The 277,885-nt window shown below is 42.3% G+C and overlaps 23 protein-coding genes and 2 long non-coding RNA genes across 49 annotated transcripts in view; 16 read left to right on the top strand and 9 right to left on the bottom strand.

The window, feature by feature from the left end:
• LOC103468075 (ER membrane protein complex subunit 3) overlaps window positions 1-919 on the top strand; it is a 3,302-nt gene extending 2,383 nt beyond the window's left edge. For 2 of the 3 annotated variants that reach the window (XM_008414923.3, XM_008414924.3), the window contains exons 7-9: window positions 14-93; window positions 330-412; window positions 487-919. In XM_008414923.3, the coding sequence (XP_008413145.1) occupies window positions 14-93; window positions 330-412; window positions 487-606 (283 nt within the window). In that variant the 3' untranslated portion in view covers window positions 607-919. Of the gene's footprint in view, window positions 1-13; window positions 94-253; window positions 413-486 lie in introns of those variants that run through there. The other variant, XM_081609403.1, reaches the window with a different exon arrangement.
• A 305-nt stretch (window positions 920-1,224) lies between these two features.
• Window positions 1,225-16,986, bottom strand: usp11 (ubiquitin specific peptidase 11). The gene is made up of 21 exons (XM_081609401.1): window positions 16,559-16,986; window positions 11,789-11,898; window positions 11,588-11,718; window positions 11,397-11,514; window positions 10,609-10,754; window positions 10,352-10,413; window positions 9,666-9,765; window positions 9,300-9,473; window positions 8,605-8,763; window positions 8,313-8,537; window positions 8,158-8,241; window positions 7,485-7,579; window positions 6,989-7,183; window positions 6,798-6,910; window positions 5,405-5,929; window positions 4,805-4,875; window positions 4,625-4,737; window positions 4,016-4,165; window positions 3,248-3,363; window positions 3,055-3,140; window positions 1,225-2,015 (listed from the first exon to the last, which is right to left on the bottom strand). The coding sequence occupies exons 1-21, from the start codon at window positions 16,666-16,668 to the stop codon at window positions 1,857-1,859; spliced, it is 3,042 nt and encodes a 1,013-aa protein (XP_081465527.1). The 5' UTR covers window positions 16,669-16,986; the 3' UTR covers window positions 1,225-1,856.
• Window positions 16,987-17,426: 440 nt separating this feature from the next.
• On the top strand, window positions 17,427-21,359 carry rfc2 (replication factor C (activator 1) 2). The gene is made up of 6 exons (XM_008414926.3): window positions 17,427-17,703; window positions 18,755-18,860; window positions 18,948-19,049; window positions 19,124-19,382; window positions 19,617-19,877; window positions 21,022-21,359. Exons 1-6 carry the CDS (start codon window positions 17,469-17,471, stop codon window positions 21,130-21,132), a joined length of 1,074 nt encoding a protein of 357 aa, XP_008413148.1. The 5' UTR covers window positions 17,427-17,468; the 3' UTR covers window positions 21,133-21,359.
• A 536-nt stretch (window positions 21,360-21,895) lies between these two features.
• Window positions 21,896-30,116, bottom strand: LOC103468077 (protein NDRG3-like). 3 transcript variants are annotated; one of them, XM_081609402.1, is made up of 17 exons: window positions 29,958-30,116; window positions 29,425-29,479; window positions 26,955-27,036; window positions 26,808-26,840; window positions 26,596-26,701; window positions 26,395-26,515; window positions 26,072-26,134; window positions 25,916-25,976; window positions 25,750-25,836; window positions 25,619-25,675; window positions 25,426-25,529; window positions 24,793-24,858; window positions 24,664-24,715; window positions 24,456-24,503; window positions 23,564-23,599; window positions 23,435-23,486; window positions 21,896-22,798 (listed from the first exon to the last, which is right to left on the bottom strand). In XM_081609402.1, exons 3-17 carry the CDS (start codon window positions 27,009-27,011, stop codon window positions 22,731-22,733), a joined length of 1,011 nt encoding a protein of 336 aa, XP_081465528.1. In that variant the 5' UTR covers window positions 27,012-27,036; window positions 29,425-29,479; window positions 29,958-30,116; the 3' UTR covers window positions 21,896-22,730. The 3 variants fall into 3 exon arrangements, with proteins under 3 accessions (XP_081465528.1, XP_017161321.1, XP_008413149.1); XM_017305832.2 differs by lacking the exon at window positions 29,425-29,479; XM_008414927.3 differs by lacking the exon at window positions 29,425-29,479 and having other exon boundaries at window positions 26,955-27,050; window positions 29,958-30,115.
• A 1,834-nt stretch (window positions 30,117-31,950) lies between these two features.
• LOC103468079 (PHD finger protein 20-like) lies at window positions 31,951-42,824 on the bottom strand. 2 transcript variants are annotated; one of them, XM_008414933.3, is made up of 19 exons: window positions 42,566-42,824; window positions 41,771-41,850; window positions 41,119-41,290; window positions 40,530-40,614; window positions 39,673-39,746; window positions 39,363-39,597; window positions 39,209-39,292; window positions 38,724-38,783; window positions 38,230-38,419; window positions 38,048-38,157; window positions 37,852-37,971; window positions 37,663-37,731; window positions 37,443-37,582; window positions 36,343-36,442; window positions 36,071-36,266; window positions 35,574-35,742; window positions 34,894-35,131; window positions 34,632-34,807; window positions 31,951-32,438 (listed from the first exon to the last, which is right to left on the bottom strand). In XM_008414933.3, exons 2-18 carry the CDS (start codon window positions 41,848-41,850, stop codon window positions 34,671-34,673), a joined length of 2,259 nt encoding a protein of 752 aa, XP_008413155.1. In that variant the 5' UTR covers window positions 42,566-42,824; the 3' UTR covers window positions 31,951-32,438; window positions 34,632-34,670. The 2 variants fall into 2 exon arrangements, with proteins under 2 accessions (XP_008413155.1, XP_017161373.1); XM_017305884.2 differs by having other exon boundaries at window positions 31,951-34,807; window positions 35,583-35,742; window positions 42,566-42,823.
• Window positions 42,825-43,614: 790 nt separating this feature from the next.
• ccdc135 (coiled-coil domain containing 135) lies at window positions 43,615-55,140 on the bottom strand. Of its 5 annotated transcripts, XM_008414929.2 has the most exons (18): window positions 55,015-55,140; window positions 53,263-53,387; window positions 52,385-52,523; window positions 52,169-52,294; window positions 51,700-51,933; window positions 51,489-51,635; window positions 50,148-50,366; window positions 49,931-50,068; window positions 49,363-49,429; window positions 49,160-49,288; window positions 48,956-49,084; window positions 47,396-47,631; window positions 47,064-47,261; window positions 46,075-46,185; window positions 45,080-45,181; window positions 44,809-45,003; window positions 44,374-44,516; window positions 43,615-43,832 (listed from the first exon to the last, which is right to left on the bottom strand). In XM_008414929.2, exons 2-18 carry the CDS (start codon window positions 53,379-53,381, stop codon window positions 43,745-43,747), a joined length of 2,520 nt encoding a protein of 839 aa, XP_008413151.2. In that variant the 5' UTR covers window positions 53,382-53,387; window positions 55,015-55,140; the 3' UTR covers window positions 43,615-43,744. The 5 variants fall into 5 exon arrangements, with proteins under 5 accessions (XP_008413151.2, XP_081465526.1, XP_008413153.2 ...); XM_081609400.1 differs by lacking the exon at window positions 55,015-55,140 and having other exon boundaries at window positions 53,263-53,406; XM_008414931.2 differs by lacking the exon at window positions 55,015-55,140 and having other exon boundaries at window positions 51,700-51,894; window positions 53,263-53,406.
• A 4,609-nt stretch (window positions 55,141-59,749) lies between these two features.
• Window positions 59,750-63,739, bottom strand: LOC103468080 (uncharacterized). The gene is made up of 5 exons (XM_008414934.3): window positions 63,503-63,739; window positions 63,204-63,423; window positions 61,416-61,748; window positions 60,681-60,778; window positions 59,750-60,414 (listed from the first exon to the last, which is right to left on the bottom strand). Exons 1-5 carry the CDS (start codon window positions 63,536-63,538, stop codon window positions 60,316-60,318), a joined length of 786 nt encoding a protein of 261 aa, XP_008413156.2. The 5' UTR covers window positions 63,539-63,739; the 3' UTR covers window positions 59,750-60,315.
• A 2,992-nt stretch (window positions 63,740-66,731) lies between these two features.
• LOC108166440 (polymeric immunoglobulin receptor-like) lies at window positions 66,732-73,977 on the top strand. Of its 3 annotated transcripts, none has more exons than XM_081609398.1 (6): window positions 66,732-67,427; window positions 68,580-68,921; window positions 68,997-69,314; window positions 69,619-69,717; window positions 71,921-71,943; window positions 72,069-73,881. In XM_081609398.1, the coding sequence occupies exons 1-6, from the start codon at window positions 67,388-67,390 to the stop codon at window positions 72,165-72,167; spliced, it is 921 nt and encodes a 306-aa protein (XP_081465524.1). In that variant the 5' UTR covers window positions 66,732-67,387; the 3' UTR covers window positions 72,168-73,881. The 3 variants fall into 3 exon arrangements, with proteins under 3 accessions (XP_081465524.1, XP_081465523.1, XP_081465525.1); XM_081609397.1 differs by having other exon boundaries at window positions 66,735-67,427; window positions 71,906-71,943; XM_081609399.1 differs by lacking the exons at window positions 71,921-71,943; window positions 72,069-73,881 and adding an exon at window positions 73,890-73,977 and having other exon boundaries at window positions 66,736-67,427.
• On the top strand, window positions 73,897-138,821 carry LOC108166439 (uncharacterized). Its single transcript, XM_081609396.1, has 9 exons — window positions 73,897-74,031; window positions 75,172-75,513; window positions 75,608-75,931; window positions 134,955-135,095; window positions 135,636-135,740; window positions 136,551-136,582; window positions 136,667-136,799; window positions 137,379-137,410; window positions 137,617-138,821. Exons 1-9 carry the CDS (start codon window positions 73,992-73,994, stop codon window positions 137,641-137,643), a joined length of 1,176 nt encoding a protein of 391 aa, XP_081465522.1. The 5' UTR covers window positions 73,897-73,991; the 3' UTR covers window positions 137,644-138,821.
• Window positions 90,541-93,108, bottom strand: LOC145552112 (uncharacterized). Its single transcript, XR_014088063.1, has 3 exons — window positions 92,938-93,108; window positions 92,602-92,709; window positions 90,541-90,582 (listed from the first exon to the last, which is right to left on the bottom strand). It is a non-coding gene; the product is annotated as an uncharacterized LOC145552112 (long non-coding RNA).
• On the top strand, window positions 107,061-115,178 carry LOC103468116 (uncharacterized). 2 transcript variants are annotated; one of them, XM_081609394.1, is made up of 7 exons: window positions 107,062-108,100; window positions 109,517-109,852; window positions 110,194-110,499; window positions 110,628-110,765; window positions 111,091-111,183; window positions 111,505-111,542; window positions 112,331-115,178. In XM_081609394.1, the coding sequence occupies exons 1-7, from the start codon at window positions 107,998-108,000 to the stop codon at window positions 112,436-112,438; spliced, it is 1,122 nt and encodes a 373-aa protein (XP_081465520.1). In that variant the 5' UTR covers window positions 107,062-107,997; the 3' UTR covers window positions 112,439-115,178. The 2 variants fall into 2 exon arrangements, with proteins under 2 accessions (XP_081465519.1, XP_081465520.1); XM_081609393.1 differs by lacking the exons at window positions 111,505-111,542; window positions 112,331-115,178 and having other exon boundaries at window positions 107,061-108,100; window positions 111,091-111,479.
• On the top strand, window positions 115,269-122,610 carry LOC103468117 (polymeric immunoglobulin receptor-like). 3 transcript variants are annotated; one of them, XM_081609382.1, is made up of 6 exons: window positions 115,269-115,537; window positions 118,329-118,676; window positions 118,835-119,152; window positions 119,274-119,396; window positions 120,255-120,368; window positions 121,586-122,610. In XM_081609382.1, exons 1-6 carry the CDS (start codon window positions 115,498-115,500, stop codon window positions 121,669-121,671), a joined length of 1,029 nt encoding a protein of 342 aa, XP_081465508.1. In that variant the 5' UTR covers window positions 115,269-115,497; the 3' UTR covers window positions 121,672-122,610. The 3 variants fall into 3 exon arrangements, with proteins under 3 accessions (XP_081465508.1, XP_008413190.2, XP_081465509.1); XM_008414968.3 differs by lacking the exon at window positions 115,269-115,537 and having other exon boundaries at window positions 116,578-118,676; XM_081609383.1 differs by lacking the exons at window positions 115,269-115,537; window positions 120,255-120,368 and having other exon boundaries at window positions 116,578-118,676.
• On the top strand, window positions 125,599-132,088 carry LOC145547576 (polymeric immunoglobulin receptor-like). Its single transcript, XM_081609381.1, has 7 exons — window positions 125,599-125,755; window positions 126,749-127,090; window positions 127,246-127,563; window positions 127,681-127,803; window positions 128,507-128,611; window positions 130,267-130,304; window positions 130,390-132,088. Exons 1-7 carry the CDS (start codon window positions 125,716-125,718, stop codon window positions 130,489-130,491), a joined length of 1,068 nt encoding a protein of 355 aa, XP_081465507.1. The 5' UTR covers window positions 125,599-125,715; the 3' UTR covers window positions 130,492-132,088.
• Window positions 134,407-149,608, top strand: LOC108166064 (polymeric immunoglobulin receptor-like). Of its 8 annotated transcripts, none has more exons than XM_081609384.1 (10): window positions 137,708-137,840; window positions 141,955-142,519; window positions 144,441-144,472; window positions 144,570-144,911; window positions 145,040-145,363; window positions 145,676-145,798; window positions 146,031-146,135; window positions 147,131-147,150; window positions 147,229-147,387; window positions 148,484-149,608. In XM_081609384.1, exons 2-10 carry the CDS (start codon window positions 142,371-142,373, stop codon window positions 148,649-148,651), a joined length of 1,422 nt encoding a protein of 473 aa, XP_081465510.1. In that variant the 5' UTR covers window positions 137,708-137,840; window positions 141,955-142,370; the 3' UTR covers window positions 148,652-149,608. The 8 variants fall into 8 exon arrangements, with proteins under 8 accessions (XP_081465518.1, XP_081465510.1, XP_081465512.1 ...); XM_081609386.1 differs by lacking the exon at window positions 137,708-137,840 and having other exon boundaries at window positions 141,694-142,084; window positions 142,351-142,519; XM_081609388.1 differs by lacking the exons at window positions 137,708-137,840; window positions 144,441-144,472 and having other exon boundaries at window positions 141,694-142,084; window positions 142,383-142,519.
• Window positions 149,609-150,113: 505 nt separating this feature from the next.
• On the top strand, window positions 150,114-168,169 carry LOC103468082 (polymeric immunoglobulin receptor). 2 transcript variants are annotated; one of them, XM_081609374.1, is made up of 9 exons: window positions 150,114-151,788; window positions 153,682-154,011; window positions 154,355-154,681; window positions 155,624-155,965; window positions 156,246-156,572; window positions 156,644-156,703; window positions 166,672-166,767; window positions 167,030-167,067; window positions 167,161-168,169. In XM_081609374.1, the coding sequence occupies exons 1-9, from the start codon at window positions 151,749-151,751 to the stop codon at window positions 167,236-167,238; spliced, it is 1,638 nt and encodes a 545-aa protein (XP_081465500.1). In that variant the 5' UTR covers window positions 150,114-151,748; the 3' UTR covers window positions 167,239-168,169. The 2 variants fall into 2 exon arrangements, with proteins under 2 accessions (XP_081465500.1, XP_081465499.1); XM_081609373.1 differs by lacking the exons at window positions 166,672-166,767; window positions 167,030-167,067; window positions 167,161-168,169 and adding exons at window positions 157,466-157,561; window positions 157,824-157,861; window positions 157,955-158,967.
• A 2,179-nt stretch (window positions 168,170-170,348) lies between these two features.
• LOC145552321 (polymeric immunoglobulin receptor-like) lies at window positions 170,349-177,507 on the top strand. Its single transcript, XM_081609378.1, has 7 exons — window positions 170,349-170,522; window positions 174,598-174,933; window positions 175,214-175,540; window positions 175,621-175,680; window positions 175,859-175,954; window positions 176,217-176,254; window positions 176,348-177,507. The coding sequence occupies exons 1-7, from the start codon at window positions 170,483-170,485 to the stop codon at window positions 176,429-176,431; spliced, it is 981 nt and encodes a 326-aa protein (XP_081465504.1). The 5' UTR covers window positions 170,349-170,482; the 3' UTR covers window positions 176,432-177,507.
• Window positions 177,508-186,790: 9,283 nt separating this feature from the next.
• On the top strand, window positions 186,791-211,739 carry LOC145552320 (polymeric immunoglobulin receptor-like). Its single transcript, XM_081609377.1, has 7 exons — window positions 186,791-187,618; window positions 195,329-195,670; window positions 196,030-196,356; window positions 201,104-201,175; window positions 201,354-201,446; window positions 209,768-209,805; window positions 210,006-211,739. Exons 1-7 carry the CDS (start codon window positions 187,582-187,584, stop codon window positions 210,111-210,113), a joined length of 1,017 nt encoding a protein of 338 aa, XP_081465503.1. The 5' UTR covers window positions 186,791-187,581; the 3' UTR covers window positions 210,114-211,739.
• LOC145552323 (uncharacterized) lies at window positions 199,929-212,152 on the bottom strand. The gene is made up of 3 exons (XR_014088333.1): window positions 212,062-212,152; window positions 201,313-201,439; window positions 199,929-201,173 (listed from the first exon to the last, which is right to left on the bottom strand). It is a non-coding gene; the product is annotated as an uncharacterized LOC145552323 (long non-coding RNA).
• Window positions 212,153-212,154: 2 nt separating this feature from the next.
• On the top strand, window positions 212,155-216,006 carry LOC103468086 (uncharacterized). Its single transcript, XM_008414940.3, has 2 exons — window positions 212,155-212,454; window positions 213,500-216,006. Exons 1-2 carry the CDS (start codon window positions 212,355-212,357, stop codon window positions 214,849-214,851), a joined length of 1,452 nt encoding a protein of 483 aa, XP_008413162.1. The 5' UTR covers window positions 212,155-212,354; the 3' UTR covers window positions 214,852-216,006.
• Window positions 216,007-216,890: 884 nt separating this feature from the next.
• On the top strand, window positions 216,891-228,832 carry LOC103468084 (uncharacterized). Of its 2 annotated transcripts, XM_008414939.3 has the most exons (15): window positions 216,891-217,174; window positions 219,537-219,924; window positions 220,210-220,296; window positions 220,825-220,890; window positions 220,963-221,109; window positions 221,183-221,489; window positions 222,292-222,577; window positions 222,685-222,918; window positions 223,944-224,035; window positions 224,135-224,239; window positions 224,451-224,641; window positions 224,732-224,896; window positions 224,995-225,239; window positions 226,310-226,639; window positions 226,732-226,906. In XM_008414939.3, the coding sequence occupies exons 2-15, from the start codon at window positions 219,677-219,679 to the stop codon at window positions 226,767-226,769; spliced, it is 2,541 nt and encodes an 846-aa protein (XP_008413161.2). In that variant the 5' UTR covers window positions 216,891-217,174; window positions 219,537-219,676; the 3' UTR covers window positions 226,770-226,906. The 2 variants fall into 2 exon arrangements, with proteins under 2 accessions (XP_008413161.2, XP_008413159.2); XM_008414937.3 differs by having other exon boundaries at window positions 216,928-217,174; window positions 226,310-228,832.
• A 444-nt stretch (window positions 228,833-229,276) lies between these two features.
• Window positions 229,277-252,528, top strand: LOC145552319 (polymeric immunoglobulin receptor-like). Of its 2 annotated transcripts, XM_081609375.1 has the most exons (9): window positions 229,277-230,407; window positions 230,753-231,762; window positions 232,701-233,036; window positions 233,382-233,696; window positions 233,879-233,947; window positions 234,173-234,283; window positions 234,568-234,605; window positions 235,814-236,455; window positions 252,463-252,528. In XM_081609375.1, exons 2-8 carry the CDS (start codon window positions 231,723-231,725, stop codon window positions 236,042-236,044), a joined length of 1,140 nt encoding a protein of 379 aa, XP_081465501.1. In that variant the 5' UTR covers window positions 229,277-230,407; window positions 230,753-231,722; the 3' UTR covers window positions 236,045-236,455; window positions 252,463-252,528. The 2 variants fall into 2 exon arrangements, with proteins under 2 accessions (XP_081465501.1, XP_081465502.1); XM_081609376.1 differs by lacking the exon at window positions 229,277-230,407 and having other exon boundaries at window positions 231,710-231,762; window positions 232,654-233,036.
• LOC103468083 (uncharacterized) lies at window positions 237,704-241,662 on the top strand. Its single transcript, XM_008414936.3, has 2 exons — window positions 237,704-238,176; window positions 239,598-241,662. Exons 1-2 carry the CDS (start codon window positions 238,134-238,136, stop codon window positions 241,253-241,255), a joined length of 1,701 nt encoding a protein of 566 aa, XP_008413158.2. The 5' UTR covers window positions 237,704-238,133; the 3' UTR covers window positions 241,256-241,662.
• Window positions 243,764-249,610, top strand: LOC145552127 (polymeric immunoglobulin receptor-like). Its single transcript, XM_081608525.1, has 9 exons — window positions 243,764-244,042; window positions 244,598-244,933; window positions 245,277-245,521; window positions 246,552-246,879; window positions 247,094-247,270; window positions 247,700-247,801; window positions 248,615-248,652; window positions 248,740-248,895; window positions 249,084-249,610. The coding sequence occupies exons 1-9, from the start codon at window positions 244,009-244,011 to the stop codon at window positions 249,243-249,245; spliced, it is 1,578 nt and encodes a 525-aa protein (XP_081464651.1). The 5' UTR covers window positions 243,764-244,008; the 3' UTR covers window positions 249,246-249,610.
• Window positions 251,775-259,514, bottom strand: LOC103468089 (ladderlectin-like). Its single transcript, XM_081609380.1, has 7 exons — window positions 259,226-259,514; window positions 259,062-259,127; window positions 258,886-258,901; window positions 258,222-258,316; window positions 257,900-258,034; window positions 254,147-254,255; window positions 251,775-253,249 (listed from the first exon to the last, which is right to left on the bottom strand). Exons 2-7 carry the CDS (start codon window positions 259,125-259,127, stop codon window positions 253,182-253,184), a joined length of 489 nt encoding a protein of 162 aa, XP_081465506.1. The 5' UTR covers window positions 259,226-259,514; the 3' UTR covers window positions 251,775-253,181.
• An 18,251-nt stretch (window positions 259,515-277,765) lies between these two features.
• The window catches only part of LOC108165622 (galactose-specific lectin nattectin-like), an 11,564-nt gene continuing 11,444 nt past the window's right edge, over window positions 277,766-277,885 (bottom strand). Inside the window, exon 7 of the mRNA XM_008414943.3 lies at window positions 277,766-277,885. This exon is cut by the window's right edge and continues 140 nt beyond it. The gene's annotated coding sequence lies outside the window, so the exon portion shown is untranslated.

Here is a 277,885-nt window from a genome sequence, read left to right as displayed (position 1 = left end):
GTTTGGTGTGCAGGGTGAGCTCGGCCTCCTGGTACTTCCTGAACGTGTTCGGCCTGAGGAGCATGTACTCGCTGATCCTGGGCCAGGACAACGGTGGGTTCTGGTTCTGGTTCTGGTTCTGGACGCGCCGGACAATACTAAAAATATTCCTTTTTCCTAAATATTAACATGTTTAACAATTTAAATGTTTTATTTTTGTTCTTTCAGTGGTAAACTATGTATTTAACTTTAGTTTTAAACGTTAATTCTTCAGATTTCCCTGAAACCAGTTCTTCCTGGTTGATGATGCGTCAGAATGAAGCTCTCTGATTGGTCCGTTTCCTCCTCAGCTGCTGACCAATCACGGATCATGCAGGACCAGATGACCGGCGCTGCCATGGCGATGCCCCCTGACCCCAACAAGGCCTTTAAGGTGAGTCAGACCAGAGCTTTGGGCGGTGAGGTTCGGTTCTGCGTAACGCTCCGACCCGGTTTGACCCGTTTCAGAGCGAGTGGGAGGCGCTGGAGGTGGTGAACCACCAGTGGGCGCTGGAGAGCGTGGAGGAGGAGCTCATGGCCAGAGACCTGGACTTTGGAGGAATCTTCAGCGCCGATAAAAGGTTCTGATCCGGACCTGATCCGGTCCTCTGGACAGAACTGGACGGTTCTGCTTCCAGTGACTCGTAATCCACTGTGACCCGTTGTGGTTCTGATGAACGGGTCTCTGGGGTTCCTGAAGAACATCTGACAAAATGGGAACAAACGGACCGGAACCTTCAGGAAACCCGGAGAACCGCTGATCCGGACCGGCTTCATGGAGCCCAGAGGTTCTGGAAGAAAACCCAACAGAACTTTCAGATGCTTCTAAATGTTCAAATTCTGTTTTGCACTTTCTGGAATAAACCTGGAGCCTGGTTCTGTTCACCAGAACCTACAGACAGTTCTGTACATTCATTCAGAAAGGGAAAGTTGTGTGGGAGGCAGGACAGAAAAAGCACCGAGATGTGATCAAGTGATGATCTGGGCCTCCATGGTTGCTGCTGGTTCTGGTCCACTGGGTTTTCTGAAGGCGGTACCAGAACCTGTTCCAGTTACCATGGTGACAATGGTCTGGAAACGCCACCGGGCAGGCCTGACCTTTAACCCCAGAGTGTGTAGGAGACCAGTCCAGAATATTAATTCAAACTGCCATCAATTTCTCTGCTTCTTCTCTGAAATCCATCTGAATGATTGGAGACGTCGCCCTCTGGTGGTGATAATCCTTTAATTCATATCAAAAGATTAGAAGTACAATAAAATAATTTCCTCTGATATTTGACAGGAAGACAAAGAAAGAAATGGGCCCAGCGTTCCCGGCTGCTCCGCCCACCACTGACACCATTCATCTCACATTACTTACAAAAATACTGTACACCCGTCCGCCGGACCGATACGACTTTATAAATCTATAAATATGAAAATAAATCCAGTCACCAGCCGATCATCTAGACAATTCATTACAAATAAATATCTGGAGAAAAGCTAAATATACAAACAGACGTTTAAAATCCCTGACAGCGTCGTTAGAAATAATCGGCCCGGGTTCTGCTCACCAGAACCGGCCGACTTCTTCCTACAATCAAGTGAAATTTACAGAAAAATCATGAAGAGTTTAATTCCAGAGGAGGAAACGGACCGAACCCTTCCGGCTCGCAGGGAAAACGGGCGTCCAGTGGAATGTTGGTGTTTTATCAAAGAGAAATAAACTCGCTTTCAGAGCGTCTTAAAGGCTTCGGGCCGTTTCCTCCGTCTGAACCCGCGGGTCCAGACGGGTTTGGGTCCGAATCGAGCAGAATCATCCTGAGTGTCCAGAGTCAAAGAAAGAAAAAGCAAGACGTTCAGTCCGTATCCATGGAGCCGCAGGAAGGCGTGGCGCCCGCCTCTGTGATGTCGTTGGCAGGTTGCGAGGCGGAGGCGGAGCTTATGGAGGGGGCGGGCAGAGTGGGCTTCCTGATCTTGTCTTGTCGGTGGTAGAACAAGACGTAGGCAGCATTAGTCTGCGGGAGAAAACGGGGAAACGTTGCTAAGGTTGGTGGACACGTTTCACCTTTGACCCCAACAGACAGAGCAATCACTGGAAGTGGACGATAAATCAATAACTATCCACAGTATCAATACGTCTGAACTCTTCACTCTGGTTACCTAGCAACTCACTCACTGGTTACCTAGCAACAACCTGTTGAGTAACTGGCATAGCAGCAGTTTCAGGTTTCGCCTCAAAAAAAAAAAAAAAAAAAAGGTAAAAACTGGAAATATCAAACACGGTTTGGCAATAGTTCAGATATTTAAAACAAAACTAATCTATAATTATCCATGATATGAAGTGAATTGATTTTTTTAATGCATATTTTGAAGTGTCACATTAAAACATGTTGATGAAAACGGCAAAATTCAAAATAATTAGATTTTTTTATTAGCTTAAGATGTTTTGTTTTTTTCCTCTGAAAAGCCGTTAATGGAGATGGAAACATATTTACTGAATAAGCTCTGACAGCCAACGCTGCCACCTGCTGGTGGGTCTGTGCCTTACAGGGGACACCTCAGAACTTCCTCCACTTCCTAACTATGAACCTCCACTTCCTGCTAACTATGAACCTCCACTTCCTGTTAACTATGAACCTCCACGTCCTGCTAACTATGAACCTTCACTTCCTGTTAACTATGAACCTCCACTTCCTGCTAACTATGAACCTCCACTTCCTGTTTAATACAGCCATGCAGTCCACATCTGATGACATCACACTTTGCGTCGCTGTTTGTTTTTTTTGACACTAAAAGTTTTTGATGAAGTTTCGCATGAAAACTGGAAGGAAACATATCCATCTATTTAGAAAATAAAAGCATAGAATCCAAACTGATTTTAAATGATAGATTTAACTGATTTAAATCTTTCAGACTAATTAAAATGTTACATCAACTCTGTCTTAAAACCAGCTCAGAACTAGTTTGGATAAAAAACAGCCGAGATCCCAGTTCAGCAGATCTGACATGTGATGTCACTTCCTGTCCCCTAAAGCGCGGCGGAGTGATACTGACCACAATCTGGTCCTGGTCCTGGGTCACTTTGCTGTCATCAAAGTAGTACCACTGACCGTTGTCCTTGTTCTGGGCGTAGCTGGTGTCTGCGCACACACACACGCACACACACACAAACACACACACACACAGAGGATGAGGTCATGTGACCAGCAGGAATGAGATCCAACATGGCTGCCGCGGCACCACTCACAGTGTCCGTCTCGGAGTCCTCCGTAGTGATTGGACACGGCGATGAGGTCGTAGCGGCTCGGCGGCTCCTCTGGCGAAACGCCTTTCCTCAGCAGGAAGTCGGAGAAGTCCAGGTCTCTGCAACCACAGCAGGAGGTTCTGACCCGGTTCTGATATAATCTGGATCTGATTAGCTTGGCCCAGTTAGGATCCACAGGAAAGTTTCTCCTCTTTATGAATGAATGTTAAATTATGAAACATTCAGTGATGAAATGAAAAACGTTTATGAAGCACGGCTGGATAAAAAAACTTTGGAAAACGATCAAAAATAAATTCAGATTTTAAAATTTATAAATTCAGTCGCTTCGCAAAAATAAAATCTGAATTATTTCATCTCCACATCTAGATATTTTTTATTTATAATTTAAATTAGTCGGTCCGCATTTCTTCTTCTACTGTGTCTGAGTTTAATGGAGACGTTTCCGTGGTAACGGAGGCCGAGCGGTTCGGACCAGAAACATGAAAGCAGCAGCAGAACCGATTCCTGCTGGGAAATTAAACATGAACAAAACATCTGAAACCAACAAGAACAAACCGGACCGGACCGGACCGGACCGACTGCGAGTCCGGTTCGGTTTTGCTGCAGGTCGGGTCAGGAACCTGCAGAGGAGAGGGTGACCCGCAGCCTCTGGAGGTTCTGGAGCGACAGCAGCGTTGCAGTGACCCGGCGGCGGCTCCGGGTCCGGTCCGGTCCGGCCCGGCCCGGCCCGGCGCGTGTGTGTGTCGGTACCTGAGGGGGAAATCCACGATGGTGTCCAGTTTCTCTCTGGTGAACTTGGTGTAGGAGAACCGCTTGAGGTGGATGATCAGAACCTCCGGCAGCGACCAAAGGTCCAGCTTCTTGGTGGCCAGCTGGTGCCTCTTACACACTGGGCAGTACCTGGAACCACAGACCGGATCAGAACCAATCAGAACCTGCAGAGGTTTGCAGTAGAGATGCACGGATCTAATATTAATATCTGTATTGGTTCTGATATCAACTAATAAATTCTAGATCGGGTATCAGAATGTTCCTGATCCATGAGGACGGATCTATTCAGTCTAGTTCTATGCTGTGTTATTTATTTGCATTATATTTATTCCTAATTTCACTTTCTGAACCATTTCAAATAAAGTTTATCACTTTTTATTTTATGTTGTCTCTTATCGTCACATTTCCTCTGAACTAATTAAATTAGTTTTTCTGCATTTGGCCAAATCTGGTGAAGCTGCACCGAGTCATACGTTAAATAAATGTTTATGTTTCTCCTGCTTCGTGTCGGCCGACACCAAACCTCAGGTATGGAAAAAGCGGGTGGTTTTCGGCAGCGGCAGCCGGTTTGCGGCGGCAGCTGGTTACCATGGATTCTCCTCCTCCAGCGTCTCCACGGTGGTGAAGAGCTCGATGCACTGCTGCAGCTGGACGGTGGTCTGCTGCTGCGGCACCTCCATGCTGCCGTGCTTCACGTAGCGCTGCAGGACACGGGGAGCGTGAGCGGCACACCCACACGTTTCCATGGCGATAAGGAATCGGACTGACCTCGGCTTCGTTTTCGTTGTAGAACCTCTTCTTCATGTCGGGGTCCCAGTCGATGGCGACGTACGGCTGAGCTGCAGAGCAGAACCAGAACCGATCAGAACGAGTTAGTCAGAAACATAATCATTTATTGATCTAATGGCTAATTAATGAACGATGAAAAACATTTCACACTGGAACTAGAAAACATTTTAAGCATCCAAACTGAAAAATGAAAGTGGTTATTTGTACCTGGCTGTTTTACCCAGTCCCACCACTAGATGGCAGTAATCCAGATCAGTTCTTTGGTTTTTCTGATTTCAGGATTTTATTTGATCACTTTCTGTTCTCACCTGATCAAATCTTTGTTTGTTTCCACAGCTTTAATAACAATAAAAGCTGAATAAAACCTCAGTAACATCCAACACTGCCCAGATGGAAACGTCTTTGAGTTTCACAGAGAAACTGAATCCTGAGATCAGGAGGAACAGGAAGCTGCAGCAGCTCCACCTGCTGCCTTTTGTTTCATAAAGCTACATTAAACACTGTGTGTGTGTGTGTGTGTGTGTGTGTGTGTGTGTGTGTGTGTGTGTGTGTGTGTGTGTGTGTGAGAGAGAGACCCACAGCTGAAGGACACGGCGCTCCCTCCCTCTCCCATCCCTCTCTCGGTCGTCCCGTTGGAGTTGACGGCCTGGATGGTGAACAGGCTCCGCCTCCTCTTGCGACACGCCCGCCTCTTTGCTGGACACTCATTGGCTGGGGGACTGGGTGAGCGGGCTTCCTCCTGCTTGTCCGCCTCGTTTTCTTCTTCGGTGGTTTCTCCGGGAGGCTGCGCTGCCTCTGCTGGCGGCTCGGCGTTCCCGTCTGCTTCGCCGTCGGCTCCCAGATCGCCGCTGGCGCTCAGGCCGTCGGGGTTGCCGGCGGCCGGGTTCAGGGAGCCGTTCCCGACCTCGGTGTCTCCCTGGTCCAGAGAGGCCAGGCTCTGGTTGACCCCAGGAGGGGGGTCACCTGCTGTGGCGACGGGACCCGAGGGGGCGGGGTCTGGGTCAGGGTCTGGGGCGGGGCCATCTGTCGGGCCGTTTGGAGATGCGTTGCTGCAACACGGTTCTGGTTCTGAGGGTCCGGCTGTCTCCGAGGCATTCTGCTCATCTGAGGACACAGGAAGTCAGGACTGCTCAACAGGAAGTCAGGACTGCTCAACAGGAAGTCAGGACTCATGGATTTGATGACGCTACACAAGGCCATTTACCAAAAAATATATTTTTAAAAACTAAAATCACAAAATGTTAATTTTTATTTTTTCCTACTCAATAATCTAAACATTATTATTATTATTATTATTATTACTATTATCTAAACATTAACTATTTTAGCTAAATGAATATTCTGATTTTTTTGGTTCTTTATTCAAACTTTCATAAGATTTTTTTAAATGTTCTCCTTCTGAAATAAAAAAAAATTAAAATTTTATTATTCTGAAAAAATATTAAATCCATTTTCAGCAATAAAAACTGGATCTATGTCAGTTTTTAGGTTTTTATTTAAATACTTTCTGAGTTCAGTCGGGTTTTGGTAAAGCGGTTAAAGAGTAGACGTGGTTACCATGACAACAGAAGGTAATGTTTTTGTTGGTCGGTTTGGATTTAAAAGTCGTAGTTTTGTCCTAATTTATTCACATTTAATAAATTAGAACATTTGAACCTGAATCCGTTTTGTTCTTCAGATAATTTCAGTTTTTATCCGATAAAACTAGAAGCTGCGTATGAAAACTTATGGAACAGGAATATGACAAACTTCAGTCAGAGGCCTCATCAGTTTCGTTGTGAGACTGACTGCTACTGGAGACCCTTTATTTATCCTGCTGAGATAAATGAAGGATTTTTAAACTGAACTTAATTTTTAGGAAGAAAATCTGATAAAATCATGTTGGATCAGCTTCATGAACACAAACTGATTGAATAATCCTGGTAACAGAGTTTCTCTGGGCTGGAATCAGCAGAACGTCGTGTTTTCCTACCATCACTGATGCCGTTGGTTTGAGTCTTATACAGCTCCTCCTCTTCATCCTCCTCCTCCTCCTCTTCCTCCTCCTCCAGCTCCTCGGCGGGGTCAGGAGGTCGAACGTAGCGCCTGCAGACAGATTGAGCTGAGACCTGCAGGGAAACCGGGCCGCCCCCCCCCCACCACCCCCTGCAGAGTGTCGCTCACGCCAGCCGCTGCAGGAACAGGCTGTAGAGCGCCTCCTGGCTGCAGCTGCCGCGCGGCACGTTGAGCAGCAGCGGATGTCCGAACAGCGTGGTTCCGTACGAGTTGCTGCTGGAGCCGTAGTCCCTGTAGTGGGAGCGCTCCCTCAGGTAGAGCGCCAGCAGCACCGAGTCCTCGTCCTCCTGACTCAGCTCATACCTGTCAGGGAGCCACCACACCGACCAATCAGACGACAGATCACACCGACCAATCAGACCACGGATCACACCGACCAATCAGACGACGGATCGCACCGACCAATCAGACGACGGATCGCACCGACCAATCAGACGACGGATCGCACCGACCAATCAGACGACGGATCACACCGACCAATCAGACGACGAATCGCACCGACCAATCAGACGACGGATCGCACTGACCAATCAGACAACTGCTGACAGCAGGCCATCAGATGCCTGATTGATCTGCTGATCTGATCCGGTTCTGGTTTACTCACACAAAGATGTCGTCTCGGTCCAGAATGCAGCTGAGGGATTCCTCAGGGTTGTAGATTTTATAGAAACGATGGTTAAAGACGTCAGCGACGACCATCTGGAACACAGAGCAGGAACAGGAAGCTTCAGGCTCGGTTCTGTGGAACCGGATCAGAACCCTGAGCTCAGCCTCAGGTTTCCCACCACCATCAAACCAGCTCTGATATCTCGCATGAAAAGTTCCATGTAGGTTAATTATGTCTTATTTCACATGCACTAAGAACTAGACCAAAAAGACTTTTCTGTCCCTGAAGGCCTGGAGCTGCATTTTCTACACAAACCAAGGACTGTTCTGGAAGGAGTTCACTGCCACCTAGTGGCCAAATGATGCAAACCTCTGTCAGTTTGCTTGATAAATCATTTACATCATTTCTCCTCAGACTGTTGAATTCCCATCTGATGCTCAGCAGCCGAATAATAAAAACATTCAATGTGTGTCAGAACTATGGAAGAACATTAGTGCCAGTGGGGAAAAATCAAACAAAAGTCAGAATTTTTAATATTTTTGGTCATAATTTCAGCAGAATAAATTCAGGATTCTGAGAAAAAAATCGGAATATTTTACTTTAATGTCTATTCATCGTTCTGCAGGATGATGAATCTAAAGCTGTTTGTTTTGGTCCAGTGGCGTCTCACCTGTGTGGGCGGGACGCTGGTCATGTCGGACAGAGCGGCGCAGAGGTCCGAAACTCTTCCTGCTTTGGGGACGACGACCCGGTGCTGCAGAGACAAACGCAGTGAGGGTCTGCGTGTTTCTGCGGACGCAGCAGCGGCGCAGCACGGCGGCCTACCTGCACCGGTTTGGCGTGGGGGTCCAGGGAGACGAAGAAGACCTCCATGACGCGCTCCTTACTGACAGGAAGAGGGACGCTCAGGTAGCAGAAGGGGTCGAAGGTCACAGACACTTTGTGGCACTCGGGGCAGACCAGTGTGGACTTGAAGAGGCCGTGGAACGTGTCGACAATCACCGAGTCGTTGCGCCGCCGGTGGTTCCGCCATGCCTCCTCCGCCACTTCCTGTGGAGACACAGAGTTCGTTTCCTGGACGCAGAAACCGGGCGGCGGTTCGGCCGGCGCCGCTTACCCGGTCCGGCCGGCCGTCGGCGTCACGCAGCTCGATGTACTCCTTGTTCTTGACCCGGTTCAGATCCTCGTGGAGCCCGTCCAGCAGGAAGGACAGCAGCTCCTGGCTGTCGTGCTGCTGGTAGCCCAGGAACTGAGACGCAAAGTGGCCCACCTTGGTCTGCGCACAGAGACACGCGACCAGAGGTGAGGCGGCGCAGTGCTGTGCCTCACCTCTGGGGGCGCTGCACCTTATGAAGCAGGCAATTGGTGCATGAGGCACAAAGTACTGCGCCTCACTGATAGGGGGCAGTAATGAGTCCCATGAACAACCAGCTGCTCTTTAGCCGAAAAGACTGAAAACATTACAAAAACATTTGGCTGAAAGATTTTAGAAAATTAAAGAAAATAAGAAACAAGAACATTTGGTTTACAACAGAATGGAGACAGAAAAGGAAAGAAAACACTCCAATAATGTAAAAAAAGTTATTATTATTTTATCTTTCTTACTATTATATTGTTAGAAGGTTTAATTACTTATGGTCAAATTTAAAATATAGATTCTATATTGGACTTTGGATTTGTATATCCAATTCTGGAGGAGTCTGTTCCTCACCAAGCATGAACCTCACCTCACGTCACTGACACACACACACACACACACACACACACACACACACACACACACACACACACACACACACACACCGGCGGTACCTTGAAAACGCGCGGCACCACGGAGTAATGGCGGCCGGACCACATCTGCTTGATGATGTCGGCGTAGGCCTCGGCGATCTCGCCCTTCATCCCCAGAGGGTTGGTGAAGTTCAGCTCGTCCAGGTAGGAGCTCTGCAGGAAGTACTCCGTCAGGGGGGGGGTGTTGCTCAGACACTGCACACAGGAAACGCAGGATCGTCAAAATAAAGGTCCGTTTCTTTGGGATCAAAGTTGATGTTTTATTCCAGAATCCATCCAGATGTTTACTGAAATCATCCCATATTTTATGGTGTGTGTGTGTGTGTGTGTGTGTGTGTGTGTGTGTGTGTGTGTGTGTGTGTGTGTGTGTGTGTGCCCACGTCAGACCTGCAGGGCGGAGTTCATGAAGCAGGTGTTGCCCAGGTTGGTGAGTCCGCAGACCCCCGGCTGTCCCCGGTACGAGTCCTGCTCCTCTGCAGAGTTTCTCCTGCAGAAACACAAACTTCAGTCTGGATCCAGAGAACGACTCAAACTGAGGATCTATCAAACCTGGTGGAGATGATATTTAGCTCCGATCCTGTAAAAACACATTTCTGCACCGACGGAGGATTCCTGGCTGATCTTTAAAGAAACCGACTGTCATCAAATTGTCCAGGAACATCAAAAAGACGCTACATTTGTCATTTAAAAGGAAAAAATAAAGTCTGCAGAGTCGGTAAGTTGTTAACCAGCAAGGTGCAGGTGTGACCTGGTGACCCGTCGGTCAGTTTTATCTCACTGCAGAAGGTAAAGGTGGCTGATTCTCAGACCTCTGTGGATCAGTTTCACGTGTCCGTATCGGACCGATCACCGATCAATCGGTCCACCGATCTATCAGTACATGTTTACTGCCTGCAGTTCCTCACAGTACGGTTTTTTCTTGGCTCTAAATGTGTTTAATTTGCCTTCCAGCGTTTCCTCAAGCTCTATAGATCAGAAGTTTCCAGACTTTATGCCTCTGGGGCAAAAATCTGTAAATTTAAACTGAACTGATCCAGAAAACATCAGAGAAAACTGAGAGAGTTCATCCTTACATGATCTGAGGTCTGGAGCTGGGCCAGGTACCGTCAGCGTTCCTCGTCTCCATGATGACCGTCTGACACACACACACACACACACACACACACACACACACACACACACACACACACACACACACACACACACACGTTAACGAGAACTTTACTGGTTTCATCATGGAAAATCTCTGTTCCTGGATCATTTCACGCACCGTGTCGCCTGTGGAGATCAGTGTGTGTGTGTGTGTGTGTGTGTGTGTGTGTGTCCTCACCATCCCGGAGCTCAAGCAGGCGTCCAGCACGCTGACCTGGACGTTCCTGAGGCGCTCACAGCTGCTGTCAGAGCTTTTCATCCAGAGCCGGCACTCAGAGCCCGAAGGCACGGAGAAGACCTGACACATGGCCGTCTGGATGGCGTCTGGACACACACACACACACACACACACACACACACACACACACACACACACACACACACACACACACACACACACACACACACACACACACACACACACACACACACACACACACACACACACACACACACACACACACCACAGAGTTACGCCTCACTCTGACGGTTAGACAAACCTGCAGGAAACGCAGATCTGAATCTGATGCAACACAAAATGATCCATTATTGATCAGAATCAGCCTCACTGATATCAGTTGGATCAATATTTATCTGGTTCTTTATCAGCAGCCTGAGTTCAGACATATTCAACCAGCATCTGCTGCCTTCAGAGGTTAAAGGTCACAGAAGGAGAAGATCCTGCTAAAAGGATGATCGGAAACATTTATTAATATCTAATATTATTCTAATAATGCTGCCATTGATCTAATATTGGCACTAATCAGAACATGAAGCTTCACAGGACATTCCTCACTTCAACACAGATCTCTGTTTTCTCTGGTATTTTTTACTTCATATGTTCATGTTCACCTCCTTAAACTGGGACTCACTATGAGAAAACATGATGTGAACTTTGACCCCAGGCTGACGACAGCCTGCTGTTCATCAGGGGTTCTGGAGGATCAGAACCGGTCCTTTACTCACAGATGCTGTCGGTGCGGCTGAACTGGGCGCTGGTCACGTTCTCCATGTTGCTATGGAGACAGAGGAAGATCTCCACGGGGTACACCTCCACCTTCAGGGTGCTGGGCAGGTCCACCACCTGAAGCAGACCCAGACGTCACACGGGTCCGGACCCAGAACCCCCCCGCCCACCGCGGTTCTGGTGGGCTCACCTTCCGCTCCAGCGCCGGCTGGCCGTCCACCATCCCGAACCACTGCAGCAGCTTGTGCCAGACCGCGGCCGGAACCAGCATGAAGTCCTCGTTCTCCACCAGGCGCTCCTTCAGGTGGTACGAGTCCAGGTCTGGGAACAGCAGAGACGGGTCATCAGAACCCATCGGAACCAATCGGAACCGAGCAAGGCGTTCACTGACCCTCAAACAGCTCGGTGTTGTCGATCTGACCCGGGAAGGACGACGAGTTCTGGTCTCCGCTCTCCACAAACTCCTTCCACTGCTCGAACCAGCGCCGGTCCACCACATACCTGCAGAACCAGACCGGACCGGGTCAGCCGCCGCTCCGGATCATTCTGATCAGGATCCAATCCAACTACAAGATGTGTTCACGTATCAAACTCCAACGATTGATGGGACGAACATTTATCTGGTTTTTAACATGTTTACCAATACAAACCTGAAAAGTGTGGCATGCTTTTGTTTTCAGCTCTGACTGCAGGTCCAGCTACAGACTGAGGTTCAGTCTCAGTACCATCAGTTTCTTGGTTAGATTTACGTCTGGACTTTGACTAGGCCGGTGCTCAACAACTTTTACAACCACTTTTCTCTTTGGTCCAAAATTTGTTCAGAGCAACAAAAATGACCTGACTGTTCAAAACAAATGTTTCTATAATATCTACTTTAAATGCACTTTTACAAATTAAAGGACCGTTTTAGTTGAGCCTTTATGTTTAATACATTTTGGAGATTTAATTTAAGGAAATGAAGTTTCAAAAAGTATTGATTCATAAAAATGTATTTTATGGAAAACAGCAACATTCTTTGCTGTACTGTAGTACTGTACAGTTATGCATATATTGTATTAAATGCATTATTATTCACAACACTGATCAATTCTTCAGTATTTTTGAACAAAGTTTTTCAGAGTAAAGCTGCAGGACTTCACCCAGAACGCGTCACGGCGATGCGTCCAGCGCCCGGAACGCGTCACGGCGATGCGTCCAGCGCCCAGAACGCGTCACGGCGATGCGTCCAGCGCCCCGAACGCGTCACGGCGATGCGTCCAGCGTCCCGAACTCGTCACGGCGATGCGTCCAGCGCCCAGAACGCGTCACGGCGATGCGTCCAGCGCCCGGAACGCGTCACGGCGATGCGTCCAGCGTCCCGAACGCGTCACGGCGATGCGTCCAACGCCCCGAACGCGTCACGGCGATGCGTCCAACGCCCCGAACGCGTCACGGCGATGCGTCCAACGCCCCGAACGCGTCACGGCGATGCGTCCAACGCCCCGAACGCGTCACGGCGATGCGTCCAACGCCCCGAACGCGTCACGGCGATGCGTCCAACGCCCCGAACGCGTCACGGAGATGCGTCCAGCGCCCCGAACGCGTCACGGCGATGCGTCCAACGCCCCGAACGCGTCACGGAGATGCGTCCAACGCCCCGAACGCGTCACGGCGATGCGTCCAACGCCCCGAACGCGTCACGGCGATGCGTCCAACGCCCCGAACGCGTCACGGAGATGCGTCCAACGCCCCGAACGCGTCACGGCGATGCGTCCAACGCCCCGAACGCCTCACGGCGATGCGTCCAGCGCCCCGAACGCCTCACGGCGAGGCGTCCAGCGCCGTGAACGCCTCACGGCGAGGCGTCCAGCGCCCTGAACGCCTCACGGCGAGGCGTCCAGCATCCTGAACGCATCACGGCGATGCGTCCAGCGCCCCGAACGCGTCACAGCGAGGCGTCCAGCGCCCTGAACGCATCACGGCGAGGCGTCCAGCGCCCTGAACGCCTCACAGCGAGGCGTCCAGCCTCCTGAACGCATCACGGCGATGCGTCCAGCGCCCTGAACGCCTCACGGCGAGGCGTCCAGCGCCCTGAACGCGTCACGGCGAGGCGTCCAGCACCCTGAACGCGTCACGGCGATGCGTCCAGCGCCCAGAACGCGTCACGGCGATGCGTCCAGCGTCCCGAACTCGTCACGGCGAGGCGTCCAGCGCCCTGAACGCGTCACGGCGATGCGTCCAGCGCCCTGAACGCCTCACGGCGATGCGTCCAACGCCCCGAACGCGTCACGGAGATGCGTCCAACGCCCCGAACGCGTCACGGCGATGCGTCCAACGCCCCGAACGCGTCACGGAGATGCGTCCAGCGCCCTGAACGCGTCACGGAGATGCGTCCAGCGCCCTGAACGCATCACGGCGAGGCGTCCAGCGCCCTGAACGCATCACGGCGAGGCGTCCAGCGCCCTGAACGCCTCACAGCGAGGCGTCCAGCATCCTGAACGCGTCACGGCGATGCGTCCAGCACCCTGAACGCGTCACGGCGATGCGCCCAGCGCCCAGAACGCGTCACGGCGATGCGTCCAGCGTCCCGAACTCGTCACGGCGAGGCGTCCAGCGCCCTGAACGCGTCACGGCGATGCGTCCAGCGCCCTGAACGCCTCACGGCGATGCGTAAAAAGGCCCCGAACGCGTCACGGAGATGCGTCCAACGCCCCGAACGCGTCACGGCGATGCGTCCAACGCCCCGAACGCGTCACGGAGATGCGTCCAACGCCCCGAACGCGTCACGGCGATGCGTCCAACGCCCCGAACGCGTCACGGCGATGCGTCCAGCGCCCTGAACGCCTCACGGCGAGGCGTCCAGCGCCGTGAACGCCTCACGGCGAGGCGTCCAGCGCCCTGAACGCCTCACGGCGATGCGTCCAGCATCCTGAACGCATCACGGCGATGCGTCCAGCGCCCTGAACGCCTCACAGCGAGGCGTCCAGCACCCTGAACGCATCACGGCGATGCGTCCAGCGCCCTGAACGCCTCACAGCGAGGCGTCCAGCACCCTGAACGCATCACGGCGAGGCGTCCAGCGCCCTGAACGCCTCACGGCGAGGCGTCCAGCGCCCTGAACGCGTCACGGCGATGCGTCCAGCACCCTGAACGCGTCACGGCGATGTGTTCCAGGTAAAGTTAACCGTTTCATTTCCAGACAGAACTTTTTATTTTTGGTCCTTCTACATGTCAGCTGTGGATTTTCAACACAGCTGGATAAAAAACTAATCTTATTATTTCCCCTTTCTGGAACGATAAAAGTTGTTTCTATTCTAGATCTGTAGGGTCCACAGCTAATATATCTATAATAGATCCTCCAGCCTGATCTGTGGATCTGTGCACTGATTTCTGCTGCAGGTTAAAGTTTGTCTTCCTCACATGAGCATCAATAAAAAAGAAGAAACTGAAAGCAGCGACGAGTCGTTAGCTTTCTGCTGGCCGCCATTTTTAATCCTGAACCATCAGATCGTTTCTCTTCTGTTGGTTTATCATAAAACTCAACGAAAATGTTTGATAAAACATAAACTGGAGTAAAGAGAAGCTTCAACTGAGATCTGATGATTCTAAAACACACCGGAGGACATTTCCTCCTCATTACTTTGCTTCAGAAATCAGTTTGAAGGCAAGTAAACGTCTGAGCCAGAGGAAGTTTGTCGCCTGGGGTGGAAACAGGAGCAGGAATCAAAGCAGCAGACGTTCATGACTTATTAACGGAGAACAGAAAGTAAAACCAGACGAGGAGCCTGCAGAGTCACGGTGCTGCGGCGGCATGCAGAGCGAAAACATGAGGAAGGACCACAGATCTGACCAACCAGCAGCAGCTGGCAGTTTCCAGATTAAAAGCAGAGTCTCATCTGGGTTTTATGGCTCTTTGTTGATGGTTCTTGTTTCTCGTTTGTTTTTTGGTCATTTTTTATTAGGTTTGTTTCGATTTTCTACCGTTTTAATTTTAATTCCTGGAACAACCGACTCAGCGGAAACTCGGGAGAAGAGAAACATTCAGGAACAAACGTTCAGCTGAGAGCTGAAAGTTTGTCTCAACAGGACGATCCAACGAGAGAAGCTGATCAAAAATCTCCCAGAAAGGAGGTGAACGGTTACTGGCCGTCATAAAAACAGGAGCAGAAGAAGAAGACAGGCTCCTGACTTTATGAAGGCAGGTGAGAACAAACCCAGCAGCCATATTTGTTTGGGTTTCTACATGTTAAAAACCAAATGTCATTCATGTCAGTAAGATCACGTTCAAAGCTAATATTAGCAGCATTTAGCATTTAGCATTAGAGCTACAAATGAAGGAATGACGGCTGCATTTCTTCATGTCGACTCATCTGACCTGACTGGTTGTAAGTTCAGTTTCCAGACCACACCTTGTAGTTCTCTTCCAAACTCCTAAATGGGCTCTCAATACACTTTTTCCTTCCACTCAACTTTACATTAATGCATTTAGCTATAGCTGTATGAGAAGCTGGTTGTTTAGCTACTAAGAAAACAGTGAGTTTGCTTGACAACTGTCAAGTTAGCAGAAATCAGCATGACTGTGTTGAGCAGAAACATTTCACAATGCAAATAATCTGCTTTATATGAGTTTTACTTTTTTTTTTATTAATTTCTTGAAATAAACTGACTTTGTTTATGATAATCTCATTTATTAAGATTCATTTCTGCTTCACATAACGTCTTGATATTCATGTTTTTTGATCATTTCATTAAACGGAGAAGTTATTTTATAATTAGAAAACATGAAATAAGTGAGAAGATTCCTTCAAGTCTGTCAAGAGAATCGAAACTGAAAATATTTGCGTGTATTTCCAGTTCTAAGTGAGACGTGTTGGATCTATATGTGAAGCTGGACTTAGCGGAACCAGTCCGGACCGAACCCAGCTCAGATAAATAAAAACAACCACCTGAAAGTTGTTATTACTTCCCTTTAATTCCTCCTGTTAGCATTAGCGGCTAACACTGCTAACGGTCAGCTAGCTCAGGCTAACAGGAAACGCCGAGCCGTTAAAAATCCCAAACAACCTGAACCGACACCAGAACCACTCCAGAACTAGACAGCCCCTGCTATAGTGACTGTAAACCAGCGATACCGCTGGTGGAGCCTTTCAAAAAGACTCCGTGGGTCTGCGCGGACACTCACCAGCTGTCCCCAGCCTGGAGCTCACTCTCCCGAAGCAGACACTCGATCTCCCGCCGCTGGGTCTCCAGCCCCGGGGGCTCCGCGACCGAACAGCGGCTGTTGGCCGTCATGTCGCGGATCAATCACTCATAAATGTCGAGGCAGAGAGGGGTGTAGAGCACAGCCAGGAAGCGAAAGGCAGTCGCTGCATTGATGAGCCGATAAACTGAGGAACAGCGCTCTGTTTGCGGAAGCAGGAACTGGCTCGGTCCCGGCGGTCGGTGACGGCTTCCTGAGAGAAACCAGCTGCCGTTCCCTCATCTGACCACGGGGGGGCGCTCAACTGGATCAACAGCAGTCAGTTAAACTGAAGCAACAGTTAAACTAACAGCAAAGATCCAGTTGTACACAAAAGTGGTAAATATACTCAAAGTCACAAAGTGGATTACGAAAGAAAAATAAATGAAAATAGGCAAATTCAAAAGTGGTTTAAAAAAGAATAAATAAAAATAGACGCAAATTCCCAAGTAGATATAATACAGTAATTTTACGTCAAGATGTAGACAGGTTTTACTTTGACCGACATGTCCAGGGTGTACCCGCCTCTCGCCCGAAACGTTGGCTGGAGATAGGCACCAGCACCCCTCCCGACCCCACTAGGGACAGGGGTGTACAGAAAATGGATGGATGGATGGATTCTAATGTTTCAGGGTTCAGAAACGTGAGCTTTCTGGATTACAGTGGAAATTCGAAGTACACTCCACCCAGTCCAGCGCGCCGCCTGCTTCGCCCGGTGGGAAATGATGCGAAGCCACTTAGCTTCACTGACTTACCGCGAGCTTTTCTTATCCAATCACCTCCTTCGAAAAAAACCTCCCAGCCAATGAGGTTTTAGTTCCCGTTTCGCGGGTTGAAAACCGGACAAGACAACATGGACGTAGAGATGGCAGAGAGGGAAAGTGAGCAGAAGCCGAGTGGAAGCGGGGTAAAGACGGACACCGAGGCCGGGGAGTCCTCGTCGAAAAGCTCCGGGAGTTCCTACGAGCTGCCCTGGGTGGAGAAGTACCGGCCGCTGACACTGAATGAGATAGTTGGGAACGAGGAGACAGTGAGCCGCCTGGGGGTGTTCGCCAGGGAAGGAAACGTCCCGAACATCATCATCGCAGGTCGGTGCGGATCCGGAGGAAACATAGCAGTCAGGATGTGTTACTCAGGGAAATGTTAACGTTCAAGGCAGTAGGACAGGAGAAGAATAAAAGATGTTTGGAAAAAGTGTCAAACAACATGGCGGCAGAGTTTGGAAGCTGGGTCAGAACCAGAAAGGATTCTTGACCAAAAAAAGTGACGTTTAACCCCCAACAAGGTCTGGAAGAATTACCGATTATAACAGAGCTTTCCAGGGTTATTGACGTTTCGGGAGAAACAAGAGCATGCAGTAATACTGTATTCCTAAACGTTATTCCCAGTTGTTATTAATCCGCTAGTCCTCAGCCTTTCGTCCTGGGATTTCTCGGGATTCTGTCTTCTAGTTTATCGGTACCAGCTTCCTTTGGGTCCAGTCTTAAAAACATGGCGGCCGTTCCTGTAAAGCTCCATCCAGGCTATGAGGAGGTTTTATTCAGGCTCTTTCAGATCACTGATCTGGAGGATAATAAGTTAACGCGTTTTATCTCAATAAAGGTTTTGCTTTTTATAGAATTAATCGATTATTGAAATAATGGTCAACTACTTTGGTCATTAATCATTAACTGGAGTATACAGACTCAAAAACGATGCTTTTTGCATGCAAGAAAAAAAACCACAACTTTTGTCTGTAAATCTATAATACCCAGAAATCCTTAAGTTCAGCTCATTTAAATTTTGTAAAAAAAAAAAATCTTTGATGCACTTTTTGCTCATTATTGTTTGTTTGCATTTAATATCTTAAAATTATTAATTGAAAAGTTTTCAGAATGTGTCATTTTTAAAATCTGATTGAGGGTTTAATTGTCAGAATAATTAATCGATAATGAAACATAATCGTTCAGGTCACACTGGTGTCTGTCAGGCATCCCTTCAAAATGCTGCTTGTTGTACTTTAACTAGGCCATGCAGACATCTGTTCAGCCAACCATTTCAGAACAAAACATCACCAGTCATGCACAGTGGTGGGGGATGATACTTGGGGCTTGGTTGCTGGTTTATAGTTGCTGATCCAGATGTTTTGGTCCGGTTCAGGACCTCCAGGGACAGGGAAGACCACCAGCATCCTGTGTTTGGCCCGCACTCTGCTGGGGGCCGCCATGAAGGACGCCGTGTTGGAGCTCAACGCCTCCAATGAAAGGTGAGACCCTGCAGTCCAATGTCAGAGGGGCGGGGCTTTAGTGATGCTGTCCCAGGGGGCGGGGCTTTAATGACGGTGGCTCTGCAGGGGCATCGATGTGGTGAGAAACAAGATCAAGATGTTCGCTCAGCAGAAAGTCACGCTGCCCAAAGGTCGACACAAGATCATCATCCTGGATGAAGCGGACAGGTGAGCGAGACTCATTCCCACGGAGACTTCCTGCTTTACTTCCTGTCCTGATGAAGCTGCTCTGCCGCCCGCAGCATGACGGATGGCGCTCAGCAGGCGCTCAGGAGGATCATGGAGATCTACTCCAAAACTACGCGCTTCGCTCTCGCCTGCAACGCCTCCGACAAGATCATCGAGCCGATCCAGTCGCGCTGCGCCGTGCTGCGCTACGCCAAGCTGACGGACGGCCAGGTGCTGGCCCGGCTGCAGGAAGTGGTGGAGCGAGAGCAGCTGGCCGTGTCCGACGACGGGCTGGAGGCCGTCATCTTCACAGCGCAGGGGGACATGCGGCAGGTGAGGGGGCGGGGTCAGGAGGCGGGTTGTGATGGTTCTGGGTTCTTCAGTGTAGCTTAGCTTTGTTTCTTTGGGACCTTTTGCTTGTCCAATTCAGTTAGTTTTTACAGTGCATATGCTAATAAATAGATTCATAAACAAAAACAAAGGATGATGCATCAATATTTGTTTCATAAATGCAGAAAATTCAGTTTTCCCCATCTGATGTTGCTGATGGTTCTGGTTCGGTTCCAGGCGCTGAACAACCTGCAGTCCACCCACTCTGGCTTCGGCTACATCAACAGCGAGAACGTGTTCAAAGTGTGCGACGAGCCGCACCCCTTGCTGGTGAAAAGCATGCTGGGACACTGCGTGGCGGGGGACGTGGACGCGGCGTACCGGGTGGTGGAGCAGCTGTGGGCGCTGGGCTACTCCCCCGAGGACATCATGGGGAACATCTTCAGGGTCTGCAAGACCTTCCAGATGGCCGAGTACCTGAAGCTGGAGTTCATCAAGGTGAGGCGCAGGAGGAAACACTGAGCACAATCACCGGTCCGCTGGCGCTGCTGTAACTCTGCTTACTAGGAACTTCAAAAGATTTTTTTTCCTCCAAAATATACATTTAAAAAAGAAACATCAGACAGATCAACTCTAACATTTGTATTCTTTAAAGAACTTGAATAACTTGAGTTTTATCTTTTCTAAAACTTGACATCAAGCTTCTGTAAGAAATACTGCCACCTGCAGGTGGGAGTTAGCATTGCTTAAACTCAATATATATATATTTTTTTACAATTTCTGCAAAACAGAAAAAAATGTTCAGTTATGCATTAGCACACAAATTGCTGGAATCTTGTGATTTTGCGTGATTTTGTGTGATTTTGAAAAAAACCTGGAGCTTGTTTGAGGATTTATTGGAGCATTAGAGCAACTTTTAAAAAGCTTCCTAGACTGAATGAGGAAGTAAAAGCTGCGTTGACTCTTGATGTGTTTAACTCTGCTGCATAAACAAGAAACTAAAACGATTCCCCCAGTGAGGCTGCAGGAAAAATACTCCCTTTGAACCAACCTGTATTAAAGCTGCAGAGAGAAGACGGTGATGAGAGGCTAACAGGTTCGACACGTGAATGACCCAAACTCCAAAAACACAAAATAGAAGAAACAGGGAAAACGTTGCGGTCTTTCCATAAAACAGAACTACTCCAGGCCACTAGAGGGAGTCTGTATTACCTACGTAAACTTGAGTATATAGCACATCTTTTCTTTGTCCAACTTTATGTTTTACTTCTGTATAATTTGTTGGTCGACTCCCCCTGGTGGTCTGGAGGACTTGCGTTTTGTGGAGCAAGTTTGCAGCGTTTTCCATTTTGCTTCTATTTTCTGTAGTTGCAGCATTTGTTGTTTGCATATTTGGGCCTCCGTAGAACTCAGACTAGAGTTTGAACAAAAAGTTCTCAAACAGGCAGAAATATAAACTAATTATTCACTCAATTAGTGAATAATTTAGTGGAAGGAATTTGCTTCAAGTCCGTCCGTTTCCACATTGTGCAGGTTTAACTTTTTTAAATCATTGTTTTTGTTTAAACTGAGAGAAAACGCTGTAAGCCCGTCCGTTTGGACCTGATGTGATCAGGAACTGGTTCTGTCTCGTTTCCTCCAGGAGATCGGCTTCACTCACATGCGGGTGGCTGAAGGGGTGAACTCCCTGCTGCAGATGGCCGGCCTGCTGGGGAGACTCTGCAGCAAGACGGCGCCCCCTGCTGCCAGCTGAACACCATGAACCCAACAGACTTCATTCCTCATCAGAACCACGATGTGGCTGGAACAAACTGGACCTGAGAGGATGAGGACAGTTTCTGACCCCTGGAGGTGCTGAAGGGTTAAAGTTTTCCCACCTTAGATAATAAACTGCTTGATCTGCAGTTAGGTTTTATTCATAATTAATTTGCTGTTTTTGATGGAAGTGGAAGGAATAAAGTTGGAGGCGGTTCTGATCCAGCTCTGACTCAGAGCTCCGTCTGCATCGGTGGGTCTGAGTTCTCTGGCTGGCTCTGTCTGACCCAGAACCTGAAAAGATCCCGCTCCACATTCTGCTTCAGTCTGGAGTCGGATGGGACCGGATTGAGGCTGGGTCGGGGCCCGTACGGAGATAAACTGGAGCCAAAAATGTCTCTGGGGTGACGCAGGGGCAAAGTGTGATCCGTGTACGAAGGCATGGATCACACACAGTTGTCAAATTATATGACCAAAAAAAACCTGAAAATGCAAAGAAATGTTTATCTGAAGAAAAAAATTCAAAACTTCTTTTCAGGTTAAAGTTGTATTTTCTAGTCATTTTATTTTTTTCCAGTTTCAATACTTTTCATTTTTTAAAATTATAGTTTTTTTTCAATTTCATAAGGTTTTAACCGAGCAAAGTTTTGGCCCTAATTTGTCTCCATATTTTTGCTGAGTGGACTCGATCAGCAGCAGAATCGTTCCAGGTTTGAACCAGGTTTGGTTCTGGTTCTGTGGTTCTGAGCAGTGAGGAGTCGTTGATTTATTTCAGCTTTATTTCATTACAAACTACAGAAACAAACATCCAGCAGGTTTAGAACCAGAGCAACAGGAAATCCAAACCACCAGAACCGCAGCAGGACCCGGTTCTGCTCAGGGTACCACAGGGTTCTGAGCTCCTGAAGGACTCCCATTAACTCAAGAGAGTGGAACAGAACCGGATTCTGGGGCTGTTGGTGTCTTCAGTAGAACTGAACATCGGACCCACAGAAAGTTCTCATGCTACGACTCGGCATGCTGACAAACGGACTGCAGAGATTCTGAGGGAAGCGGGTCGATCCGACCCGGCAGTACCAGAAACAAGTTCTGACGGAGCAGATGAAGATGAGTTCTGGTTTCAGGCCAAGCTCCGACTCAGAAGCAGAACCAGTCTGGTTCTGGAGTTGAATCGGACCTCCCCTCAAGCTTTAGTTCATGAATGAGTTTCAGGAAGTGGAACTCCTTTAAATATTTAACTTCCTGAAGGAGTCGAGTCCATCGGAACCGAACAGAACCAAATATCAACGACAAGTAAATATCAAAAAGATTGGATCAGAACCACAAGAAAGAGAGAAAAATGTCTGATCCAAGAGAACAAGAACCACAGAACAACGGCACCTAAACTCCACGAAGAGAGAAACGCGTTACCATGGTGCCCACGGGAACAACAGACCCGCACCGGTCCGATGTCCAGCCTGAACTGGACTCTTCAGGAAGAACTCTGACAACTGGAGGAGGAGCAGAACCAGAATCGCAAGGCCGGCGCCGCCAGCTGGATGGTCTGGACCTCAGCTGCGCCCCCTGGTGGGCGTCGGTGGCGCTGCAGCGCCGGACTCACATTGGGGACGCAGAAGAGGCGCGGCTTCTGGAGCGGATCAGACGGGTCATACCGGCCGCGGGCACTGGGGGCACGGGGGCAAAGGTCAGAGGATCCAGCAGGAATATTACAAACAAGAAAAATAAAATCTAATCTAACTAAACAAATTTGGAGACGGAACCTGCTGTTCAATTCTGGAACAATGTCAGGTCGTCTCACTCACACACACACACACACACACACACACACACACTATTTGACTGCACCAGGCCAGTCAAAGAGGTTCTCACTTGTTTTGTGTGATCATCGCAGCGTCTAATACAGGATTTACAAACTTTCTGTCGGGGGAGAAATCAACACCATGTAGAGACCAAAGAAATATTTCTAAAAAACTAAAATCCCCCGAAATGTTTTCTTTACCTACTCAATAACAAACTGAGCAGAAACTATCTGAATTAAACTCACCTGATTTTTTTTGTTGATAATATATTCAACACCTGACAGCAGAACAACAACAACAACCTTTTTATATCTAATATATTATTGATGATTAGTAAATCATCAATAATCCCCAGATCAGCCCTACACTGCATTAATTCCAGCAGAAAGCTTTTCTCATGTTAGGACTTTCAGCTGTATTTGTAATGAACATGTGAGACGGGTCAGGATAAAAGCCTGTAAACCAGCTGGGTGTGAAGCCGACATGCAGATAGATACTCACTGTATCCCATTCCCTGGACGAAGTACTTGATGGCCTCGGCTAACTTCCCAGGCTGAACAGAAAAAACATTTTGTTTTCATTCCACACTGAAAACTGACCCAGGAACTCCGGTGTTTATCTGAAACTCACCTGAACCACCTGAGGAAGCCCCCCACAGTCTGCCATCTAGTGGACAGATAAAGAATGACATCATTATGAGAGACCAGCTGGTTCCGTTTGGTTCATTCGCTGTGAAAACGCTGAACTGTCGGCTACAATCACACCGAGAAATCAGATAACAGCAGGCGGATGTGACATTTATGTGTTTAAAATAAACATAAATTATCTTAATTCTAATCAGCTGGGTGGTAAAAGTGGCATTTTGTGACACTTTTGGCTTTCCTTAGTGTGGAACATAATGTGTTAAACACAATTTGAAATTAATGCGATTAATAAAACTTGGTCTCAAACTTTTCTTGGGAAAAAATAACATCTGAAAAACATGCAGGTTCATCTTTTTCATACACTTTGTACATTTGTCTCAAAATGTATCTTTTGATTACATTTATTAAAGTTTTTCAAAATTAAAAATTTTGAACATGTTTGCTTGCAAAAATATTGGAACAAATTTCTCTCCATAAAAAACTTAGAAAAAGTAATAAAACAAAAAAAATGACGTATTTAGTAAAGAATGTAGAAATATGAATATAGCAAATAATCAATCAATTAATCACATTATAAATGAAAATGAGCTTGATAAATTCCATTATGGTGATTAATAATTTTTAAGGAACATTTTGTAGGCAGAGACATCATAATCTATTTTATTTATGGTTTCTATTTCTGTCTTATTTATTATTTTGGGTTGTTTTATTTTGGATAATTAAGTAAACAGTTCCAGTATTGTTCTCTGAGAGGGCGAACCTCCTTTGTTATGCCAAGTATTAACATATTACTTGGAAATGTTCTAAAAACAACATCATCATTTATTGCCATAATTAACAGACGCTGTCATGGTAACAAGGCCTGAACAGGTGGATACCTTCAGCAGGGTGGTCATAGTGGGATCCAGTCTGGAGTTACAATCCACCTGCACAACAAACAAACAAAACGTTCTTAAAATGACAAAAATCCAGAAAAATATGATTAACTTTTAAAATAAGAAAAGGAAATAAAACTAAATATAAATACTGCAGACAGACGACCAATCAGAGAGCTGGATTCGAAGGAGGAAGAGGATGGAGACTCACCACGGCGTCCACAGCAGGTGATATGTCTCCGACCACCAGCAGAGCGGGACACCTGAGGAACAAGCAGCCAATCAGAGCGGCTGACAGGAACCGGGCGACCAGGTGAGTTCGAGTTGGGGGCGGAGTTACCTGAGCGTGACGATGTCGCCTCCAGTGAGACCAGGGATGGGTCGGTCTACGTCCATGTCAATACGGCTGATGCACACGCGCACACACACACACACACACACACACACACAGAGGGCGTTAACTGCAGCATATATGTTTTTACATATTAATATATTTAATAAATATATGAGTACATCATCCTCATGTACTTGGTGCTAAATGTTGTGATGGCGGAGAAAGAATTTCATCTGCCAACATCATGGTGGCCATGCTAACTAGCTTTAGCATTGATAAGACCCGCCTCCTGGCCCTGATTGGTTGTTTCTAGTTAGCGCTGGGAGACGGCAGAGGGGCTTAATTTTTCACAGATCACCAAACTGTCTCAAAATAGTGAGAGTTTCAACAAATCAGTAAAAAAAAAAAAAATTCATAAAAATGACACAGTGAAGCTTGTGAAGATAAAAAAAAGTCACTTGAGTTTTGATTTGAACATTTTCTCTTAAATGCTAAATGTTTATATTTTTGTTCAGTTTTGGGTTCATGGATGCTCTGAGTGTTACCAGTTGATTACTGAATGAGTTGCTGATTACTTTACTGATTGATTAATCCGGATTAATCGTCTGAATTGACAGGAAGTGAGTGGCGGAGCCTCACTTCTCATAGCTGCTGAAGAACAAGGCCAGGTTCTCCTGAGGAATGTCCTGAGAGATGTGGAGTCTCAGCGTCTGAACGATCTCCTTGTTCTCCAGTAACTCCTCCTGCTCACACACACAGAGATAAAGTGCTGTCTGTACATGCTGTGGGACATGAGGACATGAGGACATGAGGACGGTGCGGTGTCCCTCACAGAGGTGAAGTGGTGTGCCATGATGTTGTCCACCAGGCTGCTGGTCCAGCTGCTCAGCTGCAGGAAACAAAATGGAGGCTCAGTTTGTGTCTCTGCTTCGCTCGTTCGCCTGGGTCTGGGGAGACGGTTACCTTGGAGGCGGCCCAGTCCACCCAGCCTTTGGCACACAAATCGATGTTGATCAGAATCAAGCCTTCCACCAAGTTGGGCTTGTCCATCTGAAACAACAACTGGTTTTACTGGGAGCCGTGGGAGGAGTCAGAATGGAACTGAAAATGACTGGGTGGGTTTGATTACAGCCAGCTTAGTGAGGACGTAGGCTCCGGCTCCGACCCCGATACCGATCACACTCTTCACCCTGAAGACACAACCAGACTCAGAGTGACCTTAGAGTGACCTCTGAGTGACCTCGCCCCATCACTCCCTTCCTGTTCCAGAGGACAGAGGACTTACTGCAGCTTGGAGAGGACAGGCGGCAGCATCTCAGCCAGCTCCTCCATGGTGGGGTACTGGTACCTGAACACACACACACACACACACACACACACACACACACACACAGCTAATTACTGCTCTCCCCTCCTGACGTCACATGAGCCGCTTGTTGTAGCTCGTTCTGACCAGACAAGGGCATCATTGCACTCAGTACACAATCACTGAGGCTACTGGGTTACGGTGTGTGTGTGTGTGTGTGTGTGTGTGTGTGTGTGTGTGTGTGTGTGTGTGTGTGTGTGTGTGTGTGTGTGTGTGTGTGTGTGTGTGTGTGTGTGTGTTACCCAGTAGGGAAGATTGGAGCATTGTCCTGCTGTCCAGGAGCGTCAACATGCAGCACAGAGAAATGCTGCGTCACTTCCTGCATGTCCTCGAAGTTGAACAGGGTGTTGAAGCACGACTTGTCTGCACACAGACAGACACACAGAGACATGAGGACATCAGGACACGTCCTGGTCTCTTTCTGCAGCTCCAAATCTACTCACGGTTCAGTCCAATGTCGTGGTAGGTGAGGATTGTGGGTTGGTTGCCCTTGACGACGCCCCTCATGGTGACGTGCAGCACTCCATGCGCCGTCTCCACGTCGTGTTCCTGGACGACACACACACACTCAGACCTTTATGAAATGATAACTCTTTGCTGCCTGGTTTGAATCCTTCCACACTAATCAGATGTGAAGCCGACCAGCTGAACTCACCTTGCAGTTGACGTCCTGCAGGTTGCTCCTATTCTGCAACAACAACACAGAGAACTGGATGACAGACTGTCGCTCTCTATCAGGACTACAGGGACCATTTCAGCTTCATAGCGCCATGTCTGAGCTGTGCTAAGCCCCGCCCCTCACCTGTCCTGTGAGCAGAGGTTTGATCTCGGTCAGCTGCACGTCGTGAAGCTCCTCCATGATCTCAGTGTTTCACACCAGTCAGCTGATAGAAAAGACAGAAAAAAAACAAAACAGCTGCACAATCACAGCTCGTTTTGAAATGTCAAAGGTCACCCGCTGATCTGGGGTAAATTACAGTGTGGTGCAGCTGTTAGCAGGAAGCGCCGCTAGTGATGGGATAATAACTGAATCGGTTTAATTGCAGCCGTTTGCAGCATCTTTAAATGCGTCTTGCAGCTCAAGGGCAGCTTGGAGGAGTTCAAATGTTTCTGCGACTGAAAGACTCTAAACTGTCAGAGAACTAATCACAAACTGAGACTTTCATTGAAAATATACACAAATATTGCTAAATCTGGGAGCAGTTTATTAAAATATCTCATCTCTAAACCTCTGATTAAAATGTTACGAAACTGAAAGACGATCATGGTGGATCCTTCCTGCCCACAGCCGAGGCAAGAAAAACACAAACTGAACTCCACAAAACTTCTGATTTTCTCATAAATTATTGACTTTCCTCTGAGGAAAGTCTTTAATCTTAATGCCACAGAAGTCTGTTACCATGGCGATAAGGAAACACGCAGTGAACCGGTTCGGCTCGACTGGATCAGCACCGGTTTCACTTCAAATTCAAAACCATTTGTAAAAGTCTACAAATGTTTCAACAGGTTTGTTTACAAACAAATAAAAAACTCTTCAGTCCCACCATGTTTTCTTAATGTTTAATAAAATCTTTTACAACATCAGTCTTACTCAGCCTAAGGTTTCCAGCACAGTGAATCTGATGGAAACATGATGTGTGTGTGTGTGTGTGTGTGTGTGTATTTGATTATGATACCTTGTCAACAGGAAACTGAATAAAGCGTTTCCGATAAGCGTAGACACGATGACAGTTCAGAAACAGATGATCAGCCGTCATCCAGACCATAAACTGACATGACAGGAATCCAATGAGAGTTAAACACACATCAGCCTCCTCTGGTTATTACCCCAAAATACTTGAGTATAAAGAAACAAAAACAAATCAGGATATTAATTTAAATACATCAGGTTTCATTGGTTTTATTTTCCTTTTGTCTTGCTTAGCTATGATTTTGACTAATTATTGCAGGAAATTATTTCTGAATCTACTGGATCTTCTTCCAGTTTCAAGGCATTTATTATGTTTTCAAATTTTCAGCCCAATTCAATTAATTTCCAAATGACTTTTTTGATCCCAAAGATTACTCATAATAATTTAGGTTCTTTGCAGAGTTATTGTAGATGCTGACGGCTGTGGGCAGGAAGGACCTCGTGTAGCAGCCCGTGCTACAATAAGTTTGAAGAAGCCTCTGACTGAAGACAGTTGTTCTTCATTCAGCATGCATGGCTGGGTTAAAATGATGAAGAAGAAACAACACAACTCCACTGTGGTCTGAGTGTAAAGCTAACAGACAGCCTGACCAGCAGGAGGCAGCGTTCAGCCGGTGAGAATCCTCCTCCACCAGGCTCCACCTCCAGTCCAGAGTGGCTCCAGAAATCCTGTGATTGAGGGTTTATTTCTACCTGCTGGGGTCTGACTGGGTCCAGTTTCCCTCAGAGGAACCAAACAGCAGAAAAACTCAGAACATTAGCTGAGGTCCTGAAAAGCTTCGTGTAAATGCAGAAAAGTCTGAACCAATCAGCTGTTCCCACGCCGCTGAGCGGTTACTATGATATGCTGAGTTTGGCTTCATCTGTGCATTACGACCAAACTTCTACACTTTAGTCTCTTTTCTCCAGCAGTCGCTCACTTCAGCTCGCAGGTGTAAATAGATCTTCCATATCAGACTCCAACTGATGATAAGGGATTTAAAGTTGGATGGATTCTTACCCAGAATGCCCTGCGCTGTAGTCCACTTCCTGCTTCCAGTGTTCACATAATGCATTCAAACCAAACCAGTTCAAACCCAGACCAAGGTTCTGGCCGAATCAGACCAGGGTTTGTTTCTCTTAGTCTGCATTAGAGTTTGATTAGCGTTCAGACCTCCTCAAATCAACCGACCTTCTAGGCAAATCGTCCGCCATCTTGCTGCTACGCTCTTCCTCCATGTAACCAAACCAGCTCTAAAACTGAACCGGTTCCAAAATGACAGTTTTTCAGAGAATGCTAAACAAAATGGAAAAAACGTAATGAGATTCTGCTTCACACAGAATATCTTCAGTCAGAGGCCTCATCAGAACCCCTGAAACAGACTGCTACCTACCATATCTACTTTTTTCTATTTGATTGGTAAATTACTCCAGGATTGATGAACTGTGGTGATGAAATTCCACAGAAACAGTTTGGAAACGGCCTTTTAAAGCTTTCCAGGTTGCTCCTCCTCTTAGCTCATTGCTGATCGCTTTCCGCCCTGGCATGGTGGTTAACACACATAAAGCTTTCACTGAGGTGCTCACGACGATTGTTACTCACCTTCCCAACAGCCAGAGAAGTAGAAAGGAAGGACGTATGTACTTTTCTCTGAGTTCTAATGAATAAAAATCAGCCTTTAGTTTAAATGTAATTTAAAAGCTGCAGATCTGATGAACTGGATGTTTTCTGGCTCAGCTGTCCGCCCACAAAGAGCCACAATAGGATGGTAACGTAACCTCCACAGACAGGGAGCCTTAGCAACCAACCGTTACCATGGGAGACCACATCTCCAGCTCGCGCGTGCACACGCAGACACACACGCGCGCGCACACACACACACACACACACACACACACACACACACACACACACACACACACACACACACACACACCTGTAACTCGTAACATTGTCATCGTGTAGGCGAGCTCCAGAACAGAACCGAACCGTTCTCCAAACGGAACCTTTGGGTTACCGCTAAACACAAGCAACGATCCCCAGTGGTCAGTTAGCAGCTTTAACTCGCTAACCAGTCGTTACCAGATAACTAGTCCCTATTTAACTGACATTAACGGAGTTTTTTCCCCACTCACCGTTAGTCGGTTCACCCCAGAAGCGGGTTGACAGCCGGTTTAATCCGGTTCGGCAGCAGATAACCGTTGGTAACCAGCAGAGTTTGTGAAATCTGGTCGCGAGGAGGCAGCTCTGACGGTCGTTCTGCTGCTGCACGCGGACAGTCCGGGGCGGAGCTACGTCAAAAACCTAAACACGGGGGCGGGGCCAAAAGGGGCGGTGAGGGCGGGGCCTTGATTTGTACTTTTATTAACCTTTTGACGTTCACAAACAGATCATATGCATTGCTTCAGTTCATATCATTATGTTCTTCAATGTCCTTTATTTTTCCTTTATAGCAAAACAAACTAAACTAAATAAAGAGAGAAATGGAGGCATAAAATATGAAACAAAACAAGAAAACAGCTATAAAGGGAGTAAATTGTATTTCTTTTTCTTTTACAGAGAAAGTATCATTTTAAAATATTCAATTCCAGATTTGTTTTTTGTGATTTTACATAAGCCATTCATGTTTTTCAGGGTAAACACGTCCTTCTTGAGTCCAATAAACAAGAAGCAGTTGACTTTCAGAACTGTTTTGTATTGCATTGTGCATATCCCACCACAAAGTTTTAATCACCTGACGTTAAACAGATAAGGATTCACTTTTATATTTCAATAATTATAAAAGTGAATAAAGCTCCAATAAAGCTGGAGCTTTATGCTTATAGATGGATTTGTTTTTGTTTAGGACTAATAAAATATCTAAATACATTTACCAGTCAACTTTCCTCCATCTCAATAAGGTACATTTTCACTGATATGAAAAATAAGTGAAAAATATTAAATATTAGTTATTGTTTTGATATCTTAGCTAAAATATTGAGAAACAACATAATTTTGAAACAGCGACTAAAAATGTGAAAATGTTCAGGACTGAGTTACCGTAAATGTAAGTAGAACAGTTTGAATGGACTTCTGTTCGTTTTACAGTTTATTTCTGGTCTAAACAACACGCCTGCTCAGCACATATTTAGATCGTCGCTCAGGCAGGAAACATCGGCGTGAAAACACACAGTGGGACCGTCTGCTGTACGGACAGTAACACCGTTATTGCTGCTGACAGACCGACACAAACAGCAGGATTCAGACAGACGCCACAGCGTTATCAGTAAATACATCTTTAATTCTGCTTAATGTTCTTCAGACAGAACAACACTTTGTACAAATTAAAAATGAGTTTTTCTCATTTAGTTTCTCTGCAAATTTGCTTTGAGATCAGTTGGACAATTTGAGGTATAGTTAATAAATGTTTCATCTTTACTGATTTACTTCATCTTTTTCCAATATGTAACATGTTTGCTGATCTAAACATGTAAATGGAGACTACCATCAGTTAGCAATCTACTTCTGCAGCAAAAATGGGGAAATGTTCTCACAATACGTTATATTTAAAGCAGACGTGGCAATTTATTAAAATGAGGCATAAAGTAACTATTTCAGTCAGAAACTGTGGTTCAAATTTATTAAACTTTTTATTTTTAACGAGAGTAAAATTATTTTACAATATTAAGTACAACACAAGATATTTGTCTTTTATAACTAAGCTTTTATAATAAGTAGAACCACGTACGTCCAGAGACTTTACTGAAAAACAAACTTTTCCATAATAAATGTAATAAATTTGTTCAACCGAGTCTAAAATAATTAGAAAACTAGATCCTTTCCTTTACTTCAGCAAACGTACAAAATCCTTTTTATCTAAAAACAATAACATCTCTTCTAAAAAGAAACATAAAAATTGGGCCGATCCATTTCATTTTTTTTCTTGGTCTGCCAGTACTGTCGACTCACGTGACGAAAAGTTTGGACTGTTGTATAAAAAGACACAGAATACGAAGAAGGTGTAGAAAAGCAAAACTTTACAGAAACCTTTAATAAAACGTAGGTGAATGTAGCTAAACGTGGTCAAAATGATGTTTCTGAATTATGTTCATGGTTCAGGAAAAATCCAGACAGAAAACTAGCAGCAGGTCATGTTTCAACATTTTTATTCAATGGAAGAATCTCTGAAAAACCAAAACATTCAGCCTGAAACCAAATGAACAGCGAAGCTTCGACGGGTTGATGAGGAACATCTAGAGCTGGACGTCTAAACTACCGACAGGAGAGGAAACAGAGACGCTGCAAAGGCGTCGCCATCAGATCAAAACCAGCATGTGGAACAAAGTGTTGAATACATTTTACTGCTGTATTTTCAGGAAAAATCGACTTTCCTCTCTGAAAAACAGCCCATCCGTCTCTCTATCAAAATAATTCTACAGGTTTGTACAGTTTCTTATACAAGCGTAAAAACATTCAGATTAACATTTGTACATTTCCAAGCCGTGATGTGAAGAAGCACCAGCAGTTTTCTTCTCACTAAACTGAAATAGAGCAGCTCTTTTAGCTCAGAAAAAAGGAATAAAAAAAATGCTGAAACTGATTCTGCTTGTCTGTAGGGAAGTTCATGAAGCACCGATCTAAAAACAAAACCAAACAGAAACAGAATCTAAGATCTGGGAGCTTTTAGAAGATGATTTTACACGTTCTCTTCATCAAAACGGCTAATGTTTAAGTGGATATGACAGAACTTAAGCTGTACAGATATATAAACAGGTTTCAGTTGGAACCAGACTGTATGTAAAACACCAACATTCCTGCTGGATCTGCTGCAGACGTGCATTAAAGGCCAAATCATTCAGCTTCTGTGAAGTCAAATATCTGGAGTGGAAACTCCAGGTCAGGAGATGGAGGATTATTAATCAGCCAAACATGGATCAAGTTTCACTCAGATTAATATTTTTCATTTGGCCGACATGTTTTTATTGTTTCTGCATTCAACTTTTAGCTAGAAACATAAATGTAATGCTTTCCTTAACTGCACGGCCGTGTGATGACAGATCTGCTGCTGCAGTCGCTCCCGTTGCCTCAGACGGTGATCTCATCTTCTTCATCATCTGATCCAGGGGATCGGACGGCTAACAGAACCGCAGCAGAACCAGAACCTCCACAGTGCTTACTCTAATAAAGCTGGAAAAAGGGCCAAACGGACTGGAAGTAAAACAGCAGCTTTTCAGAGGAAACTCTCAGGAAGTCTGGAGAACTGTTGAACCAGACCAGACTAATGGATCACAGAGAAGATCCGAGATCAATTCTGCTGTCATCACATATCAGACAGACGATTCAGCTCAGATGATCCTTCATCTGTCCTCAAGTCGAACCGAGCCTGAATCTCAGAAATAAATCTGTCCTGATCCATCAGGAGTTTAATCAGGTTTATTCTGCAAAACGTCTGAATTAAACTGACCTCAAAGCTGTGCGCTGAAGCCGCCCCACTCATCCCAGACCAGTGGGACCAGTGGGACGGAGGCTGTGGCCCAGTAGCTGTGGCCCAGTAGCCCAGTGGCCCAGTAGCTGTGGCCCAGTAGCCCAGTGGCCCAGTAGCTGTAGCCCAGTGGCTGTGGCCCAGTAGCCCAGTGGCCCAGTAGCTGTGGCCCAGTGGCCCAGTAGCCCAGTAGCTGTGGCCCAGTAGCTGTGGCCCAGTGGCCCAGTAGCCCAGTAGCTGTGGCCCAGTAGCTGTGGCCCAGTAGCCCAGTGGCCCAGTAGCTGTAGCCCAGTAGCCGTGGCCCAGTAGCCCAGTGGCCCAGTAGCCCAGTGGCCCAGTAGCTGTGGCCCAGTAGCCGTGGCCCAGTAGCCCAGTGGCCCAGTAGCTGTGGCCTAGTGGCCCAGTGGCCCAGTAGCCCAGTAGCTGTGGCCCAGTAGCTGTGGCCCAGTGGCCCAGTAGCTGTAGCCCAGTAGCCGTGGCCCAGTAGCCCAGTGGCCCAGTAGCTGTGGCCCAGTAGCTGTGGCCCAGTAGCCGTGGCCCAGTAGCCCAGTGGCCCAGTAGCTGTGGCCTAGTGGCCCAGTGGCTGAGGCCCAGTAGCCCAGTAGCTGTGGCCCAGTAGCCCAGTGGCCCAGTAGCTGTGGCCCAGTGGCCCAGTAGCCCAGTAGCTGTGGCCCAGTAGCTGTGGCCCAGTAGCTGTGGCCCAGTAGCTGTGGCCCAGTAGCCCAGTAGCCCAGTAGCTGTGGCCCAGTAGCTGTGGCCCAGTAGCTGTGGCCCAGTAGCCCAGTAGCTGTGGCCCAGTAGCTGTGGCCCAGTAGCTGTGGCCCAGTAGCTGTGGCCCAGTGGCCCAGTAGCTGTGGCCCAGTGGCCCAGTGGCTGAGGCCCATGTATTTACTGGTAAGCCAGTAAACACACAGATTCTGCTGAATCTGGCCCAGATCTGATTCAAAACAGCCGTTAAAACATAAACATAAAACCATAGAAGAAGAAAGGAGGCGCCCCCTGCAGGCACTCCCAGGTATTCTGCATACAGTCTGTTCACAACTGAATAAATGAAGCTTCTGGGGATGAAAATGAAACTCTGCTGCTGGGAAAAAACACTTTGTGATTCCAACAAGCTTTAAAACTCATCATTGTGTTTTTTTTCTTTTGAAATTACAAAACAGGAAATAATTACAGTTGGTATTAACATTAGTGCAATTACAAAATCTGAGTTATAAAATGATCTGTGTTCATGTTCTGAGGTGCGTCTGTAACCGGAGCAACCAGCCAATCAGAGGACAGGTCATGGAGGTCAGCTCCAGGTCTAGTCCCTTTTTACAAAAAAGTTCTTCCAGCAGAACCGACTCACAGAGCGTTACGTTTCCACTGGCCTGCGGCTGGCAGTCGCTCAGCGGCAGACCGCCAGGCGCCGCACCGTACACAGGTCACTCAGCAGGCGCCTGATTCGCTGCTTCAGCTGCGGGAGGCGGGACAAAGGGTCCGGAGGCTCCAGCTCCCCGGAGTGGTCCAGCCAGGACTCCAGAACTGCAGGGAGAAAAATAAAAGTTTTCTCAATTTCCTCATCAGAGTGGAAACATAAATGTAAAAGCTGTCCTGCATCTGTGTGTTACCGTCCAGCTCTCGCTCGATCAGGTCCATCCTGGCGGTGATCTGGTGATGCAGCGCCTCGACGTGCTCCAGCAGGTTGAGCCGACACTGAGCCACAGACACGGCGGCCTGCCTGTGGGCGTGGCCGGCGTCCTCCGAGTGGCTCTCCGGCTTGATGCTGAGGAAGAAGCGGGCGTCTGAGTGGCTCACGGCGTTGGCGTCCATGATGCTCAGGGACGGTTGTTTCCTCAGATCTTCAGGCTTCAAACAGAAACAACAATTAGAACCAAAGACTTACACATTTTATTGTGCTTTAATGGGATGTCATGCAACAGAAGGTTGGTTTTAAAAATTTCACAAATAAAATCCTCACTCTGCTCCCCCTGCGTCTGCAGTTCGTTCCTTTCCCCTTCTTCCTCGGCTAAAAATCTAATTGGAAGGAGAACACCTGTGGACATCAATTTTAATGTCTTGCTGCAGGTTATGAGCTGGATTTAGGTCTGGACTTTAACTAGGCCACTCCAAGCCTTAAGCGGTTTAATGAAAAATTTGCAGAATGTGCGAACTTTTTTTTATCTGGTGTTTTTTTTTTTTTTATCTCTGTGTTCATCTGTCACAGAAAAACGTGAAGAACTTCATCTGCAGGAGGCCTCACAGGGCGAGAGGTTTATTTTAGTCCCTCGTTTCCTGAACCCAGACTGACCTCTCCTACCTCCTCAGACGTATCCCATGATGCCTCTGGTTTCTGGTAGCAGTGTTCGCTGCTGACGTAGCAGATGGGCGGCTCGTCCTGCTGGCCGGACGTCAGGTTCAGAGCCTCCTCCTGTTGCCATGGCGATCTCCACAGCTGCAGGTCGGGGTGGGACGGAGAGCTGCGCAGACGGAGACAGAGATGCTGAGCAGAAGTTTCTGTAGATGTGCGCCCCCTGGTGGTGCCTCTGCTATAGTTTCTGTAGATGTGCGCCCCCCGGTGGTGCCTCTACTGTAGTTTCTGTAGATGTGCGCCCCCTAGTGGTGCCTCTACTGTAGTTTCTGTAGATGTGCGCCCCCTGGTGGTGCCTCTGCTATAGTTTCTGTAGATGTGCGCCCCCTGGTGGTGCCTCTGCTGTAGTTTCTGTAGATGTGCGCCCCCTGGTGGTGCCTCTACTGTAGTTTCTGTAGATGTGCGCCCCCTGGTGGTGGGCTGACTGCTCTACTCACTGCAGCAGGCTGATCTTGAGCTGCAGGCCGCTCAGGACCTGGTGCAGGCTGTGCGTCTGGGCCAGCAGGTGGCTGGTGTGGGAGATCTTAGAGGCGTTGATCTCTGAGTAGTTCTCCTTCACGCAGGACAGGCCGAACATGTGACCCGAGATCAGCAAATCGGGTTCAGACAGGAAGCGCTGGGCCCGCCTCCAGCCTGCAGAGGGAGCAGACGGATCAGAGGAAGGTTCCTCCTGTTTTCTGCCCCTGCAGCGCAGCGGAGCGGATCCTACCTGAGGTCTGCCGGCAGTAGTAACAGATGTAGTTGTGAGGAACGTTGTCTTCATATAGACCCATGCAGGTTCCATGCTGCCAGCAGAGACACGACTCGCACTGTAGAGACACAACGGCAGAAAAAGATTCCCTCTGGGTTTGATCCATGTAAGACCATCAAACAAGTTTAAAATCACAGAAAACCTGAGTAAAAACAATTAAAGATGGAATTTATATTAGCAAAAGGAGAAGCTGCTGCTCCATAGCAGTGAATCTATAGATTTGAAAAGGTTGATGGGAAACTCAAAATAATTTCTTCCATTTGGTAGTTTTTGTTTGTTTTCAAGTTTTTACTCTAGCTGTAGGAGGTTTTTTTTGGCTTTTTTTAAAAAAAGAGTTAAGGCGCAAAAGGAGAAGTGGATAAAAGTCAGTAATACCCCTGCTGACTAAATTCTGTCGTACAAAACGATCCCATCTACTGGTGGCTCTGTGCCTTACCAGGGGTCCAAACCTCCAGAGTTCAGAGGAGAGAACTCTTGTTTTCCACTTCTACTTCCTGTTCATCACAGCCATTAATAACGTCGACACCTGATGAAAAAACGCTTTGCGTGGCTGATTCGCTCCAGATTAACGATGTTCTGACATTTATATGCCAACTTCACAGTAGATGGAAGCACAACTAATATAATTTTATTTTTTTTTGTTCGACATTTTAAAACTTCACTCAAAATGTTAAAGACACTTAGATGTAAACATAGCAGAGCTGAAGTCAAGAAGGCGTTTGGCAGCTGGGACCTGGAGGTGTGAGAATATGAATGAATGGGGCTGAGGACCAAGCCCTGAGGGACACCACTATAAAAAAAGTCACGAGTAAAAAAAACTGTTTTGCTTAAGAGATAAAAGTCAGTAAATTCACAGCCCAGAATCTGATCAATTTTACAGATTAATTCACTGTTTATTAATGTCTCTGAACCATTTTGGTTTAAATTTAATGAAATATTTCTCTTTATTTCAAAAGTAAAATATTAAAAATTAGTCAAAGTTTTCACACAGGATTTGTGAAAATATTAAAGCCTGATGCTGACTTTTTATGGACTGTGTGTGTGTGTGTGTGTGTTACCTGAATCATAAAGTCGTTCTCTTCGTCCACCTCGCACACGCACCTCACCACCTCGCAGTCCTCCGTCTCCATAGCAACGGGCCAGGACGTGTCCTCGCCGCTCTCAGCCGTCAGCGTCGACCAGTCGCTGCCGTCGTCGACTGGAAGCAGAAACAAAATCAGAGTTTTGCTGGTTTTCTGAACGAGAAAAGTGAATATCTGGAGTGTTTTCTGCTCGGACCGTGTGAGTGTGAAAGCTTCAGAGTGAGGGGCGGTCGGTCCGGCGCGTCGTCGTCGCTGCTGCCGAATCCTGCAAAAACGACGAACGCAGACGAATTTTTCCACTGAGATAATCCAGGATAAATTAGTCAGATTAATATTTAATCTGAGCGGAAAAGCAGGCTGAGGAGGAAGCCAGATGCTCCGTTACCTGACTGGCTCTTCTTCTTCTTCTTCTTTTTCTTCTTCCTCAGCTTGACTCGCAGGAAGTGCTTCCTCTCCTTCCTGTCGTGTCCTCCTGGCTTCTCCTTCCTCTCCTCCTTCTTCAGCTCTGCAGGCAGAATTCAGACGCTTGGCTCATTTTGACCCACAGAAATCCGTTTGAGAATCACCGAGCTCCGACCCACCGGTCCCCATGATGCTCTGCTCTCTATCGTCACGGCGACAGCTGCCGGTCTGGATGTCGGCCTTCTTGCTGGACGGGAAGTCGCCTCCTTCAGAAGCAGACCTTTTCCTCCTGCAGCGGCGGTAGAGACAGAAGGTCAGGGGTCACCATGGACGCTGCGGGGCTGGACTCACCTGGACTCACCTGGAGGCCTCCGGCTCCACGCCGCTGCCAACGTCCAGCTGCTGCTCAGAGTGGTAGTACTTGATGTGGTAGTGCAGCAGGCTGGCCTTCCTGAAGGACTTGGAGCAGCCGGCAGCCGGACACTTGAAGGGGTTGTGGTCCAGCTCGATGGACAGAATAGGAGGCGGCTGGTTCTTTATCACCCTGTACACTGCAGGAGCACACAGAAACAGAACCTCACCAAGTACTTTGGGTTCTGGTGCTAACATCTTGAAATAAGACAAAAAAAAAACCTACAAAGTAACTTTTCAGCAAAATAAAGGAGCTGCACTTTTAATCAATATCAGGGAATAATTGACTTAGAACAAGCTCCTTTATCTTTCTGAAAAGTTATTTGTAAGTTAGTTTTGTCTTATTTGAGCTATTCTCTGATATTTGCAATAGAAACCAGACCAGAAATACTTTTGTATTTTTGCAGTGGGGAAGATGGAGGCCCAGTGGTGGGCGGAGCTTACGTGGCTCTCTGCTGAACTTGTGCGTGGTGGGAAGGTGAGCCTGGCGCTCCATCAGGACATCTGAGGAGGAGGACAGGAACAATCAACCAATCCTTAAAGGACAAACTGATCTACCTACCTTCACAAACATCTAAACCTCAGCCACTGTCCCCTTTTGCTCTGCCGTGACAGACGACAGTATTTAGCAACTTTTTCTCAGACAAAAAAATAAATAAATCAGAATCGGCACATCCAGCTTTTCAAAGATCAGTGATCGTCCAGGAAACTGCGATCGGTGCATCTCTAACCTGGATTTAATCTGCTCTAAATGTGAAATCAACATCTGAGTGAAACATTCAAGCAACACTGGATGGAAATAAATCAGAAGCTTATGGAAACAACGCCACAGAGATATCATCAACGTTTACGATTTGTGTTTTTGACCAGGAGAAATAAACTGGAACACGAGAAGGACGACTACAACCGACCCGGAGCTCATTGGTTACCTTTGTCAATGTGGGCGGGGTTAGGAACCGCTGCCAGGGTGGAGTCTGCTGTGATTGGCTGTTTCTGATCTACATCACTTCTGTCTGAAAGACGAGGAAACAAACTGTGTTTACCTTCAACCTGAAGACAATCAGGCGTCAAGGCTTAACTCACTGTTTTCTGTCTTCTTCTTTGTTTGTGGATGAGAGGAAGAAGGCTCTGCTGTCTTCCTCTCCTCTTCCTCAGCTCCTTCCTTCTCCTCTGAGGTCTCCTCTTCTCCTCCCTTCTTCTCCTCCTCCTCCTCCTGCATCTCCTGGCCTTCCCCCTCTTTGGGGTTCTGCTCCTCTTCCTCACTCTCGCCCTCCTCCCATCCCTCGCTCCCCACCGCGCTCCTCTCCAATCTGGACCTCTGGACCACAGACAGCAGCATCAGTGAAGATGAGGAGCTGTTGGAGGAAGGTGAGGAAGGTGCAGCGGTTCTTACTTCGTGGAAAGGTTTGATTTTGGCCGGCTTCACCGTCTGGACCACGCCGTCGTAGAACCGCACCGTGTACGAGTCTGGGACGGGAACGCAGGGTTAGGACCATCACTGCAGACCGAAACTTAAAGCGTCCAACTGGAGTTACAGTTAAAAATGTTTCTCTTTTGTTCCTTTTCTCAGACTCAGACAAGCAGCTTCAGACATTCAGAACCAGATGTGAATCAGAGAAACGTCTGTGTTGAAAGATCCGACTGAGAATCAGGACCAGGCAGAGAAAAGACATTAGATTATGAGAATAAAGTCGCATGACAGTGAGTCAAAATAATGAGAAAAGGCGTAATGATACAAGAACAAGCTCATAATATTATGAAAACAAAGTCATACAACACTAGAAAAAACTGTAAATGATACAAAATAGTCACAATATTCCCAGAATAAGGTTATAATAATATGAGAAAAACGTCAAATCAGAAGGTTGATGTAATAATAGAAATAAAGTCAGAATATTACGAGAATAATGTTGCAATAGTAAAATGAAGTAGTAATTTTAAGATAACCCCAACATAAAATGTAATCAGAAATTAACATGAGGAATGTTGAGCATTTTATGAAGTTAAACTTTGTGATCAGTTTTATAAATAAGGATGATATTTAATATCAGCGTCTAATTATTAGAAGTAGCAGGACTTTAAAACAAACGACGGTTAACTTCAAAGAACGAAGCTGCTCATTAAGGAGACTTTCCTTGTAACTTTACAACTTTTCCAGGTTATATTATGACTTTATTCTGATAGTTTCATAATAAATCTCTTCTTCTGGCCCTTATGTTCTGTTGTTGAAAGGTCAAAGTTGAGTCTCACCGTCTTTGTTGACTTTGAGGATTTTTGCCGGGTAGAAGCGACAGTCGGTCCAACAGGCCAGAACTTTGGAGCCCAAAACGAAGACCTGAGCCAGGAAACAGGAGGAGAACGGAAAGTGAGGCGACTCGGCGCTCTGACAGAAACAGGACAAGACGCAGGAAACGCTCTGGTTCCTGCTTTACACGAACCCATTGGGCCGAGGAATGCTTCATGTCAGACGTTTCTCACAGTCTCTTACTGGAATAAAATACTTGCAAAATAAAATTATTATTTAGAAAATTATCATGTAAATATTTTTAAAATATTTCATATTTGTAAAATAATTTTTAGTCTTTTTTAAAATAATCACGTTATTACAACATAATCAAATGTAATATTTATAAAATAAGCAGATCTAATATGTGTAAAAATAAATTTAATTTGATAAAAAATAATTTAGAAACTTTATTATTTAAAAATCTGTTCTCATAACAGATTTTTCATATTTATAAATTAAATTCTAAGGTTTTACTTGTAGCTATAATCAATTATTAAAACAATCCTAATCATGATGAGCAAACAGCTCAGCATTAATAAGCAGCGTTGGTACCGGCTGGGCCTGCGGCGGCGTCAGGCCCTGCCTCCTCAGGCTGACGCGCTCCAGCGGACGGAGGTACGGCGAGGTCCAGTGGAACCACTCGTTGTGTCGACGGCTCCACTGGCGGTAGTGGACCAGAACCCGCTCCTTGTCATAGTCGATCTTCTCAATAGTGGCAGCGTACCTGAAGAGACGACAGCTCAGGTGATTCAAAGTCACTCAGAACAACAAAAATGATCAGCTGAACTGTCCAATTATTTACTTTATGCTTCCCATCGTGAATTTAACCACAAACAATCCTGGAAACATTATGTATTAAAAAAATGGAGAAATATTTTCTATTGTGTTCCAACATTATTATCCTAATGTTCCTGTTTAATCAGCACAGAACTGATTCTGTGTTTGGGCTGCTGTTTGTAAACTTACACAGTCAAAAATTACCAACATAAATTTGCGTTATTTAGCAAATACGAGAAAAAAAAGACATATTTTTATCATTTTTATTCATTTATTTATAAATGATTTATAAGTAAATCCAAAACAAAGCCATTATTTTACTATTTTGTTATCACTGGAAAGAGGCTGACTGGGCAGTGTGTGTGTGTGTGTGTGTGTGTGTGTGTGTGTGTGTGTGTGTGTGTGTGTGTGTGTGTGTGATGCAGACCAGTTCTTCTGCCGATCTCGGGCCTCCAGCTGAGCTCCGACCTCGAAGGTGATTCCCGACCTGTCTGGTGGAGTCTTCATCTGCCGGGAAAAGACACAGAGCCGCTGTAAAAGCTCAAACTGTTTGATTATTACGCATCATGAATGTTTGTGTTTGTATTCTCTCAGTTGTCCAGGAGATGGAGCTGTTTGTAGAGCAACTTTCTGAGTTACACACATCAAACCCCGCCCAACATTTCATCCTTTTGTTTTCCAAGTTTCTGAAAACACTTTTTATATTGTATGTGTTCATAATTAATATGTAATCGAAGACAGAAAATAAATTGAAAGTGAATACGATTAAAAACAAAGACACGCCTCCCAGCCTCGGACGCTGATTGGCCCACAGAGCTGTCAGTGGAGAACAAGACCCGCCTCCCAGATCCTCAGATATTTGACAGCGGCTAAAAGCTAATGCTATCTGTTGTTGTTAGCGTCAAACTGCAGCGAGCAGCGCCGCGGCTCCCGGCTCAGTTATTCACAAACACACGCTACTCAACTTCCACTACGCTCCAAAGCAAACGGGTGAAGTTAGTATGAGAGCTGTGCAGCTGAGCGGACTGAATCTCCATTGACTTTGAATAGATTAGCTAACAGCTAACAGTTAGCCTCAGCTGAGATGAAGCAGCTCAGCCTCAATAACAGCCTGAGCTGTGACTGCGAGCCGCTGCTGATGGAGGAGAAGCCTTCAGAGAACATCCAACCTGCCGACGAGTTGACATTCTTAATGAAAAGCAGCGACTGAGCGCCTGTTTACCTCCGGATCTGCTCCTCAGCTGCTCCTCATACTCCGACGGATGCACAGCGCATGCGCCAGGACGGAAACTCAGCTGTCCCGTAGAAGAAGCTGTAAGTGAGAGTGAAGCCTGAGGAGTTGGTGTAAACCTGAAAGCAGGGCAGCTATAAAAGCGCAGATCCTGGTTTATTTAGCTCGACCTCCTAGCAGCGTCTTCATCTCCAGGCTGTCGGTGATTGATGCGCTGCGCATCGACCAAATGAGTGAAGGGGACAGAAACCACAAGAGATTCTCTATTCAAATCAAAACAAAACCTTTCTGCCCCAAATAATAAACTATGTGCTGTAGAAAAGCATCCCTACCTTGTACCACGGTGGTGGCAGCATCATGCTGCGGGGATGCTTTTCTCCAGGGAGGATGGGGAAGATGCTCAGAGTTCATTAAAAGATAAATATTATGCAAATATTCAGCGAAGCTGTTTTTTATTTTATTATTATTTTTTGCTAAGCACTTTATCATTTTTACTAACTTTGTAAACGATTAATGCAACAAGCTTCCCCTAAAATCCTTAATTATGGTTAAATAACTTTGCTGTTTTGCAAAGTTTCAGCGCAATAAAGTTTAAAAACAAAGACACGCCTCCCAACCTTTCAAGAGCAAATATAATTTGCATTGGCGTTATCATCAACTTCTGCTAAATGCCACTTTGATCTAGTGGTTTAGTGTCAGTGATGCTGTTTCAAAAGGACAGGAAAATATATATAATACATAATATCAGTAAATATCGATTATAGGTCGTAACAGCAACGTTATTTTTGACATTGGCCCAAAGTTGTCATGTCAGTTCATCACTAGTTTAGATCAAAGCTGATCAACGGGTTAGAACGGCCTAGTTCAAGTCTAAAATAAATGTTTATGGATCATCTCCATCCAGTGTGGCTGAGTTTGAGCTGCTTTATGCAGAAGAACAGACAACAAATTTAATTCTGCTTTTTGTTCCAGATCAACTGAATCAGCAATGGAAAAAAAACAACATTGTGGATTTTCTACTTGCTGCAGTTACAGAAACATCAAAGTCCAAACTATTTATTCCACTCGTCTGATTGATACATGGCGTTTTGGTGCGACATCATGGATCAGCGAAGAAAAGGACACAGAGCAGAAACTCCTGGTGGCTGGAACAGACGGATGCTGCCGAGTTCAGTGGTTGAAGTGAGAGGAGAGCAGAGGGTTCTGCTGCAGCTTAAACAGGAAAGCTTCATGTTTTTCCTCTAGTTTCTCCAAGTGCCTGTAAAACACACACACACACACACACACACACACACACACACACACACACACACACACACACACACACACACACACACACACACACACACACACACACGGCTCAGCAGGCTCCTACAGGCTCTGGTCCAAGCGTTCCCAAACCCTGCAGTTCTAATCTTGTTGATTTCAGCGTTCCTTTGATGCTGTGATGATTTTTTATTATTAATCCACAACCTTTAAAGATGTTTTATGCTGTGTGATGCGTCACTCTGCAGGAATCGCCAGGTTGCTGCCGGCCGACTGTCTGCAGTGTGTAGGCAGTGGGACTCAGTCAGGACCATCACTGCACAGCGGCCGGCGCTTCACGTTGTCGCTAGAGGATCTGAAAAGTCGCTCTCAGCTTAACCCTCTCTGCTCATCCCAACACATGGCCACGCCCCTCAGTGTCAATTGGCTCCGCCCACTTTGGTAGACGTATTTCAGAGTTTGCCTGAAACAATTCCACTAAAGGCGATGCTTTCACATCCAGATTGGTTCCACTTTAAATGGCGTGTGTTTACCTGTCGAGGCGCCTCTGGGCAGCAGATATGTGAAACTTTTTATCCCAGCACAGGTGACAGGCGAGCTCCGCCTCCTCCTGGCTCATGATGGGGTCGTGCGAGTGGCTCCTGCTGTCATTCTCCTCTGCTTGGGTCTCAATCACCTGAACACACATGGATGGAGGAGCATTGGTGGAGCAGTGTTTTAGTGTGAACCAGGGGTCCCCGAAGTGGGGACATCGGCATCCTGCATGTTTTATTCTCTCCCTGGTGGCAGTAACAACCTTTTCAGCTTGTCAATGTTCCTCTTAGGCCTCTAATGAGCCGTCATTTGATCCAGGGGTGTTAAACCAGGGAGAGAACTAAACATGCGGGATGCCGGGCCTCCAGGACCCACTTTGGGGACCCCTGGTGTAAACAGACAGGTGTTGGCCTGCAGGCGGAGCTCTGCCGCACCGTTTCTAAGTTCCTCTCCAGGAAGTCGGTATGCCTCCTCAGTTTTTCTTTGAATGCCTCAGAGCAGCCGTGGCAGAAGGAGGTGGCCTCCTCTGGAGTGAGAGACTCTGAGTTCCCGAGCCGGGCCAGGTACGGCACCATGACGTCCATTCCCAGCCGATGGAGGATAAGGGCCTCCTCTTTGGACGTGAGCTCCTGCAGCAACAGACATGAATCACTCATGGCGTCACGAACAGGACTGACCTGCTGTCTGGGTGGACTTCGCCTCTACCTCCTCCCATTTCTCCCTGCAGGCCATAACCTCCTCCAGTGGGGAGGAGAACACCTCCAGCTCCTTCTCCTCCTGCTTCCTGCATTCCACGATGGTCTCCATCTGCTCACATCAGGTAAAGTCAGATTCAATCTAAAACTCTCAGAGCTTTACTGAACTTAAACGTTGGGTAAACATCAGCATTGACCAGAGCAGCTCGTTGGCTGGAGGAGATGGAGTTTCATTGGTTTCACACCATCCACAGTAAAACTGGCACCAGTTCCTACGACAGTGTGAAGATCCTCGGCTGCGTCGTGAAGAGCGGCGCTATGCAGCGAGCTAGGAGAGCGTAGCAGCAAGATGGCCGAGCTGTCTGTGTTATTTCTATGTGTCTTACTTTAACTGAACCATCTCAATCTTTCAACCAATCACCAATCACTTATGGTGCGTTCACACCAGCCCTGCTTAGTGCGCTGTCATCCAACTCCAGTCCGTTTGCCCAGGAGGTCCGGTTCGGTCGTGGAGGTGTGAAAATCAAACTCTGATTTGGACCAAGAGAGCCAACTCTACAAACGTTGGTCTGGGTTCGGTTCGGTTCGGTGGCAGTCGACTCTGGTTTGAATGTATGTGTGGAGACCGCTCCAAAAGCAGGAAGTGGACTACAGTGCAGGGCATTCTGGGTAAATACAACTAAAACAAATTTGCATAGCGGGAGAAACGGATCATGGCCTTTTACCAAAGAGAAATCCTACAGTAACTAAATTAAAAATGAATTATCTTCATTTTTAAAGAAGTAAAAAGAGAAATGATGTTTCTGTTTGGAGAGGCTTCTCTACCTTAGGGGGCTCAACTGCACAGAGCAGCTCTTTATGTTAGTCAGATTTATTGTCATCATGTGGTACTAATCAACACATCAACAGTCTGAGCTTTTCTTTGGACTGTGAAAGAGCCGAGTCTTAGCAAAGAAAAGCAGAAGGACAGAAGATCTGATGTGATCCAGCTGAGGGACGCAGTACCTCCACCAGAGATGCTTTGATTTGGAGGGCGATGTTCTCCTCTTCGCTGATCAGGTACTTCACCAACCTGTACCAGGTCAGGGGCCCAGGCGGCTCCTCAGCCTGGTCCACCTGAACACACGCACACGCACACGCACACGCACACACACACACACACACACACACACACACACACACACACACACACACACACACACACACACACACACACACACACACACAGAGATTCACTAATAAAACAAATGCTTTCATCAGTCAGTCCAGCATACTCGCTCTCTGGTGTTCTGGACCGTCTGTGTGTGCTGGGCTTCCCCACAGAACCGACATCCCACCAGGACAGAAGAACAAACTCCAAATCTAACAGACTGGCTGCCAAACAAAAGGAAAGTCATATTTTTTAGTCTGAAGCTCAAATGCAAAGTGTATTTTTCACGCTGTGAATGAGAATCTGCACATGGTGTTTAGAAACGATGCACAGGATTCAGAAAAAACAGAAGCTAAATCTGAACTGTGCGTATCGGGTGACTTGTGTAAATGTGAACTCTCTGATTCAAAGGATGAGGAGAGGCCTGTCCTGGAAAGAGACACACACGCCACTGTGGGTCATTACATTAGATTACATTATCTTTTAATTTTGTCCTAATGAGGATCCTGTTTTTATGTCAGTGTGTTTGTACTTTATTTTTATGTTTTTTAAGCACCAGACCACTTTTAGTTGCATTATAATCTCATTTTATGGGAGATTAAGAAGAAGTGCAACACTGCAAAACAATTTGTGAAGCATCAAGAGTGAAACTTATGATGGAGGCGCAGAAACTTCTCATGTTAACAGGGAAAACCTGCAGATAGTGAAAACACCTCCTAATGCAGATGTTAAACCTGCGGTGGGTCATGCTTGTCTGTCTTTCTGCTGAAATGAGATTTGCGTTCAGTGACGTTCAGACAGGAAGAGGTCTGAGAAACGGCCTCAGCTGCAGATTCAGCCGTACCAAGAAGATGGAGAACATGCTGTCTGTGATTGGCTCATCATCTTCTATTCTTTTGAGGCTCTTCCTGGAAGGGATAGTGCGGTGGTCCATGAGGTGATAGAGCAACTCGGTCTTCATCTCCGGCACCAGAAACACCCGCTGGGCCACGTCTTCGCTGACCGGTTTGGAGGGATCCCTATGGAAACGCTCCACCACTTTCTGAAACACACAAAAGAACAAGAGCCGGGGTGCAAAACCATGGAAACGCTCCCAACCGTTTGGTCGTTAACTTTAAGATTACACATCTATTTGAACCGTCAGTGCATATTGTCCAGCATCAGTTTATCTCTTACCAGCACATTGAGATTCTCCAGGGTGGTCTCCTGGCCGTCCTCCGCAGAATACGGAGGGGGAATCATCCCGCCCTCACGGAAAAAAATCTGTCTCAAGTACAGGAAGTCGTCTCGGTGCTTGAAGGATTGCTCTATTGCGTGTGGCGACACCACGATCCGCTCCAGGCCGTCCTGTTCGGGGCGGTGGAACCTCATCTCTCGCTCAGTCCCAGAGTCCACTGGCTTCCAGGCGTGAACTGACCAGAGCGACGGACACCAGCATTACAGTCACTTACAGGACCATAAGAGCAGAACATCAGGCTAAAGAAACCTTCTGTTCAGCAGTAACTAGCTACATTTACTCAGTTACTTTTACTTGAGTAACTTTTTTAAAAAATGTACTTTTTGGAGTATTTTTACTACGATGTCCTTTTGCTTGAGTAATTTATTATGAAGTATCTCTACTCTTACTTGAATAAAATTCGTCCCTCGAATGAAAAACAAAGACAAGCTGCAGGTTTTATGAACGTCTCACAAGTTTTATATAGAAAGAAACTGATTTGGAAATATTTTCTTTGACCTGATTCTGTAATTTTTTTGTTATGAATTATTGTCCTTTTGGTCCCTAAAATACCAACATTTCCACTTGACTTAACATTTTTGTCAAAATGATGATGTAATTTCTAAACATTAAATGACTGATAATGTGATCAGTCACTACTTGTGTATCGTTTTTTACCAGAACTTTTTTACTTGAGTAATTTTTACATTTGCCTGGATGCAGTTTTTGTGTCGGGCTGCACAGTGGTGCAGTTGGTAGAGCTGTTGCCTTGCAGCAAGAAGGTTCTGGGTTCTGCATGTTCTCCCTGTGCATGGTGGGTTTTCTCCAGGTACTCCGGTTTCCTCCCACAGTCCAAAAACATGACTGTCAGGTTAATTGGTCTCTCCAAATTGCCCCTAGGTGTGAGAGTGTGTGTGTGCATGGTTGTGTGTCTCTGTGTTGCCCTGCGACAGACTGGTGACCTGTCCAGGGTGACCCCGCCTCTCGCCCGGCACGCTAGCTGGAGAGGCACCAGCAACCCTCCCGACCCCACTGAGGGACAAGGGTGCAGGAAAATGGATGGATGGATAGTTTTTGTGTCCTCTGCTCTGGCTGCTGCTGTTCATGTCAGTCCAGGCAAACATATGAAGCCTTCATCTGATCTTGAAGATCAGACTGAAGTTCACCACAGATCTCCTCAGGCTAAAAGGAGCTCACAGTGACGAGGCTTTAGGGAAATTCTCACATTTTTCTCAGTATTTTCCGTTGGTGGGATAAAAGTTACCCATAACGCACCTCAGGCTGTAACAGAGGTCCTGACCTGACAAAATGCTAGCAGACCTGAGGAAGAGTTTCAGAGAGCTAAGAATGCTTTAAGCAGGGAAACATGCAGAAAGGGGAGATATTTTCTAATTTTGTTCTGTTTCATTTTGCTCTGTCCTGCTTGGTTTGCACCAGGATATTGTTTTCTCCGGGTTAAACAAGCAGCCAGCTGCAGCTGGTGAGCTCCTCCGGGTTGCTGCGCTCAGCAGTCGGCTTACATAAAAGGTCGAAAGTTCGTCCGGATTTGAAGCGCTCGGTGGTGCAGTTCTCCAGCTGGTTGAACTCTCTCTCCTCCAGGTTGTCACTCCTGTGCTTGTACCACTCTTTGACCCCGGTGACCTGTGTGCCTTTAACATAAACAGACGCAGGATCAGAGGTGATGGCGGATGGGACAAAGGGAACCGTCTCTGACAGAGTCTCACAGCTCAGGTCTTGGTACGTCGTTAATCTGGAGGTGAGGCCGTCGTTGGTCACAGTGGATGAAAACCGCTCCAGCAATGCTTTTCTGTAGCGGGTCTCCTTCTTCCCTCCAGGAAACCTCGTCTCCAGCTCTGAGGGGCAGAGGGACAGGTGTTGGGCGAATCACAGGACAGGTGAAGGTCAACAACCTGCTTCACGGTTTTACCTTTCCTTGTGATGTTGATCCTGCTGACCCAAGATCTCATCAGGAAAAACTTCTTGGGAAAATCTTCCTTCAAGATAACGATTCACAATTAATGGATGAACAGCAGTGAAGCAACGCGTTGCTGCAATCTCATTACTTTGCTCCAGTAACAAGCAGGTGTCAAGCCTGGCAGGCCACCAGGCTTCACTTGCCTCCCTCCAGGCTGAATGTGAAGGAATCAGGCTTAAATATTCAACACAATCCTTCAGACAGCTCTATTTTTGGTGATGTAATATTTTTGGGATCAATAAAGTATTTTTGAATTTGAATTTAAAAAAACAAATAAAGTTTTAAAAGAGATGTTTTCATTTGATTAAGTTTTATATGATGGAAAAAGCAGAAGAAATGGAATCAGGCGTATTTATACCATTATTCAGGTGCCGCATCATTTTTTTGAAATGTAACTAAGTAAAGTGAGTATTAAAGTAACTAATTACTTTTAAAAATAAAAAGTAATGGATTACTTTACTTCTTGGACAGACAGACAGACAGACAGACAGACAGACAGACAGACAGGTGTGGTTCTGACCTCCAGCTCGCTGGCAGGTCGTCCGATGAAGCGGTTCTCCATCCTGCGGTTGACGGCCTGGATCAGCTGCTGCTGGCTGACGCCGTCATGGAGGACGGGCTCCCACTCGGTGGAGTTCTCCAGGTCAAACTTCATGTCCTGCTCACAGCAGAGGGAGTCTGGTAAGAGTGCTGGCGGGTGACCTGGGCCGGTTCTGTCTGGCGCTGGGTGGACCCGCCTTGCAGCCGTGGCTGCAGTCCTGCCGGTTGACGTAGTAGTTGAAGGGGTTCCACAGGCTCTCGATGCCTTGGAAGCTGTTGTGTACGGTCGGATAGCTGCAGCCGGTCAGAGGGTCGATGAAGAAGTTCTCCTCGATGCTGCGCCGACCCGACAGAACCAGAACCCAGGAGTGGACCCGGAAACCTTGCAGGGGATCTGGAAGATTGGTTCTCTGTTCCTGCTCATGGAAAGAGACAGGTGATGAGGTAGATGGATGGAGAGAAGGACTGGACTAGAGATCAATCGATTAATCCCATTCATCGTGATTAGTAGATTATTCAAATAATCGTCAGCTAATTAATTCATAAATGAATCATTAACTGGAGTATTCAGACTCTAAAAAGGCCATAGCTGAGAGAATAACACAGAGCAGGAACTAAGCAAAAACTAACAAAATACGTTTTGCATTTAAAGGTGCAGTATGCAAGTTTACAAAACCTGTCACCATGTTGTGACAGTTTATGACAGATAATCTGTGAAAGGATCGATCTCCACCTCGACCCTGAGCTGCTACTGCCATGCACCAAAAACAACCAATCAGAGCCAGCAGGAGGGGCTTAGCGCTGCCAATCAAACATATGTACTTGCTGCTAAATGTGCTAGTTTTAGCAGCATTTTTGTTGCATTTTGAGATGCAACAAAAACCTAACATCCAACAATGCACCTCATTCACCACTACAACCGTGTTATGTCTAATACGGAGGTTGTCCCTGCTGACGCGTGAATCTTGCTCTACTTTAGTACAACATGTTTTGAAAGAAGAAATTTCTTCCTTTAACTCAAATGACATTTGAATCAGTAGAAATGTGAACTTGTGAATTACAACTCGGATTCCGGTCCGTGTGAGATCCTCATATTATCTTGACCTTGAGTAAATTAATATTTCCATATTAATTTATTGGCCGTCATCGGTGGCCATGCTAACTAGCCTTAGCATTCATTACATGCTGTGCTAGCTGCAGCGTAGCAGAGAGCAGCGCCACACTGGGGGGTGATTGACAGCGCTAAGGTGAGGGTCTGGACCCTCAGCAGGCCTCATGAGTCTGTGTCTGCCTCTCTGCTGCTGGAGCAGGATGATCTGGACCCTCTGGGGAACCGGTCAGTCCTGCAGAATAATATTAAACCTGAACATCAGATTTAGACCGTAAACATCCGACGGGACGGATTTCTGCTCAGCCTGATGAATTTTATTATTAATTATTAGCTGTTATCTGTTTTACCTGGAATCTGTTCACACTATGAGATTCCACAGCGTTGAACCTTTAGTTATCTGGTTCTGAGGTGAGCTGGAACATTTTACCTCCTGCAGCTCCTTCTCCAGAATCGCAGCAGCCTCGGCGTCCAGCCTCTTCTTCTCCTGATCTAACAGGAAACGGCTCCTCAGCTCCATCGAACACTTCACTCCGTACTTCTTCTGCGGCTGGTCCGAGGTTTCGCCTTGGTCGCTCTGCAGACACAAATCCACTCAGAAACCTTGGAGTCTGAGCGGTGTGTGTGTGAGGCAGACCTGCCTTAGCCGTGGTGTCCAGCAGGGGGCACTGCTGCATTCTGAGGTCCAGCAGACACATCTCCCTGGCCGCGTAGCCGCTGACGACGTAGGCGTCGTAGTTGAGGCCCAGCAGCAGGCTGCAGAGCAGGGTGGACGACTCGAAGCTGGTGGCCTTCTGGCTGCGCAGCACCGCTGTGGGGGAGAACAGCTCGACGGGCTGCAGGGCCCGGTCCACAGCCGCGCGGTCAGACACACACTGAGGACATGGACGTGTGGTCCTGATCTAACGCTCTGACTAACGGGTCAGCAGTCAGACATACCCTTAAACAGAAAGCTTAACGAGAGACATGATGGACAAAACTATCTGTCCATCATTTCATCGTAGGGGGACATTTAGCCTGTCCACAAGACATTTAACGTGTCCACTTATCTTTACCAGGCGTCTGTGTGTGTGTGTGTGTGTGTGTGTGTGTGTGTGCTGCCATACTGACCACCTGTGTGGACTGCTCCAGCAGCTCCAGGGACAGGAAGTCGGCCACCAGTGAGGAACACTCCTGCCAGCTCTGGAGCTCCCACAGGCCGGTCTCTGTGGAACGGAGAGTGGTGGACACAAACTTCTGGACGGGACAGGACAGAGACAATTGTGGGGCTCAGATGGTTTAATGGTGGCAGCAGATTTTAACTGGTAACCAGTAACCGCTTGTTACCCTGACTCCACATTCATTGACCGGGTAGAGCAGCAGAGGTTTACGGTCAGGATGCAGCAGCAAATACTGACGCTGGAAGTTTTCTGCGATCTCCAGCAGGTGCTCCTCCTTTTGAGAGTTGGTCTTGTAGGATTCAGGGCTGCAGACGGACAGCAGGGGGCGACTCTCACTCACCTCATAACATGTTTTTGACAGAGGAGGGAACAACGCAGCATTTCTGATCCTGTACAATCTAATGGACTTGGTTCATTCAAAATGCCATCAGTGATACTTAAAGCTAGAAAGAGATAATTGCCAATTTATTTACAAAACAACTTCGACTTCAGTTCAAGTGGCAGAAATAACAGTTTGAAAGTATAAAGTCAAAAGTAAAACTAAGGGTACTACTTTGAAATAAATGTGCATTTCAGCAAAATTATGGGAAAAATGCTCTACCAATAAATCAGTTCAGAACATTTTATGAGACAAAAACGATTAACACTGATCAACAAAGAGGAGAATGACCTGCTGCTTCCAGCTCATGGTCATGTAAAGCACAGGGTCCTGAACATTAAGCTTGTAATTATTCAAAAGGGGAAAGATTGTAAGAGATTTCTCTTCTTCCTGCTCCCTTTTCTCTCAGGTAATCTGTTAATTAAAGTTAACTAATTTGTTAAACTGAGTGAATAAACGGATTGATTGGTATCTTTAAGAAGCTCAAACATTTTCATCATGAAAATGTGATACGTTGATGAAACCTAAAGAAAAGCTGCAGCAGATTTCTCTGCCTGTTGTCTGTAACCCTGAACATCTTCTGCAGCTTCAGGAATAAACACGTTCTGCTCATTATCTCCACCCTCCTCTGCTGTCTGCAGGCTGCTGCTGCTTGAGTTGCTCACATGAACGGATCGTCGATCACGTCTTCCTCCTCCTCTTCCTCCGACTCCTCGGAAAAGGTTACCTTCTTCTCCATCTCTTGAAATTCATCGTCAAATACAAACTTCCCTCCGGCCTCCATTTTCCTCTGGAACAGTAAACATGGATTTATGCTGCGTTCGCTCCCTGCAGACGCTGTGAAGCGGTTGGTGAAGCAGAACCTGAAGAAAATCTTTTATTTTTAAAATAAATTAAAAACACATAGCAGGTTGTTTCCGTCTGTGAATCTGCTCTTTACAACCACGAACTTTGTTGTTTTTATCTGAATTTTATTAGAGATCAACAGAAAGTAGAGCAAAGATGTGAAAAAGGAAGTTTTAAAGCTTTTCCTGAGAGCCTGTTGCAATAAGCAAACAGTCAATTAATGGCATGATGAATAAAAATAAGCTCAATCATTTCAGTTCTGGTGATTAATATCTCCTGTTTTCAGAAACTTCATAATCCATTTTATGAAATGAATTGTGATGGTTTCAGTTGTGTGTATTTTAAAATTTTTGTTTTGGGTGTCATGTTTTATTTGGATATTTAAAATGTTTTCTAGTTCCAATGTTTTGTTGGGCTGCACAGTGGTGCAGCTGGTAGAGCTGTTGCCTTGCAGGAAGAAGGTTCTGGGTTCGATTCCCAGCCCCGGTCTTTCTGCATGGAGTCTCCATGTTCTCCCTGTGCATGGTGGGTTTTCTCCAGGTACTCCGGTTTCCTCCCACAGTCCAAAAACATGACTGTCAGGTTAATTGGCCTCTCTAAATTGTCCCTAGGTGTGAGTGTGTGTGTGTGGTTGTGTGTCTCTGTGTTGCCCTGCGACAGACTGGCGACCTGTCCAGGTGACCCTGCCTCTCGCCCGGCACGCCAGCTGGAAATGGGCATCAGCAACCCTCCCAACCCCACTGAGGGACAAGGGTGTAAGAAAATGGATGGATGGATGTTTTGTTGTTTTTATTTTACTAAATTAAAGTTTGTTAGTCTTTAAGAGGGCGGATTAGGACTGTTGTCTTTATATTACTTGAAAATAATCTCAAAACAGCTAAATTATTGTTTATCTCAATAATTACTGGAACAATTAGTCATCCAGAAATGTTATACATGAATTTGATTTATTTCAAGCATCCATCCATTTTCTATGCACTTGGGGTGACCCTGGACAGGGTGTTGTGGGCTGTGGGTCACCCTGGACAGGGTGTTGTGGGCTGTGGGAGGAAGCCAGGGCACCCAGAGGGAACCCACCATGCACAGGGAGAACATGCAAACTCCATGCAGAAAGATCCCGGGCTGGGAATTGAACCCAGGACCTTCTTGCTGCAAGGCAACAGCGCTACCAACTGCGCCACTGTGCAGCACCCATTTCAGACCTGTTTCAAACATTTATATATTGTGCAAGAATAGCTACTGTTGCCAGGAACTGGATTCAGGAGGCATTAATAATTTAATTTGTAAAAAAAATTGTCTTGCATAAATGTATGTAGCTATTTTCCACCAAGTAATAAAAAGGATAATAGTAACCTTTACAGGCTGAAGGCGGCATGAGGTCAGAGTGAAAAGAGAGAGAGCAGCAGCACAATGAAAACCCTGAACGTTGCTAGGCAACAGACCGAAGCTAAAGGTGCTAACTGTGGTTAACTTTAACCGCTAAATAAAAACCAGTTTATAGCGGTGACATTAGTTAGAGTCGACGGATTAAACAGGTCAGTCCACAGAAAACAGAACAAACATTTACTCACCTGATCTAAATGGAGTCGGAGTCGTTTTTAAAGCAAAGAAATAAGCGATTTTAAACCAGAAACAATAACTAAACCTGTTAAAACAGGATCGCTGGTTCTCTGTATCCATAGTAACAGAACGACCACGTGACGTGTTATCAAGATGCGTTCACGTAACCTCGTAGATCGTAGAACTTTCAGCCATTTACAGATTTGGAGTCTCCAGAAGGCCAATGAACCGCTTTGACTTCTTTGGATGATTTGCTTTATATTTTAAGTTATCTGAAAAGCCTAAAGCGGAGATGTGTGGAGATGTTTAAAGTGTGTTCAACATTTAAAGAGCTTTTTACAGCAACGTTTCCAAATGCTGGTAAAGTTTACCTCCAGACATAAACTTTGAGCTATAAACTATAGTATGGAATAAGTGGAAAACTATTTTATTTATGACACACATACAAAAAAAACCTTTCTTTTTCTATTTATTTAGTTATTTTTTAAACAATTTTCACATTTCTATTCTCATTTGTATTCCTAACAATTAATACTTGTAGTTTTTTTGTATTTTTGATTGAATTTCCAACATTTCTATTTGTTTAAGTTTAAGCTGACATAGATTAAATTTTTTAAATCTATATTTTAAAGAAAAGGCATCAAAAGCTGCAGGATACATGAAAATTTCAGACATATTTGGATTAAACACATTATTCATATTAACTGTTGAACAAACTGGGCTATAATGAAACAAAGATGTAATTTCTGCCTTTTCACCTAATTTGCTTCCAACAAAGTGAATTCAGTTTAAACTATAAGCTCTACTAAAAATCCCATGGCTGTTTATACTAAAAAACGTTAAATATTGATAATATTTTATTTGCTCAGGAAGATTTGGGCGATGCTGATCCATCACTGAACTCTACGTTTCAGTTTTGGTCGTCCTGTTTCTCCTGGTAGAAGATGTTTCCATCCGGCTGCTTCATCCACCTCCGGCTGATCTCTGCAGTCTCTCCTTCAGCTTCTGCTGGAGCTGAGATTAAAATAATAATTCAGCAAAAACAGGCCTTCTTTCACTAAGTTAGCCTAGACTAAGCTATTCTGCATCACACAATATGTATTTTAATGATATAAAAATAAATGTGTTGAGAATGAGAACCTAAAAAATTTAAATATAAGTAAAGTTTTGGTAAAGCCCTTTTGCAATGAATTGCATGATTTCCCAGGAAAACCATGTGGAGTTCCAACATCTCAACGTTCCCATTGTACCACTGACCTACAGTCGTCATGATGCGCCCTTCTAAAGCTCTGGATTGAGCTAAATTAAAAAAATTACATCTACATCTTCTCAGGTTTATCCCTGTTCCTACCCTGATGCTGTCGCCACCGTTTCTGCTCCTCCACCATCAGTTTTGCCTTGTTTAGAGGTGGAAACACCAACATTGTTTTCAACAGACTGAGTGGCTAAAGCTCCATCATCATCACTGGAAATTATGCCAAGTAAAATACATTTTGCCTTTGAACTCCAGTCATTAGTGAGATATCTGAAGATTTATACTTTTTTCTTTAGGATATAAAATGCAACACCAACTTATGTGCAAAATGCAAAAACTAAACAGTTTGTTCATGAGCTTCCCATCTCTTTCCATTCCCTCTAAGACAAACAAAAACTTTCCATAGGAAAGAAAGAAAGAAAGAAAGAAAGAAAGAAAGAAAGAAAGAAAGAAAGAAAGAAAGAAAGAAAGAAAGAAAGAAAGAAAGAAAGAAAGAAAGAAAGAAAGAAAGAAAGAAAGAAAGAAAGAAAGAAAGAAAGAAAGAAAAAGAAAGAAAGAAAGAAAGAAAGGAAGGAAAAATACACCCAAACTATCTGGAAAATTTGGAGTAATTTTCACAAAGTAAGTCATCTGACATTTCTGATTGTGTCCCCTTCATGTTGGCAGTCTGATTGGTTAATAAAGGGATATTTTCATGTGCAGCCTCGTCTCCAAAAACATGAACATGGAGTTAATAGATCCATTTTCAACCAGTTTCTGCACCAAAGAGTTAAGAATGTGGAAACGTTTTCACCAAGGTTCTTTAAAGGCGTAGATTTTAAAGGGACATGTTACCACTATGACTGCATGTGGTCATAATGACCAGGGTATATATATATAAAGGGGTTCCCTGCAAACCCACAATTAATTACAACTTGTGCAACTTATTCTAGTTTTAAAACTCATTGCAGTTGTTCAGTTCTGCCAAGACCTGCAGGACAAACCACTTTACACGAGGATGTGATGATGATGAAAACATCTTCAACACCAAACCAAGAAACGTCACCATAAAGGTGAAACCTGCAGCGTGAGGCCCAGCAGGCCTCCCTGCACAGCGCCGCCCTTCAGGTCCACAGAGGAACTTCCCACCAGCTTCACCTTCATCACATGGTTGGTGAACGGCACTTCTGCAGAAACACAGAGCGTTTTGTTAGCAGCATGTGTTTGGACCTGCCTCCATGTGTGATCGTGAACTTTTAGTGATCAGCTGACCATAGTAGCAGATAAAAGGTTTTGTCAGGTGACATTCCCAATTCACCCAGTATCCGGAGTTGGTAAAGTCCATTCCTGCACAGTTCTCCACGGGACCTTTGGGTTCTCCAGACGCCCAGTGAGGATATGTGAGTAGGGATCCGTTGGACCACTTCCTCTGGTCCTGAAGAGCCCAAGCCAGACGGCTTCCTCTGCAGGTTTAGCTGCCTTCAGGTTTTCATTGTCGGCAGAATGTCTCACGCTGGCCAGGTCAGTGTAGTGGGTTCTGCAGTAACTCTGAGCCTGAGTCCAGTTCATCAAGGTGTCGATGACCGTAAAGGAGGCCGTCAGCCCTGAACACAGAGACAGGCTGATGGCGGACATGTTGCATTCTCAGCACTGATTATCTCAGATGTTTAAACTGCAGCCCTGCAGATAGAAACTCCTGAGGCTGTTGATGTTTTGGCTCACATTAGTTCATCTGCAGTGGAAAACTGCTAAACTTTCATACTTTTTACAGGAGACATGAAACCGTTTCTGCAGAGAGGAACTGGTTGCATGTTTTCCCAGAGCCAGAAAATCTCTTTAGATATAAAAATAAAAAGCCCCAATTTTTGCTTTTCATCTATTTTGTTTTCCAAAACATTTTATTCTGATATTATTATTAATGGGTGGGAAATTTCAAAAGCATTTGAAATGCAAAGTGTTGCATTGCCGTCCTTTGAGAAACATGGTACGCTCAACTGAAAAGGAAATTAAATAGTTAAATAAAACTGAAATACTCAGCTCACCGCTGACAATAGATCAGATAAGTTTACGCAGAACGTCACAACCAATATCGTTCCAATCTCCGTTTCCAAGCAGCTCCAAGCAGCTCTCCCTGTCTCCGGCGTTGTCCGGACAGCCAGTTTCTGCAGAGAGCCTCAGAGTTTTGGTGGAAAGCTTCGTCTGACAGGGTGGGACGACCTCCAGCTGTCCACATCATCATATACATCATCATAACCCCAAAGGCCTCTGGGCAGACCTGTGATTGGTTCAGTTATTATGATGATGTTGTTCTGAATATTTCAGCACGTACAGCTGAAACCAGACACTGATATTAACTACATTCAAAGACACATGAGAGTCTTTTTTCCCTGTCTAATGTCCACAGTCTGCAGGTTGGTTTTGTGTCAGATCTCAGATTTGGTGTTAAATTCTCCTGGCCGTTTCCGTCCTGCTCAGTCTGGGTTTTCTCTGCTCTACTCAGATTCCCTCCAGTCATTTTTTACCAGTCAGCGAACAGAACGAGAACCGTGACGTCACAGCCGTTCAGCTTGCGTCGCCCACGCTCCCAAGTATTTATTTTAAAAATCTGACCATTTTTAATGACTTTTGTGTTTATTTTATCTGAGAGGAAGTTTTATTCTGTGAATGACTTTAAATCGTTGCAGTAAGAAGCTCTTGGGTTGGAATCCAACCGTCCCGCATGAAGCTTGTATGTTCTCTCTGTGCATGGGTGGGTTCTCTCTGGGTACTCCTACAGACTGATGGTCCAGAGACCTGTGGACCCCTCTATCCACCGCCACACTGAAGGTTTTCAGGCTGTGTCTCATGTTGTGTTAGTCAGTCCTACTTGCGTAAAGAGATTTGCATCCATCCCTGACAGAGTTACCCTGAGTCAACACCTCCACTGAGTCAGAATGTGAAGTGATTAACATTGCAAACCTTATGGAAATAGATCCTGTGCAGCAGCAGAGGAAGCAGAGATTTAAAGGGATCACAAAGATTTGTTGCTGCATGTCAGGTCAGATGTAGGAAGAGCTCAGACCCAAAGATGGAGAGGAAGTTCAACCATTTAACACTTTTACTGCGATTTAGACTCAAAGAGCTGAAGCAGAGACAGAGAAGTGTTACGTCAGTTACGGCGGCCATTTTGTTTGAGTCGACCGTGTTCTTGAGGGTCGTCACGACCTCGGCGCCGTCCACAGTCACCAGGTGTGTGTAGCTTTTCCTGCAGTAGCTCTGAGCGTCTGCATTTCAGTGAACTCATGTTTGTTTTGACATCTATGTTCTCTGTCCAAACTTCTGCTGTTCATTTGACTCCTGGTTTCGCTGCCTGCAGGTGCGACTCACCTGGCAGATCAACACCTTCAGGACGGAGAGTCGCTGCTCAGCAGGAACCCAGACATTAAAAAAACGTGTTTCTGGAGCTTCATGATGTTTCATAAGGATTACGAAACAGAAGAACAACATGGTCCAAATCAAACGTAAATAAGAAGAGAGTGATGGACGTGACGTTTGACTGATTCTTCTCTTTTTATTGCATTTGCTTTTACACTTTTAAAACCTCCAGACACAGAAAAAGAATCTCCACGTTTCATTTCATTTATCCTAGAAGAGAACAGATTTCATCTGAGTTTAGTTTAAAAGCAAAAGGTTTCAGTTTGCAGCAGTGAAACTTCACTGTGAAAGTTAGCACGATGCTAACAGGAGGAGACGCTTCTGTTTCAAACTGAGATGAAAAACCAAAGCAATTAAATAAATATAATAAACAGCAGTGTTTTAACAAGCAGCAGAGTTTCATGACTTTCAGAGTTAAAGTCTGACTTCCTGTTAAAACATGAACAATGTGGGTTTACTCTGTGATTACGGAAACAGTAAATCTGCACACACATATTTTTCTCGTAAGAATGAATGAGGTTTGGTTTTTAGAAAGATGAAATTCTTACAAATGTTTCAGTCACATTTGATTAAGCTAAAAAATCACAATGTTCTCATGTGAATTTCATTTAAAGCCACAGAAAACATGAGCTGCATCCCTGGAGCAGATTTCTCCTCCTCATCCTCACACTTCCTGCTCCGTGTAGAAGATCTTCCCACCGATCCGCCTCCAGCTCAGACTCAGGTTTCCTGTCAGTCCGTCATCCTGCAGCTTCCGTCTGAGCTGGAAAACAGGAACAAGTTATGTTACCATGACGACGCAGATGATACCTGGATCTACATCGCGACGTCATGAGGTGACCACAAACACAATGAAGCACTGAACAGATGATTGGAACAAATAACTTTGTCCAGCTGAACAGAAACTGAAGTTATTATCTTTGGAGAGAAGCAAAACGAGAGAAACAAAACAACTGAACTCCAGGAAACTGAAAGCAACAGAAACGAGCCAAAGGACGAACCAAACCTACAGAACCAAGCCGGGTTTACCTGGTTGAGCAGGTCAGTCTGGACCGCAGCGTCATTCAGGTCCACGGTGGAACTGCTCAGCTTTACTTTCATCACATGTTTTGTAAAAGGAACCGGGTCTGAGGAAGGAAGCAGAACCTTTAAAGAGGCAGTACGATGTGTTTTCCAGGCACAGAGAGACATTTTATAATACAATCAACTATCACCATTACTGTGAGTTACTAAAAAATATATATCATTTTACTTCCTGTTTTAACGGCTTGAAATTGGGCCTTTGTTTCTTTAAAAACTCCTGCTCCTTCTGAAGCTCCGCCTCCAGGAAGTCGTCCCAACGTAGCTCCTCTGTTAACCCTTTAAGGTTTGTACCAGCGTTGCTCTGAGCAGCAGCTCCTATGTGGAGCTCTGCAGCTCCACCAGCTGATTGCTAATTGCTGCTGGCTAGTCTGAAGGAGCTGAGTGGGGGAGGAGCTGTGCTTCGAAGGCGGGGCTAGGTCCACCCAAGCGTTTTGTGCAGCTGAATGGTTGCCATGGAGATTAAATCATTTCTCAAACATGCATGAAAGAGTCAAAGCAACACTCCAGGGAATAACATTATGACATGATGGAAAGCTAAAAAGAGGACAGTTTAACACGATGCTGCCCCTTTAATTAGTTACATCATTTCAGGCTGGACTGTTGTGCATCGGTCCAGTGGGAAAAGCTTCCGACCCTAACATGTTCTACTTCTTTGCTGAGCAAAGGTAATAAACGGCGCACCGTAGTGGCAGATGAATGGCTTGGCGTAGCTGCACAACCAGTCCCTCCATCTGCCCGCGTCGTTGAAGTACGCTGTGGTGCAGTGCTCAGTGGCGCCATCAGGCTGGCCGGACGTCCAGTAGCTGAACGTCCTGCCGTCTCCGTTCGACCACTTCCAGGTGTCTCTGTAAAGGCCCAGCCAGTAGGACTCCCCTGAAGGCTTCGCTGCCAGCAGGTTGCTGTTCTCTGCGGACGTCCTCACACTGGCCAGGTCCTTGTAGTTCGTCCTGCAGTGGCTCTGCGCCTGGCTCCACGTCATCAGGGAGTTCACAGCAACAAATGACGCTGACTGAGCTGAAGGCAAACAGAAGTTGGACTGTAAAAAAATGTTACATGCTGCGTGGAACCACTGGGAACATCTGCTGCTCAGGGAAATGTCCAACAAGGAAAATATCAGAGTTAAAATGTAAAAACATTATTCACATTGCTGATCAGCGTGTATAGATTTAATGATGCACGGGTGAAACCAGGTATTTACATATTTACTCGGTTTGATTGGGAAACAGAACTTCACCTTCTGCTCCGTCTCCAGCTGCTGTGGTTCTCTTTCTCTGAGCTCTGCTCAAACCAACCAAAAGGTTTGAAAAACCTGTTCCCCTCCTCACCTGTGGGGGCGCTGCAACAAGGACCACTGACAGAAACAACACTAAAATCTCTGAAGAAGACTCTGGGCGCAACTTCCTTTTCACCAAAAGGAAACAAACATGGAGTGGCGTCAGATTTTAGCGGTTGGAGTTTTTCTCTTTAGTCTTCGCCTAAAAACCACGAGCCATTTCTGCTGCTAGCGCTAGGCTAGCACGTGTTTTGTTGTATTTACCCAGAATGCCCTGCGCTGCCGTCCACTTACTGCTTTTGGAGCGGTCTCTGGTCCGCTTAGTGCATTCAAACCGAACCGGAGTTCACTTCCACCGGACCCAGACCGAGGTTTGCAGACGAACTACTGTTACTGTGAATGTATGCTAATTCTGCATTTCTTTATGCGAAACATGAGAATATTAAGACGACTTTAGAGACACTTTTTCTAATTTTATCAGACTGTGAAGTTTATTTTCAGTATTTGGTAGAATAAGATTTAACTTTAGAGAAATGTTTTAATCTTACCATGACAGTTTGCTGGTTTTCTGTCCCGTTTCTCCTGACAGAATTGGTGTAACTGAGTTTAGGCGTCTAGTTCAGCCTTTTTCAGCACTCAACGCATTTTTTAGCGACTGAGAGCAGAGTTTAAATATTTTCACGCCAAAAACATGAACCTTATAGCTAACATGATGGCAAACTTTGGGACATTATCTCTTTTGAAGACGCTTTTGTTTTTAAGCTTCAACTTTTGATATCTTGATTTGTTGCTTCCATATGTCCGCATAACGTTTTTTCATAATTATACCGTGTATTTGTGAGAAGCACCGAATGGCTCTCAGCAGGTTTTCACCTTTTTCCTTAAACATCCTGTGCTCTTCAAACCTGCGTATAATTGTTTGAGCGGATAAACGCGGCTCGTTCTGAAGGTTTGAACCAGACTGATGGAGAGTCACAGTCCTCCACTTCCTGACTGATTTCCCCCCGTAGCTTTAAAAGCCATGACATCATCGTCTGGGCTTTCCCTAAACGTCAGCACACTAATGCAAACTTCTGATTGATTATAGATAATTATCTGGAAATGTGAAAACATTGTAGAAAATCAAGGCAGATTTGTTACAGAGCATGTAAATGAATTTGTGTCCAAACAGTAAAATGGATTTTTTATTTGCTCACCGCTGCTGACAGACATGCAGAGAGGTTTACGCATCGCCTCACATGGAAGGTCGTTCCACTGCCCAAGGTCGTTCATCTCTGAGCAGGGCTCGTTGGAGCCACGGTTGTCTGGCTGCCCAGGAATCCAGTTCCTGTACTGGGTGCTGTAGCCTTGGTAGAAGGGGTCGTTCACCAGAGACCACCTCCAGCTCTGGACGTCTTCGTACAAACCGATCCAGGCCTGCAGGAAGCAGCAGCTAGAAGGTCAGGATGACAGGAAGCATGGAGGAAACATCCAGCTGAGACTAAGCCAACCTTACATCTGTGTCTCTGCCCATTTGGGTCAGGTTGACCATGTTGTTCAGGGTGGTAGCAACGTCCAGGCTGCCCACAGTGGCCAGGTCTGTGTGTGTCTGTCTGCAGTAGGTCTGCGCGTCGGCCCAGGTCTTTTTCTCGTAGATGAAGTGATACTGACGCGCAGCCAGCGAGGCGGCGGCGCACAGAGCTGCAGAAAACAGAAAATAAAGTGATGAAGTGCACACTGCAAAAAAACCTAAACCTTACCAAGTAATTCTGGTTTGTAGTGCAGAAATCTTAGTTCACTTGAAAAAAGACAAACTTAAAAGCAGCTTTTCAAACAGGAGCTGGTTTTCAGCCAGTGTCTCCTGAATATGGATGAAAAAGTTTCTAGTTTCACTGGCAGATTATTTAACTTAAAACATTTTCCATCTTATAGAAACAATATGCTAATTTCATTTAATCAATATTAAGAACATTTAGACTTAAAACCAGCTCCAATTTCTTGCTTAAAAGTTACTTGTAAGTTAGTTTTTTCTTATTTCATTAATCTAAGAAATTTGCACCAGAATCACTTGGTAATATTTTGTGTTTTTGTTGTTACAATTTATTTTATTAAAAATGATTTTCATCAAGGAAAATGTGTTCAGTAAACTTTGATGGTGACCCTGAAGTAACGGATTCAGTTTAAAGCAGAGAAATGATCATAATTTACCTGAAGCTGTAAAGAAGAGCAGAACTTTCTCCATCCTCTGTTCTCCAATCTGTGGCTTCACAGATTTACCCTCTGACTTTAAACCTGGACATGCAAAGGTTTTGATTTAAATTATTTGCATTTCAGGCAACAATGTGTATTTTGAGATATGAAGTTATGTAAAAAAATTTAAACAAGTTGTAAATCACTAATTTGACTCCTTGGGCCTGATGGGACGCGTCAGGCTGCAGGTTCTTGGTACTTATTGTTGATTCATGAAATAAAACCAAAGCAGAGATTCACTCCGTCTGAAACATGTTCAGAGATAAAGATACTCTGCAAACTTTATTCAAAATTAAAGACTCTTCTGTGTTCAGGCTCCTTCACAGTGGCTGTAAAATTATTCAACTTCTTTCATGTTTTATTGCTTTTACGAATCAATTACCACAAAATTTGTCTTTTATGACAAAAAATCCTGGAGGAAGGATCTACGGTGACGCTGCGTTGAGCTCCCATGATGCATCACTCTGTCCTTGCAGGAGACAAACCTCCACGATGAACCAGAACCACTGGAGTTCTCAGCTGCTCTCCATTCCTCTCATTGTGAGACGACCAGCGCCGCCTGACTGGACCTCTGTTGGATGAGGTCAGTCACTTTAAACAGTCTAAATAATTATGCAATCAATTAGAAATCAGCTTCACTCTGACTTATTTTTTAAAATCAAAACATATATGGGAGGCCAGATGCATTCTGGGTGTAGAACTAGCATGCAGGCTGGAGAGCAGGAGTGGTTTGTTCTCATGCTGAAGGAGGAAGAGTTTGATTAGAGAAGTTAAAGTGATGAAGACGGAGAGAAGCTTCGACATGACGGCTCTGATTCCTCCCCCTCTGCGAGTTCATTCAGTTTATTTCTGTCTCTGCAAGAGAAAAATGTTTCCTGAAACCTTAAAGGGAATAAAAAAAACAATATGAAGCTACTTTCACAAGTTGATATTTCAGAGTACATGAAAATGTTGCATAAGTTTGTTATAAATGTTTTAATAGTTGAGAATCAAAGTCGATTTTAGTGAGTTAAGCAGAGGAACCTGGGAAATGTTCAAAAACAGTTTGTGTTTTTTGTTCCTGAAGCTTCTCACCAATAACAAAATCATATCTGTCTCTTACTGAGCCGACAGTTTAACCATAAATTCATCAGTAAGTTTAAGGCCCATGTAAGTTTTTATGATGTAAATTGTTGCAGCAGCAGAGGAAACGTTCAGCTCCGATAATAAACCATAAAGAGGTGAAATTCAGTTCAGATTCAGGCCAGTGGAAGATTATAAGGTCTAAACTGGCAAAACCATCACAAACAAACATTTCAATAATCCCTCATATTTAGTCTCAGAATCAGTGAAGACATTAAACACAACATTAAGAATCAACACGAGTCCAGAATAAAACTGGACATTTAGAGGAAGGACTTAAAGACAGCAATGTTGATGAGATTTTCTCCAAAATAATAACCTTTTTCAACCTTTATAGCTCCACTGATGAAAATTAGAAACAATCACAAATGACAGTAAAATTAAATCCAGTCCAACATCTGGTGTGAGGTGATCCATCCATCCATCCATCCATCCATCCATCCATCCATCCATCCATCCATCCATCCATCCATCCATCCATCCATCCATCCATCCATCCATCCATCCATCCATCCATCCATCCATCCATCCATCCATCCCTCTTATCCGGGGTCGGGTCGCGGGGTCAGCAGCCTCAGGAGGCCCAGACTTCCCTCCCAGCCTCTTCCAGCTCCTCCAGGAACCCCAAGGCGTTCCCAGGCCATAGAGAGACATCGTCCCTCCAGGTGTCCTGGGTCTCCCCTCCTCCCGGTGGGACCTGAACTCCTCACCAGGGAGGCGTCCAGGAGGCATCCTGACCAGATGCCCGAGCCTCAACTGGCTCCTCTCGACGTGGAGGAGCAGCGGCTCTACTCTGAGTCCCTCCCGGATGACCGAGCTTCTCTCTCTAAGGGAGAGCCCAGCCACCCTGCGGAGGAGGAAACCCATTTCGGCCGCTTGTATCCGTGATCTCGTTCTTTCGGTCATGACCCAAAGCTCATGACCATAGATGAGGGTCGGAACGTAGATCGACCGGTAAATCGAGAGCTTCGCTTTTTGGCTCAGCTCTCTCTTCACCACGACGGACCGGTACAGCGCCCGCTTCACTGTAGACGCTGCCCCAATCCGCCTGTCGATCTCCCTTCTTCCCTCATTATGAACAAGATCCCCAGATACTTAAACTCCTCCACTTGAGGCAGGACGACCCCCCTGACCCGGAGAAGGCACTCTACTCTTTTCCGGCTCAAGACCATGGCCTCGGATTTGGAGGCACTGAGCCTCATCCCGGCCGTGAACCGTGAATGTGAAAGCAGAAAACAATAATTCACATTTAATCTGACAAAAATATTCATTAAATGATATAAAATGATTTTAAAAGGTGGAAGGACGCTGGAGTTTCTCTGCTTATTTCATTCTAATTTTTTCTTTTTTGAAACTTTCACTCCTGGGTTTCTTTTGTAAAAATAGCTTTTTTGTAAAATTGTTCTCTGGTTTTGGACCTTAAGCAGCTGGATGGATTTCTGTTCCTTTTTCATGGTGCGTATCCATGGAAACCAGCTGGTGCGTATCCATGGAAACCAGCTGGCAGCAGGTCTACGCTCTGCAGCAGGAACCAGCAGCTCCAGTCACACAGATGTGGTTCATGTCTCATGAGCCACTTCTTCAAAAATATTTCCAAGTAAGAGAAGTGAGGGGTGAAACCAGAACCATAGTAAAAAAATAATATAAAATAAATTATAAAAAATAAAAACAACCACTAAATAACCAGAAGGTAAAATAGAAATATCATTTATTGTCCCACAATGGAAACATTTCAACAACAAAGCGACAGGCAGTCAAAGCAGGAACCCGTCTGTCCATCTGTCCATCTGTGTGGACTGCAGTCCCCAACCTGGACTGGGTCGAGACGGCATCCCACCACTGCTTCCAGTATGTTATACTGGTTTCTTCAGCTTAAACTGGTTCATTTTGACTCATTTTCATTTGACTGAAGAGTTTCTGTGGTCAGTGTTGGTGTAGAGGAAACGAGCAGCAAACACCCCGAGGGGAGGAGAGCGGAGGAGTGACGGGTTCGATCATCAGCTGGGAGACGCAGCAGCAGGAAACCGTCATGGCCGCCGGTCTGTCTTCGCTCTGCCTCGTCTTCCTCTGTGAGTAAATCACCTTCAGCTTTTTATTTACATCATTTCAAAAAGGTTTTCCTTCCAGAACGTTTTACTGATTCCTGTAAAATGTCATCAATGGAAAAGTAATCAAACTTCCGGATAGATAGATAGATAGATAGATAGATAGATAGATAGATAGATAGATAGATAGATAGATAGATAGATAGATAGATAGATAGATCCTGGAAGCAGGGGCAAAAACTGCAGTACAACAATAAAAAACGCTCATTCAAAGGACAGTAACCATGAATAAATACATTAAAAAACATAGAACCACAAATATCAGATCAGCAGTTCATCCCCAATAAAACCTCTGCAAAGCAGCATGTTCTAACGCTTAATAATAATAATAATGATAATAATAATAATGATAATAATAATGATAATAATGATAATGATAATAATAATAATGATAATAAAAATAATAATAATAATGATAATGATAATAATAATAATAATAAAAATAATAATAATGATAATAATGATAATAATAATGATAATAATAATAATAATAATAATAATGATAATAATAATAATAATGATAATAATAATGATAATAATAATAATGATAATGATAATAATAATAATAATGATAATAATAATAATAATAATAATAATAATAATAATAATAATAATAATAATAATAATAATAATAATAATAATAATAATAATAATAATGATAATAATAATAATAATAATGAAAATAATAATGATAATAATGATAATAATAATATTAATAATAATAATAGTAATAATAATAATGATAATAATTATAATAATAATATTAATAATAATAGTAATAATGATAATGACAGGGAAACATTTTGATCTTGGTAGTTATCCTGTTTTACTCTTCCAGTGCCTGATCCCTCTGAGTGTCAGACACCCAGACAGGAGGAGCTTTTCAGACGTTTCATTGTGCTGAGCCCCATCTTGGTGATGGACTGGATGTTCTTGCATGGTGACGGTTAAATTCCCGTCTGGGACTCTAGAGCAGGAGCTTTACCTCCAACACCAAACTCCATGTTTGAGACATGAAATCATGAAATTAGGTTCAGTCTGACTTTAGTTGCTTCCTCAGGTTAACCTGCTCAGCCAGAACAACAACAACCTGCACTGATGCATCATTTTCTGCAGCCCTGCAGGTCAGGTGCAGCTCGACTGTTGAATTTCGGACACATTATGGAGTTTCTGGAGGAAACACGACTTTTCCATGCGCCTTTCTCTCATCTGGAAGAATAAAGTTCTTCTGCAGGGAAACCTGTGAAGGAGAAAACCTCCTGATCAGAACGAGTGATGACGCCGCTCAGATCGGACGATACAGAACTGAATATGTTAGAGAAGCTTCCAGAACATTCTCGGTTCTGTCTGTGAGCATCTCAGCGCTGACCCGGTCCGACTCCGGCCGGTACCGATGTGGTTTGGGCGACTCGGCATCACCAGCTTCGTTCCTGGACTTCAGGCTGGTCGTTGTAGACGGTGAGTCTGATGAGGAAACGTTTAACTGTAAATCAAAAAGTAGCTGATGATTATTGATTGGTGATTATTTATCAGCTCTGCTGGATGGAAACAAAGATCTTCACCTCCACAGAGCCGCTGGCAGCTCACTGACAGTCGCCTGCTCCTTTGGGTCCTCTGGCCTAGTCAAATCCTTGTGCAGAGGAGAATGTGGAGATGAAGACGTTCTTGTTGAAACTGATGGAGTCGGTGCTAATAAAGGCAGATACAGAGTTGAATATGATGGAGAAACGTCAGGAGGAGTTCTGCTGGTGACCGTCACACAGCTGACCCAGTCTGACTCCGGTCGGTACCGATGTGTGATGGACAGAACTTCAGATCTGTACAGAGACTTCAGCATCACCGTCACTGAAGGTGAGTCTTTTCTACATTAGATTTTCTATGTTTCATTAAAATAACAGTTTATAATTCACTCAAACCTGTTTTAATTCTTTCTATTCATAAATTTTAAACTCAAACAAGATAAATAATATTCAGTTTTGTTTCAATATATTCTTGACTGATCCAGACAGTCAGAACTTAATTTCTATAGAAGAAAAGCCAGAACCAGGTTCTGATGGTTCTGGGTTGTTTACGTGCCTCCTGTTCTCAGATGTCCAGTAAATGTTAGCAGGTTCTGAGCATGCTCAGTGTGAACCGGCTTGTTGTCCCTCTGCAGATGTTCCTCTGATCGTTGGTGTGACTCTGGTTCTGGTTCTGGTTCTGGTTCTGGTCTCAGCAGCTCTGCTGGTTTCCTGCAGGAGACGATCTCTGAGAGGTAAGACACCAACAAACACCAGCACTCAGTTACAGGCGCCACAGTCTGACCAGGAGTTATCCGTTATCAGCTGAAAACTCTGTTTCCTGTTTGTCTCCCTTCGTCAAACCAAGTTAAATGTCAGGCAAAGACAACAAAGCTAAAAACAAAATGCAGTTTTTAAAGGTAGAAAAACACAAACCTACATGATCACCTGCAACTTTGATCACATGCAGGGACTTTTTTTTTCCATCTGTGGAGGAATTTTGTTGTATTTCAGCCTCATTGCTGCAGCTTTTTAAGGCTTTGACTAGGCCACTGCAGCGTCTTCATGTAGTTTTTCTTCAGCCGTCCAGAGGTGGACCTGCTGGTGTTTTGGGTCGTTGTTCTGGTTGGTTTCAGCTTGAGGTCACCAACAGATGGCCCAGCTTTCTCCTTCAGTGTTCATGACTTCAGTTACCACAGAAAGACTTCCTGAAACAGCCCAGACCACCACACTGCCACCACCATGCGCTACTGCGGCTACGACGCTCCGTTACGCCACAGAAAGAGGCTGAGTGGGTCCAGCAGAACCAGCTGACTGAAACTGGCAGGGCAGGAAGTGAAAACGGTTCAGCGTCAGTGGAAAACAGAGCCTGACGTCACAGGAGACCAGATCAGCGGGGATATGAACATCTGGGCTGGAGAACATCTGGAGAGGAGAACATCTGGACTGGAGAACATCTGGAGATGAGAACATCTGGAGAGGAGAACATCTGGAGAGGAGAACATCTGGACTGGAGAACATCTGGACTTGAGAACATCTGGAGAGGAGAACATCTGGACTGGAGAACATCTGGAGAGGAGAACATCTGGACTGGAGAACATCTGGAGAGGAGAACATCTGGAGAGGAGAACATCTGGACTGGAGAACATCTGGAGAGGAGAACATCTGGAGAGGAGAACATCTGGACTGGAGAACATCTGGAGAGGAGAACATCTGGAGAGGAGAACATCTGGAGAGGAGAACATCTGGAGAGGAGAACATCTGGAGAGGAGAACATCTGGAGAGGAGAACATCTGGACTGGAGAACATCTGGAGAGGAGAACATCTGGACTGGAGAACATCTGGAGAGGAGAACATCTGGAGAGGAGAACATCTGGACTGGAGAACATCTGGAGAGGAGAACATCTGGAGAGGAGAACATCTGGACTGGAGAACATCTGGAGAGGAGAACATCTGGACTGGAGAACATCTGGAGAGGTGAACATCTGGAGAGGAGAACATCTGGACTGGAGAACATCTGGCCGGAGAACATCTGGAGAGGAGAACATCTGGACTGGAGAACATCTGGACTGGAGAACATCTGGACTGGAGAACATCTGGAGAGGAGAACATCTGGCATGAGAACATCTGGAGAGGAGAACATCTGGACTGGAGAACATCTGGACTGGAGAACATCTGGAGAGGAGAACATCTGGCATGAGAACATCTGGAGAGGAGAACATCTGGAGATGAGAACATCTGGAGAGGAGAACATCTGGCAGGAGAACATCTGGAGATGAGAACATCTGGAGAGGAGAACATCTGGCAGGAGAACATCTGGAGAGGAGAACATCTGGAGATGAGAACATCTGGAGAGGAGAACATCTGGAGAGGAGAACATCTGGAGAGGAGAACATCTGGGCTGGACGTTTCCATCACTGGCAGAAGCAGAATCGGACCTGTCTGAGTTGGACCTCCTGATCCTGATCTTTGAGCTTCAACATGTCGAACTGAAAAACTGGTTACATATGAAGAATTAAAGCCTCTTCCAAAAGTATTGCTTTTCATTTTTAGTCATATTATAAGAACAAACATAACTGGATTTTAGCATCACTTCCTTTAATGGTCCATAAAGAACTGGACCAAAACCAGTCCAGTTAAACGTTTCCAAATAACTGGTTTTGGTCATTATCATTATTTAAAATCCAAATAACCAGATTTATGTTTTAGTAATGTGATAAAAAGAGACATAAACTCTTTAAGCCCAAACCATGACGGGCTCTTCGACATGCTGATGGTATCTGAGAAACAAAATCTATTTCTTCCTAAACAGACGGATCTGGACGTTTAAGATTTATCTGAACCAATCACAGAGCTTCACTTTTTCTAATGAATCAGATTAAAATGATTCCTGACTTGATAACTTTCAGCCTCATAACACAGAAACTGTAATTTGTTTTACAGCTACTGTAAAACCAGAGAGCAGAGGAAGTTCATCTGAGGTAAGTTTAATAAAAATCTTCAGCAATAATCATAAAGTGGTTTGACGTTTGCTCAGATGTTTAGTCCTCTCTTCATGCCGCTGAGTTTCCATGGTTACCACAGCGAACGTTTGTCCTCCTTTCAGCGAACCACCAGTGATGCATCCACTCTGAAAGCTTTCTACCAGAACCTCAGCCCGGCCACCAGAGACCAGAACCAGATCTACTGCACTCTGGACAACTGAAATGAGATCCTGAATTCTGATTTCAGGTTTTCACCTGAAATATGAAGAAAACTGAAAATGAACAATAATGTTTTGAATAAAGCAACTTAAAGGCAGATAATTTCAGATGTAGAGCTGGAGTTTGCAGAAAGCTGCAGTTGAAGACAGTCCAGTGTAGGAGTTGTACTCTGTGGTCCAGTGGACTGGGCTGAGCCATCAGAACCGCTCTGTGGCCTCATGACGGGTTTGGACCGGCTGGAGGCTGCAGAACGCTGGAGCTGCACTCGGCTCAGTTTTTCCTCCGTAATGTTTTCACTGGACATCATTTCAGATAATGACTGTGAATCAAATCATCTCTGAAGAACTTTTTCATGAAACTTTGGTCCAGTTTCAATGTTTGATCAGGAAAACCTTTGATCTGCATCTGGACAGATTTTGGGCGGAGCCACAGCTAGCTTTAATTCTGCTTCTGTTTACTGACATGAGCTTTGGAATCAGGTTAATGTGCTGAAGTTACATCCATCCATCCATTTTCTTGTCCCTCAGTGGGGTCAGGAGGTGCTGGTTCCTCTCCAGCTAACGTTCCGGGTGAGAGGCGGGGTCACCTGGACAGGTCGCCAGTCTGTCGCAGGGCAACACAGAGACACACAACACACACACTCACACCTAGGGACAATTTGGAGAGGCCAATTAACCTGACAGTCATGTTTTTGGACTGTGGGAGGAAACCAGAGTACCTGGAGAAAACCCACCATGCACAGGGAGAACATGGAGACTCCATGCAGAAAGACCGGGGCCGGGAATCAAACCCAGAACCTTCTTGCTGCAAGGCAGCAGCTCTACCAACTGCGCCACTGTGCAGCCTGAAGTTACATGAAAACATATTTTGCTTCTTTGCTTGATGTCAGTGAGAAAAACGATCCAAACATTTTTTTTCATTTAGTTTTTGTCTCGCTGTCAGCTTCGTTCATCATGGGAGTGTGTTCACGGTTCTGTGTCTGTCGCGCTGCAGATGACTAAAAACTTTACTAAGAAGCTCAAAATATGTGCTGAATAAATGGCAAAAATGCAATGTGATGATTTCTTTTTGCATAAGTGATGCACCCTGCATTTATTTCTATAATTTGGTCCAATAATGAGCATTTTAGCTCAAAAGGTTTGGACAAATGAAAAAGCTCAGGCCTAATCTTCACCAAACTGAGCATGAATACTTCATAACAACTGTTGAGCACGGTGGTGGAGGAATGATGGTTAATGCTCTGATTTGTAACCACAGGACCACAAAGCTACATCAGAGTAGCTGCTGCCTGTCATTTGGTGAGATGTGGGGTTCCACAGGGCAACAGAGAGGCATACAGGGCTGACCTCTGACCTCAGTCTCCTCTCTGCAGCGTAGCTTCTTTCTGTCTGATGAGTTCTGTGTTTCAGGATCCACTGATCTGTTTCTGAGTCATGCAGCCGCTCACAGAGGAACTGCTGCAGAAACCAGTAAAGTCACAGAAAAGTGGTTCATGTCTCTAAAACTGCTTCTTTAAAATGTTTGTACATAAGAGAAGTGGAGATTGACCACAGCAAAGAAAAAACACAGAAAATAGTTACTGATCGTAGCAGCGAGAAACGGAGCAATCTCTATAATATAATGAAATATAAAGAAACAAATATAATGAAACGTCAATGATGCAAAAATGTTTACAGCAGAAACATGTCAGCTTCAACATTTGACTGAAGAGTTTCTGTGGTCAGTGCTGGTGTAGAGGAAACGAGCAGCAAACACCCCGAGGGGAGGAGAGCGGAGGAGTGACGGGTTCGATCATCAGCTGGGAGACGCAGCAGCAGGAAACCGTCATGGCCGCCGGTCTGTCTTCGCTCTGCCTCGTCTTCCTCTGTGAGTAAATCACCTTTTTATTTACCTGTTTGTTTATATTATTTAAAATGATTTCCTCTCAGTTATTAACTGGTAATTAAAGACGTGACTGTAAAATGTTGTTAATGGATAAAGAATTCAAACTTTGAACAACCCAGACATCTGGCAAAATAAAAAAATACTGTAATGGAACAACAAAGAAATAAATAATCTAGAAAACATTTAAAGGAACAGAGGATGGGAGTCGAACTCAGGACGGCCTCCGTATCGGGGCGGCCGCTCTGACCGCTGCACGATTCGCCCAGAGAAAAAACATCTGGTGGAAAAGATATAATCCCCTTAAAGCTTCCAATTCAATGTCATTATCTGATTCTTGAATATCATCAATTCAAATCTATTATTCAGACAAAATTTAAGAGTAAACTTGTAAACATAGAACTTCCTTAGACGTAAAGCCGCAGTTATTCTCAAAACCCTTTTATGAACTTTCAGAAGTAGATATAATTTCACTTCCTATCAGTAAATACAATGTTGATTTATCTGCAGATTTGAACATTTGCAGTAAAATTTACGTTTAGAAGGATCCAAAATGTTAATCTTAATTTATACAAAACTAAGTCCGTCACAGAGTTCACTGAGCAAAGGAAGTTTCTCACTTAGTGAATCTAACTGATGATTATCTACATGCTGTCCGTCTGTCCGTCCGTTTTAACTGTTTGACCATCGCCTCACTTTTTGTTGACATCATAAAAGTTATTTTAGAAACCAAACAGATTCCTTTAACATAAAGAACACGACTTATTAGAGATCTATAATGTGCTCAGTACCGTGGTGTGGCCACTGGGTGTCACTGTTGTGACAGACTTTGAGCTGAGCATTCAGAGTCGCATAAAGACAGTTACAAAGTCGGCCTTCTGTCACCTGAAGGACATTTTGAAACTGCACAGATGCTGCAGCTGGTCGTCCATCTTCTTTCTGTGGATGTTTTCCATCTCTGAACTTCTTTCTCAGTTCCTTCTGCGCAGCTCTCAGCTCCTCATTGTCTCCTTGTTAATAGCTCTCTTCTTCTACTGCATCAGTAGGATTTTTTTTTTTATTTCCTCAGACTAACCTGCTGAGCCGGAACAGCAACAACCTGCACTAATGCATTATTTTCTGCAGCCCTGCAGATCAGAGACATCAGAACTTTTGAAGTTCTGACACAATATGGAGTTTCTGGGGAAGACATCTTGATTTCATGTGTCTCTTTCTCATCTGGAGCCTTGAAGTTCTTCTGCAGGGAAACCTGTGAAGGAGAAAACCTCCTGATCAGAACGAGTGATGACGCCGCTCAGGTCGGACGATACAGAACTGAATATGTTAGAGAAGCTTCTAAAGCGTTCTCGGTTCTGTCCGTGAGCATCTCAGAGCTGACCCGGTCCGACGCCGGTCGGTACCGATGTGGTTTGGGCGACTCGTCATCATCGGATTCATTCCTGAACTTCAGACTGGTCGTTGTAGACGGTGAATCTCTGAGAAAGATGTGAAAATATTTAAATCAAAATCTTAAATCAGAAAGTAACTGATGATTATTGATTGGTGATTATTTATTTATCAGCTCTGCTGGATGGAAACAAAGTTCCTGACCTCCATAAAGACGCTGGCAGCTCCCTGACAGTCGCCTGCTCCTTTGAAGACTCTGGATGGAAACGGCTGTTCTGCAGAGGAGGATGTGGAAAAGATGAAGTTCTTGTTCAGACTGATGGAGTCAGAGCTGACAGAGGCAGATACAGCATTGAATATGATAAAAGACAAAATTCAGCCGTTGTGCTGGTGACCATCACACAGCTGACCCAGTCTGACTCCGGTCGGTACCGGTGTAAACTGGACAGAGCGATTCGATCAGATCTGGACAGAGACTTCAGCATCACAGTCACTGATGGTGAGTTTTTACTGAATTCAATCTTCTGTACTTTAGAAACTTTGCAGTTTCACAAACCTTTAGTTGATCACATACGTTCTCTTGTTTTAACTTGTGTCTTTGTTGGACATGTGAAATATATTTTTAAGGTATTTTCAGGTATTTGTGGTAATTTTCCAGTTTAATATTTATGATTCTGCACCATTTTTTCTAGTTATTTTCCTTTTATCTGATTTATTGTAGATGTTTTTGTCTTTTTGCTCAAGATTTATGGACCAGAACAGCATTTTGGTTACTTGTGTGTGAAGTGATCTGTAAATAAAGGATGATTGATTGATTGATTGATTGATTGATTGATTGATTGATTGATTGATTGATTGATTGATTGATTGATTGATTGATTGATTGATTGATTGATTGATTGATTGATTGATTGATTGATCGACCTTTATTCATTTTTTCCAGCAGTCGACCCATCCAGCTCCACAACAGCAGCTGAGCCCTCCAGCTCCAGTGCAGGTTTTAAATTCTCTGATTGAGCAGAAATGATCAGGCTGATTTCTTCATGATTTCTTTCTTTTACTTCCTGTTTTTTTTTTGGTGTCTCTATTAGTTGTCCTTTAGTTTGCCTGTTTATTTATTTATCTTTCTGTTCATACTTTGTTTTATGGACTTGTACAGCAGTTCTGTCACTTTGGGTGTGTGGAGTCCTCTATAAATAAAGGTTGATTGATTGACTGATTGGTTGATCTGTTTCTTTTCTCTTTCTTCCAGCAGTCGGCCCGTCCAGCTCCACACCAGCAGTAACATCACAGACTTTCAGCTCCATTTCAACTCATGTTTTCAGTCAGTTTTAAAGTTTCATGTTTTGTTTTTTTATTTCTTTTCAATTTCTTTTTTTTCCCCATTTGTTTCATTGCAGTTTTTATCTTTGCTTTAATGACATACACAGCATTTCTGTCACTTTGTGTGTATAGGTTCCTCTATAAATTAAGTTTGATTGACAAGTAACCGTATTTACTTTTTACAGCAAACAACCCAACCAGCTCCGTAACAACAACTCAGAGCTTCAACTCCAGTTCAAGACATTTCACACATCAAAGTTCTTTTAAAATCAGCAACGACTCGGTTCAGTTTCAGGAAATTGAAGAAAAATCTTTCCTCTGTGAGTCAACTGTGAAAATCTTCATAATAATGTTTCTATTTATATATTTTCAGTGGTTCTGTTCATAACCTGCAGCTATAATTTGATTTGTATGGAGGAAGATGAACCAGGTTCTGATGGTTCTGGGTTGTTTATGTGCCTCCTGTTCTCAGATATCCAGTAAATGTTAGCAGGTTCTGAGCATGCTCAGTGTGAACCGGCTTGTTGTCCCTCTGCAGATGTTCCTCTGATCGTTGGTGTGACTCTGGTTCTGGTTCTGGTCTCAGCAGCTCTGCTGGTTTCCTGCAGGAGACGATCTCTGAGAGGTGAGACACCAACAAACACCAGTACTCAGTTAAAGGAGCCGCAGTCTGACCAGGAGCAAAAAACTGAGATATTCACCTAAAAACAGAATGTAGTTGATGAGCCAAATGTTTTGCATCATGAAACTTTGATTAAAAAAAGGATGTGGAGAATCCTCTTTCTGTTGGACCAGATTAGCAGTTAGAACCATTTGGGCCTCTGGCTCCACCTGGTGGTGAGGTGGAGTCATGAGTTCACTGGAGAACATCTGGACTGGACTCAGCCTGAGCCTTCTCAGTGCCATGGTGCTGTTTATTTAGAAGAATCAAGTCCGGTGGTTCATACTCAAATCCAGGCACACTGGGCCAATAAGTGGCGTTTCAACACTGCCACCAAGAAATAAAGAGACTCCAAATGACGCCATGTTTGTTGTTTGTGAAACTGCAGTGCATCGGGTGACGTCATTGTTATGCCACCATGGAGGTCTAGTTTTGTTTATGAAAAACTATAATTAATTACTTAGGGCAATTATTCATAAGACTAGTAATTTGGACTAAAATCTCCAAATTGGGGAACCACCTGGTTATGAAGAAAATAGCCAAATAGTTAAATTTTGATTATTGTCTGTACATACCTGCCTGATGAGACTTAGGTTTTAAAATAAGAGATGAAGTCGTAAGTCCATTGCTGGAGTTTTTCAACAGAAAGAACCACACATGTATGGAATAAAGTTACAGACAGAAATCTTGGGGAACCTGCAATTCCAAAGTTCCTTTATGAATAAAACCAGCATCAAGATTTATTCCTTTGGGTCAAATATAACTAAGGTAACCTGCTTCCTCCATCACATGGTATCTGATATAACAGAAAAATGCTGACAATTCTAACTGATCACCCAACAACTGAAGGGCTGTTAATACTTTCACTAGACCCTGTAAGTGATTGGTGTTGTATATCGATTGCATTAATGAAAAAACAAAGTTTGCAACATGTGTGTCTATTTAAGAAGACTGATCTGGATGTTTAACTTTATCTGAACCAATCACAAAGCTTCACTATTTTAAACTAATCAGATTAAAGTGATTCTTGACTTGATGATTTTACTGTATATAATTTCAGAAGCACTAAAAACTTTCAGCTTCTTAAACAATCACAAATTGCTCAACAGATGCAGAGAACGAAGGAGGTCCAGCTGGATCAAACGCTGTGGTACGTTTTTCTAAAACCTGTTGCATCATTTCCTCAAGGTTCTTCCTTTATTTCAGGGTTTAAAGTTTATTCATCTCTTTATGAAACTGAATGTAACAACAACGAATGTTTCTAACTCCTTTTTAGAAATCCATATATGAAACCTCCACTTTTAAGAACTCCATCTACCAGGACCTCAGTTATGTCACCAAAGAAGAGAATCATATCTATTGTACCATAGATGAAGACAATCAAGATCCTGGAATCCGGTTCTGAGCCTCAGGAATAATGCTCGTTCTGCTTAAATCAGAATAAAACTGAATTAGAAAAATGCATTCTTGCATCCCAGATAAAGAGTTTGACATGTAGTTGCATGTTGTTGAATAGTTGTTGATAAAGTTGTGGATCAGTTCGCTGGACCAAGGATCCAAGTCTTTGTCACTGTGATAAAATGGACCAAGACTTGGTCTGCTCAGTTACACTCTAACTCTGAACAGAACCTCTTTGGTACCGCAAGGCTCGATCCTGGGCCCCCTCTTATTCGTATCCACATGTTCCTACCGGCTCAGGGAATAATAAGATATAAGACCATAACTATGCAGATGGTACATAGCTCTATGTTGTGATGTCACCAGGTGACTCTGAACCATCCAATCACTGAACAGATGATTAGAACAGATAAATGTGTGGATGAGCCAAAACTTTCAGAACAGAAACAAAACTGAAGTTATTGTCTGTGGGCCTGAACAATCTAGAGCTATAGATCTAGAGTCAACACAGCTTCAGTTATTACAGCTGGGAACTAGAGATCATGCTGACCTCTGACCTGAACCTTCAGAGCCACATAGAGACAGCTCCAAAGTCGGCCTTCTGTCACCTGAAGAACATTTCCAGGGTTAATGGACTAATGTCATCCATGTGTTTGCCACTGATCTCCTTTAAATCAAGGCTAAAATCACTGAATTTATTAGTAATAAATGGAACTTTGATCAATATATTTGTTTGATGATTATATTTGTATTTTTTATTGCTTGTTTCATAGTTACTGTATTATGTTTTTATGATGAAAAGCATTTTGAACTTCCTGTTGCTGAAATCTTTTATACAAATAAACTTGACTTTCCTGGCTTCAGCTGCCTCTGTCTGACCTTTGACCCTGCTGCCTGCAGAAGAACAGTTAAGCTAACAGGACTGTTGGGATGATCTGTCTTTATAAACTGTCCTCAGGTCTGAGTGTCCATGCAGTTAACATGCTGCCAGCTGAGTTCATTCATCTCTTCTCCACAGCCTTCATCCAGTCTGCCTGCAATGATTTTTCATATCCAGCAGATGTCGCTAGTGTGACTCATATGAGCTCGTAGTGAACACGGTGAGGAGAAGAAGACATTAGTCCTCCATGATGCTTCACCTCCCACCAGAAACAGAAACTGAGACGTTTGGTGACATTTTCAGCAGAAAGCTGCTGATTTACGTCATTCAGGTGAAACAACGAAAACATGCAGGGCAGTTTTGAGCTTTAAGATGCATTTAATAGTTTTTACTTTATGAAATAAATAATATTTAGCTGATCTCATAAGTAAATGGGAGATACCTTTATAACTTTTATTGGCAAATTGACTTTTTAAATATATTAAAGTAGATGGATTTGACTTTGGGTACATCAGAATCATTGTACTGAAGAACAACGAATTTGTTCCAGTAAAGCTCATCCAAAGAAAAAGACAAACAACAAAACTCCTGGGTTCACAGGTGTCTGGTGCACAACCACATGTAAGATTGAATAAATCTGGATTGAATAAAACTGATCCTTTGGACTTTTAAATTGATATTTTCTACAGCAGAAACCAGATTGTCCTGCAGATGTGCCTCAATTTGTTAACATTGCAGATTAAAAAATGTTTGAGTAGAGCAGCTCGTCGTGGCAGATATCAGAGTAGAGGACGTCGCTGCTGCTGCCTCCACCGGCTCTGAGCGCAGAGTCCAGGAGTCTGCTGGAGAAATTCACCTCAGCCTCATCATCATCTTCATCACCTGGAGCCTGAAAGAGGCAGAAACACTTCAGTACAAACAAGCAGCTGTTTGGTTAACAAACATAAATCACCATGGTAACCAGTTTATTAAAATGTAATTTAAACCTCAGATTGTTTTTTCTGTCAGAACCTCACAGAGTAAATATAATGTTTAGTCGTCGTTTGTGTCATTAATTGGTGTGAAAATGTTCAGTTCTGCTCTTTATTATATTTATGATGATAAGAAGTAAAAAGCTGAAAGTTTTTCTGACTTGGTGCTGATAAGCGGCTGCTGTCACAGAGCTGCTGATGGCGTCGATGTACGCCAAGTAGATTTCCACGTCAGCAGATCTCCACCGCCCGTCTTCCTCTCTGACATCATCATCATCATCATCGACTCTGGTCGTCTTCAGGAGCAAAACATGAATTATTGTGAAAAATTATTTGCTCCATCAACATAATAACGTCTAACATTTGCAATATTTTAGGGTTTGTGCTGAATGGTCGACCTGATCCTGTCTGTCATCCACCTGCAGACTATTTACTGTAAACTTACAACTTAGTTTACTGTAACTTTATTGTTTTAATTTTTCAGTTTTATTAAGTTTGCCATGTTATGCTGATTAATGTCCTTATAAGCCGGTAAAAGCCTGTTTTTCTCATAAATTTATACATGTGGCTGAGATATAAATTTGATCTCTATATGAACCAGTACATATAAATAAAACATATTTAATATTTTCTCACCTCACAGGCAGCAGGACTTTGACTGGTTTCCACAGGAGAATCTGGAAAACATTTCAGAACAATCCGATGTTAAAGTTTAAACGTTTAAGAAGTCACATCAGTCCAAAAACAGATCAAAATGATTCTAATCCAGAAACATTTAACAGTTTCTTATCTTAGAGACCAAGGAGGGATAAAAGTCATGCATGAGGAAACACTCAGAAAAACCACAGGACTCGATTCTGCAAGTCATCAGAAACAACAAACGTGTTTCTGTTCTCTCGCCTGTTTGAGGTTTCTTTGATCTTCTTCTGCAGAAAACCATCATCATCATCATCGCAGCCAGCAGGGCGGCGATAACGGCCAGGGCTGGAAGCACAAACAGCCGAACATCTGCAGGGGATTGGGAAGGAGAACCTGCTGGTGTCACACAACGATCTGAGGTGAGCAACAGAATTACAGCAACAATTAAAGGAATATTTCAATATTATAAGTATAACTTACAGTCAGCTGTTGTGTTCTCTGAGGTCAGAACGAACTGGCTGGTCTTTGTAGAGGGATCTGGAGTTTTGGAACTTTCTGTGCTGGAGATGGAGCTCTGAAGGGCTGTGGAGGTTGATGTTTTATCTGGAAAGAATCAGAGACATGGTGGTTAGTTAGAGGTAATTATGTGAGAGGAAGATAAGGTTCATTATTCATTAATTATTCCATCCATCCATCCATTTTCTTTACACCCTTTGTCCCTTAGTGGGGTTGGGAGGGTTGCTGGTGCCTCTCCAGCTAGTGTACCGGGTGAGAGGCGGGGTCACCCTGGACAGGTCACCTGGACAGGTCGCCAGTCTGTTGCAGGGCAACACAGAGACACACAGGACACACAACAATACACACACACACTCACACCTAGGGACAATTTAGACAGACCAATTAACCTGAGTCATGTTTTTGGACTGTGGGAGGAAACCGGAGTACCTGGAGAAAACCCACCATGCACAGGGAGAACATGGAGACTCCATGCAGAAAGACTGGGGCCGGGAATCGAACCCAGAACCTTCTCGCTGCAAGGCAACAGCTCTACCAGATGCGCCACCGTGCAGCCCTCATTAATTATTTATAAGTGACTTATTTATAAGTGACTAATCATGTTTATGAATAACATGACTAACGTTAAACTTTCCTTCAGAGATAAAAACGTTTGAGCAGAAACTGACCTGCTGAACCTGAAACACTGAGAGTGAAATCCTGGTAGGACTTTGATGATTCTCCCAAACCACATCGGTACCGACCCGAGTCAGACCCAGTCAGGTCTGAGATCTTCACGTGCAAACTGTAAGTGTTTGCAGGACCTTTGACATATTGAATGCCGTATCGTCCGTTTTCAGCTGAATCCTTTGTGGTGTCTATCAGAACGTTTCCTCCCTCACAGTTTTCCCTGCAGAAGATTTTCCTGGTTCCAGAGAAATAAGAGCCACACAATCCTGAGAAATCTTCTCCTGCTGTTCCAGTAAACTGGTTCACTGCAGCAGGAATGCTGGAGATCAGCAGAGCTGCAGAGAAAAACAAGATCAGTGTCTGCAGAGAGAAACCACAAGATCTTACCCACATGAACTCTGACCAACTCAGAGTTTCCATCAGAACATTTTTAAAAACAAACTACACATTAAATCTGTATTTTCAAGTACAGGGAATCCTACAATTATCCTGCTTTCATATTCAGATAAAAAAACAATTTCATTGTGAAAATATTTTTTCTACATTTTAATGAATAAATGTTTAAAACTTGTCAAAAATCAAAAGGAAATATTTGATATTACAGAAATTAAACCTTTCTTATCACAGCTGTGCAGCGTTTTCATGTTTCCTTTGATATTTTGAAGGTTTATTTGATGAGATCCAAGGATTCAGTCATCTTTACAACACAGAGCCACTAATGTTACCTGAGCTTTTGAAAAATGATGTTAGGATTTTTAATAAGTATTTATTGTTAATATATATCTTTTTGGAAGAGTCCATTATGTGTAATGAAGGCATCAATAAACAGCCTGAATACTAACTTTCAAAAAGCGCCTGGATACATTTTCTTCTGTTTGAGGAAAAGGATTTAAAATACAAGCTGATAAAACTTTTTAGTCTCATTCAGCTGAAAGATTTTAATACAATTATTCTTGTTTTTTTAGTTTCTTTGTCTTTAGCTGAAGTTAGTAAGAGACGATGTACAAGATGCTGAGAGCCACGTGCAGCTCCGGAGCCACAGGTTGAAGACCCTCATCCTAAACTCAGATTCTCCATCAGGTTCTGGTTCGAGTCGATCCAAAACATAAATATTACCTCCAGTCAGAACAAAGATGGCGGTCGACTGAAAAGATCTTAAATTGTTTGAATAATTATGAGTTTAACTCTATGAGTGTCTTGATAAAACTTTTGTTCTGTCTGCAGAAAACCAGCAACCAGTTGGTGTCGGTGTGAGAAACCAGTGAGGCCAGCTTCCTCTTTCCATCACCAGAGGTCAGACTTTAGATGGAGACGTTCTGAGAGGAACAAAACTTTCCATCCCAAACCGCAACAACATGAGAAAAAAGAAAACATGGCTCAGATAAGATCTAAAATTTAAACATAAATTATATTTTGCACTTCTGATTTTGTGCTTTTATGATAATCTTGGGTATTTTCAACTGACCTAAAACTGAATATAGAGTTATTGTTAGGGGTGTTGAACCATTTGTGCCAATAAAGTTAAAATAGACACATAAACTTCATATTGCAGGTTAGAAATCATGCGACTCAATTACTCGAGTTCAGATAAAAGAAAATTATTCATATTAAAATTATGAACACTTGTTCAAACAGGAAATTTTGGTGCAAAAAACCAAACAGCAGATTCCTGGTGTCAGCGGTGAACGTTTCCACGTCTCTAAAACACACAGCTCTTGTTTTCCATCTGTAACTGACTTTTTAAAACCATTTTATGTGTTTGATTCAACCTGCTGACATTTTATCATGAATCAACACGACTGGAGGTTTACAGTCCGGAGATGACGGCTCAAAGAGAAAGACACAAGAAGGAAGTGAAGATGTTAAAACTTTTTTCTACTGGGACGAAAACGATCAGAAATACATGAGAGAAATACATCAGAGTCCAGAAGAACATCAGAGTCCAGAGGGACATCAGAAAATTTAGTTTCAGTTGGAGAACTTCAGAGCTCCCCTTCAGAGTAGACAAATATACAAAGTAAAAAACATTTCTTTTTATTTAAAAATTTATGTATAGTTTGTATAGTTATTTATTTATTTATTTATTTATTTATGTATAGTTATGCATTAAAGCAACCATAAAGTGGATGCTTGTTGGTCTGAGATGAAGAAAAGTAAGAAGTACTCACACAGGAAGAAGCAGAGCAAAGTGTTGCCGGTCATACTGCAGCTGTGATGGCTTCCTGCAGCCCTCGTCAGATAAAGCAGCAGTTCCTCCCCCAGACGGTCTGAGAGCTTCACACTTCCTCTCCTCCATCCCTCCAGTGTACAGACTCCTTCACCGCTTCAACCTGCAGCTGTTCACAGCTCTGAACCTTCCTCTGCTGCAGCACCACGGTTTCAGCACCAGAACCTCAGCAGAACCTCAGCAGGAACTAAAATAACTTCTGGTTCCTTTCATTGGCGTCATTCTGTAGAAAATAGACCTAAAGGGCAGATGTGGCTCAGTGGGCTGAGAGTTTGATTCCCTCATCGCATGTAGAAGTGACCTGAGTCACAGCACTGAACCTTTCTCACCTATTGGTGTGTGTGTGCGTGCGTGTGTGTGTGTGTGTGTGTGTGTGCGTGTGTGTGTGCAGCAGATTCCGAGGCCCTGCAAAGCATAAATGTTAGAAATGTGTGTAAGGTGGACCCCGCAAAGCATAAATGTTAGAAACGGGCCCCACAAGTGACCAAAAAACTGACATGTAAAATAAAGTTTCAAATTGTGTTTATTGAAGGTGATTTTAGTATCAAGATTTTTGGGGGGACTTGCCTGATTTTTTTCATAGATCTAGGACGTCTAGAAAGGGTGGCCCCCGCAACTCACCATTCTACTTTCAGACCCCGTAAAGTCTATAAACAAGAATGTGTGTGCGCGTCCGTTTGTAATACCTTGTGGGGAGGATTTTCCTGACACATACTACATTGTGGGGACCAATTGCTCCTTGTGGGGACCGAAGTCTGGTCCCCACAAGGGGAGACACGTGGAAGAAATCCAACAGTATAACATCCATCCATCCATTTTCTTGCACCCTTGTCCCTTAGTGGGGTAGGGAGGGTTGCTGGTGCCCATCTCCAGCTAATGTTTCGGGCGAGAGGCGGGGTACACCCTGGACAGGTCGCCAGTCTGTCGCAGGGCAACACAGAGACACACAACCATGCACACACACACTCACACGTAGGGACAATTTGGAGAGGCCAATTAACCTGACAGTCATGTTTTTGTACTGTGGGAGGAAACCAGAGTACCCGGAGAAAACCCACGCATGCACAGGGAGAACATGCAAACTCCATGCAGAAAGACCAGGAATCGAACTGAGAACCTTCTTGCTGCCACAGTATAACATTGTTTTGCTAATAAAATATTTTTTTAATGTATGACATGGAAACTGCTCTGATATTAGAAGCACTTTAGAAAATGTGTTTCTTGATCAGAGGTTTGAACTTGTTCTGAAGACACTTCCAGAGGCTCCGGGTCACAATTTAACCCAAACAGTACCATCCACCTCGAGCCCCCCGGTGGATTTTCCTAGTGTTTTCTTTTGCTTTCCTTTACACTGTTTTCTCAGTGCAAATCACTTATTTGCAAGGAAAAATAAAAAATAAAAATTGTCCCTCATAACTCCTAGTTGATACAGATTTGCAATAAATACATTATTATTAACACTGGTGAAACTTTTTCATACTTTAAGGTCCCATGTTGTTGAGTTCTTTATTTTACATGAATATTTAACATACATGGTCTTAATATGAGGATATAAACGGTATATTAAAAAGCACTGCATTGAAAAGACATCTGTAGAGGGTTAAAACAAGTTAAAAGTAAATAAAAACACTAAGTATTAAAATAGGGACCCCAACATTATTTTCCTTTTTCTATCCTTCTCACTGTGTGAAGTTATTTAACGTTATTTCAGTTATTCACTGCGCCCCATACAACCGCTAGGGGGCGACCGTCGCATTGATGGCATAAAGAAGGTTCTGCACACAGAAGAACAATCCTTCCTGCTCAATGCTAATGGAAGCTCAACATGTCGCAGGTTTTCTATATCACAGATCAGCAAATGTTTTTGATGAATAAATATTAGTTTACTTTAAGTGTTGAATATTTTATTGAATCAATAGTCAACTATTGAGTCAAATTATGTTTACAGTTTTAGTCTTGTGTTGAAAACGGGATGTATTTCTGCAGACTAATTAATGCTAATGTTAACAGACTTTGTACGTGTGTTGAGCTAGCTGAGAAACAGCCGATTGACTGCTAAATTCACTTTGAATTTACTGTCTTTTGCACATTTCAAAACGGTTCTCCCACCCAGGACATTGTTTTGGTTTCTTTATTTATGGACAGTTCTTTATGCATTGCAAAAACCATAAAGAATGTTATGACATTCTGCGAGGAAGTAATGGCTGCCTATGTTTGATGATTAATTAAGAGACAAACTACAATTTTGTAATTCGAGTTTTTTGTGTAAGGGATAAAATACTGTTATTCTGATAAACCAATGGATACAGCTAAAAGCTAAAATGTGTAAATATTAAAATGTTATTTATAAAAGCTATTAAAAATAGCTAAAACTAAATTTATGTTTATTTTGATAGTTAAAATACAAAAGGTCTGAGGAAAAGGGACATGGTATTTGAATTGAGGCTAAAAAACTAATATGGTTTAGAGAATTAAATCTATTTGTGATAGATTTAGTAATTTGTTAAATTCATAATGTTAAATGGAGCATGTTAGAGGAATTCTCCATCCATCCATCCATCCATCCATCCATCCATCCATCCATCCATCCATCCATCCATCCATCCATCCATCCATCCATCCATCCATCCATCCATCCATCCATCCATCCATCCATTTCCTTCCGCTTATCCGGGATCGGGTCGCGGGGGCAGCAGCTTCAGAAGGGAGGCGCAGAAACAAGCCCGACTTACTGCCGGCAATGCGGACCAGACTCTGACACTGGTCATACAGGGACCTGACAGCCCGTATCAAAGGGCCCGGTACCCCATACTCCCGGAGTACCCCCCACAGGGCCTCCCAAGGGACACTGTCGAACGCCTTCTCCAAGTCCACAAAACACATGTAGACTGGTTGGGCAAACTCCGTCTCACAGGGGACTCCGCCAGACGTTCCCAGCAGACCCTCACTACACGTTTGGGCCTGCCAGGTCTGACCAGCTTTCTCCCCCACCACCGGAGTCAACACACCACCAGGTAGTGGTCAGTGGACAGCTCCACACCTCTCTTCACCTGAGTGTCCAAGACATACGGCCGCAAATCCGATGAGACGATGACAAAGTCAATCATTGAACTGTGGCCTAGGGCGTCCTGGTGCCAAGTGCACATATGGACGCCCTTATGCCTGAACATGGTGTTCGTGATGGACAATCCGTGACGAGCACAGAAGTCCAACAACAGAACACCACTTGGGTTCAGATCGGGGGGGCCGTTCCTCCCAACCACGCCTCTCCAGGTCTCACTGTCATTGCCCACGTGAGCGTTGAAGTCCCCCAGTAGAACAAGGGAGTCCCCAGGAGGGGCACTCTCCAGTACCCCCTCTAAGGACTCCAAGAAGGGTGGGTAATCTGAACTGCTGTTTGGTCCGTAAGCACAAACAACATTCAGAACCCGTCCCCCCACCCGTAGGCGGAGGGAGGCTACCCTCTCGTTCAACAGGGTGAACCCCAACGTACAGGCGCCCAGATGGGGGCCAACAAGTATGCCCACTCCAGCCTGGCGCCTCTCACCGTGGGCAACTCCAGAGTGGAAGTACGTCCAGCCCCTCTCCAGGAGACTGGTTCCAGAACCAGAGCCATGTGTTGAGGTGAGGCTATTTCTAGCCAGAACCTCTCAGCCTCGCACACTAGCTCCGGTTCCTTCCCCACTAGGGAGGTGACGTTCCACGTCCCAAGAGCCAGCTTCTGCAGCCGAGGATCAGACCGCCAGGGTCCCTTCCCTTGGCTGCCGCCCATAGCACAATGCACCCGACCCCTTTGGCCCCTCCGACAGGTAGTGAGCCCATCGGAAGGGGGACCCACGTCTCCTCTTCGGGCAGAGTCCAGCCAGGCTCCGTGGGTAAAAGCCCGGCCACCAGGCACTTGCCAACCTGCCCCATCTCCAGGCCTGGCTCCAGGGTGGGGCCCCGGTGACTCGCGTCCGGGCAAGGGAAAACCAAGTCCAACGTTCGTCTACATCATAGAGGTCTTCAGGCTGCGCTTCGTCTGGTTCCTCACCTAAGACCTGTCTGCCTTGGGTGATCCTACCAGGGGCATAAAGCCCCAGACAGCAAAGCTCCTAGGATCATTGGGACACTCAAACCCCTCCACCACGATAAGGTGGCAGCCCAAGGAGAGGGCTGAAGAATTCTCGCTTGGTTTAAGATATATTATGGCCGTTTATGATGTATTGACTCTAAACTAAAGCTAGCCTTAGGTCCTAGCTTTTAGCAAGTCCTCTTAGCTTTTAGCTAGCCTTTATTTAGCCCTTAGCTAGCTGAAAGCCTTTTTAGCTAAGTGACACCTTAAGTATTATATATGAAATATTGTACATGTTTATTACACAGAAGAAGAAACCTTCCTGTTGGATGCTAATGGAAGCCCAACGTGTGTCTCATCTTTTTCACAGCGAGAGGACTAAACTACCACATCATCCTCCACCCATCGGTTCCCAGGTAACACATCTGTACCAGTTTCTCTGACATATTAGTAATATCAGGTTTTTTTAACACAGATACTCCAACTCCAACTCTTGAGGCTGCACAGTGGCGCAGTTGGTAGAGCTGTTGCCTTGCAGCAAGAAGGTTCTGGGTTCGATTCCCGGCCTGGGGTCTTTCTGCATGGAGTTTGCATGTTCTCCCTGTGCATGCGTGGGTTTTCTCCGGGTACTCCGGTTTCCTCCCACAGTCCAAAAACATGACTGTCAGGTTAATTGGTCTGTCTAAATTGTCCCTAGGTGTGAGAGTGTGTGTGCATGGTTGTTTGTCTTGTGTGTCTCTGTGTTGCCCTGCGACAGACTGGCGACCTGTCCAGGGTGTACCCCGCCTCTCGCCCGGAACGTTAGCTGGAGATGGGCACCAGCAACCCTCCCGACCCCACTGAGGGACAAGGGTGAAAGAAAATGGATGGATGGATGGACTCCAACTCTTGTATTTTGCTGTGCTTTACGGTTTAATTAAACACCACATGCACATGTGTCCTATGATATGCTGTGTATCTTCACATTATGTATCAATGACCATGGCAGCCCACCAGGGACGTTTTTGTGAGGAAAAGAAAAAGAAGGAATAAAAAGGAATATTAAACAGAAAATAATGAAAAACAAGATAAAGAAAAATAAAGAAAAACAGAAAGTCGGCCATCTTAATTGGAAATAAAATGCTTCAAATGTTAAAGTGTATTTTCTGATGATCGTCTAGCCGCCCACTGAGTGACGTCACCACACGTTTCTATGACCTCTTGAAGTTGTTCTGCTGTATCTGTCAGTCAGGACTCATGTTAGCTGCTTAGGAGCAAAAACTGCAAGACGACTGAAATAAAACAAGTCGTTCAACAAATAGCAAATATAAATAGTCCCAATGAAGCAGCAAACAGTGATGGAAGCAATTCCCCAAAATCCTTTCAGAGCCAAATCATTTCTCTCACTGACTCTCTCCGTGTTCGTTCCTTCATTTTCATCTGCAGGTAGTTTGACACATTCCAGGTTTTATTGGCTTCAGAGCGTGAAGCAGCCCTGGGCCAGAAGCAGAATCTGGGTTTAAGTCCAGGCCTCAGTTTGTCGTCCTCAGTCTCACATCTACTTCTTGTTCCTGCAGACAGGTTTTGCATTCATGTAAATCAAATCCCCAGACGAAGAATTTTCATAATCGGCGTCCTAAGAGAAAAAACAACAATATAATCCAACTTTCATTGTCTTAGTCAGAGATTGGTTCTATACAGATTGTGACTGAAAGAGCAAGTTTCTAGTAACAACATTTCACTAAACCTTTTGCTTTACAGAAGAAAAACTAAACATAACTGGATCATTTACCTTCTGGTCACTTCTGTCTAAGCCTCTTGTGGTTTTCACACCTGGAGAAATTAAAATGACAGATAAAGGTTAGACATCAAAGTAATGGATAAAACCTGATTACATTCATTCCTGCCTTTAAGACACACATCACCTGATCAGTAAACAGATTCAACCCAGAGTGATAGAGGATTTTACTCTGAAAAGCCCATTAATGATACGGGAACAAAAAAACCACCAGTCAGGTGAATATTCACTGATTACTCCATACTACCCGTTTAGGTGTTGTCGACCCCATTGCTAGGTGTGGTTGACCCCGTTGCTAGGTGTGGGTGACCCTGTTGCTAGGTGTTTTCAACCCTGTTGCTAGGTTTGGCCGACCCCGTGCTATGTGTGACGTTGTCTTCTATGGACTGTGATTGTTTTTTGTCTTTTTCTTGTTTTATGGCACTAATCACCAGCAGGTGGCAGTAATGCATCATTGCTGCCACCTGCTGGTGAGGATTGTGGACCAAACGTGGCCTAAAAAATAAAACTCATCAAGAATTATAATGCAGTATAACTTTAATACTCTGCATTAAAAATGGAATTTGGGCTGGTAGTTTTTACTACTTGAGTCTTTGTGAAATACATCAATGACGTCTAGATTAAGTTTATAAAATAAACTGTAAATACGCAGCAGTAATCAGTTGATAGAAATTTACCAATCTACATGGGATTTAGAAACTTGAGATGATGAATCTACATAAAACCGCATTAATTACCAAGTAGCATCAACATGTGGCGCCTCCTGCTGGCAGAGCATTGTCAGTTTTACAGAGAATAACTCATTTTATAGAGAATAACTCATTTTACAGAGAATAACTCATTTTATAGAGAATAACTCATTTTACAGAGAATAACTCATTTTACAGAGAATAACTCATTTTACAGAGAATAACTCATTTTATAGAGAATAACTCTTCAATCTGTAAAATGAGTTTGTTTCATATAAATCCTCGTTTCTTCTTTTGTTTCTTTTTTAAGTGTCTTCAGAGGGTTCCTGCTGAGATCTTACTCTGTTGCCTCCGTGGTTGTTTTAAGTACCAAGCAGTGAAACCAGGAAGCAAATAACGTAACAGATGCATACTGAAAGCGTACGGTTACCATGGCAACCTGCTGTTTGTTTAGACTGCTGGTATCTGTGGTTTTAAAAAGAAAAGTCTCGTAGTTTGGTTCTGAAACTGAAGTAACTCAATGTTGGGATGTCTGGCCGTCGGCTTCATGTGATTGGCTGGCCTGGGTCACATGGCCTTCATGGAACCAGATTGCAGAGTGATGATTGGCTGTTGGAGAGCGTTAACTAAATGTGGGTGAGCTGCAGAGATCCACAGCTCAGGTTCTTTACAGGAAAACCGTCAGCAGTAAAATTAAAACATAAAGAGGGAAGTTACTGTGACGTGGCCAACAGGTGGAGGATGATGAAATGTTTGTCTTTATTCTGCAAGAACTTGATGTTGTTTTGACGGGTTTGCTTTTTTTTAACCTCATCGATGAACTTTATCATACTTGACACAATTATAAGAGAAATAATCCATTTTATTTGTATAAAATTCCGCAGTGAAGGAAACTCATCCTGATGGTGAAGCATGGTAGTGGCATCATGCTGTCTGGGTCAAGCAGGTCAGCGTTGATGAAGATGGATTTTATCTGAACACAAATTACATTTGTGTCATTTTTAATTTCCCATGAAGACGGCAGGCGGAGGCGACCTTTGACTTCTTTCACACAGGAAGTGTTGAGCCCAGAACAACCTTCACACAGCCACCCTCTCGTCTGGGTCTCATGGCGGCAGCGCGGGTCTGCAGCGCTGCACCAGGCGGTCCCGCTCATCCAGGCTGCCCTGAAGGCAGCGCTGGGAGGCGATCGACATCACTTCCTGTCCAGGAATCAGCTGGCCTCATGTTTCACAGCCTGGCTGCAGATGGCAGCTCTGGTTCCCATGAGCCTTCACTGCAGCACGGTTCCCCCTGCTGATCTCTCACCCGGTTCTTCTGGGTTTGTCGGCCCCTGAACCACAGAATGTGTTTCCTGTTGTTTACCTGTCAGAAGTCTGTGACACCTCCGTCTGCAGAGAACCAGCAGAGCCGCAGCTAACAGGATGCCAGCCCCGGTCAGAGCCACCGCCAGCAGGCGCCAGCCAGACGTTTCTGCACAACGTTTCACACACAGCATCAGGCTGATCGCTCATACAAACATTCCTCAGACACAGAGACAGCAGCCTGAAGAGTTTTTACATTTCAAAATAAGAGACACAGCAAGGAGAATGAAATCAGAAAATATTAATCTTTAGCTGCTTTTCTGTTGGACTCCATCAGCAGAACATGTTGGGAACAAACAGAGTCCAGATTAGAGTAAATCTGAGTGTTTGGATTTACCGTCAGATTTCTCCTCCTCATGGCTCACAGTCTGATTGGTGGTTTCAGAGGAAGCTGAAGGTGTGAGACTTCCTGAACTGTAGTTGAGATTTGATAGCGTCGAGGCTAAACGAGTTGAAACAGAGGATGTTGTCATCTTATCTACCGATGGATGGCAGAGACATGGAAGATTTAGATTCATGTAGAGAATCACATATTTTTAAACAGCATTTTCATTTTAATTTATCAACTGATCCCTTCAGCTTTTACTCCCTACATTTTATTTGGCTTTTTAAAATGTAAAGTTTCTAATGTGGCCTCGAAAGGCGCCAGTTAAATAAAATCTTTTATGTGTATAAACTGTAAAGGTTGTGGTTTAACTTCTACATGCGGTTCTATAAATATTTTTTCTTTTTTTTTTGTGGTTCATGTTTCAGAGTTTCTGCCGATGCAAAGTTTCGGTTTGAAAGCTGTGAGCCGTTTGATGCAGGAGGAACCTGCAGGAAGGTTCAGTTCAGAGGAGACCAGCTTTGTGTGGCAGAACGCCGACACCTGAGGGCACCACACCCATACTGCAGCAGGGCGGTGGCAGAATCATGCTGTGGGGAGGCTTTTCTTTAGCAGGAGCAAGACGCTCATGAGAGCTGAAGGAAATGCAGCTGAATGTGGGACAGAAGGCCTGTTAATGAATAATCTGTTAAACTTCAGAGATAAAAACGTTTGAGCAGAAACTGACCTGCTGAAACACTGAGAGTGAAATCCTGGTAGGACTTTGATGATTCTCCCAAACCACATCGGTACCGACCCGAGTCAGACCCAGTCAGGTCTGAGATCTTCACGTAGAAGCTGTAAGTGTTTGCATGACCTTTGACATATTCAATGCCATATCGTCCGTTTTCAGCTGAATTCTTTGTGGTTTCTATCAGAACGTTTCCTTCCTCACACTTTTCCCTGCAGAAGATTTTCCTGGTTCCAGAGAAATAAGAGCCACAATATCCTGAGAAATCTTCTCCTGCTGATCCAGTAAACTGGTTCACTGCAGCAGGAATGCTGGAGATCAGCAGAGCTGCAGAGAAAAACAAGATCAGTGTCTGCTGAGAGAAACCACATGAACTCTCTCCGACCTGCAGCAAAGTTTCCTTTAAGAAATGAAACCTGAACCACGCAGAGCGAGAAGGACCCAGAATGATGTTCGGTTCTTCCTGAGCAGAAATGGAAGCGGCTGAAACTCACATCTGTCGTGTTTTTTTTAAAGTTATGGTGACAAGAACAGCTTCAGCTCATCATCAAAGATAACAGCAGAAAGCTGCTGCAATGGAAAAGATTTGAAAGACATACTGTAGATCATTTCTAACAAATTTAATACATTTCAAATAAAAACATAATACTAATGATTGTTTTTCTGGATGTGGAGAGATGCTTCTGACTTCACAACAGAAACAAACTTCTTAGTTGGACTAAAATCTGCCTGGAGTATGAAAACTTATGAGCTTCTCTCTACAGAATATTAACTTATTGCATCACATGAAATATGACAAACACAAAACATGTTTATGGTGCAGAGTGGGAGGAAGTCGTCTCAACATTTTGGACCAAACCAATACGATCAGCAGAACCTTCAGGTCCATTAAGTCCAGTGATAATCAGGCAAACCGATCGGTTCTGGAGATCCAGGCCTCCAGGTAAACGTGAAGTTATTCTCAGCTGAAAGCAGCAGTGAGTGGCGAAGACGTTAAAAACAGAAAAACGTTAATTTCCCTGCAGCATGTTGCTGATTTCAGTCAGAAATTAAAGACGGTCCGTTTGTTTCTGCTGGAGGATCGACCGTCACGCAGGTTCAATACGACGGGAGGAAGAATTAATATTTAACAATTTTACATCAAAGTGGCAATAAAATATGTAGCAAATAATATGTAATTAAATGATGTATAATTAAATTATTACACTTAATAATAGAAATAAAGTTTTTATGTGTGAAAACGCGTTTTGATGGATCTCAGCAGCATTTATTTGTCTACTTTAATATTATTACAGTTCTTTTAATTAACAATTCATTTTGTTTTTTAACATTTTGTCAGAATTACCTGTAACATGTTTAGCATCATTTCTTTGATCATTTTGAATCAATCTGGCACATTTTGTTCATTTAAGATGAACTTTGGAGGCAGTGAATGTTGACAGTGTCTCATGTTTATGTTAAAAATCAGAGTTTCTAATAAACTTTATAATAATCCAGGCAGCTTTCAGGGCTGATCTGGTTTTAAAATGGTGAATATTTTAATAACTGGAAGCCGTGAAGTCCAAGTGAACATGAAGGTTAATTATTGATTGTGGAAACGCGATCGGATGAAACGGAGATATTTCTGTCTGGAACGATTCGCTGATAAAAATCGTTTCTTCATCAGACGACTTTAAAAAACCTAAAACTTGTTTTCTGTTAACTTTAAATCCTGGAGTTTCAACATCCAGAGGGAATTCTGTTCTTCAGATGATTTTTAAATATTTTAAAATCCGTTTTAACTTCGATTTTTATCTAATTTTTGGTCTTTTTTGCATTTATTGATAAATGTTTCTGCTTTGCTGTCCAGCATTTTGACTTCATTTACGTATTTTTGTTGCGGATAAAAAGTGTAGTTTGAAATTTAGGCCATCTCTTTCTGACTGTTGGGAATAAAATCCATGTTGTTTTAAAGATCAACAGAACATCTGAAACGTTTTTCGAGGTTTTAAAAAACATTTTTTCAGTTGATGAATTTCATTAAATCATTTTGGAAACGGGAAACGATTTCAGTAACATTTATGTGAAATACGCGCCTTCATGAAGGAGAAGTTATGGCTTCTTATTTGAGAACAAAAAGTCACTAACATTATTCTGGGTTCAGCTGCAGATAAATTTAATTTGTCGTCGGTTCCGTTTGATCTCAAATTAAAATCTTCAGACTGATTAAACTGATAAAAGCGGTTTGTGCTGCTCCTCCTCTGCAGAGCAGAGATAAACGAGGATCTGCTCAAACACGGATCACCAAAAGTGGTTTTATTGACGCTTGTGTGATCTTTATCTGATTCTGTCAAAAGGAAAAGAAAACGTACTCACAGAGGAAAAAGAAGCAGATCAGAGCAACAGTCATGATGAATGAATTTCCTGCTGCTTCTTTTCTCATGTCTTGCTTTTTAAATCAAAGGTTAAACATGACGTAAACTTCCCTCCCCTTTTCTTCTGTCTGTATCACAGCTAATCCTGGCATCAGTTAACCCCTTGCTGCCTGGATTCACACACAGTTGGCTTCAACTTTGAAGAAACAGAGCAGATCTTTGTGACATGAGAACTGGGTAGTTGGTGGTGGCAGCATGGTCCTGTGTTACTTCAGTTCTGATTGACTCATTTTATTAGACTAGTTCATTTTTTTATCTTTGGTTCCCTCTGGTTCTGGATGCTGGGCAGGAGGAAGGATTTTTGGTTTTATTTTACTCCCTCATAGTTTATGATGCGTATCCATGGTAACAAGGTATTGTTTTTATAACTGTGAAAAGCTGGTTAGTATCTCCAAAACTCAAATGATACCTGACCTTTGACCTCAAATTCCAGAGGTGTTTAAATGGAGGCTTCATGGATGCAGATAGAGGAGGAAGTTCAACTTTCTCATCGTTATCCCAGGCTCCGTCTCATCGTTATCCCAGACCCTGCCTCATCGTTATCCCAGACTCCAGCATCTCATCACTATCCCAGACTCCAGCATCTCATCACTATCCCAGACTTCAGCGTTTCATCGTTATCCCAGACTCCGTCTCATCGTTATCCCAGACTCCGTCTCATCGTTATCCCAGACTCCGTCTCATCGTTATCCCAGACTCCAACATCTCATCGTTATCCCAGACTCCGTCTCATCGTTATCCCAGGCTCCGTCTCATCGTTATCCCAGACTCCGTCTCATCGTTATCCCAGACCCTGCCTCATCGTTATCCCAGACTCCAGCATCTCATCACTATCCCAGACTCCAGCATCTCATCACTATCCCAGACTTCAGCGTTTCATCGTTATCCCAGACTCCAACATCTCATCGTTATCCCAGACTCCGTCTCATTGTTATCCCAGACTCCGTCTCATCGTTATCCCAGACTCCAATGTCTCACCGTCATCCCAGACTCCAGCGTCTCACCGTCATCCCAGACTCCAGCGTCTCATCGTCATCTGAGACTCCAGCGTCTCATCGTCATCCCAAACTCCAGCGTCTCATTGTCATCCCAGACTCCAGCGTCTCATCGTCATCCCAGACTCCAGCATCTCATCGTTATCCCAGACTCCAGCGTCTCATCGTCATCCCAGACTCCAGCGTCTCATCGTTATCCCAGACTCCAGCGTCTCATCATCATCCCAGACTCTAGCATCTCATCGTCATCCCAGACTCCAGCGTCTCATTGTCATCCCAGACTCCAGCATCTCATCGTTATCCCAGACTCCAACATCTCATTTTTATCCCAGACTCCAGCGTCTCATCGTTATCTCATACTCCAACGTCTCACCGTTATCTCATACTCCAACGTCTCACCGTTATCTCATACTCCAACGTCTCACCGTTATCTCATACTCCAACATCTCATCGTTATCCCAGACTCCGTCTCATTGTTATCCCAGACTCCGTCTCATCGTTATCCCAGGCTCCGTCTCATCGTTATCCCAGACTCCGTCTCATCGTTATCCCAGACTCCGTTTCATTATTATCCCAGACTCCGTCTCATCATTATCCCAGACTCCAACGTCTCACCGTCATCCCAGACTCCAGCGTCTCATCGTCATCGCAGACTCCAGCTTCTCATCGTCATCCCAGACTCCAGCATCTCATCGTTATCCCAGACTCCAGCCTCTCATCGTCATCCCAGACTCCAACATCTCATTTTTATCCCAGACTCCAGCATCTCATCGTTATCTCATACTCCAACGTCTCACTGTTATCTCATACTCCAACGTCTCACCGTTATCTCATACTCCAACGTCTCACCGTTATCCCAGACTCCAGCATCTCATCACTATCCCAGACTCCAGCGTTTCATTGTTATCCCAGACTCCAACATCTCATCGTTATCCCAGACTCCGTCTAATTGTTATCCCAGACTCCGTCTCATCGTTATCCCAGGCTCCGTCTCATTGTTATCCCAGACTCCGTCTCATCGTTATCCCAGACTCCAATGTCTCACCGTCATCCCAGACTCCAGCGTCTCATTGTCATCCCAGACTCCAGCGTCTCATCGTCATCCCAGACTCCAGCGTCTCATCGTCATCCCAGACTCCAGCGTCTCATTGTCATCCCAGACTCCAACATCTCATCGTTATCCCAGGCTCCAACATCTCATCGTTATCCCAGACCCCATCTCATCGTTATCCCAGACTCCAGCATCTCATCACTATCCCAGACTCCAGCATCTCATCGTTATCCCAGACTCCAACATCTCATCATTATCCCAGATTCCGTCTCATCATTATCCCAGACTCCGTCTCATCATTATCCCAGACTCCAACGTCTCACTGTCATCCCATACTCCAGCGTGTCATCGTCATCCCAGACTCCACCGTCTCACCGTCATCCCAGACTCCAGCGTGTCATCGTCATCCCAGACTCCAACATCTCATCGTTATCCCAGCCTCCAACTTCTCATCTTTATCCCAGACTCCGTCTCATCGTTATGTCATACTCCAACGTCTCACCGTCATCCCATACTCCAGCGTGTCATCGTCATCCCATACTCCAGCGTTTCATCGTCATCCCAGACTCCACCGTCTCATCATCATCCCAGACTCCACCGTCTCATCATCATCCCAGACTCCAACGTCTCGTCGTCATCCCAGACTCCAACGTCTCATCACTATCCCAAACTCCATCATCTCATCGTTATCCCAAACATCTCATCGTTATCCCAGACTCCGTCTCATCATCATCCCAGACTCCAGCGTCTCATCGTTATCCCAGACTCCAACATCTCATCATTATCCCAGATTCCGTCTCATCGTTATCCCAGACTCCGTCCCATCATTATCACTGACTGCGACGTCTCACTGTCATCCCAGACTCCAGTTTCTCATCGTCATCCCAGACTCCAGCGTCTCATTGTCATCCCAGACTCCAGCGTCTCATCGTTATCCCAGACTCCAACATCTCATCGTTATCCCAGACTCCGTCTCATCGTTATGTCATACTCCAACGTCTCACCGTCATCCCAGACTCCAGCGTCTCATCGTCATCCCAGACTCCAGCGTCTCACCGTCATCCCAGACTCCAGCGTCTCATCGTCATCCCAGACTCCACCGTCTCACCGTCATCCCAGACTCCACCGTCTCACCGTCATCCCAGACTCCACCGTCTCACCGTCATCCCAGACTCCAACGTCTCATCACTATCCCAAACTCCAGCATCTCATCGTTATCCCAAACATCTCATCGTTATCCCAGACTCCGTCTCACCGTCATCCCAGACTCCAGCGTCTCATCGTTATCCCAGACTCCAGCATCTCATCACTATCCCAGACTCCAGCATCTCATCGTTATCCCAGACTCCAACATCTCATCATTATCCCAGATTCCGTCTCATCATTATCCCAGACTCCGTCTCATCATTATCCCAGACTCCAACGTCTCACCGTCATCCCATACTCCAGCGTCTCATCGTCATCCCAGACTCCAGCGTCTCATCGTCATCCCAGACTCCAGCATCTCATCGTTATCCCAGACTCCAGCGTCTCATCGTCATCCCAGACTCCAGCGTCTCACCGTCATCCCAGACTCCACCGTGTCATCGTCATCCCAGACTCCACCGTCTCATCGTCATCCCAGACTCCACCGTCTCATCGTCATCCCAGACTCCAGCGTGTCATCGTTATCCCAGACTCCAACATCTCATCACTATCCCAGACTCCAGCGTCTCATCGTTATCCCAGACTCCAACATCTCATCTTTATCCCAGACTCCGTCTCATCGTTATCCCAGACTCCGTCTCATCGTTATCCCAGACTCCAATGTCTCACCGTCATCCCAAACTCCAGCGTCTCATTGTCATCCCAGACTCCAGCGTCTCATCGTCATCCCAGACTCCAGCGTCTCATTGTCATCCCAGACTCCAGCATCTCATCGTTATCCCAGACTCCAACATCTCATTTTTATCCCAGACTCCAGCGTCTCACCGTTATCTCATACTCCAACGTCTCACCGTTATCTCATACTCCAACGTCTCACCGTTATCTCATACTCCAACGTCTCACCGTTATCCCAGACTCCAACATCTCATCGTTATCCCAGACTCCGTCTCATTGTTATCCCAGACTCCGTCTCATCGTTATCCCAGGCTCCGTCTCATCGTTATCCCAGACTCCGTCTCATCGTTATCCCAGACTCCGTTTCATTATTATCCCAGACTCCGTCTCATCATTATCCCAGACTCCAACGTCTCACCGTCATCCCAGACTCCAGCGTCTCATCGTCATCTGAGACTCCAGCGTCTCATCGTCATCCCAAACTCCAGCGTCTCATTGTCATCGCAGACTCCAGCTTCTCATCGTCATCCCAGACTCCAGCATCTCATCGTCATCCCAGACTCCAACATCTCATTTTTATCCCAGACTCCAGCATCTCATCGTTATCTCATACTCCAACGTCTCACTGTTATCTCATACTCCAACGTCTCACCGTTATCTCATACTCCAACGTCTCACCGTTATCCCAGACTCCAGCATCTCATCACTATCCCAGACTCCAGCGTTTCATTGTTATCCCAGACTCCAACATCTCATCGTTATCCCAGACTCCGTCTAATTGTTATCCCAGACTCCGTCTCATCGTTATCCCAGGCTCCGTCTCATCGTTATCCCAGACTCCATCTCATCGTTATCCCAGACTTCAACGTCTCACCGTCATCCCAGACTCCAGCGTGTCATCGTTATCCCAGACTCCAACGTCTCATCATCCCAGACTCCAGCGTCTCATCGTTATCCCAGACTCCTGCATCTCATCACTATCCCAGACTCCAGCGTCTCATCGTTATCCCAGACTCCAACATCTCATCTCTATCCCAGACTCCGTCTCATCGTTATGTCATACTCCAACGTCTCACCGTCATCCCAGACTCCAGCGTGTCACCGTCATCCCAGACTCCAGCGTGTCATCGTCATCCCAGACTCCACCGTCTCACCGTCACCCCAGACTCCACCGTCTCATCATCATCCCAGACTCCAACGTCTCGTCGTCATCCCAGACTCCAACGTCTCATCACTATCCCAAACTCCAGCATCTCATCGTTATCCCAAACATCTCATCATTATCCCAGATTCCGTCTCACCGTCATCCCAGACTCCAGCGTGTCATCGTTATCCCAGACTCCAACATCTCATCACTATCCCAGACTCCAGCGTCTCATCGTTATCCCAGACTCCAACATCTCATCACTATCCCAGACTCCAGCGCCTCATCGTCATCCCAGACTCCGTCTCATCGTTATCCCAGACTCCAACGTCTCACTGTCATCCCAGACTCCAGTGTCTCATCGTCATCCCAGACTCCAGCATCTCATCGTTATCCCAGACTCCAACGTCTCATCGTTATGTCATACTCCAACGTCTCACCGTCATCCCATACTCCAGCGTGTCATCGTCATCCCATACTCCAGCGTGTCATCGTCATCCCAGACTCCACCGTCTCACCGTTATCCCAGACTCGACCGTCTCATCGTTATCCCAGACTCCGTCTCATCGTCATCCCAGACTCCAGCGTCTCATCGTTATCCCAGACTCCAACATCTCATCGTTATCCCAGACTCCGTCTCATTGTTATCCCAGACTCCGTCTCATCGTTATCCCAGACTCCAATGTCTCACCGTCATCCCAAACTCCAGCGTCTCATTGTCATCCCTGACTCCAGCGTCTCATCGTCATCCCAGACTCCAGCATCTCATTGTCATCCCAGACTCCAGCATCTCATCGTTATCCCAGACTCCAACATCTCATTTTTATCCCAGACTCCAGCGTCTCACCGTTATCTCATACTCCAACGTCTCACCGTTATCTCATACTCCAACGTCTCACCGTTATCTCATACTCCAACGTCTCACCGTTATCCCAGACTCCAACATCTCATCGTTATCCCAGACTCCGTCTCATTGTTATCCCAGACTCCGTCTCATCGTTATCCCAGGCTCCGTCTCATCGTTATCCCAGACTCCGTCTCATCGTTATCCCAGACTCCGTTTCATTATTATCCCAGACTCCGTCTCATCATTATCCCAGACTCCAACGTCTCACCGTCATCCCAGACTCCAGCGTCTCATCGTCATCTGAGACTCCAGCGTCTCATCGTCATCCCAAACTCCAGCGTCTCATTGTCATCGCAGACTCCAGCTTCTCATCGTCATCCCAGACTCCAGCCTCTCATCGTCATCCCAGACTCCAACATCTCATTTTTATCCCAGACTCCAGCATCTCATCGTTATCTCATACTCCAACGTCTCACTGTTATCTCATACTCCAACGTCTCACCGTTATCTCATACTCCAACGTCTCACCGTTATCCCAGACTCCAGCATCTCATCACTATCCCAGACTCCAGCGTTTCATTGTTATCCCAGACTCCAACATCTCATCGTTATCCCAGACTCCGTCTCATTGTTATCCCAGACTCCGTCTCATCGTTATCCCAGACTCCGTCTCATCGTTATCCCAGACTCCGTCTCATCGTTATCCCAGACTCCAACGTCTCATCGTCATCCCAGACTCCAGCGTCTCATTGTCATCCCAGACTCCAGCGTCTCATCGTCATCCCAGACTCCAGCGTCTCATCGTCATCCCAGACTCCAGCGTCTCATTGTCATCCCAGACTCCAACATCTCATCGTTATCCCAGACTCCAACATCTCATCGTTATCCCAGACCCCATCTCATCGTTATCCCAGACTCCAGCATCTCATCACTATCCCAGACTCCAGCATCTCATCGTTATCCCAGACTCCAACATCTCATCATTATCCCAGATTCCGTCTCATCATTATCCCAGACTCCGTCTCATCATTATCCCAGACTCCAACGTCTCACTGTCATCCCATACTCCAGCGTGTCATCGTCATCCCAGACTCCACCGTCTCACCGTCATCCCAGACTCCAGCGTGTCATCGTCATCCCAGACTCCACCGTCTCATTGTTATCCCAGACTCCGTCTCATCATTATCCCAGACTCCGTCTCATCGTTATGTCATACTCCAACGTCTCACCGTCATCCCAGACTCCACCGTCTCACCGTCATCCCATACTCCAGCGTCTCATCGTCATCCCAGACTCCACCGTCTCACCGTCATCCCAGACTCCAGCGTGTCATCGTCATCCCAGACTCCACCGTCTCGTCGTCATCCCAGACTCCAACGTCTCATCACTATCCCAAACTCCATCATCTCATCGTTATCCCAAACATCTCATCATTATCCCAGATTCCGTCTCATCATCATCCCAGACTCCAGCGTCTCATCGTTATCCCAGACTCCAACATCTCATCATTATCCCAGATTCCGTCTCATCGTTATCCCAGACTCCGTCTCATCATTATCCCAGACTTCAACGTCTCACTGTCATCCCAGACTCCAGTTTCTCATCGTCATCCCAGACTCCAGCGTCTCATTGTCATCCCAGACTCCAGCGTCTCATCGTTATCCCAGACTCCAACATCTCATCTTTATCCCAGACTCCGTCTCATCGTTATGTCATACTCCAACGTCTCACCGTCATCCCATACTCCAGCGTGTCATCGTCATCCCAGACTCCACCGTCTCACCGTCATCCCAGACTCCAGCGTGTCATCGTTATCCCAGACTCCAACATCTCATCACTATCCCAGACTCCAGCGTCTCATCGTTATCCCAGACTCCAACGTCTCATCACTATCCCAAACTCCAGCATCTCATCGTTATCCCAAACATCTCATCATTATCCCAGATTCCGTCTCACCGTCATCCCAGACTCCAGCGTGTCATCGTTATCCCAGACTCCAACATCTCATCACTATCCCAGACTCCAGCGTCTCATCGTTATCCCAGACTCCAACATCTCATCTTTATCCCAGATTCCGTCTCCTCATTATCCCAGACTTCGTCTCATCGTTATCCCAGACTCCAACGTCTCACTGTCATCCCAGACTCCAGTGTCTCATCGTCATCCCAGACTCCAGCATCTCATCGTTATCCCAGACTCCAACGTCTCATCGTTATGTCATACTCCAGCGTGTCATCGTCATCCCAGACTCCAACGTCTCACCGTCATCCCATACTCCAGCGTGTCATCGTCATCCCAGACTCCACCGTCTCACCGTCATCCCAGACTCCAGCGTGTCATCGTCATCCCAGACTCCACCGTCTCACCGTCATCCCAGACTCCAGCGTGTCATCGTTATCCCAGACTCCAACATCTCATCATTATCCCAGATTCCGTCTCATCATTATCCCAGACTCCGTCTCATCATTATCCCAGACTCCAACGTCTCACTGTCATCCCAGACTCCAGCGCCTCATCGTCATCCCAGACTCCAACGTCTCACCATCATCCCAGACTCCAGCGTCTCATCGTCATCCCAGACTCCAGCGTCTCATTGTCATCCCAGACTCCAACATCTCATCGTTATCCCAGGCTCCAACATCTCATCGTTATGTCATACTCCAACGTCTCATCGTCATCCCAGACTCCACCGTCTCACCGTCATCCCAGACTCCAGCGTGTCATCGTCATCCCAGACTCCACCGTCTCACCGTCATCCCAGACTCCAGCGTGTCATCGTCATCCCAGACTCCACCGTCTCATCGTCATCCCAGACTCCAGCGTCTCATCGTTATCCCAGACTCCAACATCTCATCATTATCCCAGGCTCCAACATCTCATCGTTATCCCAGACTCCGTCTCATCGTTATCCCAGACTCCAACGTCTCACTGTCATCCCAGACTCCAGCGCCTCATCGTTATCCCAGACTCCAACGTCTCACCATCATCCCAGACTCCAGCGTCTCATCGTCATCCCAGACTCCAGCGTCTCATCTTTATCCCAGACTCCGTCTCATCGTTATGTCATACTCCAACGTCTCACCGTCATCCCATACTCCAGCGTGTCATCGTCATCCCATACTCCAGCGTTTCATTGTCATCCCAGACTCCACCGTCTCATCATCATCCCAGACTCCAGCGTCTCTTCGTTATCCCAAATATCTCATCATTATCCCAGATTACGTCTCACCGTCATCCCAGACTCCAGCGTGTCATCGTTATCCCAGACTCCAACATCTCATCACTATCCCAGACTCCAGCGTCTCATCGTTATCCCAGACTCCAACATCTCATCACTATCCCAGACTCCAGCGTCTCATCGTTATCCCAGACTCCGTCTCATCATTATCCCAGACTCCAGCGCCTCATCGTTATCCCAGACTCCAACGTCTCACCGTCATCCCAGACTCCAGCGTCTCATCGTTATCCCAGACTCCAACATCTCATCACTATCCCAGACTCCAGCGTCTCATCGTTATCCCAGACTCCAACATCTCATCTTTATCCCAGACTCCGTCTCATCGTTATGTCATACTCCAACGTCTCACCGTCATCCCATACTCCAGCGTGTCATCGTCATCCCAGACTCCACCGTCTCACCGTCATCCCAGACTCCAGCGTCTCATCGTCATCCCAGACTCCAGCGTCTCATCGTCATCCCAGACTCCAGCGTCTCACCGTCATCCCAGACTCCAGCGTCTCACCGTTGTATTTGTATTTCCCAACCCCTTCAAATGATCACATTTAACATGATTTTTATTTTTATTTTATACATTAATAATAATCTCATTTATTTTTAATCTGACATGCATGGAGATCAGGAACATAATCATCAGATTCAACAGATTTTATTGGACTTGATTTGATCTGTCATATACAGAATGGCCAGCAGAGGGCGTCATGGCTGATCTGGTTTCTGGAGGTGACTGCTGGGGTCACCTGAGGTCAGCTGATTAAACTGGGAGAGCATGGACGTGGTTTTCAGCACCTACTGGGACCAGTAACTCACCAACTAATGTTTATTTCTGTTCTGCTGCTTCATGTTTTAGCAGTGATTATATAAAACTTTCCTGTTTATTAAACTTTACTGCATTATTAGATCAGCAGATTTTTCTTAACTATTTTGACTCTTGGTTTAGTTTACAGTATCAGAGACTGTGCAGGATATATATATATATATATATATATATATATATATATATATATATATATATATATATAGAGAGAGAGAGAGAGAGAGAGAGAGAGAGAGAGAGAGAGAGAGATTTAATTATTGTGTCATTCTCTGGGCCAAAACATTTTATTTGACCTTCTCAAGCTGTCTAACTTCATTTCAGAGAGACGGATTGTTTCTCTGGTTATGGCTCATCAACACTCTGATCCAAATATGTTAGAGGTTTTGTGAGTGAAGCTCATTCTGTGTCAGATGAAACGACTTCAGCCACAACATCTGGATTATTCTGACTCTGGTTTTAAAATAACACCAAGCATCTTTAAAGCTGTTAAATGACCCATGTGTCATGCTGATGACAAACCAAATAGATTCTTGTTTCTGAATAATTAAACGAATGTCTAAGAAGTTTTCAAGAAGTTTCTGGTTTGATGTGAATTCTTACATGTCAACTCCCAGCCTCTGAATAGTGTGGGGATATTTTAATTCACAGCGTTCTGCTGCATCAGGACGTCGCTTTGGAAACATTTAGTTTTTCCTCCTCTTAACCTGGAGCGGCTGAAATATTCAGAGGGGAGTGAGGATGTGTGAACAGTGAGATGAGCTGAAGGTTTCAGAGGAAATGCAAAGCTTTCAGAGTTCACTGATGTCTGAGAATGAAACCAGAGTCTGAGATCACTTCAGCATGGAAATCTTCTGCTACTGTTTTCTTTGAGTTCTTTTATTTCCTTGGAAGATCAGAAGAGCAAGAGTTTAAAATAAGAACACCTGTTTTTGATTTAGCTTATCATTAATTATTATTATTATTATTATTATTATTATTATTATTATTATTATTATTGTTATTATTATTACTATTGTAGCTGCTCTTCTGAGTCAGTTTCGGACCACAAACCTCAGAATGTGTAGGAGTTTTTATGGTTTTTATCTTCTGTTCTTCAGGCTGCATGTGATTGGAGGAGAACGACCTCCAGGGGTCAGGATCTCCAGCAGCTGCTCAGCCCCTCCTCTCAGTGGTTGCCATGGGAACGGCCGCGGCGTCGTCTCCTCCTCCTCCCTTCAGGTGGATGCTGTGGAGGATCAGCTGGAACCACAGCAGCAGGCATGTTTACTGCAACACAGCCTTTCTCAAACTGTGTGGCCTCCAGGCGCCCCCTAGTGCTCCGCATGGTACTGCATACAGCGACCATTTATTTGTTGTGACGTCAGCTCAGTGTGACGCTTCAGCTTGCTCACCAAACTTAAGCTTTTCAATTTGAAGCTTATTCATTATTATTAGAATAATAATGGATAAGTGGCTTACAACCAGGTCACTCAAAAGAAAAGCTGAAGATACGGGTGGAAAGACAACAGCAGGAATACTTCCTGCTTATGCAGTTTGAAACAAATTTCCCTCCTCACATCCTTAACAGTTATGGTGTTACCTGCATCACTCAGCGGTGCAGAGCATGTAGTTTGTTCTTCATATGCTGCAGAAGCAGCTCTGTGTGCTTCCTAGTCACGTTGAAGATCTGAGGACTGGATGAGAGATGAAGCAGGACGTCTAACGTAACGTCTTCAATTATGAAATGTATCCATCTGTTGGCTGAACCCACTGATCCCTGCAGGGTTGTGGGCAGCTGGGGGCTCAGGGTGGCTCCTGTGGTCACTGGTAGAGAGACGGAGTCTCACATCGGACCGTTTCAGGGAGACAAAGAACCAACAACCTTCCACACCAACACTCCCAATCAGTTCAGAGAAACCATTTAAATGAACAGTCAAGCTTAAAGCATTAATAGTGTCACAGTGATGCTGTAAGGTGATAAAAATGGCTGCAAGGTAAAAATAGAAAGAGGAAGATTAGAGGGAGGTTCAGGCTTTATGTCGTGTCTGGAGGAGGAAGTTGTTCGATTATTTGCAGCAGGAAACCATCAGAGCTTCATCATGATCGTCCATCACTCTTTGTTCTGCTGCTTCTTCCTCTGTAAGTACATTTTCTTTTTACTTCTGTTCTTTCATCCTTTCTTAGACTATAGATACGCGTCTATAAACAGAAACGGCATATTTATTATGATTTTCTGCTCTGACAGAATAATTCATCAACGGATCACCAATCTATAGCAGTAAAAGAGGAATCCACAACGACGTCAAGTTTTTGAAACAGTTTTGACAAAAGGAACGGAAGTAAACAACATTATGTCATAAGAAAGTGGGAGCTTTAGGGAAGCTGCATTCAAACCTGGAACTGTGTTTTGTCCTCCTGCAGAGCTGTCTGCATGAAAAAATGCATAAATTAATAGGGTTTATAGTCTGGTACTTGCTGTTATTCTCTACATATAGTGCTGAAACACTTTATGTCGGCAGCTAATAGATAACAGGAAGTGAAAAATGACAGATTGTGCTGCAGTTAGCGGGGAAACGCTCTCCCTCCGGCTGCAGCCGGTTAGCGGAGGTTTGCTGCTCCAAAAACTCAGGAACGTTTCAGACCAGCATCATTCTGGATCAACTGACTGTGGAAGAAACTTCCAGGTCACTTTCTCACCTAAAAGCATCTTAAAGCTACTTTGTATGGGAGATTCATTGAGTTTTAAAGGTGATATGTTTCTGCACACATTCTTGCATTGCTGGTGGTGCAATGCATCGTGGGATACATTGCTGGTGGAGAAGGATGCGCCATATATAAAATACTAGAGAATAAATCTGAAACTTTGACGATACCTCAATGTTTTACCCAAATGAAGCTGCAGAACAAGAACTGACTTGAACAGGAAGAGTTAAAACATTTTGTTTAAAAGAGGAAAAACTTGATAAAAACAAAAAAACAGGAGGAAAACATCAGTTTCAACATTATCATCCCTTGGTTTTAACTCCTCTGCTTCTGAGTCACCATTAACAAAAGAACAGAATCTGTTGCAGTGAAACTTCAGCATCCGGATGAGAGTTTGGTCGGCTTTAAAACAGGAAGCTGAAGTTTCTAAAATAACCAGAGTAAAACTAAAGCCGACTGGCTTCATATTCATGTTTTATGAGTTATCAGTTTTTAGAGCTTTTTATTCGTCCTTCAGTCTAAAACTGAGGAAATCAAAGAATGTTTAAAGTCCTGAGGTCGTTTGGTTGAGATGTTTCTGATTCCTGGACACTAAAGCTGCAACATTTAAGATTTTAAGCTATTTTTGGTCATTTTTCCACTTTTTCAGTCGGATCGTTTCAGATCTTCTCAGTTTTAGTGTTTTGATTCTTACAGGTTTTCCAACATGTTGATCAGGAGTTTGTTTCAGATATGTGAAGTTTTGCTCCCGGTTGGTGCCGGTCCATTAGAGTAACTGAATCAGAACAAGCTGTGGTCTCACTGCAGAACCTGACAGGAAGTCCTGGTATTAACTGCTGGTCTGTTCTGCAGCTCTGCACATCACCGACACCAGAACCGGTGATCCTGTCAACCGTTTCTACAGAGTTCCTGGAGGAAACATCAACGTTATATGTTCCTTTTCTTCATCTGGACAATGGAAGATCTTCTGTAGGGAAAACTGTAAAAATGAAAACATTCTCATTGAAACACATAAAACATCAGATAAAAGAGGACGATACGGGATTGAATCTGATTTGAACAATCAATATGATTTCGTTGTGAGCATCTCAGCTCTGACCCGGTCTGACTCAGGACGGTACCGTTGTGGATTATGGACGTTTTCATCCAGATATTCATACCAGGACTTTGACCTGGTTGTTCCTGAAGGTGAGTCTCAAAGCTGCTAAATTCTCTTTCAGTAAATGTAACTATCCAGTCTGAGTGAAAACTGGAAGCTTTGTGTTTCTACAGTTTGTTTTTTTAATTATTTAGTAAAATTGTCATCAAATTAATCTCCATGTCTGTTACACTTTTCAATGTGAAGCTAAATGATTTCAAGTAATTTCTGTTGGATGATCTTTAGAAGGGAGATGATGAATCCATGAATGATGAATCACCAGTTCCAGCCTCTGACTGGTTGAACTGGGCAGCTCCCAGTGTGAAACTGGGATTAATGTGATCAGATTATTATGATGGGATCAGAAAGTAACAGATTATTATCCTAACAGCTCTGCTGGATGGAAACAAAGTTCATCACCTCCATAAAGAAGCTGGCAGCTCACTGACAGTCGCCTGTTACTTTAAAGACTCTGGAAGGAAACAACAGTTCTGCAGAGAAAAATGTGGAAAAGTTCTTGTTGAGACTTATGGAGTCAGAACTGACAGAGGCAGATACAGCACTGAATATGAAGGAGGAGTTCTGTATGTGAGCATCTCAGCGCTGACCCGGTCTGACTCAGGATGGTACCGATGTAACCTGAACATAGAAAGATGGCCAGATGAATACAGAGACTTTCACCTCACTGTTACAGATGGTGAGTTTTTACTGACAAAATGTTTTGATGCTGCTGTTGTGTAAATAATTTCGTGTCATATCTTAGTTTTTATTGTGCTGCTTCTTTAAGCAATAACCTTGAGTCCAGATTGTTTTGGTCTTTCCCAGCAGTCGACCCGTCAGCCTCCACACCAGCAGCTCCTCAGAGGTTCAGATCCAGTTCAGCAAGTTTAGAGACTTTCTCGTATTTTCACACTTCGACTCCGTCTGTGGAGAACTCAGCACCTCGTCTCCCATCCAGTCTCTGTGAGTAATAAATAATATCTATGAATCTCCTGTTTACCTTCTGAGCTGATGCAGCATCTGGACGTTTGTTTATCTTTTGAAGTGAAAATAATTTTCTACAGATGTTTTAATGTTCAGAAAGAAACTTAAAAATATTAATTTCTTTAAAAACATCAGAACAAAACTGTGATGTCATGTTACTGTCAGAAAGCTTTGATCTGGATGAAACATTTCTACAGAGAAACTTCACAAACACTAATTCATTATGAGTCTATACTCCCTGTTGAATCTGTACCGTGACCCACCAGCAGGTGTCAGTGTGAACCAGCTTGTTGTCCCTCTGCAGATGTTCCTCTGATCGCTGGTGTGACTCTGGTTCTGGTTCTGGTTCTGGTCTCAGCAGCTCTGCTGGTTTCCTGCAGGAGACGATCTCTGAGAGGTGAGACACCAACAAACACCAGCACTCAGTTACAGGAGCCACAGGAAGCCGACGGACTGAACCAAACTTTATTCTGTCTGCCTACAAGGGAATTAAGAGTTCAAGATCAGAATAAAGTAATGACACACTTTAACATGTTTCCCATTGTTCTCCACCTTATGATTCTCTCTCTTTATTTAACTCCATTAAATCATGTTTCATTTTCTGTGCAGCTGAATCCATCTGACTGAACGGTTTTGTTGTTTGACATGATTTCATGTTTTTCTCCAATCATCTCTGGGCTTCAGACATTTTATCCTAATAAAACTTTTTGTTTCACAGATTCAAGGAGGAGGAGAGACGATGGAGTAAAGATGGAGGTGATTTTCTTCTTTCTTTTAAAATGGAAAATCATATAAATCTATGAGGACAGACAGTTTGTGTCGAGTTTTCTAACCCACATGCAGAAACACTCCAGAGACAGGGAAGACAATAATGTGATTTATTTACAATGAATATAAACAGTGAGAAATGGAATCCTTGGTTCGTCTGGCAGGTATCAGGGCAACTAGGGGAGGACAGAGATGATTAGTCAGGACCCAGGGATTTTGGTGTTAGATGGAGGTTGGTGACTATACCTGTTCAGGGGAGGTGGGTTGGACCGGGAGAGGACCTTGAGGCTCTAGAGGCTGGTCAGTGGGTAGAGGGCTGAGGTCGGTGGTGACGGCGGAGGACGGACAGATAAAACTCCAGGTGGCGAGGGTTCCGTCTCGAGGATTGGTAGTTGACCTGATAATTCAGGACCAGGGCAGCTGTGGACACAGAGACAAGAAGAGTCAGAATCTGGGAACAGATCTAGGAAGGAGTAGCTCGAGGTAGGCCGGTACCGTTACTGGCTAACACTCTGGCAGAGAAGTGTCAGCATCCTCCTCCACTTATATGCCTCCAAATGAGCAGATGGAGAACAGGTGTGGGGACGCCGACCCAAGCCCTCAGGAGGAAGGTCTCAGGCTCCCTCTGGTGGAGAAAAGGTGACAAACCTCTGGATCCCAACAGTTTGCAGAATATTTCAGTTTTATTTCAAGAAAAACCTGAAGGCCTGACGGTGGATTCCTTCTCAAACTGGAACAAACTCTGAGGCTTTGATAAATTATTTCTTCTTTTTCAGGACATCAACTATGAGAACGTTTCCTCTCAGGACTCGACCTACCAGAGTCTCAGTCCTGCCAGCAGAGACCAGAACCAGATCTACTCTACGCTCTCACAGCCCAGATGAGACCCTGGACTCTGGTTCTGGATCCCAGGTTCTGGATCCCAGGTTCTGGACTCTGAAGTTTGTTCTGTGAAGCTGAGACCGGAAGAAAACTGGATTTATTAACTGAGCCTCAGTTTTTACTCTGAGCTGCAGCTGCTTTAAAAACTAATAATGGATTTTTACATATTGGAAGTTTTCTGATTTATTATGATGATAAATTGTTGATTTGCTTGAATTGAAGCTGTGCAGCAGAAAAACTTCTTCAGTTTAATTCTTGAGAAAAGTTTCTGTCTTTCTTTGATGTTTTTTCCTACTGGTAAATATCAGCAGAGATTTCTGATCAAACTCAGCCTCTCTGCCATTTTTCTGCTATGTCATCATTTCTCCCAGCTTGGATTATATTAAATTCAGTTTTTTTAGATTCATTTCTGATCTGTGCTGATTTAGAAACTGTAGATGACAGAGTGTTGTTAGGTCAAAAAACAAGCATGTTTCCTTCCCATTGGCTGAAACGGTTGCTAGGCGACGGTACTTGTTGAACTGCGAGCAGAGAGGTATCCCTGGGTAGATTTGATCTGTGTAGAGAGAAAATCTGAGGGAGAGCAGAGAATATTTGAAAGAGAGCAGAGAACTTATATTTGCCATAAGCCAAATATAAGTTCTTGACTTATGGCAGTAATTTTATCCCATACAGGTCAAGGTCGTTTTTCACCTGCACCAACATTAGTATATTTCACAGAACTGCAGTGAAAACATTTTTTTTTTTTGCATGACACGAGTCGCATAATCTACAACCAGATGTTTCTACTGGTGAAAATGACAAAGAAGACAATAGGAAGTGGTTGGATGTTGATGGCGTGGCATGTTTTGTATAATATAGTTGTTAGGATTCAGTTTTGTGTGAGTGCTTTTCCTAATAGAGGATCTTTGTGGGAGAGTTCTGGCAGGCTGGCACACCTGGAGCTGATTCCAGTAATTGGCTGCTGGACTCTAAAGAAGTGGTGGAGCAATCATTCATCGCTTGATGGTCCCACTTGTTGGTCAGTGTCTAACCCAGTGATTCTTAACCTTTTTTGAGGTCCCGTACCCACCAGTTTCATATGCGCATTCACTGAACCCTTCTGTAGTGATAAATAAAATATGATTGCCTCCCAACTTCCCAAATTCAAGACATAGGGGTGACCCAACTAGGCTCTAGTCACCAAGTCTTCTTAAAGGTAGAGTCTCTGAGTTCTTCAACATATAGTCAATGTTTTCAGCAAAGCTGAGCCGACTGTCCATGAACGACCCAAGGTATTTAAAATGTGCCACAGTTTCAACAGGTTGGCCATCGAGAGAAACTGGAACCACTTTAAGGTCTTTAGATCATTTAATTAGCTCTACATTCTTAAGAGAATGAATAATAAATAATAAAGACTTTGCGGTATTCTGATTTAGTAATGTAATTATATTAGTTGTGTTACCACCCCACACCACTAGAGGCAGTACCAACCCCGGAAAGATGCGACTAATGAGCAGATTTAGAAGTTCACCGAAAGCTACAGGATTTGGTAAAAACTGTGAGCTTTGCTGAAGTAAATAAAGACAGAAGTTCAAATCCCTGCTGAGAGTGAAGCTCCTTCAATCAGGGCTCCTCCTCAGCTCTGATTGGCTAAGCAATGTAACGTGATCCTCTGATTGGCTAAGCAATGTAACGTGATCCTCTGATTGGTTAAGCAATGTAACGTGATCCTCTGATTGGCTAAGCAATGTAACGTGATCCTCTGATTGGCTCAGCAATGTAACGTGATCCTCTGATTGGTTAAGCAATGTAACGTGATCCTCTGATTGGCTAAGCAATGTAACGTGATCCTCTGATTGGCTAAGCAATGTAACGTGATCCTCTGATTGGCTAAGCAATGTAACGTGATCCTCTGATTGGCTAAGCAATGTAACGTGATCCTCTGATTGGCTCAGCAATGTAACGTGATCCTCTGATTGGTTAAGCAATGTAACGTGATCCTCTGCAGCAAGTGATGACAAAGCGGGGCCAACTCCTCCCCTTGTCATTTCTGTATTCTTTGCACGAAATGTTGAATAAACATTAATGTTGTTTCCACATATCATCTCCGATGTCCGCTGGACTTGCGTTAGGTAGTGGGATGTGCCCATCTTCTCTATTTAAATCCACTGATTACTGAAGGACAACATAGTATACAGACTTCATAATCTGCACTCTTTTGGTTGAATCCAGTATTTATTTCCACTTTGGCTTTATGTTGATTAGTTTTTATTCAAGTACGGTTTTTGTTAATGGAGACTGAGAATCCATTTTATTTTTGTTTTTGGTTGTTTTGTTTATTTAGTGTTATGTGTTCTTTTGAAAATAAAGTATCTGTTTTGGCAGGAAACCACATCCATTATTAGTCATTTCAATTAAATCAGTGTCAGAAGGTCTTGAAACAATATTATCGTTTATCGCAATAATTTTTTAGACAATCGCTCAGCAAAATTTTTTATCGTGACAGGCCTATAAATACGTAGACATTAGGGAGTTCTTTATGCACATGGGTCGTCACGTGGTTTTGTACCAGACTACCAGTCAGTCTGTCACTCTACCAGACAGTGTATCCAGTAAGTCTACCAGCCACTCAGTCAGTCCGCAGGTGAGACAATCAGGTAACAATAGGTCTCCTCTGCTTGTACCATGTTTTGCATGCAATAAAGCAACAAAGAACAGAATTTTTGACTTTTTATCTCTTTGGAACTGTGAGTCAAAAACTCACGGTGCATCAAGTGGCTATTTGAGTTGAATACACTTTTACTTTGATCACCTTGAAGTTTTAAGTTTTTTTTGGGGGGGGGAGGGGGGGTTTGAGTTTTTGAACAAATAGTCACTTGAATAAATGAAAATAGAAATACGTGAGAAAAAAGTTTGAAAAACAGCTCTCCTTTTCTCAGTCCACACACCGCACTCTCCACCACCAAACCCCCAGCATGAAGTGTGAAAAAGAGAGAGAGAAAAGAAAGAGGATGATGCTTTGTGTTGTCAGAAGAAGGAAGTTGTTCAATTAGCTGCAGGAAACCATCAGAGCTTCATCATGATCGTCCATCACACTTTGTTCTGTTTGTTCTTCCTCTGTAAGTACATTTTCATCTTTACTTCAGTTTCTTTTCTTCTTTAAACTTGAAGATCAGAACAGATTCCCATTATTTAATATATTTCCTTAAACAGAAACTGTGTCTTTATTTATAATGTGTCTCTGCTCTGAATAATAAACAGTAATTCATCAGCAAGCCTCTAATCTGTAGTGGTGAAAAACAGCAAGGAACAATGATGGGTCAAGTTTTTGTAACTTGCCTCAAAGAGGTTTTCTCGTTAAAATAAGAAACAAAACGATACCAAGTAAAAAAGGCTATTTCTGTCAGACACAAGTGTACGGTTTGATTCCCATGTGCTTTTATTTAATCAGCAACATGATGCCATGGCGTAGAAGTTAGATTGTCATACACTTTATTAACAGCTGTATGACATCCTGACTTGGCAGTGACCCAGTCAGACCATCATGAAGGAACATGGAGGCGAGTTTTAGACGAGCGTGTTTTGTAGTTGACTGCAGCTGCAGCTAGATCCCTCTTTAAATACACTTTGAAACCATGGCAATGCAACTACATATATCTAGTTATCATTAAAAAACAATTTGACTTATTTTTTATTGTATCTTGTCATGGATGCAGAAATAACGCCCCCTCTAAATGTCGCAGACTCTTGATGCTCGTGCGCATGCGTGCATACTCACTGTATGTGTGCTACTCTGACAGCGAATGGTGATCTGACAGAACACTGGCTCCTGACAACTTGGTTTTGATGACTGATAGATTATAAACGCTGATGGTTAACATAACATCAAGTTGACAGAACCAGTGTTGGATCAGAGGATGAGGTGTGCAGCAGTTAACACAGGTAGCATAGAGACGGATTGCACTACCATCCAGAAAGACGGGTTTAGAAAAAAACAAATGGCAAAAATAAAAAAAAAAATACTTAGTTGGGCCCAGAAGTCAAATGAAAAATCTTCAACTCGGGTAGTAACACAAGAAAATCTAACTCAGTGTTTTTCAACCTTTTTTGAGCCAAGGTACATTGTTTTAATTGAAAAAATCAGCCGCCTATATTACATATATAGTCATTCTTATCAAAGTGTCTTGAATAAGAATCTAACACAAAAATAATTTTTTGTCAAATTTTATATTTCTTATTTCAAGTTGCACTTAACATGTCCACTTCAAAGATACACCTGAACAGAACCACAACACTGTCGTGTGTGATCACTAATTCTCTTGTTTTAATGTAAAATGCTCTGTACCTACTGCCATCTAGTGGTAATAAAATTACATGATTACTCTGCTAGTCACAACTACAGCAGAGACACTCAAAGATGGCATTATTTGCAGATAATTAATTCGTTTTCAAAAAATATTTTAAGACTTATTTTCCAGACTATGAGCGCACCATACTATAAACCGCACCTTCAAATTTTTTGAAACCCCCCCTGGAAACTTGCATATATCAGCCGCACCGGGCTACAGGCCGCTGGTATCTCTGCCGCTCTCGGTTTCCCATAAGGACCCAGCAGAGGGCAGCAGAGAGCTGCGTCCTAATTACTGCTGGATATATTAAGGACACAGTTCTCCGTCTCCATATCCGGTTTTGTTCACACCGAGTTTACGTGTAGTGGCTTTATTTCCCTCCTGTACTGCCAGATCAATACTCCTCAGCTTAGAAGCTGCATCATGAGTTTGAAAACATTTCTCCGTCGTGCCTGCTGCTAGCATAGCTGCTAGCATGTGCTTGGTCTAAATAAAAATTAGCGCGTTCTTCTTTGATTTCCAATTTTGACTTCCAATGATTCACTTCCTGCTAAAGAGCCCCCTGGTGGTTGAAGAAAAATCCACAAAAAAGCCGCATGTTCAAAGTGTAGGAAAGAAGTAGCCTGACGATCACTCACAGTACACTAGTGTGCCGGGGCACAGTGGTTGAAAAACACTTATCTAACTAACTAAACACTCAAAGACTTAACTGGCAGACAAAACCTGGTCAGAACAATACTAAAAAGCAACCTAAAAAGAAAACACTTTAGAGGCAGAACTAGCTGCCTAAAATAAAGAAAACCTGTATAATAAGAGGGTCATACCACGATTGAAATCAGAGATATGACCCTTTTAGAGACTCTTTTCTTTGTGTTGCTGTAGCAGCTACTACAAGAAAACAACCGGAAAACAAATATATTAATCTGTTGCATGTTACGCACCAAATGTACAGCAGAGTGACAAAGTTAACTAAATGTGTGTATTCAAAATAATTAACTTGTTAGGTTAAATAAAATAATAAAAACTTTAGTTAAAAATGCAAATCTAAACTGTCCAGTGATCAAAATTGTATAAAGTGATTTAGGAATAAAAATGAAACGATAAAGCAGATTATCAGGAAGTGAGGTCACCAACTCTGAGGTTAGATTAGAAACTTCAGCCAGCAGAAGGTTGATTCAGGAGAATCACCCACCCTCCCATCCATCCATACATTTTCTTTAAACCCTTTGTCCCTAATGGGGTCAGGAGGTGCTGCTGCCTCTCCAGCTAACGTTCCTGGCGAGAGGCGGGGTCACCTGGACAGGTGGCCAGTCTGTCGCAGTCAGGAGAATCAGCAGCTTTCTAAATGTTTTCATCAAACCTAAAAAGAATCCATAAAATATTCTGAGTTGTGAAAACCAGCTGAAGGTTTCCTCCATATTTATTACTCTGAGGTTTTCTTTTTTTATTACTATTATGAACTTTCCTCTCAGTGGCTCTCAGTGTGATGGAAACAGAAATGTAATCACTCTGTGGTTTATCACAGGAAGAACTAACGGCAACTTGTTGCTCTTCTCTGCAGCCCAGCAGGACAGAATCAGCAGTTCTGCTAATGCACTGGTAAATATATATGGAGCAGCTGGAGAAGAGGTCAGCATTTCTTGTGGCTTTTCTTTCTCTGGAGCCTGGAAGATCTTCTGCAGGGAAAACTGTGAAGGAGGAAACATCCTGATTGAAACAAGACAACCTACCGCTCAGAGAGGAAGATACAGAACTGAATGTGTTGAAGAAGCTAGTCCTAATGGTGTTTTTTCTCTCTATGTGAGCATCTCAGCGCTGACCCGGTCCGATGAAGGATGGTACCGATGCGGTTTGGGCGACTCGTCATCATCAGGTTCATACCAAGACTTCAGACTGGTTGTTGTAGACGGTGAGTTTCTGTTGAACTGAAGGGATGAGGAACAGTTTTTCTTTTGCTGCATTTCCAGTTCCAGCCTCAGACTGGTTGAACTGGGCAGCTCCCAGTGTGAAACTGGGATTAATGTGACCAGACTGAGATCAGAAACTAACTGATGATTATTTTATCAGACCTGCTGGAGTCAAACAAAGTTCATCACCTCCATAAAGACGCTGGCAGCTCACTGACAGTCGCCTGTTCCTTTAAAAGCTCTGGAAGGAAACGACTGTTCTGCAGAGGAGAATGTGAAGAAGTTCTGGTTCTGACTGATGGAGTCACAGCTGAAAAAGGCAGATACAAGATAGAATATGAGGAACAAATATCCAGAACAGTTCTGTTGGTGACCATCACACAGCTGGTCCAGTCTGACTCAGGATGGTACCGATGTAAACTGGACAGAACTGGTTCAAGTAGTTTATATGGAGATTTTCATGTCTCTGTCAGAACTGGTGAGTTTTTAACTTCAGTATAAAAACCTTCAACCTTTTTTATTATAAATATTAATTCAGATGATTTTTCATCCATTTCTCTCTCAGCATCTTCAGCTCTAAACCTTCTGTCTCCCATCAGCCTCCACACCATCAACTGGAACCAGTTTCAGCTCCAGTTCAGGAAGCTTCACACCTTCACTTCCCTCTGAAACCTCTGGTCTGAATCAGGAGAACTCGACATCTAAAGGTTCACCAACCCACAGTGAGTGATGGAGGAAATGTTATTAATGATCAAAGTGATAGCTAAGTGTGTTTTTGTTGACTGGGTGTGTGAGCGAGTTTATCACACAGCCCTTCTTGCCAAACCATATAACCTTACTGTAGGTGTTACACTGAGGATCGGATAAGAAACTGTTGGAAACTAAGCTGAATGTGTAAAAGAATGTATATCTGAGAAGAGGTCAACAAAGAATTAAGATGGATAAATTCAAGGCATCAAAGCCTTTGCTTCATTAATAAAGCTGCAGCACAAGGGTCTAAATATATTCTTTGTCTTTTAGGACTCTAAGGGTTCCAGTTCTACAAATCTAGACTGTCCTGAAACATGATAGCATTCAGAATGCCACAGACAGACACTGCAAAATAGCTCTTCCCTTTGCCCCCTGCTTTTAAATCTATGTTGATGCAATTTATATTGAACATCATCATAAAATCTAGGGGTGCAATAATTGCAGTGTTCTGGCTGATCACTGATATCTGATATTTAAAAAAACCTGACCTACCGATTCCGATTTTGGCCGATACCAATTTTTTTTTTGTCTGAAATGTCGCTGAATTATAGCAAGAATGTGGATGTATTGGCAACAGTGAGGTGACTATTGGTAACTGCAAATGAGCAGACACACTCTGGTGGACCGTTCTGTCAGAGAAACCTCTCAATGTAAAGCAGAAGAGGACACTGGTTGATTTGTAGACCTTTGCTGAGGTAGATAAAATTGCTGGATAAGATCAGCTTAACATGTAAGTATAAGCTGATCACCAGTCTCCAAAACTAAGCAAGTCAACTAGCAGGTAAATTTATGCATCCCTAATAAAATCCCAGCTGTTCTTCTTCCCACAGTGACAGCTGGTTTTATTCTGATGTCTGTGGGTCTGACTCTGATTATCATCACCGCGCTGCTGACAGTGGCTCTGCTGGTTTGTTGCACAAAACAATTTGGTAAACATCAGAGAGGTAAGAGGGCAGAATATACACACACATACTTGTTTTTCTTGTACCGTGAGGACTTTGTCTAGTCCTGGAGGCCCGCTGCCCTGCAACTTTTAGATGTGCCTCTGCTGCACCACCTGAATAGAATAATTACGTCGTTAGCAAGGCTCTGGAGACCTGATCTACACAAGAAGGAGGTAATTAAGCCATTTCGTTCCAGCGTTTTGTAGCTGTGGGACATCTAAAAACTGCAGGACAGCAGAGGACTGGAGTTTGACCCCTGTGGTCTAGTCAGTGACTAGATGGTTACTCCTGGGAACACGACTTTGTAAATGAACTAATAACTTGGTTTTAGGTTTCGATTTTTTTTAACACGACCCTCGAACATGAAATATCATCTTTAATATAAAAATTCAATTGAATATAAAAATTAAAGGTGATATTTAATTAATAAGCTGCTAAGAGCAGCTCTGCTTGTTTATTGCACAACACAATCTGGTAAACAACAGAAATGTTAGGAGATGGGAAACACACACACGCGCACACACACACACACACACGCGCGCGCACACACACACACACACACACACACAAGTACGTGATAAAAAGGACTAGTTCTTCTGTTGCTCAGCTTTGGCTCCCTGTGTTCTCAGTGTTCCCATGTTTGTAGTTTTTATTTATTCATTTCTCTTTAAAAATCACAAGATCTACTCAACACATCTGAATGCTGCATTTGCATCCACCATCAAATGCTTAACATGACAGTCAAAAGAGGAACGATGTTCTAATGAAGGAAATTTATTCATGGAGGAAAACTTTAAACACCTCATGACGTAAAACTTTTCTAAATAGATGAAAGTGAAGAAATGTATTTTTCCTTTTTCACTTGGCCATCTATACTTATATCCTAAGTTTTGTGGTTGGATCAAAGTGAGATTCTGCTGCTGCCATAAAACATGAATTTGCTTTGAGGATTTTAACTCATATTTACCAGGAGAACTGATGATTCTGAAGGAATCTATTTTTATTTGATTAAATTCCTTTTCAGGTGGATCCTGTCATTCAAAACTTTTATGATTATCTCTCTTTATTTAACACCATTAAATCATGTTTGCATCTTCTATTTCTGCAGCTGAATCCATCTGACTGAAAGGTTTTGTTGTTTGACATGATTTCATGTTTTTCTTCAATCTTCTCCGGACTTCAGACATTTTATCCTAATAAAACTTTTTGTTTCACAGATTCAAGGAGGAGGAGAGACGATGGAGTAAAGATGGAGGTGATTTTATTATCTTTGTTGGATGTGGAAAATCATATAAAGCTGTGAGGAGAGACAGTTTGCAAAATGTTTCACAAATTCTCAGTTTGATTTCAATAAAAACCTAAAAGGCCAAGCATAGATCATTGTAAACTGGGGCTGTTGTAAACAACATTTGAGTAATTTTTTGATTATTCTGATGATTAATCGAGTAATCAAATAAAAAAAAGATCAAATAAAATACTGGCACTACTATAATCAGTATTAATATCGAATATCAACGTCGGCCCCGATTTTCATTTTTGCGCATCCCTAACAATTACTTTTCTGTAGTTTAGAAAATTAACCTGTAATAGGACAAAAATTATACAAAAATCTGAAATTATATTCAATATAATAATAAGGAAGCAGGGCCACAAAGTTGCTTCTAAAAAAGTCCGTATTCCAGTTTTAGTTTATGTATTCATCTTCACTCAATTTAATAGATTGAGTGAAGCCATTTCTAACTTTTATGTCCAGGGGAGTGACTGTACTTGGCTCCTTCGTCACACACAGAAACATTTGCTGGCAGCTATGTACTGCTACAATGCGCTCTGCCACCCGTTTGTTGAGACCAGGATGATAGAAAATTTATTTCCCAGTTTGTCCGTAAAGCTACACTTACTTTAAACATCAACTGCAGCACAACAGCCCTCAGTGTTCAGTCTATCTGCTCACCTGTATAAATACTCCCCGTCGTTCACTCTGAACCGGCCACCGGGCAGCAGCTCTGGGAGCAGAATGTACTTCAGGCATTGCGCCTGTTAGAGATTTTTTGGTATTATCATTTTGTTTCAGGTTAAAGTGTTCTCCTCTTTAAACTGTATGTGTGAACTGACCTGGAAGTCACAACTGCCTGTTATCTTCATGTGAAACAGTTTGACCGAGATTTGAACCGGGCTCAGATCATGGGACAGATGTTAAATTGTTTTACGACCTTTGCTGTGTTTAGGTAAAATGTTTTACGACCTCAGCTGTTTCCTCTGCTGTCTTAGCTTGCCTTTCCTCCCTCTTTGAAGTTTGATAATAAAAGACAAGCTGTATCCAAAGATTGGCAGAACGCTCTATGAACGGCTCGGAGGAGCAATTGATAGAGTCTTCTCCTTTGCAAAGTTTGTCATAAAATTCATATACGTTGTCTGTGGTTCTTTTATGTAGGTTCTAGGAAAATACCTATCAGCGCCAGTCAATTTAAGGATGCTTTTTGGTTTTCTCAAAAATGATAAAAACCCGGACATCATCACTTGTCAATAAAAATACCCCAGATCAAACATGAAAATTGATGTTATGCTGCTAGCACTTAGCACTCATCAACAACTCATAGGCAGAAGAGAGAACATTGGACAACACAAATAATGACCCAGCCGGAATACAGAGCTGTAAATAATAAAACATAATTTAACAAAACTTCATGGCATTTTCTTCAAGTAAATTTAATAATCGAGGTACTTGAATAATTCGAGGAATCATTATAGCCCTATTGTAAATATCTGCCTTCTTATACTGGAACAAACTCTCAGTCTGTCTACCTTTTATTATTTGTTTCTTCTTTTCCAAGACATTTATGAGAACGTTTCCTCTCATGACTCAACCTACCAGAGCCTCAGTCCTGCCAACACAAACCAGAACCTGATCTACTCTACACTCTCACAGCCCAAATGAGACTCTGGACTTCAGGTTCTGGACCTCAGGGCTGCAGTTTGTTCAGTGAAGCTGAAACCTGAAGAAAATTGGATTTACACACTGAACTTCAGTCTTTACTCTGTCTGAGCTGCAGCAATCTTAGAATGGGGTTTTTACAGGCTGGAAGGTCTTCAGCTATTTTGCTATGATTAAAACCTCTTCAGTTTAAATATAGAGAAAAGTTTCTGTTTTTCTTCCTTGAACATTTGTTTTCTACTGGCAAATACCATCAGCAGATTTCTGAACAAACTCAGCCACTGTGTCATTTTTCTGTTAAGTCATCATTTCTTCCAGATTGCTTTACGTATTAAAACCTGTTTTTTTGGATTCATTCCTGATATGTGCTAATTTGTGTTTCGAATATCCCTCTTAGAAACTGGAGATGACAAAAATATTAGGTTTTTCTTTTCCATTGGCTGGAATGGCTGCTAGGCGACGGTATTTGTTGAACTGTGAGCAGAGAGGTATCCCAGGGCAGATTTGATCTGTGCAGAGAGAAAACGGGGAGAACAGAGAATATTTGAAAGAGAGCAGAGAGATGAAATCCTGCTTTAAAACTGAAAACATAAGCTCTTGATTTATGGCAGTAATTTCCCCCCACATCGGATGAGTGTGTTTTTTATGGGCAAAGTTTTGAGAACAAAAAACATGCTTTCAGATTGAACATGTGCTCTTAGATTATGGCAGAAAATTTCCCCCATAGCTTTTCAGATGTGTTAAAATTAGTTTGGAGTGCAAAACTGCAATGAAATGTATTTTTTTTCGCATCACACGAGTCTCATGATCTACGATCAGATGTTGGCGAAAACGCTAAAAAAGACAACAGGAAGTGGTTGGATGTTGATGGCGTGGCATGTTTTTCTTATGTCACAAACATGCCTGTTCACAAGGTGCAGTGCAAATTTTGGGACCAGGCCTTAGAGGTTATCCAACTGTAACCAGCATATTAACAACTTTCATTATCGTCCGCCATGGTTGTTGTTTTTCTTCCCGCTTGCTCATCTTCTTCATGAGGACCTTGAGGAAGAACCACCTGTCCTCAGAGATCATCATGAACTTCTACCGCTGCACCATCGAGAACATCCTCACCAACTGCATTACCGTTTGTTATGGGAACTGCTCTGTCTCCGACCGGAAGGCGCTGCAGAGGGTGGTGAAAACTGCCCAGCACAGCGCCGGGGCACCGCTCCCTGCCATCAAGGACATCTACAGGAAGAGGTGTCTGAAAAGGGCTGGGAAAATCACCAAGGACTTCACTCCCCCCGCACACACACTCTTCTCCCTCCTGCCCTCTGGGAGGCGTTACAGAAGCCTACGGACCAGAACCACCAGGCATCGGAACAGCTTCTTTCCCACAGCTGTCACGCTCCTGAACGCCTCCTGACACAACTATAAGGACTGCACCCCCCATCCCCCCATACAACAATAACATACGGACTGTCCTCACACTCATACATAATCTGTATATAATCTGGAAATCTTATTTGCCATTATCTATCTTGTATTGTGAATCTACTAATACATATACAATTCATTCCCAACATTTCTGTATATTCTGTATAATCTGCATAATCTGTATATGTGCACATAGCTCCCATAGTTTTTATTTATATTATTTTTATACTGAACATTTTATTTTTATAACAACCTTTGTACACCTGTAAATACATATTTATACCCTGTATAGCACTTCTGGATAGATGCAAACTACATTTCGTTGCTTGTACTTGTGATGGTGCAATGACAATAAAGTTGAATTCTATTCTATTCATACCATGACGAGCAAGCGTCACTTTGTTGATACTCAATAAAGTGACGTTTGTTGAGTGTCAGTGATGTTCAGGTCAGATGACCGTACAGACTCGGGTCAGATTTGATAAGATCAGATATTGGATTTAGAACCACATATCCAAGTGGCCTGGGTTGCATTTCTAAAAATATAATTTGTGTTGTTCATGAAAAGATCAGATAGGGGTCGCGTTATGGCAATAAATCTGATTTGGGTCACTTCAGGCTGCAGTGTCAATGTAGCTTTAGTAACGCGTTACTCTAATGTGACCCCTTTGTTCAATAACAAGTAATCTAATGTGCTACTATTTTCTAAACAGGAGAATCAGGTGATAGACAGCAGCTGGAAAAGAGATGGCGAAAACATGCTGAATGAATCAACTGTAAACCCCCCCCCCCCAAAAAAAACACTATCTCACATATATAGTTCAACCATTAATGACAATAGTCATGTGTGAGGACAGCTCTTTATCTCAGTCTCACACATTATACTCTCCACGACCAAACCACCAGCATGAAATGTGAGAGAGAGAGAAAACAGGAAGGTTGACGCTTTGCGTCTGAAGGAGGAAATTAGATGCAGGAAACCATCAGAGCTTCATCATGATCGTCCATCACACTTTGTTCTGTCTGTTCTTCCTCTGTAAGTACATTTTCATCTTTACTTCGGTTCTTTTCTTCCTAAAAACATAAAGATAATTTAATATAGTTCTTTAAACAGGAACAGCGTCTTTATTAATAATGTCTCTCTGTTCAGAATAATAAACAGAAAAATGCATCAGCTCTTATTCGCCGTCTTCACCAGACTTTGAATTTGAGTTTTTAATTTAACAAACCATAATTTCCAAACCATCCAGTGATGCCATATCTCAGAACAGACTCGATGGTTGTCCTATAAAAGATCAGAATCATAATTTTAGAAATACCACACTATCAAAGTCGTCTAAGAAAATAGAGACTCTGGTGAACCTTTGCGCATACATTTGTCACATGTGTGCCAACTCAGATCGCCATCTATGTACACACCTAAACATTTAAAAGATGCAACCTGTTTGATGGGGCATCCATGTATGGCTATAGGAGTCCGGTCACTGATTGTTTTAGGATCCACAAATAACTCAACAGTTTTTGAGATGTTTATCTGCAGCTTATGACAGTCGACCCATCAGTCGGACATCTTGTTTCTGGAGCAAACGCTCTAAATAACTTTACTGTGGTCTGAAATGAGTACAATACTCTTTTGATAGCAGACCAAATATGTCACTAAACCGCATGACTTTGGTGTCTGAGGTGTTCAGATGGAGAGGCAGCATGGAAAGGGTCTGCTGAAGTCAACTAAAGCTGAGCTGAACTGGTGAAGGACCAGTACAGGAACACAAGAACTAAAGAACATCAAGAACCAAACCAGAGATAACGAAGACGTAACTGACAAACCTGGTCAGAACGGGACTGAGAAATAAAATAAAAATAAAACACTTCAGGGGAAGAACTCGCTGCCCAGAATAAACAAAATCTTAAAGAGGGTCATATGTGAACTTTCCTCTCAGTGGCTCTCAGTGTGATGGAAACAGAAATGTAATCACTCTGTGGTTTATCACAGGAAGAACTAACGGCAACTTGTTGCTCTTCTCTGCAGCCCAGCAGGACAGAATCAGCAGTTCTGCTAATGCATTGATAAATATATATGGAGCAGCTGGAGAAGAGGTCAGCATTTCTTGTGGCTTTTCTTTCTCTGGAGCCTGGAAGATCTTCTGCAGGGAAAACTGTGAAGGAGGAAACATCCTGATTGAAACAAGACAACCTACCGATCAGAGAGGAAGATACAGAACGGAATGTGTTAAACAAGGTATTTCTGCTTTTTCTCTCTATGTGAGCATCTCAGCGCTGACCCGGTCCGATGAAGGACGGTACCGATGCGGTTTGGGCGACTCGTCATCATCAGTTTCATACCAAGACTTCAGACTGGTTGTTGTAGACGGTGAGTTTCTGTTGAACTGAAGGGAGGAACAGTTTTTCTTTAGCTGCATTTCCAGTTCCAGCCTCAGACTGGTTGAACTGGGCAGCTCCCAGTGTGAAACTGGGATTAATGTGACCAGACTGAGATCAGAAACTAACTGATGATTATTTTATCAGACCTGCTGGAGTCAAACAAAGTTCATCACCTCCATAAAGACGCTGGCAGCTCACTGACAGTCGCCTGTTCCTTTAAAAGCTCTGGAAGGAAACGACTGTTCTGCAGAGGAGGATGTGAAGAAGTTCTGGTTCTGACTGATGGAGTCACAGCTGAAAAAGGCAGATACAAGATAGAATATGAAGAACAAATATCCAGAACAGTTCTGTTGGTGACCATCACACAGCTGGTCCAGTCTGACTCAGGATGGTACCAGTGTAAACTGGACAGAACTGGTTCAAGTAGTTTATATGGAGATTTTCATGTCTCTGTCAGAACTGGTGAGTTTTTAACTTCAGTATAAAAACCTTCAACCTTTTTTATTATATTCATTCAGATGATTTTTCATCAATTTCTCCCTCAGCATCGTTAGCTCTAAACCTTCTGTCTCCCATCAGCCTCCACACCATCAACTGGAACCAGTTTCAGCTCCAGTTCAGGAAGCTTCACACCTTCACTTCCCTCTGAAACCTCTGGTCTGAATCAGGAGAACTCGACATCTAAAGGTTCACCAACCCACAGTGAGTGATGGAGGAAATGTAGAGACACATCTACAGGTTACAGGCCCTCCAGGCCTGGATTGGCTTCCCTGGTGTAGGTAAAGCAGGTGGGACCAAGGATTCATCCCTGTGGAACTGCTTTAGTTGGACGAACAGAAAACTTGCTTTTATTGCACGCTGGAATATTTTTGTAAAAAAGTTTCAGAACAGAAAAAATTACCAGGAACACAAATAATGTCACTGAGAAAAATATGATCCAGGCATCAAAAGCATTTTCTTCATTTATAAAACTGCAACACAAGAGTCCAAGGAGCATTTCTGTCATTTAGGAATCTAAGAGTTGCAGTTCTACAGTCCAGCCTCTTCAGGAACCTGATGTAAGATTTGATCAAATGTAATATTCAGAACGCTGCAGACAGAGAACAGCTCTTCCCTCCTGCAGCCCCCAGACCCTCAGACAGCCCCTTACTGTCTGCACTACAACCTCTCCCTGTCAGCAGATCCTGTTGTGAATGTTAGTTAGGATCTCTCCAATCCCTCCTTCACAGAGACACAATCTGGTTATCATGATTACCAGAGATTTCAGCGACTTGTAGGTAAAAATTAGGAGTAGCAATCATGTTGACCAGATTTATGTTGTTGCAATTTATATAAAATGTTTAAATGCCAATAATACCACTGTGTCCCACCGTGAAATCCCAGCTGTTCTTCCAAAACTCTGCAGGTTTTATTCTGATGTCTGTGGGTCTGACTCTGATCATCATCACCGCGCTGCTGACAGCGGCTCTGCTGGTCTACTGCATGAAACAATGTGGTAAACATCAGAAAGGTAAGGGGGCAGAGAACACACACTCCCACGCACACACGCACACACACACACACACACACACACACACACACACACACACACACACACACACACACACACACACACACACCCACACACACACACACACACACACACATGTTTGCGTGGCTATCTTTGTGGGGACTTTCTATTGACTTCCATTCATTTCTACAGCCTTTACCTTTACCCTTTTCCTAAGCCTAACCATCACAAACCTTACCCTCCTAACCCCTCACCAAACCGTCACCCTTACTCTAACGATACCTCGAGAGTGAAATCTCACAAACCTAACCTCAGCCTTTTTCTTGCCTAAACCTAACCTCCCCCACCCCTCTCTCCCCCCTCCTCACCTCTCTCCACTCCCCCTCTATCACCCCTTATAACCCCTCAACCAAACCTTCACCCTTACCACTCCCTCCCATTTCACTGGACAGCTCCTCCCCCCTCCTCCCCTCACTCCTTCCTCTCCCCCTTTCTCTCCCCCACCATCGCTCTCTGTTCTCATCCATCTCCCCCCTTCTTTTCACTTCCCAATCTCCTTCTTTTTTTATTATCTGGCACAACACATAACAATTCACTACAAGTTCCACTTGAGCCCAGCTCAAATGGAGCAACAGCACCCACTGGAGTATGTTAGCCATATTCCACGCACCTTACACAGCACATACAAACCAGAAGGTGGCTCCCTGGAGCACAGCGCAAGCACCATACACCAACCACAAAGATCCCTGTTGCTCAGGATGGTTCTTGATCTCGAGTGAGAGTGCAAAACCTATGAGGAAGCAATATGGGTCTGAACCAATCGTGGTGGGCCCACGTACCTCGAGAGTGAAAATTCTCAAACCTAACAATCACATACCAAACCCTAACCAACCAAAAATCAATTCATACCTTAGTCCTAACTCTGACCCCTGAGCCAAAAACAGGGTTTTCCCTTGTGGGAACCAGGCTCCGGTCCCCATAATGGGCAATTGGTCCCCACAACGTAGTGTCAGGCAAATCGTCCCCACAAGGTATTACAAACAAACGCACACACACACACAGCCTAACCCAAAAACAGCTGTTCCCATCAGGAGGATCAGGATTTGTTCCCAAATGGAGCAGTGGCTCCAGACAGCCTTACAATGTTGCAAGATGGTTCTGGTTCTGGTTCTGGTTCTGCTCTGCATCCCCAGAACCAGAACCAAACATGAAGAAGCTGCATTCAGCAATTGATTATTATTTTTGATGATTTTGATGATGCATTTGGCAAAATGTTTGTTGCTTGTTTCATAATTGGTTTTTATTTTGTGAAACACTGTGAACTGCCTGGTTGATTAAATAAAATCATCTTGTTGTTCCTTAAACTGTAGTTTGAACAGAAATGTGACAAACTCCACTAAGTTACTATCAGCTGTTAATATTCAGTTCAATTTAACCAATTAACAACATACAGCAGTTGGCTTGATTTTATTTAATCATTTTAAAATTGACAAACCAAAATATTATATCGATTTAATACAATGAGAAGGTCCAGCTCTTCCCCTGGTAACTAAACTGAAATGCTCTGATATTTATGCTCTGCAGATTTCTGCAGGTTTATTGAAGCATATTTGTAGTTTTGTCTGAATTTGAAACCTGCTGGTCTCATTTTTCAGCTCCTCCTGTCCAAACAGAGACTTCTCCTGACACCAACGTGAGAATTATTAACTTTTTGATGGATTCTAAATGTTTTAAATTTTGGTCAAAATTACTAAATGAGCCTTTGTCTTTTGATAAAGAGCGCCAGCATTTATGAGGCCATCAGGGAGGACGAGGACCAGTGGAGATACGTTGATGTAGAAATCTACACATCTTACAGTGGAGAAACAAACAGCAAGTAATTCCCAGGTGCCTGAGTGCCAGGCGCCGTGTCTGTGTGTGAAGACTTGCATGTCTTTGTCCTTCTGTTGGTCTGATCAGCTTTAACTAATGTCAGAGTTCTCCTTTGAGTTGTTAGGTAGGAAACTTGTATGTTGTTATATTTAGTTTGTCAGTTTTGCTTTTATTTTTGTTTTTTACCATTATGATCAAAAAGAAAAACAGATATTCTTACTCCTGTCTATAAAATCGCTGCAGTTTAATGCATTATGACGATGACAGCAATGTGCACAGACAGACACTAGGTGGTGCTAGAGCGTCTGCCCTGTTCTCTGGGAAGAAATTACCCTTTTCAGTGTATAGTTTGTTGTCCAGTGAAGCATTTCTGGATTTAGAAACATGTTAACAGTTCCCCATATATTTGTAATTTTGTCTAAAATTTTACAAAAGTTGTTTTTGAGAGATGTTTTTGTGCCTGAGTAAATGTTTAAAATTAGAAAACAGTTGTAGTTTATTAGTTACTGAGATTTTGAAGCATCTTTTGGTGATTTAGGTGAGCACATGTGTTGCTCTCAGCAGGTACTTTGTGCTATAATAACTGTCTTTCTGTGGATGGTTGATTGTAGCGGTTGGTTAGTCACTGATTACTCAGGTTTAGTCTGATCTGCTTGTTTGTCTGGGCAACCTGCTTTGTTACAACATAAGGTTATATTGTGCTGAATGATTAGTGATAAAGTACAGAATGATGTAATGAAGCTCTGACTTGGAACCAGACAATAAGGCCGAGTCTGCAGGCTGATGGACTTTTACAGCCCGACCACAAGGGAGCGACACCGAGCCGTTTTTATTGCTTCAGACGTTCCCAGCTGCCATCCAGTCAGACGGATCTTGACTGCAGCAGACAGAACCTGTCCTGGTGGCACATCCCCTCTGAGAGTTTCACGTCCTCCTGCAGAACCGTCGTGGTGCTGTGACTGTGGTTTATAAGGTGATCATGTCTGAGAAGTGAAGTTACATTTTGACATGAACAGCTTTGGGTTAGACGAGCCGGCACCGTACCCAATGGGTCCTAAAACATTGTGCTGCCAAAGTCTAACTCATCAGATTTATCTTTGCTGCATCATTGAAGCCTCACAGCGTCGCTTGGTGGGTCCTGGTTTGGTCGGATTCTTCCTGTCCCACAGTAAAGATGGCGGACAAATGGCATCGCTGAAGGATGAATCTGTTAGAGTCCAGCACCATCTCTGTCTGCTCCCACAGAGTTTACATCCCTGCTGGGATTTTCACAGCTTTGTTAATTCTGAATAACATTTATACTGTTAGTTTTTACTGTCACTAATTGTAAATCTGCCTTTTTAATGCTCAAACATGGACATTTTGTAATTTTTTAAAATTAATCAAGTCAGTTGCACATTCCTTTGGACTGAAGTACATTATTTTTATACCTACATACATACTATTTATGTTGAATGGTGTTCCTTGCTCTTCAATATGTGTTTACTTTTTATTCTATTTTTATATATGTTGTATTTTTTCTATCTTTATGTGAATTTACTGGCTTTTGTTCCATATAAAATTCCCCATTGTGAAACAATAAAGATATTTCTATTTTATGATGTTACTAAGAAACCATGAATGGTGGTTTTCACTTCTTCTTTCTTCCTGGTTTTAATTTCCCTTTTCAAATATTTCATCGCACTAAAGAGAAAGTTAACTGGATCTTTCTCAGTCTCAAGAGAGGCGATGGTTGATACTGGGAAACGGCCATTTAGCGGCTCGTCTCTCCTCCCTGACGCATGCAGCTCCACACATGGGTAGAGGTATCGTGATGACTGACCAAGAGGTGAAACCAAACCCAACCCGAATTTTATCTCAATTTGTCTCCAGAAGCAGCTCTTTGTCATTAAAGACGTGGCTGTTTAGCGACCTCTGCTGGCAGTTTTCATTTTGGAGTATGAGGTTAAAGTAAAGCAACACGGATCAGAAAAGAGGAAGAGTGTAATGATCAAAGGAGGAAGGTGTTTGATTGAAGAATCGCAACATGTGAAGAGAGACGGGAAACCATCAGAGCCTCAGCATGAACGTCCATCACAGTTTGTACTGCCTGATCTTCTTCTGTGAGTCCAACAGAAAAATGTTTGGTTCTTTCTGTAAATGTGTTGGGAGATAAAAACTTTACACTGAAACTGATCTGAACTGAATTTGAGGATCTTCAGTTTGCATTTAGAAAGTTTTAAGAGAGTAAAACTTAAAGTTCAGTGTAATAATTTACTTCATTTCAGCTGCTTGCGGTTCTAAGTAGCTTGTTGTTAACTTTAATATTAGCTGAAATTGTTAGGTCATCATTTTTAAGTCCCTTTGGTCAAAAGCAAAATCATAACTTTTGGAAACGTTTTTAAAAAGTTAGAATTACAGATTTATGAAACCAACAGCTGGTAAAAAATAACTTTTCATTTATTTAGCAGCTTAAACATCCTGTTTTAGTCTATGAGCTCTGAGAGAATGATTTCCCTGGTTTGAACATTTTAATTACAGCATGTTGAACTGATTTGATCTGAACAAATTATTACCACGAAAAGGAAAATGTTGTGTGAAGCAGAGCATGTTGTCCTACTGGAAGATCTGATATTAACGGTTATTTTCTGCAGCCTTGCAGGTCAGAAGCACCAGATCTGTTGAAACTTTGTCACATTATGGAGTTTCTGGAGGAAACACGACTTTTCCATGCAGTTTTCTCTCATCTGGAGCCTTGAAGTTCTTCTGCAGGGAAACCTGTGAAGGAGAAAACCTCCTGATCAGAACGAGTGAGGATGCAGCTCAGATCGGACGATACAGAACTGAATATGTTAGAGAAGCTTCCACAACATTCTCAGTTCTGTCTGTGAGCATCTCAGAGCTGACCCGGTCCGACGCCGGTCGGTACCGATGTGGTTTGGGCGACTCGGCATCACCAGCTTCATTCCTGGACTTCAGACTGGTCGTTGTAGACGGTGAGTCTCAGATGAAACCAAAATGTTGATTAGTGATGAACTAAACCCTGGAGTTGCCCTGCCTGCATCATGCTGCTCTCTGATTGGCCAGCAAGTTTGGGGAAATTTGTTCAACTTTTCTGGGGAAAACATAAATGATTTAAATCTGTGAAATTCAAATCATCCAACACACTTTTGGGTTTTTGCTCATTTGCTGAAAACATTACAGATTAGCCCACCATTAATATCTCAGTCAATCAAATTACATAAACCTTAATCTGCTTTTTGGATGGTTGTGGATATGTTTGTTTGTTTCTTATTTTGTTCTTTTTAGGTTTTTTTCTCTGAAATAAAAGTTGTTTAAACCTCTTCGGAACATGGCCTCCTTTTGAGCAATATGGCTGAAAATAACATGCCCAAAATGAATTGAATGTATCTCAAGAACTACAGAGTTTATTTTAATTGTTTTGGTATCAAAACAAAGGCAAGACCCTAGAGAACATGTTACAGCTCTAAAAACCACCCTGCCTGTTACTGAGGAAAGTGTATTAATATGATAAACAGCAGAAATTAAGAAAAAAATCAATTTCCGCCTAAAAAAACCCACTTCAATCTATGAATGCTCCTTTCAAAACATGCAGTGAAAGCCAAAAAAAGTAGCAACAACAGTACACAATCTGACCTTTTACTGTGCCAAGTTTCATGAAAAAAAAAGTTAATCATATGAGTTTTAGAGAGGTGGTTCTAGATAAAAATCTAGGCGGACCTTCCAAATGAGCCATTTTGGCACAATTTGTGCCATTTGAACTTTCTTAGTTTTTATTTCTGTAGGGTCTGTTTTAATCATTTATTCTTTTCATATAATAAATTATTATTTATCATAAATAAGTAATTACATCTAATAATTGTTTTTGGGGGTTCTTTTGAAAAATCTACATTGCATTAATTCATAAAAAGAGAAAAAAAATAGACAAATTGTAATAGACTGAAAATGGACCAGATTAACTCACAATAACACTTCAAATAGAATTATACAACAATGAAAATGCAAATAGCAATGAAAACTAAGTTGTCAAAATGATATGATCAAAGGAAAAACTAATATATCTCATTATTACATTACAATAGCTGCGCTCTGTGCGTAAAACCTCCCAATTCCCCATTCATTTTTTCAAAACTACGCGGGGCAGTTTCTCGGGAACCCATTGGTCAATTTTGACGATTGACATGTCGTTCGAACCGTCAGAGCCAATAGAATCTGAGGGCGTTGACATTAATACGGAAACTAAAGTCATTCACCAATTACAGCGAAAAAAAGGCATGTGACGTAAATTGACCAAATTTGACCCGGCATTTTGTGAATGCACATAAAACACGGAAATGCCTCTGTGCCGAACCAAAAACCATGTGAGATGTACTCAGGGAAAAGGGATTATCGGACCAAGTGGAAATATTTACTCTAATATGGATTATGACCACGAAACGGCAAAGGTAGGACTGGATTTTTGATTTTCCAGTACCTGATTCATCAACCTTCACACCAGCAGCCACACAGAGTTTCAGCTCCACTCCAGAAAGTTTCTCTCCTGCAGTTTCCTCAGAAACCAGCAGTCTCTGTCAGGGGATGCAGAGAGAATCCGACACTCAATCCAACAGCAGTAAGAGAGACTGTTATGTAATATTGGTGCAAATACATGTATTAGTTATTCAAAGTAATGATGAATGTATTGTTGCCTATTATCAGAAATCTGCCTTTAAAGGCCAGTGGCTGATTTCTTTCCACCGTAATTCTATCTTAATAATCCAGACTCCAATTAAATGATGCAAATAAGCAAATAACTCAATTTATTTTAAGAAAATGACCATTTAATTATCATTTAATGATAACATTCCTGTAGTAAATCTGAACCAGAAGCTAAAGCCCATTTATAAAGAAAGATGTTTTTATCTTCAATGTATTTATATTTCTGTATTGTTGTATCATAATTACTGCTCTGAATGTGTTTTTAATTAAGAAATTGGTTGACAATTATTTTAATAATCGATTAATCACAATTAATATGATTAATCATTTCAGCCCAAGCTAATTTTATTGAAAAGATGTATTCAGTCCTAGGACCTTAGAGAGCACCTAGGGGGCGCTGTTGGTCTGAAACAGCAGCAGGTGCCACCAAACCAACCAGATCTTCTCTCTGCAGACGTTCTGCTGATGGTCCTGGGTCCGCCCTTCATCATCGTCATCATAGCTCTGGCTCTGCTGCTGTACTGGAGAAAAACAACAACAACTGCTGAAGCTCAGACAGGCAAGACCATACACACACACACACACGCACACGCGCACACACACACACACACACACACACAAAAACACACACGCACGCATGCACACATACACAAAAACACACACACACACGCACGCACACACCCACACACACACACACACACACACACACACACACACACACACACACACACACACACACACACACACACACACACACACAAGCTCGTCGCTGATTACTCCTGTGTTGCATTGTTTTTGTATCTGGATTTTATTTTTATTTTTATTTTTATTACGGCTCCTTGACCAAAATTCAAGAATAATTTAGGACAAAAGCAGGACTTTTAAATGAAAATCTATTTATAAACATGTAAGATGCAACACAAAGTGATCATCTGGTGGTTGTCATGGTAACTAGGACCCAGATCTGCTTTGAGTTTCTGTAACTGTTTTTAAATAAAGATCCAGTTTTTCTTTATTTCAGTTTCTTTGATCAAACCCAAAATAATTCTGGATGCCTTTCATTTAATGTGCAAAAAAACATGACAAATTTTGGATCTACAATCCCATCGCTACACAGAAACAGTTCATGTTTGCTTATTGTTGATTAGGGAAAAAATGAACATTGTAGTTTTTAAAAGGATATTTTTGACTGATTTCTACTGAGATGACAGTTTTGGCCCATATGATGAAACTCTGGACACCCCTGATCTACATGAAACGATTTTTTATTTATTTGGTTTGATTATTGCTTTAAGTCCGTCTCTCTGTCAAACTGGCTTCTTAACCTGCTCACCTTCATCACCTGAGTTTCTTCTGAAACGTTTTTCAGCTCCTGCTGAGCAACCAGAGGAAACTCCTGAGGTGAGGATGAAGAACTCCTGAATGCTTCCTAAAATATTTCACAAACTCACTAAAGCTGCAATCACGTCTCATCTCGTCTGAAAGGCGGCCATGTTTTACGAGAACGAGGAGGACGGCCCGTCGCGATGTGTTGATGTGGAGCTTTACGCAGTTTACCATGAAATCCCTGTGAAAGCAGCAGCTGAGGGCGATGAAGGCGACGGCTCTGGGACTGAAACTCAGCTATAAGTAAGAATGTTTTATTTCACCTGGAACCACAGAAGCATCCCAGATTCAACCAGAACATTTAAGCTACAAACATTAAAAATGCTTTTGTTATTTTTATCATCCAAACTGTTTTCATTGTGACTATTATGATGCTTTGATCAAATTGATTTCAGCATTTTTTTTTATTATTTCCTCTTTTTTTCTTCCAAAAATTAGATGTTAAATTCAAACCCAGTTAACAGGCTTAAGGCAACAATCTGTAATAACAATTAGTTCATAGGGAATGTTTAAATGTTTAACAGTTTAAATGTTTAACAGTTTATCAGTTAAAATGTTTATCTGTTTAAATGTTTAAATGTTTATCTGTTTAAATGTTTAACTGTTTAAATGTTTATCTGTTTAAATGTTTATCTGTTTAAATGTTTAAATGTTTAACTGTTTAAATGTTTATCTGTTTAACAGTTTATCTGTTTAAATGTTTAACTGTTAAAATGTTTATCTGTTAAAATGTTTAAATGTTTATCTGTTAAAATGTTAAATTTTTTTAAATGTTTAACTGTTTAAATGTTTAAATGTTTATCTGTTTCAGGTTTCAGAAGGTCAGATGAACCAAACATGGAGGTGAGTTTTCTGTTTCTTGGAGGTGATTGTTGTTGTTGTTGTTGTTGTTGTTGTTGTTGTTGTTGTTGTTGTTGTTGAGCAGTCAGATGGTTCATCCTGCTGACTTAGAGATCCAGAGTGAAGTTTTGCAAATGCGGATCAGACACAGCTGACATGATATTTGTCATTCTAACAGAAAACTCCTGTTTGTTTGTTGGTATTTACAGAATATCGTCCTGGTAACCACTCCCTGAAGGAGTCTGAGTCCTGCCACCTGGAACCAGAACTGGATCGGCTCTACAGTCAGCATGGAAGCCTAGATTCAAACTGGATTCAAACTGAATTCAGACTGAATTCAGACTCAATTCAGACTGGATTCAGACTGAATTCAGACTGAATTCAAACTGGATTTATTGAAGAATTGAAGGTTGACTTACTCTTAAATATATAAGTAAGGAAAATAATACACAGAGACGTAGTTCTTGCTGCTAGGCCACAGACGAGCCGGAGATTTGTTACACTCCACGAAATTACAGTTTTGTCAGTTCAATGCTCAAAATCTTTCATAGTCCTGACAAAAAATCTCCTTCAAAGTCTCAAATTCAACCGTCTTTATACTCTTTTGACTTCAACAGTGTGTATTGGAAAGTTTCAACCAATAGCATGTAACCGTTGTTTTTCGAGCAAATCTTGGCATGCTTTTCACTGGTGTGTATTGGACGACCTTTAATATCTTTGGAAATCCAAGTCCAAGACATAAGACTCCAATATTTCAACAAACTTCAACATCTGCTCCTTCTCAGAACTACCAAATAGACCAATTTGTCCCAGATTGTTGATGTTATCGTGTCCAGACAGCATTCCTTCCAAGTCCATTTGCACACTTTGTACGCAAATGGAGGGAAGGGAGTCAGGTCAGTCTGAACTAGAGAAATGCCAAAATCTTTCTCGCAGAAACAACTCCTTAGATCGGATTTCGGCTCCGACATAATCCCCCCTATTTCACTTTTAAGCGGAATCCTAATTAACTTTAGCAGTTGTTTTTGTTAATTGCGATACTAGTTACATGGCTACCTGTGAACATAACTCTGTATATAAACCTTAAAAATATATAAGAAAGTCAATTGAAGTTGAATAAAATGAATAGTGGGGGTAAACATTGTTTTCATGAGTAACTGTAACTAATATAATAATTTCAATACATTGATTAAACACAATTGGACATGGCTTCTATGTCCAATTTGTTCTTCCATTTGTATAAGATTAAAAACCCTGTTGGCCTTTTGTTGATTTATGTTATTTCCAGGGAAGTAGTTGTTGTAATTAGGAATTATTGATTCAGATCGAAGAGGTCAAAGTTTCCGTATCGAAAATGTTTGTTTTTATTCCAATCATTTTGTTTCCCATCTGTAAATAAAATGCAGCAAACTGGGTTTTTTCTTCCTGACTCCTTCAACGGTTTGACGTTTTCCAACTTTTATCACAAATTAAACTTTGATGTTTTGATTTTGGCTGCACAGTGGTGCAGTTGGTAGAGCTGTTGCCTTGCAGCAAGAAGGTTCTGGGTTCGATTCTCAGTCTTTCTGCATGGAGTCTCCATGTTCTCCCTGTGCATGGTGGGTTTTCTCCGGGTACTCCGTCTTCCTCCCACAGTCCAAAAACATGACTGTCAGGTTAATTGGCCTCTCCAAATTGCCCCTACGTGTGTGTGTGCGTGGTAGTGTGTCCTGTGTGTCTCTGTGTTGCCCTGCGACAGACTGGCGACCTGTCCACGGTGACCCCGCCTCTCGCCCAGAACGTTAGCTAGAGAGGCACCAGCAACCCTCCCGACCCCACTGAGGGACAAGGGTGTAAGAAAATGGATGGATGGATGTTTTGATTCCTCACCCTTATTCAGTTTCAAAGTCCAGTTAATTATGAAGCAAGTTTATTTCTTCAGCAAATCTCAGCAACAAGGCAGGTCAGAGTGCTTTATGTGGCGAAAACATAAAAAAAGTGACAACTAAACAAAATAAAGGAATGCAATGTGAAAAATCCAATCACTAAAAATTTAATGTCAAATTTGTTTGTTTCACACCTTTAAAATCAACAGTGCCTCATAATTACTCAAACAGTTAAAAAATAGCAAATAGAATAAAACTGTAATAAAAACAGACTTAAAGGTCACAGATCCTGAGTTAAACATTTCTGTTAAACTGGTTATTTGGCACCAGTCAAATTTTTTTATTTGAAAATGAATCAAAGTGTCTTCATAAAGATGACAACATAGATGCATTTTTAATCTAAGTATGGGTTTGAAGTCTAAGATGTATTTATTTATTGTAACTTGAGTCGAGTCCAGAATCCAGACTTCAGTCTTTCTTCATCGGTCGACGTTCACACCAGCAGCCTGAACCAGTTTCAGCTCCAGTTCAGGAAGTTTCTCACCTTCAGTTTCCTCTGAATCCACCAACACGTCACTTCTGGTTCAAAGGAAAATGAAACATCATCATATCCAACCTCCAGTGGTGGGAAGTAACGAAGTACAAGTACCTCGTTACTGTACTTAAGTACAATTTTCGTGTATCTGTACTTTACTTAAGTAGATTTAATAATGGATACTTTCTACTTTTACTCCACTACATTTTACAGTAAGTATCTGTACTTTCTACTTCACTACATTTCTACAAAGTGTCGCGTTACTCGTTACATCCAAGTCGCGTTGAGCTTTTTTTCCGTTAAAATGTGAAGTTCAGGGATTTAAGGTGGCGCCGTAAAATCCAAGCAATAACGTGTAGACAGCTTTGTCTCAATAACGGTGTCTGTTGTCACCCATCGGCTCCACCTTTACTCGCACGCGGAGCTACAGACATGCGCAGTGGTTTCCTCTGAGCGTCAGTAATATAATAGCGCTTCATAAATCATAAGATATGGCGACATGTAAAATCAGCAGCGCTTCGCTTTCACAGACGGTGGGAACTTCGTCCAATTTTTAACGTCACTTGGAAGGAAAGCTTAAAGAAAGGTAAGCTCCGTGGACGTGATGCTAGCAAAGCTAGCTGTATTGACTGAGACACATGTTGCATCTGCGATGAAAAACAGTTGTCACTCATGCGCTAAATTATTGTGTGGAGGTGTTGACTGAGGTGTTGCATATATGGGACAACGCTGTGACCAAAGTGCAATATAGTAATATGACATTCAGGAACGATCCGATTCTTCTGGACAGATCTTGACTAAGTCCTATAGTACTGAAGCCTCACTGAGAGCCGTTCTTTGTTCTTGTAATGCTCTGTACACTCCAGTAGCTATTTTATTTCATTAAAATATCTTTATATTTAATTGGTGAATAAATAAAACAAGAACGTAAGAACACAGAACATGCTCATTACTCTTTGTTTTCGTCACCTGTCATGGTGGCAGACGTTGCAGCAGGAGGGAGGATGAGAACAGTCACGGTGCTCCTCCTGCTTGGTTACTTCTTGCTTATTGGGCCTTGGACAGTGTTCATAGTTGAGCGTTGTTAATTGCTATGTTTAATGGTGCAGACAATTATTATTTCTGACATTGGCAAAATGGGCAACCGCACAGGGCGTTATTTCTTTAGGGATGGCGGGAGACCTCTGTGGATTGTGGCACAGAGATGAAAGCAAAACAGAATGAAGAAGAGTTTGAATTGTCACTGGATAATTTATTTCAGCTCTAAGTGTTTAATATCTAGGTGTTTTTATGGGAAAGTGAATCTTTCAGATCAATTTGAGAAGCAATTTTGATAGGTGCACTTAATTTTATTGTCATGTAGCGTGGGGTGCTGGTTTTGATTTGGTCTTGGGTTCAGTGGTCCAGACTACAACTCTGCTACGTGGCTCCTTGGTTCCATGTCCTCCTCTGCCAGTTGGATTTCTTTCAAAATAAATGTGTGGCAAAAAAAGTGAAGTTCATGTTATGTTAGGACAGGAGACGAGATGTTTCCATCCGTGAAATTATGATGCATAGAATCACATATCTAAGTCTAAACTATGTTACAGAGTAAACTCAATAAAAACAGGCTTTATCTGTGGCATTGTTCATTAAAATGGCACATTTCTGATGTATTAAAATTAAATACGATCGGCACACTTAATGATATTAGTGATTAGGCAATGCATTCAGCAAGTACTTTTACTTTTAATACTTAAGTATTTTTAAAAGCCAGTACTTTTTTACTTTTACTTAAGTAAAATGTTAATGTGGTACTTTGACTTTTACTTAAGTACATTTTTGACTGTGTATTTGTACTTTTACTTAAGTACATTTTTTGAGTACTTTCTCCACCACTGCCAACCTCTGTCTTTAGTCATTGAAGGCAATGGATAAATAATCATGTTATCTATTTCTACCACTGATTCAGAATCCTTCTCTATAGTATAATTTCATGAATCCGCTGCCTCCACTGGTCAAAAGTTTTGTTGATTTTTCTTATTTCTGTCGCCTTATGTTAGAAAGTTATTCTCAATCTAAAAATATCTCACTAAGCAATCCTCCTGACTCCGTTTGGCTGTATTTTGGGAGTAGATACAGTATAAACAATGTCCTCATGTCTACAGGGAGTGTGCCTGGTTGACCCATACAGTCTGATGTAGTTCCTCAGGCCGCCAGTAGGTGTCGGTGTGAACCAGCTTGTTGAACCTCTGCAGACGATCCTCTGGTCGTCTGTTAACAGGAAAACTCTGAGAGGTGAGACTCCAACAAACACTGAGTGACTCCTCTGGTTACCCAGAATAAATAAATACATTTATTTATTTATTTATTTATTTATTTATTTATTTATTTATTTATTTATTTATTTTAAACAAAGACAGATAATAATTAGGGGATTCTAAAGAAAACAACAAGCTGTCTCGTTTCCAGACTCCCTCTAATGAGCGTTTTAACTAGTTGTTTGATTCTGATTCACTTTTTAAAAACTGATCTTGAGATGAGACCATTTTCCTCTGAGAAAGTATTGTGAGCCTCGGTGTGGATGTGGCTGCAGAGGAAGAGAGATGCTCTGCATCGCGTCTGGAGGAGGAAGTTGTTTGATTCAACAGCAAAACGTGTGAAAACTTGCAGCAGATCATTACAGCTTCGTCATGAACATCCAGCTCAGTTTGCTCTGCTGCTTCTTCTTCTGTGAGTAAAATGTTCTTCATTTTTCTGCTGCTCTCATTCTGATCAGAGGTACTGAGTTCCTCTTTCTAAAGAACTGTCTCTAAAATTAAACTTTGTGTTTCGGCTCTGAGTGGCTGTAGAGATGGTTCCCCATACAATGAAACTAATATCTGATTAGAATTTAAAAATATCACGTCTGAGTTTTTCCAGCTTACTCTGCTGAGTGAGATCAGCGAGGCTCTTCTTCAGAGTGTGAAACAAATGCCAGTCGAGTCACGAATATTCACTTCTTTTAGGCTTAATTAAATATGAATAATAGGATGAAGATAGAAATCATCTAATTCAGAAGGTATTAAAATACACAACGTGTCCAAAGTCGTCATCAAATCATGAAGAGGGAGCAGCAGGTGAAGCAGGAATATGTAGGACATAAAGCCACTGAACTCGTCACATTTATTTAAATTAGGTCAAATGTTTTCCAGTCACTTCCTGTATTAGTTGCTCCAAACTAAATGTATATTGGATCATGAGTTTCTGATCTGCATGTTTAAAGCCAAACTGTTCCAGCACAGCTGAACTTTTGACTCCATTCTAGTTGCTAATCTCTGCTGCTGCTTCAACGTTTTGTACTTTTGCTGTTTTGGTCGTTTTGTTCCAGAGTCATTCAGGCAGGAAATGTTGCTGTTTGTAGTGGGATGTTTCCTACCAACCTGCATCAGTTCTTACCTGCTCTCATCTTTAATCCTGCTGACGTTTCACAACAAAACCACAGAAACTCTGAGGTTGTATCTGCTTCAAACATGAAGAAACTGAAGCAATCTTGCAAAGCAAAACGGCCAAAATATAAAAAACTATAAACAATTTATTTTATTGTTCTGTATTGTGAGAAAAAGTGAACTACAGCTGAGCTGCAACATCTTAAATTTGAGGTTGTTGCATCTCATTTTATTGTTTTAAGTCTTAAAGCAATTTTCATGTTCAGTTTATGAATTAAATTCATAAAAGAATGATGAGTCTGTGTGATTTTCAAGAGAAAAAGTGCAAATGATTTTTCAGGAGGCATTTTTTATCTAAACAGTAAATGTTTTTGAACAAAACATTGGTAACTTGCCAACTTTGTAAGTTTTTTCCTTTCCAAAATGTTATAACTTTCAAACAATTTTTTGCAAAATGTGCAACAATATTAGTTATATTTCAGCTTATCAGAAGAGATTAAAAGTATGTAACATTTTGTATCCACAGTAAACATCAGTGTCATGCAGGCTTTGTCTGTTTTTCTTTAAGTCGTCTCAATCTTCTCCTCCTCTGTACGCCGTGTGCCTGCATGCTGCTTCTTCTGTTGAACAGGCAGCCACTGCTGCCACCTAGTGACTGGAGGCTTGTTTATCGTTGAAGTGTGAATAAAAACACTTTACTGAAAAGTCCTGTTGACATGTTCTTCAGGCGATAGAAGGCCGACTTTGTAACTGTCTTTATGTGGCTCTGAAGGTTCAGGTTAGACTTTGGACCTGATCTCTAGTTTCCAGCTGTAATAACTGAAGCTGTGCATTGACTCTAGATCTATAACTCTAGATTGTTCCTCTATTAGAAAGTTGTGGCACATCCACACATCTGTTCAGTAATTGGACGGTTCAGAGGTCACCTCATAATGTTTATCATCTGGGTTGTTATGGTAACTGATCTTGCTTCCTGTTGTAATCTGAGCCAGTATTATCTTATTGTTATGTTAAATTGAAGGGGTCCCAGGACTGAACCTTGTGGTATCCCACAGAGGAACATCTAAACTTCTGACTGCATGTCATCTTCTGGAGGTTAAATACTTTTACAGCCATGACTTCTAGATGAATCTGTTCTATTTCTGTCTTTAACTTTTCTTTGTCTCTGCTGCTGATGTGAATCTAAACTGCATATTTCTCACATTATGCTTTTTTTTATTTCTAAGCCTGGCCTCTCACACTTTGCAACACATCTACAGTAAATATTATTTTCTTCCTGTAACTATGCGTAGAACTGCGATCAGTGTGGTTTATCACAGGAAGAACTAACGACAACTTGTTGCTCTTCTCTGCAGCCCTGCAGGACAGAATCAGCAGTTCTGCTAATGCACCAATAAATATATATGGAGCAGCTGGAGAAGAGGTCAGAGTTCAATGTGGGATTTCTCTGTTTGAAAACTGGAAGATCTTCTGCAGGGAAAACTGTGAAGGAGGAAACATCCTAATTAAAACAAATCAACCCACCGGCCACAGTGGAAGATACAGAACTGAATATGTTAAAGAAGCTACTTCTGCTTTTTCTCTCTATGTGAGCATCTCAGCGCTGACCCGGTCCGATGAAGGACGGTACCGATGCGGTTTGGGCGACTCGTCATCATCAGGTTCATACCAAGACTTCAGACTGGTTGTTGCAGACGGTGAGTTTCTGTTGAACTGAAGGGATGGGGAACAGTTTGATTTTCTCCTCAAGTTTCTGCTGCATTAACAGATTCAAGCTCAGAACAGAAACTAACTGGTGATTATTGATTGGTGATTATGTTATTAGCTCTGCTGGATGGAAACAAAGTTCCTCACCTCCATAAAGACGCTGGCAGCTCACTGACAGTCGCCTGTTCCTTTAAACGCTCTGGAAGGAAACAACAGTTCTGCAGAGGAGGATGTGGAAAAGAAGAAGTTCTTCTTCAGACTGATGGAGTCACAGCTGATAAAAGCAGATACTATATGAAATATGAAGAACAAAAATCCAGAGCATTTCTGTTGGTGACCATCAAACAGCTGGTCCAGTCTGATTCTGATTGGTACCGATGTAAACTGTATGGAACTGGTTCCAGTAGTTCATACAGAGACTTTCAGGTCACTGTCAGAACTGGTGAGTTTTTACAAAGAAGATAAAACTTTCTGAACATGCCTGGATGCTTTTCAATTGACAATAGATTTGCGCAAATTGGAATTACTAAAATAAACATTAATTTAGAAGAAGCACATTGCTAGAGAGAAATGTTTTCTGATGATGGTGTATTTCATAAGACTGCAGTGGAAATACTTTCTTTACGTCACCACTTTGTACCCAGCAGCTCTGTATCCTCGTCCTGCGCGGACGACGCTCTGCTGTCTAAACCAGAACTGTTACAGCATCGCCTCCCTCAGCATCTTCAGCTCTAAACCTTCTGTCTCCCATCAGCCTCCACACCATCAACTGGAACCAGTTTCAGCTCCAGTTCAGGAAGCTTCACACCTTCACTTCCCTCTGAAACCTCTGGTCTGAATCAGGAGAACTCGACATCTAAAGGTTCACCAACCCACAGTGAGTGATGGAGGAAACCTTCAGTTCAAAAATGGTGATCAGCTCATCTCACCATCAAAACATCACATCTTCTGCACATGAATGTTAAACTGTAGCTCCATCATTTCAATTATCTCTACAATCTGCATGCTTCAGATGCGTTAAGCAGGAAGACACAAGGACCTGGTGCCCAGTACCATAACCAAAGCTCCGCATGAAACCCAGAGTAACAAACATGTTTCTCCTCCAACAGGGTCTGCAGATGTTCTACGGTTTGTGGTTCTGACACTGGTTGTCATCATCCTGTCATCTTTGCTTCTGCTGGTTTGCTGCAGAAAAAGATCTGAAAAACACACAAGTAAGGCACCGGAAAACACACACACACACACACACGCACACTCACACGTTCTTGTTTATAGACTTCGCGGGGTCCGAAAGCAGAATGGTGAGTTGCGGGGCCCACCCTTTCTAGACGTCCTACATCTAGGAAAAAAGTCAGGCAAGTCCCCCAAAAAATCTTGATACTAAAAATCACCTTCAATAAGCAAAATTTAAAACTTTATTTTACACGTCAGTTTTTTGGTCACTTGTGGAGCCTGTTTCTAACTTTTATGCTTTGCGGGGTCCACCTTACACACATTTCTAACATTTATGCTTTGCAGGGTCCACCTTACACACATTTCTAACATTTATGCATTTTTTGCTACCTTGTGGGCCAAGTGAGAAAAAAATGCATGAGGCATGTTAAGAGAGCATTCCATAGAGTGGTTTCCCATGTGGGGTCCAGCATTTTGGACCCCACGACATAACCGGGCCCCTCAACGTTGGAGTGCTCCCGTACTCAGGACCCCGCATGGCAATATAAACAAGTACACCTACACACATACACAAAGACGAATATATGCAGAAGGTTTGGGCTTTATAATTCACATGACAGATCCAAATGTTTCTGGTATAAATTCACCAAACCTCCAGGTGCATAGAGACAATAAAGATCAGCAACGCCTGAAATGCTGAGAAACAACTTTATTATCATCTGACATTCATCAGGTCCTCCATGATTCCAGTGTTGGTCAGGCATCGGTCCATAGGAATCTAAACAAACCATATGAAAAACAAACATGTTGTTATAAATGTAGTTTGCTGTAAAGTAACATGTTAGAATTACGGTGTCTTTAATCTGTAGTTTAAACAAGGGGCTGAAATATTCCATAAACTTTGGAAAACATAAATAAGGAAAATTTGTGAATTTAAAGAAGAATGGAAATGCAGAACCCATAAATCTATAGAAAGAAGATCTAGAAAACAGAGTTTAAATTCTGAAATGTTTTTCTGTTTCTCCTGTGCAAACAGAGAATCCTCCTGCTACTGAGGTGAGCATGAAAACATTTTGGAAGCACTTAAAAACTATTTTTGACACTGATATGAATAAAAACTAACTTATTTTGAAGAAGAACTCCAAAATGAAGGATGACGTCACAGAGGAAGCTGATGAGTGGAGATCTGCTGATGTGGAAATCTACTCAGCTTACACTGAAACCACAAACACCAAACCAACAGAAGCTGAAACCAACCGAGGCTGCAGCTCTGCAGCGGCTTCTCAGCAACCGGTAAGCAGATCCTTACAGAAACATTCAAACCACATTTATCTTCCACATCCTTTGACGTTACACAACTTACTAATTAATAAACAGAGTCCAGTGTTTCTGTTTCTGGCCTCTGAGGTTGTTTAGGGAACATCAGAGGACAAAAGATACGATAAAGACCAAAGAACCAGGAGAACGATCTGGAGATAATTAAAGCAGGGAGAGCTTCCAGGTAGAACAGGAACTTCTCATTACAGCAGACAGACAGAGTATCTGCAGCTGCCTTTATGCTCCAGATGGACAGAAACAAAACTGAAGTTACTGTCTTTGAGTCTAGGAATGATCTATAGGTACAGATCTAGAGTTATAGATCTAGAGGTACAGAACTAGAGTCAACACACAGCTTCAATTGTTCCAGGTGAAAACTAGAGATTTCATCTGGTCTGACCTTTGACCTGATCCTCCAGAGCCACATAAAGCCGGTTCTTCAGTAGTGGTTCTTCTAGCAGCTGCAGAACATTTCAGGACCAGAGAAACTCATCCAGGATTTAGTGGCTTTGATTCCTGCAGCAGGTCAGAGAGACAAACCAGAAGCTGCAGCTGGAGATCTGACTATAACCAGGAGGGTGGAGACACCACCCGGTTCTACACCACCCAGTTCTACACCACCTAGTTCTACACCATCTAGTTCTACACCACCTGGTTCTACACCACCTAGTTCTACACCATCAAGTTCTACACCATCTAGTTCTACACCACCTAGTTCTATACCACCTGGTTCTACACCACCTGGTTCTACTGTCCTTTAATCTACTCCCAGCCAGCATACCTCGGTGGGCCCCATATGGGAAAAAAGAGGGCAGACAATATGGGCCCCACAAGGGTTTGTCCACAGTTTCCATGGTGACCCTTCATGGGATCAAAGATCTGCTGCTGCTGGATCAACCTTCCAGATCTCTCAGGTTCTGGTTCTGCTCTGCATCCAGAACCAGAACCAAACATGGAGAAGCAGCATTCAGCTTCTATACACCACAAACTTGGAACAAACACTAAGTTAATTTAAACACAGTAACTTTTACTCTATATTCCAACTTTTCCTGACGATGGTTTCTGTCTTCAGACTGAAGACGTCTCGGTTCTGGTCGTTTATGCAGAAGTAAAGTTCTCCAGCAGGAAGGCGGCATCTCGTCCCAGAGCTTCCTGTGGAACCGTGACGGATGTTCTCTACGCTGATCCTCGGGCTGATGGAAGCAGCCATGATGAGTCGCTTTACTCCACCATAACTTAGCTACAGCTCTGCGGCAGCCATGTTTATCCTCACATATCAACAGGAAGCTTGAAGCAGAAGTAACGATCTGAAACCCAAAAACACAGAAACAGAACCTGCAGATTCTACAAGCATCAGCAGCAGCATGTTTCAGACGGAGCTGCTTCACCTTTGGTTGACCCTACAGATTGATTCAACCTGGGTTCACATCATGGTGTCTGGGTGGAAATGGATCTGATGCTAAATGCTAAAATGCTTTTTCTTCTGCTAAAGAGTTCAGTGCTGGAATAATGAAAAAATGTGAGCTAATGTGAAAAAAACTATTATTTATATGAAACCTTTATGGCTCAAAAAACACAAATAGCTTTCCAGTATAAACATGCATAAATATAACATCATACAGCATGAAACTATTTAAATGCCAGTTTAATAAACTGGCATCTTTAATGAATCAACAAACTCTAAAGATTGAGACGTGAGAATTGACAGTTAGCAGCTCAGATGTGTAGATAGTTTATTAGTTTGTTAATTTACATATTTTCTGAAATGTAACCTAAATCCAACATATAGGTAGAAAATAAAACCAACCCCAGAATGTGTCCCTGAGGAACTCCATAAGTAAAGACACAGATTCTCCAAGGTTCACAGAGAAACTCCTGCCTGATAGATTAATTAAAATGAAATCATAATGTCCATGTAGACGATAGAAACAGATTAAAACTGGAATAACCTGCCGTCTCTTTCAGGTGTTGGGAAAAAGTCAAAACTGTTTAATTTTCTTTCTAAACAGTTTAAAGTTTTCAATGTAAAATCAAGATGATAACAAATGTATTTTATGCAGAAGTATAAATAACTGCAGTTATTGTAATGATATGTTACTAATGTAATATTATAAAAGATGTTTGTACAGTTGGGGAATCATGTCACCTTGATGTTTTCTGTCTCTGACTTTATTTTAAACTGATGGGAGAATCTGAAGCTGTCTGTCGATCTGACTGATTTTAATTCACACATCTGGAGCAGATATGGAGACATTTTTAACTTTACACACAGAAAACATCACAGAGTGAACAGAGTCGATCAATAAATCGCTTTCTGGGATCTGATGGAGTTATGAAGGCTTGGCAGACTTACATGAAGTAAAATGAGTTGATCTCACCCAGCATTAGGACTCATGCACTCACTAACAGAAGTGAGTGCATGAGTCCTAATGCTGGGTGAGATCAACTCATTTGACCTAGTTTCTTCTGAAACCTAGTTTCTTCACTAGTTTTCTTCACTAACCTAGTGAAGAAACCTAGTTTCTTCACTAGGTTAGAAAGTTACTCAAAAAGAATAAATTGTGCTAAATTCAAATTTTGAATATTTTTATATTTCCGTTTGGGTTTCTACTGTTTCTAAAAACAGACAAAGTTCTTAAAAACACCCAGTAAGTTTTTTTTCTTAGTGTCTGGAAAACGTGTCGTTTCAAAAACATCTCAATTGTTAAGTCACATGCCATGGGCACTTCCCCGTTACCTAGCAACCCAAACCAGGCCAACTTGTTACCTAACAACCCAAGCAGAGCTCCAACAAATTTGTTCAGCTGGTTAAACCTCTGTATGGGCTGCATAATGGCTGCTGGAAAAGACAAGTGTTTTGTTGTTGACTCACTATGCAGAAGCCACTTGCTGCATTCCTGTTGGTTGTGCAGGAGGCTCCACTTCTGCTTTTCTACGATAGACGGTTGTATAAGTTAGCATTTATTTGCAGCCATTTTCATGTGTGAGTGTAAACATTGAGTTGGGGGCCAGCAGAAGATTATTTGGATTAAATTAAGAGACACTTAGACAGACAAAAGGAATGTGTGACCTCAGCCTGAGTACATCCTGCTGAGAGGCGTAGTGTTTGTCAGATATCTGGAAATGTTACCAGAGTCAGAAGTTAGTAAAATATTTTCTAACATGGATTTTAAATGGTCAGAATTTTCACAGAGAGTTTCTAGTCATAAACTAAAGTCATTTTCTCACAGTTTTGCACATTCATAACTGGGTGATCAGTTGGCCAGATGTGACTATTGAACCCACAACCTTCCAGTCGCCAGAGGAAATGCTCTACCCACTGACCTGCTCTACCCACTGACCTGCTCTATCCACTGACCTGCTCTACCCACTGACCTGCTCTATCCACTGACCTGCTCTACCCACTGACCTGCTCTATCCACTGACCTGCTCTACGCACTGACCTGCTCTACCCACTGACCTGCTCTATCCACTGACCTGCTCTACCCACTGACCTGCTCTACGCACTGACCTGCTCTACCCACTGACCTGCTCTACCCACTGACCTGCTCTACCCACTGACCTGCAGTCAGATGGATGGGAGTAAACTATCTATAAAACCCTAACAAACACAACCTGGTACAGTTCATCATCTGTGAGATTTTTCTTCCATCTCCTGACCTTTCAGGTTCCGCCTCCTTCTTGGAGGCCATGTTGGCTTCTGCCTTTAACCAGAAACATAATTTTCTTAGGAAAAGTTTCATGTTCTGTGATGAATGAAGGAACTAATTGCAGAGATGATTGTTTTTAATAATAATTTATAGAGAACTTAAACTAAATGGCTGCAGGATAACACTGAATGTCCAGCGAGAATCAGGAAACAGGCAGAATAACAGAGGGAGGAAAAGAAGGAACCAGAGAGAAACGATAGAAACCAGAGAGAGATGGAAGAGACAAAACAACCAGAAGAGCAAATCAGGAGGGAAGAGAGCAGAGCTGAAGGAAATGAGAAGATGAACAGCTCTGTGTAAGAAAGCAGGTGAAGGGAAGATGAACAATTAAATGGAGGATCGAAGGTGAAGAAATATAAAAGGACTGAAATAAATCAAGGCATTAAACAGAAAAAAATCACTGATCTTGATAAAAGTGGTGAAAAATAAGGCTTTACAGCTAAACCAGAGACTGTTTGCAATAACTTAAAAAATTTCAGCTCAGCAGGAACAGGAACTGATGGGTCAAGACTGAAGAAGGAAACTAAGAACCATGAGAGTAGTGATATTTTACCACATCCAAAAAAGGAGCTGTTTCAGTTAGAGAAGAGCTTTGATAACAGAAACAGGAAACATCAGAGCTGCAGCATGATGGCCGGTCGCATGTGGTTCTGCTTCTTCGTCCTCTGTGAGTATATTTTACTATTATTTTATTTAACAGGACACAGAAAGTGGGTCAGTGAAACATCGATAAACCTGGAAGTTTCCTCCTGGCTTCACGGTGGAGCAGTGGTCGGTTCCTCACAGCAGAACGGTTCTGGTTCCGATAGTTTCCATGTTCTCCCAGTGACCCACTGGTTTCTGTGGTTTTCTCCTTCAGTTATGAAAACAGATCATTGGTTATTTGGGTCTGAGAGTCGGTGGATGATCTCTGTATATCTATGTTGGACCAGAACTCTGGGTGACCCGACCCACAACATTGTAGCTGAATGTTGGTAATTCTGTGGAAACTTTTCTCTCCGCTCCATTTTTTAAACATTTGTTCCCTCAACAGCTTCTGAGAGAAAGAAGCCTAATATATTCATCTTCTTCTGCATTTGTAACCACATCTTATTAGACATTAAAAACAGAAACATAGAAAAAAAACTTCATTTCTGTACTTCCTCTAAATTCTGTTATCACTAAATCAAAAAGCAGAAAGTTTATTTCAGAGAAATGTGAATCATCTGGTTGATAGTAAAAACTGAGGCAGGAGGTTTATCAGCCCAGGAACGGTTCAGTTTGGTCCAGTTGGTCACAATGTGCAGAAGATGACATTTATTCAGACGCCTGGAAGAATCACACAAACTTACTCCTGAAATGTGAGCAGCTGGACAGTTGGAGCCCTGAGCTTCATGTTCCTGTCAAACTCTGTCAAGTCCAGAGGGGGCTGGTCCATAGGGGGCGCTGCCCTCTCACATGTGGAGGGAAAAATGTCAGTTTCTCTTTATAGTGAGGCCAACATGTAACCTGATTTATTTAAACATTTTCCTCATTCAACAGTAAATTTCCCCAACAGAATCTTGTCAGGTCTGTTCTGGTTCTGCAGACTGTCGCCTCTGACTGCAGCTAGACAGCCTATCAGGTGTGGTTGCTAGGGAAGAAAGAGAAATATATGGCCAATCACAATAGTGATAACGTTGCCAGTGGCGACAGCAGAGGGTTTTACAGACGGTCGATAAGATGCAGCTTCTGATTTTCAGTGTTTTATTCGTCTTTGCTGCCATGTTGACTTTTCTTGTGTTTATTGTTTCTATTCATCAGCTGCTGTCATTTATTCTTTGATGATAATTGAGAACGGTTGACGCTCATGTTCTTCTGGTTAGCATGATGCTAATGCTGCTGTGATGGTTTATAAGAAGCTGGAGTCCTGTTCACTGACTCAGATCTGTTATTTTGCTGAGCTCCTGATTGTCAGATGCATCCAGGGATTGATTTGTGTTTTGGTTCCAGCAGAACCTGATTAAGTTCTTCTGATTTCTGGGTTAATAGTTGATTCTTAAAAGATCAGATTTTAAAGAATGTAGCCATTTTTACATCTATTTTACTTCACTTTACTTCATTTATTTTACTCAAAAGACCTTTTACTTTTAGTTCATTTCATTTTGCTGCATGTATAATGTTATATTAATGTAGAACTGTGGTCATTTTCTGACTGTTTAAATGTTTATATTGAACTAGGAAAAGTTCAGATATTTATCTGCATCTGTTGTTCCTCATCTAGCCTCTAGCGCCCTCTGGTGGACGTAACAGCTCTCTGTAAATCTGGTCTGGACCAGATTAGGTTCACACAGGATTTTAAGAGGTTCTAGTATTTAATTCAGCTGCATGTTGGAGGAACAATCTGCAGGTTTCAGATGAACTCTGTTCTTTCTGAGTTGATTTCCGTAAATTTGATTTTTTTTTTCTTAATCCACCTCATGTTGTACAGCCTGCAGGTTTGAAGAATAGCAAGAAAATATTGTTTTGGATGTAGAAAATGTGGTTAGATTGCTGTTTCTACCAGGAAGTTCTGATATTAACTGTTCTTTTTCTCTTTTAGCTCTGCAGGTTGAGAGCAGTGGTTCTTTCAATGAAATTATCCATTTCTATTATCTGCCAGGAGAAAACCTCTCCATTATATGCCATCCCTCACCAAGACCATGGCGAATTTTCTGCAGAGAAAACTGCCAAGGAGAAAACGTTCTTATTAACACAACATCCAATAAAGAAACAAGAGGAAGAAACAGCATTGAATATTCTGAAAGAGTTCATGACAAGTCTTATAATTTAACTGTGAAAGTCTCTAATCTGACCCTTTCTGACTCTGGACTGTATGGATGTGAAGACCCTCCTTTTACTTACACTCAGTTCATAGCTGTTGTTGCAGAAGGTGAGTTTCTATTAAAGCTGTTTTTAGTACCAAGAAGTGAAGACAATTTCTGTTGTTCACTTAGCTGCTGATGTTTGTCTTTTACTGAAGTTGGGTAAATTAAAAATACTGAGATAAATTATTGATTTATATAAATTACATGCAGCTAAACTGGATTATTCTGAGATGATTGTTTGATTTTATTTTTAGCCAAATATTGTTGATGGGATAAAATGAAAAATCCAGTTTCTGCTGGTTTACCTCTTCCAGCCTCAGACTGGTTGAACTGGGCAGCTCCCAGTGTGAAACTGGGGTTAATGTGATCAGACTGAGATCAGACAGTAACTGATGATTATTCTAACAGCTCTGCTGGATGGAGGCAAAGATCATCACCTCTATAAAGAAGCTGGCAGCTCACTGACAGTCGCCTGTTCCTTTGGTTCCTCTGGAAAAACATTATATTTCTGCAGAGGAGAATGTGAAGAAGAAGAAAACATTCTTGTTTACACCAATGGAGTCAGAGCTCAGGGCGGCAGATACAGCATTGGTCATAGAAGACACAAATCTTCAGATGTTTTTTATGTGACCATTAAGAATCTGACCCAATCTGACTCCGGACGATACAGATGCCTTTCAAGTTTAAACTCTGGGAAAAAACCTTACCTGGATTTTAACGTCTTTGTCTCAGATGGTGAGTTTGAAATAACACACACTGCTTGTCAAAGATAAAACTACATTATTGTCCATCCGTCCCTCCTGGGTGCCCACGGCGTTTCTAAGTCAGGGCTTCATTAAGGCAGGAGTAACAAACTGAACTCACAGTGACTTGACAGGTGTGTCAAGATTTCATTTTGGTTCGTGGAGGATTCCATTTTGAAAAACATTATGCCATTCCACTTTTTACTAGCAAATACTCTTTATTCACTTCTGAAGTGATGCCATCTCTCGCTGTTACTTCACCTGAACCACTAACAGTATCAGCACAGTTAGAGCTGTCAGTGGGATTGATGTTAGCTTGTCCAGTAAAGATGCATGAAGTTGCTGTAAGTAAAGAACCCAGGAGGTTAAATACCCCAGGAATGGTTCAGTTTTAGTGCAGTTGGTCGTATTGTGTAGAAGTTTACATTTATTCAGACGTCTTGAAGAATCACAGACCTGAAATATGAGCAGCTGGACAGTTTGAGCCCTCAGCTTCATGCTCAACATGTTCTAATGTGGAACTGTTGTAATTTTCTGACTGTTTAAATGTTTATGTTGAACTAGGAAAAGTTCAGATATTTATCTACATCTGTTGTTCCTCATCCAGCCTCTAGCGCCCTCTGGTGGACGTGTTGAACATAACATCTCTCTGTAAATCTGGTCTGGACCAGATTAGGTTCACACAGGATTTTAAGAGGTTCTAGTATTTAATTCAGCTGCATGTTGGAGGAACAATCTGCAGGTTTCAGATGAACTCTGTTCTTTCTGAGTTGATTTCAGTAAATTAGTTTTTTCTTTTCTTAATCCACCTCATGTTGTACAGCCTGCAGGTTTGAAGAATAGCAAGAAAATAATGTTTTGGATGTAGAAAATGTGGTTAGATTGTAGTTTCTATCAGGAAGTTCTGATATTAACTGTTCTTTTTCTCGTTTAGCTCTGCAGGTTGGGAACAACAGAACTTTAGAAGAAATGAACTATTACTATCGGCTACCTGGAGAAGAACTCAACATGACATGCTACAATCTCTCACCTGGACCAAGGCGGATTTTCTGCAGAGAAAACTGTCGAGGAGAAAACGTTCTTATTAACACAACATCCAATAAAGAAACAAGTGGAAGAATCAGCATTGAATATTCTGAAAGAGTTCATGACAAGTCTTATAATTTAACTGTGAAAGTCTCTAATGTGACCCATTCTGACTCTGGACTGTACAGATGTGGTCTGACTGAGTCTCCTTTTCCTCCGGACAATAAATTCAAAGCTGTTGTTGCAGAAGGTGAGTTTATATTAAAGCTGCTTTTTGTTCTAAATAAATAAAGGACGTTTCAGTCGCTCACAGAGCTGCTGATGTTCGTCTTATACTGAAGTTGAAGGAAAAAATTCAAACTAAACATGTCTTTACTTTTTTATAAAAGTAATTGATTTATATCAATGCCAGTTTCTGCTGGTTTACCTCTTCCAGCCTCAGACTGGTTGAACTGGGCAGCTCCCAGTGTGAAACTGGTGTTAATGTGATCAGACTGAGATCAGACAGTAACTGATGATTATTCTAACAGCTCTGCTGGATGGAGGCAAAGATCATCACCTCTATAAAGAAGATGGCAGCTCACTGACAGTCGCCTGTTCCTTCGGTTCCTCTGGAAAAACATTATATTTCTGCAGAGGAGAATGTGAAGAAGAAGAAAACATTCTTGTTTTCACCGATGGAGTCAGAGCTCAGAGCGGCAGATACAGCATTGGACATGACAGAAACAAATCTTCAAATGTTTTTTATGTGACCATTAAGAATCTGACCCAGTCTGACTCTGGACGATACAGATGCCTTTCAAGTTTAAGCTACTCGACAAATTCACATGTGGATTTTAATATCACCGTTTCAGATGGTGAGTTTTAAATAACACACAGATATGTAAACCTTGTGAAGATTCTCACCCAATGTTCTTATATGCAACAGTCTCCTCTGAAACCACTGATCCGTCACCTCTGGACCAGAATTGCAGAGCAACATCTACAGGTAAAGCATTTCACTGTCAAATTATAACTTTTCCACTGGAGGTCGACTATCAACACAACCAGGAGTTTAACCTCTTGAATTAGTTTCATCTCTAATGTACTGGACATAACACAATTTTATAGAAAATGATTGTGTTCATTCACACAACATTATCAGTTGTGACAGGAAGCAGAAAGTTTCTGGCATTTAACACACAAAGAAGAAAGTTTGATGGTTTCATCCTGATGATGGTGTTTGGATGACTAGTGAACATTTTGTAATCTTTGTTAAAATTGGGGCAGATTACAGTTTTCTGGCCGATCTCTGTTTACCGATCTTTAAAAACTTGACCTAGCAATTCTGATTTTGGCCAATACCAATTTCTTTTGTCTGAAATGCTGCTAAATGTAGCAAGAAAGTCGATGAGTTGGCAACAGTGGAGTGAGTTAACTGCGAACGTGCCGTGATGATGGATGTCTCAGTGAACTCTCTCACAGCAGGGGAAAAGAGGGCAAAGGCAGATTTTTAGACATTTGCTCAGGCAGGGTAGTAAGTATCCTGTAAGTATCAGCCAATCACTGATCCCCCAAAATTAAGGAAATAGCTGCTGATAAATTGGTGCAACTCTAGTTATATTGTTTTTATGTTCAGAATTTTTTTTTAGAGATTACACCTTTTGAAGATGATCAGGATGTCTGAAATGAATGAACCCTGACATGTCCATAGTCAGTACCATGATCCGCCTGTAGGTGTTAGTAAAAACCAGCTTGTTAATGTCTGCAGATCTTCCTCTGATTGTGATTGTTGTGACTCTGGCCGTCATCGTCGTCCTGCTGTCAGCTGCTCTGATTGTTTCCTACAGGAAGAGATCTCCGAGAGGTGAGAAAGCAGCTGACACACTTCTCTTCATGTTTACAGGTTTTCTGTTATGATAAATAAATAAAACCATAAATGAAGTGGTGAAACATGGCATCCTCTTTTTGTCTCATTACTTTAGATGCTTTTTAATACTTTGGATTTGTTTTAAGTGATGTTGATTTTTCTTATATCTTTGTTGTTTTTCTATTTCAAAACTGAAAATTTGTTGATCTAAATTGTGATTTTAATAATTTATCACAATAATTAAGTATTTGCTCCACAGGTTTGGAGATGAGAGGTACTGGTGGCCAAGAGATGGAGGTGATTTATACTAAAATTAAAAACTGGATCAAAATGTTGCATCTGGCTTATGAAGGCTGAGTTTGTCTGATGTTTTATTATTATTCTTTCTAGACTGTCGCCTGTGATCGGAGCCCCTCTGGAGACTTGATTTATGAGAACTTTGAATCTTCCAGCAGCAACCAGAAGTAGAACTGATCAGAAACAATCACATCTCTGAGAAATTAAATATCGTGAAAAAGATTTACATTTTTATCTCTCATTTAAAAAGAGAAACTAATAATTATTCATAACACAGAGAGGGAGAAATATTTCAATTATTTTTTTCTTGTCATTTTGATTATTTTGTTTCACAGAGAATGAAAACCCAAAATCTCAGAACATTAGTATATTACTTAAGTTCAGCATCATGAGTTTCCTAAATGTAACTTTTTCCATGTTCCATTTTTTTTAGATCTACCTGTAAAAACTGTTATGACCCAAATGAAACTCTGGATTCAAACTTAAATTATGGTTCTGCTCGTCAAAGATAATAACTGCCTGAATAAAAAAATAAAATAAAAGGATAATTTTAGTCCTTCTGTTAGAACTTAATTTGAACAAATCTTCCACATTTTCAATTCAAATCAATTTATAAAAATAATAACCATCCATCCATTTTCTATGACCAATAGTCGGCTTTTTTCACTTTAGCTTTACTGCCACCTTGTGGTAGCATTTTTTTCTACATCTTTTATTTTGAAATTACTTTTGAAGTTGACATGCCAATCTGAATATGCATTTTTTTTCTCTGTCAGATTATTTGTGCACATTATTCTGTAATCAAGTGTTTTAGTTTTTGTGAATAATCCTCAATTGTTGCTGGTTTTACTTTTTCTGTTGTTTTTATTTCTGTTTGTGTTTCAGGCTGAGATGTTTTAGTGCAGTGGATGGAAGCTGGAGGTCGGATCCTCCTCTCTCTGAATCGTTAGTCGGGTTCAGTGAAATCCACTGGAAGGATTTTATTCATGCAAGATGATAAATCTGTAATTTTGCTTCTTTCTCTAGCAATTTGTAAAATCGTGTGACTAATAAACTGAAATGCTTCTGCTGTAAGAATAACAATAAAAGAAGATTTTTCTTCAGTTCTTGTTTTTTATGTAAATGATTCACACAGCAGACACAGATCCACCATCATGCTCTCTGAGGGAAATAAATGAACTTTGACACTAAGTTCAAACAGTTTGTTGGGCCGTCAGGAACCAACTGGGTCTGGTTCCAGTAAATCTCTGCAGTCAGCAGCGGTCAGACGGCTGGTTAGTGCAGACAAAACATTTCAGAGACAAACAGAAAGTTTAATGTAAATTAAAACCTTGTGGCAAAAGATGATCTATAAATGAGCCGAAGCAGGAAGTGTGAACTCTGAGAGGAGCGATTTCTGGATGTAGAGCAGGAACTGGAAAAACCACAAACCTGAGATAATTAGTGGGAACAATTAGAAAACATGGATGAACAGGAAATCGTTCATAAAATAAAAAAAGATTTGAGTTTAGTTTTGCAACATTTACGTTCCGCCCTTCGACAGTTTTTTTTTTTTTTTTGTATTTTGCTGCTGAAGCCTGTAAATAAAAGGATCCATGCAACAATCTGCCTTGTTTTAGCAATGCAAACTACTTTTACTGGTCTCGGTTATTTTGAGTCATTGATTGGATGGTTTCATTTCCACAACCTGCATTGACCTCCATATTAACCCCATCTGATGAATTTACACTTTTACTTCTTCAATCCTTGGTAGAAGTTTATCAACATCCTGGGTGTTGAACCGAGGCCTCTTGCTCATCAACAAATTGGACTTATGTTTCTTAGAGCACCTCTGTGGTTTGCAGCAGAGCGGAGCTGCATGTGGTGTAAATCAGGGAGGTCAGTTACAGCTCCACTCGACCTGCAACGTGCCCTGCAGGGCAGAGACAGGGTCTGTCTCTGGGTCTCTGTCTCCACAGAGAGAAGTTTCTGTTTTCAGAAGCAGAAAAAAAAACTGTTTCTGCAAACTGTTGCAGAAACCACTAAAGTCCACTGAAATGTTTTTTTTTAGCTACTTAAAAAGCAGAAACTAAAGTTCAGGCATTTTACTTCCTTCAAATAAACTGCATAATCAGTACAACGAGAAGCACAAATTGGTTCTCAATTCCAGTAATTGTGTCTGTCAAGTGCTTTAAAAAACTTTCCTGTTTCAGAAAATTTGATTATCAGTTGTAATTTCTTCATGATCTTAAGAGAACCATGTCCTACTGCTGAGATGTTTTACATTCATTATGTATTGATTGTATTGGCATGTTTTGTTTTTTTTATTTTTTAATCTTTGATACTTTGTCTTTTAGTTTTAGACTTGCTGTAACATCAATTACCCAATTTGGGAAACGAATACATCTGAAATCTCTGACCTTTCAAAGCAGGATTGTTCAAACTTTAAATGAAACTCTTCCAGCCCTCTCGGCTCTGTGAAGGCTCCTCATCTCCTCAGTCTTCACTGTGCTTCGCAGCAGGGAGTCCAACTCCAGCCCCATCCTGGAACGGTTTGATGTTTCCCCAGGTCCAACATCCCTGAATCAAAGGACTGACTTTCCTTCTCATGACTCAGAGTCCTGCTGAATATGTGCTTCAGGAGCGATTTAGCAGAAGGACTCATCTAAAGCCTGCAGGACGCCAATAGCTGAGTTGTGGAACAGCGAAACGATGATTCAGAGGAATGAGAGTGAATAAAATGTGGAATAAGATGAAGGCCTCCTGCTGTTGTTTCTGTTCCTGTTGTGTTTGTCAGATCCTGCTCATGTCCTTGTAGGTGCAGGTCACTCAGTTCTGTTGATGCCTCCTTGGTTGTACTTGGGTCAGGCTCTCATATTCACCGACCAACGTCAGACCCACAGAACTTTGGAGTCACCGGCTGGACCAGAACCTTCTCTGGCCAACATATCAGAGCAGAAGGCTGGGTCATCCAGACTGTTTACCTGTTGATCTGTTCTCGAGCTCTGGCTGCTGACTGATTAATGAGATTTTGAGTTTATGTAACTGGAATGAGTTTCTGCTGCAGAGCTGCTGGTTCTGCTCCTCAGCATGGAAAGAATCCACCTGAACCGGTTGGGTCTCTGGTGGGGATGCTCTCCTCCCACCAGAAGAAGAATGTGGAGCAGAACTACGACCAAGAAAGTTCAGATGCTTTGGAAGAGCTGGTCGTCTCTGACATTTGAGATTTTGCCAACTTTGCAAAGGCATGAAGACATGAGACTGTAGCTAAACCTAGAGAGGAGGGGTCAAGGGTCACGTTTAAGGCAGGAACTTTAAAACTGGGAGGAGAAAAGAAGAGGAGTTTTAATAGCACATCTGAGGAAGAACCTCCTTCAGTTATAGAAGAAGAGCTTTGATAGAAGAAACAGGAAACATCAGAGCTGCAGCATGATGGCCGGTCGCATGTGGTTCTGCTTCTTCGTCCTCTGTGAGTATATTTTACTATTATTTTATTTAACAGGACACAGAAAGTGGGTCAGTGAAACATCGATAAACCCTGGAAGTTTCCTCCTGGCTTCACGGTGGAGCAGTGGTCGGTTCCTCACAGCAGAACGGTTCTGGTTCCGATAGTTTCCATGTTCTCCCAGCGACCCACTGGTTTCTGTGGTTTTCTCCTTCAGTTATAAAAACAGATCATTGGTTATTTGGGTCTGAGAGTCGGTGGATGATCTCTGTATATCTGTGTTGGACCAGAACTCTGGGTGACCCGACCCACAACATTGTAGCTGAATGTTGGTAATTCTGTGGAAACTTTTCTCTCTGCTCCATTTTTTAAACATTTGTTCCCTCAGTAGCTTCTTAGAGAAAGTAATCTGATAAAGATTCATCATCTTCTGCACTTGTAATTACATCTTATTAGACGTTAAAAACAGGAACTGAGAATAAAAACTTCATTTCTGTACTTCCTCTAACTTCTGTAATCACCAAGTCAAAAGCAGAAAGTTTATTTCAGAGAAATGTGAATCATCTGGTTGATAGTAAAACCTCAGGCAGGAGGTTTATCAAATCAATCAAATTTTATTTGTATAGCACATTTCAGCATTTCAAAGTGCTTTACATAATTAAAATAAAAACAGCATTTGACATTAAAAAAAGGGAAAAAAAGAAACAGTGAGAAAGAGTTAAAAAGAAATTAAAAAATACAGAAAAACATTAAAGAGATTTTTAAAAGAGTTTTAGTCAAAACGCTGTTTAACAAGGATTCTCAAACCCCAGAGTTTTAGTCAGCATCAGCCCAGGAACGGTTCAGTTTTGGTCCAGTTGGTCCTAAAGTGCAGAAGATGACATTTGTGACCAGCAGGTGGAGATCTTTTTAAAAGTAACAAGATACAAACGAGGCCTCGCATTTCATGGGTCACGTGACTGCTTCATTTTGCGTGTCGGTTTTCAAAATAAAAGCGCGATGAGCCGTGCTGCATCATGGGTTGTTGTCCTTTTGGTATCGCATCAGAGGAGAATATTTGTCTTCAGTGGGCAAAATAAAATGAACATTGACCAACATATTTGATGTGTATTGATGATGGCACTCATCAAAATGTAATGTTTGTTACTGCTTTTCTCAATTGTAGATTATGTTTTTTTATGACTTTATATTTTTGTGATTTTATGAGCTGCATTGTTGCTGAAATGTGCTACAGAAGTAAACTTGATTAATTGTCTGAAATGGAGCCAGTAAGAGGAAAATTTCTGACATCTGGGAATACTTTGAGATGATCGCTCACAATAAAATTCTTCTTAGATAACAATAATTAACACCTCCACCTCCCAATTTCTCACCTTCTGCAAAGTTCCACTATTATTTGTAGTTTGATTAGCAAAGATATATCAGCCTTGCACAGCAGAAACAGATTTAATGGTGTTGCAGAACATCTAGCCAAATATAAGGGATCAGAGCCAATTATAAATCTAAGAAAAAGTGAATGCCCCAACATGCACTGCACTCCCAAGACACTAAAACATAAAATGTCTTTATTGTCAAATCAGTCTGACATATAAGAAAACCCAACACAACCACTGACTTTCAACATATACCAGGATTAGGTTGACTACAAATAATTTTAATAATTAAAACATATGACAATTAAATATGGTTTCATTACTGTTACTAAATATGAGTTTGATGAAAACATTGTGACAATATTGCATTTAATAATTTTTGAAAGTATGATCCAACTGAGTGATAAGGCTGTTAGTTTCACCAGCAGATGTCACTAGTGAGTCCTGAATGAAGCATCGAGTAATGAACCATTTTGCAAAGCAAAGGGCTGGAAAGGTTCACTGCTTCATGAGGCTTCATTTGCCCATCACTACCGCACGCCACAGCAACCCCCAGCTGCAGCCGACAAAGCCATCAGAGCAACACTGCAGAGACGCACAACAGGTGTAGCACCCAAAAACCAACTATGATCTCAGTCACCAAACCTACAAGCCGACATGTAGCTGCCAACCGTAGCAACAGTGGGAGAAACAAAGACGCACGGACCCTGCAGCGGCCCACCCAACTTTAAAGGGTTTCGCCCCGCCCACCAATCAACGGTGCCCGGTGCACAGAGTGGGGGAGGGTGGAACACCATCCCACAACACATTTATTCAGACGCCTGGAAGAATCACACAAACTTACTCCTGAAATGTGAGCAGCTGGACAGTTGGAGCCCTGAGCTTCATGTTCCTGTCAAACTCTGTCAAGTCCAGAGGGGGCTGGTCCATAGGGGGCGCTGCCCTCTCACATGTGGAGGGAAAAATGTCAGTTTCTCTTTATAGAGAAGCCAACATGTAACCTGATTTATTTAAACAACATTTTCCTCATTCAACAGTAAATTTCCCCAACAGAATCCTGTCAGGTCTGTTCTGGTTCTGCAGACTGTCGCCTCTGACTGCAGCTAGACAGCCTATCAGGTGTGGTTGCTAGGGAAGAATGAGAAATATATGGCCAATCACAATAGTGATAATGTTGCCAGCGGCGACAGCAGAGGGTTTTACAGACGGTCGATAAGATGCAGCTTCTGATTTTCAGTGTTTTATTCGTCTTTGCTGCCATGGTGACTTTTCTTGTGTTTATTGTTTGATGATAATTGAGAACGGTTGACGCTCATGTTCTTCTGGTTAGCATGATGCTAATGCTGCTGTGATGGTTTATAAGAAGCTGGAGTCCTGTTCACTGACTCAGATCTGTTATTTTTCTGAGCTCTTGATTATCAGATGCCTCCAGGGATTGATTTGTGTTTTGGTTCCAGCAGAACCTGATTGAGTTCTTCTGATTTCTGGGTTAATAGAGTCTTAAAAGTTGAGATTTTAAAAATTTAGTCATTTTTACACCTGTTTTAGTTTTCTTTGACTCAAAAGACCTTTTACTTTGTTAGTTTTCTTTTCATTTTATTTTGCTGCATGTATAATGTTATATTAACGTAGAACTGTTGTCATTTTCGGACGTTTTTAGTGCAGTTGGTTGTATTGTGTAGAAGTTTACATTTATTCAGACGTCTTGAAGAATCACAGACCTGAAATATGACCAGCTGGACAGTTTGAGCCCTCAGCTTCATGCTCAACATGTTCTAATGTGGAACTGTTGTAATTTTCTGACTGTTTAAATGTTTATATTGAACTAGGAGAATTTCAGGTATTTATCTGCATCTGTTGTTCCTCATCATCTGGTGTACGTGTTGAACATTACAGCTCTCTGTAAATCTGGTCTGGACCAGATTAGGTTCACACTGGATTTTAAGAGGTTCTAGTATTTAATTCAGCTGCATGTTGGAGGAACAATCTGCAGGTTTCAGATGAACTCTGTTCTTTCTGAGTTGATTTCCGTAAATTAGATTTTTCTTTTCTTAATCCACCTCATGTTGAACAGCCTGCAGGTTTGAATAATAGCAAGAAAATAATGTTTTGGATGTAGAAAATGTGGTTAGATTGTAGTTTCTACCAGGAAGTTCTGATATTAACTGTTCTTTTTCTCTTTTAGCTCTGCAGGTTGGGAGCAGTGGTTCTTTCAAGGAAATTAACCATTACTATTGGCTACCTGGAGAAAACCTCTCCATGACATGCTATCTCTCACCTGGACCATGGCGGATTTTCTGCAGAGAAAACTGCCAAGGAGAAAACGTTCTTATTAACACAACATCCAATAAAGAAACAAGTGGAAGAATCAGCATTGAATATTCTGAAAGAGTTCATGACAAGTCTTATAATTTAACTGTGAAAGTCTCTAATCTGACCCATTCTGACTCTGGACTGTACAGATGTGGTCTGACTGACTCTCCTTCTACATTCATAAAATTCAAAGCTGTTGTTGCAGAAGGTGAGTTTATATTAAAGCTGCTTTTTGTTCTAAATAAGTAAAGGACGTTTCAGTCGCTCACAGAGCTGCTGATGTTCATCTTATATTGAAGTTGAAGGAAAAAATTCGAACTAAACATGTCTGTACTTTTTTATAAAAGTAATTGATTTATATGAATGTCAGTTTCTGCTGGTTTACCTCTTCCAGTCTCAGGCTGGTTGAACTGGGCAGCTCCCAGTGTGAAACTGTGGTTAATGTGATCAGACTGAGATCAGACAGTAACTGATGATTATTCTAACAGCTCTGCTGGATGGAGCCAAAGATCATCACCTCTATAAAGAAGCTGGCAGCTCACTGACAGTCGCCTGTTCCTTTGGTTTCTCTGGAAAAACCAAATATTTCTGCAGAGGAGAATGTGAAGAAGAAGAAAACATTCTTGTTTACAGTAATGGAGTCAGAGCTCAGAGCGGCAGATACAGCATTGGTCATGACACACCGGAATATTCAGATGTTTTTTATGTGACCATTAAGAATCTGACCCAGTCTGACTCTGGACGATACAGATGCCTTTTATATTTAAACTCTGGGAAAAATTCATACATGGATTTTAACGTGTTCGTCTCAGATGGTGAGTTTTAAATAACACACAGAAACACATGCATATGTAAACCTGGTGAAGATTCTGACTCAATATGTATGTTTATGCAACAGTCTCCTCTGAAACCACTGATCCGTCATCTCTGGACCAGAATTACAGAGCAACATCTACAGGTAAATCAGTTCTCTGTCAGATTATAACTTTTCAACTGGAGGTCGACTATCAACACCTTCTTCTTGAATATATTGGACATAACACAATTTCATAGATGGGTAGAAATGATTGTGTTCATTCACACAACATTATCAGTTGCGACAGGAAGCAGAAAGTTTCTGGCATTTAACACACAAAGAAGAAAGTTTGATGGTTTCATCCTGATGATGGTGTTTGGATGACTAGTGAACATTTTGTAATCTTTGTTAAAATTGGGGCAGATTACAGTTTTCTGGCTGATCTCTGTTTACCGATCTTTAAAAACTTGACCTAGCAATTCTGATTTTGGCCAATACCAATTTCTTTTGTCTGAAATGCTGCTAAATGTAGCAAGAAAGTCGATGAGTTGGCAACAGTGGAGTGAGTTAACTGCGAACGTGCCGTGATGATGGATGTCTCAGTGAACTCTCTCACAGCAGGGGAAAAGAGGGCAAAGGCAGATTTTTAGACATTTGCTCAGGCAGGGTAGTAAGTATCCTGTAAGTATCAGCCAATCACTGATCCCCCAAAATTAAGGAAATAGCTGCTGATAAATTGGTGCAACTCTAGTTATATTGTTTTTATGTTCAGAATTTTTTTTTAGAGATGAAACCTTTTGAAGATGATCAGGATGTCTGAAATGAATGAACCCTGACATGTCCATAGTCAGTACCATGATCCGCCTGTAGGTGTCAGTAAAAACCAGCTTGTTAATGTCTGCAGCTCTTCCTCTGATTGTGATTGTTGTGACTCTGGCCGTCATCGTTGTCCTGCTGTCAGCTGCTCTGATTGTTTCCTACAGGAAGAGATCTCCGAGAGGTGAGAAAGCAGCTGACACACTTCTCTTCATGTTTACAGGTTTTCTGTTATGATAAATAAATAAAACCATAAATGAAGTGGTGAAACATGGCATCCTCTTTTTGTCTCATTACTTTAGATGCTTTTTAATACTTTGGATTTGTTTTAAGTGATGTTGATTTTTCTTATATCTTTGTTGTTTTTCTATTTCAAAACTGAAAATTTGTTGATCTAAATTGTGATTTTAATAATTTATCACAATAATTAAGTATTTGCTCCACAGGTTTGGAGATGAGAGGCTCTGGTGGCCAAGAGATGGAGGTGATTTATACTAAAATTAAAAACTGGATCAAAATGTTGCATCTGGCTTATGAAGGCTGAGTTTGTCTGATGTTTTATTATTATTCTTTCTAGACTGTCGCCTGTGATCGGAGCCCCTCTGGAGACTTGATTTATGAGAACTTTGAATCTTCCAGCAGCAACCAGAAGTAGCACTGATCAGAAACAATCACATCTCTGAGAAATTAAATATCGTGAAAAAGATTTACATTTTTATCTCTCATTTAAAAAGAGAAACTAATAATTATTCATAACACAGAGAGGGAGAAATATTTCAATTATTTTTTTCTTGTCATTTTAATTATTTTGTTTCACAGAGAATGAAAACCCAAAATCTCAGAACATTAGAATATTAAGTTCAGCATCATGAGTTTCCTAAATGTAACTTTTCACAATGTTCCATTTTTTAGATCTACCTGTAAATACTGTTATGACCCAAATGAAACTCTGGATTCAAACTTAAATTATGGTTCTGCTCGTCAAAGATAATAACTGCCGGAATAAAAAAATAAAATAAAAGGATAATTTCAGTCCTTCTGTTAGAACTTAATTTGAACAAATCTTCCACATTTTCAATTCAAATCAATTTATAAAAATAATAACCATCCATCCATTTTCTATGACCAATAGTCGGCTTTTTTCACTTTAGCTTTACTGCCACCTTGTGGTAGCATTTTTTTTCTACATCTTTTATTTTGAAATTACTTTTGAAGTTGACATGCCAATCTGAATATGCATTTTTTTTCTCTGTCAGATTATTTGTGCACATTATTCTGTAATCAAGTGTTTTAGTTTTTGTGAATAATCCTCAATTGTTGCTGGTTTTACTTTTTCTGTTGTTTTTATTTCTGTTTGTGTTTCAGGCCGAGATGTTTTAGTGCAGTGGATGGAAGCTGGAGGTCGGATCCTCCTCTCTCTGAATCGTTAGTCGGGTTCAGTGAAATCCACTGGAAGGATTTTATTCATGCAAGATGATAAATCTGTAATTTTGCTTCTTTCTCTAGCAATTTGTAAAATCGTGTGACTAATAAACTGAAATGCTTCTGCTGTAAGAATAACAATAAAAGAAGATTTTTCTTCAGTTCTTGTTTTTTTATGTAAATGATTCACACAGCAGACACAGATCCCCCATCATGCTCTCTGAGGGAAATAAATGAACTTTGACACTAAGTTCAAACAGTTTGTTGGGCCGTCAGGAACCAACTGGGTCGGGTTCCAGTAAATCTCTGCAGTCAGCAGCGGTCAGACGGCTGGTCAGTACAGACAAAACGATTCAGAGACAAACACAAAGTTTAATGTAAATTAAAACCTTGTGGCAAAAGATGATCTATAAATGAGCCGAAGCAGGAAGTGTGAACTCTGAGAGGAGCGATTTCTGGATGTAGAGCAGGAACTGGAAAAACCACAAACCTGAGATAATTAGTGGGAACAATTAGAAAACATGGATGAACAGGAAATCGTTCATAAAATAAAAAAAGATTTGAGTTTAGTTTTGCAACATTTACATTCCGCCCTTCGACAGTTTTTTTTTTGTTGTATTTTGCTGCTGAAGCCTGTAAATAAAAGGATCCATGCAACAATCTGCCTTGTTTTAGCAATGCAAACTACTTTTACTGGTCTCGGTTATTTTGAGTCATTGATTGGATGGTTTCATTTCCACAACCTGCATTGACCTCCATATTCACCCCCATCTGATGAATTTACACTTTTACTTCTTCAATCCTTGGTAGAAGTTTATCAACATCCTGGGTGTTGAACCGAGGCCTCTTGCTCATCAACAACTTGGAGTTATGTTTCTTAGAGCATCTCTGTGGTTTGCAGCAGAGCGGAGCTGCATGTGGTGTAAATCAGGGAGGTCAGTAACGGCTCCACTCGACCTGCAACGTGCCCTGCAGGGCAGAGACAGGGTCTGTCTCTGTGTCTCTGTCTCCACAGAGAGAAGTTTCTGTTTTCAGAAGCAGAAAAAAAAACTGTTTCTGCAACAAACTTTTCTGCAAACTGTTGCAGAAACCACTAAAGTCCACTGAAATGTTTTTTTTTAGCTACTTAAAAAGCAGAAACTAAAGTTCAGGCGTTTTACTTCCTTCAAATAAACTGCATAATCAGTACAACGAGAAGCACAAATTGGTTCTCAATTCCAGTAATTGTGTCTGTCAAGTGCTTTAAAAAACTTTCCTGTTTCAGAAAATTTGATTATCAGTTGTAATTTCTTCATGATCTTAAGAGAACCATGTCCTACTGCTGAGATGTTTTACATTCATTATGTATTGATTGTATTGGTATGTTTTGTTTTTTTATTTTTTAATCTTTGATACTTTGTCTTTTAGTTTTAGACTTGCTGTAACATCAATTACCCAATTTGGGAAACGAATACATCTGAAATCTCTGACCTTTCAAAGCAGGATTGTTCAAACTTTAAATGAAACTCTTCCAACCCGGTTTTGTGAAGGCTCCTCATCTCCTCAGTCTTCACTGTGCTTCACAGCAGGGAGTCCAACTCCAGCCCCATCCTGGAACGGTTTGATGTTTCCCCAGGTCCAACATCCCTGAATCAAAGGACTGACTTTCCTTCTCATGACTCAGAGTCCTGCTGAATATGTGCTTCAGGAGCGATTTAGCAGAAGGACTCGTCTAAAGCCTGCAGGACGCCAATAGCTGAGTTGTGGAACAGCGAGGCTCAAACGATGATTCAGAGGAATGAGGGTGAATAAAATGTGGAATAAGATGAAGGCCTCCTGATGTTGTTTCTGTTCCTGTTGTGTTTGTCAGATCCTGCTCATGTCCTTGTTGGTGCAGGTCACTCAGTTCTGTTGATGCCTCCTTGGTTGTACTTGGGTCAGGCTCTCACATTCACCGACCAACGTCAGACCCACAGAACTTTGGAGTCACCGGCTGGACCAGAACCTTCTCTGGCCAACATATCAGAGCAGAAGGCTGGGTCATCCAGACTGTTTACCTGTTGATCTGTTCTCGAGCTCTGGCTGCTGACTGATTAATGAGATTTTGAGTTTATGTAACTGGAATGAGTTTCTGCTGCAGAGCTGTTGGTTCTGCTCCTCAGCATGGAAAGAATCCACCTAAACCGGTCGGTCTCTGGTGGGGATGCTCTCCTCCCACCAGAAGAAGAATGTGGAGCAGAACTACGACCAAGAAAGTTCAGATGCTTTGGAAGAGCTGGTCGTCTCTGACATTTGAGATTTTGCCAACTTTGCAAAGGCATGAAGACATGAGACTGTAGCTAAACCTAGAGAGGAGGGGTCAAGGGTCACGTTTAAGGCAGGAACATTAAAACTGGGAGGAGAAAAGAAGAGGAGTTATATTAGCACATCTGAGGAAGAACCTCCTTCAGTTAGAGAAGAGCTTCGATAGAAGAAACAGGAAACATCAGAGCTGCAGCATGATGGCCGGTCGCATCTGGTTCTGCTTCTTCGTCCTCTGTGAGTATATTTTACTATTATTTTATTTAACAGGACACAGAAAGTGGGTCAGTGAAACATCGATAAACCCTGGAAGTTTCCTCCTGGCTTCACGGTGGAGCAGTGGTCGGTTCCTCACAGCAGAACGTTTCTGGTTCCGATAGTTTCCATGTTCTCCCAGTGACCCACTGGTTTCTGTGGTTTTCTCCTTCAGTTATGAAAACAGATCATTGGTTATTTGGGTCTGAGAGTCGGTGGATGATCTCTGTATATCTGTGTTGGACCAGAACTCTGGGTGACCCGACCCACAACATAGTAGCTGAATGTTGGTTATTCTGTGGAAACTTTTCTCTCTGCTCCATTTTTTAAACATTTGTTCCCTCAACAGCTTCTTAGAGAAAGAAGCCTAATATATTCATCTTCTTCTGCATTTGTAACCACATCTTATTAGACATTAAAAACAGGAACTGAGAAAAAAAACTTCATTTCTGTACTTCCTCTAACTTCTGTAATCACCAAGTCAAAAAGCAGAAAGTTTATTTCAGAGAAATGTGAATCATCTGGTTGATAGTAAAAACTCAGGCAGGAGGTTTATCAAATCAAACAAATTTTATTTGTATAGCACATTTCAGCAGCAAGGAATTTCAAAGTGCTTTACATAATTAAGATAAAAGCAGCATGTGACATTAAAAAAGAAGGAAAGAAACATTGAGAAAGAGTTAAAAAGAAATTAAAAAATCAAGAAAAACATTAAATAGATTTTTAAAATAGTTTTTGTCAAAACGCTGTTTAACAAGGATTCTCAAACCCCAGAGTTTTAGTCAGCATCAGCCCAGGAACGGTTCAGTTTTGGTCCAGTTGGTCATAATGTGCAGAAGATGACATTTGTGACCAGCAGGTGGAGATCTTTTTAAAAGTATCAAGATGCACCCGAACACAGATTTAGCAGTGCACAATATTTTATTAAGCAATTCTTCTTTAAAACAGTTTTTAAAAACGAGGCTTCAGGCCCACTACTCGGTCCCTGGAACAAAAGGAACACACAAGGAAAAAGGACAGACAAGATCAATTATTCCAAAGGAAATAAAACAAAACATACAAAAGAAATTAGTAAATCAAACCAAAAAGAAAACAAATTAGTAACTTCAATGACAAAACAAAACTAAAAGAAAACAATGGAACAAATCGTTGTCATCCACTTCCAAATGCCCTTCGATGGGGCCACAGGAGTAACGCCCCGCCCACACAGCCGGCCCAAACCGCAATGGGTTTAGTTGAGAGTGGCCCAAACAAACAATGGCAAGATAAGACAAGACAGCAGAGCGTCCAAAGCGCTGCAGCTCCAAACAATCAGTTGCCTGAAACAGAAAACCCATGGACAGTTGGAGCCCTCAGCTTCATGTTCCTGATTCTTAAGAGTTCGGATTTTAAAGAATTTAGCCATCTATATTTTACTTTACTTTGACTCAAAAGACGTTTTACTGTTAGGTCATTTTCTTTTCATTTCATTTTGCTGGATGTATAATATTATATTAATGTGGAACTGTTGTAATTTTCTGACTGTTTAAATGTTTATGTTGAACTAGGAAACGTTCAGATATTTATCTACATCTGTTGTTCCTCATCCAGCCTCTAGCGCCCTCTGGAGGACGTGTTGAACATAACAGCTCTCTGTAAATCTGGTCTGGACCAGATTAGGTTCACACGGGATTTTAAGAGGTTCTAGTATTTAATTCAGCTGCATGTTGGAGGAACAACCTGCAGGTTTCAGATTAACTCTGTTCTTTCTGAGTTGATTTAAGATATATACATATAAAAAGATAAGCATTCCTTCTCATCCTCCGCGGGTGTTCTGTCTTTCTCTCTCCCTCTCTCTCTCTCTCTCTCTCTCTCTCTCTCTCTCTCTCTCTCTCTCTCTCTCTCTCTCCCCTCCAGTATCTTGGCTGTGCCTAGAACTGCACATTTCTGGACTGGACTGAGATGTCTGATGTTGTTCCTGGGATCTGTTTTAGCCACTGCTCCAGTTTGGGGGTGACTGCCCCGAGGGCCCCGATGACCACAGGCACCACTGTCTCTTTGAGAGATCCTTCTGGATCAGGATTGTCCGCCCTTCAGGTTTTCCAGTTCCTCTCTGAGGCCCTGGTGTTTCTCCAGTTTCTCTTTTTCCTGATGTTGTAATCACTTGGTATTGCTACATCCACCACAACGGCTTTCCTCTGTTGTTTCTCCACCACCACAATGTCTGGTTGGTTCTCCATCACTATTTTGTCTGTCTGGATCTGGAAGTCCCACAGGATCTTGGCTCAGTCATTCTCCACCACCCTCGGGGGGTTTTCCCCACTTTGATCTCGGGGCTTCCAGTCCATATTCTGCACAGATGTTCCTGTACACTGTAGAGAGAGTGTACAGAGAGAGAGAAAATGAGAGAGAGAGAGACACTTCAGTTATTTGTCGGTGGTACATCCCATGTAGGGGCTTGTCCTTCCATGATGGTACCTCTAGCACCTCGTCCTCTGTTCCCCATTCCCTGAGACATTCGCTGAGCACATCGTCTATTGAGGCTTTGTCCTTAATGTATTTATGGAACTTGGATGTTTCATCCTGGACAGTGGCTCTCACACTCACTAGTCCTCTGCCTCCTTCCTTACGGCTCGTGTACAGTCTCAGGGTGCTAGATTTGGGGTGGAACCCTCCATGCATGGTTAGTAGCTTCCGAGTCTTAACATCCGTGGTCTTTATCTCTTCCATTGGCCAGCTAATTATTCCTGCAGGGTATCTGATTACAGGTAAGGCATAGCTGTTTATTGCACGGATCTTGTTCTTGCCATTGAGCTGGCTTCTCAGGACTTGCCTTATTCGTTGGAGGTATTTGGCTGTGGCTCCTTTCCTTGTGACCTCAACGAGGTTGCCATTTGCTTGTGGTATTCCCAGGTACTTGTAGCTGTGCTCTATGTCTGCTATTGTTCCTTCTGGGAGTGAGACCCCTTCTGTGTGGACGACCTTCCCTCTCTTTGTAACCATCCGACCACACTTCTCTTGTCCGAATGACATCCCAATGTCAATGCTGTAGATCCTGGTGGTGTGGATCAGTGAGTCGATGTCTCGCTCCCTCTTGGCGTACAGCTTGATGTCATCCATGTAGAGGAGGTGACTGATTGTGGCCTTATTCTTGAGTCGGTATCCGTAGCCAGTCTTGTTGATGATTTGGCTGAGGGGGTTCAGACCTATGAAGAACAGCAGTGGGGACAGAGCATCTCCTTGGTATATGCCACATTTGATGGACACTTGTGCAAGTGGTTTGCAGTTGGCTTCAAGGGTGGTTTTCCACAGCCCCTTCGAGTTTGCAATGAAGGCTCTTAGAGTCCTATTGATCTTGTACATCTCTAAGCATTCAATGATCCAAGTGTGTGGCATTGAGTCATAGGCTTTCTTGTAATCAATCCAAGCGGTACACAGGTTGGTGTGTCGGGTTTTGCAGTCTCGGGCGACTGTGTGGTCTACAAGGAGTTGGTGTTTGGCTCCTCTGCTATTTATGCCAATGCCCTTCTGTGCTGTGCTCATGTATTTATCCATGTGCCCACTTATCTTAGCCGCTATGATGCCTGACATGAGCTTCCATATTGTAGAGAGACAGGTTATTGGCCAATAGTTGGATGGGACTGAACCCTTTGAGGGATTCTTCTGGATCAGGATTGTGCGCCCTTCAGTTAACTATTCAGGGTGAGTCCCATTTTGTAGCAGCTGGTTCAGTTGAGTTGCCAGTCGCTCATGGAGGGCAGTGAGTTTCTCTAGCCAGTAGGCATGGATCATGTCAGGTCCTGGTGCTGTCCAGTTTTTTATACTTGAGACTCTTTCTTGGACATCTGCCACAGTGATGGGCTTGTTCAGGGAGGTTGCTGTGGTCCTCTCGTAGAGAGGTTAGGCATATATATATATATATATATATATATATATATATATATATATATATATATATATATATATATATATATATATATATATGCTTGTGTGTTTATTTGGATGTAGAAAACATGCTTAGATTGTACTTCCTAACAGGAAGTTATGGTTTTAACTTTTCTTTTTTTCTTTGTTGTAGCTCTACCGGTTGGGAAAAGCAGTTCTTTCAAAAACTTTGACCATTTCCATTGGTTGCCTGGAGAAAACCTCTCCATTATATGCCATCCCTCACCTGGACCATGGCGGATTTTCTGCAGAGAAAACTGCCAAGGAGAAAACATTCTTATTAACACAACATCCAATAAAGAAACAAGTGGAAGAAACAACATTGAATATTCTGAAAGAGTTCATGACAAGTCTTATAATTTAACTGTGAAAGTCTCTAATGTGACCCATTCTGACTCTGGACTGTACAGATGTGGTCTGACTGACTCTCCTTCTACATTCATAAAATTCAAAGCTGTTGTTGCAGAAGGTGAGTTTATATTAAAGATACTTTTTGTTCTAAATAAATAAAGGACGTTTCAGTCGCTCACAGAGCTGCTGATGTTCGTCTTATACTGAAGTTGAAGGAAAAAATTCAAACTAAACATGTCTGTACTTTTTTATAAAAGTAATTGATCTATATGAATGTCAGTTTCTGCTGGTTTACCTCTTCCAGCCTCAGGCTGGTTGAACTGGGCAGCTCCCAGTGTGAAACTGGTGTTAATGTGATCAGACTGAGATCAGACAGTAACTGATGATTATTCTAACAGCTCTGCTGGATGGAGGCAAAGATCATCACCTCTATAAAGAAGCTGGCAGCTCACTGACAGTCGCCTGTTCCTTTGGTTCCTCTGGAAAAACATTATATTTCTGCAGAGGAGAATGTGAAGAAGAAGAAAACATTCTTATTTACACCCATGGAGTCAGAGCTCAGAGCGGCAGATACAGCATTGGACATAGCAAACACAAATCTTCAGACGTTTTTTATGTGACCATTAAGAATCTGACCCAATCTGACTCTGGACGATACAGATGCCTTTCAAGTTTAAGCTACTGGACAAATTCACATGTGGATTTTAAAATCAGTGTCTCAGATGGTGAGTTAAAGTAATATATACATACACACAAATATATAAGCACTGAGGAGGTTTTTACAATATGTATGTTTATCCTACAGTCTCCTCTGAAACCACTGATCCGTCCCCTCTGGACCAGAAATATGGAGCAACATCTACAGGTAAATCAGTTCACTGTCAGATTATAACTTTTCCACTGGAGGTCGACTATCAACACAACCAGGAGTTTGTTACCTTGGTTGAAGTCTTGAAAAAAGTTTATTAACCCTGACATGTCCATAGTCAGTACCATGATCCGCCTGTAGGTGTCAGTAAAATCCAGCTTGTTAATGTCTGCAGCTCTTCCTCTGATTGTGATTGTTGTGACTCTGGCCGTCGTCGTCGTCCTGCTGTCAGCTGCTCTGATTGTTTCCTACAGGAAGAGATCTCTGAGAGGTGAGAAAGCAGCCGACACACTTCTCTTCATGTTTACAGGTTTTCTGTTATGATAATTAAATAAAACTATAAATGAAGTGGTGAAACATGGCATCCTCTTTTTGTCTCATTAGTTTAGATGCTTTTTAATACTTTGGATTTGTTTTAAGTGATGTTGATTTTTCTTATATCTTTGTTGTTTTTCTATTTCAAAACTGAAAATTTGTTGATCTAAACTTTGATTTTAATAATTCATCACAATAATTAAGTATTTGCTCCACAGGTTTGGAGATGAGAGGCTCTGGCAGCCAACTAATGGAGGTGATTTATTCTAAAATTAAAAACTGGATCAAAATGTTGCATCTGGCTTATGAAAGCTCAGTTTGTCTGATGTTTTATTATTATTCTTTCTAGACTGTCGCCTATAAGCAGAGCCCCTCTGGAGACTTGATTTATGAGAACTTTGAATCTTCCAGCAACAACCAGAAGGAGAACTGATCAGATACACATGGAGCTAAAAGAAATTCAGATTGTGAAAAAACATTTTGTCCCTCATTTCACAGAGAAACTCAGATGTTACATATATAGAGTGAAATATTTCCTTTATTTCTTGTCATTTGGATTATTCTGACTCGCAGAATTAAAACCCAATATTTATTTTCTCAGATCAATAAAAATTATATTTTATCAGAGAGGCCAGTTCTGGAAGTCCAGGCTGTTCTGACTGAACCTTCAGCTCATCTGCGTCGTTGGTTCTGGTGTCTCTCATCTTCCTCTGATCAATACTCCATAGATCCTCTGTGGGTTATTGATCAGGGCAGCTTTTGTTGCCATGTGACTCCAGGTTCAGTCCAGTCCTGGTGAAACTTCCTCAGATTTTTTATTAGTTTTGTTTGATAATCCTCACACCATAATCAGCTGATTAGGATATGACATCATGAGTTTCCTAAATGTAACTTTTTCACAATGTTCATTTTTATTAGATCTACCTGTAAATACTGTTATGACCCAAATGAAACTCTGGATTCAACCTTAAATTCTGGTTCTGCTTAACAAATAATAACTGCCTGAAGAAAAATAAAATAAAATTAAAGAATAATTTGAGTTCTTCTGCTTTTATTTTCTAGAGAAAAAGTTTTGTGTTTAAATACCATTGAGAATTTACTGATTTTAATCTTCTACATTTTCAATTCCAATTTATAAAAATAATAATGATTAAAAAATTTAAGAGAAGTAACATAATGCATTAGTGTATTAGTAACATGCCTCTCTGCATGCGCACTTTTTTGTCTGTCAGATTAGTTTTGTACATTATTCTGTAATCAAACATTTAAATTTTTGTGAATAATCCTCAGCTTTCCTTTTTTTCTGCCAATTTTGCTTTCTGTTGTCAGCTTTTAGCTGTTTTAGTCCCGTGGATGGACGTCATGGTCCTGTAGATTTTTTTTCATGAACGTTGTTCAGATTATAAACCTTAAAAAAATTATCTTTTCCCAGCTATTTGTAAAACAATGATACCAATAAAATTAAATGCTTCTGCTGTAAGAATAACAATAAAAGAAGATTTTTCTTCAGTTCTTGTGTTTTTTATGTAAATGATTCACACAGCAGACACAGATCCACCATCATGCTCTCTGAGGGAAATAAATGAACTTTGACACTAAGTTCAAACAGTTTGTTGGGCCGTCAGGAACCAACTGGGTTGGGTTCCAGTAAATCTCTGCAGTCAGCAGCGGTCAGACGGCTGGTCAGTACAGACAAAACGATTCAGAGACAAACACAAAGTTTAATGTAAATTAAAACCTGGAATCCACAACGGATCACCTGGTAGCAACAGATGACCTGAAACAGGATGAAGATTCAGAGGAGTGAATAGTTTTTACCGCTACTTGAGTAAAAATGTTTAAGCAGTGCTACGTTTACAATGTTAGGATCCCAGTCTAACCCAACTCTGTGTATGAATAACTGCTTTCATGTTCACCCCTGTACAGCAGACCCCCACCCCATGAGAGAGGAAGGAAGGAAGGAAGGAAGGAAGGAAGGAAGGAAGGAAGGAAGGAAGGAAGGAAGGAAGGAAGGAAGGAAGGAAGGAAGGAAGGAAGGAAGGAAGGAAGGAAGGAAGGAAGGAAGGAAGGAAGGAAGGAAGGAAGGAAGGAAGGAAGGAAGGAAGGAAGGAAGGAAGGAAGGAAGGAAGGAAGGTAGGAAGGAAGGAAGGAAGGAAGGAAGGAAGTAAGGAAGGAAGGTGCCTTCTTTAATATTCCTTAATATTGATGAAAGTTATTTTTCCATTGGCAGATTAAATCACTCATAACTTCTTTATCAATATTAAGGAATTGTTCACTTAAAACAACTTCTTCTATCTTGCTAAAAGTTACTTGTAACTTACTTTCGTGTCAAGAAGCTGGTCTGCGGTGTCCTTGTTTGCTGTTATTATTTTCAGCATCCACTTGATGGCGCCATGGAGCGCTGAGGCGCATCAGGACTCAGCAGCAGAACCAGAAGAGCTCCAACAGTTGCTCTGGGCTCCACGCGTGTCGATGTGGAAGGAAATGAAATGAAATGGCAGATATTCTGGCGAAACAGATTATAAAGAGAAACGTCCACTGAGAAAATCTGAAATGAAGCCGTTCATTGTGAAGTACATGCAGAGTCTGGCAAGAGTATCGGGATTGTCAGGAAACGGGAAGTATACAAAAATATGTAGAAACAAGAAACAAGACGGAGCAGAACAGGACAGTCAGGTTTAAACTACACTCAGTTTAAAATATGTAGGTATTATAACCAGCAAGAGACAGTGGAGCTGCTGCTTCAGTGTAATAAATACAGCTTCTATAGGGATGAAAGGAAAAACATCAGGAGTTCACTTTATCTGGACTTTTGGAGAATAAATCAGCCACCATATGCAGTAAGATTATTTTATTTCTGAAGGCAGCTGGTTCATTCAGAAGAAATCTGCTGCTGTCTTTTCTTCCCATCCTCTCCGTTCTCCAGGTCCCAGTGGACTGGATCCAATCAGACTCTCCAGGTGGTGAAGCATTTAACTCTGTCTGCTCTGAATATTCAGCCCGCTCACCTGTCCGTCTCCTCCTGGCCTCCACTCATTTCCTGGACCTGAACACGTTCACACTTCATCTTCTATAATAACAGCTTTGATTTTTACTTGACTCCTGACCGTGTCTGTGCATGTGGATCAGAAAGCTGAATTACATAGGATGACGTTTTTATTTTTATTTTTTCCAAGTGCATGAAGATATTTACAGTAGAAACTACACAAATATTTGGTAAGATTTTGTGTTTTTGCAGTGTAGTTGTACATGTATCATGTGGATGTGCTCAATCCCTGTTGCTATTTAAACCATAATTACTAAATCACAGAAAAGTATTGGCCCTCTGAGCCTTTCAGGGACATGAAGTTTATGCACTAATGTCTGTTTTTTTCTTACTGCACTGAACCAACTGCATGTTTGCTTTACTGGAATATAAATACTATATGAATCTGTACATTTGTACTTGTTGGATCAGGCATGTTAAGTTATAATAAATAAAATGAGTTTTAGTTAAATGCATCATGATTACTGTCCAGGTGTCAGTAAAAATGAATCCTTGTTTCCAGGTAGACAATAATTGCAAATAACATAAATAGACCATGAAAGTTTTGGGCCTCAGTAATGTAAGGCCTGCTGCCAAACGTCCTGCGTGAATGTTGCTGCTTTCGCACAGTGAGGGATGAACTCTGATAAGTGTTATCTTCTTTTACAGAGGCTTACTTGCAGTAAAATCATGATAAAATCAAAGGAAACGTGTCGACCTCAGTGAGCAGAGTGAGGCGGAAGGATGCAGCACCGCACAAAACCGGATGAATTCAAGTCACTTTCGGTGTCAGTTAAACTTCAGATGCATCATGAGTTTCTGATCTTTGAAGCCAAAATGTTCCAACAGTTCCACTTTTCTGACTCCACCATTTCTAGCTGCTAAAAGCTGCTGCAGCTGCAGCTTATTTTACGCAACAGTTTGATTTTATCCTCCAGTTCCAGTTCCAACCTCAGACTGGTTGAATTGGGCAGATCAAATATGAAAAAGGATTAAAATCAGGAGGAGTTCTGTTGGTGACTCACAGCTGATCCAATCAGACTCAGAACGGTACCGATGTAAACTGGACCGAACTGATTCAGTCAGCCACTGTGGTGAGTTTCCACCAGTAAGAAGATAAAACTCTGAACATTATGAGTTTATCATCCATTTCTCCCTCAGCATCTTCAGCTCTAAACCTTCTGTCTCCCATCAGCCTCCACACCATCAACTGGAACCAGTTTCAGCTCCAGTTCAGGAAGCTTCACACCTTCACTTCCCTCTGAAACCTCTGGTCTGAATCAGGAGAACTCAACATCTAAAGGTTCACCAACCCACAGTGAGTGATGGAGGAAACCTTCAGTTCAAAAATGGTGATCAGCTCATGTCACCATCAAAACATCACATCTTCTGCACATGAATGTTGAACTGAAGCTCCATTATTTTAATTGTCTCTACAATCTGCATGCTTCAGATGCGTTAAGCAGGAAGACACAAGGACCTGGTGCCCGGTACCAGAACCAAAGCTCCTCATGAAACCCAGAGTAACAAACATGTTTCTCCTCCAACAGGGTCTGCAGATGTTCTACGGTTTGTGGTTCTGACACTGGTTGTCATCATCCTGTCATCTTTGGTTCTGCTGGTTTGCTGCAGAAAAAGATTTGAAAAACACACAAGTAAGGCACCGGAAAACACACACACACACGCACACTCACACGTTCTTGTTTATAGACTTCGCGGGGTCCGAAAGCAGAATGGTGAGTTGCGGGGCCCACCCTTTCTAGACGTCCTAGATCTAGGAAAAAAGTCAGGCAAGTCCCCCAAAAATCTTGATACTAAAAATCACCTTCAATAAGCACAATTTGAAACTTTATTTTACACGTCAGTTTTTTGGTCACTTGTGGAGCCTGTTTCTAACTTTTATGCTTTGCGGGGTCCACCTTACACACATTTCTTACATTTATGCTTTGCACTGTCCATGTTACAGACATTTCTAACATTTTGCTTTTTTTGCTACCTTGTGGGCCAAGTGAGAAAAAAATACATGAGGCATGTTAAGAGAGCATTCCATAGAGTGGTTTCCCATGTGGGGTCCAGCATTTTGGGCCCCACGACATAACCGGGCCCCTCAACGTTGGAGTGCTCCCGTACTCAGGACCCCGCATGGCAATATAAACAAGTACACCTACACACACACAAAGACGAATCTATGCAGAAGGTTTTGGGCTTTATAATTCACATGACAGATCCAAATGTTTCTGGTATAAATTCACCAAACCTCCAGGTGCATAGAGACAATAAAGATCAGCAACACCTGAAATGCTGAGAAACAACTTTATTATCATCTGACGTTCATCAGGTCCTCCATGATTCCAGTGTTGGTCAGGCATCGGTCCATAGGAATCTAAACAAACCATATGAAAAACAAACATGTTGTTATAAATGTAGTTTGCTGTAAAGTAACATGTTAGAATTACGGTGTCTTTAATCTGTAGTTTAAACAAGGGGCTGAAATATTCCATGAACTTTGCAAACAGAAACGTCCTGCAACTGAAATGAGCATGAAAGCATTTAGGAAGTTTCTGAAACCGAGATAAAAATAAAAACTTTATCTCCTTCTGATGAAGAACTTCCAAATGAATGAAGACGTCACAGAGGAAGCTGATGAGTGGAGATCTACTCAAATGTCGATTTTAATTTAAGCTAACACTTTATTTGTTTATGACATAATGTCATGAACATGAAGAAGTCTTCACAAATGTTTATGACTGTTGTCCTGAAGTGCTATTCTGTAAATAATGACACTTTTAATACAAAGTTCATACTTAACTTTGGACTTTTAATAAACTTTTCATTTATAATGTCAACAGTCATAAATATTAATGGGGACGTCTTACACTGTAATGTCAGTTTTATGCAAACCCCATCAAATAAAGTGTTACTGAATTTAACATTAAAAATATCTCAGAAAACTAGAGATTTCAGCTGGTCTGACCTTTGACCTGAACCTCCAGAGCCACATGAAGCCGGTTCCTCAGTGGACCTTCTAGCAGCTGCAGAACATTTTAGGACCAGAGGACGAAAGTCTGAGAGCAGAGAAACTTTGATTCCTGCAGCAGGTCAGAGTAGAACCAGGAGGGTAGAGACACCACCCGGTTCTACACCACCTGGTTCTACACCACCTAGTTCTACACCACCCGGTTCTACACCACCTAGTTCTATACCACGTGGTTCTACACCACCCGGTCCTACACCACCTAGTTCTACACCATCTAGTTCTACACCACCTAGTTCTACACCACCTGGTTCTACACCACCCAGTTCTACAGTCCTTAGTTCTACACCATCTAGTTCTACACCATCTAGTTTTACACCACCTGGTTCTACACCACCTGGTTCTACACCACCCTGTTCTACATCACCCGGTTCTATACCACCTACTTCTACACCACCCGGTTCTACACCACCTGATTCCTTCCACTGGCTCCCTGGAGCTCAGAGAATAATCTTTAAAGCATCATAAAATGCCAAATTCTCTTTTTTTAGCCCTTATTTGTATGTTTTATGTACTATATGCTCCATATGAGAGCAAAACGTTAAAATCTATTCTCTCTGTGCTGCGTAGATATCTTGATGTTTGTTTTGGGTTATATTTTTCAGTCTGTTCATTTTTCTCTAACTTTTTTTGTTATAGGGAAATAAAAAATTCTCTAGCATTTGCTGTGGAACTGCTAAACAAGGTCATGATTTCCAGCTAATAAGTTTTGTGAATCTGCCGGGGTTTCCCCACAGCGGTTTTGTAGTCCAGGTTCAGTTAGTAGACAATCTGTTTGGTTGGAGTGTGTAATTACCCCACCAGGTTCTTTACAGGTGTCTGGTTAAGTGTTGTTTTTCTCAGGAATGCTCCCATATCAGTGGAGAACGTCTGTTTGTACAGAGCAGTGAAGGATGAGAGCTTCAGGAACCTCTGCTGGTATCAAGAGGGCTTTTCAAAATACTTCATCTGATTGAGGGTCAGTTCCTTCTCCCTACAGAAACTAGCGACACAGCAAAGCGCTAAGCTGCTAGTAACTGACAGCAAATCTTATTTTAGACATGAATGTTGTGGTGATGGCAACATCCTGGCCGTTGGTTTGATTGAGTCTTCTGCTTCTGTTAGTGCTGTATGCTAGCTGTTAGCTTCCTCCTGTAGGATAAAACTGCACTGCATGTTTTGGATGTAATTATTTGGTTTTTGTTTTTCTGTCTTTGTCTTGGAGAACCCTTGATCCAACTCATGTGTTCTGCGAAAGTGACATGAATCATAGTCATACCACAGTTACGTCATTAACATTGTGTTAGCATTAATATTTTAAAAGGTGTCTGAAATGCATGGACACTGTAGCTGAACTGTGCTCCGTATTGTAGGTAGTAATTATGAATGCAGAGGATGTAAATACAGTAATTACACCATGGAGATGCATCCATTTTAACGCGTGGTTCTGCAGGTTGGTCGTCTGCATTCTCTGGGTCAGACTCTGGCGCCAACATGATGGATGGACCAGTCTTCTGTTGTTGACATCTTTAATAAACTTTAGAAATTAAAGTTTCTCTGCCGGTCGATAATCGTATCACTGTTATCAAACTAGGAAAACGGCTGAACAGGAAGGAGTGGGCCGCTGTGTAAGGGGCGGGGCGTCAAATGTCTCATTCACATTAAAAAAGACGCAGCAAAACAAGTTTCTGTAAAACGCCTCAGAGGGCCAAGAATTCAGACCAACACATTGAAGTTTACTTTGTATAGACCATAAGTGAACGATGGCTGATGCTTTCTACGCTGAGCCTCGGGTGGATGGAAGCAGCCATGATGTGCCGCTGTGCTATAACTGAGCTTCAGCTCTGCTGCTGCCATGTTTATCTTCACTGATCAGCAGGAAACCGGAAGACAACGATCAGAAACACAAGAACCCAACAGAATCTGCAGCTTTGCTCCTACAAACACTAAAGTCCTGCAAACGCTTCACCTCAGGTTTAATTTGGTTGTTTTAAAGGCTCATCGCTGCAGACTGCTTTTACAACAGGCAGCCTGGGCTTTCATCAGAGGGCCTGCAAATGGAGTCAGTGCAAAATGAAAAAACAACAGGAAAATACCAGCCACTGTGGGAAGAGAAAATAAAAACTTCAGATTGCATTAAGGAGTAAGAAGGCAAACTGTATTCATATAAAACTTTTCACACACACAACACAACATGCATACAACATCAAACAGCCTAAAACTAGTTAAGCCAGTCTGAGTCAATCAGCTGCATTATAAAAATAAATCAACAGAATCAAGGCAGCGCAAAGTTTATTTCCATAGCACATTTAGAAACACCTGCAACGCTGACCAAACGTTGTACAGAAGCACAAGAAGGAATATCAACCTTCAAAAAACTAAATCATCACCTTTCCTGAAATAATGGCCAAAATCACCTTTAGCCTATTTATCAAGTCCAGACGACCCAAAGCACTTCACACTACAGCTACTCATAGTAGCCACAGCTGCCCTGTGGCTGCCATGCCACTGTCAGACTGCTAACCAGTGTTAGCATCTACCTTGTTAGCCTCGTTAGCTCTTATTGCCTATTGGTTTCCTGGATGTTCATCTCGTTCTCCGTTCAGCTGAAGGTAAAACCTAAATTATAATATATTCTTACTTTGTTCATAATTAAAGTTGATATTATTGAGGTTAAAGCATGAAAAATATGCCTTGTTACGTCATCTAGTGGCCCACGTGTCCGGACTGAGAGCCACCATATTGTTGTCCCAAACGCGATCAGTGAGTATTTTCTGTGCCTTTCATTTGGGTTTTGGTTCTGTCTGTCACATTGTTGTTGAATAACAGCCTTTATATTCAAATGTAAACTTTGACTGATTTTGGGTTAAATGTAATGCTTAATGTGTTTGAAAAATCCATCCATCCATTTTCTTTAACCCTTGTCCCTCAGTGGGTCGGGAGGTGCTGGTTCCTCTCCAGCTAACGTTCCGGGCGAGAGGCGGGGTCACCTGGACAGGTCGCCAGTCTGTTGGAGGGCAACACAGAGACACACAGGACACACAACCATGCACACACACACTCACACCTAGGGGCAATTTGGAGAGGCCAATTAACCCGACAGTCATGTTTTTGTACTGTGGGATTAAACCGGAGTACCTGGAGAAAACCCACCATGCACAGGGAGAACAAGGAGACTCCATGCAGAAAGACCGGGGCCGGGAATCGAACCCAGAACCTTTGTGCTGCAAGGCAACAGCTCTACCAACTGCGCCACTGTGCAGCCCATGTTTGAAAAATTATTTTGCAATTTACAAAAAGTGAATTGAGGTAAAAGAATTGTTTTATTGGAAATTTGAGCAATTTGATAAACTGATGTCAGATATGATGTATATAGAAACATGATTTAAGGATTAAAGCTAAAACAGCTTAATAAAAATCTATCATTCTTCTGGTCCTGTCTGTTGACAGGTCAGGGTTTTTTATGCTGGATTGTTCCAGAGGTGGATTCCTCCTGTGAATTCGATGGCGATTCTTCCCACCTGGACTGGAACTGGATTCCTTCTTTTCCATTTGGAGTCCTGCTGCACCCTGCAGTGTGGTAGTCCAGCAATACAGTTCCTGGACTGGATACAGGCCTACCACCCTACGGTGTGGTAGGCCGTATCACTCACATCACCAACACACTGTTGGTTATGCATGTGAACCACTGACTGACAGTTTTCACTCTCAGTGTTTCATCCCAGGATTTTGGACATTACCTTTTGGACCAGTTTTTATTTGGTACATTATAACCAACTGCTGTGTAGAAAATTGTCCTCATGTGAACGGTGTTGAGTCGAACCTAATTGGAACTGAAATTGATTGATCTGTTTTTTTTATCACTGTGTAGAATTCAGATTCAGTTGATTTAAAACTGAGAACTAGAACTTAGCCAAGTATTACTATTATTTCATGTATTTATTTTCATAATTGTGAGTCTTGTACAATTGTTTGTGAATTTTATGGTTTATGTCACTAAAGCTAGCTCATGCTTTAAATTTTGTGTCATTTAAACACCCCACTGTGCTCCGATAGCCGAACCTATTGGAAAAGTCATCTAAAATATAATACTCTTCTGTACTGTGTTACCCAATAATCAGCAAAAAGCAGGAGGGTTTAATCAATATTTGCATAAATATAACTGATCAAACCTCCAATGGTGCGTTCACAACAATGCATGTGAAAAACTGCGTCTGTCGCTTCAGGTTCTACTGCATGCACTTTGATGCATTCACACCAAACGCGTTTTGAGCGTCAGGCGCGTCTGGTTTACATTCAACGTCTATGTGGTGCATCGGACGCGTTGGACGCGCTCAACGCTCATGCCGCACTAGATGCTCAAAATGCGCCGCACTAGATGCTCAAAATGCGCCGCACTAGATGCTCAAAATGCGCTGCACTATATGCTCAAAATGCGCCGCACTAGATGCTCAAAATGCGCTGCACTATATGCTCAAAATGCGCCGCACTAGATGCTCAAAATGCGCCACACTAGATACTCAAAATGCGCCGCACTATATGCTCAAAATGCACCGCACTAAATGCTCAAAATGCGCCGCACTATATGCTCAAAATGCGCCACACTAGATGCTCGAAATGCGCCGCACTAGATGCTCGAAATGCGCCGCACTAGATGCTCAAAATGCGCCGCACTATATGCTCAAAATGCACCGCACTATATGCTCAAAATGCACCGCACTAGATGCTCGAAATGCGCCGCACTAGATGCTCGAAATGCGCCGCACTAGATGCTCGAAATGCGCCGCACTAGATGCTCAAAATGCGCCGCACTAGATGCTCAAAATGCGCCGCACTAGATGCTCAAAATGCGCCGCACCGGCCCTCGATGCGCTTTGAATGTAAACCAGACGCGCCTGATGCTCAAAATGAGTTTGTGTGACGGACAGAAGCATTTTGCTCACTATGATGTCACCACAACCAGTCCATGTCGACTCAACTTTTATCTTGATGTAGTCGACCTTAAAAAAAGTTGTTCAAACCCTTGTGTGTATGTGCGTGTGTGTGTATATACGTATGTGATAATAATGGTGAAAGTATGACTGAAAAATGGTTTATTTTTGGCTAAATAAACTAAACATATTGCTGTTTATTTACTGGTTAACTTTAAGCTCCTCAGCAGTGGAAGACGCCTCCTGGGCAGGATGGGATCTTCAGACGGCTGAGGAGCAGAACCAGGACCAAAACATTCGGTTCCTGTGAGAGAACTGCTCATCCTGTGATCCGATCTGCTGGAGATGGATGAGTAATATTTCATAACAGGTTTTAAAAGTTCTACAAAATATTTTAGTCACTAAAACTAAAGATTTTGTTGACTGTGCAAAGACATGAAGACACAAAATTGCAGCTAAAGCTTGAGAGGAGGAGTCAAGGGTCGAGTTTAAAGCAGGAACTGGGAGGAGATAGAAAGACCATTAATATTTTACTAATCTGGGGAAGAACCTCCTTCAGTTGGAGAAGTAGAGCTCCGAGAGACGAAGCAGGAAACCATCAGAGATTCAACATAATGACCAGTCGCATCTTTTTCTGCTTCGTTGTCCTCTGTGAGTACTTTATTTTTATTTTGTTCAATTGAATGGAGAAAGTGAAGTATAGTGGTCGGTTTCTCACAGCAGAACGGTTCTGGTTCAGATCCGCCTCACAACATTCGACCCCTAAAGATGGGCACCAATGTTCCTATGTTGGTAAAAATCCAGAAAATAACCCATGCAAACATTCTCATTCAATAGAAATGGATTGAATTTTCAAATATTAATAAAGTTTAGCTGAATGTTGGTGAAGTGCAGCTCTGTTTCTAGGTAGAAAATAGTACAACTTTGACCAATCAACATCAGTCTTAATGTCTTTGGACTGCTGAAAATTTCATCCTTGTAGGAATGTAGGAAAGCTTTGGGTTGCTATGGTGATAACGTTGCCAGCGGTGACAGCAGCAGTCATGGGAAAGCTCAGACCAAATTCTCCATCTTGAATCACAAAGCAGAGGGTTTTACAGACGGTCGATAAGATGCAGCTTCTGATTTCCAGTGTTTTATTCGTCTTTGCTGCCATGTTACTCTTTTTTGTGTTTAGTGTTTCTATTCATCAGCTGCTGTCATTTATTCTTTGATAATAATCAACCAAGAATGTTTGAAGCTCATGTTCTTCTGGTTAGCATGATGCTAATGCAGCACTGATGTTTTATAAGAAGCTGAAGTTCTGTTCGCTGACTCAGATCTATAAACATTCATATCATTTATTGTTCTTAGCAGATAAATCCAGTTGCTGCTTGGTGTTCTGGTTCTAGCAGAACCTGGATCAGTCCTCCTGATCTCTGGGTGAATTTTATGCGTGTAGCTGTGATCATGTCACCCGACATCAGAGTTTAGTCCTCTTAGGTAAGCTGGCCTCTGCTGGGCCGTTGCATGGCGCAGTGGTTGGAGCCTCGACCCGCGTTTGACTCCAGTTCTTGGTTCCTTTGTCTTTCCCCTCTTCTCCTGCATTACTTCAAGGCCACAAAGCATCTTTTTCTTTCAAAAGAAGAAATGAAGGCCTCTGGTGTCATTGGAGATTCCCAAAAGTTCAGTTTGATCAAATGGAGCCTGATGTTTGTTCAGTACTCACTGCATTAGATTGGCAAGTTTTACATTTTTGAGTCTGATTCAAAGTTAGTTGTCGACAGATTAACTTGTTAAATTCTGTATATTTTGCAAGTTATTGAACAATCATTTTGCTTTTAACAAATTTAACCTGTCGAGAAAAGTCGAGCTCATCCCACTTCCCCATGCTGGAGATTTTAGTTTAATAGTAATAATAAATAAAATTACCTTAAAATTAATGACATAGGTGACATCAAGACCCAACAATAGAGTCAGACTGTAATAAAATGAATCTGGTTGTGTGTGTTGTTATTGTGTCCTGCAAACTTAGCTTTAATTCTACTTTTTTATATTTAATCATAAAAAATCATAGTCAGGCAGAAAGAAAGTCATGAAACAGGAAAAGCTGATTTCCTTAATAAAGGGGAAGTTTCTTTCTTGCATCAGTCTAAAAATAATTCAGACCATTCCTTATTTTAAAGCATTAAAGGTTTTTAAAGAATAAAATCTAAACATTTTGAGAGATTGGATAAAACCCAGAGTAAAATACTTAAAATAATGACTTATAATTAGGCCAATAATTAATATTGGTTTAACCAGTGGTTGATGTTGGTTTGATTATAAGAATATTTACACTTACTCTTACACTTGTGGAAGTACTTAAAGGTGAAACAAGTAACTGTAATTTGGTATCAGATAATTACAATAATGGATTATTATTGGGTTCTTTTCAGAAGTGTCTGTAATAACTCACATTATGATTATAATAAGAGTAACTAATAAGTTATGGTTATTATAACATTATAAATGAATGTTAAATCAGAGAAACTAAAAGGTTATAAATGTGATTTTGACATTGAACTTGAAAAGGTGTAAAATGTTGTAAATGTAATTAAAGGTCACTGATGTTGTGTTGAAGGTAGATGGTAGGTGGAAGGACAGGGCAAAAATAGGAACTGATAGGAGAACGGAGAAGATAAAGCCTTATTGCTAAACTTCAACTTGCCTAAGAAAAGGTTGGGCAGGAAACAGAGGTAGGAGGAACTATTGAGCAACTTGGGGACATTAGAACAGAGATCCGGTCATAAGGTCTCCAGGGTGACGGAGATGAGATCATCTGTCCAAGCAGTCAGCCAATGAGACAGGCACAGCAACAAAGCTAGCCAATGCAAACGCACCAAAAGGTGGATAAACCCTTTATAAGGTGGGTGCAACAGAGGAATCTTTGGTTGGATCCTTCAGGCAGCTTCGAGCCAAGACGGAGATGGACAAAGAACTCTGCAGCTGAAGAAGAGCCGGGGCCACAGAACCGAAGACTGTTCTGCACATGGGGACCAACCCGTTAGCCCCGCAACATGTGGCTTCAAATCGCACTTCTCTCAACAGCTGGGTTCAGACCCCCAAAGAAAAAGACCAAGGCAAAGATGAAGATAAAGACAAAGGCAAAGAACAAAGGCAAAGAGGAAGAACTGGTGTGTTCCTTCCGTGGGACCAGAAAGATCGTGAGACGGGTAGAAAGGAGCTACAGAGCTGCAAGACAAGAAGCTGAGGACCGCTACGCACATGAGGAAGTCACCCTGAGGCCCGAGACCTGCCGCTCTAAGTCAGTACTCTTCCTGTACTGGGAACCTCCTGCTGCTGCAACACCTTCTTCATCATCAGGCCAGTTCTGGGGTTCAAAATGCCAAACTCTGTCCGTCTCTCTCAAAGTTTCCCTTTTTTAGTTCTCAGTGTCAGCATTAGGGAAAGATAGGCTAGTTATTGATTTTACTTATTTGATTATTTCTGCTACTGAATTAAGCTGTACTGACCCTTGCAAAATTGCCTTACTAATAAAATAATTAGCATTTAAGAAATCTAAAAGATGTTGTGGACATTCAATTAATGAGTCACCTTAAAGTTCTTTGATGGTTGTGAAATAGCTATGAAGTTTGATTCTGGGAGGAAAAAGTAGGAATGTTTTATAGGTTGCTTTTAGCCAAAACTAAAACAACACCCTTGGGACTCGCCCGAGTCACTAAAACCAACCTGGTTCAGTAACAAGTGCAAGTTGTAAAAAGAGAAAGAGCGACCGTTAACAGGTGTGCTCTGTGAAGCTAGTTGGTTGCAAGCTACATCTGGCTAATTCACAGGGTAAAAGGGTGGGACATCTGGAGGGGAGGTCGTTAGAAACCAGGCGAGTCTTTCTCGATGCCAGCTTAAACAGAGTTTACTCAGTTCTGAACAGGGTAAAATCCCATCAGATTTAGAAAACTCAAATTACCCGTTAGATGGAGAGCTGGCTGCACATCTCCCTCCTCTGAGAAGGGGAAGTAGAGTGAGAGAGAAGGGGGGGGAGATGTTGCGCAACAACAAGTGGCGCCCAACGTGGGGCGTTGCGTAACCACAACAAGGTGGAGCTCAACGTCATAGAAGTCTAAGCGTGTAAAACAGGAGGATAGTTCTGGATAGCTCGCTTAAAGTAGCAGCTCTACAGGGGTAGAGTTGTCGGTGACTGAAAGGCCGTCAGTCGCCACCCTCGCAGTAACTACACGGCGTGTGGGTGAGAGGAGTTTCGCTGAGGACAGTTGACCATGTCCATCAGTGACGCTAGTAGCCATGATAGCCTAGACCCATCCCTGCTCGATGGCTAAAGAGAGGCTTTGGGGGATAGGCGACTCGGAGACAAAGAGACCGAGGAGTACGACGCAAGGTCGTACGTCCAGAAGATGTAAGTAATTTCACAAGGAAGTGGTGAAATGCATCTGGAGCTCAAGGTCGAGCATCTGAGAGCACGCATGAGGGAGCTCATTGGCGTGGAAATGATGAAGTGGACTGCTATGTCCAGCAGAGGAAAATTGTCCTTGTCGGAGCCGAGAAGTGGGACAGTACTCCCAGAGGACGGGAGGCCCCATGGATTACAGAAAAGAGAGGTGAGTACCTCTTGGTGCTGATGGACATGGTGTAACAGTGACAGCTAAAAGAGCAGGTCTTCCCCTGCAGAGGAACTCCGTTCACGTCACAGAAGCGGAAGGCGAAGGCACTTCTCCTTTTGCCCAGAGAGGGAAAGGGGAAGTTGCAGTTTACAGTGTCATTGAAAACAGGACAGAAAGTTTGGATTAAAGATCAAGATCGGCCTGTAGTCACGGTGATCAAGTTGAAATTCAATGGAATGAATTTTGTGAAGCAAGTACTGCAATGTAAAAAAGTATTACTTATGAAGAAAGGGGTCCACAAGGTCAGTGTTCAAGCCAGTTCTTAGCTAAAGCGAACCAGAACATTGCAAGAATCAAGCATCATGCCATCCTGTGTTAGACTGGCTACTATTACAGGATGATTGCCATTCAAAGAACAACTTCAAGGCTTAGGACTAGGAGGGCCCTGAAGAAATTGGATTATGCTAAAGAAAGAACTCCTGTCACAAAAGGATGGATTAAACAGGAAAAGGGACTGAAGTCGTGAGGAAGGAGTGGCGTCATAGACAACCACCAAGATCAATCCTGCAACAAAGTGTTGAAATCAACCCAACACCTGGAAGCAACCTGTGGACTTCACAGAGTCCTGCCTGACAGAGTCCTGTTGCCTCCGACAACTCCAGTAACCCTTTAACGACCCCAGCGATGGAAAAGGATTATGATTATGGATAAAGCGTCATGCTGCTTATGCTTTTGTTTTGCTCTACTGAAACCCAGAGTTTTTTTTTTTAGGGTTTTTGCCCATCACCTGTCCCTAAGGAATCTTCCACATCCTGAAGAACCAACGCTTCATTCAGCTGAGGATTTTTTGTCACTATAAAGGATCAGAGCGACCTGGGTTCTCTTCAACATTCGTCACTTCCTGAGAGACATCAAAACTCCAAGGAGGGGGTGTCAAAGAGCAGTGGAGTTTGAAGACTGCTGAGCCCTTGGTGACAACTGAGAATCTGCATCTTCACATCCCAGGCTGCTGAGGCCTTGGTGACGATGGAGGATCTGCATCTTCACATCCCAGACTGCTGTGGCCTTGGTGACGATGGAGGATCTTCACATCCCAGACGACCATCTTCTCTTTCCAGGGGATGAGGACGCAGACCTGCAAGAGGATGTTGGGTTCCCAGCATGTGAAAGGTCTGACCTCGCGGAGGGGGTGTCGAGAAAAGTCGAGCTCATCCCACTTCCCCATGCTGGAGATTTTAGTTTAATAGTAATAATAAATAAAATACCTTAAAATTAATGACATAGGTGACATCAAGACCAACAATAGAGTCAGACTGTAATAAAATGAATCTGGTTGTTGTGTTGTATTGTGTCCTGCAACTTAGCTTTAATTCTACTTTTATATTTAATCATAAAAAATCATAGTCAGGCAGAAAGAAAGTCATGAAACAGGAAAAGCTGATTTCCTTAATAAAGGGGAAGTTTCTTTCTTGCATCAGTCTAAAATAATTCAGACCATTCCTTATTTTAAAGCATTAAAGGTTTTTAAAGAATAAAATCTAAACATTTTGAGAGATTGGATAAAACCCAGAGTAAAATACTTAAATAATGACTTATAATTAGGCCAATAATTAATATTGGTTTAACCATGGTTGATGTTGGTTTGATTATAAGAATATTTACACTTACTCTTACACTTGTGAAGTACTTAAAGGTGAAACAAGTAACTGTAATTGGTATCAGATAATTACAATAATGGATTATTATTGGGTTCTTTTCAGAAGTGTCTGTAATAACTCACATTATGATTATAATAAGAGTAACTAATAAGTTATGGTTATTATAACATTATAAATGAATGTTAAATCAGAGAAACTAAAAGGTTATAAATGTGATTTTGACATTGAACTTGAAAAGGTGTAAAATGTTGTAAATGTAATTAAAGGTCACTGATGTTGTGTTGAAGGTAGATGGTAGGTGGAAGGACAGGGCAAAAATAGGAACTGATAGGAGAACGGAGAAGATAAAGCCTTATTGCTAAACTTCAACTTGCCTAAGAAAAGGTTGGGCAGGAAACAGAGGTAGGAGGAACTATTGAGCAACTTGGGGACATTAACAGAGATCCGGTCATAAGTCTCCAGGAGGAGATGATCATCTCCAAGCATCAGCCAATGAGACAGCACAGCAACAAAGCTAGCCAATCAAACGCACCAAAAGTGATAAACCTATAAGGGGCAACAGAGAATCTGGTGGATCCTCAGCACTCGAGCCAAACGAGATGGACACAAGAACTCGCAGCTGAGAAGAGCCGGGCCACAGAACCGAAGACTGTCTGCACATGGGACCAACCCGTTAGCCCCGCAACATGTGGCTTCAAATCGCACACTCTCAACAGCTGGTCAGACCCCAAAGAAAAAGACCAAGGCAAAGATAAGAAAAGACAAAGGCAAAGAAACAAAGCAAAGAGGAAGAACTGTGTGTTCCTTCCGGGACCAGAAAGATCTGAGACGTAGAAAGGACTACAGAGCTGCAAGACAAGAAGCTGAGGACCGCTACGCACATGAGGAAACACCCTGAGCCCGAGACCTCCGCTCTAAGTCAGTACTCTTCTGTACTGGGAACCTCCTGCTGCTGCAACACCTTCTTCATCAATCAGGCCAGTTCTGGGTTCAAAATGCCAAACTCTGTCCGTCTCTCTCAAAGTTCCCTTTTTAGTTCTCAGTGTCAGCATAGGAAAGATAGGCAGATTATTGATTTACTTATTTGATTATTTCTGCTACTGAATTAACTGTACTGACCCTTGCAAAAATTGCCTTACTAATAAAATAATTAGCATTTAAGAAAACTAAAAGATGTTGGGACATTCAATTAATGATCACCTAAAGTTCTTGATGGTTGTGAAATAGCTATGAAGTTTGATTCTGGGAAAAAAGTAGGAAGTTTTATAGGTTGCTTTGGCCAAAACAAAATAATGACCTTGGACTTAAATCTAAGTCACTAAATTTAATCTAGCCGTTAACAAGTGCCGTTATTTAGGAAGGAGCTACCGTTAACAGAGTGGTGTAGGGGTTATGTCGCTGTGAGTGCTACTCAGCGGATGCTCCTCAACTGTAAAAGTCATAACTTTGATCGAAGGTAGTCAGAGCTAGACGAGTCCTTCCGACCCCAGTTTAAACAGATTATTCTCCACAAACTATCGCTAGGGTAAGACCCGAGTTTCTGGGGATTTTCCGGACCTGTTAGACAGAGAACTGGGCCGTAGTGAGTCCAAAGAGTTGTGAGGAGTGGGCGGGACTTACTATTGGGTAGTAACAGACAAACCCTTCATGTTATTTTACAGCATGAATATTATGATATTATTGTGCAACTGAAGTCATTTCCCAACAGTTCATTTAAATGTTTATGTTGAACTAGGAAAAGTTCAGATATTTATCTGCATCTGTTGTTCCTCATCGAGCCTCTAGCGCCCTCTGGTGGACGTGTTGAACATAACAGCTCTCTGTAAATCTGGTCTGGACCAGATTAGGTTCACACAGGATTTTAAGAGGTTCTAGTATTTAATTCAGCTGCATGTTGGAGGAACAACCTGCAGGTTTCAGATTAACTCTGTTCTTTCTGAGTTGATTTCCGTAAATTAGATTTTTCTTTTCTTAATCCACCTCATGTTGTACAGCCTGCAGGTTTGAAGAATAGCAAGAAAATAATGTTTTGGATGTAGAAAATGTGGTTAGATTGTAGTTTCTACCAGGAAGTTCAGATATTAACTGTTCTTTTTCTCTTTTAGCTCTGCAGGTTGGGAGCAGTGGTTCTGTCAATGAAAATATCCATTTCTATTATCTGCCAGGAGAAAACCTCTCCATTATATGCTACAATCCCTCACCTGGACCAAGGCGGATTTTCTGCAGAGAAAACTGCCAAGGAGAAAACGTTCTTATTAACACAACATCCAATAAAGAAACAAGTGGAAGAAACAGCATTGAATATTCTGAAAGAGTTCATGACAAGTCTTATAATTTAACTGTGACAGTCTCTAATGTGACCCATTCTGACTCTGGACTGTACAGATGTGGTCTGACTGACTCTCCTTTTCCTCCGAACAATAGATTCAAAGCTGTTGTTGCAGAAGGTGAGTTTATATTAAAGATGCTTTTTGTTCTAAATAAGTAAAGGACGTTTCAGTCGCTCACAGAGCTGCTGATGTTCATCTTACACTGAAGTTGGTTGAATGAAAACATGAAACTAAACCTGTTGAGCTAAATTATCAATGTATATAAACTACACAAAACTAAACTGGATTATTCTGAGATGATTGTTTGATTTTCAGTTTTTAGCCAAATATTGTTGATGGGATAAAATGAAAAATCCAGTTTCTGCTGGCTTACCTCTTCCAGCCTCAGACTGGTTGAACTGGGCAGCTCCCAGTGTGAAACTGGTGTTAATGTGATCAGACTGAGATCAGACAGTAACTGATTATTATTCTAACAGCTCTGCTGGATGGAGGCAAAGATCATCACCTCTATAAAGAAGCTGGCAGCTCACTGACAGTCGCCTGTTCCTTCGGTTCCTCTGGAAAAACCAAATATTTCTGCAGAGGAGAATGTGAAGAAGAAGAAAACATTCTTGTTTTCACCGATGGAGTCAGAGCTCAGAGCGGCAGATACAGCATTGGACATAGCAGTCACAAATCTTCAGACGTTTTTTATGTGACCATTAAGAATCTGACCCAATCTGACTCCGGACGATACAGATGCCTTTCAAGTTTAAACTCTGGGAAAAAATCATACTTGGATTTTAACGTCTTTGTCTCAGAAGGTGAGTTTGAAATAGAAGCAGCATTCAGCTTCTATGCTCCACAAATCTGGAACAAACTTATGGAAAACTGTAAAACAGCCAAAACATTGAGATCTTTTAAATCTGGACTAAAAACCCACTTGTTAAGAATTGCTTTTCTAACATGAAACACTAACCAACACTCTGTGTCATGATGACAAAATGTAATGTTTAATTTTAGATTTTTATGTTTTTATGATGTAAAGAACTTTAAACTGGCTTGTTGCTGAAATGTGTTATCCAAATAAAATCTGATTGATTGGATTGAAATGGCATACAGACAAACTGAAACATTTTGAGTTTCAACACTGAGCTGCTGTGGGAAATGTTAACAGACCCCGACTGGTTGAACTGGGCAGCTCCCAGTGTGTAACTGGGTTAATGAGATCAGAGTAACTGATGATTATTCTAACAGCTGTGCTGGATGGAGCCAAAGATCATCACCTCTATAAAGAAGCTGGCAGCTCACTGACAGTCGCCTGTTCCTTTGGTTCCTCTGGAAAAACATTATATTTCTGCAGAGGAGAATGTGGAGCAGATGAAGTTCTGGTTCAGACTGATAGAACCCAAACTGAAAGCAGCAGATACAAGATAGAATATGCAGAAAAAAAATCAGGAACAGTTCTGATGGTGACCATCACACAGCTGATCCAGACTGACTCCGGACGGCAGTGTTGTGGTACTCAAAGTCGGTCTTGGTCTCGATACCATTTTTTGATGGTCTCGTCTCGGGCGCTGAGGACTCTGCATTTTATTTCAAGACCGGTCGAGACCGCAACTGTGAAAATGTCACTAAATGTACAGCAAACTGTCCAGTTTATTTGTTGACATCTTTTTCAGTGGATGCAAAACGCACCGCTAAAATCCAACCAATTACGTGTTTCTGTTACTCCCCCGCCCCTCCCCACCTTTCATTCGCACGCGGCGCTCCAGGACATGCGCAGTGGTTTCCTCTCAGCGGCAGAAGATGTCTGCCTAACCGTCAGTAATAGAATAGCGCTGCATAAATCATAAGAAATCCGATGGGTACAGCTAACTCAGCAGCGCTTCGCTTTCACAGACGGTGGGGACAACGTCTTACTTTTTTAGTCACTTAGAAAAGTAGCTCAAAGAAGGTTAGCTCCGTTGACGTGATGTTATGTTAGCAAAGCTAGCTGTACAGAGACACATAAGCATTGTGATGAAAAAAAGTCACTCACTGCCTGAATTATTATGCGGAGGTGTTGACTGACTTGTCGCATATATGGGACAACGCTGTGTCCAAAAGTCTGCAATATAGTGATGTGATTTTCAGAAACAGTTGAATCTTCACCACGGCTTTTTACTTTTTAGATGGGACCTCAGTGTCACTGAGAGCCGTTGTTCTATCAGATTACCATACGCTGTCAGAATAGCATACATGCAGTGAGTACCAAGCCTGCGCATGCGCATTAAGAAGTCCGACCGTCAAAGGAGTTGTCAGTTCACCATACACAGCAAGTTATGAAGAAAATAAGTCATTAAATTGTTTTCAATGATAACTACATAGATATACATGTGTTGTCATGGTTTCAAAGTGTATTTAAAGCAGGGTCTGGCTTCAGCTGGAGTCAGCTACAACACACGCCCGTGTAAAACTCACTTATCCGCTAAGTCAGGATGCCATATAACTGTTAATAACAAAGTGCATGACGATCTACGTCATGATTCTATGTTGCTGATTAAATGAAATCTTATGGTAATGACGTGTCTGACAGATATAGCCGTTGTTCTGTCAAATAGCCATACAGCATACATGCAGTGAGTATGCCGGCGCATGCGCATTAACAAGTCCGACCATAAGTGGAGTTGTCAGTTCAGCATAAGCAAGAAGTAATGAAAATAAGTAATTAAATTGTTTATGACATAATATGATAACTAGATAGATATACATGCGTTGTCGTGGTTTCAAAGTGTATTTAAAGCAGGTTTAGCTGCAGCTGCAGTCAACTACAACACGCCTGTGTAAAACTCAATAACCCACTTAACCGCTAAGTCAGGATGCCATTTGTTAATAACAAAGTGTATAATGATCTACGTCATGATTCTATGCTGCTGATTAAATAAAATCATATGGTAATGACAGCGTATGCATGTCTGAGCTAAGCGTACGACTATCTGACAACGTATGCTGATCTGACAGAACACCGTGAGTTCAGGCTAAGCGTATGACGATCTGACCTGACAGAACACCCGTTCTTTGTTCTTGTAATGCTCTGCGTACACTGCAGTAGCTATCATTATTTTATTTAATTATGTACGTTGATATTTAAATTAACAAATAACTAAAACACAAGAACGAAAGAGCACGCACAGAATGCCCATTGCGCTTTGATTGTTTTTGTTCAAAGTGTCAGCTGTAATGTCTGCCATGGTGTCAGACTGCCTGGCTTCATGTACCGGGAGAGAGAGTGAGAACAGTCACGATGAGCGTCTTGTGATTGGTTACTTCTTGCTTGCTGCTCCTTGGTCAGTGTTCATAGTTGAGCGTTATTTACCGCACCATTGCCTCAATTGCTATGTTTAATGGTCCAGACAGTGGTGGTTTCTGACATGAGCTATATGGGCAAATGCCCAGGGTGTTATCTTTTTAGGAGTGGCATGAGACCATCACACATTGTAGCACAGAGATGGAATATTTAATATTGGTCAAATTTATTAAGTATATAGTATCTAGGTGTTTTTATGGGATGTCTGTTACTACCCAATAGTAAGTCCCGCCCACTCCTCACAACTCTTTGGACTCACTACTGCCCAGTTCTCTGTCTAACAGGTCCGGAAAACCCCCAGAAACTCGAGTCTTACCCTAGAGATAGTTTGTGGAGAATTATCTGTTTAAACTGGGGTCGGAAAGGACTCGTCTAGCTCTGACTACCTTCGATCCAGAAGTTATGACCCTTTGCAGTTGAAGAGCAATCCGCTGAGTATTCCACACATCGATATAACCCCTACAACTTCTCCTTTTAACGTTTGTTCCTCTACTAAAAAAACGGAACTTGTTAACGGCTAGATTAAATTTAGTGACTTAGATTTAAGTCCCAGGGTCATTATTTTAACACTCACCAGAGGAAAACACAAAGCCATCCATTCTCTAGAATCATGTATGTTAACTTTACCACAATTAGGAGAACCAACAATAATTAAGACTGACACAATTAAACTCACTGTTCACAATTCTCATTAGAATTTTTAGGATTATAATTTTATTAAGCAGGCTTTAGCAGGGGCATATGACAACAGATTAAATTTCCAAGAGTTATAAAGAAACAAAGTTATGATGAAATCAACTAGGATCATTCACATCCTATCCTTGTTCTTATCCCTAACCTATTTCACTTAAATTCACTGAGCGAGGCTTTTGGGGAAGCAGGTCGACTCATACCCGGGTCCTTGGTCTTGGCAGCTGTAATCTGTTAGATGTCCTTGGACAGAGTCCTTGTCCAGCCGGAGCAAGGTCCTCTTTAATGAAGAGAAGCGGAGAGAAGACTCACGCTTTCCATTAAACGTGCAGACTCTTTATCTTTAAAAGACTCCGTCCCTTTTCCAAGTCGGCTGCGATGATTTTAGAGAGCGTTGGGTAGAAGCAGAGGAATCGGTCGAATCTGGAACCGGAGTTGGTGGCCGGTGGAACTTGTCCCTTGTTATCGGCGTGAAGTCTTTGAGCCTTTTTCCTCGGTCCCGAGTGTAGTCCTCTGCTGGCCTTTAGTCTGCTTCCCTTTGCTGGCTCCTCTTCTGCGTCGGAGACGAAGTACGATCTTTTTCCCTCGACCATCAGTATTTATGCACTGTGTTTCTATGGAACCCGCCTATTTTCCTTACATCATCCTGACGTCCTGCAAGGCCGGGCTGCCTGACTTGGAACCCGCCTATTTGCCTTATCATCCTGACGTCCTGCAAGACCGGGCGGCCTGACTTTCCCAAGGCCTATGACTCACCGGCCATCTGGCTCCAATCTCGCCCCCACCTCTCGCTCAGTGAGAAGAGTTTTTTGCTTTTTTCCTCTCCTCTCTCCTCAGCCTTTGTGATTCCAGTAATAAATGATAACCATACATAATTATGCTAATTGTTGTTAACTCAAAAGTATAACCTTCAGTTTCCCATAGTATAATAAAATCAACTGATTAAGAGTACAGATTATACATTACTATAACATTCACTCGATTAAAAGTACAGAATACATGTTTTGATAATTCATTACAGACATTACTTCATTGGCATGTATTATCACTTTATAATCACCTATCGCTCATAATCATCAGTTAATCATTATCTAGGGTATACTGTTATTTCTCAGGCCTTTATTCCATTTTTCTGCGTATACCTGGACAGATCTCACATGCTCATACCAGATTTCTCGACAGGGAATATGGATCTTTCAGATCATTTTGAGAAGCAATTTTGATCATATTTGACATTTTATTATATCATGTAGCGCAGTGCGCTGGTCTTGGTCTTGACTCGGTCTCGGGTTAGGTGGTCTTGAACACAACACTGCCGGACGGTACCAGTGTAAACTGGATGGAACTGGTTCGATAAGTTCATACAGAGATTTTCATGTCACGGTCAGAACTGGTGAGTTTTTACTGGTGTTAAAATGCCTCTAATATTTTTATGATGGTAGTGTGTGCATGACCTCATGTCATATCTTAAACCCATCTCAGTTTTTATTATGCAGATTTGTTCAGCACCAAACTTGAGTCTTATTTTCCAGCAGTCGACCCGTCAGCCTCCACACCAACAGCAAGTTTCACCCCTGCAGCATTTCAGCTCACATCCAGTAACTGTGAGTAATAAATAATATCTATGAATCTCCTGTTTACCTTCTGAGCTGATGCAGCATCTGGACGTTTGTTTATCTTTTGAAGTGAAAATAATTTTCTACAGATGATTTAATGTTCAGGAATCTGTATCGTGACCCACCAGCAGGTGTCAGTGTGAACCGGCTTGTTGTCCCTCTGCAGATGTTCCTCTGATCGCTGATGTGACTCTGGTTCTGGTTCTGGTTCTGGCCTCAGCAGCTCTGCTGGTTTCCTGCAGGAGACGATCTCTGAGAGGTGAGACACCAACAAACACCAGCACTCAGTTAAAGGAGCCACAGGAAGCCAACGGACTGAACCAAACTGAGACTCATTTTAAATTAAGCAAATTCTATTTTGCGACAACCAAATGATGACAGACTGGAAAATGTCACCTGTGGTTCAGGTGAAATTAAATCTTCTTCCACAGTCACTGTCTGGTAAAGACGTAGAAAAGCCTTAAAATCGCTGATTTTTAATGTCGGCAGGAGAAATGTATTCATGGAGGAAAACTTTAAACACTCTGACGTCAAAGTAATTAGGCCCGAGCAGCTAAGCGCTGCGAAGGCCTATTGTAATCGTGCTGTAAATTATTAGGCCCGAGCAGCTAAGCGCTGCGAAGGCCTATTGTAATCGTGCTGTAAATTATTATTCTTATTATTCTTCCGCAAAATAAATTGGCTTTTTGGGGGCTTTATCATATTCCAAAACTCACCAAACTTGGCGGCCGCATAGAGCCTGGTGAAAATTTACGTATTTTAAGGTCCTCGCAAAAATCGCACAAGAAACTGCTCAAGGGCGCCCCCTAGAAACTTTCAAAAGACCCTTTTCTATTCACTTACTTTATCGTAGAGACTTGAAATTCAGTACACTTGTAGAGCTCCCCAAGACACTCTGAATTTACAATTAATGTCATAGTGCAAGTATCCCAGGAAGTCGGCCATTTTGGATTGAAGTTCCGATTTTGAGCCCATTTTGGCCGTTTACAGACGTCGCATTTGATCGAACTCCTCCTAGGGATTTCGATCGATCGGCTTCAAACTCGGTTAGATCGTTCATAAGGCATGGCCCATTCAAAGTTATCAAATTCGTGAGTTTTCGAGCATGCTGAAGGGGTCGTACCAGGGGTCAAAGTTCACCGACTCACCAGAATGTAATAAACTGTTATATCTCTTACAAATAAACTCACAGAGCCACCAAACTTTCTGTGTGTGATCACCTTTGGATGACCTACGACACCCAGTTGTGAAATTTTGAGATTAACTAAGCCACGCCCCCTGAGAACAGGAAGTGTCATGTTTTACTGCGAACGGTCACTATCTGACCCCTTTCACCTAATCAACATGAAACTGTGTCCACAGACAGAAGACATGTTGGTGTGTTAGGGTGTCCAACCCCGTTTGGTTTGGATGCAGCAGGTGGGCGTGGTGGCGTGGCGAAGTGACCTTTAACGCCGTCTCCTTACGTTTGGCCTTGAATTCCACAGTTTAAAGCCCAGCTGCACCAAACTCACTAGGTTTGATCCTTCTGGGCCCCTCGACAGGAATCCACTGTAAATTTTTGTGGGCGTGGCCTAATGTCTCAACAGCGCCCCCATGAACATTTTAAATAATCAGCTCCAAGCCATTCTTTAACCTAGAAATATGAAACTTGGTAAACTTGTGTATCTTGTCAGGCCCTACAAAAAAGTCTCTTGGAGCCATGGTCCAAACTCAACAGGAAGTCGGCCATCTTGGATGAAAGCCGCCATTTGCTGTTTTTCAGAGACGTCATATTTGACCGAACTCCTCCTACAGCGTTTGACATACAGACTTCAAACTCAGTCAGCAGAGAGTTGAGACATTAAAGGTCTAAAGTTATCACAGGAATTTTTGTATGTCAAAGCATGTGGGCGTGGCTAAGTGCAAAACTTTGAATATTTGCCATAAAACATTAAAGTGACATAACTTCCACATATAAGGTCACAGCTGCTTCAGACTTCCTATGTCTCACTACTGACCAACCCTCATTAGATTATCATGGTCAGATGATGACGTAACCTTAGCTCCGCCCACTTTTAACAGGAATTCAGCTGTTTTTTCTAGTGTATGTCTTATTTTGACTGAGTAATACATATGGCATTAATCTTCTACCACCTGACATAATATGAGCTGATGATGAACTGTGAGGATGAACTCTGACTCATGGGGGCGTGGCCAACTGTCTGTCCTTCGCCATATGCATACAACTGTCTCTGAATCACAAACGCATCTTCCGATTGGCACCAAACTGGATACGTTTGACCTGTGCTAAATGCTAAAGAGCCCAAAAGGTTTGAATTGTGATTTTACTCTACAGCGCCCTCTAGATTATCCCATCATCAATATCTCCTCTCTACATCGACCGATCTGCACCAAATTTGTGGTGTGTCGCCAGGGAACCATGCCGAAGTAAACGGTGCGAACTGCCTGGCGGACGCACGCATCAACTGTGCAAAAGGGTACGCGGTGCAAGGCGAGCGGCGGTGCTGGGTCCTCCGCGGTGGCTATAGGCCGGAGCGGCGCTTGGCTGCTCGGGCCGCTTGAGGCTCCGCGGAGCTTTAATTATTATTCTTCTTCCGTAAAGTAAATTGGCTTTTTGGGGGCTTTATCATATTCAAAAACTCACCAAACTTGGCGGGCGCATAGAGCCTGGTGAAAATTTACGTATTATAGGGTCCTCACAAAAGTCGCACAAGAAACGGCTCAAGAGCGCCCCCTAGAAACATTCAAAAGACCCTTTCCTATTCACTTACTTTATCATAGAGACTTGAAATTTGGTACAGTTGTAGAGCTCCCCAAGACCCTCAGAATTTACAATTAATGTCATAGTGCAAGTATCCCAGGAAGTCGGCCATTTTGGATTTAAGTTCCGATTTTGCCCCCATTTTGGCCGTTTACAGACGTCGCATTTGATCGAACTCCTCCTAGGGATTTTGATCGATCGGCTTCAAACTCGGTCAGATTGTTCATAAGGCATGGCTGATTCAAAGTTATCAAATTCGTGAGTTTTCGAGCATGCTGAAGGGGTCGTACCAGGGGTCAAAGTTCACCGACTCAATAAACTGTTATCTCTTACAAATAAACTCACAGAGCCACCAAACTTTCTGTGTGTGATCACCTTTGGATGACCTACGACACCCAGTTGTGAAATTTTGAGATTACCTAAGCCACGCCCCCTTAGAACAGGAAGTGTCATGTTTTACTGCGAACGTTCACTATCTGACCCCTTTCACCTAATCAACATGAAACTCTGTCCACAGACAGAAGACATGTTGGTGTGTTAGGGTGTCCAACCCCGTTTGGTTTGGATGCAGCAGGTGGGCGTGGTGGCGTGGCAAAGTGACCTTTAACGCCGTCTCCTTACGTTTGGCTTTGAATTCCACAGTTTAAAGCCCAGCTTCACCAAACTCACTAGGTTTGATCCTTGTGGGCCCCTCGACAGGAATCCAGTGTTATTTTTTGTGGGCGTGGCCTAATGTCTCAACAGCGCCCCCTTGAAGATTTTAAATAATCAGCCCCAAGCCATTCTTTGACCTAGAATTATGAAACTTGGTACAATTGTGTATCTTGTCAGGACCTACAAAAAAGCCTCTTGGAGCCATGGTCCAAACCCAACAGAAAGTCGGCCATTTTGGATTACATTCGCCATTTGCTGTTTTTCACAGACGTCGTATTTGATCGAACTCCTCCTACAGCGTTTGACATACAGACTTCAAAATCAGTCAGCAGAGAGGTCAGACATTAAAGGTCTAAACTTATCACAGGAAGTTTTGTATGTAAAAGCATGTGGGCGTGGCTAAGTGCAAAACTTTAACTATTCGCCATAAAACATCAAAGTGACATAACTTCCACATACAAGGTGACAGCTGCTTCAGACTTCCTATGTCTCAATACTAACCAACCCTCTTTACATTCTCATGGTCAGATGATGACACAACCTTAGCTCCGCCCACTTTTGAGAGGAAGTTACCTGTTTTTTCTACTGTATGTCTTATTTTTACTGAGTAATACATATGGAATTAATCTTCTAACACCTGACATTATATGACCTGATGAGGAACTGTGATGATGAACTCTGACTCATGGGATCATGGCCAACTGGCTGTCCTTCGCCATATGCATAAAATTGTCTCTGAATCAAACACGCATCTTACGATTTGCACCAAACTGGATACGTTTGACCTGTGCTCAATGCTAAAGAGCCCAACGGCTTTGAATTGTGATTTTACTCTACAGCGCCCCCTGGACTATCCCATCATCAATATCTCCTCTACATGGACCGATCTGCTCCAAATTTGTGGTGTGTCCTCAGGGAACTATGCCGAAGTGAACGGTTCGAACTGCCTGGCGGAGGCGCGCCTCAACTGTGCGAAAGGGTATGCGGTTGCAGGCGGACGGCGGTGCTGGGTCCCCCGCGGTGGCTATAGGCCAGAGCGGCGCTTGGCTGCTCGGGCCGCTTGAGGCTCCGCGGAGCTTTAATTAGGCCCGAGCAGCTAAGCGCTGCGAAGGCCTATTGTAATCGTGCTGTAAATTATTATTATTCTTCTTCCGTAAAGTAAATTGGCTTTTTGGGGGCTTTATCATATTCAAAAACTCACCAAACTTGGCGGGCGCATAGAGCCCGGTGAAAATTTACGTATTTTAAGGTCCTCGCAAAAATCGCACAAGAAACGGCTCAAGGGCGCCCCCTAGCAACTTTCAAAAGACCCTTTTCTATTCACTTAGTTTATCGTAGAGACTTGAAATTCGGTACAGTTGTAGAGCTCCCCAAGACCCTCAGAATTTACAATTAATGTCATAGTGCAAGTATCCCAGGAAGTCGGCCATTTTGGATTGAAGTTCCGATTTTGCCCCCATTTTGGCCGTTTACAGACGTCGCATTTGATCGAACTCCTCCTAGGGATTTCGATCGATCGGCTTCAAACTCGGTCAGATTGTTCATAAGGCATGGCCGATGTAAAGTTATCAAATTCGTGAGTTTTCGAGCATGCTGAAAGGGTCGTACCAGGGGTCAAAGTTCACCGACTCACCAGAATGTAATAAACTGTTATATCTCTTACAAATAAACTCACAGAGCCACCAAACTTTCTGTGTGATCACCTTTGGATGACCTACGACACCCAGTTGTGAAATTTTCAGATTACCTAAGCCACGCCCCCTTAGAACAGGAAGTGTCATGTTTTACTGCGAACGTTCACTATCTGACCCCTTTGACCTAATCAACATGAAACACTGTCGACAGACAGAAGACATGTTGGTGTGTCAGGGTGTCCAACCCTGTTTGGTTTGGATGCAGCAGGTGGGCGTGGCGGCGTGGCGAAGTGACCTTTAACGCCGTCTCCTTACGTTTGGCCTTGAATTCCACAGTTTAAAGCCCAGCTGCACCAAACTCACTAGGTTTGATCCTTGTGGGCCCCTCGACAGGAATCCAGTGTTATTTTTTGTGGGCGTGGCCTAATGTCTCAACAGCGCCCCCTTGAAGATTTTAAATAATCAGCCGCAAGCCATTCTTTAACCTAGAATTATGAAACTTGGTACACTTGTGTATATTGTGAAGACCTACAAAAAAGTCTCTTGGAGCCATGGTCCAAACCCAAGAGGAAGTCGGCCATTTTGGATCAAAACTGCCATTTCCTGTTTTTCAGAGACGTCATGTTTGATCGAACTCCTCCTAAAACCTTTCAGATACAGACTTCAAACTCAGTCAGCAGTGAGTTGAGACATTAAAGGTCTAAAGTTATCACAGGAATTTTTGTATGTCCAAGCATGTGGGCGTGGCTAAGTGCCAAACCTTGACTATTCGCCATAAAACATCAAACTGACATAACTTCCACATACAAGGTCACAGCTGCTTCAGACTTCCTATGTCTCACTACTGACCAACCCTCATGGTCAGATGATGACGTAACCTTAGCTCCGCCCACTTTTAACAGGAATTCAGCTGTTTTTTCTACTGTATGTCTTATTTTTACTGAGTAATACATATGGAATTAATCTTCTACCACCTCACATAATATCACCTGATGATGAACTGTGAGGATGAACTCTGACTCATGGGGGCGTGGCCAACTGTCTGTCCTTCGCCATATGCATACAACTGTCTCTGAATCACACACGCATCTTCCGATTGGCACCAAACTGGATACGTTTCACCTGTGTTCAATGTTAAAGAACCCATCAGGTTTGAATTGTGATTTTACTCTACAGCGCCCCCTAGATTATCCCATCACCAATATCTCCTCTACATCGACCGATCTGCACCAAATTTGTTGTGTGTCGCCAGGGAACCATGCCGAACTCAACGGTGCGAACTGCATGGCGGACGCGCGCCTCAACTCTGCGACAGCTTACGCGGTGGCAGGCGGGCGGCGGTGCTGGGTCCCCCGCGGTGGCTATAGGCCGGAGCGGCGCTTGGCTGCTCGGGCCGCTTGAGGCTCCGCGGAGCTTTAATTAGGCCCGAGCAGCTAAGCGCTGCGAAGGCCTATTGTAATCGTGCTGTAAATTATTATTATTCTTCTTCCGTAAAGTAAATTGGCTTTTTGGGGGCTTTATCATATTCAAAAACTCACCAAACTTGGCGGCCGCATAGAGCCCGGTGAAAATTTACGTATTTTAAGGTCCTCGCAATAATCGCACAAGAAACGGCTCAAGGGCGCCCCCTAGAAACTTTCAAAAGACCCTTTTCTATTCACTTACTTTATCGTAGAGACTTGAAATTCGGTACAGTTGTAGAGCTCCCCAGGACCCTCAGAATTTACAATTAATGTCATAGTGCATGTATCCCAGGAAGTCGGCCATTTTGGATTGAAGTTCCGATTTTGCCCCCATTTTGGCCGTTTACAGACGTCGCATTTGATCGAACTCCTCCTAGGGATTTCGATCGATCGGCTTCAAACTCGGTCAGATTGTTCATAAGGCATGGCCGATTCAAAGTTATCAAATTTGTGAGTTTTCGAACATGTTGAAGGGGTCGTCCCAGGGGTCAAAGTTCACCGACTCACCAGAATGTAATAAACTGTTATATCTCTTACAAAAAAACTCACAGAGCCACCAAACTTTCTGTGTGTGATCACCTTTGGATGACCTACGACACCCAGTTGTGAAATTTTGACATTACCTAAGCCACGCCCCTTAGAACAGGAAGTGTCATGTTTTACTGCGAATGTTCACTATCTGACCCCTTTCACCTAATCAACATGAAACTGTGTCCACAGAAAGAAGACATGTTGGTGTGTCAGGGTGTCCAACCCCGTTTGGTTTGGATGCAGCAGGTGGGCGTGGTGGCGTGGCGAAGTGACCTTTAACGCCGTCTCCTTACGTTTGTCCTTGAATTCCAGTTTAAAGCCCAGCTGCACCAAACTCACTATGATTGATCCTTGTGGGCCCCTCGACAGGAATCCAGTGTGATTTTTTGTGGGCGTGGCCTAATGTCTCAACAGCGCCCCCTTGAAGATTTTAAATAATCAGCCCCAAGCCATTCTTTAACCTAGAATTATGAAACTTGGTACACTTGTGTATCGTGTCAGGACCTACAAAAAAGCCTCTTGGAGCCATGGTCCAAACCCAACAGAAAGTCGGCCATTTTGGATTAAATTCGCCATTTGCTGTTTTTCCAAGACGTCGTATTTGATCGAACTCCTCCTACAGCGTTTGACATACAGACTTCAAACTCAGTCAGCAGAGAGTTCAGAGATTAAAGGACTAAATTTATCACAGAAATTTTTGCATGTCAAAGCATGTGGGCGTGGCTAAGTGCCAAACTTTGACTATTCGCCATAAAACATCAAAGTGACATAACTTCTACATATAAGGTCACAGCTGCTTCAGACTTCCTATGTCTCACTACTGACCAACCCTCATTACATTCTCATGGTTAGATGTTGACGTCACCTTAACTCCGCCCACTTTTGACAGCAAGTCGCCTGTTTAATCTACTGTATGTCTTATTTTTACTGAGTAATACATATGGAATTAATCTTCTACCACCTCACATAATATGACCTGATGATGAACTGTGATGATGAACTCTGACTCATGGGGGTGTGGCCAACTGGCTGTCCTTCGCCATATTCATGAAATTGTCTCTGAATCACACACGCATCTTCCGATTGGAACCAGACTGGACACGTTTGACCTGTACTCAATGCTAAAGAGCCCAACGGGTTTGAATTCTGATTTTACTCTACAGCGCCCCCTAGACTATCCCATCATCAATATCTCCTCTCTACATCGACCGATCTGCACCAAATTTGTGGTCTGTCCTCAGGGAACCATGCCGAAGTGAATGGTGCCAACTGCATGGCGGACGCGCGCCTCATCTGTACGACAGGGTACGCGGTGGCAGGCGGGCGGCAGTGCTGGATCCCACGCGGTGGCTATAGGCCGGAGCGGCGCTTGGCTGCTCGGGCCGCTTGAGGCTCCGCGGAGCTTTAATTTATAATTATTACTTTACTGTTTTCAAATGATCATCCATAAGTTTTGTTGTTGAATCCATCTGATGATTTCATGTTTTGTCTGGGCTTCAGACATTTTCTCCTAAGAAAACGTTTTGTTTCACAGATTCGAGGAGGAGGAGAGACGATGGAGTAAAGATGGAGGTGATTTTCTTCTCTTTGATAAGAGTGAAAAATAACATAAAGCTGTGAGAAAAGACAGTTTGCAGAAGGTTGTACAAACTAATAGTTTTATTTCAATGAAATCTTAAAATCTGAGACTAGATTATTGTAAAAATGTCCTTTTTAAACTTGAACAAACTCTTTCGCTCTATAATGCTTTTAACTATCATTTCTTCTTTCAGGACATCAACTATGAGAACGTTTCCTCTCAGGACTCGACCTACCAGAGTCTCAGTCCTGCCAGCAGAGACCAGAACCAGATCTACTCTACGCTCTCACAGCCCAGATGAGACCCTGGACTCTGGTTCTGGACCTCAGGTTCTGGATCTCAGGTTCTGGATCCCAGGTTCTGGATCTCTGGTTCTGGATCTCTGGTTCTGGATCTCAGGTTCTGGATCTCAGGTTCTGGATCCCAGGTTCTGGATCTTTGGTTCTGGACCTCAGGTTCTGGATCTCTGGTTCTGGACCTCAGGTTCTGGATCTCTGGTTCTGGACCTCAGGTTCTGGATCTCTGGTTCTGGATCTCAGGTTCTGGACCTCAGGTTCTGGATCTCTGGTTCTGGACCTCAGGTTCTGGATCTCTGGTTCTGTATGTCAGGTTCTGGATCTCAGGTTCCGGACCTCAGGTTCTGGATCTCAAGTTCTGGATCCCAGGTTCTGGATCTCTGGTTCTGGATCTCAGGTTCTGGACCTCAAGTTCTGGATCTCTGGTTCTGAACCTCAGGTTCTGGATCTCAGGTTCTGGATCCCAGGTTCTGGATCTCTGGTTCTGGATCTCTGGTTCTGGATCTCAGGTTCTGGATCTCAGGTTCTGGATCCCAGGTTCTGGATCTCTGGTTCTGGACCTCAGGTTCTGGATCCCAGGTTCTGGATCCCAGGTTCTGGACCTCAGGTTCCGGACATCAGGTTCTGGATCTCAGGTTCCGGACCTCAGGTTCTGGACCTCAGGTTCTGGATCTCAGTTTGTTCAGTGAAGCTGAAACCTGAAGAAAATTGGATTTCGAAACTGAGCCTCAGTCTTTACTCTGTATGTTCTTCCGCCGCTTCATAATCACAGAATAGATTTTTTTAAAGTTGGAATATCTTCATAGCTGGTTTCTTATGAAAATAAATTGCTGACTTGCTTGAATTAACATTTTGCAGGAGAAAAAACAATTGAGTTTAAATGCTGAGAAAAGTTTGTTTATCTTCTTTCATTGATTTTTTTGCATATCCTTAAGAGCTGTTAGGTTGGACAGTGTGTGTGAAATAACACCACCACCATCTTTAGCTGTAATGTAAGTTAACAGGACGACCAAATCATAACACCAACTCCTTAGCAGAAGCTGTCAGTTCATCCAGCACCGTTCTGTTCTGTGGAGCCATAAGCTTCACTCGGTTTTAACTTCTTCTACGAAAGCTGCTGCAGCGTCATCAGTTGATTTAAAACCATAACTTATGGTTTCAACATGCAGCATAATTTTCCCTATTCCTACAAAAGAGGTCTGTAAAGCATGTCCAGACCATGTGCGCATGTTTTACAGACCACTCAGCAATGAGTCTCCACAGGAGAGGCCAAAAATGGAATACAAAAGGTGATTTGACCAATCAGATGTTTAGGTTTTAGGTCTTTAGTAACACACAAGAGGAGTTTAAGTTATTTCATTTTTTACTTTAGAACATGAAGCTAAAATTTATATATATAAAAAAGATATTTAATTTTCAGATCACTGCTGGTGACGATCATTGGACTGAAATTAAAGATTGGTGTTTCAGTTTTTACACTATCTGAGGTTTAGTTTGTTCTGATTGTGGCTCTTGATTATTTTTTGTTGTTGTTGTTAATAAGTTGATTTAAATTGTCTGCATTTTATGATGCCAAAGTATCATGTTTTCACTTCCTGAGCATAAGTTAATAAAGCTTTTATTCTACTGTGTTTATTATTTGTGCCTCGGTGAATAATACGTCATGTTTGTTTTTTATTTTTCTCTTATTTTGTTTGTTTTTTACCTTCTTTACTATGGACCTTTTTGTGTCTGGAATAAAGATTTGATTGATTGATTGATTGATTGATTGATTGATTGATTGATTGATTGATTGATTGATTGATTGATTGATTGATTGATTGATCTATTTTATTCTATTCTTCTATTCTATTCTACTTTTTAGTGCAATTAGTTGAACATAATTTTAAAGAGAGATGAGAAAACTCTTTCTAAATATTGTCAAATTGGTTTAAATGAGAACATGCCACTCACAACATGGCGGATCCGCTAAATGCTATTATGATTGATGAAGGCGGGACTTCCGGGTTTTTCGGTCTGCGGGCTCTAGTGCGCAGGCTCCAGCTTCTCATCAGTGTAGGGGACTCAGCCGGATCCTGGTCTGTGTATTTTCTTCGGTTCTGGTTCGGTTCTGGGAGCGTTAATAGAGCTTTTAGGGCGCAACAGCAGCAGTCGGTGAACCCTGAAGGAATTCAGGCGGGTTAAAGCTGAGCTGGAGCTGCTGAGCCACAGTCAGCGGAGCGTCTGGAGGGGAGGAACCGCCGGAGATGTGGGGACCGCAGGTCCAACAGGGACGGGATGCTGCAGAAGACGGGCACAGAGACATGGACGCCGCTTTCAGCCTCTTGGTCCAGCCGCACAGATCAGGTTTGTCTGTTTTCATAGCAGCTGTTTGGTTCTGTTGGAGATGCTGAGTTAGTATTACCATGTGAAGCCTTTGTTTTGTATCTCAGCTTAGCGGGATGTTTGTTTATTTCGAACTTCATCATCTTTGACTCCCGACATTTGGGGATTGAAATGAACATTTTGATCCGACCATGTGTCACTTGGAGCCCGACAGAAGGACGTTTCCTTCCCGCTTTGACAACCGATGATTTACAGTCATTTTCTTGGATCTATTTTCAGGCTGCTGGAGGGAAATGTGGTCATCTGAGTCCAGTAAACAGTATCTTACATCAGGATGACAGAGGTTTACCTTCTGCTTCTAATCTGGCATAATTTATAGTAAACTGGCAAAATTATGATGCATCAGAACCAAAGGCATAAAATCCATTGTGTTGTCAGGCATTGGGGATCAGGGATCAATTAAACTAATTTGTGTATTTTTATAATATAAGCTTTTACCTATGGATTCATCAAAATAGTTAAAACATATATTGATCTAACTATAGATGTTTGTGTGTGTATATACATATATATATATAATTTTGCATTTAAAACGGAACATATTTCTGTAAATATGAACTCCTCCTACACTGCATTGAGTTGAGCAGAAAGGACTGAGCTGTTCACATGTTGATGTTAGAAGGAAGTTTTTATTGTATTTTAGGGAATAAAATGCTAAGAATTTTATTTGCATTTAAATCTATTTCTAATGTATAAAAACATCTTAAATGGTTAAATTAAAATCTGCACAATGTGCCAACTCTTTTATCCAATTAATCGTCAGAATAATAAATAGGAAAATCAAATTATTCAAATAATCATTAGTTGCAACAAAACTTTTAACTACTTGGACAAGCTAATGTTTAATGCTCTTTCTTCTGAGCAGAATGTTTTGATGAACGTCTCGAAATTTTCTGTATAAATAAATTTACTCAGCTACCGATTTTATTTTGAAGTCTTAGTTTAGTCCTTCAGTTTTGAATTCTGTTTTCTAAACTTTTTCACATTGTTTGTGTGTTTTCTGTAGATGTTCAGGAGAGGCTGCTGGTTAAAGAAGAAGCTAATGAAGAGCCGAGTCCTGGTGGAGACCAGCAGGACGCAGAGCGTCTTCACGTCAAGGAGGAAGAGGAGGAAATCTGGAGCAGCCCAGAGGATGAAGAGCTCAGTGTGAAGGAGGAGTCCGATCCCACCAGGTTTCCACTGACTGTGGTTCTTATGAAGAGTGAGGATGAAGAAGATAAACCTCTGTTCTCACAGCTTCATCAGCCAGGAGACGGAGATCTTCCAACCAGCAGCTCAGCTGGCCAGATGAAAGCAGATGAAGAGGACGGTGGAGGAGCAGAGTCCAGCAGGAACCCAGACCTGCACGCTGCTGGAGACACTTCCAGCTCTTCAGAGACGGAGGTCAGTGAGGATGAAGAGGAGGATGATGTGAACCGTCCTGGTTCTCATCTGAATCCCCCACCAGACTCCAGCTCTGAAACCGAGGATAGTGAGAACGACTGGAAAGAAACTAGAGCTGCAGAGTCAGGAGGAAACGCCGCCAACAAGTCGCTGAGCTGCTCCAAGTGCAGTCAACAGTTCAACAAGAGACACACAACCTGTCCTTCAAAAGCAAGACCTACAGGCTGTTTGGTTGGCAAGAAAAGTGTTAGAGAGAAGAAAACTGTTGAGTCGCTGAGGAACATCCAGACAGGGGTTAAATGTTTTACCTGTGACGACTGTGGTAAAAGTTTTAACTGGAAAAACAACATAAACGTTCACATGAGAATCCACTCTGGAGAGAAACCGTTTGGTTGTGACATCTGTGGCAGAAGATTCAGCCAAAAGTCCCATTTAAACATTCACACCAGGATCCACACAGGAGAGAAACCGTTCAGTTGTGATGTTTGTGAACAAAGATTCAGTGATAAGTCCCATTTAAACAAACACATGAGGATTCACACGGGGGAAAAACCTTTAGGTTGTGACATTTGTGGACAACGCTTTAGTGACAAGACAAGTTTAAACAGACATATGAGAATCCACACAGGAGACAAACCGTTTGGTTGTGATTCCTGTGGACAAAGATTCAGTGATAAGTCGACCTTAAAGAAACACATCAGGATCCACACAGGAGAGAAGCCATTTGGTTGTTACACCTGTGGGAAAAAATTCAGCCTAAAGGGAAGTTTAAAAACACACATGAGAATCCACACTGGAGAAAAACCTTTTGGTTGTGATGTCTGTGGTCAGAGATTTCGCCAGTTGTCTAATTTAAATGCACACAGCAGGATCCACACTGGAGAGAAACCATTTGGCTGTGCTGTTTGTGGAGAAACATTTACCCAGACGTCCCATTTTAACCGACACATGAGAATTCACACAGGAGGGGAATAATCAGGCAGTAAAAGTGTTCCTACCTGAAGGACTGTAATATATTTGATTTTTCTATGAACCATGAATGTTTTAACTTAGTGTTTAAAATGTACATTACTGTTGTGATAAGCTCTTTGTTTCACTTAGTTTATTTAAGTTGTTATAAAAGCATCCATGATTAATTGTAGCAATAGATTTTATTTGAGTAACATTTCAAATGTTAAAAATAAAATACAGAAGGCTTAGTTTTTATACATTTAAATATGGCTACATTTAATTTATTTTTAAATTATGGCTCACATCAGGATCGAAACATTTTCTCAGATATATTAAAGTGATGTTACAAAAACTTAAAGATGCTTCATTGTAACTTTAGACATCCATTCATTATGGATGAATGAATGGTTTTTGCATAAGCTCCTGCTAATGGTGTTAGCTGTAGCAATTTGTGTTATCTTAAATATAAAGTTTTACTATTGAATATTAAAACTTTGCTCCATAAACTAACTAAAGTCTACAAAGTCAACCGTGCTTATTGGCATCAATTCTTTGTATTCCAGTGTTTCTCAGTTGTCTTCTTTGCTTTTCTGTCATCATATCCTCGCCTTCGTAGCACAAAATGTTTTTGGCTGAGAAGTTGACATTGATGCTGCTCTGCCATGCAGCTCGGCTGAAGGAATGCTATCAAGTTAATAACTTAAGATGTTTGTTGTTTATATTTATGAACAGAACTGTATACATATTGTAGCCCAAATTGGACTCTGTTTGGACCATTTCTCTTTGCTGTTCTGGTATGGCCACACCATCTTTATTTCTGTATCAACTGACTCTGCTTAAGGATGATCATTATGGCCCTCTGCTGGATGGAGGCTAAACTACAACACTGATGAAAGTAAGTCAGGGGTCCTCAAGGGCCACAGTCCTGCAGTTTTTAGATGAGCCACAGGTACAAAACACTGGAATGAAATGGCTTAATTACCTCCTCCATGTGTAGATCAGTTCTCCAGAGTCCTGCTAATGACCTAATTATTCTATTCAGTTGGTGCAAGAGAGGCACATCTAAAAGTTGCGGGGCAGTGGCCCTCCAGGACTGGAGTTTGACACTTGTGATCTAAGTGGATGTTGTTAATCAAATGGAACTAATTTAAATCTAATAAAACATTGATTGACAATCGTAAGTAGATCAGTTGTTTGCATCCCCGTGTGTGTGTGTTGTTGGTCTCTTGTAGGCACTTTATGAAATAATAACATAGTTTTACATCTGAATAAACTATTCACAGAAACATTAAAAACAAGTAAATGTTTAATTTCAAGGCATAATATTATTTATCCAGCTGAAATTCAGCCCCGTACCTCCAACTAGGATGGACTGATGGGGTTGGTATCTTGTTAAACTGGATAACAGGAGAGTAAGTAAAGGCCAAGTCTGCTTTCACAGATGATTATTACACAGACCCCAAAGTTTCTAATCTAGAGAATATATCTCTAGTCAGAGAATATCTGGTGTACTGTGACATCATGAAAGGTGAGAGGAGAAAAAAGAAGGCTGGTTCTGTTCTGGGTTCTGCTCTGGAATATCTGGAGATGATGGTGCCAAGGATTATTCATGAAATCAATACAATTACAGACAACCTTGAAGATCCTCTTCGGAGAGACTCATACATCAGCTCAGTGTGTTTAGCCAGAAGATTCTTCAGAATAGCTGTAATACTGACTGCTACAGAGCCTTTCTGCCCACCATTCCCCATAGCCATTGGCATCTACAATAACCCCTTTAACAATTTGATAATGTGAGTTACATTAAAATTTTTATTTGTATTAATATATTTGAATTAAACTGAATTTAATTCCATTGAACCGTGGAATGAAACAAGCAAGCAAAAAATACTGACGTAGTATTTGACATGGCTGAATGGTTTTCTTTTAAAAATATATATATTAATAAAAAATTTATCAGCTATATATATATATTCTAAACAAAATGCCACTTACAATATGGCGTCGCTCTTGACATATGTCCCTGATGCGCATGCGGATTCAACTCCCTCAGAAGATCCTGGGCGGGACTTCCGGGTTCAGCCCCTAGTCGCCAGTGCGCAGGCGCCAAATTCTCTAGCAGAACGGCTGTAGTTGAATCCTCGTCCGTCGTGTTTTCTTTGGTTTTTGTTTCTTTAATTACATTAAAACCGAACCGTAGCTGTTCAGTAACAGTTAAATGAAGGACTGGAGGCAGAAAAGCTACCAGAGATGCAGCGACAGGAGTTCAAACGGTGACTGGAGGCAGCAGAGCAAGAGCAACACAGAAACATGGATGCTGCTTTCAAGATTCAGGTGGACAGATTAGGTTAGTATGTTTTACTTCATCATATCAGCTGTTTGGATGCCAGCTACAGTTTACGTAGAATTTATGAAATTACTATAATTAATGTCGCAGAGCTACCAGCCGCTTGTTCTTTGCTTCGTCCAGAGGATCTGGACCCCTAAATATTGGTAAATGGCTGTTAGATGGAGACGCAGAATCTGTTTAAGTTTTATTTTTACTCGGTGACTAACGTTTAACCGTGAAGTATGAAATGCACCAGCTCAACGCTAATTTTCAGTTCTACTTGGAACTAGAAAATGTCCCAGTTGGAAAAATCACTTTCTCCACTGGGAATGTGGGAGCAACCTCGACTTCGCGTTTCAACATGGCCGCTCCTGACGTCACTAGGCCGATCTCCAACCTCCCATTCATCAGCAAAATTATTGAAAAAGCTGTTTTTAAGCAATTAAATAACTTCCTAACAATAACAAACTGCTTTGACTCCTTCCAGTCTGGTTTTCGTGCTCACCACAGCACGGAGACGGCCCTTGTAAAAGTGTTCAATGACATCCATATAAATACAGACTGTGGGAGAACCACAGTGCTGGTTCTGTTGGACCTCAGTGCAGCTTTCGACACTGTTGACCACGACATTTTACTGAATCGACTGGAGAGTTGGGTCGGACTCTCCGGTCCAGTGCTCAACTGGTTTGAATCTTACATAAAGAACAGGGATTTCTTTGTTTCAATTGGAAACTTCTCATCAGAGAGGTCAAAGGTCACATGTGGGGTACCCCAAGGTTCAATCCTAGGACCCCTTCTTTTCAATATTTATATGCTCCCACTGGCAAAGATTATAACAGGACATAGGATTAGCTACCATAACTATGCAGATGATACACAGCTCTACATCACGATGTCACCAGGTGACTCTGAACCCATCCAATCACTGAATAGATGCTTAGAACAGATCAATGTGTGGATGTGCCAAAACTTTCTCCAGCTAAACAGAAACAAAACTGAAGTTATTATCTTTGGACCTAAAGAGGAACGAACTAGAATCAATGCACAGCTTCAGTTATTACAACTAAAAACCAGCGATCAGCCCGAAACCTGGGAGTAGTGATGGACTCTGACCTGAACCTTCAGAGCCACATTAAGACAGTCACAAAGTCGGCCTTCTATCACCTGAAGAACATCTCTAGGATTAGAGGACTTATGTCTCAGCACGATCTAGAGAAACTCATCCATGCATTTATCTTTAGCCGCATTGATTACTGCAACAGCGTCTTCACAGGTCTGACTAATAAATCAATCAAACAGCTGCAGCTGATCCAGAACGCTGCTGCTCGCGTTCTCACTAAAACCAGGAAGATAGAGACATAACACCAGTTTTAAAGTCCCTACACTGGCTCCCTGTAGCTCAGAGAATAGACTTTAAAATACTGTTGTTAGTTTATAAATCTCTGAACGGTTTAGCACCACAATACCTTAAAGATCTGTTATTACTGTACCAACCATCTAGACCCCTCAGATCTTCTGGTTCTGGTCTGCTCTGCATCCCCAGAACCAGAACCAGATGAGGAGAAGCAGCATTCAGTTTCTACGCACCACAGATTTGGAACAAACTTCCAGAAAACTGTAAAACAGCTGAAACACTGGGTGCCTTTAAATCTCAACTTAAAACCCACCTGTTTAGAGTTGCTTATGGCTAAATTAGGGTTAGAGTGCGGGTTTTGATGTCTTCCATGTTTTTATGTCTTTAATGTTTTTAATTTTTAATTTTTTTTTTTTTTTTTTTTTTTTTTCTTCTTTCTTTTATGTATGGGGAAGAAAGTGAAAAACGATGAAAATTAAAGTGGAATGGAAATGGAATGGAACCAGTTAAAGTCCGCGGGAGGGCAGACTCCTCTAACTATAAGTTAGTTAAATTCTGTGTGGGACGGCGGCGTCCTCTGGTAAGGGAGTTTGTTTTTTTTTTTTATTTTTATTTATTTTTTAATTTTCTCTCTTTCTCACTGTTTATTTCTGTTTTTGTTTTGGTTGTGTAAAGCACTTTGAAATGCCTTGCTGCTGAAATGTGCTATACAAATAAAATTTGATTGATTGATTGATTGACTAGTGACGTGTATGACATCACTAATCTCTGTACATTCTCTATTTTTTGTCTTTATAGATGCTATGCCTGGTTCTGAGTTTCTTTTTAGCTGAGGCAGCTTTGGGAACAACAGTTGATCTATTGCTGCTAATAACTTAAAGCTGCAGGGGGCAACTTTAAAAAATATATATTTTTTAGGTAATTTGTTTTAACTGTCAAAATTTGCTGACAGTAGAATGAGACAGTTGATCTATAAAAAAATCAAGCTCCCTTGGCTCATCCCAGTGATCTTGCTACTATTTGCAGAAATACACCAATAGTAAGAGCCAGGAGGTGTGTCTCAGCAGAGTCAATCAAGCTCCTGTACGTGCTGCCCAGCAACCTTCCCCTGCTGGCCGTTTACCGTCACTCAAGCTCAAGACTGCTGGTGTGCTGCAGCTGTGCTAATGGCGGAGAGGGAACCGAACGTGGCAGGAAAACTGCCAATTCCTCGAGTGGCGGCACCTGCTCCAAAAACAAGGAGAGGTAGGCGGAAGAAGTCCAGAGATGAAAAGCAAGCTCAAAAGAAAGAACTGGACCGAGCCCGGAATAAAACGAGGATAAACATCGGAGCGGCTTTTCTGAGGTGGAGGGAGCTACTCTACCTGAAACGCTTCAAATCCGATGCAGAGTTAGCCACGTTTCTGTTAGACAAGTAGGTATCTCTGCTGGATTTGCCTCATTGTGTAATGACAACACACCTACGACAGCTACATTATCACCAGTCTCTTTTCTCGCTGTAGCTTGTTGCCAAGTCTAACAGTTAGCTTGTTAGCTAGCAGTAATGTTAGCTTAGAGTTTTTTTTCTTCTGATGAATGTGCTCATGTCTGACATAATCCTCTGCTGTCTGTAGATCATCTTTTTATAAGGCGAGTGTACATCATGGTGAAGCTTGTCTGTAGCTTCCAAATGGATTTTGTACGGTTTGGTTTATTGTAGATGTGAAGTTGGTGCTTTGACTTCTTCAGCTACGACCAGCCAGCGGACCGCCCTGTCCAGTTCTGTCCGCAGCTCATCATCAGATCGGTGAGAAAATATTGGGAGCTTATATTGCCAAGTTCACCATGGAGGTTGAGCCTGAGCAGTAGTCATGGTGACAGATTATAATGCATGTCTTATTCTACAATTACAAAAGTGAATTGAAAATCAGAGCCAATCATTTAAAGAAGATTTTAATGTGTGAAGAGAAATCTGTTAATGGTTTAGCCTCAAGTATTTTATTTTCTACAGAGATCAGGACCTGAAATTTGTGAATTATTTAGTTAAATCCTGCAAATCTAGATTTTATAATCTTAGTTCCTGCATACAATGACAGAGATGTATAATAACGTTTGCATTGGCACCGTAGACTACAATTAAAACGAAATAAGGAGCAAAGTTGTGGATAATTCTTTGTAAATTTAGATGTTCAGGCTTTGCTCTGCATTGAGGAAAATAATTTGACATAAAATGAATGTAGGTAATGTTGGAAGACGAAGCACAGAACCAAGTTACTAAGAGACGAAACTCAGGCAGAGGAGATTATAGGCCATTTTTATTTCTACTTGCTGTTAGCATTTCATCGCTGGACACTCATGATGACATCAGTGAAAGTGACTTCAATCACATTCAGAACTGTGTGTAAGTATCATTTATACATATTTCACCTGAAATGCGACGTTTTGGCATCAGATTAATATTTTTGGTTCATAGCATCGACTGGGCTGGGGACTGGACCCGGCAGGACGGCGCTGGAGACGTTTCAGCTTCAGAGGGAGAGAATAGCATGGGGGAAGGCAGTTACCATGACGACACTGATGATGATGAGGAGGAGGATTACATCCCCCCTTTATGCGTTCGGTAAGTTCCTAACTAAAAGTAATTTTTTATGAAAATAATTTTTCTTTCTCATTGTTTTTTTGTTTTCAACCAGCGCTGCTGGTGCCGGTGAACAGACGTTACCACTGGATGCTCTTCCGGCCGTCGGCATGGAGGACACAGTTCATGACACTGTGGTCACAGAGTCAACCGAGTCCCAACCGGTCCAGAGCGAGGATGACATCACCAACCATCCGGCAGCCATCACCTATCATGTCTGTCTGATGCAACTCGCTCAGTACCTGCTGCTGCCCATCCCAGTGTGTACGACTAAAGACCCGGTGACTCTGGCTGAGTGTCAGGCAACTGGACCATTCCAAGTCCAGATCAAGTCCAGAGGAACAGCTGTCATCATGCAGTGGGTATGTTCATTCAGTGTTTCCCCAAGGGGGCGCCCTGCCAACGAGAGCGCCTGCCGCACCGAGAAGATCACAGCATGTAGGAATTTCAGATGTTCAGAGTTAATATTATCGACTTTATTAGCCTAAGCACAGCAGGATCCTTGTTGTGAGCCGTTTCCGTCTGTACGCAGTCGCTCGTCTACTTGTAGCTCTCTCTCAAACTTGGTCTACAGCCGCGCTTCACGATGGACGCCCCAGGCCACACCGCTAGCTCGGCTAGCGCCAGCAGATTGTGGGCTTTCAAAAGCACCAACACCAAAGTTGACAAAAGCTGAGACTCCGTATCTGTGAGGCTCCGAGGCGCTGAGTCAGCTGCGTTCATACACACATAATATTCAGATCACTAAATATCACAAATCCCTAAATTAATGACTGAAATAACATTTCTCTAATAGCTGTTAAATATATTTTATACTCCAATCCTCTACAGACTGACTGCTATTAAAAGTAAGCAGGGATCCACCGAATGCAGTTTTGGCCAATCACAGATATTTAAAAAACATATCTGATTTTAGCCTTTATCGATTTGTTTCTGTACTAAGTAGAGCTAAAAACGGTTCAGAGTTGACAATAGTAGGACGACAACTGTTGGACGAACATTGGTAGAAAAAAATCAGTGGATAAGATGAGTTTCATCTGCAAGTATTGACCGTTTTGAATCTACAAAGACTAAAATCTCCCCTAGAGGAAGCACTGCTGTCTGTTGTTTCATTGCTGTGATGGTTGGAAAGTAATGCTAAATGTTTTTACACCTGTTTTCCAGATGTGTCCTAACAGTCACTGTGTGTGGGAGTGGAACTCCCAGCCCACTTTCAAAGACGGGATGCAAGCTGGCGACTTCCTGTTGGCATCAAATATCATCCTGTCTGGCAACTACTATGCCAAAGTTGCATTGCTTTTCAAGTTTATGAAGTTGGGAATAGTGGATTGGTCAACCTTCTTGAAAGTACAGGACACCTACTGTGTTGGAACCATCAAGGACTTCTGGGACAACAGCAGAGCTGACGTCGTTTCCAGGCTGAAATCAAAGGAAAATGTTGTTTTACTTGGTGAGTCTAATGGTCAGTTATAGAACGACGGACAACATTCACAGGCAACTCTGTTTCTCCTGCTTTGATGAGAAAACTTTTCCTTGTGCATGTGGTACTTTCTGAAGCTGATGGTCATACGAACAGTCCTGGGCCGTCTGCTCAGTTCTGCACCTACACCATCATGGAGAATGAAACCAAAGAAATCCTATCAATAGTCAACATTGACAAGGGAGAGACACAGAGGAGTTGTGTGACGATGGAGAGGGAAGGCTTCGTCAGGAGCTTCGACCAGATCCACCAGGAGGTCAAACTCACTGAAGTTTGCACAGATCCTCAGTCACAGATATCAGCTCTGTTTGGTAAGTCCAGACCACAACCTGCTATGTTTTTCACACGCTTTGAGCATTTTCATGGTGCCACGGATCTGGAAAGGCTGGACTGCTGCATGATGAACAGGACAGCACAAACTACAGAGGGAGACGAATGTTTGGAGCCCCGTCATGACCGGTTTAATCCTGTAAACCTGGTTTTATATTAAAGTCCTGTAGTCTAAACCTCTACAGCTTCACACTGTAAGGGTTTAGGGAAGATTGGAGACGACGTTTCTACAGAAGATCTATGGATTCAACGTTGTCGAATGACAACTTTTTAAAAACTGCAATGATTTGAGTTCTTGTGAAGCCAGCTGTGAATTGTCTCCATAAAACGAAACAAGCTTCATCCTCCTACTACTTCCTGTTGTCTTTGTCCTTTTCGCCAGTAACATCCGGCTGTCGATCACATGACTAGTGTGGACAAAAGTGTTTCCATTGCAGTATTTTTGTAACACACCAATTATGATATAGCCGATAAACCACCTACCTCATCCTAGCGCAAAAACTGGATTTTTTTTTTTCCAAAAGTGACGTGAATCAATTACGCAATTTTGATTTGCACAATTTTATAGTCAGTGGAAACTCGGCTACAGAAAGCGAAAGCAAAACGGGTTAAGGAAGTAATTCTGACACTGAAGAAGACCGATGGTTTTGGTGCAGAGGATGAAAATAAAGATGGTGACTGATGACTTTCATAGGCTGATGTATGAATTTATTAAGCAGCTGTGTTACAGACACAGCTTTAAAAATGCTTTCATGGTTCGTAGTTGTGTATGTTAGTGATGTATTTCATTACAAGTAAAAAAAAAAGGTAAATATCTCATTATGATGTGGCTCATAGACGAGTGTGGATTAATACAATTTTATTTCTTTTCTTTTCAAAGGTAGTCGGTTTATCTCATATTCCGTTGTGCTCACTAGTCTGGAAATTACGGTGATAAATGCTTGACCTCTTAGGATTTTATTTATCAGTTTCCTAATTGCATTTCTGTTCTGCTGTTATTTGAAAGACCCAGTCAAAGGAAAGTATAAGGACAGCGGCGTGCTGCACTCTCTGGACATGTGGCATGGTTCCAAAAACCTGGCCAAGAAGATGCATGCAGTAAGTTTTCTTGTGATTTAAAATTAAGAAATCAAAAATGCCAAACTTGTAAATTTTTCTCCAATATTTCATTTTACTTCTTTATTTGTTTTTATTAAGGCAGGGCAGCAAAAGGGTTGCTCCATCCTGCTGCAGTGGATCAAAGATATCTGCAATTATTTCTGGTTCTGCTGCAAGACGACTGAAAACTATGATAACTTTTATGTGAGTCGCACCCAAACGTCCTGGAAGTCATTTTTCTACTTACTTCAGCATTGAGTTGTTGTTGTTATGTAAATGAAACCAGTTTAGAGGTTGGCATTCATTCCTGCACATTGATAACTGTAATATCAAGGGTGAAAAAAATGCAACCACTCTACCAGTAGTATATTTGATCAATGTAAGTTTAAACTGTTATGTTTATTTTCTAATTCAGGACATGTGGGCTGGCCTCCTTAGCCACGTAACAGGAGAGCATGCGTGGCCCCTGGACGCCGGCCAGCGTCCGTCTGGGGGACGCAGAGACAAGGCGTGGATAGAAAACGGGTCCGTGGCCCATCAGGCGTTATCAGAAGTTATTCTGGACCAACGCTGGCTTAAGGAAGTACACAAGTACTTACACTTTAGGTATGAATATGTTTAATTATTCAGTGTTTCTACATAGAAGGCGCTTCAGAAAAAGCGTATGTGATCTGACAGGTCTCATTGAACGTTTAGGTCAACGGCTGAGCTGGAATCTTTCCATAACCACATCCTGATGTATGCCAGCAAACGCTTCAGCTTCAGCCGTCCGGTCTATGAAGCCCGGATCTTCCTGGCTGGCCTGGATTACAACCACCACGTTCACAGGCCGCCCAGGAGAAAACCCGACGGCTCCGTTCAGTATGCAGTGTTTTTATTTGTACTCTGCCTTATCAGGAAAGACTTTGGATATAAATATTTTCATCTGTTTTTATTGTTTGTCTAACATCTAACTTCAGATATCGCAAACTTTATAACAAGAAATCCAGGAAGTGGTGTTTGTATGCTATAAAGGAGGAAAAGGACTACCGCTACATCCCACAGCTTCAGAGGGCCATTGTAGGGAAGCGGGTGGCATCGGGGCGTGGTCTCCGTCGCCTGACTGCCACGACCCAGACTGACCCGCGTCAGTACGGCGTGCTGTTCGTCGCACCAGCTTCCAGCTCGCAGCAGCCATTAAAGTCACAAGCCAGCAGGGGCCAGAGTAAGAAGCAAATGTCACTGTTTGTAATTTCAACTAACATGGATTTTAGTGTGATTTATCGCTTGTTTTCTTTTTTAAACATACAGAGCCAGAACTTTGCTTTCTCGTTTCTGGTACGCCCATAATTCTGACGCACAAGCGACATTTTCAAACAGCGCTGGGCAGCTGGGGGTTAATTTCTGCTTCAGAAACCTATCTGTCAGTGAAGCTAATCAAGCCTAAAGTAGCATCTCAATGCTAAACATGCTAGCAGCTAACTCTAACGTCAGCAGCTGCATTTCTAACGACGCTCTGTGAACAACCAGAGAAACTCTGGGAAGATGAACGGATAGAAAAACACTTTGCTCCAATATGATGGTTGAAGAACAGATTAAAAACTATTAATATCTTTGTTGTTCATATATTGATTTAATACCCGAGCACCAAATAGTTTTTACATTGAAATTGTTGCTTATTTTGTTAATATGATTGTTTAATAAAATCCAATCATTTTGATTAATTTCAGACCCTGGAATTAACTTGATTAAAAATTGTAATTGAGTATCAAACCATCACAGCTGCTTTCCTAATGAAAACTGGTAATTTATTAAATTAGGGAAGCTAGACCTGAATTCTATTTTTGATTATGATTAATTTGAAGGATAAAGTGCTTTCTTCCTCCTCAGTGTGTAATAATGTCTGAATCAAAAATGAGACAAATTCTTGTGTTTGTGAAAACGAACATCTCAAATCAACATGACTCTGACTCAACGCTTCGACGTCGATCACGTTCTGCCTCTTCGTTTTCTCAGAAACTCTCCAGGTCGTCTTTAATGTTCTGTCTGATGCGCTCGGCCTCGTCCCTGTACATTTGCCTCAGAGTCTCTCATAGACGCAGCTGTGACTAACAAAATGTTCTCTACCCAGGTCTTTGCTTTGCTTTCACATAGAAAGTGCTGCTGCACCAGTTTCTGTTCCATCTTCTCAAAACCGGAGCTTCATGGCTTCACTAATTAACTTGTAATAAACTGAAATGTTGACGAGTTGCAGTGGTCTGTAATGAACATGATGTGTTTTGGTGTTGCTCGCAGATGTTCCGCAGATTGTGGTTGCTCTAGAAGAGGATGTTGAAGAGCCGAGTCAGAAACCACAAGCTCTCCGCATCAAGGAGGAACCGGAGGATGAATCTCAGTTCTCACAGCTTCATCAGAACCAAACAGAAGGCCGGTGTCTTCCAGCCAGCAGCTCAGATGACAAGATGGAGAGCGATGAAGAGGAATCCAGCAGGAACCCAGATCTAAATTCTCCTCAGGACGTTCGTGAAGAAAAGAGTCCAGGTGTGCACCATCAGGACCTAAAGCTGCTTCACATCAAGCAGGAAGAGGAGGAACCTTGGACCGGCCTGGAGGGAGAGCACCTCAGTGAGAAGCAGACCTGTGATCCATTTCCACTAAATGTCGTTCTTGTGAAAAGTGAGCATGAAGAGAAACCTCTGTTCTCACACCTCCATCAGCCAGAAGATGGAGATCTTCCAACCAGCAGCTCAGCTGACCAGATGAAAGCAGAAGATGAAGAAGAGGACGGTGGAGGAGCAGAGTCCAGCAGGAACCCAGAGCTGCACACTGATGGAGACACTTCCAGCTCTTCAGAGACGGAGGTCAGTGAGGATGAAGAGGAGGAGGAGGATGGTGATAGTGACTCTGATTTTGATGATGATGATGATGGTGACAGTGATGATGTTGGTGGTGAAAGTGATGAAGGGAGCCCTCATCAGGGCATGTCAGACTCTGGATCTGGAACTGAGGACAGTGAGACTGACTGGAAGGAGGGCAGAGCTCCCGAGTCGGGAGGAAACGCCGTCAGTTCATTGAGCTGCTCCGAGTGCGGTAAACGGTTTGTTAACGAGCGCTCTCTGCAGAGACACATGACCCATCATTCAACAGGACGGGCAGTTAAAAGTAAAAGTACTAAAGGGAAGAAAAATGTCAACACACTAAGTCCAGGGAAAGTTCAGAGTGATGTCAAATTATTCACCTGTGATGACTGTGGTAAAAGTTTCAGTTGGAAAAATCATCTAAGCAGGCACAAGAGAATCCACACAGGAGAGAAACCGTTCGGCTGTGATGTTTGTGGACAAAGATTCAACCAGAATTCTAATTTAAACAAGCACATGAGAATCCACACGGGAGGAAAACCCTTCGGTTGTGATGTTTGCGGACAAAGATTTAACCTGAAGTCATATTTGCACATACACATGAGGATTCATACAGGAGAGAAACCGTTTGGTTGTGATGTTTGTGGACAAAGATTTAACCAAAAATCCAACTTAAACAAACATGCCAAAATCCACTCTGGAGGGAAACCGTTTGGTTGTGATTTCTGTGGACAAAGATTCAACCTGAAGTCATATTTAAGCAAACATGTAAGAATCCATACAGGGGAGAAACCATATAGATGTAGTGTTTGTGATCAGAGATTCAACCTAAAGTCACATTTAAACTTGCACAAGCTGACCCACACAGGAGAGAAACCATTCGCTTGTGACATCTGTGGACAACGTTTAATACAAAAGTCTGCTTTAAAGAAACACATGAAGATCCACTGTGAGGTAAAATCTTTTGACTGCGATGTGTGTGGACGGCGGTTCAACCAGAAGTCGGCTTTAAAAAGACACTTGAGAATCCACACAGGTGACAAACCGTTTGGTTGTGACGTTTGTGGGCAAAGGTTTAACCAGAAGGCCCATTTAAACAAACACATGACCCTTCACACAGGAGCCAAACTGTTTGGCTGTGATGTCTGTGGACTAAGATTTAACCTAAAGTCGCATTTAATCAAACACAGTAACGTCCACACGGATGGAGAAAGTGTTCAGGTTTAAATGTTCACATCTGTTAAAGTAAAGCTTTAAAGTTCGGCCATTTTAGTTTTGAACTGTGATTCTTTAAACTCTACAATGCAATAGGTTGCTAAAACATGTGGGATGTTACAGTAACTCATCTTTTCTCTACACAGCAATAGACTTTATAAAAACTACATGCCTGCTGCAGTCTAGTCAAAGGTTTCTTCAAAAGAATGCCAGTGCTTTTTGTTTAAATCTGTTTCTATGAAATTGACATGTAAATATAAAAACATGTTTTTTGAGCATTGTGAATTTCTTAAGCTTCTGCTTTTGTCGGTGTTTTGTGACGGACAAACATTTTTCTGTCGGATGTTTGCAGTTGAGTTGATGTCGTTCTGTCGCCTGATTTTAGGAGAAATGTTTGTTTTTTTTCAAAGCTGCTTTTCTGTCTGGATGAACTTCTATGTGCCTCATATCTGGACACAAACACTTGTTTTGTTCTGCTGCCTGGATGGTCACAACTGTCACAAACTGAGGACTTCATGTGGCCTGATTATCAGCTGAATATGAAAAGTATATCAGAAGTTCTGTACATGTTTAAAGAACTTCCTTTGTTGGACTCTTGTGCAACTTGTTAAAATTTGTTTATGCTATAAAAACATTGATGCCTGACATTGAATCAAAGTAAAACTTTTCAAGTAGGATGATCAGAGCTTTTTATATTTGCCAAATTTCAGAATAATAAATGATTTGGAAGATTTTAATCTCCTCACTCTGAGCTGTAGAGTTGTTATTACTGGGAAACCATTTTCTAACATTAGAACCATTTGCTTTAAATGTGTTTATTTTAAGGTGTACAAGATGAGCAGAACTCCCTCCTGGTGATAAATGTCTCTGCCAACCAAAAGGAAGTTTATTTCAGCTGCTCTTTATCTGGGATCTTTAATGTTTTTCGTGTTTTTTGGAGTGCAGCTGTTGTTCTGCTTCGGTTTGACTTTGTCCAGAAGTGGAGATCAGATGTTGCCTGTAGTGGTTTTTCCAAATTCACTGCTGTTAATACTAGTAAATTTATTTATGTTTTTATAATAAACCCATCCTGCTGTCTCCCTGCAGCTGAACGCTTCAGTGAAGTTGGCCTGTTCCTTTCACCATTTTCTTTTTAATAAAAATGTTATAAGCATCTGAGCCTTTTCCAGAGAGAAGATGTGTTGATGTAAAGCTGCAGATTTCTGCAGGTGAGAAACAGGAAGAGTTGGAGGGAGGAGCATCTTTAATGATAGACGTGATGAACCAGAAGAGCTTCACCAGGAGCGCTCGTCTAGCTTCGTTCTGCTGCTTCTTCCTCTGTGAGACTTTTTAATTCTTTGATTTCGTCTTTAAACCGTCTTAACCTCATTCACCCGTTTCCAGCTTTCTGGCTTTTCTTTGTTCCCGGGTGGATTCTCTGTTCTGCTTTGTCCTGTTCAGTTCAGTATTAATTATCATGCAAAGCCTGTTTAAGTTCAGTCACATTTCAGCTTTTCTGACAGTTTCCAGTTTTTCCTCTGAGGAAGGATCATCCGCTTGTTTTGGACCCGTGCGAACAGAACCTTCAGAGTTCTGGATGGACTTAAAACTGGAATCAGGGTTAAAGTTCAGGGACAGAATAAGTTATTTCTTAAACTGACGTCTGCAGTCGGTGAAAGTAAAGATTCTTAATTTCAGATATTATTAAATGTTTTCTCTTCTAGTTAAAGTTTCTATCTTGGTGCCTGAACTGCAACTTTTAAAACTCTTAAAAACAAGTTATTTAACCTTCTGTCTTTAGTTTGGTAATAAGTCGGTAGATTAACATCTGTGTTGCATGTTAAACCAAACCAGGCTGATTTACATTGAGTTTCCATGGTAACGATGATGATCTAACCAGAATGATTCAGCTGTTTCTGCAGTGAACTGGAAAGCAGAACATGTTGAGGTCAGACTGCAGGACCTGACAGGAAGTTCTGCTGTTGACCAGTGATCCGTTCTGCAGCTCTGCAGGTCAACAACAGCAGAGCTGATGATGCACCGACTCACATCTTCAGAGTTCCTGGAGGAAACGTTACAATGACATGTCTCTATAGAAGAGACGGAGCAGGGAGGTTTTTCTGCAGGGAGAAATGTGAAGCAGGAAACGTTCTTGTTCAAACACGAGGCCTGGACGCTCAGTCGGGTCGATACAGAGTTAGATATTCTACAGCATTTGGTCATGTTCTCACTGCGGCGATCTCAGAACTGACCCGGTCCGACTCTGGACTTTACACACTGGCTTTGGTCCGATCTTCATCACCAGCTGAATTCTGTGATTTCAGACTTCATCTGGTAGAAGGTGAGTTTTTATCAAAGCTGCTGAAAAGTTTCATTTCAGTTTGAGATTAAAGCTTTAACTGTGTTAAATTAGCTTCATTTTAGTTTAATATCTGTGAACTAATTTAATTCAGTATCAGCTAACAGATCAGCCAGCAGAAGTTTAATAATAAAGGGACATTTTACCTGATTTACTGCATTTGTGAACCAGTTTAACCAGTTAGGACAGAGTTTATGAGTAGAGCAGAATGGGAATATGCTTTGTTCCTTAAACAGATGCACAGTTATTATCTGAGCTTTACGTTCTGTGTATTTATTTATAACTGGGTTAATGAGATCAGACAGTAACTGATGATTATTCTATCAGCTCTGCTGGATGGAGGCAAAGATCATCACCTCTATAAAGAAGCTGGCAGCTCACTGACAGTCGCCTGTTCCTTTGGATCCTCTGGATCCTTGAGAAGAGGACAGCTCTGCAGAGGGAGATGCAGAGAAAATGTTCTTATTGAGACAAATGGAGGCAGAGCTGATGGTGGCAAATACATCATTCAGTATGAAAGTGGAGTTCTGTATGTGTCCATCACCCAGCTGACCCAGTCTGACTCTGGTTCTGCACTCTGGTTCTGGACCTCTGGTTCTTATTCTGTGATCTTTAGTCTCTTTCTTTCATCAGATGAGTTTAGCTTTAATTCAGTGATTCTGGTTTTTATGTTTATTTCTTGTCTAGTTTTCTAAAGTTTCTCCAGTTTTATTTCCTTCCTGATATCTGGTCGTCGTTTAGTGTGAGATTCATTTCCTCGTCTCTCTGCTGCTTCTCTTTCTCCGTCACTCCCTGCCGTCTTCTCATCTGGTTTCCAGTTTTTTGCTCTGCTCTGGTTCCCTGTGTTCTCTGTGGTTTTTGTTGTAAGTTTATTTGTTCATTAAATTCATAAAATCTCCTCGACGGCTCTGCCTGCTGCACTTTCAAACCACACATCACAGCAATTACCTGTTTTACAGTTAAACCATTTCCATTCTTCACAGCTTTGCTATAAGAAACATTAACAGAAACAATTAAATCCAGACAAGAATAAAAAACAGATTAAAAAGTGTGTATATCAACATCATAAAGTCATATTTCAATTCCCTTTAACCTGTTTTGCTAGTAATTAACTAAACTATTAATTTCCACCCATATCTTGTCATATCTGATGCTGCATTTAGACTCTTTCCTGGTAGAGATGTGTTGATGTAAAGCAAATATCTGCAGTTAAGAAACTGAAGGAAACAGGAAGTATTTGAAGGAGTTTAAACATAGAAGTGATGAAGAGAGAAAAGCAGAACGCCAGAGGTTCAGCATGAGCGTTCGTCTAACTTGGTTCTGCTGCTTCTTTCTCGGTGAGTTGTTTTTATTGTTGTCTCCATCTGATGACCAGTTTGGTCAGAAAGTTCATGTTTCCAGTCTCAGTTCCTGGGTGTTCAGGATTTTTGGTTTTAATTCATGTTTCATAGTTTTTGCCACATTAGTTCTTCCTGGTTGGGTTCATAGTTTGTTCTGGTGTTGTGTCAGATTGTCTTTCTGATTTAACTTGGTAAGTTTCATCCCATCCTGTTCAGTTCCTTTCAGCAGGTTTAGTCATTCGGTTAGTTTAGGTTTAGTTTATTCCTAAGTTTGATTCTTTTTACCCGACTCATGTAAAGTGTTTGTCTTGGTTTCCTTATTATACTTCGTACTAAGTAGTTTCATTAGTAAACTACTGATTAAGCTCTGCTGTATTTCCTCATGTTTAGTTTCTTCATCTCACGCCTCTTCTGAATGTATTTTCTTAGATTCCTGTCAGGCTTCGTCACGTTCAAATTTAAATGTTTAACCTTTTTATAAATAAACCATCATGCCACATTTCAGCAGTCGGCTGAGCGTTGGCTCTGCTCGAACTTTCCTGTCAGTTTCCAGTCTTTCCTCTGAGGAAGGATCATGCAGTTGCTTCAGTTGTTTCAGGAATCTGTTGGACTCGTGTGAACAGAACCATCAGAGTTCTGGTCGGACTTAGAAACTGGAATCTGAATTTCAGCCCCACAACGAGTTACTTCCTGAAACTGACCTGCAGGCGGTGAAAGTAAAGATTTATTCATTTCAGATGTTAAATAATTTCTGTTCCTGTTAAAGTCTCTGATTGTTTCTCATGTTTCAACTTTTGATCTGCAACATTTAAAGTTTTCTATTATTTAACTTTCTGTCTTTAGTTTGATAAGTCAGTAGATTAACAACGGTGCTGTTTTTTAAACCAGGATGATTTACAGGAAGTTCTGCTGTTGACCAGTGATCCGTTCTGCAGCTCTGCAGGTCAACAACAGCAGAGCTGATGATGCACCGACTCACATCTTCAGAGTTCCTGGAGGAAACGTTACAATGACATGTCTCTATAGAAGAGACGGAGCAGGGAGGTTTTTCTGCAGGGAGAAATGTGAAGCAGGAAACGTTCTTGTTCAAACACGAGGCCTGGACGCTCAGTCGGGTCGATACAGAGTTAGATATTCTACAGCATTTGGTCATGTTCTCACTGCGGCGATCTCAGAACTGACCCGGTCCGACTCTGGACTTTACACACTGGCTTTGGTCCGATCTTCATCACCAGCTGAATTCTGTGATTTCAGACTTCATCTGGTAGAAGGTGAGTTTTTATCAAAGCTGCTGAAAAGTTTCATTTCAGTTTGAGATTAAAGCTTTAACGGTGTTAAATTAGCTTCATTTTAGTTTAATATCTGTGAACTAATTTAATTCATTATCAGCTAACAGATCAGCCATCAGAAGTTTAATAATAAAGGGACATTTTACCTGATTTACTGCATTTGTGAACCAGTTTAACCAGTTAGGACAGAGTTTATGAGTAGAGCAGAATGGGAATATGCTTTGTTCCTTAAACAGATGCACAGTTATTATCTGAGCTTTACGTTCTGTGTATTTATTTATAACTGGGTTAATGAGATCAGACAGTAACTGATGATTATTCTATCAGCTCTGCTGGATGGAGGCAAAGATCATCACCTCTATAAAGAAGCTGGCAGCTCACTGACAGTCGCCTGTTCCTTTGGATCCTCTGGATCCTTGAGAAGAGGACAGCTCTGCAGAGGGAGATGCAGAGAAAATATTCTTATTGACACAAATGGAGGCAGAGCTGATGGTGGCAAATACATCATTCAGTATGAAAGTGGAGTTCTGTATGTGTCCATCACCCAGCTGACCCAGTCTGACTCTGGACAGTACCGATGTTCCCTGGACAGAAATGATGGATCATATGTATTCAGAGACTTTAACATCACAGTCGGAGACGGTGAGTCTCAATAAAAAACTTCATCTGACATCTAAAGCTGCTTTCTGTCCACAAAGCCTTTATGTCAGATTATGATGCACAGAAATATGAATACTGGTTCATAGATTCAGGTTTTTATTAGCAAATGACATAAATAAATTTCATAAGTGAGAAGAAAATCTAAACTGAAGTCTCTTTTCCAGCCGTCGACCCGTCGTCCTCCACACCAACAAGCACACAGAGTTTCAGCTCCACGTCTCCATCCAGCCTCAGTGAGTGACTCAAGAAGACCTGAAGGAAACTTTAGCAAACAAGAGGAGAAGAAATATTTAATCCTGTTGACCAGAAGCGACCAGGCTGATTACTGTTGACTGGTTTAGTGGATTTGAATTGGTGCAGTTTAAATTATAATTATGATTAATCCATGAATGTCCTGAATTGTCTCTGCATTAATGGACCATGACTCCATGTTAACCAAACCTGTGGTTCTTCCCAAGCCTCTCTAGATCTTCTGCTGGTTGTGGGTTCAACTCTGACCATCATCATCATCATCCTCTCTGTGGTTCTGCTGGTTTGGTGCAGAAGAAGGTCTGCAGCAGCTCAGCAAGGTAACAGGAAGCTCATGTGGTGGAAACAGGAAGGCCCTGCTCAGGTTGGGCTCTTTCTGCCAGCAGTTCATGTTTCCTGACATTCCTAAAGCCTCCATGTTTTAGAGCCAGTTGTTGGCTGTTAGGCCCTCTATCAATGTTTTTTATGTTTGAGTTCAGTTTGCAACATCATGAATTTAATCCTCATGTAAACTAAATGACATTGATGGTTGAGATTCTCAGCAGATGCAGTTTTTAAAAGGATTCATGAATATAGTTTTATTTCTCTTCTGAAACGTTCTCAGGTCCTGCTGTGCAAACGGAGAACGCTGCAGACAATCCGGTGAGTCTGAGGGACGATTACCAGCTTTTCAAGCAAAATGTCCAAGTTTAGATCGCACTGAGCTGAAATCAAACCTTCTCTGTTGTCATTTATTGTGGTTATGTTGTAATTAGCTGCAGGAAGCTGAGTCAGCAGCAGTTCAATGTCGGTGCAGCAAAAACCTTTTTTATGCTCTGGTAACCAGAGCAACAGATGTTTGTACAACACAAACTTCTGTTGGGCAACTTCCTGTACAAGACAGGAAGTTGCTGTAATTCTGGAGGTAAATGACGTCACTCCTGATTGTTCCTTTTAATCCAAAGACACCAGGTTGAGGGATCTGCATTATTTAACCTGATTGCTGCAGTAAATTTTATTTTTATAACATTTTACAGCAAACAAATCCTGCACAGCAAAAATAAAAAGCACAAGGCATGAATAAGAGAAAAGCTGCTTTAAAAGCTTCGTAAAGGTTTGGAGATGATGAACAGATCTTAAGTGATTCATTGGGTTTTTCCACGGTTTGGGACAGAAACAGTGAAGATCCTCTTTACTTTCCTGATGGATCTCAGACCATCGAGGAACAACTGGCAGCTTGACCTCAGTGTTTCTGTGCATCGATGACAAGAATTGATTCTGAATCAAATTGAAGCCTCAAAAATCAGAATTGAACCAAATCATGAGCTAGTAAAATATTCCCAGCCCTAATTAAAATGTTGGAGCGGTCCAACTGGAATCCTGGAGGTAGAGATTAGGGTGATGGCATGGAGGCATTCCAACCTCAAACACTTTCACTAGAAATAAATCAGCGAAATGTCAAAGAAAAACCTGGAGAAAGCAGCTCAGTAAGGTTTGATGCCGTGATGTCGAAGATGTTCCCATTTATTATTGAGAAACTTTAGAATGATTTTCAAATCGTCATTTTTTTCTTTTTGATGGGTCTTATCTTCAAAACCAAGGAGTTTATTTACCAACCGCTTGATGAAAATAATCTGTCAAAGGTATAAATAATTTTGGGATTTACTGTAAGTATCTCTGAGATCAAACTGGTCCAAAGGCAGCAGATCTGCTCCAGATCCAGGGTCAGGAAAAGGGCCGCTAACATCTCTGCAGACCCCACACATCCTGGACACAAACTGTACATTACTTGCTAAAACCACAGAGACTGTTTTGGTTCTGGATCGGATCAGCTGCAACATTTAACTTGTTTTCTGTTTCTTACTTCTCAGGCTGTGGATGACTTCACTAAAGTCGCCTACGCTGAGGTGAAGTTCTTTAAAAGAAGTTCTGATTCTCCTGTCAGAGCGTCAGGCGGAACCAATAACGATGTTGTCTACGCCACGGTCCGAATGACGGCTCTGAACCGATCCAAGGAAGAGCCGCTGTACTCTAACACAGCTCAGATCAGTGACATGCAGTCAGGGGAGACAGGTGAGGCAGAGCCTCACCTGTCACCATGAAATTATAATGTATAATAATAAAATAATTTATAGACATTTTCACCCTGTGGTTTGTACTATAAAGTACCTATTTTTCATTTAATTTAACCAAATCTGATGGTTTTTTCTTCAAAATCGCTGAATTTTTGCATTTTCCCATTCAAATGCTCAGAAGCGCACAGTGGTGCAGTTGGTAGAGCTGTTGCCTTGCAGCAAGAAGGTTCTGGGTTCGATTCCCAGTCTTTCTGCATGGAGTCTCCATGTTCTCCCTGTGCATGGTGGGTTTTCTCCAGGTACTCCGGTTTCCTCCCACAGTCCAGAAACATGACTGTCAGGTTAATTGGTCTGTCTAAATTGCCCCTAGGTGTGAGTGTGTGTGTGCATGGTTGTGTGTCTCTGTGTTGCCCTGCGACAGACTGGCGACCTGTCCAGGTGACCCGTCCAGGTGACCCCGCCTCTCACCCGGAACGTTAGCTGGATATAGGCACCAGCACCTCCTGACCCCACTGAGGGACAAGGGTGTAAGAAAATGGATGGATGCTCAGAAGTGAATCAGGTGAGGCAGCAGCGAGCTGAGCCTCACCTGGGATCGCGCAACCTCTCACTAACTGCACCGGCTGCCACTCTATGAGGGCATGCTCCTCCTGTCTGTACGTCGCCAATCAAATGACTAAAAAAACATTTAATGTATGAACTGATTTTCCATAATTTAGCTTATGTATTTAATGTACTGTGTTTTTATTGTCACCAACTGTAACGTGTTTCGTGTGCTGAGGAGCGATCAGAAACGGCAGAGAACAGATTCGAGGTGAGGCATGCAGTTCTCCTGCCTCATCGCTGGGGGCGCTCATGATCCCAGATATTGCGGCTTCACAACTGCAGAGTAAGACACAGTAACAGATACACGAGCTGCGCTGACAGAGTGAGAAAGACGTGGTTTTGAGTTGTACTTTAACGGTTTCTCCCTTTGCTGTTAAGCACAGCACGAAATTAATAATATCTACATGTCTAAATTTGATTGAGGTAACGGAATTATTCTGCGGCGGCGGCGCGGCTAAGCATCACATGTTAAAGAATAGCCTTTTTGCCCTCCAGCATTGTGCGCATGCGCAAAATTTCCTTACGTAAACAATAACATGCAGGGGTCTAGATTTGTAAATCCGATTCTAAGTAAATCGGCGCCTCACCAGCTATGAACGTCACCGCACGTTACTGGCTCAGATGCAGCTCTGCTCTCCTGCTGCGGGCAGAGGACAGAGCAGGTGGATTTAGGCTCCACCTGCTCAACCTGAAATGACGATGTGGTCGTCTGGATGTTGGTACCATGAAAAACAGAAGCTACAGTTGTGAGGAGCTCCTCAGATATGCTGCAGTTGAAGCTACTCTCATTTCTATTTTGATTATTTTATATTTTAAATCTAGTTTCCTTAGACATTATAAAACTGCTGGTTCGTCTTTTTGCTTTTCATTTTACATTTGGTTCCTTTTTTGTACAAACTGTTAGTTCAGACTGACATCAGCTAACAAACGCGTTAAAAGACGGTTTTAATGGGTATTAATAGTTTTGCATGGCACTAATTTTCCTTTCATATTCTAAAATGTGCATATTTGAACGAATTGTCATGATCTGCTTAGCTTTTTAAATTTGTTAAGCCAAAAATAACAGATCCTTTATATATTTCAAATCAGTATTAATAAAATATTTTTGCAGCAAAATAAATTAAAAACGTCTAAAATCTGATTTTCATGGTCAGTTACTTTTCTACCAGTTAAAACAGCCAAACTTTCGATTACTAATGTTTACATAGCTCGCCTTTTCCCAACCAATATGGCGGACAGACTGACTCGTAGCCCTGTGTAGGCGGGACTTCCGGGTTTTTGTTCCTTTGATGTGTGTTGGGGCCTCTCTCCTCCCAGTGCGCAGACTCCAGCCTCTCTTCAGTCCAGTCGCTGTGACCGGAGGCTTTTCTTCTGGTTTTGGTCGTAAGGCGGGTTAAAATTGAACTGTAGCATTTTACGGAACGGTCTGGAGACAAAAACGCTACCGGAAATGTAGAGACAGCAGCTCAAACAGCGACTGGAAGCAGCAGAAGAGGAGAAACACAGAAACATGGATTCTGCGTTTAGCTCTGACGCTCAGATGGAAACGTCAGGTCGGTGTCTTCTCCTTCTTCACATCCACTTTGGACTTTAGTTATAGTTTAGCAGCAACTTTTAGGAAGATGACGGATTTACCTGAATGAGAACTAGTGAATCTGCCGTCTGTATTTGAGGCTTGTTACGGTGTGTCAGATCTACTGGTGGCCAGTTTATCTGGTGACCGCGCAAGGCGGATGTTTTTAAACGAGTAGGGGGCTGCGTCGATCCCTGATCAAAATGCCACAAAGTTAGAGATGGTTTAAAAATGAGCCCCTTTTTAAAATATGTGCCCAAACACATGCATATTATTCGTGTGCGACATACTCTACTTTGCCCAGTTTCATAAGAAGTAAAACAAAACAAACATAAATAAAACATTGCCACAATCATATCAAAATAACCAGGAAAGATTATGAATATGTTAAAATTGATACTGTTCTTTGTTGCTACCTCTGACAAACAGAACAGACAATAGCTGTATATTTTATGAACATTTTTAAACTTAAATGACATTGTTGTTCATTTTACAGGGCAGCAGACATTCAACACGCTACTGAGCAATAAGTAAAATAAAAATGAACAAAACAGAATAAGAAGAAAATCTTGGGATGCGCTGATATCTACTCATGAGGCAGTTCGCGGTGATTTAACATCTGTAAAATGATCTTAAGACACAACAAAACTTCCTGTCCTTTTTTACTGAATGTCGTCGTCAGGTTTTTAGTTTCCCTCGTTAGTTTTAGTCGGAGCGATCACTCAGCAGGTCTGAGCTGCTCGTCCATCCAGAGATAAATGGCTCTAATGTTTTAGAAAAACATGAATGAGAAGCTCTGAGTCGAGATTTTTCACTTGATCCTTAGAAAATGTGCAAAAATAAACATCTCAAACTTTACTGTCCCTCCATGACTGCAGAGACTTTTCTGCTTTTCAACTGTTTACATAGACATTTGAGATTTTAGTTTATAAACTTAGTACTGTAATAGTTTGCTTACCAAAACTCATTTACAGTGAGTGGAATGTGATGGATCCACGACGTCATCTCTGATTTTTACTGTCAAAGGATGGTTTAACCTTCAACCTCAGATAAAACAGAGGCTGGATTGCAGAAGGAGGAAACTATATTTAAAAATCAGGCTGTTATTCTGAAAAACAAATGTTTTTTCACAAGTTTGTAGGTTGGATTCATCGCTCCGTTAACAGTTCATGGTCAGGAGGAAAAGCCAAAATCAACCTAAAATGATCCCAAACATCTACAGCCGGTCCAGGTTCTGGTTCCTGGTTCTGGTCAGAACTCTGGTAGATTACTGATTGCTTCATTAATCAACATGTGGTTAATCTCAGCATCGTTACCTGATGATGTTAATCAGATTCTTCCACTAATCTGTTTTACCTTAGAAATGTTAAACTCTAATTGTTCACAATGTGTTTTCTGTAGATGTTCAGGAGAGGCTGCTGGTTAAAGAAGAAGCTAATGAAGAGCCGAGTCCTGGTGGAGACCAGCAGGACGCAGAGCGTCTTCACGTCAAGGAGGAAGAGGAGGAAATCTGGAGCAGCCCAGAGGATGAAGAGCTCAGTGTGAAGGAGGAGTCCGATCCCACCAGGTTTCCACTGACTGTGGTTCTTATGAAGAGTGAGGATGAAGAAGATAAACCTCTGTTCTCACAGCTTCATCAGCCAGGAGACGGAGATCTTCCAACCAGCAGCTCAGCTGGCCAGATGAAAGCAGATGAAGAGGACGGTGGAGGAGCAGAGTCCAGCAGGAACCCAGAGCTGCACGCTGCTGGAGACACTTCCAGCTCTTCAGAGACGGAGGTCAGTGATGATGAAGAGGAGGATGATGGTGGTGGTGGTGTGAACCATCCTGAGTTTCAGCCACACCAACGGTCAGACTCCGGCTCTGAATCTGAGGACAGTGAGGACGACTGGAAGGAAACTAGAGCTGCAGCCAACAAGTCGCTGAGCTGCTCTGACTGCAGCGAACAGTTGGGTAACAAGCGCTCCCTACAGAGACACAGTTCAGGAAAAAACTGTTTGGCTAAAAACGTCGACTCAGCGAACATCCAAACTGATTTAAAAGGTTTTACCTGTGATGACTGTGGTAAAGGTTTCAACCTAAAAAACTCTTTAAACCGACACCTGAGAATCCACACAGGAGAGAAACCATTCAGCTGCGACGTCTGTGGACAAAGATTTAACCAGAAGTCTCACCTAAAAATTCACAGGAGAATCCACACCGGAGAGAAACCGTTCAGTTGCAGTGCGTGTGAACTAAGATTTAACCAAAAGTCGAGCTTAAATCTGCACATGAGGAACCACTCAGAGGAGAAACCGTTTCACTGTGATGATTGTGAGCAAAGATTTAACAAAAAGTCAGATTTAAACAAACACAAGAGAGTCCACATGGAAGAAAAACCCTTTTGTTGTGACGTTTGTGGGAAAAGATTCTGTCGAAAGGCAGATTTAAACATGCACACACGAGTTCACACTGGAGACAAACCGTTTGCTTGTGATGTCTGTGGACAGACGTTTAGCCTTAAGGCTAATTTAAAGAAGCACATGAGGATTCACACAGGAGATAAACCATTCGGTTGTCTTTTTTGTGAGCAACGATTCAACAGAAGGTCACATTTAAACATACACATCAGAATCCACACTGGAGAAAAGCCATTTGTTTGTGACGTTTGTGGTCAAAGATTTAGTGATAAGTCAGCTGTAAACAAACACATGAGGATTCATACAGGAGACAAACCTTTTGGTTGTGATGTTTGTGGGAAAGGATTCAACCAAAAGTCGAGTTTAAACAAGCACATCCGGATCCACACTGGGGACAAACCGTTTGGTTGTGATGTTTGTGGACAAAGTTTTAATCAAAAGTCAACTTTAAACATCCACCAGAGGATCCACACAGGAGACAAACCGTTTGGTTGTCACGTTTGTGGACAAAGATTTAACCACAAATCAAATTTAAACAAACACAAGAGGATCCACACGGGAGAAAAACCCTACGGCTGTCATATCTGTGGGAAAAGATTTTACCAAAAGCCTCATTTAAACAGACACATGAGGGTCCACATAGGAGAGGATGTAGTTTAATTACATAAGTACAATTTTTATTCTAGAGAGGAGTCCACAGGAAATCTTCCTCTTCCTCTCCTTCCTCTCCTGGAAGCCCGGTGATACCATGGGCTTTAGTTGTCTGGGTTTCTGGTCCAGGGTCCCAAACTGGGACGTAATGTCTTTTGGATTTGCAGAGTCCTGGATTGTTGCTGCTGCTTGGTAATTTATCTGATGATTCAGGTCAACACCCACCTCAGCAGCAGACTTTAGAAAGCCATTAGAAGCCAGGAAGTCTCCCTAAAACAGCATTTATATCCAATTGTTTCTAAACGTTTCTGGTCTAAAACACAAGTGAAGTGTTTGGATAGAACTGTACTGATCACAAGCATAAAAACCTTTATTTTTAAGAATAAACAATAAATCTTCTGCTCTCCTCTGTTTCATCTGCTCTGCTTTCTTCCTGGTTTACTTTTCTATTCACACATTGACAAAATTGTTTCACCTCTCGTGTTTATGACCAAAAAACCCACAATGGTCACTGAAATAACTTGAAACTGTCAAGAGCAATAATAAAAATGTAGAAATGGGGTCCAACCAACCCTACACACGTTAAACTTCAGTACTCGCACGCACAAGTGTTAAAATTAAGCTTTGAAAATCAGACATTGCTTTTGATTTTTGGTTCAAGCTAATTATTAAAAAAAAACACACTATTGAAACACAAATGATGGTACCTGTAACTAAATATTTTGTTGCTCAGCCTGTTGGATCATTTTCAACATTTGTTTCTGTGATGTGATTTTTTAAGTCTTTAACTTTCATCCATCCAATAATGATGGATAAACTAGAGAATAAGGGGAAGTAGGCCTCGAAGATTCACACACTGTTTATAAAAAATCTGCTCATTATGTTCAAAGTTAAACATTTTATTTTTTATGCAGTGCCATCACTTTTGTGTTAAAGCTTAAGTTTAAAAATAAAAACATGAAACAAATAAGTTTATTTTGTTTGGCTTGTTTATGTAGTAATAAGCCTGGTTTATTGTAAAACTCTGGAGTTCCTGCTTTGTGGTTCTGCGACTGTCTGGTCGTCTTTACAAAGATCCGGTTCCTTCCCGTTACTCTCAGGTGCGTCATCCCCGACTTCAGACGGTCAGTTCAGTTCAAGACAGTCAAATCATAATCCGTTCATGTTGCACAAATACCAAACTACAGATAAAACCCTTAGATGTTCTGAAACGTGTGAAAGCTGATGATGAACTTCGTCTTTATGCTCAGGTTGTATCTTATCATGTTCCGCTTCATTGCCTCTTGCCTTTCATCTCACTCAGCTTCTCCTTTTCACTCACACCATCTGAGTCACATCCTGACCCTGAACTTACTGATGAAGACATAAACATTTCCAACAGAATAATCCATTAAAATCACAAATTATTTATTGCTAGTTGTTACTACTGATACAATTATCAAAACTCAATTTGTCCATGATTATAACTTCTAATGTTTGGATACAGAAAGAAACGGATTAAAGCAAAGTTAAAACAGAAAACACACAAGCACAACCTCATTAATTGTACTGAATAATATTCTACTGTATGTCTTAGATGTTTCTCTAATACTCGTTTTAAAGGTTGACTTCTAAAAGTTTTATTGGAGTAAATTTTCCTTTGACTAGAACGTCGACGCACAAAGTTTTTCATGACAGTCTGAACAAAACAGATTGGATTTTTTTTGAAGGCCATTTGGATATTTGGTTCTAAATCCGATGCGTATCTGATCTGACGTACAGAGCTGAGTCCGTACGGCCCGGTCGCATTCATCCGACCTGAACATTGATCCTCGACATTCAACAAATGTCTCTCTTCTGCGTCCTGATTCATGCAAACGGAAAGAAAAGCAACAACCAGGGCGGACTGTAACGAGGATTAAGTTCATTTGGTGTCTGCGGTCGAACAACAGCTTCAACATCGTAAGATGTGCTGCATCATTAGCATCCAGGTTTACTTCCACAAACACTGAGCACTTCTTTTTCTACTTCATTTAATGCCTGTTGGCAAAACACTGAGCGCTCTCTGTCAGGTTATTGCGCCCTCTACTGTGCATACGGGCCACTTGCAGGTCATTTGCAGTTCCCACTTTAAATCACACAGGTCGTATATATTTGGAAATGAGAACAACTCAAAAAGAAAGGATTTTATAAAAAGTCACAACTGAGCATTAAAACCTGCAGTGAACGAAAACATAGTTTAATCGTTTTTCTTCATCTTTTGCTTTTACTTAACGGTTTAGTTGAATTTTACTAGTCTAATTAAAGAGCTGATTTACAGAAGTATTTCAACTGGAAGCCAAGGGTTGTTTTTTTATAATCTTGTATTTTGAAGAGAAGTTGTTTATTCTATACTTTTGTGCAGCAAAATGACAACTAAAAACAAATTTAAACCATAAACACAGTTCGTCACACAGACAATTGGCTGTCAGGGTTGTAATACGCAATTAATTAGTTTTATAAGTTTTGTATCAGGTCTTATAAGTTTTGTATCAGGTCCTATTTATTTATCTCATCTCTGCAGCTTTTAATCAAATGTCTTGGAAACATAATGTTTGGGTGTGAAATGATTTGTAAATGCAAATAAGCGTTAAGACACAGTGATGCTGTCAGGCTGCACAGTTATAAATACACGAGGCTGCAGCTGAAAAGCAGAAGCAGGAAGTGAGTAAACATTTTCATTAGAAGAGGAACAACTTCAGAGAAGTTAAACTTGGTAAAAGAAAAGAACCATCAGAGTCAACATGATCATCACCTGGTTCTGCCTCGTCTGCCTCTGTGAGTCACTTTTCTTTATCCTTGACATTTGAAACACTTTATCAGTCATTTATTATCTTGTTCATATAAACAGAAACTGTGAAACTTCAGCATCCGGATGAGAGTTTGATCAGCTTTAAAACAGGAAGCTGAAGTTTCTAGAATAACCAGAGTAAAACTAAAGCCGACTGGCTTCATATTCATGTTTTATGAGTTATCAGTTTTTAGAGCTTTTTATTCGTCCTTCAGTCTAAAACTGAGGAAATCAAAGAATGTTTAAAGTCCTGAGGTCGTTTGGTTGAGATGTTTCTGATTCCTGGACACTAAAGCTGCAACATTTAAGATTTGAAGCTATTTTTGATCATTTTTCCACTTTTTCAGTCGGATCGTTTCAGATCTTCTCAGTTTTAGTGTTTTGATTCTTACAGGTTTTCCAACATGTTGATCAGGAGTTTGTTTCAGATATGTGAAGTTTTGCTCCCGGTTGGTGCCGGTCCATTAGAGTAACTGAATCAGAACAAGCTGTGGTCTCACTGCAGAACCTGACAGGAAGTTAACTGCTGGTCTGTTCTGCAGCTCTGCACATCACCGACACCAGAACCGGTGATCCTGTCAACCGCTTCTACAGAGTTCCTGGAGGAAACATCAACGTTATATGTTCCTTTTCTTCATCTGGACAATGGAAGATCTTCTGTTGGGAAAACTGTAAAAATGAAAACATTCTCATTGAAACACATAAAACATCAGATAAAAGAGGACGATACGGGATTGAACCTGATGGGAACAATCAATATAATTTCGTTGTGAGCATCTCAGCTCTGACCCGGTCTGACTCAGGACGGTACCGATGTGGATTGAGGACGTCTTCATCCAGATATTCATACCAGGACTTTGACCTGGTTGTTCCTGAAGGTGAGTCTCAAAGCTGCTAAATTCTCTTTGAGAAAATGTAACTATCCAGTCTGAGTGAAAACTGGAAGCTTTGTGTTTCTACAGTTTATCAGTTTTTAAAATTGTTTAGTAAAATTGTCATCAAATTAATCTCCATGTCTGTTACACTTTTCAATGTGAAGCTAAATCATTTCAAGTAATTTCTGTTGGATGATCTTTAGAAGGGAGATGATGAATCCATGAATGATGAATCACCAGTTTCAGCCAAAGACTGGTTGAACTGGGCAGCTCCCAGTATGAAACTGGTCAATGTGATCAGATTAATATGATGGGATCAGAAAGTAACAGATTATTATTCTATCAGTTCTGCTGGATGGAAACAAAGTTCATCACCTCCATAAAGAAGCTGGCAGCTCACTGACAGTCGCCTGTTCCTTTGGTTTCTATGGAAAAACCAAATATTTCTGCAGAGGAGGATGTGAAGAAGTTCTTGTTGAGACTAATGGAGTCACAGCTGACAGAGGCAGATACAGCATTGAATATGAAGACAGACAATCATCAGGAGTTGTTTATGTAACTATTGCACAGCTGACTCAGGACGGTACCGATGTGGATTGAGGACGTTTTCATCCAGATATTCATACCAGGACTTTGACCTGGTTGTTCCTGAAGGTGAGTCTCAAAGCTGCTAAATTCTCTTTGAGAAAATGTAACTATCCAGTCTGAGTGAAAACTGGAAGCTTTGTGTTTCTACAGTTTGTTTTTTTAATTATTTAGTAAAATTGTCATCAAATTAATCTCCATGTCTGTTACACTTTTCAATGTGAAGCTAAATCATTTCAAGTAATTTCTGTTGGATGATCTTTAGAAGGGAGATGATGGATCCATGAATGATGAATCCAGTTTCAGCCACAGACTGGTTGAACTGGGCAGCTCCCAGTATGAAACTGGTTAATGTGATCAGATTAATATGATGGGATCAGAAAGTAACAGATTATTATTCTAACAGTTCTGCTGGATGGAAACAAAGTTCCTCACCTCCATAAAGAAGCTGGCAGCTCACTGACAGTCGCCTGTTCCTTTGGATCCTCTGGGAGAGGAGGTCTGTTCTGCAGAGGAGGATGTGAAGAAGTTCTTGTTGAGACTGATGGAGTCACAGCTGACAGAGGCAGATACAGCATTGAATATGAAGACAGACAATCATCAGGAGTTGTTTATGTAACTATTGCACAGCTGACCCGGTCTGACTCAGGACGGTACCGATGTGGATTGAGGACGTTTTCATCCAGATATTCTTACCGATACTTTGACCTGGTTGTTGCTGACGGTGAGTCTCAAAGCTGCTAAATTCTCTTTGAGTAAATGTAACTATCCAGTCTGAGTGAAAACTGGAAGCTTTGTGTTTCTACAGTTTATCAGTTTTTTAAATTGTTTAGTAAAATTGTCATCAAATTAATCTCCATGTCTGTTACACTTTTCAATGTGAAGCTAAAGCATTTCAAGTAATTTCTGTTGGATGATCTTTAGAAGGGAGATGATGAATCTCCAGTTTCAGCCTCAGACTGGTTGAACTGGGCAGCTCCCAGTATGAAACTGGTCAATGTGATCAGATTAATATGATGGGATCAGAAAGTAACAGATTATTATTCTATCAGTTCTGCTGGATGGAAACAAAGTTCCTCACCTCCATAAAGAAGCTGGCAGCTCACTGACAGTCGCCTGTTACTTTAAAGACTCTGGAAGGAAACAACAGTTCTGCAGAGGAAAATGTGGAAAAGATGAAGTTCTTGTTGAGACTGATGGAGTCAGAACTGACAGAGGCAGATACAGCACTGAATATGAAGGAGGAGTTCTGTATGTGAGCATCTCAGCGCTGACCCGGTCTGACTCAGGATGGTACCGATGTAACCTGGATGTGGCGTACGACCTAGATAAATACAGAGACTTTCACCTCACTGTTACAGATGGTGAGTTTCTATCAAAAGTTCAATCTTCAGTCTAATATAAATATGTAACAATGCTTGTGTTAAAACATCCTAGCTTATAATTTGAAGGTATATTATGAAACTTGATTTTATTTCAGTGTAAATTATGACATAGTTCGATTTATCAATGTTTTTCTCAGCTCATTTTAAACTCATTCTTTTTTATTTGGAGCTAAACTTTTCTTCTGTTTCGCAGCAGTTAAACCAACAACAACAACAACAACAACAACAACAACAACAACAACAACTACTACTTCAAGAAAAACAGCAACAACCAGGACTTTCAGCTCCAGTGCATCAGGTTTCACTCCTTCAGATTCCTCTGCAGCCACTGACCGTTCAGCTCTGGGTGACGGCCATGAATCATCTCCAGGTCCAACCACTCTACCTGCTGGACATGCAGAGTTTTTACTCTGTTACCACAGAAACGCTCAGTTTGATGCTAATTTGTGTTTTTGGGATTTGTTTGTTTCAATCCCCAGTAGCCATTGCCTTAACAATGGCTACTCTTCCTCAGGTCCACAACATTAAAACATTTATTACAAAAACAGTTACACACATTTAACACATTAGAAACAAAGCACATAATTCATAAATACACAATTATCACACCTTATATAGCAAAAATAATTAAGTTATATTAGAAACAACACATTTTTGGATGTTTGAGATTCTACCATTGAAACATTATTTTACCTTTGGATTGAACATATATGTGTTAATGTGTTTGTGCACTTGGTGCACATCCACCTGTGAAACACAACATGAACACTACCAACCCAACATAACTTCCCGTTTTCAGACGTTCTGCTCATCGTGGGTCTGGCTCTGGCCTTCATCATCATCATGTTGACTGTGGCTCTGCTGGTTTTCTGCAGAAACAGATCACACAAGCATGAAAAAGGTAGGAAACAGAATAAACACCCAGAAACCTGGTTATCCTGGTTACCATGGTAACGCGCAACATTTACCAAAACTCCAACGCTTTTTTTGTTTTTTCAATATTTCAGTCTAATTTAAGTATGACGGGTATTAGAGGTTGACTCAGGAGCTGAAGCTGCATGTCAGACCAGGACTGGTGTTGGTGGAAGGTGTTCTGGTGTTTAGTTTGATAGATGTTGGTTGAGAAGGCAGGAAGAGGACGAGGACGGACATGCATGCTTCCCAGGTATGGAGTGAATGTGGGCAGGTGGAAAAGGAGAAAGTCAGTCTGCAGGTGGAAGCTTAGAAGGAGCTGCTGGAATGGAAGCTCCGACTCAGAGATCGGCTCACCTGAACGCTCAACACCTTTCAGACGGGATTGTGGTGACTCTTCTTCACCGTCTGATGAGCCCAGCATGCAGCAGACCTGAGGTCAGTCTGCAGGATGTGACCAGAACAACCAGAGTTGGAGTTCAGGTTGAGGTGACTTGGTTGCTCGATAATTCCTGAGCAAGATCTTTTAGACACGTCTCAGTAAGACGAGACGCCAGTGAAAACCCAGGACTCACCTGGAGTCTCTCAGCATTTCAGTTCCCCCAAGTGGAGGAGGAGGGAGAATCTGGGGTCCAGTTTGGTTCATCTGTTTTGGTCCAACCCAGTTTCAGCTGGTAGAAGTCAGATCAGGGACTGTTGAGGTTCAGTTAGTTACTCCTCTGTGACCTGTTTATAACGAACCTGTGCAGAAGGTGGTGATGTTATGGAAGCAGGTTTCTGAATCTTCTGGTCTGTTTTTCAGATCCTGCTGTGAAAACAAAGAAAACTCCTTCTGTTGAGGTGAGTTTGAGGAGCTTCATGGTTCAGCATCAACGCTCTGAAACTGTCGGAAATAAAGACGCATCGATTTCCTTTTTTCTCCTGAAGACCAACAGAGATTATGAAGAAATCAGAGGAGATGAGATGGAATCTGTTCCTGTGGAAATCTGCACAGTTTACAGCTGCGCCTCCTACAGTAAACCAGCTGCAACTGCAGCTGATGGCGTCTACAGCCTTGCGACTGCAGCTCTTCCTCTGGACGAGGTAAGCTGAACTTTGACCTGAATACCTGCAAAAACTCACATTCATTCACTCCTTTATTAAAAGATCACTGAATGGAGTGGAGATGACCTTGGTGGCCCAAACCCGCTTTGTGTTTTTCAGATCCAGTTGAATAATCAGGAATCTCTTGTTGCTCTGCTCACCTTGACCGCTTGCTTTTCTTTCTTCAGGCTGAAGATGATTTGACTAGACTAACCTACGCCCAGGTGAACTTCCCCAACAGAAGCTCGGACTATCCGCAGAGACCTTCTGACGACGTGGTTTACTCTGTTCCTCGGGTGGCTGTTGGCAGCCATGTTGGAGAAGAGTCTCTGTACTCCAACACGGCGTAGCTTCAGGACCGCAGAGAGAAACCAGCTTTGGTCTGAAACGGGCAGACGATCCACTTTAACTTCTTTTTATCCATTTATTATTATATTGGATTTAAATGTAACCTTTGATCTTTCAAGTCGCCTTTCTTTCGGGTTCATTCATATCAGAACAACTCCTGGTTTGGTCAGAGATCGTCTTGGCCTGATGGCGGATGAACCTGTCTCTGCTCTGTAAAAATTATTTTTTCTTGTTTTGTTACAAACTTCTGGTTAATAATGTGTTTTCCAGTCACATAGTGCCATTTTTATAGCACAATCAAGTAACTATGTTACCTTAAATTGTTACAAAAATGCCATACATATTAAATATGACTTTGTAATTTAAAGCCTTGAAATTGTTCCTTTGTCTCTTTAAAAGCTCCTGTTGCTGGAGCAGCGCGGCCCGAGGCTACAGGAGGAGCTTTGCTTCCTCTTCCTCTGAGAACTTCTCTTCTTTTTATTCTTTCCCCAATAAACCGACTCGTTTTCGGCTCAGAACGCTGCGCAGCTCGGTCTGCGGTTATTTCCCCTTTGACCTCCACCCTATAATCTGTTAATTTATTGTTCAATAAGGATTACTAGAGCCAAAATATCTTAAAGGAAACTGGTGTCAGTTATTTCTGAATCGGATCATGTGACAGGAACAGTCACTGATGTTTCTAACGTTCAGCTGAGCGTTTAGACGCCTTCACCTCAACTTCCTGTTTAAAATGTATACCTTAAAATAACCTTCACTTTTAAATTTGAGTTTTCTGCTTTCAAAGCTTTTTATTTTCCTTTAGTCTAAAACATATCAACTTTCTGGAGGTCAAAAAGTAATAAAGTTTGATTGTTAAAATCAAACAAGCTGCAACATTTAAGAGTCAAAACTAAAAGCTGCGATTTCACCTCACAGGAAGTCCTGATATTAACTGTTGGTCAGACGTTTATGTCCTGTCTTCTTATTACATGTGTAAAAATCTGAACATGTGTAATTTATGTTCAGACTTTAGGAAGAACCTGATGTTATGAAAGCAGGTTTCTGAATCTTCTGACCTGTTTTTCAGCTCTTGCTGTTGCAGTGAGTGTGAAGAGCTTCAAATGTCAGAAATGCAGAGAAATTAACTTCCTTTTTTCTTGAAGATTATCAGTTTATGAAGAAGTTGGTGAAGATGAGATGAAATCTGTTGCTATGGAAACCTCCACAGTTTGTAGTGACGCCACCTGCAGTAAACCAGCAGCAGCTGCAGCTGATGGCGTTTTAAACTCCAGTCTGATTATTGATATCGATTTAAAAGTTGAGCTTATTTATATTTTACTTATTTCCTTGTTTATTAAAGGTGTAATGTTGCAGTGCAATGCGTAACAATAGGACAGTTTGAACTCATTTTCTGTGTTTTGTTTAACCCCCCCCCCCCCCCCCCCGACACACACACACACGTTTGCGTGGCTATCTTTGTGGGGACTTTCCATTGACTTCCATTCATTTCTACAGCCTAAACCTTACCTTTACCTTTTTCCTAATCCTAACTATCACATACCTAACCCTAACCCTAACCCTAACTCAATTCACACCTTAGTCCTAACTCTGACCCCTGACCCAAAAACAGGGTTTCCCCTTGTGGGGACCAGGCTTTGGTCCCACAAGGAGCAACTGGTCCCCACAACGTAGTGTCAGGAAAATCGTCCCCATATTGAAAACAAACGTATGCACACACACGCACACACAAACACACGCCTCCTCTCATCTATGCCAGTGGTGCCGGCGTCCTGCATGTTTTAGTTTCCCTCCCTGGTGGTAGAAACCACCTCCTCAGCAGGTCATTGTTCTTCTCCGGCCTCTAATGATCCATCATTGGATCCAGGTTAGAGAACTAAAGCATGCAGGACCCACTTTGGGCTCCCCTGACCTTTGCCCTCCTCATGCTCATCCCTGGATGAAAACCTGTACTTTCCTCATTACGTTTGTAATACAGAGCCATCAAACGGAGCCTCATGTCTTCATTTTTCTGCCCCCATCCTGAGCCAAATCCTGGCCTCACTGGTGTTCTGGAAACACTGCAGGTTGAAAGCAGATGTATGCGTTCGGTGCCTTACAGTCCTTCAAACATAGAGCCATTTCACATTCAGCTATACAGGTGCAGGCCATTTACCATGCAACTGAATGTGTTTGAGATTTAACTCTTCATTTAACTACCACTAATGTGTCCAAAGCAGCAGAAATTTCAGGTCAAATTTACCTCCAGGTGCAGTAAATAAATGAGCCGAACGCTGCAGCTGGAGCTCCTTCTGTTTCTGCTGTCTGTTGCTGATACTCAGCATTTACTCAGGGTATTTAGCTCCCATGTACATTTACACATTTAGCATCCTGAGTCAAGCTGCTGCTGTCAGCTGAGCCTATATTTATAGATCTCCATCACATAAGTATGAAACTGTAAAAAGGTTTTAATTTAATGTTGTGAAACTTTTAACACCAAATTGTTTTCTTTATAAAAACTTACTACAGGAAAAATAATGTTAAAAGGTTTTAAATATTTTTATCTGTTCATTTATTAATTTATTCTTGGTAATCTTTGGTTGACAAACTATGTCAGACTTTACAAATATGATCCCGTTCAAGCTGCTAAACAGAAATGCAAAGTGCAAAATATTTCAGAATAAAATGATTTACATACTGAAACACATCATATGGTTTATAAATTGATATCTGTAGTTAATGACAGCTTTCTAAAATAAAGCGTCTTTAAAACTGTAAAGAGAAAATACTAACAGAAACAAGGTTTCCAAATAAATTAAACATATTAACAAGTCATAATGATCTTTGATCCATGTCAGCTGTTATTTTCCGTTATATATTTGCATTTATTGCTGCATTCTGTAGGTTTGATACCCAGAAACCCGTTTTATCCAGTTAGCTGGGGCTTTACAAGGACTCTGTTCCAACAAGCTCTCAGTCATCTCAGTTGGTACAGCTGTTGCCTTGCAGCAAGAAGGTTGTGGGTTCTATTCCCGGCCCCAGTCTTTCTGCATGGGGTCTCCATGTTCTCCCTGTGCATGGTGGGTTTTCTCCAGGTACTCCGGCTTCCTTCCACAGTCCAAAAACATGACTGTCAGGTTAATTGGTCTCTCTAAATCCTCTCTAGGTGTTACTGTGTGTGTGTGCATGGTTGTGTGTCCTGTATGTGTCTGTTGCCCTGCGACAGACTGGTGACCTGTCCAGGTGACCCCGCCTCTCGCACAGAACGTTAGCTGGAGAGGCAGCAGCAGCTTCCGACCCCACTGAGGGACAAGGGTGTTAGAAAATGGATGGATGTTCTGTGTTCTCTGTGTGGTTATATTCAGCTAAGCACACAGGGGTTATGTAGGATTTTGGTCTGAGCGATGGGATTACCGTGGTAGAAAGTTGATTCTCTGTCTGCTGAAAAATGTCTGTTTTCATGTGTGATTTGGATCATCATCCTGCGGTGAGACCTAATAACGACCCATCTGCAGTATTCTGGTCAGGGTCAACAGCTTTTTAACTAAAGATGCTCTGGTGTTTCAGAGGTTTATGATGACAAACATTCGTACCAGGTTTCATTAGGGGTAAAATATTTGTGACACTAGTGAATTTGTTCAAACCAGGTGGTTCAGTTTGTGAAAACTGTTCATATTCCATAGATTTTTATTACTTTACTGATGCACTGATATTCTGATGATTTTCAGCATAAAGTTATAGCTGAGATTTAGAACTATTACCAATTAGTTTATAAGCTGCTGCTTGAATGCAATGTTGACATATTTTAAATCCTATAATTAAATCAATCAGATTTAAGTGATCAAATGAAGTGAAATCAGGCTCTTCCAGCAGTGATGTCATCGAGGCTTAACATCCAGGGGGAAGTGACATCACCAGCAGGAAACCCATGTGGGCATTTCAGGTTTTTAGGCATAAGAAGGTTACAGGGGTCTGACACAGATGAAGGGAAGGGTATTACCACAGATAACATCATCAACATAATCTTGTTCTGTAAAGAGACAAAGAGACAAATCCTGACTGCAAACCTTTGACATGATTTGATCCATTGCAGAAAGCATGCAGGGTATGGAGGACCAAAGCTGACATAATAAGAATCTCCCTCCGAGCGCAGAGGAGGAAACAGAAGAACGGCTGGCTGAAATTAGTGTTCATAAATCGGATCAACTTTGAGCTAAACGCTGCTTGCTTGGCGGATATTGAAATGTCCAATATCCAACTCCAAACTAACTTTACTGCAGTCTGTAACACAATAATATCACTGGGATGAAGTTTGTTTTGGTCTGTGGCCTGTAAAGATGGTACCGAACGACTGCACCTAAACGCCTCACAACGTCTGACGCAGATGTTGGTTCCAAAGCTCTATTGGCCAATAGTAGACATAGAAGGCAGCTCTCCTCATTAACATAATGATGCACACGGAAAAGTAAAGGTAAGATAAGGTAATTTTATTTATTTAGCGCATTTTCAGCAACAAGGCAATTCAAAGTGCTTTTTATGAATTAAAAGGAAATACAAACACAGGGGCTGAGTAACTATTTAGTAAAAACAGGAGAGGAGAAGAGGCAATGAAAAAAGAACCAGGGCTTGGATAAGAAAAAGACAAAACAAAATATTTACTTTTCTTGACAAAAATGCATGTTTAGGGGAAATGAAAAAGAAAATATATACATTACTTGAGGGAAACTCATGTGTAAGGAAATGGAAAAACTAAATATATATTTATGCTTTTATTTCTTGTCAGTTTTGGTCCTCCATAGCAGGGCAGATGAAGTTACCAATTACAGGACAAACTCCTACCTACAAAGCCACTGGATACAAAGATATTATAAAAACATATATTTAAACAAAATTATTAAATAGATTGTGTACTGCCAGTAATAAATACCATATGCGTTGATGTCCATGCAGTCTTCATTTTCACCATTGCTTGGCTCACCGCCATGCCAGTTAGTAAAAATAAACTTGGAACCGTCACTCCAAAACCACTTGCGTTCCTGAAAGAACATCTTAGTTTTAAGCTCCTTTACAAACAAATCACACAGAACAAACCTAGACTTCAGTCACTCATTGTAGAAAATGTGAACTGTGTTTGGATCATTTCTATTTAAAACCCTCAGCTGGTCAGAGCAGCCAGTGGAAAAACAGAAGAAGGTTCTGGTTCTGTTGGAGGTCTCCTCTCATTCCTCTCCACTGTTGCCACATGCTTCCTCAGCATGAGGGAGTTTGGCATAGTCAGTTATTCAATACAACAACCTGGGATTCCTGAGATAACTCTTGACCAATTGATATTTGGGGCCTGCCCATGCAATGCATGGCAGGAACTTGTTGCTCTACACCAGTGTTGTGGTCAAGACCACCTAACCCAAGACCAAGTCAAGACCAAGGCCGAGGGAAGTCGAGACCGAGTCAAGACCAAGACCAGCACACTGCGCTACATGACACAATAATAAAATATGATCAAAATTGCTTCTCAAATTGATCTGAAAGATCCATATTCCCTTAAAAACACCTAGATATTAAATACTTAATACATTTTACCAATATTAAATATTCCATCTCTGCTACAATCTGGGGTGGTCTTTTGCCATCCCTAAAAAGATAACACTTTGGGCGTTTGCCCATATTGCTCATGTCAGAAACCACCACTGTCTGCACCATTAAACATAACAATTGAGGCAATGCCCGGACGGTAAATAACGCTCAACTATGAACACTGACCAAGGAGTAACAAGCAAGAAGTAACCAATCACAAGACGCTCATCGTGACTGTTCTCACTCTCTCTCCCGGTACATGAAGCCAGGCAGTCTGACATCATAGTACACATTACAGCTGCCACTTTGAACAAAAACAATCAAAGATCAATCTTTCGTTCTTGTGTTTTAGTCAATTGTTAATTTATAAAATATCAACGTACATAATTAAATAAAATAATGATAGCTACTGCAGTGTACGCAGAGCATTACAAGACAAAGAATGGGTGTTCTGTCATGTCAGATTGTCATACGCTTAGCACAAACTCACGGCTATATCTGTCAGACGTCATTACCATAAGATTTCATTTAATCAACATAGAATCATGATGTAGATCAACATACACTTTGCTATTAACAGTTGTATGGCATCCTGACTTAGCGGTTAAGTAGGTTAATGAGTTTTACATGGGCGTGTGTTGTAGCCGACTACAGCTGCAGCCAAACCCTGCTTTAAATACACTTTGAAAACACGATGACGCATGTATATCTATGTAGTTATCATTGAAAACAATTTAATGACTTATTTTCATCATAATTTGTTACATACGGTGAACTGACTACTCCTCTGATGGTCGGACTTATTAATGCGCATGCAGGCATGGTACTCACTGCATGTATGCTATTCTGACAGCATATGGCGTTGTCTCATATTTGCGACAAATCAGTCAACACCTCCGCACAATAATTCAGCACAGTAAATGACTTTTTTCATCACAAATGCTTATGTGTCTCTGTACAGCTAGCTTTGCTAACATCCTGTCAAAGGAGCTTACCTTCTTTTGAGCAAGTGACGATAAAAGTAAGACGTTGTCCCCACCGTCTGTGAAAGCGAAGCCGATGCTGAGTTAGCTGTGGTCATCGGATTTCTTATGATTTATGCAGCACTATTCTATTACTGACGATAGACGGACATTTTCTGCCGCTGAGAGAAAACGACTGCACATGTCTTGGGGCGCCGCGTGCGAGTGAAAGGTGGGGAGGACAGAGGGAGGAGGGAGTAACAGAAACACGTAATTGCTTGGATTTTAATCGGTGCGTTTTGCATCCACCAAAAACAAAGATGTTAACAAATAAACTGGACAGTATGCTGTACGTTTAGTGATATTTTCACAGTTGCAGTCTCGACTGGTTTTGAAATAAAATGCCGAGTCCTCAGCCCCCAAGACCGAGACCATCAAAAAAATGGTCTCGAGACCAAGACCGATCTCGACTAGTACAACACTGCTCTACACCTATCACCCTAAATGCGGCTCAAACCGCTGCGTGTACTCCCACAAAAGTGGTATCAAAACATTCAGCTTGATCCCGAGAAGTGCGCTATTAGTTTTAGTAGGATTCTGAGTTAAAATGGCGACATAAATTGCGAAAAATAACAAAATCCTATTCAAGTCAATGGAGGTTCCGTTCTGACCCTTACAGTGATAGCTACAGTCATTAATTACCATAGCAACAAAGCCTGAGTCCAACTCTGAGCTGTAGGCTGTTATGGTCTGTCTTGCAGCTCACAGAGTCAGATGCGCTGCTGCTGCTGCGGCCCGAACCACTGTCTGAAAGGGACACAGCCTAAATGTCAGAATTACTTTAAAATGTTTGAGCTCAGGTCTCGCAATGCATTGGCTGCAGTCATTAATTACCATAGCAACAGAGGCAGTGAGAGGTCTCACAAACAGAGGCAGAGAGGTTATTGTGGGAAAAATACATATTTCCTCGGCAATGACGTGCGGTCAGGGGAGGCATCATGTCATCATGGAAAAATAATAATAAAATCATTTATATTGCTATTTTCACCCTGTGGTTTGTACTATAAAGTACGTTGTTTTCATTTAAATTCACCAATTCTGATTATTTTTTCTTCAAAATTGCTGGATTTTCGCATTTTCCCATTCAGTGCTCGGATTCGAAACCGGTGAGGCAGCAGTAAGCTGAGCTTCACCTGGGATTGCGCAACCTCTTTCTAACAACTGCACTGTCTGCCATTCTATGAGAGCATGCTCCTCCTGTCTGTACGTCACCAATAAAATGGTTAAAACATTTAATGTGAACTTATTTTCCATAATTTAGCTTATCTATGTAATGTATAGTGTTTTTTGTCACCCACTGTGTATGTAATGTGTTTCGTTTGCTGAGGAGTGATCAGAAATGGCAGAGAACAGATTCGAGGTGAGGCAGCCAGTTTTTTTGTCTCGTGGCAGGGGGCGCTCATGATCCCAGACATTATGACTCTACAACTGCAGAGTAAGAGACAGTACCAGCGAGCTAGCAGCTAGCCATCAAGTGCAGCGATATATTTACAGTTTTCTTCTCTTACCTCAGCAATCAATTATTAATAATCCCAAAATAAATATTAAGCATAAAACCATACTACTGCAAGAGACTGAATGTTCTGCTCTTGGTGTGGGAAATATCTGAGTGCTCATTTTTTGTGGCATTGTCAGTTGCTATGGCAACAAGTGTGCTTGTAGCTGCGCTGATACAGAGAGCGAGAAAGACGTGGTTTTGAGTTGTTCTTTAAGGATTTTTCACTTCATTGTGGAGCAGCACTAAATTAATAATGTCTACGTCCAAGTTTGATTGAGTTAACGGAGTTAACCACATATGCGAAGCTTGTAGTCGTCAGTCTCGAACTGAGTTTCACTGCATGAGGTTCAGTCATTGCACTGTGATGGTGAACCAGGTCAGCTATAGCACTTTGGAGGTGGACCTGGTTGAGCACGTCAGTACGGATGTACTGACTGGTTTTTACCAGGGGCAAGTTGAGCTGTGCAAACTTGCTGGCTTGCACAGACATGTTATCCTCTAGACATGTTAAGTGCCATGAGAAATGCATATTGACATAAAAAGTGATCAACCAGACAGAGTTATTTGTATGTTTTTAAAATTTCACCTGTGGTGCATCATAACCGCCAACCCAAGATGATGTGTGTTTTCCAGAAACTCTGAGGACAAGCTCTCTGATGAAGTTGTACTCCGCTATATTGTGGTATGAGGCCAGATGTCCATCCAATGAGAGGCAATATTTCTGAAAAAGACAACAGTGGTTTAAACTTCCCTCTGTGCAGTGAGGCAGTTGGTGCAGTTGTATATCAACCTTTAGAAATTATGGTTCTATTTGTTTAAATCAGTTTCTATAACCTTGTTGTTGGTGAATTGTATTATCTTGTATCAATAAATTGACATTTCCTTTGAATGTAGGAAATCTGCTGTACCTCTGCTGCAGCCCAGGTCATTTGATAAGGCACAAACACAAAACAGCGATGATCGAACCAACTCCAGCCTGCAGGGCAGTCAAGTTCTGCGGGAGCTGGGAAAGAGGAAGAGAGAGGGTAAATACACCCATCCAATAATGAGTATCATTTTAACACCGAACACAGTCCAGAAGTTCAGCTGCATCAAACATTATGGTAAAAAAAATACATAAGTTATTAGAAAATATATTTACATGAAAAACCTCTGAAATTACACATTAATTAGTTCTGATTCAGTTATTTTATTCAGAAAATAATTTACCTTCTTAGCATTTCTAGCTGCCTTCTGTAAAAACTACTGACCTATCTGCCTTTAGGATGGGATGTTTCACTGCATGAGGTTCAGCCATTGCACTGTGATGATGAACCAGGTCAGCTATAGCACTTTGGAGGTAGACCTGGTTGAGCACGTCAGTACGGATGTACTGACTGGTTTTTACCAGGGGCAAGTTCAGCAGTACATATTTCTATGCAATATGTATTAACTAAACAATTTATTAATTTACTTTATACAGAAATTAAGTCCTGTACTTGTGCCAAAAGAACGACCAAATAAAGCTGATCTATACAAGTTTCTTATCTTATATTGTTGTCTTTTAACTCCAACAATAAAAGAAGCACGCACCTCTCAGTTGAGTTGCCTGTGGATGGAAAAACCCAAAGTTTCAGAACAAAACAAAGTTTTCTCATTGAACTTCAACCAAATAATGTCTCAGATTGCTCCATCTGATCTGCGTCAGTCAGCCAAAGCTCCCAACAGGGACGTACCAATCATTGTTTTAAGTCCTTCTCCATACTTACATCAGCTCCATCCCAGAGTCCAAAGCTCAGACCAAGAAGCAGAGTGAAGACAAGACCAGCAGCCATCTGTGGAAAGAGTCATTAGGAAAGATCATAATTAGTATCACAAATCAACTCAACCAAGACATAAAATATTATGATGAGCAGCAGGATTTAAATGTTACCTTGTTTTGATGATTAGTTGAAGAGTCTGTTCCAGCAGCAGTTTCTGGTCACAGGATGTCTCAGAGATGGAAACACAGACTTTATATACCTTCAGTTTGTTTGTCTGTGAAGTGGACATCTTTGAGTAAGTCACTGTCTGTTCTCGTTTTGTCACTTTTTTACAACGTGTTCAAGTTGTTGCAGAATCTTCCAGGATTCGGCCAAGGACGTTTTCCTGGTAGCGTGAAGAGTTACGTAGCACAAGAACTGATTAGAACCGGACCAAACCGGCTGATGTTGCCACTTCAGCTTCTCTGTCCAGAACAGTGTTTTTGTATGGAATGTGCTCTCTGATAACAGACTCGTATTAAAAAAGGACGTATCTGTGAGATGTCGCTCTGCTTTCCCTGGCTCTGTTGGATTCAGTCTTTAAACTGACTGCCTTCAATTAAAACACCTGAAAGATAAAGTTGTAACTTTCTCAGTTCTTGAGTAGTTTCTCTACCTGTTTGATAAGAAAGTTCCACCACATTCTTGGTGTCAGAAGTGGGATCTGTCATGACAGAAGGGCTCCGTGGCAGAGGACAAGAGCAGTCGGCCATCTTGAAGGCTAAAAACCAGCTTCAGTCTACATATGTTAAAAAGGGCAGGTTCTGGATCCTTCTCCAGATTTGTGTCTCAAGACAATCCTGTCACAGAGATCTAGAGATGATTCCTTTGGATTTGATGAGGGCTGCTCTGTCTTTTTCCTTTTTTGTAAACAATTAGAAAGCTTCTGTAGACTTGATGATGTTCCAGTGCAGGGGCAGTGATGCAACTCTTCGACGGATCCTGTGCAGCTCTTGGTAACTGAAATTTCCTACACTCGCTGAAGGCGAGTGTAGGAAAGGCAGCGCAGGATGTGAAATGTTAAGCTAGTGCTTCAGATATGCAGTAGTTTCAGTCTAAGAGGAGACTTGAGGTGAGAGGTGATAGACTGAAGCTGAATTATTTAAGAATAAAATCTGTTTCCATGGTAACGGCTTTTCTCAACAGGTCTCTGTATTTTTCTGCATAATTTCATGTATGCACTTTGCGCCACATCAATGTTCAAAGGATTGTGGCACAAAGGTGGGACTGAAGAAGAGCAAGATGCTGCTGCTGCGCAAATAAGATAGAAACAAGTCAGAGTTTGCGCAGCAGGTTCTGGCGCCACTCTGGGGAAAAGCAAACCCGTTCTGATCACATGAACACAATCAATGATGTGTACATCACAGTGACGCACAGAGTGGCTGGGTCATGGATTTCAGATATGGAGTGGCTTTAACGGTAAAAAGTACAAGAGAAACAGAACGAAAGTGAGAAAAATCTAAAAGAAACAGAGACTCCTATGTTAGTTTAAGTTATTAACGATATTTGAGAGGTTTCATTTGTATTAATGCTCGTTTATGTTTGTATTAAATGTAGGGCTGAAATGATTCCTCGAGTGATTCAAGTACCTCGATTATTAAAATTCCTCGAGGAAAATTGACCTGCCTCGAAGCTTCGTTAATTTATGTTTTATCATTTAGCGCACTGTGTTTCAGCCGGAACATTATTTGCGTTGAGCAGAGCTCTGACTTCCGCCTCTGAGTTGTTGACGGAAGCTACGTGTTAGCGGCATAAAGTCCAATCTTCAAGTTCGGCCCACGGGGACTTTACTGATTGGTGATAATTCCGGGTTTTCATCGTTTTTGTGGGACCAATAAACATCCTTAAAATGACCGGCGCAATGCCGGGAGTTCGGCAGCCTTTCTGCTCCGGAGCTGCTGGTTGAACGGCGGGAAGAAGTTGAGGAGGATTTATACAAGTGAGCGGAGAGACCGAACACGATGCTTACAGGGTAAGAGCAGCTTTACGGACGAACCGCACAATAAACTTATATCATCCCGGTCTGAACAAATGGGAGGCGGAACATGGCTGGTAGATGAGTTTCTGAACAGAGGAGCAGTAAATATCCCGTATTGCTCCCCCGGTCTACAAAACAATAACTGGTAGGGAAGCTCAAATGTGGAAAAAATAGACTGATGTTGATATCCGATAGTAACACTGGTGTTATGGAAGATTTACCAATATTTTATTTCATAATTGTTTTTATCCAATTACTCGATTAATTGTAAGAAAAATCTATAGATTACTCGATTACTAAAATAATCGTTTACAACAGCCCTAATTAAATGCTTCCTTAAGACTACTGAGCAGTGGTGTGTCCAGGAAGTTTTTAAAAAGGTGTTACATCCCCAAGACAGTCTTGGGAGTTTTTGAGGGGGAGAGTAACAAATAACCAGGGAATGAAGAGGCAAAACCAGGAAAGCATAATTAAAGTTTTATTTAAAAATAAGCGAGGAAGAATCTTGAAGCTGGCATGGAAAAACCTAAAGAACAAAAGAGGGTAAATAACAAAATCCAGGGTTTCTAATAAGAGACAATTCTTCAACAAACTAACCTGGAAGAAACCATGAACCTGGTATCTTCATAAACAAGGCCCCAATCATCTATAAGCCTGGAAAAAAATAAGTACACACACTTCCACAAACCACCACAAAGCTGCAGAACACATGCTGTCCAGTTGGCCCTGAGATCACTGCATGAGGTCAGCAGCAACTTGAAATGGGGGAACATGCATGCATGCAGTCACCACTGAATGTCAACGTCAAACAAAATAACACACTACTAACAATAATTTCAATTTAATTAGTAGAATAGAATTTAGTTAAAATTAACATGACTTGTAGTAGTCTAATTTGTAATTTTATATAAAAAAAATCGTTGCTGCTGAAATGTACTATACAAAAAATTTCATTGAATTTTGGTTGATTGATACTTACCTGTGTTTTTACTCATTTACAGATTAAAATGTCTCCTCCAAGTCTTCCATCAAACTGCCCCATCTGCCACAACCCATTCCTGTACTTGGGGAAACACTTAAAAAATAAACATGGGTTAGAAAATAAAAAGAAATAAAAGTCCTGACGGTCTATGGCAGTGGGCGGACAAACATTAGAGCCGTACTGTTGGTTTGCGACCCAAGAGAAAAACAGACCGGAGCCAGCAGTTGTAGAGTACTCAATACTTTTCTTTTTTTCTTCAGTTCAGTTCAGTTCAGCATACAGCGTGGCATTTCAAGTCACAAACAAGAAGAGCAAGAATCTCCCTTTCACCTGAACCATCTGGCTTTTAAATGATTGGCTCCCACCAGGACTAATTGGAGGGGTGGAGACATTCACATTTTCAGACAGAAACAAACAAACATTTGCACTAAACTATTCCTAAACAATGTCTACAGTTACAGTTAACTCAAACAAAAACTATCTGGGCCCAAACAAAATTCAAAATACATCTCTCCTCCCTCTTAGAAAATGGATTTTCCCAATGAGGCTGATTGGTATCACCAGGTCCTTGTCAGCACTGCTCATGGGCGCGCTTCCATGGCAACACATGACCAGGTGACCTCAAAGAGAGAAGAGGATTAAAACAAGTAAATAAATCAAAGTACTTCCCAAAACAATACATTTACACAAATAAATTAGAATTTATAAAACACAAAAAACAGCACCTGTTAGGGAGGGGGCAAATCCCTCACACGTACCCTGCCCAATAGACGAATGCACATATGCATCTTGAACAGAGCCACAATTAAATTGCTCTTGAAAAAATTCAGGAGATCATTAAAGAAACCAAGAGGCGCTGTGCAATAGACCAACTAAAATCTCTGAGGGCCTCACAGCCTACACTTGCGATGAAGTCCTCACTGGACCTTGAGACGGAGGCACAAGAAGAGATGGATTTAGACGTGGCCCCAGCTAATACATCTCCTTGTACCTCCTCTTCCTGCAAGTGTTTATTAAATGATCACGAGAAGCTCAAAAAGGAGTATACAGTCTTGAAGAGGAGGTTTCAGAAAGAAGTCCACCTGTCAAAAAAGCCAAGAAGAAAATAATTCAACTGGAAAAGGTATGTCAAAGATATTCCATTTTTAATTACTTACCTGAGTTTCTGTAATATGAGAGCTAATATGAGAGGATCATGAGAGCTGCCCCAGAACCTTTGTCTGCTCGAAAATCTCTGTATGGTGGCCGGACATGTGCTCTCAAGCTGAGGTACACAGCAGGGCCGGGTAAGTCTGTGCATTATATGGATTTCACGTCTTTCTACCCACACGTAAACTCTGCATTTGCATATCTGCTAGGCCACCCGACAATTATTTCAAAGATTTTGATGATCCCAACAACTACTTTGGGTTCATCAGAGCCACCTTTTATCCCAGTGGGGTCTTTTTTTTCCTGTTCTGGCCTACAAGACATCTCAGAGTAAGCTAGTTTTTACTCTTTGCCGCACATGTGTAGAAACTAACAACCAAACAGGCTCCTGTACCCATGAGGACAAGGAGCAGGCTCTGACAGGTGTTTGGGTGAGTGTGGAGTTTCAAAAGTCATTGCAGTGTGTATCGTGTTGGAAAAACCACCGAGGTCTGGTATTTTGAGAGAAGCAGTAATACAATCTTTAAAGGTTACATTCACACCTTTCTGAAGGGGAAACAGGAAGCCAGCGGCTATCTGTCTGAAAAGGTGGATCAGGAGAGCAAGTTGAAATATGTCAGAGATTATGAACTCAATCAAGGCATCCGGCTGGATCCGAACAAAAGGTGAATCCGGCTAAAAGACAAGTAGCTAAACTATGTCTTAATAGCTTCTGGGGAAAGTTTGCACAAAGAAATGATCTCTCTCAGGCCACACTTGTGAGTGATCCTGATAAGTTCTTTAAGTTCTTGTTCTCAGGTAAATTGTGGCTCCTTTCATTGTGACCTCATCGAGGTTGCCATTTGCTTGTGGTATTCCCAGGTACTTGTAACTGTCCTCAATTTCTGCTATTGTTCTTTCTGGGACTGAGACCCCTTCTGTGTGGACGACCTTCCCTCTATATATATATATATATATATATATATAGAGAGAGAGAGCGAGAGAGAGAGGTATACGTTTATAGATTGACATCAATATATAGATATACAAATCTATATATAGATTTATATATTTATAGAGAGAAGCATATAAATATATATATATATTTAAAAAAATTCCCTTCTCACCCTCCGCGGGTGGTCTGTTTCATCCTCTGAGCTCGGGTCCTCTACCAGAGGCCTGGGAGCTTGAGGGTTCTGCGCAGTATCTTGGCTGTGCCTAGAACTGCACATTTCTGGACTGAGATGTCTGATGTTGTTCCTGGGATCTGTTTGAGCCACTGCTCCAGTTTGGGGGTGACTGCCCCGAGGGCCCCGATGACCACAGGCACCACTGTGGTCTTCACCTTCCAGGTCTTTTCCAGTTCCTCCCTGAGGCCCTGGTATTTCTCCAATTTCTCATGCTCCTTTTTCCTGATGTTGTAGTCACTTGGTATTGCTACATCCACCACAACGGCTTTCCTCTGTTCTTTATCCACCACCACAATGTCCGGTTGGTTCGCCATTACCATCTTGTCTGTCTGGATCTGGAAGTCCCACAGGATCTTAGCTCGGTCATTCTCCACCACTTTTGGGGGTGTTCCCCACTTTGATCTCGGGGCTTCCAGTCCATATTCTGCACAGATGTTCCTGTACACTATGCCCGCCACTTGGTTATGTCGTTCCATGTATGCTTTCCCTGCCAGCATCTTGCACCCTGCTATTATGTGCTGGACTGTCTCAGGGGCCTCCTTGCACAACCTACACCTTGGGTCTTCTCTGGTGTGGTAGATCTGAGCCTCTATTGCTCTGGTGTTAGGGCCTGTTCCTGGGCGGCCAGGATGAGAGCCTCTGTGCTGTCCTTGAGTCCAGCTTTCTCCAGCCATTGGTAGGTTTTCCTGACATCAGCCACCTCAGTTATTTGTCGGTGGTACATCCCATGTAGGGGCTTGTCCTCCCATGATGGTACTTCCAGCACCTTGTCTTCTGTTCCCCATTGCCTGAGACATTCGCTGAGCACATCGTCCATTGAGGCTTTGTCCTTGATGTATTTATGGATCTTGGATGTTTCATCCTGGACAGTGGCTCTCACACTCACTAGTCCTCTGCCTCCTTCCTTACGGCTCGTGTACAGTCTCAGGGTGCTGGATTTGGGGTGGAACCCTCCATGCATGGTTAGTAGCTTCCTAGTCTTAACATCCGTGGCCTTCATCTCTTCCATTGGCCAGCTAATTATTCCGGCAGGGTATCTGATTACTGGTAAGGCATAGCTGTTTATTGCACGGATCTTGTTCTTGCCATTGAGCTGGCTTCTCAGGACTTGCCTTATTCGTTGGAGGTATTTGGCTGTGGCTCCTTTCCTTGTGACCTCATCGAGGTTGCCATTTGCTTGTGGTATTCCCAGGTACTTGTAGCTGTGCTCTATGTCTGCTATGTTCCTTCTGGGAGTGAGACCCCTTCTGTGTGGCGACCTTCCCTCTCTTTGTAACCATCCGACCACACTTCTCTAGTCCGAATGACATCCCAATGTCAGTGCTGTAGATCCTGGTGGTGTGGATCAGTGAGTCGATGTCTCGCTCGCTCTTGGCGTACAGCTTGATGTCATCCATGTAGAGGAGGTGACTGATCGTGGCCCCATTCTTGAGTCGGTATCCGTAGCCAGTCTTGTTGATGATTTGGCTGAGAGGGTTCAGGCCTATGCAGAACAGCAGTGGGGACAGAGCATCTCCTTGGTATATGCCACATTTGATGGACACTTGTGCAAGTGGTTTGCAGTTGGCTTCAAGGGGTTTTCCACAGCCCCATCGAGTTTGCAATGAAGGCTCTTAGAGTCCTATTGATGTTGTACATCTCTAAGCATTCAATGATCCAAGTGTGTGGCATTGAGTCATAGGCTTTCTTGTAATCAATCCAAGCGGTACACAGGTTGGTGTGTCGGGTTTTGCAGTCTCGGGCGACTGTGTGGTCTACAAGGAGTTGGTGTTTGGCTCCTCTGCTATTATGCCTATGCCCTTCTGTGCCTTGCTCATGTATGTATCCATGTGCCCGCTTATCTTAGCCGCTATGATGCCTGACATGAGCTTCCATGTTGTAGAGAGACAGGTTATTGGCCGATAGTTGGATGGGACTGAACCCTTCGAGGGTTCCTTCTGTATCAGGATTGTGCGCCCTTCAGTTAACCATTCAGGGTGAGTCCCATTTTGTAGCAGCTGGTTCAGTTGAGCTGCCAGTCGCTCATGGAGGGCAGTGAGTTCTTAAGCCAGTAGGCATGGATCATGTCAGGTCCTGGTGCTGTCCAGTTTTTCATACCCGAGACTCTGTCTTGGACATCTGCCACAGTGATGGTTACCGGGGCTTGTTCAGGGAGGTTGCTGTGGTCCTCTCGTAGAGAGGTTAGCCACTGTGCATTGCTGTTGTGGGACGCCTCCCTTTCCCATATGCCTTTCCAGTATTGTTCAGTCTCCAGCCTGGGTGGGTCTGCTCTGTTGTTATTACCCTGCCATTGAGAGTACACTTTAGCTGGTTGGGTGGCGAAGAGCCGGTTAATCCTCCTGGCTTCATTCTCTCTCGTGTATCTCTTTAGGCGGCTGGCCAAGGCTTGGAGCCTTTGTTTGGCAGTTTCGAGTGCTTCAGGTATGGGCATCTGGCTGTACTTCTTGGGTACTGATCTTTTCATTGCACCCCTTTGGAGCTCTGACAGTTGACTGTCATGCTTATTTGTGTCTCTCATGGTATGAGGTAGGCTATATAGCTCCAAGGGTCTTGCCTAAGGACCCACACTGACAGCTCAATGTCACCGTTGTAACTTTTTGCCCCAGCCCCCAGCCTGGCCTCGAACCCGGGTCTCCCGGGTGGAAGACTGGTGACTTACCTATTGAGCTATACAGTCAGCTTGTTATTTATATATATATATATATATATATATATATATATATATATATATATATATATATATATATATATATATATATATATAGAGAGAGAGAGAGAGAGAGAGAGAGAGGTATACGTTTATAGATTGACATCAATATATAGATATACATATCTATATATAGATTTATATATATTTATAGAGAGAAGCAGAGACAAGTATATATATATATATATATATATATATATAGAGAGAGAGAGAGAGAGAGAGAGAGAGAAAGAGAGGTATACGTTTATAGATTGACATCAATATATAGATATACATATCTATATATAGATTTATATATATTTATAGAGAGAAGCAGATATATATACACATTTACATATATATATATGTATTTATATACATATATATATGTTTTTTGTTGTTTTTGGTTGTTTATTCAATGCCACATGACTGTTTTTATTTTAATGATGTAAAACACTGAAATGTCTTGCTGCTGAAATGTGCTATACAAATAAAATTTGATTGATTGATTGATTCCCCAGAAAGACAGTTTTCTAAATCTTTCCCAGTTTGTATCGGTTCAGACTCTAAAATTCTCTCTTTGTTCCACATTGTTTACATTTTCTTTCTCTAAATCTCCCTCTAATGTGGTTTTCTGTTTTGAATTAGAATGAAACATCTCACAATGGATGAAGATGACTACTGATGTGGTTGAACGTGGGGGAAGCCGGAGTCCCCGGAGTGAACCCACACCTGCACGGCGAGACATGTCCCACCGTGCAGTCCTGTCTTTTCAATATTAAAATGTCCAATTAAAAATCACAGTAGCTTTTTGTCACATTACCGCCAATCACCACAACACACGTGGCCCCGCCCCCTTTTAAATCTACTTTAGACATCAGTTGATGTCTAAGCTGGATGGACTTTGCATCTGTTTCTGAACAGGCGTAGAGGAGGTGGAGTCAGAGCCTTTTTGATTCGCTTCCACAGCGATTTCTTTTTCTTGGGGTTCTCTTCTCCTTCAGAAATATTCTTCTCCTCAGCTGACTCACCAGCTGCTTGCGGCTCTAATTCCTGAGGTGGTGTTTGGACTTTATCTTTGTTCAATGTTACATTTGTTTGTGGAAGCGATGTTGTCTGTTTTTCCATTGGACCACACTCCTCTTCTGTGGAAACTGCCTCAACTTTACATGCTACGTCTTCTGACACTGTCCCAACTGTTGTCTCAGCTGGTTCAGGAGCAATCTGGGGGATGTCAGGTAGTTTTTCCAGATCAGGATTTGTTGGATCACTGATTGGGACCAAGTGTTGATCTGAATCAATCGGGTTTACAGAAGTTTCCAGTTCAGTATTTTCTTCAGCGACCTGCTGTTCTTTAGAGATTTCTGTTTCTATTGTATGAATCTCAGTTTCAACCAAGGCTGTTTGATCCTCAGTTGTTTCTACAGTAGAAACTTCTTGCTCTATGTTCGCTCCAGAAACGTTTTCCATATATATATATATATATAGATGCCTCTCTCGTTGCTCAGATGCCTTTCTCGTTGCTGCCTTTCTCTCGATCGTACGATTAGATTCCTCTGAACAGCTTTTCTCGTCCTGATGGTCTCCATTCTGTTGTGCCATGGAGACCGTTTCTTCATCTATCACCTGCAGAATTTCACCGATGGCTGTTTCACTTGTGAGAATTTCGTTTTTGATGCTCTCTGCCTGGTCTCCAACCATTTCCGGTACTGAAATGTCTCTTTCAGTGTCACCAGAAATGTTATCATTGACAGCTTTCAGCTCAGATGCATCTCTCCTTGCTGCCTTTCTGATCCTGCGTTTAGATTTCTTAGAAAGTTTTTTCCCATCCTGTTTTTCTCCATTTTGCTGTGTCATGGAGACCGTTTCTTCATCTATCACCTGCTGTACTTCACCGATGGCAGTTTCATTTGTGAAAATCTCGTTTTCTATACTCTCTGCCTGCTCTCCAACTATTTCCAGCACTGAAACTTCTTTTTCAGTGTCACCAGAAAGGTTTTCCTTACAGAGGCTCTCTAGTTCAGATGCCTCTCTAGTTGCTGCCTTTTTCTTCATCTTACGATTAGATTTCTTTGAACGTTTTTTCTCAACCTGATGGTCTCCATTCTGTTGTGCTATGGAGACAGTTTCTTCTTCTAACACCTGCTTTACTTCAATGATGGCTGTTTTATTGGTGTGAATTTCATTGTCGATGCTCTCTGTCTGCTCTCCAACTATTTCCGGTACTGAAATTTCTTTTTCAATTTTGTCACCAGAAATGTTTTCCGTACAGAGGCTCTCCAGTTCTCCCGTCACCGGCTCTGATGTAAAACTAACATGTTCCTCTTTGCAAATCTCCGTTTTAAGGGAATCCTCCTGATCACCTTCTTCAGGGAGAGAAGAGTCCTGATCGATAACGTTTTCAGTGCTGGACTTAGAGGACTCTTCAGTCTCTGGAGTCTTGTTCAGTACGGAGATCGATTCCTGTTCGGTAACTGTAGAGGAATCGTCTTCTGTTTCAATACTTTCACCTGAAGTTCTTAGTTCAGTGGCGGCCTGTTTCTCCAACCAAATGTGAAAGGGAATCATTTTCGTCTTGTTGCGCTTAGTCTTTGACCGTTTTTCCGCTTTCTGGTCGACTTTCTTTGGTGTTTCTGTGACGGATTTCTCTTCAGTCACCGACTCTGATGTAAAACTAACGTGTTCCTCTTTGCAAATCTCCGTCTTAAGGGAATCATCCTGATCACCTTCTTCAGGGAGAGAAGAGTCCTGATCGATGACGTTTTTAGTGCTGGACTTAGAGAAATCTTCCTTGTCTGGTGTCTCGTTCAGTACGGAGATCGATTCCTTTTCGGTAACTGTAGAGGAATCGTCTTCTGTTTCAATACTTTCACCTGAAGTTCTTAGTTCAGTGACGGCCTGTTTCTCCATCCAAATGTGAAAGGGAATCATTTTCGTCTTGTTGCGCTTAGTCTTTGACCGTTTTTCCCCTTTCTGGTCGACTTTCTTTGGTGTTTCTGTGACTGATTTCTCTTCGGTCACCGACTCTGATGTAAAACTAAGAATTTCCTCTTTGCAAATCTCCGTTTTAAGGGAATCCTCCTGATTACCTTCTTCAGGGAGAGAAGAGTCCTGATTGATAACTTTTTCAGTGCTGGACTTAGAGGACTCTTCCTTCTCTGGTGTCTCGGAGATCGATTCCTGTTCGGTAACTGTAGAGGAATCGTCTTCTGTTCCAATACTTTCACCTGAAGTTCTTAGTTCAGTGGCGGCCTGTTTCTCCAACCAAATGTGAAAGGGAATCATTTTCATCTTGTTACGCTTAGTCTTTGACCGTTTTTCCCCTTTCTGGTCGACTTTCTTTGGTGTTTCTGTGACAGATTTCTCTTCGGTCACGGACTCTGATGTAAAACTAACAAGTTCCTCTTTGCTAACCGGCTCTGTTGCAGGAATCACAGTGTGGGTCTCAATAGTCTGAGCAAAAAAACTGACATCTATGCTAGGTTCAGACTTTGGGAGCATTTTCCACAATGACTTTTTGTCGCTTCTGGGCAAACCTTCCTGGTGACTTAGATTTTCAGACAGAGAACCGTTGATGTCACTGTTTTCACAAAAAAATGCAAGATCTATGCAGGCATCAGTCTCAGGGAAGTTTTCCACAATAGCGGTGTCATCTTATTGCGCCTAGTCTTTGATCGTTTTTCCGCTTTTGGTCGACTTTCTTGGTGTTTCTGTGACGGATTTCTCTTCGGTCACCAACTCTGATGTAAAACTAACAAGTTCCTCTTTGCTGACCGCTCTGTTGCAGGAATCACAGTGTGGGTCTCAATAGTCTGAGCAAAAAAACTGACATCTATGCTAGGTTCAGACTTTGGGAGCATTTTCCACAATGACTTTTTGTCGCTTCTGGGCAAACCTTCCTGGTGACTTAGATTTTCAGACAGAGAACCGTTGATGTCACTGTTTTCACAAAAAAATGCAAGATCTATGCAGGCATCAGTCTCAGGGAAAGTTTTCCACAATAGTGGTGTCTTCTTATTGCGCCTAGTCTTTGATCGTTTTTCCGCTTTTTGGTCGACTTTCTTTGGTGTTTCTGTGACGGATTTCTCTTCGGTCACCGACTCTGATGTAAAACTAACAAGTTCCTCTTTGCTGACCGGCTCTGTTGCAGGAATCACAGTGTGGGTCTCAATAGTCTGAGCAACAAAACTGACATCTATGCTAGGTTCAGACTTTGGAGCATTTTCCACAATGACTTTTTGTCGCTTCTGGGCAACCTTCCTGGTGACTTAGATTTCAGACAGAGAACCGTTGATGTCACTGTTTTCACAAAAAAATGCAAGATCTATGCAGGCATCAGTCTCAGGGAAAGTTTTCCACAATAGCGGTGTCTTCTTATTGCGCCTAGTCTTTGATCGTTTTTCCGCTTTCTGGTCGACTTTCTTTGGTGTTTCTGTGACGGATTTCTCTTCGGTCACCGACTCTGATGTAAAACTATCAAGTTCCTCTTTGCAAATCTCCGTCTTAAGGGAATCCTCCTGATCACCTTCTTCAGGGAGAGAAGAGTCCTGATCGATAACGTTTCCAGTGCTGGACTTAGAGGACTCTTCCTTCTCTGGTGTCTCGGAGATCAATTCCTGTTCAGTAACTGTAGAGGAATCGTCTTCCGTTCCAGTACTTTCACCGGAAGTTCTTAGTTCAGTGACGGCCTGTTCTTTCTCTGTGGTGTCGACTTTCTCCTGCACTCCAGCGATGGACTCGTCTACACTGGCCAGTGAATCCTCGCCAGTGTTCGCATTTACCTGGTTGCTCTCGTTGGACTCTCTCTGAGGTGGTTGTCCATCCCCTTTTTGATCCACCTTTTGCAGTGCGTTGGCACTCGATCCATTATCAGTCACCAATGAGGAGTCCTGATGTCCCATGTTTTCAGTTGACATCTTCAGCTCCTCCTCAGATCCATGCAGTGCCCACCAGACTGCAAATGGCATCTTCTTCTTCTTGCGCTTGGGTGGTTTGGGTGGCTGTACTTTTCTCTCGATGATGTTATCGGATGCAACTTCTTCAATTGTACGCTGGTTGGACTCCATTTTAACTTTTGCTTGTGGTTCTAAGATAGATGACTTGTCTAGAAACTCAGTAGATTCAAAGTTGAAAATCCTACTATGTACTGCTAAGTAACTTCTCACGAAAAACTATCGAAACGGCTGCTAAGAGGTCGCGATGAAGGTAGATGGATGTGACAAGCTTATATAAACCCTGGTGATGTCAGAATTCTGCCTTTGGAGTTATTTGTGATGTCACATTGTGATGTCACAGTTGTGTTTGATATCAGAGTGGGCTTATCTGGCAGAGTTTTTTTATTAACACGACGGATGCGTGCGCCACCTGACTGCAGAAAGAGTAGGCGGGCTATTAAACTGTCACTGGTTGCCATAGTTACCCACCGTTTTTATTTTCTTTTGAAATCTGGATATAGCTTCATCTTTAAGGAGTTTCACTCTCAGCATGTATTGAACTTCTGTCTTATTTACTTCAACATAGCTCACAGTTTTAACAAGTTCCATAGCGTTCTGTGTACTTCTAAATCTGCTCCTTAGATGCCCTTTTGGGCCTGCTACTGCCTCTAGTGGCGTAGGAGTGGTAGCACAACTACTTTAATTCACTAAATGAGAATGCCACAAAGTCCTTATTATTTATTATTATTTGGCAATACCTTTGTCAGGGCCTTATGCATTGAATACAGTGCATACCCACTTTTTGTGCCACTTTTTACTCGAGTGGCTGTCAGTTTTATAGGTCAGATTCTGGCGCACAATAAAGATGTTATATGACACGTTCACTCCTTAGTGGTGTTTATGAAAACCCCTTTTGATTTCACTTTCAATATAAAGAGTCTGCTGTTGCCTCAGAGAAAAAATGACTTGATCTTTCTTGAGAACGTTCAACAGATCCAAATATGAAGTGAAGTACTTTCACTTTCTCAGTCCTGAAACCTGCATGGTGCAGTGGATTTATAGCAAACGCTGCATCAGTCCTCCCAACAAGGTAAATAATGTTTTCATAGCATCATTTTCTACACCTAATGCTCGCTTAAAACTTTTCAGCTGTCTGGAGCGAATGCAGGAAAAAATAATCTACATAGACACTGACAGTTTGATCTACGTGGTGAGCTGGGGGTTGACACAATTCAGGAATTTATGGCAGCGGGACCCAAAAGCTATGCGTATCAAACAAAACAACAAAAGAAAGTAGTGATCCGAGTGAAAGGGATTACTCAAACGCACGAGTGAAGTGAAAGAGTCAATTTTGACATGAGAGAGCTGGTGGGAGGGTACTTAAATGGGTCCCGAGACGGTGTTATTGAGGTACCTTCGCAAACCATCAAACGTGATAAAAAGGGGTTCTTCTTAAAAAAACACAACATTTCTGAAAAGGTTTCAGGTTGTGTATGACAAAAGGAGCCTTTTTTCAGATGGTTTAACTCTACCTTTTGATTATTAGAGTTTACGAGAAAAAATTTCTTGTTCAGGAGATTTATTTTGATACTAGATTCAATCATCGTTCTCATGTGTATGATTGTAGGAGTGAGTGAATGTGGAAAATCATACTTTGCAGGAAAAATGTAGAATATTGATCATGTCATGAATGCTGTACCTGACAATATTATCTGGATTTTACAACAGAGCGTGGATTCTTTTCAACCATTGTATGGTGAATTGCAAAAACTGAATAAAAATATTACATTTGTGGAAGGACTGCCTGTTCCTTAAACTCCTTAAACTTTGACAACAAATCATTTTTTCCAATAAAATGTTTTATTTAAAAAATTTTCAGGTGTGCAGTCTCTTTTGAATACAGAAATAACAATATAAAATAACAATTTGTAGCAATCTTAAAACATTTGCATAGAACATGTTCCGTGGTTAAAAGAACAATACTTTCATTTTTTACACAACGTTGATATTTTTTCACAAAAACTGAAACCCATCACATAATTTTTTTATCACATCACTAGGGTATGAATCAACTACTTGTTGCAATGATAAACCGCAAGCTCTTTTACACAGGTAATAAACACAATGATGACTGTAAACAACAGACAAAGTGTCTTGAAGTTGTTTATTATGATACATTATTTTTGAAGACTTGTCTTTAAAAAACTTTGCGATGCTCGTTGGGTAGAAATCAAAATCTGGGGCTAATCCGTACGAGTCAAAACGTGGCAACGTTTCCTTCCAAAGTCAGAGCCAGACAGTACATCACATGCCCAGACTCCACAAAATAGTTTTCCCATCAGATGATGTAGCAGACTCTCCAGTTGATGATTATTCATAATTAATAATAATCCACCAAGACCTGTCTTTTTGAATTGATCTCCAGGATGGAGTCGTAGCACTCAGATAATGAGAGTAGTTGTGTGTGGTAATGGGACTCTGAAGCGAATCTCCAACCTTAAATTACTGTTAGAAATTTCTTGATAAAGCGTCAGTGTCCTCACTCGGGTTGAGGTTAAACACAGACAATGAGTAACTGTCATTAAATTCACTACGATTGAAGCATAGAGGAAAGTCTTTTAAATGGCTGCCTGTTGCAGAGAATATGTTGTAAAATTCTCTGACCGATATGCCTTGGTTGAATTGGGGCTGGAAAGCTTTGCCGGGAATTTGTCTACCCTCCTGACACAATGCTGCATTCATGTGTTTAAAATTGAAAGGTGACAGGTCTCTTCTTTCTGTTAAGGCTTCATGGTGAACCATTTCTAAAACTATATACTTTGGTATAGCACCCAAAAAAAGATTTTCCTGAGTATATATCCTTGAGTTTTCGGACCGTTGTTTACGACAATAGAGTCTATGGCACCCGCTGTGTCTTTGTAAAAAAGACCTGCGCTAAATTGACTCTTTAGCGTATCTTCAGAAAAGTTGAGTAGCGTTTCAGTCATTGCCCTGTAAGGGTGGGTGGAGCTTGACTGAGATATCAACCGGTCTCCGAATTTACCTTCTACTTCAACCGTATGCAGCTGGGGGGCATAAGCATCTCCCACTATTTGCTGCTCAACCACATCGCTGTAACAATAAAAGTGGTAGAATCCTTCTTTAATGTTCATCGGATAAGGACACCTTTCATGTTTAACAAAAGTAGTCCATTCCCCTGGTTCCATGCCAAAAATGAAAGCAATCAGAGCGTGAAAACGTAATTGATACTCAGATTATTCTTTCAGAAGCAGATTCAATTTTCAACAATATTCATATGAAAAAAATACCAACTTTTATAACTCTAAGATGAGACTCAATCTGGTTTTTTAGCTGTATTATTGTCTCATAGTATCCGGGTGTGATATTCCGTCGAGAATTTTTTTCTTTCCCCGTGTTTCTCCATTCAAAGAACGCAGAATCTTTTGGAACATTATACCAAGTGTGTGGATAATAAATCTCTGTCAAAGCAACCAGCCATGCTCCTTCTAAATTAATATGCTGCGCTAAATTCACACAAAAACTTGAAATGGTGTATTCCTTAAAAACGTTTAGACCAATAAGGTAATATAGAACCCTTCATCCTCTACCATTCACTCCATGGTGCTGTTTTGTTTATATATCTTGAAGGTCATCCTCTCTAACCCAGTTGTTAAATTTCTCAGGCCAATTTTTTCCCATGCACAGATACCTGTTTAACGCCTCTAACAGTGCAACGACCTAATATTTTTTCCACTTGGTACATTTTATCTTTACACAATTTCACTTTCTGAAGTTCCTCTTCATAGAAAGAGCCCTGTATAGGTTCATCATCCAAGTCTTTGAGTCTGTATACAGGAGGAGATTGAAGTATGGTTTTAACCACAGTAAACACCTCATCCATAAAATTCTGTTCATATTTTTTTAATCAAAAACGCCACGTAATTTAGATACTCAAACCAGATCCCCGGGCTTAAGCTTAGGTTTGGAATTCTTGCGATGTATGCTTGAGGATGTACCGTACAGGTTCTGAAAGATTTGAAAGGCATTTTTTGAATTCACTTCCATAGGCCTAGTTTTAATACTTGTATGATACCCATAGTTGTAGCTTTTCACCAAGTCTTGCACAACATCGATGTAACGACGGGTGTTATTAGCGGTGAAATATCGTCACATTCTTGTTTTTAACATGCGATTAAACCTGTCATTGACAGATGCTTTTGATTCGCTCGTGGTGGAAAAATTTTTAATGCCGTGCTTCTTCATTAAAGCTTTAAATTTTTTGTTAAAAAATTCGTTACCCGCATCAGTTTGCCATTTTTTAGGAATCTGACTGTCTTTGAAAATTGATTCAAAGGCCTTTACCACCTGGTCAGCAGTCTTCCTCTTTAAAACTCGTATGTACGCTCTTTTAGAAAATATGTCAATGACTGTCAATAAGTAATTATACCCATTATTTTCCTTGACCAAGGCTTGCATATCACAAAGGTCTGCTTGAGACTGTTTTAAAGGCCCCGTGACAAAAACTCTGTTTCTCAGGAAATTTGTGCGTGCTGGTTTATGCAGAGTATAGGTGTCTTGTTCTGATAAAAAACCTTGTACTTTTTCCACCTTAACCTTCTTTTCCGTTTCATCCTGCAGAGCTCTTTTCAGTCTAGCTATTCCTCCTAAACTACCGGGGTGTGATGGAGTGTAGTAAACCTTTTACATTAACCTTCTCTCTGCCATCCTTCTGTCACCTCCTTTGGTGATCGGTTGTTAGAAAACAAGATTGTGGTACAAAGGTTTTATTCCTCCTTTAATAGTAAGAAATCACAATCATTACAATTATTTACTAGAAATTACAATTAAATGTTAACCAATAATACATATATAAAGATATATTTAACGCAAACTAATCACACTAATAATAATGTAACTAAAACTTTTTTTTTAATTGGCAAGAAATCAACCAGTAAAGGGTAGTGATTAAAATGCTTAAACATGCTAAATAAGATGATACAAGTCAGCACAGAAGAGCGATTACTTTTCATTCATAGTGTAACACTCTGAAACAGAGCAGAGTTGATTGAGGTTTTCATCACTGTTCATGTCCTGATACATGTCAGTAATTGCGGTCTGGATTCCGTATTCGATTTCAGTTCATGTAAAACCATCTCTGCAATCATCTTCACTTTTGCATCCTCAGCCTGTATGCGGCGCTGCCTCAGGAGATTCTGGATAGCAGGTAAGAATAGTGGAGTGAGGAGCTGCTGGATGCTCTGCTGCTGCAGCAGGTCTGACCTGGATGCTCTGCTGCAACCATCTGCACTTGATCTTTATTTTCTTATTTAGATTTTTTTTTCTTTAAAATGTATCATTTTTATTTTTGTGAGGTGATCATATGAAAGCACCTTTTAAATAAAATATGTAATTATTATTATAAATACTTCTACTTCTACAAACAAGGCCATTGCCATGGTTACTGCTTCACGTGGCAACAGAATTTCTGGTATTAATACAAATTTACATTAATATGTATTTATGGAGGCAACGGGCGACAAGCAGCTTCTCCGTTTCCTTTAAATTAGGATTTATAAAGGAAAGGTGCGCGGCCTCGGCTTCATACATGTGGATTTTTTTGTACGCCGCACTTTTCTAAGTTTGTCCGTACGCCAAGTTTTAGTGTGAAAACTGCAAACTCTTTTATGCATGAGGCCCCTCATGAGTTTCAGCATAAAGTTATAGCTGAGATTTAGAAATATTCCAAATTAGTTTATAAGCTGCTGCTTAAATGGAATCTTGACATTTTTAATCCTGTAATTAAATCTATCAGATTTCAGAGAAAGAAAACATTTATTTAAGTGATGAAATGAAGGGAATTCAGGTTCTTCCAGCAGAGATGTCATCGACGCTT

This window comes from Poecilia reticulata, chromosome 7 (genome assembly GCF_904066995.2).
Source record: "Poecilia reticulata chromosome 7, P_reticulata-male-v2, whole genome shotgun sequence".
Taxonomy (NCBI): Eukaryota; Metazoa; Chordata; class Actinopteri; order Cyprinodontiformes; family Poeciliidae; genus Poecilia; species Poecilia reticulata.
Note: the sequence above shows the minus strand (reverse complement) of the source record. Positions and strands in the feature narration are given on the sequence as shown.

Excerpts from the sequence above, each read along its gene's own strand:
- usp11 (XM_081609401.1), bottom strand. The coding sequence starts at position 16,668 with ATGACGGCCAACAGCCGCTGTTCGGTCGCGGAGCCCCCGGGGCTGGAG. Across the intron at positions 8,764-9,299 it reads TGGTGCCGCGCGTTTTCAAG|ACCAAGGTGGGCCACTTTGC; the intron begins GTACCGCCGGTG and ends CTCTGTGCGCAG. Across the intron at positions 2,016-3,054 it reads AGGACCAGGACCAGATTGTG|ACTAATGCTGCCTACGTCTT; the intron begins GTCAGTATCACT and ends TTTCTCCCGCAG.
- rfc2 (XM_008414926.3), top strand. The coding sequence starts at position 17,469 with ATGGACGTAGAGATGGCAGAGAGGGAAAGTGAGCAGAAGCCGAGTGGA. Across the intron at positions 17,704-18,754 it reads CCCGAACATCATCATCGCAG|GACCTCCAGGGACAGGGAAG; the intron begins GTCGGTGCGGAT and ends GGTCCGGTTCAG. Across the intron at positions 18,861-18,947 it reads CTCAACGCCTCCAATGAAAG|GGGCATCGATGTGGTGAGAA; the intron begins GTGAGACCCTGC and ends GTGGCTCTGCAG.
- LOC103468077 (XM_081609402.1), bottom strand. The coding sequence starts at position 27,011 with ATGGAGGAGCTTCACGACGTGCAGCTGACCGAGATCAAACCTCTGCTC. Across the intron at positions 25,676-25,749 it reads TGGACTGGGCCGCCTCCAAG|CTGAGCAGCTGGACCAGCAG; the intron begins GTAACCGTCTCC and ends TGTTTCCTGCAG. Across the intron at positions 23,600-24,455 it reads CTATGACCACCCTGCTGAAG|ATGGCAGACTGTGGGGGGCT; the intron begins GTATCCACCTGT and ends TCTGTCCACTAG.
- LOC103468079 (XM_008414933.3), bottom strand. The coding sequence starts at position 41,850 with ATGAAGACTCCACCAGACAGGTCGGGAATCACCTTCGAGGTCGGAGCT. Across the intron at positions 35,132-35,573 it reads CGTCTGAGGAGGTAGGAGAG|CCTGAAGATCTGAGGAAACA; the intron begins GTCAGTCTGGGT and ends TTCTGTTTGAAG. Across the intron at positions 34,808-34,893 it reads GATCGAGCGAGAGCTGGACG|TTCTGGAGTCCTGGCTGGAC; the intron begins GTAACACACAGA and ends TTCTCCCTGCAG.
- ccdc135 (XM_008414929.2), bottom strand. The coding sequence starts at position 53,381 with ATGGAGGCCGGAGGGAAGTTTGTATTTGACGATGAATTTCAAGAGATG. Across the intron at positions 52,295-52,384 it reads TCAATGAATGTGGAGTCAGG|AAGTTTGTGTCCACCACTCT; the intron begins GTAACAAGCGGT and ends TGTCCCGTCCAG. Across the intron at positions 51,934-52,168 it reads TGGAGCAGTCCACACAGGTG|TGTGTGTCTGACCGCGCGGC; the intron begins GTCAGTATGGCA and ends CCATGTCCTCAG.
- LOC103468080 (XM_008414934.3), bottom strand. The coding sequence starts at position 63,538 with ATGGTCAACCTGACCCAAATGGGCAGAGACACAGAT. Across the intron at positions 60,779-61,415 it reads GCCATTCATCTGCCACTACG|ACCCGGTTCCTTTTACAAAA; the intron begins GTGCGCCGTTTA and ends TTCCTTCCTCAG. Across the intron at positions 60,415-60,680 it reads AGACTGACCTGCTCAACCAG|CTCAGACGGAAGCTGCAGGA; the intron begins GTAAACCCGGCT and ends CCTGTTTTCCAG.
- LOC108166440 (XM_081609397.1), top strand. The coding sequence starts at position 67,388 with ATGGCCGCCGGTCTGTCTTCGCTCTGCCTCGTCTTCCTCT. Across the intron at positions 69,315-69,618 it reads CAGCATCACCGTCACTGAAG|ATGTTCCTCTGATCGTTGGT; the intron begins GTGAGTCTTTTC and ends GTCCCTCTGCAG. Across the intron at positions 71,944-72,068 it reads GCAGAGGAAGTTCATCTGAG|CGAACCACCAGTGATGCATC; the intron begins GTAAGTTTAATA and ends TCCTCCTTTCAG.
- LOC108166439 (XM_081609396.1), top strand. The coding sequence starts at position 73,992 with ATGGCCGCCGGTCTGTCTTCGCTCTGCCTCGTCTTCCTCT. Across the intron at positions 136,583-136,666 it reads AACCAGAGGAAACTCCTGAG|GCGGCCATGTTTTACGAGAA; the intron begins GTGAGGATGAAG and ends CTCGTCTGAAAG. Across the intron at positions 137,411-137,616 it reads CAGATGAACCAAACATGGAG|AATATCGTCCTGGTAACCAC; the intron begins GTGAGTTTTCTG and ends TGGTATTTACAG.
- LOC103468116 (XM_081609393.1), top strand. The coding sequence starts at position 107,998 with ATGTCGTGTCTGGAGGAGGAAGTTGTTCGATTATTTGCAGCAGGAAAC. Across the intron at positions 110,500-110,627 it reads TCACCTCACTGTTACAGATG|CAGTCGACCCGTCAGCCTCC; the intron begins GTGAGTTTTTAC and ends GGTCTTTCCCAG. Across the intron at positions 110,766-111,090 it reads TCGTCTCCCATCCAGTCTCT|ATGTTCCTCTGATCGCTGGT; the intron begins GTGAGTAATAAA and ends GTCCCTCTGCAG.
- LOC103468117 (XM_008414968.3), top strand. The coding sequence starts at position 118,223 with ATGAACTTTCCTCTCAGTGGCTCTCAGTGTGATGGAAACAGAAATGTA. Across the intron at positions 118,677-118,834 it reads CAGACTGGTTGTTGTAGACG|ACCTGCTGGAGTCAAACAAA; the intron begins GTGAGTTTCTGT and ends TTATTTTATCAG. Across the intron at positions 120,369-121,585 it reads ATTTGGTAAACATCAGAGAG|ATTCAAGGAGGAGGAGAGAC; the intron begins GTAAGAGGGCAG and ends TTTGTTTCACAG.
- LOC145547576 (XM_081609381.1), top strand. The coding sequence starts at position 125,716 with ATGATCGTCCATCACACTTTGTTCTGTCTGTTCTTCCTCT. Across the intron at positions 127,564-127,680 it reads TCATGTCTCTGTCAGAACTG|CCTCCACACCATCAACTGGA; the intron begins GTGAGTTTTTAA and ends GTCTCCCATCAG. Across the intron at positions 128,612-130,266 it reads ATGTGGTAAACATCAGAAAG|CTCCTCCTGTCCAAACAGAG; the intron begins GTAAGGGGGCAG and ends CTCATTTTTCAG.
- LOC108166064 (XM_081609384.1), top strand. The coding sequence starts at position 142,371 with ATGTGGCTGCAGAGGAAGAGAGATGCTCTGCATCGCGTCTGGAGGAGG. Across the intron at positions 144,473-144,569 it reads CACTTTGCAACACATCTACA|CCCTGCAGGACAGAATCAGC; the intron begins GTAAATATTATT and ends TCTTCTCTGCAG. Across the intron at positions 147,151-147,228 it reads AGAATCCTCCTGCTACTGAG|AAGAACTCCAAAATGAAGGA; the intron begins GTGAGCATGAAA and ends CTTATTTTGAAG.
- LOC103468082 (XM_081609374.1), top strand. The coding sequence starts at position 151,749 with ATGATGGCCGGTCGCATGTGGTTCTGCTTCTTCGTCCTCT. Across the intron at positions 156,573-156,643 it reads TAATATCACCGTTTCAGATG|TCTCCTCTGAAACCACTGAT; the intron begins GTGAGTTTTAAA and ends TATATGCAACAG. Across the intron at positions 166,768-167,029 it reads CAGGAAGAGATCTCCGAGAG|GTTTGGAGATGAGAGGCTCT; the intron begins GTGAGAAAGCAG and ends TTTGCTCCACAG.
- LOC145552321 (XM_081609378.1), top strand. The coding sequence starts at position 170,483 with ATGATGGCCGGTCGCATCTGGTTCTGCTTCTTCGTCCTCT. Across the intron at positions 174,934-175,213 it reads CAAAGCTGTTGTTGCAGAAG|CTCTGCTGGATGGAGGCAAA; the intron begins GTGAGTTTATAT and ends TTATTCTAACAG. Across the intron at positions 176,255-176,347 it reads CTGGCAGCCAACTAATGGAG|ACTGTCGCCTATAAGCAGAG; the intron begins GTGATTTATTCT and ends TATTCTTTCTAG.
- LOC145552320 (XM_081609377.1), top strand. The coding sequence starts at position 187,582 with ATGACCAGTCGCATCTTTTTCTGCTTCGTTGTCCTCT. Across the intron at positions 201,447-209,767 it reads CAGGAGACGATCTCTGAGAG|ATTCGAGGAGGAGGAGAGAC; the intron begins GTGAGACACCAA and ends TTTGTTTCACAG. Across the intron at positions 209,806-210,005 it reads ACGATGGAGTAAAGATGGAG|GACATCAACTATGAGAACGT; the intron begins GTGATTTTCTTC and ends TTCTTCTTTCAG.
- LOC103468086 (XM_008414940.3), top strand. The coding sequence starts at position 212,355 with ATGTGGGGACCGCAGGTCCAACAGGGACGGGATGCTGCAGAAGACGGG. Across the intron at positions 212,455-213,499 it reads GGTCCAGCCGCACAGATCAG|ATGTTCAGGAGAGGCTGCTG; the intron begins GTTTGTCTGTTT and ends TGTTTTCTGTAG.
- LOC103468084 (XM_008414937.3), top strand. The coding sequence starts at position 219,677 with ATGGCGGAGAGGGAACCGAACGTGGCAGGAAAACTGCCAATTCCTCGA. Across the intron at positions 221,110-221,182 it reads ATCCCCCCTTTATGCGTTCG|CGCTGCTGGTGCCGGTGAAC; the intron begins GTAAGTTCCTAA and ends GTTTTCAACCAG. Across the intron at positions 224,642-224,731 it reads CACAAGTACTTACACTTTAG|GTCAACGGCTGAGCTGGAAT; the intron begins GTATGAATATGT and ends TTGAACGTTTAG.
- LOC145552319 (XM_081609375.1), top strand. The coding sequence starts at position 231,723 with ATGAGCGTTCGTCTAACTTGGTTCTGCTGCTTCTTTCTCG. Across the intron at positions 233,037-233,381 it reads CAGACTTCATCTGGTAGAAG|CTCTGCTGGATGGAGGCAAA; the intron begins GTGAGTTTTTAT and ends TTATTCTATCAG. Across the intron at positions 233,948-234,172 it reads CACGTCTCCATCCAGCCTCA|CCTCTCTAGATCTTCTGCTG; the intron begins GTGAGTGACTCA and ends GTTCTTCCCAAG.
- LOC103468083 (XM_008414936.3), top strand. The coding sequence starts at position 238,134 with ATGGATTCTGCGTTTAGCTCTGACGCTCAGATGGAAACGTCAG. Across the intron at positions 238,177-239,597 it reads CGCTCAGATGGAAACGTCAG|ATGTTCAGGAGAGGCTGCTG; the intron begins GTCGGTGTCTTC and ends TGTTTTCTGTAG.
- LOC145552127 (XM_081608525.1), top strand. The coding sequence starts at position 244,009 with ATGATCATCACCTGGTTCTGCCTCGTCTGCCTCT. Across the intron at positions 244,934-245,276 it reads TGACCTGGTTGTTCCTGAAG|TTCTGCTGGATGGAAACAAA; the intron begins GTGAGTCTCAAA and ends TTATTCTATCAG. Across the intron at positions 245,522-246,551 it reads TGACTCAGGACGGTACCGAT|ATTATTATTCTATCAGTTCT; the intron begins GTGGATTGAGGA and ends AGAAAGTAACAG.
- LOC103468089 (XM_081609380.1), bottom strand. The coding sequence starts at position 259,127 with ATGGCTGCTGGTCTTGTCTTCACTCTGCTTCTTGGTCTGAGCTTTGGA. Across the intron at positions 258,035-258,221 it reads TGACCTGGGCTGCAGCAGAG|AAATATTGCCTCTCATTGGA; the intron begins GTACAGCAGATT and ends TGTCTTTTTCAG. Across the intron at positions 254,256-257,899 it reads GCGGTTATGATGCACCACAG|GAACGCAAGTGGTTTTGGAG; the intron begins GTGAAATTTTAA and ends ATGTTCTTTCAG.